This window comes from Hypomesus nipponensis, chromosome 23 (genome assembly GCF_054491055.1).
Source record: "Hypomesus nipponensis isolate SF chromosome 23, ASM5449105v1, whole genome shotgun sequence".
In the NCBI taxonomy this organism is placed as follows: Eukaryota; Metazoa; Chordata; class Actinopteri; order Osmeriformes; family Osmeridae; genus Hypomesus; species Hypomesus nipponensis.
In genome coordinates, this window is record NC_140383.1 from 19,158,787 (window position 1) to 19,387,500 (window position 228,714).

The following is a 228,714-nucleotide window of genomic DNA, read 5'->3' on the forward strand; positions in this document are numbered from 1 at the left end:
ATGGATAAAGGAAATGTTGTTGGGGCAGTGTTCCTAGACCTAAAAAAGGCCTTTGACACGGTTAACCACAGTACTCTAATGAACAAATTAAAACCGTTCAAAATGTCATCAGAAGCCCTGCAGTGGTTTACATCCTACCTGGAGGGGAGAGAGCAATGTGTCAGGGTCAATGGGGTCAGGTCCCATCTGCGTGCCAGTAGCATGGGAGTACTGCAAGGGTCTGTACTTGGTCCACTGTTGTTTTCTATGTATATCAATGACCTACCAAATTGCTGTCCGGGGTCCAACTGTCAAATGTATGCTGATGACACTGTTATCCATGTGTCCAGTAAAACACCCAGCTTAGCAGGTGAGCACCTGACACAAGCATTACTCAGCATCTCCAAATGGCTTGAGCTGTCTCAGTTGACCATTAATGTGAAGAAAACCGTCTCTATGTGCTTCTCCATCCGTAATAGACCTGTCACCAATGTTTTTGAGGTACAGATCAAAAATAAATAAATTGAATCAGTAAATGAAGTAAAATATCTGGGCATCATCCTGGATAAGAATTTAAAATTTATTACTCTACTAAACTAAATCTAAACTGTTTCCGTTTCATAAGAAGGGACTTGTCATGTCAAACGTCCAAATTATTTATGCACGCTATGATTTTTTCTCATTTGTCATACTGTATCACATCATGGTCACAAACTTCTTCTACCACATTAAAACCTATCTTTTCAATATACAAACAGACAATAAAAGTAATGGACCGGAAACCCATGAGATGGCATCACTGTGGCATTCTAAAAAAACACAACCTTCTCACCTTTGATAACTTTATTAATTTGAGTAATCTTAAATTGTTTTTCAAGTGTTTAAATAACCATGTGTCACCACTGTTGTCTGCATTGGCCATCAGACGTCAGAGCTCTCGTCGGGCAAATACACGAGCCTCCATCAATGGTGATGGTCTTGTTCCAATGCACAAGACATCTTTCGGTCAGTCTGTTTTCTCTGCAAAGGGTGCAAAACTGTGGAACCGCTTGCCCACTAGTCTAAAACTAGAGACTATTAGCAACACTTAACAGAACTTAAACAACGGCTCATATCAAATCAACAGTGATCACACAAATAATTTACAACTGGTTTATTGTTTGATCATGCTGCCTTGTTTTACTCTACGTAGCCTATATATATTTGACTCATTATATTGCTGCTCTGTACTCTTGTATTCTGCATTTTTACTTTTACAGTGAGTCCAATATGTATTTGATCCCTTGCTGATTTTGCCGGTTCGCCCACTAATAAAGACATGATCAGTCTATAAATTTATGATAATATGTATTCAAACATGGAGAGACAAAATATCAAAAAGAAATTCCAGAAAATAACTTTAAAGAATATATTTTAATTAATTTGTATATCATTGAGGGAAATAAGTATTTGATCCCTCTGGCCAAACACACTCAATACTTAGTGGCAAAGCCTTTGTTTGCAAGCACAGCAGTGAGACGTTTTTTGTAGTTAACCACAAGTTTAGCACACACACCAGGTGGAATTTTGGCCCACTCTTCTTTGCAGATCCTCTCTAAATCATGAAGGTTGGTGGGCTGTCGCCTGGCCACTCTGACCTTCAGCTCCCTCCATAGATTTTCGATCGGATTGAGGTCCGGTGACTGGCTGGGCCATTCCATGACCTTGATGTGATGTTTCTTGAGCCAATCCTTTGTTGCCTTTGCTGTGTGCTTCGGGTCATTATCATGTTGGAAGACCCAACCACGGCCAATTTTCAGCTTCCTGGCAGAGGGGAGGAGGTTGTCCTTCAGGATTGTACGGTACATGGCTCCATCCATCTTCCCAGTGATGCGGTGAAGTGGCCCTGTACCCTTGGCGGAGAAACACCCCCAAAACATTATGCTTCCACCTCCATGCTTGACGGTGGGCACAGTGTTCTTGGGGTCATAAGCAGCATTTTTTTTCCTCCACACATGACGGGTAGAATTGAGGCCAAAAAGCTCAATTTTGGTCTCGTCCGACCACATAACTTTCTCCCAATAACTTGGTTCATCTTTCAGGTGATCATTGGCGTACTTAAGGCGCGCGTCCACATGTGCCTTCTTGAGAAGGGGTACCTTTCGGGCACTGCGGGATGTTAACCCATTGCTGCGCAAAGTGTTGCCTATTGTTTCCTTGCAAACTGTGGTCCCAGCTGCCTTCAGGTCATTTGCCAACTCCTGCCGAGTGGTTGCAGGATGATTTTTGACCGTTCTCAGAATCATTGCTACCCCACGAGGTGGAATCTTCTTAGGAGCACCGGACCGAGGTCTGTTGATGATCATGTTATGCTTTTTAAATTTTCTTACAATTGCACCAATGGTTGTTACCTTCAAATCCAACACCTTGCTAATCTTTTTGTACCCCATTCCAGCTTTGTGGAGATCAACAATCCTGACTCTGAGGTCCTGAGACAGCTCTTTGGTCTTCCCCATGGTGAACAGTTTGGAATCTGTCTGATTGTCTGATTCTGTGAACAGGTGTTTTTCACACGAGTGATTAGTGAGAACAGGTGGCTTCAGTTCAGGTAACAAGTCGATTGGGAGTGTCTACCTGGTCTGTAAAAGCCAGAACTCCTAATGAATACTAAGGGATCAAATACTTATTTCCCTCAATGAAATACAAATCAATTAATATATATTCCTTAGGTTCATTTTCTGGATATTTTTTTTGATATTCTGTCTCTCCATGTTTGAATACATATTATCATAAATTTATAGACTGATCATGTCTTTATTAGTGGGCAAACCGGCAAAATCAGCAAGGGATCAAATACATATTGGACTCACTGTAATTATCAGTTTATCAGTATTTGATCTTGTTTCTGTTTTGTTTAGTTTATTTTGTTGTTTGTAAAAAGCCTCCTATGGACAGGTGTTGTAAACTAGCATTTATGCTAACACACTGTAAACAATGCATCTGGTTCGTCCAATGACATTGTCATGTCCATGTCCAAATAAAATCTACTATTACTAGATCCGTAAGTAATAGATACTTAGATAAGCATAATGTACTATTATTTATGCTCACCTGGACCTGGCCAAATGTCATCGTAATGCTCCGCTCCATGCTGGGGGTAGGTAGAAACTCATACTAATGACGTGTGGGACTGCTTACCAGAGAACGATGGGGAGCCCACTTCTATTTCACAGTTGTAGAGCCTACTTTTTGCTAGCTCTAAAATAAAAATAAAAGCACATCAAGCTACTTAGCTAGAGCTACATATAAGAACAATTTGCTCTTATATACAATTTGTATAAATATATATATTTTTTTATACAGGCCTACTTTGTTTTTTGCTATGCATGGCGGGGCCCCTCGGGCGTGGGGGCCCTCCCGCCTTGCGGGGGCTGCGGGGGCTTCCCAGCCGCCACTGCCTTAGTGGTCCCCTAATACTGTAGGTATCTGAAGTATATTTCCCGAAATTCAATCTTGGTGCATAGTTACAGCCACTACGAGCAGTCCCTCAATGAGCTTTCCTTAAAACGCGCTGTTTCTGTGTCTGTAGCTTTAAATGCTAATGAGGAGGAGAGGGGCGGCAACATGCGCTGATGTGTACAACGGATGTATCGTAATGGCTCGTAGCCCCCGTTGCTGTAAGATGCCTAGAATTTAGCCATTCTCATCTGATCACCCTGGTTTGCAGAGGTGCACACTCATAATAATTTTAATGAGGGGAAAGGCGGATATCGCGCATGCCATAACACCAACAGCAACGGTTATCCAAATAACAAAGAAGTGCACAATACTGGCGTTAGAGTTTGTATTCACACACACTTGATGCCATTTATCTTTACATTAGCAACAGTAAATCAGCTGTTAGCTGCAGAGCTAATGTTACAGCCACATTCTAAGGGTAGCAAGCCAGGTAACCATATACAGTAAAGCAACAAATTGATATAGCGTTAACTTACTTGTCCAAGGTTTGTAACTTGACCAAGGAGGTTTAGTAATGATCCAGAATTTAATTTCAGCAAGGCCAGCTTTGTGTTGGCTCAAGTTGAGGAAACAGTAGTGGCTGAAATGTTTGGCGCAGACATACAAAACTTTAGGAAGTTGTGTTGGCGCATTTCCAGCAAAAATAGCCTACAATTAAGATACTGGTTGTGCAGAGGCTCGGATGAAGGAACTAACATTTGGATTTGTGCTTGCATTTGTACATCCAAGCACTGAGCAACTGTTGTGCTTCGTTTGTTTGCTCGCCATGATGTCTCTGCAGGAAAAAACGATATTGCACTTGCCCTTGCACGGTGGTAGCTCAGTTTCACATGGGAGGGCCAGATGATCTGGGCGGGCAAAGCAGAGAGAGGGGAGGTAACCTTCCTCGTATCTATGTCACTCGGAGGAGATTTTCAAACAGAGCAATTGAGCCTTCATTTTGTCAAAGGCGGAGAAGAACACCCAGGGCTTTGTTTAGACCTATCGAAAATTCTAGCCACTGGGGGACCAAAGGCAGGCTAGGGGAACTCATATTAATGTTAAATAACCTCATAAAATGAAGTTTTCATGTCATGTCTCCTTTAAGACTGCAAGGTTCCCTTAACATTTCAAAAAATTAATGGTCAAATATTTACTATTGTGTTAACATTTTAAAAGCCTTAGAACACGTTCATATCAAAGACGAGTTTGTTCATAATCAGCTACATATATTAGCAGGTCGACTGACTGATTTCCTTCTCATACATTCCCGTAGCGCCACAGTGCATTTCCCTGTTGAAGCTCAGCTTCCATGGACTTCAATGGGGCAGCTTTGAACAGTTTTTTTCAGTGCTTCGAAACTACACAGTCATTGGATAAATGCTGCGATTATGTCCGGCCCTGGACGCTCAGCGTCTCTGGGGGGGAATGGAGGAGTGGTCTGGCCCTGAACGCTGGGCTTCCGTGTGATGATTGGAGGGTCTGTCGAAAGACTGCATCTCCTTTTGATTGACAGTGATTTTGTGCTATAAAAAGGCGAGCTCAGTCCCTTCGCGGATTTTGCAAGTGTAGTTGAAAGACAAACTGCTGCAACCTATTTCTTGGTATTTGTTTGGCGAAATTGCCAGCCAATTGTCATCATACATTTCATACAATTCTACACTACATTCCTTGTTTCAGTTTAACCAAATTCCCACATTTTCTCCTTCGAGTTTAATACTGTTTCGTTTGATTGTTCGTTCATTCATTCATACAGTAGGCTATGCTAATGCCGTAGGAGTGAACTAGCCAAATAAATTGAAACATTTTATGATGTAGGCTGAAAATTAGCTTCCCCTCTTTGAAAGACCAGCAGCCGCCACTGGGCTGACCCCACTCACTCAACTTCCGTCCACGACCCCCTTTGGCTTGCGGTGGCCCACCCCCTAGCTAATTTCCAGAAAACTTCAGTAATCCTGCATCTCCAGACCTTCACGGCTCCAATGTCCTAAATGTCCACATTTGAAACAAGCATTTCTGCTCATTATAGACTGCCCCATTTCTAGCCACTAGTGTTGGCCGAAGTTTGTGTCCTTTACTTTTCTGCACTCACTCTTCCACATACTTCTTGTCCTCTCGCCTACGTCCATTCTCTCATTTCCCGCATGTCTTTCCACAGCATCACAACACACTCAGCATGGGCTTAAAACAAATGTACCTCAGCACTGTTCCATGAAACACAAGCAATACTAGCCAAGTTCATAATTCCACTCTCCAATCCAAAGAAACTGTCTCGCAAAAGACGTTCCCAAGAGAGTCTGTCAGCAGACCCCTGAGTCGTAAAGGGAGGGCAGATATGACCATAACTAGGAAAGCCCTCATTATCTGCTGACCTACCTCTGTCTGTCTTGCCTGATTGCATCGAAACACGCGCCTGCGCACCCTACTGTGAAACCCCTTCCAGCCGTGCATGTATGCCAACAGCGGATCCATCTGAGGATAGGTCCTGGTACGGGTGTGAATACTTTGAGCGGACCAGCCAGAAAATGTTGGTCGTGGATGTATGGCAGGGTTCCCCAATTAGGTCCAAATTTGGTCAGGCATGCCAAGTAAAGGGCAAACATGTTTTTTGGGGGCGATAGATTTATGCGCTGATGTTACTTCTATTTTGATTGTATAATTATTAGTAGTGGTGTTGGGAGTCACACAAGAGAAAATGTTTCTCTTGAAACAAAATGATTCCAAAACCGACTATTTAATTATGAAATTTCCCTGGAGCATATTCTGTGCAAACAGTCAGCAAACAAGAAATCCAGCAAACACAACAGACAGCTGTACCATGTAGGTTCGGTCACAGGACGAGTCTAGAGATTTTCATTTGGGGTGGCAGAAGGAAGTTGTTGGGTGGCCTCCTGGAGGCGAATCAAACCCAGAGTAGGGGGGTACAGAACTCCCTACGGTAAATGATTAGGCTAGAATATTATAGTTGAAATTAAACAGTAACATTATTTATTGAAATGTTCTGTAATGTACAAATAATATTTTTCCATAGGAATATTGAGGTTCATGTTGTTTAATTTTAACTTGTTTAGCTACATGCTCTTATGGTTCTTCCCTTTGGGACTGTTTTTTCACAATGTATGCTTCATGTTTTGGATACCCGCAATGTTTGGGGCTATCTCGTTGTTATGATCAGTGACCTATGCACTTTTGTAAAGGTCTCTCTTGGAAGTCGCTTTGGATAAAAGCGTCTGCTAAATGCATAAAAAATAAATTTAAAAAAACTTGGGGTGGCAGAATTTTTCATTGGGGTGGCACCCCTTGCCACCCCTTAGATCCGCCACATAGTCTATTGCTATAGTGAAAATGCTTCAGTTTTCTTCAAATCGGTATGTAGACTGGAAATAGCAAAACTTGCTTCAACAGCTCAACAATTTTTTTTTTGTCTTGGTTTAAAACGTAGGCAGCCATGTCGATTGCACATTGTTTAACTCGGCAATCGGCGAATGGCTTCCTAGCTCTTGCAAGCTTCCAAGAAACGTGTAACGAGGCAGCTATTATTACGCTCTCTTGTGCCAATGTTGTTTTACACATAGTTAAAACCGAGTGCTTGTTTAATGTTAACATGCTTGCAATTTTTTGTTTGCGCTGGTCAGATTTTTCTTGGTAGTTTGCATTAAAACTGGCAGCATGAAGAAAGTTAAAGCTGTCAGCGTGGGACAGACATTTGTCTCTTGCGGGCCGGATCTGGCCCGCGGGCCGCTAATTGGGGTTGGCTGATGTAAGGGGTTAAATATTGGCCAAACAACCAAAACTGAACAGTGTATTAGCATGAACCAAATTATGTCAATACCAATGGAATTACAGTGATTTGACTGTATGGGTTAAATCAGCGCAAGAATGGTCAAAGTAAAGTTAAAATGAAATAAACATTTAATAACATTGCAAATGAATGACAAGGCAAACATGTTACAAGATGAAAGTTAAGGCCGAATCCTAATACTCCCCCTTACCCTTACCCCTTAGTTTTGTGCGTTCCTGTGAGAGCTAGTGGTGTCCCAATACTCTTTTTGAGCTAGGGGTAGGGCTAAGACTACACCCCTTAAAACCAAGTAAGATCCGGAGCTTACTTGAAACCTAGGGCTATGTGAATACTGCGCAAGCGGCAACAATGGAGGCCAGATCATCCAGAGAGTCCGATAAATGTAATATTTTCGGCTTAATTAATTGATAAAAAAATTAATACAGTCTTGTTTTGTGTTATACACAGTCCTGAACATATATATTTGCAACAATTTTTTTCAAAAAGTCGCTAGTTTGGTACGCTGATGTTACAGTGCTGAATTGCACAACAGTCCCGCAATTCTTTGACTAGCATGTCTACAGTTTTAAGTAAACTCCATTAGCAGCGAATTTCATTTAATATCAGTGCATAACACTACTTGCTTTGGAGATATCGATACGTGTTAGATGACGTACAAGTAACCAAGTGTCGTCCCATTTCTTAGGGATATGTAGCCCTTACCCCTCAGTTTTGAGGGCCAGGGGTAAACTAAGGGCTAGGGGTAAGGGGTAAGCGGGAGTATTGGGATTCGGCCTAACTCTGACCTACACTACCATGATCAGTAGCGGCTGGTGGGGGGTCGAGGGGGGGGGGGGCAAATAAACAGAAAGCAGCACTTGTTCAGCACAAACTGAACAAAACAACCACCACTACTTTATGTAAACAACTATGTATTTAAGAAGAGCAAGACAATACAATACAAAATTCAAGTTACAATCATAAGAAGATAATGACTATAATGTTTTTTTTTTTTACTATTTCCTATCTACTTGAACATACAGCCAGCCAACTCCGTTTCGCATAACAGGAACAGGTGAAGCCCCGATTGTAGCTTCGTCCTAGGTCACTAGCCTGCTGCTGGATTTGTAAATCGTGTTAGTCCTCGATCCTCAATCTTCTTTTTTTCTTCCAGTGAACGTCTTTTGAAAGTTTTTAGGGCTGTCAAGCGATTAAAATATTTAATTGTGATTAATTGCATTATTTCACATGATTAATCACAATTAATCGCAAACTATTTAAAGTGGAACTTAACTGCAATTAGACACAGTGATATTGTAATAGTATATACAGGGCTCTAGAGTGCGACCAAAATTTGAACGGGTGTGACTAAACATTTTCCTAGGTCGCACCAGTGCACCTAACAGCCGTTGCCTCTCCAGGAACTAAGCGTTTGTTTCTTCTTTGACAGAACTCACACTCATGGTTGGATCATATCGTGGTCTAAACTAATCAGAGACAGAGATAGGGCGGGTCTTTGCCTTTGATTGGCTGTGGTCCAAATATTCCTGTAGGCCAGGGGTGGGGAACCTTTTTTCTGCAAAGGGCCATTTGGATATTTATAAAATCATTCTGGGGCTGTACAGACTAACCCGTATCAGCTTAAAAATGTGCCTGCTATATTTGTTCAAACATTTAATTAACTCACCCCTAATGTGATGGCTGGAACTGCTTCTCTTTGTGAGGTTTGTGATGTTAAATGGCACGGATGCAGCCTGCTTTGACTGGGGGTGCAGTGAACATTTCTGGGGGGGTATCATTATTACGGAAAGGGATCGTATTATTTTTTATATTGCCACCATTTTTGAGACTGCTTATCAATCCGAGTGTTAATCAGGCGCGGAGCCAGACGTTGTAAACATTCGTGGCTTAGGTCAAACCAACAACGTATTCTGGGTTTGATTTGCTAAAAAGGAATTCCACACTTTATGCGAGCGCGCATAGCGAGCGAGCAAAAACATGTTTGGTACATTGGTACGCAACGCTGTGCGCCTCCACAGTCCTCTTACACGTATTAAAATAGTGCTGCTGCCAACGAATAATGTACCTAATAATATGGTTCCTGCAATGCCATGGCGGGCCGGACCTAATGATGTCCCCCGCGGACCAGACGTTCCCCACCCCTGCTGTAGGCCTACACTGCTCCGTGCTGAAATTACGACCTGAGCACCAGAGAATCAGTTATGGCAGACCTGAGCATTGTACGGCCCGCAGGCCACAACTGGCCCACAGGCTGTCACAATCCGGCCACGCGTGAGGTAAATCGAAAATTTAAAATTAATACATGTGTTGAGCGCAAGTAAATATGTAGTCCTGAAAGACTAGTGATCAGGCGATTTACATATGTGCGCTTGCGCAACCTCACCTACAGGAGAGTTAGCTGTTTGTTAGCCCCCTCGAAAATGAAAAACGAAAGGTTGATACAGAATGTAGAGTTTTTAACAAGACATGGACTTTTAAGTATCTGTTTACTGAGGTCAAAGTCAAAGCTGTGTTCTTAGTTGGCTAAGGTCACTGTGTTGAAGGATTATAATTTGAATCGGCACTAAGGGACTAAAGAAAGAAACTAACGCGGACATAATAAGAACTTGACTGATTCAGTCTGACCCTGTGTTGTTCTGTGCATCTGACAGTAAAGACTTGATCTGGAAAGTTTGGAGCGCCCTATAGACCAATTATTTGTTTGCGCGCACATCCCAAATGTTTACAATGTGGTTGCAGAACACTGGAAAAGGATAGCATTTTAAATGGCAAAAGGGCCACACGGATAATACAAATAGTTAGATTTAATAAGACCAACAAGGTCGAGGACGACAGCCTTTAAGAGAGAAAGCGATTACCCATTGATCTGTCCCATCAGAATTTTGATTTGGGTCACGAAAATCTTGAAATTTGAGTAAGAATGTCGCCCGGTACAGACCGCATAGTTGAGTGGCAACCATGTCTTCACGTCATGTCACAAAGTTCATAATTTTACAGTTTTATAGTCAATTCTACATCTAAAAAGTTGAGCAGGGCAGCTTTCAAGAGTTATGGGAATTCTGCTTTTAGCCAGCTGGTCCGATTATTTTTCTGATTTGATTAAACTGGCAATCTGAGTGAGACTGCGTCCCCGTTACACTGTTTTGACATTAGCCTCAGTCAGACTCGCTCACTGGCAGTGTGCACAATGTTGTATTTCACTCCATTCTACAGCAGAAACGTCTAATGTAGAGCCTGAAGATAGAAGGCTCGTATGAAGATAGCCAGCATCTCGGATTTCTTTAACCAAGCCTGTTTCATCCTGAGAAAGCAATCTCCGTTAGCCAGGCTAGTTTTGCCCGATCACTTTACCAGGCTTTTTAAGGGTATCGGGGTCAAGTGACTTTTGTGCATAGACAAATGAAACGTAAATGTATTTGTCCAAAAGCCAAGAGCCTCAAAAAGTTAATATCAAGCCCTGCAATCCAGTGGCCAGAGATATATGATAACCTGATCGACACTCCAAGTGTAATTGACCGGGGAGAAGTTTGTCTTTTGCAACCGACATGCGCAGTTAAGCCTGCTTGGCAGTTGTGTGACGAGTGATATTTGGTCTATACATAGCTGGTAAGTTACTAGTAGTGTTAAGGATTGTGTAGCTGGGCAGTGGAGAATAATACAAGGTTAAATGTTGGACCAGGTTACTTGTAGTTTATTGTAAGTGATGATGCAATCACAAGATACACAATGAAAACAACACACCAGGATGTTCGTAGTCTAATACAATGACTCAGATGATGCAACAGCAGTCTCACAGAATAGTCTCAGAATAGAACAAACGAAGGCCTTTGTTGAGAAAGTGGTCGTGACAGAGATCAGAGAGAGTTCTGCCCATACCAAGTTCTGTCTCCCTGTCCTCGGGAGACGGATCTTGTACCCCCCAGAGAGGTAGTGCCTTTGATGGGTGATTGATCAGAAGACCATAGGGCGGGGAGGTGATAGTCCAATTAAATGTCCAGGCTGTTGGGGTGGCACAAGGTCAGTCCAAGGGCAGTCCAAGGATCTGGTGATGTTCGGAGAGGGAGGGGGGCGAAGAAGACCCACAGGTCTATTCAGGGAGGGGGGGGGGAAGACAAGACCCACAAGTCTTGAGGAAATCCAAGGGAGGGGGGGGCTCCAGGGAAGGGAGTAGATCGCCCCAAGGTCCTGATGGCGTACAGGGAGATGGGAGCTGCGCCTCCAAGGAAAAGGGGGGGGGTCGTGTCTCCAGGAGAAGGGGTGAGGCAGACCAGGCCAGGGTCGATGATGTATGGGGAAAAAGTGGGGCAGGGTCTCCAAGGGAATGCAGGAGGGGCAGGGTTGATGATGTATGGGGAAAGGTGGGGCAGGGTCTCTAAGGGGAAGGGGGCCTCAGAACAGAATATATCTAAAGGTCGTCAGACCCACAGGTCTAAGCCGTCCTTAAACGAAGAAGAGTTACAGTCCCAGCATCACCTTATCTCCCAAGTTGACACTTTTACTCCCAATAGCTGAGAAGCCCTATTGTGCTCGCACCACTCGTACCAGTCTCTAAGCTCTCCTCGTGTCTGACCTTGGCATGTTTGCACACACCAAAGTTACATTGACGCACAAACTTTGCTGCACAGATCCGTTTCAGCCCGGCCTCACTTGCACAGAAGGTATCCTTTTGCATGATCTCATTAGTTCTTTGTTAATTCAATTGATTATAATTGGATACATGTTTTAGTATTAAGCATTACGTGACAAATGGGTATACATACATATACGAGGTAGTGATTGGTATAGCAGCATCGATTAGCAGTATGTTATCATTCCTTCACAGTAGCCCCTTCAAGTTGTGTGAAACATGCTCACTGGTTGAGTTGATAACTTGTTCGCTGCTAGGTTAAACAAACTACTGTGTAGAAAATGTTACGTAATGAAGCTAGCTTTGGCTACAATCAGATGTGAATTTAGGAGCTAGAGCTAGCTAGCGTATGTCAAAAAAGCCAGCGTGTGTATGTAACATTAGCGTATTTAACAGGTTTATAAATATAATCCACTTCTGTAAAGTGATCCTTTGCTGAGGTTTCCTTGCAAACTCCGAATCCGGGGGCAACTGGCGGTCTTTGGCGCTGTATAGCTACAAGCAATGTTCCCTCTAATTTTTTTCCACACAGAGCAAATTGAAATCTGGCTTTGCGCAAACCTCAGTACTATAAGCAAAGTTTGCAGAGAGCTTGCAAGAACGCTAGCTTCTTCGTAGCTAAATATATCAAAAAGCTTCACCAGCCTACCTGGACCATCGCTTGTGTCCGTTTGAACAATTTCATCAAGCCATTCGTGTTTAAATGTAAAATTGCCCCTTTTTTGGGGCCCCTGTAACAAGGGAGTAGGTTTGGTCTCAGCTTTGGTAGGGACACTTGTTTGTTCAGAATTTTTGTATTTTATACGTAGGGTAGGTAATTGGTTCATGTTTTATAGAGCTGTTCTAGGCTTAGCAGTTACATCATCTGTACTGGACTTCTGAGCAATTAAATCATATATGATGCATACATTTGGGCATCGCAATTTATAGCACCTTTTCACTATCTACAAGTATAAGTGTAAATGATAGCATTCATGGGTAACATTGTCTAAACATCCCTTATAAAACTGCAATTTAATGCAATACTTACCAAAATGGACAAATCAACTTCTCACCTTAACCCCTGATGCTGATTCATCACCAACTTGCTCTACATCTGTATCTTCAGGGTGTTGTTTTTCCTGCACAGTAATTCATCAATTTAATACAGACGCTAACCATGCTTAGTTGACTGCTGACATTGGTCGAGATTACAGGGATAGGCATATTACTATCCAAAGGGTCATATAGGCCTACTTATTACCATTTAATATCACTTGTGAGTTGCTAGCCTCCTGGCACTAGGCTAAACTAGTGTAATGCCCAGTACACCCAGGTTTCCCTCACTAAAGAGGCACTGAGAATTAATACAAAAATATAGCTTTTATTATAAGGCTCAGTAGTGGATCGGGTATATAACAGCGTTATAGCTTATAGACCTACGAAGAGAAGGCAAGAAAACCAAATTGGTCAGAGGAGGAAAATATTGTGCTTCTACAGGAATACAAAAAAGAAAGCGCACACTAAAATGTAAATTTAATCCACAAATAACTGCAAACAAAAAACAACATTTTTGGAAACGTACGATTGTATAACGAAATTGCATCGAAATAGCATAAAAAATAAACCTCAATAAGTTTGGTGAAGCGGTCAATTCAAGAAATAAAAAATATATACCAGAGTTAGCTATGATAACTTGACTGTTATGTCCAAATATGAGATAACCAATTTCAGGAGGGAGTCCAATAAAACGGGAGATATCAACATCACTTATAGCATAGGTCTTGTTGCTACTCAGTAGCCTAACGTTTTTAAAAAGTGAGCGCTAGTCTACAGTACTTCTTAGGTAGCTAACTAGATCAAAATGAGATCAACAGTTACACTGCATTTACCGGCGTGAGTCTATACTATATTTATATTATAGCTACTTTATTTACAGCAGTAGCCGACGCATAAATAGTAGCTATTCATGTTTAGACTGCAGCACAGTAGCTTAACAGAGTGCCATAGGTGTGGGATGGGTTTATTTATCTCCATAAACGCAGCCATGTTGTGGTAAAGAATAAGTCAGAGGTACCTTAAGTTTTCTTCCTTATACTTTGTTTGCTAAGGTCTTTCGTGCAACGCTCCTTAAGGGATACCTTGGGCCGGTTGCACAAAGCACCTTAAGTTAAGATTTTCCTTAAGGTCAGAGTTAGGTTTCCTTAAAATATAATCGGTTGCACAAAGCACCCTTAAGTATTTTCCTCAAGGTTTCCTTAAATGTTCCCTTAAGTATTTAAGGTTTTTTCCTTATCTTGGTATACTTAAAGTTTGTTAAAGCGTTGCATGAAAGACCTTAGCAAACAAAGTAAGGAAGAAAACTTAAGGTACCTCTGACTTATTCTTTACCGCAAAATGGCTGCGTTTAGGGAGATAAATTAACCCATCCCACACCTATGGCACTTTGTTTATCTACTGTGCTGCAGTCTACACATGAAGACTATTTATGCGTCGGCTACTGCTGTAAAAAAAAGTACCTATACTATATAAATAAGACTATATAATATAGCTTAGACTCACGCCGGTAAATGCAGTGTAACTGTTGATCTCATTTTGATCTAGTTACCTAAGAAGTAGCCTAGCTCTCACTTTTTAAAAACATTAGTGAGTAGCAACAAGACCTACGAGTAAAGTTGATATCACCAGTTTTATTGGACTCCCTCCTGAAATTGGTTCTCTTATTTGGACATAACAGTCAAGTTATCATAGCTAACTAGCATTAGTATATATTTTTTATTTATTGAATTGACTGCTTCCCCAAACTTCTTAAGTTTATCTTGATGCAATTTTGTCCTACATTCGTTGTGTATTGTTTGCAATTATTTGTGGATCAAATTTACGTTTTACTATGTGCTTTCTTTTTTGTATTCCTGTAGAAGCACAATATTTTCCCGTTCCCCTACTTGCCTTCCTTTTGTAGGTCTATAAGCTAGCTACTAGCTCTAGCGAGGAGAAGTTCTTCTAGCTACAAGGGTGATGCACTAGCAATACAACTAAACAATGCGGTCACCGTGGAAACGGTCAAATTTTACTGCTGTGAAATCACGTACAATGTAGTAAATCCCTTAACGTTTCACCTTAGCTAAGGAAACCATTTAAGGGATTCTGTGCAACCCCCTTAAGTAAATCCCTTAGCTAAGGAGAAATTTACCCTTAAGTGTCATACTTAAGGAAAATACTTCAGCTGTTTTGTGCAACCGGCCCCAGAACATTTTCACGACCATCACTGGATGGTTCCAGGACTGTGAAGTCCATGGCCACCACCTCAAAGGGTCTGGATGCCAGTAGACTTCCTAGCTCCGTCACCACCTTTGGCACTGGTGCCTTCGAAACAATGCACCTTCTGCACTGCTTGCAATAGGCCTCAATGTCTTGGTACATACCTGACGAGCTCTTATCAGCCTGAATGTCCTCTCAACCCCCTGGTGTCCGTGTTCCTCATGCATCGTTCGTAGGACCTCCCCTTGCAGACAGCATGGCAAGTCCACCTGCTTTATGGGACCCCGCCGAGCATTGTGGAACTGCCGAAATAAAACGCCACCTTCCTCCATAACCCTCTCCCATTGGCGCAACAGTTCCAGTGCTCGGCCATCTTCTCTGGCTCTCTCCCCAGGCCCCGGCTTCTGGCCCAGGGACCAGTACTTCAAGAAGGCCATAATAACAGGATCTGCTTGTTGCTTGGCTGACAGGACCTCATCGGAGTATACTGGAAAACTGGATGAAGAGCTCACTTCATTAACTGTAACAGAACAGCCCACCTCACCTGACGCTGACTGGGCCGCAGGGGTTTCATCTGCTACCTGCTCCGGTGAAGGTGCCAATATCCTTTCAGGGGCCCTGGCCTGTCTGGAGAGAGCGTCAGCATTCCCATTCTGCTTCCCTGGCCGGTACTGGATGTCAAAATCAAATCTGGCCAGGTCAGAGGCCCACCTCTGCTCAATGTCTCCCAGCTTTGCAGTCCGCAGATGGCTAAGAGGATTGTTATCTTTAAAGATGGTAAACTTCCGCCCCAACAAATACTCACAGAATTTAACTGTTACCGCCCATTTTAATGCCAGCAGTTCTAACTTCATTGCGCTGTAGTTTTCCATATTTCTCTCCGAAGATCGCAGACCTTGACTTGCATATGCAATTGGTCTTCTCCCCTTTTCCCCATCCTGCGACAAGACGGCTCCCAGGCCCTGATGGCTAGCGTCAACCTCCAATAAAACTCTTTTCGAAAAGTCTGCATATGCGAGCACAGGAGCTGAAATTAACTTCTGTTTCAACTGCTGGAATGCTAACTCGCACTGGGGACTCATAATTTCAAAAATTGCGACACACTCAACTTTGACCCCTGTCCCTTTGGAGAGGCAAGAGTGGACAAAACATGTAATGGACTAGCCAGTCGAGAGAAGTTCATTACAAAGCACCTATAACAGCCAGCAAATCCAAGGAACGACTTGAGCTCTGTGTAGTTTTGTGGATGTGGCCACTCTGCTACGGCCTTAATCTTTCCAGGGTTGGTCGTCACCCCGCCTTGAAAGATGACATGACCCAAGTAGTGCACTTCCCGCTGGAATAAGCTGCACTTGCTCCACTTCACCTTCAACCCGTGCTTTCTAAACCGGGCCAATACCACTTGTAGACGAGCTAGGTGTTGCTCAAAGCAGGGTGAGAAGATGACCACATCATCTAAATATAGCAAGAGGGACTGAAAATGCTGATCTCCTAAAATCCTTTCCATGAGCCTTTGAAATGTCCCAGGAGCATTACATAGACCAAATGGCATACAATTAAATTCATACAGGCCAAATGGAGTACAAAAAGCAGTCTTGTGTCGGTCCTTCTCTACCACTGCAACCTGATTGTATCCACTGGCCAGATCTAAAGTTGAGAACCACTTGGCTCCGTGCAAGGCATCCAGGGACTCCTCGATTCTTGGTAGGGGGTATGCATCCTTCCTGGTCTTCCAATTCAATGGTCGGCAATCCACACACATCCTTATGCTGCCATCTTTCTTCTTCACAATGAAAAGGGGTGAGGAATATGGGCTACTACTCTACCTTATCACTCCCGTCTCCAACAGCTGTTTAATGTGTTCCTTCACTTCCTCGTACTGACTAGGGGGTAATCTCCGATATCTCTGACGCACTGGTGTCTCATCTGTCACTGGAATCTCATGCTGTATGACTTCCGTACACCCCAAATCATCGTCACTAAACGCAAAGACATCTGCATACTCTGACAGTAAAGCCTTGACCTTCCCTACCTGCTGCTCCAACAGACCAGGACACATAAACTGCTACAGATTAGAGTTTTCTGCTCCCTGAATGCTTACTGAAGGCTCATCGAACCCGACTGAGACCTGCACTTCCTGTGGACCCACGTCTTGAAAATGTACTGTCCCTGCTCCTACCACAACTTCAGCTGTACAAATATGAGCTATGCGTGTGTGTGGCTGTAAACAGGTGTCCATAGTGTCAACATTTAGGACTGGAATCAGAATCTGACCCCCCTGCATCTTTACATATGCTGTGGAAACCATTAAGTCACCTGGTAGCACCCCTTCATCCAACTCTAATGCCTCAACCAAAACTGCCCACAAGCAGTGTTACATTGGGGCCCTGTGGCTGGTACTAAACACATACACCCTGCAGGTACCACAACATCAGACGGGGCCAATACTTTTGCGTACCCTTCTTTCAATTCTACAGGTTGTTTTGTTGCCCACAGCCCCGAATGACATGATAAAAAAAAAAAAAAAATGTTCTCTCTCCAGTTTAGTCCCCGGGTCAGAGGGGTCTTTAACCACCAGAATACCACATTGAGGGGGTGCTTTCCCCATGATCTCCACATTCAGTTGCATGTAACCCAAATAAGGCATGGACACACCATTAACAGCTTTAAGAGTAAGCCACCCACATTCCTTCAAAGCACCCTCCCCCTTACTTTCAAAGTGTTAAAAAAAAAAAAAAATGTGATCAAGGTGACAGTTGAACCCGTGTCAACTAGACATGGTACTTGCACCCCTCCCATACAGACCTGAATGACAGGAGTGGGCCCTATTAAACTGTTAACTGCCTCGTTAACAATATTCCTTGAACCGGATTAGGCCTTTGAAACGCCCCTGTACAAAACCTAGCAATATGGCCAACCTGCTGGCATCGAAAGCATATTGGTCTACCAGACGTATCATACCTGGGTTCTTGCCTGGGTCTGCGCTGACCTCTCTCTCCCTACATCTGCTCAAGCCTCTTGGTTAGGCTATCAAGCTTCTCTTCCTGTTTCCGCATAGCCTCCCTAAGCTCGCATAAGAGAGGATCTGGGTTAGGAACAACCTGGGCACTCTCTGCCACCACTGTGTTTGCTGCACATGTGTAGGCTGCTTTACCTCTAAAAACATCCTCCTCACTGAACAAAATGGCCTCCTGATGCAGGGCTAAAAACTTGATTGTAGGATCCTGTCTAATATTTTTTTTTTATTCTCTACGGAGAGCCGGGTCCCTAACACTTTCAGCAAATTGGCTCCCCACTGCTTGTTCCCCACAAAGTTCAATGCCATGATTACAACGGTTTATCAGTTCAGCTAATGACAACAAAGCATGGGAATATTCTCTCAAACTCTCCCCTTCTCTCTGCCTCCTGTCAAAAAAACGTTTCTGGGCCGGAGTTAAAGAGCAAGGGTGTTCGTATGCTTCCTTCAAAGTTTCTAAGAGCCTATCTGGGTCCTTCCTCACCTCTTCTGGACAGTGCTTTATTTCTTGCTGTGCTTCCCCGTCTAGATGATCATAAAGATAGGCTGCCTGTTCCCTAGGCTTATACAGGCAAAAGTTCACAGAATTCTGTACATCATCTACCCATTCATAATATGTCGTAGTACCCGCATGCCCAGAAAACCTATCACCCTTCTTGTCTTTGGGTATATACACAAGTTCAATGGTAGGGACCACTGTTGTAGAAACTGACGACCTAGCTGGATATTTGCGTTGTAATTGCGGAGACATTAGCGGTGGCGTCTGTATGGCCACATATAATTTGTATGCCAGGAAAGCCATCTGTGTCTTTTCAGACGCCAACCTTTCCTTTAAAACTTGCAAGTCCTTTTCCAGCTCCTGAACTGTCATGATGAGTGTGGAGGTCTACCACTTCCCCGCTGAGGTCTTCGGCCTATGTCACTGTTTCCTTTCCGTATTGCCCTAATCCCGATCCACTGTTTGACCCTACTCGCAGCGCCAAACTATAATGCCCAGTACACCCAGGTTTCCCTCACTAAAGAGGCACTGAGAATTAATACAAAAATATAGCTTTTATTATAAGGCTCAGTAGTGGATCGGGTATAACCGCTCAAGGAAACAGTGACATAGACCACATTTAGGAAACAAACAATATGAAATAAGACAGGGCAACAATACAGCACATATAGCAACCATACATAATTAAAATCATTATAGGCAAACACATACCCAAAACACAGAAAGCCGATGAGACAACACCATCAGCCTCCCAACACTCGCTGCAATCAGCCCCGGCTACAAACAAACCCTACGCACCAGTATACCACATTTACTTGTGAAATCTTGCATGCATTTGATGACCAACATACAACATTTTTAAGACACATTAAAGACTCAAACTTACATGACAAACAATACTGCCGGCGTGCACCTCAAGTATGGATGTAACCCTACAAGCTCACACCCAGTTATATTGGCACAAACCTTAGGTGTGGCCTTACCGTCACACCCTCTGGAGCCACACCCATATCACACTAGCACGGTCCCATTATGTGGGAAGGTTATCCTTCTGGCTTCAACAATACAAGCCGCTGCTATCACACTGGTCGAAAGATTGCAGACGCTAGGGATAGCGTTATATTTAATACAAGCAAAAGTTACATGCTCTACTACACTAACAACTTACAAAACGTGTTTCCATTGTAGAAAGGGTGTCGATGTAAGGCTAGCAGGTTTGCATTGTGTGTGTAGTTTTCCTACTAACTAACAACGACCTTCTTGATAGCTATTTACTCTCTGGGTGGTGAAAACACTTCTGATATCTCTCATCTTTAAAGCACACAAGGGTCAAAAATATCAATGCTGAGACCAAACGAAATTCTAATATGAGGCTTTATTATTTCCTGGCGTACAGCCAGCTCTCTTTCTGCAAGTCACGATTCACAAAGTGTTTCTGACTTCAGCCAATTAAATGACATCATCTTGTCTCAAAGGCTCGAGGGCGCATTGTTTAACTTGAAATGTACTTTTCACTTTTCTGTGTGACGAAGTAAAGATAATAACACGAATGAGTTTTGCAAATATATTGTGCAAAATATTTTTTTCGAAAATTAACAAAATATTTGTGGGAACTTTGGTCGTGACTAGTCCCTATGGACCCTATACAAACCTGCGCCCTTGGCCTGAAAAGGCAACGTTTCAGATTTTCGTTGCCAGTCAAAGCTTGAGCAGGGTCGTTGTTTTGTTAAAAGCTTGCGTGTAGTCAGAGTGACATTGAAATGTATGTAGTGGGCTTTGCCGCATTTCACCGATCAACTGAACATTTATTGATTTTATAAAGTAATTTTATAAAAAGTTATAGTTTTATAAAAAAAAATACTGATTTTATTTTGAGCGCGGTCTGAAAAAACTCGGGTGCTTCAACTGGTCTGCGCGGTCGCACAGGCGCACAACTTATGCTGGGGGACACACTACAGGATAATAATACCAGAGAATGTCTATAATACACTAAGGGCCGATTTCGCCCCTTCCGACAATCCTAGGTAACGTCCCGATTATCTTGATGGTTCTACAGATTATTTTATCAAATGTTCCCTTGGTGTGAGGTGTGTCAAGAGTGACAGAATCTGCTCGGAAGGACGTCAGAGGTGCCCCGATGGCGAATCCTAAATATTCAACATCAGAAATCCTTATGTGTGGGGGGAACCCCGAGGACAAATGCCGAGTTTATCACGTGATACGAAACAATATCCAATCAGAAAGCAAGCTAAGAGAAGACGGAAGCATAAAAAACAGAGTAACAGCGCAGCACAAATTGAAATGAGATTGATTTGTGGCAACAGCAAACCCTTTTCTTTTTTCCCGTGAATTTTCTGTGAAAATCATTCAAGACTATCATCGCAATTTCTTCCTGCATATCGTCCGCCATGCTTATTCTTAAGTCTTGAGAGATTTTGCGACATTTCTTGTGTTATGTTGGGGACACACTACAGGATAATCGGCCCGATTTCGCCCCTTCCGACAATCCTAGTGTAGCAGAAAGTCAACAGACAAAGCATGGTACCATCCACACCTTTCTCCTACCCCCGACAAGGAAAGGGTCTTTCCCCCTTTGTCCTTATCTCCCAGAGCAGGAGCCTCAAAGTCCTGACCCAGCATGGGGTCAGGAACAGAGACCACATTATCAGAACAAAGGGAATTACTTTGAGGAACTTTCTTGTGTGGATTTACAAACATTTTTAAAGGACTACATGGCTCATGGACACTAATTCAATGACAGTAGTCGATGTGTTATAATGTGTGTTTGTCTCATTTACCTAGAACGTTGTTTAATTGATGTTTGATTATAACTTCCCTACAGGTATAGTTAAATCAGTCAATCTTGGTATCAAAATAATTGTATCATACTAACAAAACCAGTTATGAAAGTTGTATTGTTATATTCTGAAGTTTAAGCATCCCATGGACATTTGAGATAACGGAACTCAAAACTAAAATACATTTCACACCTCTGGGCAGGTCCCAGGACAACGCCCAGGTGGAAGTAACTGACCAAGGAGAGAGGTCACTTTCACAGGGATGACTCCCTGTTCTTTGGGGTATTTAACCCCCAAACGTACAATCACCCCCGCTAGTCTATTTCCTCATAACCTGCACATTCACATTCACACGCGTTCTTCGCAGCCATTGTGTAGTGCGCTCTCATTAGAATTCAGGCGTACTGTACTGTTTTAGCCCAACTAACCCATAACTTACCTGGTATGTGTTCACTATCATTACATTCTCTTAAATAAATCATTGTGAATAATACTATATACTATAATACAAGTATTGCTAATCTTAACCGTGCAAACCACGCTACACTAGGTAACGTCCCGATTATCTTGATGGTTCTACAGATTATTTTATCAGATGTTCCCTTGGTGTGAGGTGTGTCAAGAGCAGTGTTGGGTAAGTTACTTCAAAAAAGTAATTTATTACGAATTACTAATTACTTCATCAATATTGTAGTTAAATTACTTTTGTAATTTCTCTGTCTGAAAAGTAATGTAATGCATTACTTCTTACAATCCCTAAAAGACTTGACTGGATAGACAACAGAAAGGAAAGTCTTTCAATAATTAAATACAAGTCAAACTTGGAACAGTTTTGCCTTTTAGCTTTTTAAAACATAGCCTACTAATACTTGTAATACTAGTAATACTAAAACTAGTAACACGTGTAACCTTCTTTCATTTTTAGTTACCAAACAATATGTGCATAACACAATGCATGACATCACAGGATTCTACAGTACGCAGCAGTAGCATCTCTTCCTGCAATCTAGTTTGCAATATTTTTTTTAAGCTCACCTTCAGGTACTTTCTGCACTGGCGATGTAAAATCAAGTTTTGCCTGCTTAACAGGTGTTGCTGAGGTGTTATCTGTCGATGCCAAAGTAAATTCCTAGTCTGTGCAAACTTTCATGATGAACATGGATCACTCAAAACTGTTCGTCGATGCTGCCTTGTGAGGTGCTTCAGTAGGTTACTTGTGCTAGCCGCAGCCGCATATCGTTTTTTCTCCCCAGGACATAGCTTGCACTTTACATTAATGTTCTTGTTAACCTGTGACAAAAAGGTAAAGTACTTGGAATATTTCATTTGGTGAAACTGTAGTCGAAAAAATAGTCTAAGTTTTTAACCGATATCAAAAACTAAAACAGCACGTAAACAGCAGCAAAGTTTGATGCAAAGTGTTTATTCGAATCTAACACAAAGGATTGATTCCAATTAACGCGAGTAGACCCCGGAGTCTGACTCAAACTTTTCTCCGGACATTTGCTTATATATTTTTCCTCCATTATTTTATGCTATTTTATCACTGGTACATTATATGTGGTCACAGATTCATGTATGCATTTTCACACTCGGTTGGTCCATTGTTACAGAATTTGCATAGCCTGGACTTTCCCTAACTTTCTCCCATCCAGTGCCCACGTGGGGCTTTGCAGCCCAGCTGCACGGTCATACAGAGTTTAAGGACATAAATCTGTCCACTGATGTCTGGCGCTTGTAGTTCTCAATATCTGGGCCTTGTAGTCTTTCATGGGAGAGGCCTACACACACATTTCTCTCTGTTGCTCTCAAACTCTATCTATCTGGTCTTCCACATTTGGCCTCTATGTCTTCTATGTTTTAGTGGTAATACTAATCAGTCAACAGCTTTGCATCTGGTTTTCAATAATATAGCATATAAAAGTAAAAAGGTGATTAAGAGGTTCATTTTCAATCTTATAATCTATAATCATTTCAACTTCATAATTACAGCAGTGTGATGTTTTTTTTCCGCTACAAAACAGCAAGAGGTACTTGCTGCAGGCGAGTCCGAAATCTTCCACTTCAAACAGCTAGAGCCCGCGCTTATGCAGCAAAAACTACTTGCGTCTCCCGTGTAACTGCACTACAGCTAACGATTTTAAAGAGGCAGCGTTCACTTTTACCCATTTAGATTTTAATTCAATATTGATTTATACAGAACTGTTTGACTAATTTACAGTATGTAACGCAAGTACATTACAAGTAACTGTAATTAAATTACCTAAAAATGAACTGTAATCCCTTACTTTACTTTTTCAGTGGATAAGTACTTTAATTACAGTAACGCGTTACACCCAACACTGGTCAAGAGTGACCGAATCTGCTCGGAAGGACGTTGGAGGCGCCCCGATCACGAATCCTAAATATTCAACATGTTGAATATTTGCGATCAGGAATCCTGATGTGTGGGGGGAACCCTGAGGACAAACGAGTTTATCACATATCCAATCAGAAAGCAAGCTGAGAGAAGACTGAAGCATAACAAACGGAGACACGGAGCAGCACAAAGTTAAATGGAATTGATTTGTGGCAACAGCAAACCCTTTTATTTTTTTCCGAGAATTATCTGTGAAAATCATTGCAAAGACTATCATCGCAATTTTTTCCAGCATATCATCCGCCATGCTTATTCTTAAATCTCAAGAGATTTTGCGAGATTTATTGTGTTACAGTCGGGACACTAGTTGGAAATCTGTTTGTGTGTGGTGTGCTGTCTTTGTCAAATCATGGCACACCACACACTGTAGGAGCAAAACGGCTAAACCTAGGATTTTTTGTCTTCATGTGTGTGGTCTCTCACAGTTTGAAGACCCTCTAAGATACGTTCAGTGTCCCCAGCATTAGAGGGAACACTGCTCTGGAGGATCCTACACTTTGAGGTTTGCGGGACTCCAGAGGCACCAGCAGCTTCAAATACCTGTTTGCTGCTTTGTAATGACATTTTAGCCGCTGCTCTCAATCCGATGAATTTGTCTAGCAGAAACCTTTAGGGGTGGGAGGATTGATCTAAAGTATCGATAGTATAAATACGTCGGAGAAATTATGTTTTATACTGAACAATACAGATGCTTAGCATTCTTTGTCAGCAGATAACAGATCCCCCCAAGTTAACCACTATGCTTTCTTATCACCCTGGGGGTAGGGTGAGCATTTGTTAGGACTAGAGGATGTTGGGGTTTTTTGGTTGTTTTAAGGAGATACTGTGTGACTAGAACTGTAGGTGGAGATGCCAGGTCTGGTGACCATTTGTTGACATCTATGTGAAGGAGCTTTTACGACCCCGTGACGTGTATGACTATGTTTAGCTTGTGTTCTGCTCCTCTCTCTTGCCAACCGTCTCTGGAGGAGGGGATCCCTCTCTGAAATGCTCCTCCCAAGGTTTCTTCCATTTTTTCTCCCGTTGGGAGTTTTTCTGGGAGTTTTTCCTTGTCTTCCTTGAGGGTTTAGGTTGGTTGAGGGGCAGTTCTATGGGCGTATGTGAAGCCTTCTGTGACATGCTTGTGTGTAAAAAGGGCTATACAAATACATTTGATTTGATTTGACCCCAGGACCGGAGATTCTGTTGTTGTGTTTCAATCAGGGTTGATGTCGTAAACACGCACGCACTCACACACGCGCACCAGGTCTCTGCAAGGAGCCTATGAAGAAGAGCAATGGAACATTTGCATGCCTTTGTCTTAACCAATGACTGTAAAGAGCGGTTCTGCTTAAATAGCTAGCTAGCGCGACATGCTAGCAGACAAACTTTGTATTGCGATCAGACCTGGTCTCCTTGCTGGCAAGCATTAAACTGTTGTACTTTCTTTGAATCCGACGACTCTGTACATTACTTGAGAAATTATCCTAACAAAATACCAACATTAGTATCAGTTTTGATCGATACTCGCGTGAAAAGATCGATACTTAAGTTTAAATTTCTCTTCTCTACATTCAGTTTTCTACACTATTTTTACCTTTACATCATAGTGATTTACATCACACTGATGGCTGCATAATGGCAGAGAGAAAGAGAAGCTCAGCTTCTCAACTAATTAAACTCATTAAAGCATTCAATGATCATGAAAATGCAAATCAGAAGAATCAGAAGTGTGTTTAATCGCCAAGTAAGTGTACACAAACAAGGAATTTACTTTGGTGGGCAGGTGGATACAATAAACATAAAGTGTTATAATAATTACGTAATCATTTTCCATTTTCATTCAAATTTGCATATTGATGATGCATTGACTTATGAGGTATTGTGAGGCATTGCTTTCCCCTACACAAAAGTAGATCAGCTGCTTTTCAAAGTAAAAAGTATCGGTATCAATATCGGCAATACTGGCCCTGTAATTACTTGGTATTGGATCAATACCAAATTTTGCAGTATCGACCACCTCTAGAAACCTTCCTTCTTATGCCTTTATCTGCACAAACCCATATGTGCTCTGAATCAGCCACAAATCTCTTCACAGTACGATGATCACGCTTAAGTTTTTGTGAAATATCTAATGTTTTCATACCTTGTCCAAGGCATTGCACTATTTGACACTTTTCAGCAGCAGAGAGATCCTTTTTCTTTCCCATATTGTTTGAAACCTGTGGTCTGCTTAATAATGTGACACTTTATTAAGTGTCACACTACATAAAATTATGACACTTAAATCCAATTTATATAATAATTTGGAACGCAGTGTATATATACAGTATAGAAAAACACTAACAACTCTTAAGGATGGCAATGAATGCCTACCGTCCTTAGTAGAAAGTAGTAGAAAAGAGAGTAGTAAACTATAATAGTAGAAAGAAGGGTAGTAAAAAGCAGTCTATGTAGGTAGGCCTAGACCAGTGGTTCTCAAACTTTTTACACCCCGTATCACAAAATATTTGCCTCTCCAAGTACCACCATTCTAATCGACGTTAAAATTAGGGATGCACCAAATGCAGGATTCAGTTTCGGCCGAATATTGGGCTTTTTGACTAGGTTCGGTTTCGGCCGAACCTTAAATTATTTTCCACCGAACCCGAACTCTACGCTTGCACGACGTGCGCTACGCTAGTCGACATAATGACGCCGTCGTTGATTATGGGAAGGTGTTTACATAGGTGGACCGTTCAATGCAGTAGGCTGAGAGAAAGTGAAAATGGAACTTGAGCAGAAAACGTGTTGTTTGGCAGTACTTTCAATTTGCAACACCGATTTGTCTCAACCCTAAACAATAGGCCTACGCAACATCTCCGCTGTTAAAACATTTGCGTATGAAACATCCGAAAGAAATTCAAGAAATAAAAGGCTAATATTTTGGTTATCGATTGGATCTTGAGATAGGGTAAACATAGGCATACGGTAATTGTCAAAATAGTTTTTCCCACTTGTCGTCCTGCAATAATGTTGCCTATTCTTTTTTTTTTTTACAGTAAAAAAAAAAATACACTTGTAAGGGGCACTTATTATAAGGTTAAGTAAAGTGCTGCCTTTCTAAGGAACTTTTCAAAAAGGAGAGAGAAGAATAAATATAAAATAGTTTACTCAGATTATATAGCCAGCATTTATTAAACATCAAATATCAAACAGTATGACCTTGTTTCTCTTAGTTTCAACCTTCGTTCACATAAGTTGAGAAAATAAAGAAAATACAATGACCTCAGAGCTCTGATGAAATAACCCCAAAATAATAAACCATGCATCTACCCGGGTAGTATGTTTTTGAGTGGTGAGATCTCGTTCTTATCTGTATGATGCAAAGAAGGAATGGTGAGTAGAAAACAGTCCGTGTTGCAGGCAAGATGACCGTGCACGCCTTCTGCTCTTCTGCTGCACGTGTCCAACGGCGAACTCGTCCAATGGAACCTTCCCTCAAATCATGCACCCCAAAAAAAACAACTTGCATAGCAGGGCAATATTCAATTACTTTCTCAATAACTTAACCAGATCTGAAAATATAACTCTTATTAAATCTTTGCATTCACTACATACATGCAACTCAAGCACTAGCATATCACGTAGTAACATAGCATGGAATGACTTCAAATAATTACACTCACGTTCAACTCCGATTGGTTTTTGTTTTAAACTTATGCAGTACACATATCATCAATACATTTTCACACAATGCATTAAATAACTGAATTAACAGCAGAATAGAAATATAGAGAACTTCACGTGCTTGACTCACTAAACACATCTATCATGCTATGTCTGCTAGTAACACAATGACGAAAATTTGTAAAACGCTCACCGGAGAAAAAGAATCGTAGAAGAAAGTAAACTCGTATTTTCGACCCGTTGTTCTGCTATTTCTTCCTTAGAAGTAGGTTTGGTGGGAAACCCCTTTTAACTAGCTCTTCAATGTTATCTTTAACTTAAAAATATCTTTAATATACCTCCAGCTCTATGGAACGCCGAGTTAGTCAAAATTAAATCAATAAATAAATAGATAAATACATACATAAATAAATATGGCTATGGAATAAATTCTGAAATTAAAAAAGATGGCAATAAATATATAAATATAGCATTATATAATTACATAGCTGAATCCATTTACTGACATTAATAAATAAATAAATTTATTTATTTCAAAATGACGTTTTTGTAAAGACAACATTTATTTATTTCATGGGACTTTTACATGCCACATTTATTTCCACATTTATTTCCACACTACATTTATTTCTGTGCTGTATTTATTTCAAATCTCACATGCAAACGAGAGGGACTTGGTTATCGTCAGACCAACGCAGCAGATAGCCATGCTACCTGTATGGGGGTGACAGTGGAATCGCACTGCCGAACGGCATGGCTTGTCAGGATATATTATTTTGGCACAGATAGTAGATTTTGTAGAGGTACTTGGGCGGATAAGTGCTCTACAGAACATAGATATTGAAGTCTTAAATAGTTACTAGAGACTTATCGAGCACTGTTCGTGTGCAAGATGTACAGGTAGTGGGGGATGATAAGTGCCAGGTAATGTTAGCTAACACAGCTAGCAACAAAGAAGACAATCACTGCCACCACCGCTACATCGCTCTGCTATTATGTGGATAACTAGGTCGATAAGGCACCTGATTATAACGATCTAGCCTCACCATTATGCCATGCATTACTATTTAGTGAGACGAGACCTGAAGTGAAGCCAGACCATTCCAGACATTACCCATACCTTTGGATTTACAGTAGGCTACTGCTTCAAATTGAAGTTAAGTTTCTTAACGCTTTGTTATTATTGGCAATTTAAAGTTGCAACTAACCAAGACGTGTCAAGACCAAGACCCATTCAACACGGTACACAATAACCAAACCCAGATATTATTAGGTACAGGTTTATGGAATTATTCAATATTAAATCAAACCACTACCACTGGACTCGTTTTAATGACCATTCAGTGACAAAACGGGTTTGGCTGTTCATATGTGCCAATACAGCACAACACTACTAGCTCTACAGTAGCTAGCTCTAGCTGAAATGGCCACACTGATGTCGTCCTTTTATTATTTTGTCAGCTAGCTAGCCGGATAGCCAGCCACTTGGCCTACAGTTGCCAACTTCGAGACCGGTGATAGCCAACATACCACTTAGGAAGACATAGTGTTGGCAGTGATTGTTAGCTTTGCAGACGAGTTCCACGTCACACGAGCGAAAGCCATGTTTATAAAGGTAACTTCAGCGCAACCTCATAGCTATCAAAGATCAAGTCCCCACCCGTAGGCTACTAAGTCGCCGCCATCACTCCCATACAAAGGCAGAGACGACACAGACATTATGGGCAAAGCTTGTCTACATTGTATGCTTTTCGGCAGTGCGATGCCACTGTCACCCCCATACAGGTAGCATAGCTATCTGCTGCGTTGGTCTGACGATAACCACGCCCCTCTCGTTTGCATGTGAGATGTGAAATAAATACAGCACTGAAATAAATGTGGAGTGGAAATAAATGTGGTGTTGAAAAAAATGTGGTGCGTAAAAGTCTCAAAAAATAAATAAATGTGGCATTAGGAAATAAAAGTCCCATGAATTAAATACATGTTGTCTTTACAAAAACGTCATTTTTAAATAAATAAATGTATTTATTTATTGATGTCGGTAAATGGATTCAGCTATATAATTATATAATGTTATATTTATATATTTATTACCATCTTTTTTTATTTCAGAGTTTATTTCATAGCCGTATTTATTTATGTATGTATTTATCTATTCATTTACCTATTTATTTATTGATTTAATTTTGACTAACTCGGCGTTCCATTATGGAGGACCAAACCTGCCATATTTACAAATGAATGAATGAATAAATAAATGTCCACATGCATTTAGACAGAAATAAACGAATATATATATTAATTAATGCACAATTGTCAATCAATAGTTACATATATTTTACATTTATGTATTTATTTATTTTGTATTCATTTATGTATTGATTTATTGATTGATTTATTTATTCATTCATTCATTTATATATTCATTTATTTATTCATTTATTTATTCATTCATTCATTGTTCCCAATATGATAATGAGAGGAGGCCAGTAGGCGTGGAAACTGATGTTCAGACATTGCAATCAATCCAGAGCCATAGATTCAATCTAGCTAACGCCTGGGACACACTGGCTGCAAAGCGCCCTGGAGCGCCACAATATACTACGAATGGCGCAATGCTGTTCACACTAGACGCGCATTTCTCCACGCCGGTCACCAAGCCTTTCACCTTCTCTGAGATTTTCTTTTCTACATGTAAAGCTGACATGTACATAAACATGGTATAGGCTACAGGCTATTTAGGCAACTTGTTGCTCCAACAATAACCGTCGCAACGGCATCCCATTCCCAATATAATGTGGCAACGTTTGGCTTTTGTTGCCGTAGTCTTTGTAAAATATGTGCTATGGGGCATACAACTCCATTTAGGACTAAGCTACTTTTCATCTTCGATGATTAACTTTGTGTCGTCAATCTTCACAAATTTCTCTTCTGCTTGATTGGGGGCTATATGCCAGATTGTCTATCTCGCTCTTACACACAGGACAATTATGTTGGTTTGACAATCAACAATCAGGATTTTTTATTTTAAAATGTTTACGTTTTTATCGGGGTAAACACATGGTTGGCCGGTCAGCGTAGTGAAGTTGGGTGAAGTGATAGCCCACAACTAACGTATTAAAATCTTTATAACATGTTTGTTTATCCAAATATCATATATGGTGAATTAAATCTTTGTTTTCAACAAGGTCGGCCAGCCTGTCCATGTAGGCTATGTTGTCCATGACAGCAAGGATGGATGTAAGGCTACATAATCGAATACAAAGCGTGGAAAATGATTAGCCAATGGTGTGTCAAATACCGCCTACCTATTTTGATTGACACATCTCATTAACATATTGAGAAGAAGAAATACAGGGATGAATGAATGAATGAATGAATAAATGAATGAATAAATGAATGAATAAATAAATGAATGAATACATGAATGAATAAATAAATGAATAGATAAATGAATACACAAATAAATACATAAATACATGTAAATTATAAGGTAATATTGATTGACAATTGTGCATTAATTAGTACATGTATTCATTTATTTATGTCTAAATGCATGGATGTGGACATTTATTTATTCATTCATTCATTTTTAAATATGGCAGGTTTGGTCCTCCATATTCCATACAGCTCACGTTCTGCTGTATAACGGTTTTCTTCTTTCTAAAATCAGTAGCAGTTTCCCTTCTTTACAGCACCACCACTGCTACTGCCACCTACTGGACAAATGTGGTGGGCAGAGAAATATAACTAAGTTAACTAACATAACTAGGCCATTTTCGAGTGGGCTAAACACTGCTGTGGACGTTGTTTACTTCATTAATGTGTTTACAGTGTTAATGGACTGAGGATGGGAGTAGGATTCGGTATCTATTCTGTAATATGTATTAATAACTCTTATTAATGGTATAACGAATGTCCACACTGAGCGTTATCTTAACGATGCTTTAGTCCACCCCCAGTTCATACAACAACCGCCAACGTCCCCAGTCACGTGATGACGTCTCAACATATTCTGCATGTGATCATTCCATGACATCTCCCTCTTTTAATTTGACATCCTGCTTCACATCCCAAATGACATATTCCATACATCTCCCCCTTTTAAAGCACTTGCTAATGTCTGTGATCTAATCTTGAAAACAATAGGCAAGGTAATTCTTGAAATGCAAAACAAAGGCAATTACGTCCTTGAGCCTCATCAAAACAACGTTTCCACTGTTCAGTTATCAAAAGGTCATCTCTGGTGCTTTGTATATTATAACCCGATTGCAGGCCCAATCAATTGAATACATTCAACACTGATATTAAATACATTGCTGGAACTCTTCTGTAACATTCTTAACAACCTGTTACAGGAGGAAAACACTTAATGTTGGTACTATAACACCCAATGCAATATCAGGCAACATGACATTGCTGGAACTCTGTTTCACAGTACATTCATTGCCAGAACTCTTTCCAGTGTCAAAGGACATCTATTACAAGTCCAGTCTCCGAACCGGACGGCTGACCCTGCCTGACCTGGTCTGTTTCAGGCCATCAGTGGTTGTGGTAATGCTTGTGTCGACTGCTGTAGGGCTCCCCTTTGGGCTCGCCAGGTCGCCAGATGACTGCTCTGGTGGGAGCACCAGTGTCTCTGATGCCAAGGTTTTCAAGTTGGGCACTGCCTGAAGGTGGCGACGGTTACAGCGGAGCGTGGCGACCTGCTCCGTCTCAACGAGGTAGGATCTGGGTGTGATGCTCTCACCTTTCACCACGGCTGGGGTGGCCCAGGACTTTTGGTTGTCTAGCCTGGTGAGGAAGTGGTCTCCCTGGCTGTAGTGGTGGAAGGCGCCTTGCTCCGTGACGCTGGTTGTAGTAGTGGGTCTGTTTCCTTTTCTCAGCCACGTCCTTGGCTGCAACCTCCCGCATGCTGGGCCACCTGGGTTGCAGGTTGCTCTCCAGTATCGGCAGAGTGGTCCGAATCTTGCGCCCCATCAACAGCTCTGCTGGACTGCTCTGCTCCTATATGGTTACTGTATGCACCTTCCTGCCAAAGCAAATTCCTTGTCTGTGCAAACTTTCATGGCGAATAAATCCCATTCTGATTCTGACTAACTCCAGTGCTGCTGCACGGTGTCGACTGGTAGCACATGAGTGCTAGGAGAGGGTCCTTTTGCTTAAGAATCCCTTTTGCTATGTGCACTGCTCTCTCAGCGTGCCCGTTGGGTGGTGTGGGCTAGATGTTACATGCGTGAAGTCGAGTTCACAGGCCAGTTTTTTTAACTCTTCACTGGAAAACTGTGGCCCATTGTCACTGACCACTTCGTCTGCTACTCCATAGTGGGCAAAAGTAGCTTTTAGCTTTGTGACCACTTGGGCAGTGGTGCTGATGGTCATATGAAGGATCTCGATGAATCGTGAATAGTAATCAGATCTGACTAAGTAATTCTGTTGGTTGTATTCACACAAATCCATGCCAATTTGTTTCCATGGTCTGTCAGGAAGCGGTGTGGACATCGATGGCTCGCTGGACTTAGCTCTTCTTTATTCTTGACATGCCTGGCAGGATAAGACTGTCTGTTTGATATGAGCTGATATACCCGGCCACCAGACAGCAGAGTTAGCTCTGTCGCGGCATTTAGTCAGTCCCTGATGGCCATTATGGATGCGCTCTAGAACCTCAGTTCTTAAATTCTCCGGGATCTCATTTATAAAGTTTGCGTATGCACAAAACAGGGCTGAAAATGTGCCTATGCCACTTTCCACGCAAAGGTTGTGATTTATAAAAAACTAACTTGACGGTAGAATGTGCGGTAATCCACGCAAACTCTGACCTTCCCGTAGGCTTACGCACATTTTGGAAACAGTTGTAATTGGCAATGCGGATTACCGTACTGTAGACTGCAGAAAGTAAATGCGGGAACAATTACTCGTAATATTTATATATTTTTTTCCTCACACACGTTTTTTTCACTACATGTCATCATTATCATGACAATTTAATCCAGCAGTATTATTTAAGCTTGTACTGAGTGATAATTGTTCCATAAATACCTTGTACAATCCAACAATTTTAAATCACAATATAGCTGCAAGCAGCAATGAGGTGGCCAAGCAGTCAAATGACTCGTAAAACACCAGGGGCCTCATGTATAAACATTGCGTACGCACAAAAAGCTTGCGTACGTTGGTTTTCACGCACACTTTGTGATGTATAAAGATTTACTTGACGTGAGAATGTGCGGGCCGTCACGGAAACTTTTGAGCAGACGTGAGAATGTGCGGACCGTCCGCAAAGTCTTGTCTGACTCTGTAACATGGCGAATTCTAACTGAAAAGTGCCCAAACTCACCAAACATTACAAAATAAAGTTTCCACTACTACGTTTCTGACGTTGACTATTAAAAAACATAAAAAAGTTTGATCATAAATGTGGATGATCACATCAAAATGCCAAAACCCCAAATGGGAAATGCTATATAACCTTCTGTTTAATCCGCCACCACTTAATAATTTCTGTTAAACTTGAGGCTGTCAAACAAATGACAAAATCACTCAGGAAATGCATGTTACGCTAACCCTATAGCTAACATAATGTTACGATGCGCCACCACTCGTTTCTTCATTTAAAATTTTATATCGGACCATTTTCTTAATTTCTGCCATGGTCCGGTTCTCTGAACCCACTGCATTGATGGCCATATAATAATATGATAATTGTATTTGTAATGCACTTTACATTTAATTAAATCTCAAAGTGCTACAGGTTAAAAACAAGAAAGGGCGCAAATAGTAACAGTTTTCCACTCCGTCGACTTTCTTTTGTCGCTAATACCTGATGACAGGCCGCCAAACAGGACACATTTTCTCGCCTCCACCTCTGTTGTCAGAACCTTGATCTCACAGTCACCGTATTTCTTCGAATAAACGCTGCGGCGTTTAACGTTCAGTTTTGATGCGGCGTTTCTTCGAGGGCGGCGTTTCTTTGAAGAAATTCGGTAATTCAGACAAAGAAATGACCTCAGGATCGCATTTATAGTCCATCTGCATATTCATTTATGGGAGGAGGCAAGGCGGGGTCAGTGGCTCGTTCACGTGCGGTCAATCTCACGTTGATTGTGATTTATAAAGGAAAGGTGCGCAGGATCTAGCGTACGACCGGTTTTATACATGTGAATATTTCTGTGCGTAGGTACTTTTCGAGTTTTGGCCTTATGCCATCTTCTGGTATGAAAGCTGCGCAATCCTTTATACATGTTCCCCACGTGAACGAGCCATTGACCCCGCCTTGCCTCCTCCCATAAATTAATATGCAAATGGACTATAAATGCGCTCCCGAGGTCATTTATTTATCTGAATTACCGTATTTTTTCGAATAAACGCCTTCCTCGAAGAAATGCAGGACCAAAAATGAATGTTTAACGCCACAGCGTTTATTCGAAGAAATACGGGGACTGTGAGATCGAGGTTCTGACAACAGAGGTGGAGGCGAGAAAATGTGTCCTGTTTGGCCGCCTGTCATCAGGTATTAGTGACAAAAGAAAGTCGGCAGAGTGGAAAACTGTCACTATTTGCGCCCTTACTTGTTTTTAACCTGCAGCACTTTGAGATTTAGCTAAATGTAAAGTGCATTACAAATAAAATTATTATTATTATAGGGCCATCATTTACCAGGGCCTCTATTTACCAGTCGATCTACGTTCCTACCCTCACCTATGGTCACAAACTATGGGTAGTGACCGAAAGAACGAGATCGCGAATACAAGCGGCCGAAATGAGCTTTCTCCGCAGGGTGTCCGGGCTCTCCCTTAGAGATAGGGTGAGAATCTCGGTCATCCTCCGCGTCGAGAGGAGCCAGCTGAAGTGGCTCGGGTATCTGATCAGTTCGTTTGACAGCCTCAAGTTTAACAGAAGTTATTAAGTGGTGGTGGTATAAACAGAAGGCTATATATCATTTCCCGTTTTGGGTTTGGCATTTTGATGTGATTATCCATATTAATGATCAAACTTTTAGTTTAATGTTTTTGAATAGTCAACGTCATAAACGTACTAGTGGAAACTTTATTTGTAATGTTTGGTGAGTCTCGGCATGTTACTGAGCCAAACAAGACTTTGCGTACGGTCCACACATTCTCACGTCTGCTCAAAAGTTTCCGTGAAGCCCCGCACATTCTCACGTCAAGTAAATCTTTATACATCACAAAGTGTGCGTGAAAACCAGCGTACGCAAGCTTTTTGTGCGTACGCAACGTTTATACATGAGGCCCCTGGTCTCACGGTCAATGCGTGAGGCTTGAGAACCGTGTTTTAGATGTGTTTTGAGAAGACTACAATAAAAAATATATATATATTAATGGTGGGCCGTTATCGGCGTTAACTTTCTGCGTTAACGTGAGACTTATTGGGCGATAAAAAAAATATCGCCGTTAATCTATTCTCAAAGTTAGGTTGGGAGCTGGGTCTATACTACGCAAGCTATGATGACTTTCACCTGGATATTTTAGCGCGGATGTATACCTAGCCAAATTGCACTGTAGGGGAAGACAACAAATCACCAAACCTTGTGTATGAAATGACCACATCAAACGGGACGTGCTAACATCGATACAGCTATGAAGCCGCCGGGTTTGCTTCAGGGAAAGTGTCTTTTTAAGAAGCTTCCCAATGGAAACCTCCACAAGACTAAGGTTGTGCGCACCTTGTGCGATGCAGAATTAGTTAACTGTAGGAGTTCTTTCAGTCTCAAATACCACCTAAACGCAAAGCATCCCCTAGCTAATGTGGAAGATGCCGGGCCAAGCACTGATGTAGCGCAGGGGAAGAGTCGTCGTCAAACTACTGTTTGAGTGCAACCGAGGCAAGCCTATCAGCCAAGCTAACTAATCTCCTCGCTCACCTGGCTTGAGAAACCCATTCTCAAAGACTTACTTTTAGTCATTAAGAGGAGACATAGGCCTATTTAAGGACACTACATTCAATGACAGAACCAGAAATACAGGTAGATTGCCAGAGCTAGATAGACAGATAGATACAAATATGAGATAGTAGGTGTACATAAGCACATAGCCTACATCTTTCTCTAGTTTTACCAGCCTTCAAATGTGGCCATCCCTTTCCCGGTTGCAAAAGCATGTTCCAAAACCTTACCCGCTAGCTTACATTGTCATCTAGTAATATATTCTTTTAGCATATACTTCTACTAAAACGGGATGAGGGGATGCGATCTCGCTACATTTGAGTGAGAGGCTGCGCTCTTACCACGAGGCCATACACAGTTGAGGAATATGCGTAATGTTACAAGAACCTTAAAAATAAATATCATAAACGTAAAGTAGCCTAGCAAAGACGTTACGTTGTTTATTATACAACAAGATATATGATAACATATTTTTGACACTTGCAAATCGAAACATTTGTCACATAACCTTAATTTATCAAGTTGTCAATGACGATTATGAGACTGACGTCTCGAGGACTTGACGTCACTTGAGTCCTTCCATCGCTCGATACAGTCGCCATACCATAAACTGACCAGCAGATGTCCCTATGGAGAAGATGTATCGAACGCTTCGAAAAAGCGATACTTTTTCGAGACAATTGTGTCAAATAGCTCGTTGCTTCGAAAAGCTTCGTTTCCCCCATAACTAATGTGTGCAACCATTTGTAAAATTGGCTACAGCAAGGCAGGTGAACTAGTTTATCAAGCCCTTTCCCCTTGTGCTCATTCAGCTCAGGTAAATCAGCGTTCGGCTAATGTTCCCTTTTGTGCCCGTGCCCTGTTTGCATCCGCGAGCACATTTCCAGGCAATTTTTCTTGACATAAGCAAATAAATGGGGTGCTAGTTTACCCATTTCGGATTGGCTTCAAATTTAGAAAAAATCATGAAAAATTATTCCAAGATAGTAGTATAAAAAGCTAGTAGTATGAGCAAGGTTCGAACATAAATTATTGGGGGAGATAAGGAATTGTTTCTCTTGTTGACTAGTTGTAACTGATTTAACTTCTTATACTTACTTTGAATTATATTATTGTTGCTTGCTTTCCCACAGGTACACTCTTGCACTTTTGAGGTTGATGTTGTTTAATTGTAACTTGTTTAACTACATGCTCCTGTGTTTCTTCCCATTGACACTTATTTGCTTTTCACAATGTATGCTTCATGTTTTGGCTACCCAATGTTTATGGAGCTATCTCGTTGTTCATGATCATTGACCTATGCATTTTGTAAAGCTCTCTCTTGGAAGTCGCTTTGGATAAAAGTGTCTGCTAAATGAATAAATGTAAATGTAACGCATGTGATCTCACTCCAAAGCTTTTGGTAAAACTTGAGGATCCTGTCTTAAATAATAAACTAATTTGGTGGCACATAACAGGTGTAGGAAAACCCGGAGGGCAGACACCAACACAAAAAAGAAAAACTGGTGATGAAACTAGGGCTGCAACTAAGGATTATTTTAACAATCAATTAATCTGTTGATTCTTTTTTTGATTAATCAATGAATAGGATATAAAAACAGAAAGGCATTGATTTCCAACCCTTTATGCCAAAAAACAAACTAAACGAACTGACAGTGCAAATTCACAGTACAAAAACCTTCAGAATGTGCACAAACAGGCACACAATTTTGAAAAAGTTATTAATATTAGCGTGGATTTAATGCTATTTTCAGAGATGAGCAATTTATTTGAGTTTTGTTTAGGGCTGCAACAATTAGCCGACGTTATCGACAACGTCGACAATAAAAAATTGATGACAAATATTTCTGTTGTCGACAAATCGTTTGATCCATAGGACCTATTTTAAGTGCCTGCCATAACGTGATTTGACCAGTGCTGCGCTGTAGCGCTAAACTAATGCAGCCCTCCCATATGCTATCCAATAGAAGAAAACAGCGGTAAACATTTAAGGGTGCAAACGGGCCTGAAAAAGTATTGTGTGGGGAAGTTTCACCAAAGATCCAACTAAAAATACTGTAATATGTAATGTGTGCAAGGCGGAACTTGTTTTCCATGGTCAACGTGCATGCATGAACATTTAAAACGAAAGCATCCCCGCACGTGAGGAGATGGAAACGGCAGGAGGTGAGTGTGCTCAAGCTGGAAGGCTTGTTAGCTACGCCAGTTGATAATAACAAATTACACAGTATTTCACGGATACTAACACCGTAGCAACATGTCCACAGACAGCAGTTAGACAGTTCAGTGTATACGACCATTGTAATGAGACAAACAAAAAGCCAGTCCAGAAATTACACTGATACTCACTGTTTTTCATTGAACAGAACCCTGTTGTCTTACAAGAGATATGTTTACATTCCTCCTTTTTTTGTCTGTAATACAACTGACTTATTTTTGTTTATTTATCTTTTATATACTTTAAAGCAACATGATTGAAACAATGCTTAGAGAGCATTTTAGATTTAGGTTGGACACAATTGGACAAAAAGAGATGTGATAGCCTGTTCAGTTGGTTCAAAGTGCAATACAAATATTTTTTTTCAAAAGCTGAAGTGATTTCTTGGTTTTATTTATTAGTTAGAATAAGTATAACTCAATATTTTAACAAATTGCAAAAGCTGAATAATCGTTCAAAGCATTCTGATTAATCAATGAAAAAATTGATGATTAGTCAAACAATCGATCTAATAATCGTTAGATTAGTCGATTATCAAAATAATAGTTTGTAGCAGCCCTAGTTTTGTTTAAAACTTTATTGAAAATTGAAAGGTTGTGGAAGTAGGCCAGACTTTATTAGAATATTCTGGTGTATAATTTTCAGATTTTTTGACACAATTTAGAAAAAAGTTACAATTTGCAAGGATTAATCCATTTTCAAAGATTAGTGATTTTCTATAATTTTATTTGAAACTTCATTGAAATCGTAAAGGCTGTGGAAGTATACCAGACATTGTTAAGATACTCTGGTGTCTGTTTGAGGTTTAATATTAATACAAATATTATAAAAGTCTACATTTTTCAAAATGGTATGGGTAGTTTTCACCATAGTAACATATAGGCTTATTTAACTTAGCTTGCTTTGACGAGCTAGAACAAAGACGGAGTCAGATATTTAAGTTTACAGTTTCTTTAATCCGACACAAAGTTAAGCAGTCACATTAAAAACATGAAGCAAAAAGAACAACATATATTTGGTGAGTCCGAGTCGTATGTGGAAGGTATGTTCCATCTAGAATAGGCCTATATTTCTAGTACTGTACAGTACTAATAGCATTGATTTTCGTGAAGTTCACATGATGTATCTTGTGTCAGCTTCTTGATCGGATTTGTACCCCATTCTGCCAGTTTTCTAACTCCATTGCAATGCCTTAGCTTACACGCTCGCGACTGGTTGTCGCAAAGTATGATGTGTACAGCTCGTTGCAAGCGGGTCTGAGTCTCGGAGCAAGGAACAAGGCGATCTACTGTAAGCCGCAAAGGCTGTGGCTTATGTGTTTTGGATTCCCGCAAAGACTGCAGGATTTCTATTTTGTTGTTACATAAAATTACATTTTAATACTTTAATCCCTTGTATTATTGTTTTTATTGATTTTATGTAAAGCACCTTGAGCTGCAATTCTTGTATGAAATGTGTTATATAAATAAAGTTTTATTATTATGACTTTTCTGCGCAAGACCGGAGGAGCCGGACACGCATTTCGCGCTCTCGCTTGCCTCACTGCACCACTGAGCACTTTCCATAGAAATTAATGGGGAAGCCATCTTTAAAGAGCAGGCTCGCTGCGTCTATTGTATACAAGTCTATGGTCTGGGTTCACGTCGTCAGCTATCCCATACTGGCTTGCGGGGCCTGTCATGACATCCATTGAATATGAAAGGGGCAGCAAAAATTGTAGAGTGTAAACAAATTTACACTCTATTTGCTGTCAGTGGATCACCACACTCAGCAATGGAGCCATGAATCTGGCAGGTCTACAATATTGCAAACCAAAGGAAAAATGTGTCCTTATCATAGAATTTAGCAAACAAGCAAACTAGATTATTCATCTTAATTACTTTGGGCTACAGAAGTTTGTGAGAGGCTGTAGAACACCGGATGCATTTATCCATATTAGTGCAGGACAGAGCAGTTCATTGGACAATCCTGGAAAGCAGCTAAAATGATGTACATTAGTAGTTCTCTGCAGCATGCTAGTGTACTCCTAACATCGGTGGCCAAACTTTGTGAAAGCAATGCACTTCTTAAATGTAAACATTGAAACTTCATTTGGTTACACATTTAAAATCTCTAGTCTAAATCTGGCATTTCAGTTGTGAGACAATGAACTACATAACAAAAGAAAGATTTAAACAAAAAGTATGTTCTTTATTGGACAACACATTTCACATGTTCGGGTCCCAGGGATGATATTGGTAAGGATGAAGCAGCAAATAATTACTTGATCCTTTCTCTTTATTTCTCCTCATGATATAAACTCAGTTCTGGTTCTAGAAAAAGTCCCAGCGAGAACGCTGACATTATAAAATCATACTTTTCAACTCTTCACTTATTCGATGATGATAGAAAATGTCCCTCCTCACATCTTCATTAGGTTCAACTAAATTACCTATCATCTTTTAGAAAAATACTGCTTGAAGGGATTTCATTTTACACATATGGCATTGAAATCTTCATTAATTTCATAAGTTCAATGTGTGACGCATCTTTAGATGAATGTATTAGATAAAATGAAGTGGTCCCTTATTTTAAAGGATTTTATCCCTCTTTTCAAAATATGGCATCTTGTTCTTGTGGCATCTTGTTCTTGTTTCCATTTCATCAAATCAACTGCCTCACAATCTTCTCACACATTTCCAGAACAGTCACTGAAGCTTAACTACATATGGAAATGCACAATAGAACAAGGGCCATATTCACAAAACATCTTAAGTCTAAAAGTAGCTCGTAACTTGCTGATTTAGGAGAAACTCTTAAAAATGATGGGCGTGTCAGTCCTAATTTTAGGAATCCAATTTTTTTATAGTTCATATTTGTGAAATAGTATTTTGTTTTAGCGCTAAAACCAGCTCCTAAATCTGTGAAAAGTTAGGGGTCGTCAAGAGGACTCCGAAGTCACTGAAACCAAATCACAAACAACCCGAAAAAATTGATTGCTGACAAATACACCTGGGAACGTAAACATTTAAGAAACATTTCATTATAATGAGCTTTTGAAAAGGTATCGTCGGGTAATATGAATGTAATAGAGTTATCAGGGATGCAGTCATTTATAAAAACAACCAAGTAACACCAGAGATCAAGGTTGACAACTCTACGCTACTTGACCACAGGGAAAATCCAGCTATGCAGCGCAGATGAACTAGGTATGTTATCTCAGTCTTCCGTCAGTAGAACACATAACATTGCATCAAACAATATGCGCTCTGGAGACCTCATATCGACAATTCATTCGGTGGTCTTTATGCATATTTGCTATTTCTTTACGAGATTTAAGTAACTGACAATTAGCTAAACATATACTAATTAGTGACACAACCTACAATTGAACATCTATTAGAAAATTGAAACATTTTTATTTTTTAAACTTTATGCAAATTGCAACATATAACCTTGTTCTACAATATGTCTATAATGAAATCATTGACAGCGATCCGTCCCCCATTAGCCAAACACTGTGGGCATAGTTAGTTAGCTTGTTGACATCATCCTTAGCAACAATGTCAACCCGCCCTTTGTCTTAGCTTAAAGGTCCCATGACATGCTGCTTTTATATAGCCCTTAGTGGTCTAATACTGTATCGTAAGTCTCTTTGCCGAAATTCAGCCGTGGTGCATAATTACAGCCACTACGAGTAGTCCCACAATGAGCTTTCCTCAGGACGTGCCGTTTCTGTGTCTGTAGCTTTAAATGCTAACGAGGAGCCCTGTTGCTGTAAGATGCTTCGAATTTACCCATTCTCATCTGATCACCCTGGTTTGCAGAGGTGCACACTCAGTCATTTCAATGAGGGGAAAGGCGGATATTGCGCGCCATAACACCAACAGCAGAACGGTTATCCAAATAACAAAGAAGTGTACAAAACTCGCGTTACAGCGTTTGTATTCACACACATACTTGATGCTCTCTACCTTTACATTAGCAACAGTAACTGAGCTGTTAGCTACAGCCACATTCTAAGGGTAGCAAGCTAGGTAACCATATACAGTAAAGCAACATACAAAACTTTGTGAAGTTGTGTCGGCGCATTTCCAGAGAAAATAAAAGGCTCGGATGAAGGAACTGTAAAAATACTTTTGTTTTAATTTGTACATCAAAACACTGAGCAACTGTTATGCTTCGTTAGTTTGCAAGCCATGATGTCTAAGAAAAACCAATATGGCACTCGCACGGTCGTAGCTCAGTTTCTTAAGGGCGGGCCAGGTTCTCTGGGCGGGCAAAGCAGAGAAAGGGGAGGTAACCCTCAATGTGACGTCCCAATAGGGGGATTTTCAAAACCAAGCTTTTAAGCTCTCATTTTCTCAAAGGTGGAGAAGAATATCCAGGGTTTGGTTTACACCTATCAACATTTCTAGCCACTGGGAGACCAAAGGCAGGCTAGGGGAACTCGTATTAATGTTAAATAACCTTCTAAAGTGAAGTTTTCATGTCATGGGACCTTTAAGATTTCTCTGTATTCCTTAGTAAAAGTAGGTCTCAGCAGCTTAGTGAATATGTTTTAGGAAGAAACTCTTTGCTAAGAACTTTTACTGCTGTTTAGGAAAACTCTTAGTGGTAAGATAAGATGTTTTGTGAATAAGAGCACACGTCTGGACAAGTTTTATACTCAACATTCAGTGTGTTATACAACACTATACTTGGGCACTTTCATTATTTCGTGACCAAAACAAATCAATCGAGATCACCCTCGATTTTATTCGACAAGACTTTATTATACTCCTTTCACACCAAAAAACAGTCAGTTATCAGTATAGTCCCATTCAAGTTATTCAGATCAGTGGCTGAATCCAGTTATACTGTCAAATTTAGCAGGTTGTATGACAGGATAAAGCAGCCACCCATATATACATGGGGGCCAGGGAAGGCCAGAACACACCAACCAAAAACAGTGTCTGACCTGCTGACCACAAGAGGGTCCGACCCAGTTGGCCATTATTGTATTTGAATTAGAGCCACCAGACTCCCTTTCCAGATGTATGGATGTAGAATTGGTTAGTGTGTTGCCAGGAACACCCTCTGGACCCACCACACTGATTAGGTGGGATGGCATCAACAAGGGCCAAAAAGACATGCATTATAAATTGAACGTTTATACTTGGATTTGGACACAATACTATATCTACAGAAGTTATGAATGCTATTACATAAGGAGATAAGTCATAGCTGATCCCTTGTAAAAGTGTGTTTGGCACAATGAAGCCAAAGGATCCAACCATAGGAGCTAAGGTGATCCAAACACCACAAGATTAGAAGTTATTGTTCCTGTGAAGTTACAATCATAGATTGCAACAACGACACTACACTGAAGAAATCTTAACTTCCACTCTCTCATTGTGTCATTATTTAAATTTTCTGTTGTAAAATGATTCTCATGTCGATTTCATATCAAACTGTTTCATATCCATTCCATGATGTTGACAGATGGGATCATATCGTTTTACTTAAATGGGCCTATCAAAACACGGTCTCGCTGAAAAACATTGTTTATTTTTCTTTAGCAGTGTGTGCGCACGCCACTGCCGCCGTAGTTGACCCATCCTTTTCAAAGCTGAGCAATAAAAAAGTTATTAAATTTCAACAGGTTTTTTGTTGCTTGATTAACTTTTTATGTAGATCTCTGAACTGTCAGTCTTGATGAGTCTTTTCTTGAACAACTTTGCATTCATACTGAGAAAAAATAAGCCAAGATAGGAATACATGTCAAATGTACTACAGTGAAAAATCCTTGTTTTGTAAATTCATATTCAAAGATACACATTTTATAAAACTTTACACTTTCACAATTTTGCTGAGTTACAGAATATATTGTTGATCTCAAGTTAAGAAAGTCTAGTGACAATCTGGATGCAAACTGTGTTTCTTACCATGGCTAGCTGTCTTCCTATGTTTCCCATGGTTATCACACCAGCAAAGAAGATGCAGGGTAACCAGGAGCGAATGTATAGGAAGTCTGGAGATGTATACCTGATATAAAAGAAGAGGTATGTTAGCATAGCAACAAGCATTCGCGTTCTCAACTAAATGTTTTCTCATTGAATGCAACAATTCAACTTGGGAGACTGGAAGGAGGCTGTGTTGTCTTCCCTCTAAATGTTTTCTTATAATAATTCAGAATACACAATGAATAACACTTTTCTGAAAGAGGTTGGTCAATGTTTTTGAACCTAGAGCTTGTCCTACCGAACAAATAATAAATGGTTTTCCATTCCATAAATACATATCACATGTAACTTGGTAAGTCAGAAAGGTAGACTTAGAATAGTATTCACAGCATGGATAGCACATTAGACTTTATTAGATTGTGTTGAGACTTCTGTAGTTATTTTCATAGTGTGGTAATGACTATGAATTGAATATATACATGCACCCTGTCCATTGTGTACCATAACAATTTTGGCCTTCTTCCTCAGAATAGAACAAGCCCCAACCTGAAACCTCACTCAAGTATACCACATCATAACACATGTTGCCCCATTTGGTTTCAGATTAAATGTTTCTTAACCCTACTTGTACATCGGTTTGTGGAGAAAGTGTAAATGTCCAGGATTTTATAATTGAGGATGCCTAGATTTTGAAGTTACAATGTTGTATGTTATGCATCATATCTGCACCACTAAGGCACATATGTTGGTTGATTTAACAAAAGTTTGGAATTATTTTAATTTCACCAGGAAATGTATGTGTGTGTGTATTGGCAGTGTGATATGTGCAATGTAAAACAAATAAAAATAAAAACTTTTGTGTGTACTTACTGAAACACTCCATTATGGACTAGGAGTTGAGTGGCCAGGGTGGCCAGCAGGGCAATGCCCACACCAAGGCCAAAACCACTGCGTGAGCGGTCAAAGGTCCACCACAGGCCAACTGAAAGGGCGGCCAGGGTCAAGGACAGCTGCACATTGTTAGCAAAGTCAACTTTCTGAGGGAGGTGGTTAAGGTTCTTACATCATAACTACTTAAAAAAAACAAAAAACAACCATTGAAAAACTGTTAGGACTGAACTTATAGTTCTTGATTATCTTCGTCTATATGCACTTGAGATGAAGCATCCTTCAAATGTTAATTTTATTCCATAGTAATCTACAAAGGCTGCATCACAACTTGGTTACACAAATTTACAAACAGGACAATGTGGGATATAGCTTATGATTGCTACTTAGAGTCTGCACATGATGTTGGTCTCCAGTAATGTTTACATTATATTTTCCACAGCTAATAGTGGTCACATTTTCATGTAAAATAAAATAACATGATTGATGCCAAAACTGTTTGCAAATGCTATGATGAATTACAAGATTGTTTTCGTACAAAGACTTTAAAAGTTTGGCCAAAACTGGCAATGATTGTATACTATAACGATGTTAATTGTCAAAGCCACGGGTGATTTTAATGTTCTGTTGACTTAGAAAGATACAGCACTGGCGTGGTTGATACCCACAAACACAGCTACGCAACGCATCACACTCGACCATTCACGCTTGAATTTGTGAGGCTCTCCCAGACGACTGTCGATGCAAGGATACAGCAGACCAATCATGGCTGATAGAAAAGAAAAAAAAAAGAGAAACAAATTGAGTAGGCAGCAAATAAATCAAGCAACCATATTCATTGCTGCAACATCATACGAGTATTGTTCAGAGACTGCAGCAAGGCTGTGTCCAACTATTTTGTATCCTATATAGTTTTAAAATATAGCTGCAAACAGCAATGGGGGGGCCAAGCAAATCAGACAACCCACAGAAAAGTTTGTTGTCAATTCAGCAAAGATTTTCTGAGAAACGACCCAACATCCTATTTGGCGGCTTTGCTGCCGATTTAGATTTATTGATCTGAGGAATCTTTGCTTTTATCATAAATTCAAAATGGCGGGCGCATCAATTTGGCTGGTGTCGTAAATTAACATGTGTGGAATTTCCCATGATATTACCAGACAAAGGAATCACTTAAAGCAGAGGTCTTCAACCCTGGTCCTCAGGGACCCCCTGTCCTGCACGTTTTAGATGTTTCCCTGCTCCAACACACCTGATTCAAATGAATGGTCGTTAACAGGCTTCTGCCTAAGTAGATAACGACCCATTCATTTGAATCAGGTGTGTTGGAGCAGGGAAACATCTAAAACGTGCAGGACTGCGGCCTTCGAGGACCAGGATTCGACACCCCTGCCATAGTGTGTTGAACTTGTGTTGATCCAGGGAATCAATACCTCATCTTTGAAAATCAGGCATAAGGTTTCTAAAGGGAGACCCTCCAGGAATATGCGATATTGCGATCGCACCAATTCACACGAATTCAACGATTCCCCGCGAATTTAGCGCAACGTTGCAATTTTAACCAATCACCGCAATGTTCCCGCAATTTTGACCAGTCATCGTCGTCTCCCACAACTCTCTCCAGTAGGGTTAAATCCAGTGTTGCACCTGAACACGTTCATTGAACGAAAGTTCATGAAATCGTTCAGAATTTTAGTGAACGTGAACTGAACGTACTGTATTACTGCCTGATGAACGATACTGTGAACGCGTTCATTCTGGTGTCTGTGAAATCTTTCACTCTTTTTAATTTTGTTCAATAAGGTGCCAGATTTCTAGAGACTTCCAGCCGAAAAACACAGTTAACAGTCCTGTATCCAGGGTTGCCCAACCAGTCAATCACTGCGTGTGCTTTATTCTACTGTCTATGCCTGGCAAGCGTGAGAGCGCCGAAGTTGCGTATAGGCGGAGAGCGGTATTGCAGACAGATAAGATTTCAATCTTTTTTTGTTAAAAAAGGGAGATTCCTCTCTTCAATGCGAATGTAAATCCTTGTTGGATAAGGATAAAGAATTGGATATGATGAAAATTGGCATGTTGGTAAGGTTATTTAGGGGATCATTTCTCAATGGTTTTATTAGGGTGACCAGATTTGAGTTTGTGAAAAAGAGGACACTGTCGCGTCGAAGTGTGTGTGTGTGTGTGTGTGTGGGGGGGGGTCGTGCGTGTATTGCATGCCACACTATCTGATTAAAATGACAGTTCTCTCTACAGTCAGTGCTCGCGCAATAAGGTGGAAAGTAAGGGAGATACCCTTTCCAAAACTTGTAAGGGCGTAATAGTTTGTGAAAGACCCAGAGAAACACTAATATCCAACGAGGCAAATCCCGGACAATTTTGGAATCCCTGCTGGAAGCATTTTTTAGGTCTCGAACAGAGGACATGTCCGGGTAAAAGAGGACGTCTGGTCACCCGTTTTATTCTTTAATGAATGTTTTTTAATTACCTAATTTTCAACCAATAACTCAATTTAAATTACAAACAGGTAAATTCACAACTTTTTATCGCAACTTTCACTTGCTCCCGCAATTTCATTGCAACAAACACCTAAAAAACACCGCAACCTTTTGGAAAAACTTGCGCGAGATCAGGAATTTTTGCCCTCAACTATCATAAAAAGGCCCGCGAAATCCTGGGGGGGAATGAAAATGTTACGTGTAAACAAACTTTCAACTTTGACCAATTGGTGGTGATAGAAACTTGGTGAAATTGATGAGGAGACTGTCCTTAATGTGTGCCAAATTTCACAACTTCCCATATGGCTCTAGGGGCAGCCATAGACTTCAAAGGGAGAACAAGATGCGTAATACAGTGTTGCCTTCAGGATTTTTGTAGCAGTGGGGGCAGGTCTGTCCAAAAAACATGCCCCCCAGACCCGCCACCAAATGCTTTACATATGAAACATAATAATGTATGAAAACTAACAATGCACCTTAAATACAAACGTGAGCAAGGGCATTCAGCAATCACTCGAATCAACAGCCACGTGGAATTTAGCTAGCAGAATACAAACAACAAAAATCACCAGTTAACTTAATTTTCAAAACTTAAATGAACTGACAACATAAGTTAAACGACTTGCAGTTCTCAAGGAGGCACACACGCGATCTCAGCTGGCTAGTTATACTCCAGACACCGGCAGTTCTCTCCCTTTTCTGCCAAGTGGCGCGCGTGCCCGCTTGCGGTGTGAAGCCCGTGTCCATGCTATTCTCTGACATGCACTCAATCACTGCTGATAGACGGCCTTTTGTACAGCCCTATTTCTGATACCATGGCGGCAGAAATGTGGCAGCCGCCACGGCAAAATCAACATGGAGGAAACACTGGTAATAATAAAAAATTATTGGTTTGAAGCAAGTGTACTCAAGCGACAAGTGGAAATTATGAAGTCCTGAAGGAATACAACAGCATTCTCTGCGGTATGTGCCTTGGGTTATAGTGCTTTGCTTCGTGGTCCACCTGGGACTTACATGACCTTTACACTGACATGCAGTTAATAACAATTATAAATTTAATTTGGTATGTCCTTTCTTAGTGCTGTTGTTTGATGAAGATAAATACTGACTTAAAACCAAATAAGAGTATATTTAAGAGTATTTCCATTGTGCAACTGAGTACTTTGTAAAGGTAGTCTAATATTATAACACTGTAGCTTGTGCATAACTTGCATCAAGCTGTGTATATTGTCTTTACATGAGTTACCTGAGGCTGTTCCACAGCAGGGTGGCACCCACCAGGCAGAGGAAAAAATACTACTGATGACATCTGGGGGGAAGAGAGTGACGTTCCTCTGGATCTGCAGCAGGTTGAGCACCAGGGCCAAGAACACCCCAACGGAGAACAGCATGGCCCCACGTATCACCAGGTTGGTGGTTCTGTTGGTGATTACACCAATATACGGTCCTCGAGAAGGTAACTGCTGTGAATCACTGGCCATTGCTGTCAACTATGGCTGCCAGCGCCAGGGCATCCGTAGCTGTCAGAAGACAAAGCAACTCTATCCTCCTGTGATCTCACTGCCCAAGCTCCTTAGCTCTGGTGATCTCTCATACATCCCAAGTAACCTGCTAAAAAAAAATACAACTTGTTGTGATTGTGCAGTTGAGTTTACAGACCCAAAAAGGATAGTTAATACATTTGAGTATACAAAAAAATGTACTTTTGGGCAGCTAAATACAGGTGCAGTTTACAAGTGAGGGCAGGAATACAAATGATTACTGATCACCCATACAGAACTACTTTAACATGGCAGGCACACATACCAATCAGTTAACTTGAGAAGTAGCAAGTTATCTACAGGTTAGGGATCTAAAACTGTTTCAAATAACAGGTTTGAATCAGATAGGATAGGGAAAAAAGTTGCAATTTAACTAGCTAATCTAAAAGTATGTTGGCCTAAATTACTATGTGCTACTAATGTAGCTAGTTATTTCTCTAGTGTGTTGTTAATGTGTCTAATATGGAAGATGGTTTCCTCTATGGTACTTAATATAGGCAGCACATGCTAGTTAAGAAGAAAAGATAGATAATCCCTGATATAGGAAATAAATCCCTGATATAGCAAATAAACCTAGTCTAATTGAAACAGATACTACAGCGCAGGTAGATAGCATACACCATCTGTACCACGTTAGCAATTCCACAGTGGATTGCAAACAGATGGGTTGCTTTTAAATGGCAGTGTCCACAAAGGTAGACTACGCAATGTCACGAAGCTGTTTATAATATCAACAGGTACAACAAGCACTACTTTATCAATCTACATATATTATCCATAGGAAGCTAGCTGGTGCCAGTTTTGTATGATGAACCTGAAACAAAACGTTGATTACAGTAGGCCCTACTAACTATGGTTAGCTCTAGGTCTCAACTTCCTTTCTAGTATGAGCCAGCTAACAAGCCTTTTCGCCCATGAATCATACTTCCTTTCATTTGGACTCGACCTGGAATATTTTATTAAATTTAAGTCAATGACATGAAAAAAATTACAACAAATTAGACTTGCTAGCACTACCCCTTATCATTCAACGTAATCTTAAACTAGTTATAGTCTAGCTAGCTCTACAATACTGGTAGCCTACTTTTGTGCATGTTTGCAGTTTTCATTTTTGTACATTTAGCTCTAAGTCTTAATGTTTTCCTTATTTTAGTTACAATATGTGTGAACGATTGCATTGAAATGTTCTCTCTAGCCTACCTTTTATCCGGTATCGTACTCAGAATTGGCAACACAGTTTCAACAGAGAACTGCCACTCTCGAGAAACTTCCGGGTTCTGAACTGGTTGCAGTTCCACCTAAGTTCCATATGAGGGCGCTAACGGTCAAGTGCAGAATGAAGAGGTCTATGGAGCTACCCCTCAAAATCCACTTTTCTCAGGATAACATTTTTTGTCTACTAATTTGAATTCTAAATTCGAAAGGGGAGGCAAAAAAATACACACCACTGGATGTTTGATTTTGTTAAAGTCGCCTTTCTGTTCTAAAAAGCCTTTGAAAATGTCATTAGGGCTAGCCTACTGCTTGACAAGGTCCCCCCAAGCCCCCACCCCTCGCCTTGAAGCAACGGCCCCGGTGGACGTAGGTGGTATTGCATTTACGGTTAGGTTCCCGTGTCTTCCGGTCGTTTTTATTCTATTAACTCCAGTCAACATTTACAAAACTATCTCCCCCAATAATTTTTGTTCGATTCTCGAACCTGGCTCATACTACTAGCTTTTTCATAGAATAATTTTTCCTGATTTTTGCTAAGATTGAAACCAATCCGAAATGGGTAAACTAGTACCCCATTTATTTGCCTACATCAATAAAAGTTGCCTGCAAATGTGCTCGCGGATACTAACAGGGCACGAGCACAAAAGTTCACATTGGCCGATAGCCGATTTACATTGAGCTGAATGACCCATAGACTTATATTGAATGAGCAAGGGGAGAAATGGCTTGAGTTGCCTGCCTTGTTGTAGCAAGTTTAGCAAATGGTTGTCACACATACATGAAATGTTGTTAATATAGTTTATTCCCGTTATTTTAAAACAGATTTGATATTTCTTAAATACGTTCATGACATTATGGCAGATATGTAAGGGATAATGCCCGACGAGGTGTCCAATATCATCTGATCGTGATAACGGACGATGCGGACGCGTGAACCGTCCGACGCTTCCGCGGAGTCCGTTATCAGATGATATTGGACACCTCGAAGGGCATTATCCCGCTTGTACCATGGTCACTTGCCAACGATTTTTTTTTACAAACATTAATTTATGTTTTAAGGCGTTTTGCAATAGAAATCTAACGTTTTTCAACGTTAGCCAACTTTGATATTTATAGTCCGCTCAGCTCATAGAACCAACACAGGCTTTCCTTTGGCTGAGTTATTAGCCCAAAAGCTAACGTTATGCTAGCTAGATTTAAAGGCAATAACATTGTGTACGGTTGACAAACAGTAAAAATAATTTTACAGTATGTTTGACAATAAGATTTGCTAGCTAACCAGCCACGTCACTGTCCCAAAATCAATATCAAGATTTTCACGAACAATATCGGCCATATACTAGTACTAGGCCTACTAGGGCCGCAGCATGTGGAGCGAGTTGAATAGCAAATGGCTGTGAGATGGTCGCATCAAAGTTTTTTCATTTTGTCCAAACAGTGATTATAATTTGTCAGTATGTTTAACAACAAGACTAGCCAGCTATCGAGCCACGTCATTGTCCCCAAATAAAAGATTTTTAAGAAGAAAATAATCGGCCATGTGTACAGTAGAGTTGCTGCTACTGTCGTGTTGGCCGCAGACCAACTGAAGTAGATTGACTAGCGAGGTGAATAGCGAATGGGATGTGAGATGAGCGGTTACGTGACACTGACACACTACATTCAGAAAATAAAATTTTTTCAAATAGGTTCAAATAAATATTGAAGACACTCATTGTTGTAAATACAAGTTAGCTTGTTAAAGTCTTTCAAAATTGTAAATGGAGGCTTTGACTCCGTCACTGTTGTTATGGTTACTTATTTCAGATACTTTGTACAGGCTCCTGTGTAGCCAGCGGAATAATTTAGAACGGTGAAAAGACAGTTTTTCTGCAATGACGCAGTAGGTGTCCGTTATCACCCTATAATGTACACCCCTGCAGCCAATCAGAATCGAGTATTCACCCAGACCATGGTATAAATTATGTTAATCGCGAGCATATTGTTGACATGTTATCTGCAGCAAAGACGAAGATTCGTACTTTAACTGTTAACCACAATAGGAAATTATATATATTTAAATAATATTGGTCTTGCCTTCAGAAGCTTTTGTTAAACACACCCATTATTCTTTTTTTGATCGTGTCATCAAGCCTGCTTCTGTGGGACAATGAAGGTCCTCAGTGATGTTTCACCCCCACTTACATCTGATGGAAACGTCTTGCAGCCTATATGGTTCTGTGAATAAGTCCCTTTCAAAGGCAAATGTTCAATACAGTATATTTTAGACACAGTTCTCAAGCTTTTATTTATTACATTATTACCAAGTCTTGTTAGATCACATTATATCCATTAATAGGCGTTTGGTTTTGTAGGATGAACATATAAAACACTGGCCATATTTCTACACTGATGATAAATTGAAGGCAGTGTGAATTTCGTGGCATTTCGTTTGAATATAAAGTTGACAGTAAGCTATGGTAAGTTTATTATGGAAGATTTCGATTACCAAAATAACTAAGCTTTCTTTGCCTGGCGAGAACAACGACGGAGCTGTTCATGTCAACAGTTTATTTCATCCGATACAATGCGTTGGAAATCATACTCATATCACGAAGAAAAAAAGCAACATATGTGATGAGTTCCATCTAGAATAGCCCTATATTTAGCCCTATAGCCTATTTCTAAAAAACAAGTGGAAGGAATACTATACAGTGACAGAATACATTTCCGTTAAGTTTGCATCATGTCTCTGATTCTTATTGGACTTTCTGCCCATAGATTCTGCCACTGCAATGCCTTAGCTCACACGCACGTAACCATATAAATCTTATTATTATTATTTTTTTTGCAAACATAAATCATTACACAAGGTACAGATACAGTACGTGAGTAAACATAAATGCATTAACAAACCAAAAAAACATAATATACAAACAATAAAACATTTCACCAATGCTAACTTCTCTCAGGTCAAGTTTCAAATCCGACAAGTGTTTGTGTAGATGTAGGGCATTTGAAGATTTAAGAAACTCAAGCGAATCTAAATAAAGTGACACCTCATTTAAGAATCTTCTAAACATGGGAGGGCTTTCAACCATTTACATTTGTGCATGAAATATTTGGCCAGTATTATCAAATTATTAAATATAAATTCACAATTTTTGTCATCCATTATAAACCCAAATCTGACATAACTGTAAGTTAGTGGTGGCATAATTAAATTATCTAATATCCAATTTTGAAAATCCTTCCAGAATAAGGCAGATCTATTACAGGAAAAGAACAAATGTTCAGTAGTTTCTATCTCTATCTTGCAGAAATTACATTCATTTGAGCCTACCTTAAATCTAAGGTGTAGAAATTCATTAGAGCGATAAATGTCATTGATTATCTTAAAGTGTACTTCCTTTGTGTCTTAGGGGATATAGGGAAAAGTAGATATTTACTCCTGATTCTTTTCTTCTCACTGCTAGTGTAATCTTTTAACATATATCTTCTTTTTAAGGCTGAGGGAAAACATTCTACAGTAAGACAGGATCTTATGAATTGGTTGTTGCATTTCCTGTCCATAAAAGAACACCCCTCAATTTTCAGTGAGTTTAATCTAGGTACTAGCTCTGAATATGTTAAGGACCCCCTGATAATACAAATAAGAGCTGGTGGAATTGCCTTAATCACTGTATAATATTCCCTATCAGTACACAGTACATTATATTTAAGTTTAAACTCATTATAATCCAACATGTTACCACAAGCATCCATAAGATGTTGAACAGACCATATCCCTTGTTCCTTCCATTCTTTGAAATAAAATGATTTATTTTTAATTAGTACACACCTGTTATTGCAAATTGGTGTGTTATGAGGAGAGAAGTTATGCTTGTAGATTAGTTTCCAATAACGGAGGACTTGTTGGTGAAAATCTGACAACTTGACTGGCAGTTTAAGTATATCAAAGTCACATTTGAGCAAAAATTCTATACCTCCGAAATCCATAAAGATTTTTGAAGGTAGGTTGAACCAGACACTCTCATATTGATTTACAAAGCTCTGTAACCATTTCAATTTTAATGTGCCATTCATTGGGTCAAAGTCAATGACATTCAGTCCCCCTTCCTCCACCGATTTAATAATATAATTCTTTCTAATGTAATGATGTTAATTCTTCCAAATAAAATCTAAAATAATTTGGTTAATTGTTTTGATCATTCTATCAGGGACAGCCAAAGAGTACGCTGGATAAATGAGTCTCGAAAGGCCTTCCATCTTAGATAATAGTATCCTACCAATGGCCGTCTTTATCAGCTTTGTGAGTAACCACTGTTCCAGGGCTCCTATTAAAACAAATCGCAACTCCAGCAGATTTATTTGTACCATGGCTGAACAAAATCTTGTCCCCCCACTTACTTGACCAGAATGTGGCGTCAGAGGCGCCTGAGTGAGTTTCTTGTAGGAAAGTAAACTTTGTTCTCTGTCCTTTGCAAAACAAAAAAATAGCTTTTCACTTTATGTTGTCCTTTAGACCCCTTGTATTCAACGAGATGAGAGATAAGTTGGTTTTCAAAAAAGACATTTGCTGATTGAACGAGCAGCAATACAAATAATAATAATTAAAAAAAAAACACAAGTAAACGGAAAAGATTAACCAAGAAACTTGCTTTCTTCGAGTGTAAGAACGATTAGGGTTTTCCCTCTTTAAATGTCAACCCCCTTTATAAATGTTTAACTTCCATCAAGTCTCGTTCCAAATGTTAAACTCACACATAGATGCGTTTACCGTTGATGAATCCAAACGGCCCGCGGAAATATGCTTTCTCTCCGATCTTCTTTGCCTGGCTAATGCGTGGCCACAAGGCTTCTCTGGACAATCTGTCCTCCCTTGTCAGATCCTCAACGAATTTGATGCCAGCCTCTTTACATACCGTTGAATCCTTCGTCAGCTTCCAAAAACCATCTCTGTGTCGTTGTCTTGTAAACTGTACAATAATGTAGCGTGTCTTGTTGGCAAGCTTCTGACCCACACGGTGAACTGTGTCAACGATATCATCCATTTGAAGCGCCCAGTGAGGCGCGATCTTCCCAAGCAACTGGATAACGTCTCCTCGGGTATCTTCATTCATTTTTTCCATCATGCCCTTGATTCTCAAATTCCATCTTCGTTTATATATCTCTTATTCTTGCGCCTTTTCTTTAAATTCAACATTTTCTGATGTCAAACATTCTATTTCTTTCTCCATCTTTGAGATTTTCTGCTTACATTGGTTGATTTCAGCTGCATTGAATTCTAATGCTTTAGCTAGGCTAGCAGTTAGCGTGCAATTTTGCTTCAGTTGCATGCTGAGATCCTCCAGTTTTTTTCTTGAGTGTCGAATCTAGCAGCCAATGTGTTTATTGCTGTAAGTATAGCAGAATTTGTTACCTCATCTTGATTTGGTTTGATTACCTTCCGAGTATGTGCCCCTTTTGATGGAGTTTATAGCATAAAGCCACACGTGTCTTCTCAACTTCGCTTATCTCCATGGGTATCAACAGAGCCTGTTTAAGGAGTATGGAGGACCAAACCTGCCATATTTAAAAATGAATGAATGAATAAATAAATGTCCACATCCATGCATTTAGACATAAATAAATGAATACATGTACTAATTAATGCACAATTGTTAATCAATATTACCTTATAATTTACATGTATTTATGTATTTATTTGTGTATTCATTTATTTATTCATTCATGTATTAATTCATTTATTAATTCATGTGTTCATTCATTTATTCATTCATTTATTCATTCATTCATTCATTCCTGTATTTCTTCTTCTCAATATGTTAATGAGATGTGTCAATCAAAATAGGTAGGCGGTATTTGACACACCATTGGCTAATCTTTTTCCACACTTTGTATTCGATTATGTAGCCTTACATCCATCCTTGCTGTCATGGACAACATAGCCTACATGGACAGGCTGGCCGACCTTGTTTAAAACAAAGATTTAATTCACCATATATGATATTTGGATAAACAAACATGTTATAAAGATTTTACTACGTTAGTTGTGGGCTATCACTTAGCACCCAACTTCACTACGCTGACCATCCAACCATGTGTTTACCCCGATAAAAACGTAAACATTTTAAAATAAAAAATCCTGATTGTTGATTGTCAAACCAACATATTTGTCCTGTGTGTAAGAGCGAGATAGACAATCTGGCATATAGCTCCCAATCAAGCAGAAGAGAAATTTGTGAAGATTGACGACACAAAGTTAATCATCGAAGATGAAAAGTAGCTTAGTCCTAAATGGAGTTGTATGCCCCATAGCACATATTTTACAAAGACTACGGCAACAAAAGCCAAACGTTGCCACGTTATGTTGGGAATGGGATGCCGTTGCGACGGTTATTGTTGGAGCAACAAGTTGCCTAAATAGCCTGTAGCCTATGCCATGTTTATGTACATGTCAGCTTTACATGTAGAAAAGAAAATCTCAGAGAAGGTGAAAGGCTTGGTGACCGGCGTGGAGAAATGCGCGTCTAGTGTGAACAGCATCACGCCATTCGTAGTATATTGTGGCGCTCCAGGGCGCTTCGCCTGTGTCCCAGGCGTTAGCTAGATTGAATCTATGGCTCTGGATTGATTGCAATGTCTGAACAACAGTTTCCACGCCTACTGGCCTCCTCTCATTATCATATTGGGAACAATGAATGAATAAATAAATGAATAAATAAATGAATGAATAAATCAATCAATAAATCAATACATAAATGAATACAAAATAAATAAATACATAAATGTAAAATATCTGTAACTATTGATTGACAATTGTGCATTAATTAATATTAGTGCTGTCAGTTTAACGCGTTATTAACGGCGTTAACGCAAACCCAAATTAACGGCGTCAATTATTTTATCGCGCGATTAACGCTCTTTTTGGCCTAGCAAACTTTGTAGTTTTTTTCACATGCTGTTGCAACAACTACCGACGTTAGAAAAACTACAACACCACACCGGATCTAGTTAGACCGGAAACAAAACAACAGGCACGCCAAACACTCGTTTGGCTTGCGAGCTGGCTAAAGAGTAGTAGCAGAGCCCGTTTACGGATATTAGACATTCTCTGGTAGTAGGCTATCGTTACGTTTTGAGTGGATGACGAGCGCGAGATGCCGAAATGGATGCCAATAAGATTCTGAATGGAAAGTTTGCTTTTAGAAAGTTGCCAAATGGTTCTATTGACAAGACCAGTGATCTGTGTGTTTTGTCGTTGTAAACTGAGCTATCATCGCAGCACGTCCAGTCTGAAATACCACTTGATGGCCAAGCACACAGCTGATGCGAATTCTCTGCCCCCTCGTCAAAGCCAGGCGATTGCAATGTTGTTTTCAATAAAAAAAATATTTGCACAAAGCAATCCGAACCACTTTTCTATGTTGATAAGAGCATTACAATTTGAAAAAAGATTGGGACAAAAAGAAATCAGGGACATTTAGAATAGATAAAAATGTGCGATTAATTGTGATTAATCGCAAGTTAACTATGACATTAATGCGATTAATCGCGATTAAATATTTTAATCGTTTGACAGCACAAATTAATATATATATATATTCGTTTATATCTGTCTAAATGCATGGATGTGGACATTTATTTATTCATTCATTCATTTGTAAATATGGCAGGTTTGGTCCTCCATAAAGGAGAGCCTTGCCACTCCCTATTAAACCCCATTGTACCAAATTTGGCTGCAGTTCCACCAGAGTTCCACTGGGGGTGATCGCGAGCGAGTGCATGTTGAATGGGAGTCTATGGAGCTAAACGGCTAAATTTGTCTCTTTCGCCTGATTGTCGTTGAAAAATCTCCGATTTGATTGTAGTTTGTGCATGTTCAACATGGGTTATAGGTCGAAAATTGAATGAACGAGAACTTATGTCCTTTTGATTTCTTACATGGTAAGTCGTTGTTGCCCATAACACGCTAGCATTCTGCTACTGAATGCTGATTGGTTAGTAAAGGACTGATACGACCAGAGCTCCCGCTTGATGGCATCCGAAGCGGAATCAGAATGTCGGAGCATTAGCAACATTAGCAACAACATTAGCAAGCCAAAACTATTTCAAACATGTGTATTGACAGGGAGAGCCTAACCTGTCAGCTGTGTTGTCGATGCCCTGAGAGAAAAAAGTAAGTGACCAGAGCTTGCCGTCAAGCAGTAGCTCTGGTCGTACGATGTGTATGACGTCAATGACATTTTCAAAAGCTTTTTAGAACAGAAAAGCGACTTTAAAAAAATCTAAAACCCTGCAGTGTGTATTTTTTTGGCTTCCCCTTTCGAATTCAGAATTCAAATTACTGGACAAAAAATTATATCCTGAGAAAAGTGGATTTTGTGGGGTACCACTCCATAGACCTCCATTCATTCTGCACTCGCTTGTTAGCGCCCTCACATGGAATTTCAACCAGTTCAGAACCCAGAAGTTTCCCGAGAGTGGCAGTTCTCTCTATATTAGACATTCTCTGGTATCAGTATCCATCAAGTCCACCTTAGCATAGCCATGATCGACTGATGCTGGCTGACAACTACTTTCTTTAATCTCAGAATGAGACATTATACCTTTTTTTTCCTGCTGGAAAATTGACCTTTATTCAAATCAAAAACTTCCGTGGGGTTATTTCAAGTATATATTTTACTTTGAGGGACTTTAGACAAGAGCACTTTACCAATACGACCGCTCAGTGCGCCATCTTCTCTAATCTCCCGTAACCATATAAATCTATGCTCGCGACTGGTTGTCGCAAAGTATGACGTGTACAGCTAGTTGCAAGCGTGCACGAGGTCTCGGAGCTAGGGAAAAAAAGAGCCACTGTTTGAAGCTAGACCGGAAGACACGGAAGTGGAAAGATGGCCGCGTCCAGTCTCGCGCTCTCGCTTGCCTCACTGTGCCACTGAGCACTTTTCATAGAAATGAATGGGGACGCCATCTTGGAAGACAAAAGTAGCTTACTCTTGTTATATTAGGTGCGTTGGACTTCATGCAGTGCCGGTGTCGCCTGCAGCCACCTGCAGCCCGGCTGACTTGAAGCAGCCAATGGCATTCTCAGCTTCAAGGCAGCCGACTGCAGTCAACTGTCGGCGCCGCCGGCGCTGCATGAAGTCGAACGTACCTATTAACTCAATGGCTTGACAGCAAGCTCTGCTTACTTCCACTTTTCTCTCGAGGCATTGGCAACACAGCTGACAGGTTAGGCGCTCCCTTATGGTGTGAAATTTGTGCCAGGAGAGAGAGCTCTGTAAAAACGATTTGTAACTTGCGAAAAAGATTTGTGTCTCTGTAGAAAATGATTCGTGTACTTGCAAAAAAAAGTTTTGTGCCTCCGTAGAAGAAGGCAAGATTTGTGTACTTGCAAAAAAGATTTGTAACTTGCAAAAAAGATTTGTGTACTTGTAAAAAAAGTTTTGAGTCTCCATAGAAGAAAAAGATTTGTGCACTTGTAAAAAAAGGTTTTGTGTCTCCGTAGAAGAAAAAGATTTGTGTACTTGTAAAAAAAGTTTGGTGTCTCCGTAGAAGAAGGCGGGAACACTGCTCCCAAACCATCTAAGCCCATCAAATATAGCCATTTCTGTGTCTAGTATCATTGGACATTTTCGTCTGTCTATCACACATGACCTAGGTCGTAGTAAGTTTAATAGTTTTTAATGTAAATATGTATAAGGATATTTAATTAGACAACCAGTCATTAAACCTACCATTAGTTGGACAATGTGCAGGTAAATGGCAGGTTATTACCAGTGTAACAGTTATCTGGGTTCAGGTTAAATTCCACTAAATTGGCAGAACGGAGACACAAAACTTTTTTTTACAAGTACACAAATCTTTTTCTTCTACGGAGACACAAAACATTATTTGACAGGTATACAAATATTTTTCTTCTATGGAGACAACTTTTTTTAACAAGTACACAAATCTTTTTTGCAAGTTACAAATCGTTTTTACAGAGCTCGCTCTCCTGGCTCTAAATTCGCGCCATACTCCCTGTCAATACACACGCTAGAAAGAGTTTTAGCTTGCTAATGTTGTTGTTAATGTGGCTAATGCCCAGACATTCTGGTTCTGCTTCGGATGCCATCAAGCGGGATCTCTGGTCGTAGGCAGTCCTTCGCTAACCAATCAGCATTTGTTAGCAGAATGCTAGCATGTTATGGGAAACAACGACTTACCCTGTAATAAATCGAAAGGACATAAGTACTTCATTCAACTTTTGACCTCTGATCCATGTTGAACATGCAAAAACTAAAACTCAGAGATTTCTCAACGACAATCAGGCGAAAGAGACAACTTTAGCCGTTTAGCTCCATAGACTCCCATTCATTTTGCACTCGAACGCAATTACTCCCAGTGGAACTGTGGTGAAACTGCAAAAAAAATTGTTTATATAGATTTTCTGCGATTTACGGTTTTATCCAAAAGCTTAAGGGGTGATTGACTGGGTTTTTGAGGTATTTCACACTGTTCCTTAGAGTATCAGAATAGGCATGGGCGGCGCTAGCAGGTGCTTCAGCACCCCCAAGAAAGACCAAAGCACCCCCATAGCACCCCCAAAATTATTGTTCATCTATTAATAGTATTCAGGCCTGGAGTGGCCATCGGGAAAATCGGGAGAATTCACGGTGGGCCGCTCTGCCCGCTCATGAATTGGTCCAGCAGATCGCCTGCTTTCTTTATTTTTTTCACACACCGAATAAAACGATATGTGTTAAGTTACTGTGTGACTGCTAAGTAAGCTAATAGGCTACACTAGGTTTTAATCTAAATAAACGCATGATCAGACCGTGGATTAAAAAGTGCCGTTTTCAGTTGTCGCGCATGCTCTCTTTCTAAAACAAAAGTGCGTACCAAGTTTATTGCCATGGAGACAACCCTAAACAATCATGTATTGTTGTAGAGTAAGCAAGATTAAGTTGATGCAAAAATAATAAAATGGATGGGGAAAAGATGCCAGGAGGAACTGAAAAAGCCAGGTAAAAAAAGAAAAATCTGTCACTTCATAAATCTAGGTTCCTGTTAAGGGTGGGAAAAATATGTTTTCTCAAAAGCCCTGAATCTTTCAGGTACAAATTTGGGTTGTCATTTCCGGAAAATATTACAAAATGAGTCCAACAAAATGTTTATATTAGCCTACAGAAAGCTCAAAAAACTATTTTGCACAGAAATTAATGCAAAAAATTGCACTCGCGGGCTGTGCGTGCTCGCATTCATGTGAAGTTCAGAATTCAAGTCGCATCAAAATCTTGACTAGGTTCTAGGTTCGGGTTAAGCCCCGATTGTTCAACTTATGGCTCGGCCCCTGGTGGGGGATGGGCTGGCTTTGGCCATTACACTGCCAAGCTGAAAATGGGTCCCACTCTGGCCCAGATAGTATTGTAATAAACCTTGCCTCCGCTCTGGAGTGTAGAAAGTCAATGCAGGCTAGTGAGAGTACACCGCTGGACATAGGAGAGGGAACACTCAAGTTACAAACATGTTACTTTATTTAAATTTATAAGATAGAGCATTGAGCCAGGCGCACAGATCTTCCGACATTAGTTAGTGCCCCTGCACATAGAAACCCCCCACTGGGCCAACCAAGGTGTCTGTCACTTGGACAGCCCCTTTAATTTAAACACCCCCACGGGGCACGGCACACGTGTCTCACACTACACACCCACGCTCAAATCCCCTTAGGGCAGAGCAAGCAACGGCAACACGGTGCTATCACACCCACACTCTACCGCAACGTCACGCGTGTCTCGGGACCGCTGGTGGGGTCTCTACTGTACGGGAGCGCAGTTGCCTCCCGCGGTACACTAGCTCGCCGCCCTATGGCTTTAAAGTCGCAACCTTCCTAAAACTAATCTTAAGCAGTTACATATAACACGAACCAGGGATACAGTTTAAAAGCACTATACTCAACTCTCCGGGGGTTCGAGACCCTCCCCTGGGGTCTGCGCTTTGTGAGGCCGCTCCTAAGAGAGCAGGAGAACCTCCTCCGCAGGCTGGGAGCGGACAAAGGTACGCCTATAGCCCCGCTCTCTAGGTCACCCTAACCCGCCTGGAACCTTGCACTGTCCCCCTCGCTGTCTTCACGCCGGCAGCCCTAAATGGTCTACGAATGTCGCCACCCCTCGATTGCGTACAGTGTCTGTCGATTCGCGATGTCCACCACAATGGCTCCCAGACCAACAACAACCCTACCAATCATCTCCCTTTTATATACACCTCTCGACCCTCCCTTCAACAGGTGCAGCCACTTGCCTAATTGTCAGCGCACCGCTTGACCGCTCCCCTAACTACCCCATCATTCACTACAGCAGGGTCTAATCAATTAGAAACTCAAAAGGTCCACTCACGAAATTTCCATTCAGTGAGGGGGCCGGAACGGACCATGGTTTATTTTTGTGGCCCTTACCTCTCCCATTGACTCCCATTCAAAATGTACTTGTGTTTAGGCACAGTGCCTGTGCCCCTGGGCATCTTTCTCCCATTGACCAGAGTTCTGGGGGTAATTTTGTTCAGTGTCTATTTGTGACGTTTCACGTTAGCTCTACCACTTTTGACAAGGGCAACCGTCTCATTGCAGATTAAACACATCGGTTTTGTGCTCCCCACCGGCAACACAAATGCGTTCTTGTCAGTCCATTCTTCTGAAATTTGCGATTTTTTTGAATCAACTTTTCGCTGGGGTTTGTCACGCCATTATTTTTGCTAAGGAAAAACAGGTGGGCTAGCTACCGTTAGCAAATCGATTAGCCTGCGTTGTTGCGAATGACACACACAACCTGCGTGACCCTCAGAGGTTAAGGCCAACGTTGAGTGAGTGAGTTGTCATGGTGATTGCTATTACAGCTCCTGATTGGATCTTTGGATTGGACACAAAAAAAGGAACCACATATAGTAGGAAAACCATAGACATAATAAATAGCGTAAAGGCTATAAAAATGTTCTGGTTAAAATGGAAACGTTCCGTCAAAATGAATTAATTCCATTGGCTAATAATATATCGGCTAAAGGTCCGGGTCTGGATAGGGAGCCGCCTGGGTCCGGACTAGGACCGCGGTCCGCCATTTAGTGACTCCTGCACTACAGTATATAATATATAGAATTGCGCAGCCCCTCCTGTCAATGATCTAGCACCCCCCTTAGCACCTGCCTGATACATTAGCATTCTGAATAACTGTTATCATACTACAGCTTGCGGTTGTGATGAACATAAGGTCGGAACAGCACCTCTTTTCACCAACAGCTTAATAGCAAATCCTGCTTTACATTGTCCCAGTTTTTTTAAACTGTCCTCGTGAAATGGTTCGAGCAAATGTGTAATTGAGGGTTAAACTGCACAGGAATCTTCTCAAAGACAAACATCACTGCCCATCGAGTGTTTGGTTCATTTGGAAGACTGAAAAGTGTCAGAATGTCCAGCCCTGTGCAGCCTGGAACACTGCATTTACCACTGTAGGTCATTTTCAATATGCTAAAAAAAAAAATGGAGCTAGAAAGCTGACAAAAGTATCTGAATTTGAATGTGAAAGATCTGAAATATTTGTTTGTTGAATTTCATAAAACTGAAAATGTTAACTGTTGAATATATAATATCTGAATTATTTGTATGCCAAATTTAACAAAACTGAATTATTTTGATCCAGAAATACCAATTTCAAAAATTCAGATTGTGTGAATTCAGATTCTTGAAATTCAGATAGCTGATATTCAGATTGTGGAAATTCAGATATTGTCTGAACTAGGCCAAAGGTGAAACTGTCACGGTTTGTGGAGGGGTAGGACCCAAATACAGGTGAGGACGCAGCCATGTCGAAAACAGAGGTTTTAATAGCAAACGGGAAACAAGTAGGGTACCACGCAGACAGTTAGCAGTAGCAATAATAATGACAAGACAAAGACTGGTCACAAAACAGAAACCTAAATAGACAGAACCAAACGACACACAGGTGAAGACAATGACACTAATGAGAACCAGACACAGGTCAAGACAATGACAGGGAAACACTAGGACAGGGCAAAACCCAAAACAGGGGGGCACGGCTGTGGCCGTGACAGAAACAGCTTGCTTTCACAAGGAAAAGTTGACGATTTCAGAACAACCACATTTTACCTCAGAACAGAATCTAAGAGTTGCTCGTTGGAGGAAGAATATATAGAGCAAGTGCTTATGAAACTTGTAAAAACTTGTGTCTTCTCCTTTGCCAAAATGGGCAGTTACTGTAACCAAGTGAGTACCCAAGTGAGTTGAGACAGAGTCGAAACAGACAGACAAACTGGCAAAACAGAGTCGAGACAGAGTCAAAGGCGGTGAAGACCGATGGAAGACGCGGAACAACTGGCAAAGCTGTAACCTATCTATTTAGGTTCCGTTGTTCTCTTCTCTGTGTTGGAGTTCTTTTAAGAGCTTGATGGCATCAACATCCAGCTTGATCTAAAATCATGAACTGTGTCTCTTCATTGTAATTCCCACAGGAAAATCCAGGTTGAATCAAGTCACGCTAGCTAGCTACTGTATTGCTAATACCAATAGCCAATTTTATTTTTCATTGACTTTGATAGGAATATAAGGAGACAATGTTCAGCCTATATATAGGCTATGTTCATTTGCTAAGTGACATTTCAGATCGGTTATGGATAGTGAAATATTTGCTGTCTGAGAGATCGGACATAGTAGTAACAGCATAGATATAAAGGAGTTATATATCTATGGTTAACAGGATATATCTGTAGTGCGGCCAGGTGTGATTTTATTCATTGTCCACACATCGTCTGGAAGTCAGTTTCGATCAAATACCAACAATCCCCATACTACATCTTGCCGACGTATCTTCTACACATTGGGCCGACGTCGGCAAGACGTATGTGTGCTATCTGGGTCTTCTCTTCCTCCAATTAGCAACTCTTAGTTTGTTCTGAGGTAAAGTTCGGTCGTTCTGAAATTGTCTACTTTTCCTTGTGAAAGCAAGCTGTTTCACCTTTGGCCTAGTTCAGACAAAATCTGAATTTCCGCAATCTGAATTTCAGCAATCTGAATTTGAGAAATTTGCATTTTTGGATCACAATAATTCTGTTTTATTAAATTTGGCATACAAATAATTCAGATATTTTATATTCAACAGCAAAATATTTCAGTTTTATGAAATTCGACACACAAATACTTCAGAACTTTCATATTCAAATTCAGATACTTTTGTCAGCTTTCTAGCTCCATAGAAAAACGTTTTTCTTTGTAATTCTGTGGAAGTACACAGAGAATTTTTGGGTGACAAAGGTACAGACCAGAGCCAAAAAAGGTGGATTTTTCTAAACCGACTGTTTTACTGCTACATTTTTTAATTGTGAGATTTGCAAAGGAAAGAGGTGTCATTTTACCCACTGAACTGTCGTTATTCAACTGTGACAAGGAGGTAAATTCAGTTCTGCAATCAATGACCCCTTTAAAGATTGTTCACAGCCCACAAATGTTGTCCAATCTTCCCCAAAATATGCACACATGATCTTCAGACCAAGCCTCACAAAAGTTATCAAAATAATTTGTCAGTTACTGTACAATGATATGATGTGAAGCCGGGGCGGTTTTGGCTAATTGGAGGCCCTGGGCAAAGAACAATTTTGATGCCCCCCATTAGTCGCACCCCCCCCCCCCCCCCCCAGAATGAGCATTTTGTGTTTGTAAATTGGAGTATAAGCCGCACGTTTAAGCAAACAACTATGGAAGGCCAACTATGGAACACCGACTTTGCATGCAAAGTATGTCAAACATCTGTGTCAACCATGTTTGCATAAAAAAAAGTTTCAAAGTTTCAGTTACATTGTTTAATCTTAATGGTGTTGAGTGTTGGATTTTAAAAGGTCAGCAGTGTTGGGGGTAACGCGTTACAAAGTACCTCTGACAGGGGAGAGAAAGAATCTAGACTTTTAGTTGGGTCAGTCAAAGAGGGTGAGTGGGTAGGAAAGTTGGGTTCAGGGAACCCACTGCTAATGTCAGCAACCTTTTTCTCAAAGAAGGAGGAGAAGTCGTCTGCTGAAAGGGTGGGGGGGGGGGGTGGGAGACAGGGGGTGGGAGACGGGGGGTTAAGAAAGGTGGAGAAAAGTTTGGGTTTGAGGCAGTTAATTTTGTTCAGAAAGTAGTGGGTTTTAGCATTAGTTATGTGGTCAGAGATGGATTTGAAGAGGGAGTGATACTTATCAAGGTCCAGACAGTTTTTGGACTTGCGCTGCCCGAAGGATGGACCGTTCTTCACAAATAACATCCGTGAGCCACGGGCAGGAAGGAGAAGATCACGCAGGCCTGGTTGATGGGACAGAGAGTGTCGAGTGATGCAGTTAATGTGGATAACAGGGTGTTAGTGGCAGTGTCGGTGGGGTGAGACATGAACTTGGATGTTACAAGAGAGGAGAAATGGGAGGGGGATAGGAGGCGTAGGTTGCGGCAGAAAGTTACGAGGGGAGGGGAGGTAGTAGGGGTTTGAGGGAGAGATACAGAGAATTGGATGAAGGAGTGATCAGAAATGTATAGTCAAATTACAGAGGTTAAGTCAGTGATACAGTTACGTGTCAGGATGAGATTGAGCTGCTTTCCTGCCTTGTGGGTCGTCGGTGTGTTCAGCAGCTTCAGGTCGAAGGAAGTCAGAAGAGACTTAAAGTCGACGGGCTGTGTTCCTTCGAGGTGGATGTTGAAGTCCCCACGGAGTATCAGCGTCAGCATCATCCGGGAGGACGCTGAGGAGCATGTCCAGCTCCTCCACAAAGTCAGCTAGCGGCCCTGGTGGGCGATAGAGGACAACTAAAACTTAGGGCTGTCAAAGTTAACGCGTAAATAACACGTTAATAACGCGTTAACACAATCTAACATGACACTTTGTCTCACTCGACAAAAAAAAATTGGTGCCGTTAACGCAGGTTTCTTTTTGACCCTGGGAATCGCCTGTCGTCACATGACTTTGACTGCCGACGGTAGCTGAATGATGGAGAGAGGGCTAGATGGGAAGTTCCATTTCAAGAAGCTGCGAGGCGGCTCTGTTGACAAAACTAAGGCTGTGTGTACCGATTGTCAGGCTGAGTTTAGTTATCACCAGAGTACTTCCAGCCTAAACTTTCGCATGCAAGCAAAGCACACAGCTAGCAGCAGCAGTGTTAGCACTGTAGCAGTAGCAGCTTTCGCTCCTGTAACAAATGGCAGACAACACTCGCAAAAGAAGCGAGCAGTTGACTGAGTTCAACAAAATATAAACTGTTCAATATTAATTGTATTAATATTAATGTTAAGGTCAACCTGTGGTTGCTTAAGTATCTGAAGTTTGTTTGAGTGAGATTTGAATATTATGGAGCAGGATATCGTAGTAGGCTATGAGACAACATGTCTTAAATGTATTATATTTTCCAGAAGTCAAATTTTGTAGATGTTTATTATAGCTACAGCAATATAGTTTGTGAGTGAATAAAACTCCCTCACAATTTAAGTTGTGTTCCATCTGAACATATTATGTGGACATGATCATCCAGTTAGGTCTATTTGAAGTTTTTAAGTACACCATTTACATTTTTTGTTTTTTAAATCATTTATTGGGGTAACATTTTAAAAGATTAAATAGTTTGCGATTAATTGTGATTAATCGCGATTAAACATGTGAAATAATGTGATTAATCGCGATTAAATATTTTAATCGCTTGACAGCCCTACTACATTTATGCTACTAAAAAGGCTTGGATTAGTTAGCATCACATAATGGTGTTCAAATGATTTGGCAGTAACAGAGAGTGGGGTGGATGTGTATTTAATATGTGGGGAAAGAAGCAAACCTGTCCCACCACCAGTTGAGCGAGGTGAATGAGAGAACGAGTGGTTGACGGAGAGAGCAGCTGGAGTTGCAGTGTTCTCTGGGCGGATCCATGTCTCTGTCAGCGCAAGGGAGTGCAGAGAAGCTTGGGATGCAAATGCAGGGATAAAGTCTGCTTTGTTCACAGCAGACTGGCAGTTCCAGAGCCCTATAGAAAGAGAGAGGGCAGATGGAGAAGATCTGGATAGGTAGCTATGATTAGAAGTGGAACGTATATACTTTGTGACATATCTACATCTATGTCTCCAAGTGGTGTAATTAGCGGGAATGCTGAAGAAACACATGATAGCTATGAATGTTCTAGGTGGATTAGAATACAAATTGAGGTTGATACTTATCAGAAGAGGTGATCCGGCCTCGTCGGCCATCCTCGGTGGACTCCCGCAGGTAGACTCCGTGTCTTTGTGCATCGAGGCTGCCAGACAAGGGTATGGTGGCCCACGGGTGCACACCACAGCAACATTAGCGAAGCAAACAAAAGTTGAAAACACAACAATCTACAACTTACAACACAACAGCATTGGTTCACACCACCAACATCAGCCGAGAACACCGCAGCATTAGCCGAGAACACAACAGCATTAGCCGAGAACACCGCAGCATTAGCCGAGAACACCACAGCATTAGCCGAGAACACCGCAGCATTAGCACAAAACACAACGACATTTGCAGAAAACACGACATTTGCAGAAACGCTGCATTTCAAATTCACACCAAATCTTTCTCCAGACCACTAGGGGCAGTGCATGCAAAGTGTTTTTTTGTTGTTGATGTTTTACGTGTTGTTGTAAAATCAAGTGAAGTAGCGTTAAAGTCCATATGGCAGGTTAACCACCACTGTTGATTAATGGGTACATAAAGCACTCAAGATATGTATATTATTCAATAAATCTCAAAATGGTGTCTCAAAATGGTGTTTAAGACCAATTTTTGACGTTTTTTGTGTTAGCATTAGCATATTAGCGCAATTCGGCGATGACGTCACGTTGGGGAGTCGTGGAGGAGAGTAGCCTCAGTCTAGTACTAGAACTATGGCGATCTACTGGGATGAAGAAGAGGTGGCAAGAACGACTAATGTATATGATGGCCCGCAGCCGTATAATTTTGAACCCGGTCGACCTTATGGCCGTCAAAGCCAATTAAATGGATTGTTCATTGTACCGAGGAGAATGAGTGGAGAGTTGATAAAGTGTCCTGGTGAGTTGCTATCATTTAGCAACGCAGCAACGACACCTGGAGCTCGTCTATGATGAACAGCAGTGCACATATACTATTTATTTTGACTGTCAGTGAATAGCACCGAGTGGAAGTCAATGTTTTCTTTATATCTAGTGATCATTCAGTATTTTTCAGATGGAATCGCGTAGTGTACCAACTACTAACTGAAAATATGCCCGCAAACACGTAAATAAGCTGGACATTTATTTAGGGGGAAATGGCAAATTCAAAAGAAGTTTGCTGGAAGCGATCATTATCAGTAAATAAGCCAAAAGTGACCATTTCTGTCGGTGTCAGTCGAGCAAGCTAGCCTAGCTGCTGTTGCTAGCCAAACTTCACTGAATGTGCTGGAAATGAAAACGTTTCTTTTGACAGAAAAACTTGTGGCATTGAACAGTGACACACCACACTAGCTTGAGTTTAAATACATTATTTAATGTGACATTACTTACTGTACATGCAAGTCTTGAATTTCTTAAATGTATTATGCTGCCACTAAGGCAAGATACGATACTACCATTGTAGAACTACTTACTGTGCAACAGTCTATCCAGCCTAGCACATCCAAGAAAGTCGTATCTACTACGTTGTCTCAGTTACACTATCAGGGCTTGTAAACACTGTGACTTGCTAAACAAACAGCTGCAAGAACCAGTAAAATGTTATATACTGCCACTGCTAGCAAACTAACGTTAGCTAGCATCGCTAACAAGTTGGCTAACTCAACTTCGGTAGGCTGTCCTCAGTCTTTGCAAGTTGGCCAGTGCTAGTAACACAGCTTTTTTATTTTAGTTTTTAGTTTTAACTTTTCCAGTGGGGCAAGTACATTTCTCTTCCACTTGCCCTACAAAAAAATCCACTTAGTTACCTCTAGTAGTACTAGTAGTACAGCAGAAGACATCATGCTAGCTATGGGCTAGCTATTTTTTTAACTTGCCAGTCCCACCTGTAAAATCCCCCCAAGATCATCGCTAATTCAATATTTTCCCCGACGTTGTTAAACACATTTCCGAGATGTCCCAAGTTTTGATGGCAGAGCCCATATTAGACATTCTCTGGTACTAACCTAGTAGTGTTTATTTCCAATGGATTTCAATGGTCTTAAAGCAGACATTTGTCTGTTGTCTCCCCAACGTGACGTCATGCAAAGCATTGTGGGGGAAAGAATAATGATTGCAAAAAGTTGCAACTTTTTTGTATTATATTAAATTTTATGACACCCAACAACATGAAATACAATGGATAACAGTTTAAATGTTTATTACCAACAACCAAATAGCGCAAATTCGTTGGAAAAATCAACCTGCCATATGGCCTTTAAATCAACTATAGGACCACGCTTATGAGTTACATTATGAGATGAAGAGTCGTTAAGGTAAGTCGATTGGCCTAACCTTATTTGGATTTGCAGTTTTTTTTTGTTAAGTGTTGTACTCGATTAATAAAGTGATGCTCGATTGTTCCCTTCAGAAAACCTGTGCAAATAAGTTGGCTTAACTTATTTAACACTTAAGCTAACATGAACAGGTTAAAACCATTCGCCAACAATCTGGTTAAAGCTAGCTAGTTTAATTGGCACCTTAAAAATAGTTGATTGTATTTCTTTACACTTTATTGTGCACCAACTGTAAGTTACTTATCTTCTAGATTTTCTGCTAGGCCTACTGTAATGATTGTGCAACGTCATCATACGTTTTCTTATCACAGTAAGACTAATATCTGATTAATTGAACACATCGTAAAATACCTATTTAGATTTGAAAAGCAGAATGTCTTTCCAATATCCCATCTAAAATGAACTTCCAAAGCATTACTGGGCTCTAGTTATACAATAACTTGTTAGCTAAGTACATTGCATTTGTTGTATGACAGGCCAAGAAGTATTGTACATTATGTGGGTCTACCTTGGAGAAATGCCCTGCCTTTTGCAGTTCATGTGGCAGGAACATTAACTTCCTCAAAGACGCTGCAAAGTCCCAGATGAAAATCAGCCTAGCACCAGTGCATGTAAATAGAGGTTGTAATAAATGTGTATTTACTCATACATAGTGACTATTAGTCGGTCTATAGTAAAAGTAATTGTAATATATCCGTAATATTTGGTTTGCCTCTGTTTGAAGCAGGAAGTTCAGGGAAAAATACTTTGGACTCCTTCATGAAGTTCAGGGCTTTAAAAGAGAGGGAGAGGAAAACATTTTTTACAAAGAAGCGTCAGGAATCTAAAAAATATCAAAAAAGCACTGTGAAGGTATCTTCTTGAAGCATTGTTTCTCACATGAGCTGGTTGTCAGTAGTTTCAGATGGAATCGCGTAGTGTACCAACTACTAACTGAAAATATGCCCGCAAACACGTAAATAAGCTGGACATTTATTTAGGGGGAAATGGCAAATTCAAAAGAAGTTTGCTGGAAGCGATCATTATCAGTAAATAAGCCAAAAGTGACCATTTCTGTCGGTGTCAGTCGAGCAAGCTAGCCTAGCTGCTGTTGCTAGCCAAACTTCACTGAATGTGCTGGAAATGAAAACGTTTCTTTTGACAGAAAAACTTGTGGCATTGAACAGTGACACACCACACTAGCTTGAGTTTAAATACATTATTTAATGTGACATTACTTACTGTACATGCAAGTCTTGAATTTCTTAAATGTATTATGCTGCCACTAAGGCAAGATACGATACTACCATTGTAGAACTACTTACTGTGCAACAGTCTATCCAGCCTAGCACATCCAAGAAAGTCGTATCTACTACGTTGTCTCAGTTACACTATCAGGGCTTGTAAACACTGTGACTTGCTAAACAAACAGCTGCAAGAACCAGTAAAATGTTATATACTGCCACTGCTAGCAAACTAACGTTAGCTAGCATCGCTAACAAGTTGGCTAACTCAACTTCGGTAGGCTGTCCTCAGTCTTTGCAAGTTGGCCAGTGCTAGTAACACAGCTTTTTTATTTTAGTTTTTAGTTTTAACTTTTCCAGTGGGGCAAGTACATTTCTCTTCCACTTGCCCTACAAAAAAATCCACTTAGTTACCTCTAGTAGTACTAGTAGTACAGCAGAAGACATCATGCTAGCTATGGGCTAGCTATTTTTTTAACTTGCCAGTCCCACCTGTAAAATCCCCCCAAGATCATCGCTAATTCAATATTTTCCCCGACGTTGTTAAACACATTTCCGAGATGTCCCAAGTTTTGATGGCAGAGCCCATATTAGACATTCTCTGGTACTAACCTAGTAGTGTTTATTTCCAATGGATTTCAATGGTCTTAAAGCAGACATTTGTCTGTTGTCTCCCCAACGTGACGTCATGCAAAGCATTGTGGGGGAAAGAATAATGATTGCAAAAAGTTGCAACTTTTTTGTATTATATTAAATTTTATGACACCCAACAACATGAAATACAATGGATAACAGTTTAAATGTTTATTACCAACAACCAAATAGCGCAAATTCGTTGGAAAAATCAACCTGCCATATGGCCTTTAAATCAACTATAGGACCACGCTTATGAGTTACATTATGAGATGAAGAGTCGTTAAGGTAAGTCGATTGGCCTAACCTTATTTGGATTTGCAGTTTTTTTTTGTTAAGTGTTGTACTCGATTAATAAAGTAAGGAGGCAGTTGGAAAGCCTTACCAACGGATAACACTATACATTTGCACACTGGAAGCCTTCTCAAACTGATATTTAAACTCATACCTATCATTGTTTTCAAAGGTTATAGTGGAAATTGTTCAAGCTCAGATGACAGTGAGGTCCATGTAAATTTGAACCCTGGAAGTGCACTTTCTGACACCTTGGTTAGTGCACCTTACGGACTACCTTTTATTGCTCGTCTCTTAAAGTGTAATATCATTTATTTGAAAGAATTGGTCATTTGTGTATTGTATACAGGTGTGAGACAGTCCGAATGAAGCAAGCACTCCAATCACGCTCAACACTTTAAACAAGTAGAATATACGGTTATATTGTCAACATAACATGTTTTATTGCACAAGCAACACAACACACTCTTTTTACAATAATTTGGTTTCTTATATACTAGTGTAATAATTGGACTAATACACTGTTCCTATTGGTCCAGAGACGTTCTCAAAAGTCAATAAATCTGTTTATTGACTTTTGAGAACGTATCTGGACCAATAGGAACAGTGTATTAGTTTATTGACCTTCCAAATGTTCGCAGAGGTAAATAAACGTTTTTAACCAACCAGAGAGTTGTTCGCAGAGGTCAATAAAAGTTTTTGCGGACGTCGCAACAAGCGGTTGCCTTGGAGATGTAGCAATTGACCTTAACAACATGGCATCTGCTCGGCAAAAAAGTAGCCTAAATTGCCTTAAAAAACCCTAAAACAACCAAATATGGTTTTTGCACAGGTTCGCAAACGCCCCGCAATCGCTTCCCGTATTAAAGAAGTATCCGAAGCAGACAGAAAACGAATTCTGGTTGAAAGAAATAGCTCAAATACATTTCAAATGTGTTTTTCATTTTCATTTTTAATTAAGTGAAAGAATGAGCAGTCTTAAAGGAGAAAATTAAAATGCAAATAGAATGATTGATTACTCATTTTATTTATGAGTCAAATAATGCAGCCACATTCTTAAAATGAAAAAGCATTTCTGGAAATGCATTTTCATTTGAATTTTGGTCACGATTTGCTTCCATAGTTAGCTAGCTTGTAGCCGTGGAGTGCATTTCATTAACACAGTGAATGAACTAGTTAGTACTGTTTAACCAACACGGTTGAATATAGTAGATTTAGTTTGATTTGTTGCCAACGAAGTACAACTGCACAAGACTTCTCAGACATCACTCATGGTTCCCAACAGTTGGTGTGTAGCAGAGAGGATAGAGAGACTAACTTGTAACCTTACGCTCCTGAGTTCAAATCCCCATTGAGCCTAATGTTGTTGGCCACACATGAAATCGTTTTGCTTCTACATTGTACATTTTTATAATATTTTGCCATTTTGCGGAGGAACCCGCATCGCTGCTTGCAGCTATATTTAGGGGCCAAGCAGCGAAGCTGCGAGGCACCTATTGTTATTGTTAGTATTATTATTATTATTATTAGGGGCCAAGCAGCGAAGCTGCTAGGCACCTATTGTTAGTTTTATTATTATTAGGGGCCAAGCAGCAAAGCTGCGAAGCACCTATTGTTATTAGGGGCCAAGCAGCGAAGCTGCGAGGCACCTATTGTTATTGTTAGTTTTATTATTATTATTAGGGGCCAAGCAGGTGTCTGATGGCTTCACAAAGGTGTCTGATGGATTTTCCATTTTCGAAACCGTTTGTTCGGTAGAGCCGATCAAAGGCGGCGGCGAAGCCACAAAAGACACGTTAGAGCGTAACTCAGCAACCATTTTAGCGATTGTCACCGAACTTGGGTTCCATCGTTCCCAAGAGGAGCAGAGGAGGCCTGTGGTGTTATACCAGAAAAAAACACTTTAAACACTCAGTACTTTGGAACGCAAACAGATATTTCAACCAAACTTGGTGTGTTGCATGAGTGCAACAGGTTGTTGTGACTTAATTGTTGCGCAAGTGCTATGGAGGCCATGTCCTGCTCTGAACTGCTTGGCCCCTCCATTGCTGCTTGCAGCTATATTTAGGATTCCTCCGTAAGGAGGAAACCTATTGTTATTGGTGGTTTTATTATTTGTAATTCTTGTACCATGGGAGTCAATGGCAGCCCCTAGACCCCATCGACAACTTTTGGTGAAATTTGGCACACTCATTAAGGACAGTTTCTTCTATACCTACACCAAGTTTCATGTCTCCCATTAGACCACTCTAGCGCCACCAATGGGTCAAAGTTGGACTTGTGTTTACACACGCAACTTTTGAACCGTATGACTCATTTTCAAAAATGAGGTACCATTGGATTCCCTGGATCAAGCCGAGTTCAACGCACACCATGGCGTTAATTTCCGGTTATATAGATTTCCCGCCATTTCCGGTTTTATCAAAAACCTTTGAAAGCCTACTCCTCCTACAATTTTTGTCATATCTTCTTCAAAATCACCAGAGATGATCTTCAGACCAAGCCTCACAAAAGTTATCGAAGGAATTTTGATCCTCATAACCGTCTGTCCGGTACAGCCAATCAAATTCATCAGAAAAGCCGCCAAACAGGATGTGAAGTCATGTCAAAGCAAATCTTTGAGATATCAACACTAAACTTGGTAGATCGGAGGAAGACACTACAACATGTTACCATGTGCAAAAGCAAATTCATATCTCAAAAAATGATTGATATAAAGCAAATTGAACTTATCGCTAACGCTAAAATAATGCTTTACACATCAGCCAGTCAAAAACTGATACTCTGATTCAATCACAAGTTCATATGAAGACTCTTGAGAATGTTCATAACACAAATCTGTGAAAAAGTTGATTGTAAGATGAAAGGTCGATTTTTGGTGAATATTTGAAACATGCTTGCTTGGCTAATTTCTAGGCAAATTTCCAATGAATGTCTCCCCTGCTCCTCCCCGCGCGTGCTCCAAAATCTCACACACACTCAGCCTTCCCTTGACACACGCGCGGCCAAGACGCACACGCAACATTTCAGGAGAGTGTGGGCTGACCAAGCCCCCACTCATTCCTTGGTCTTTAGCAAAGGCCCATGTGGCTCTTGATGGTATTGCATTTCCGATTTTGTATGCGATGGTAAAAAGGTCTCAAATCCTGAAACATTGATAGTGTAGGCCGAGAAACACTTTAACAAAAGCCCATGTGGATCTTGTTGGTATTGCATTTCCGATTTTGTATGCAATGGTAAAAAGTTATAAAAATCCTGAAACATTGATAGTATAGACCAAGAGTAACTACCACACCACAAATGGCCCACCATTACCCATAGGTGGCGCTACAGGCCACGCCCAAAAGCACAAAGATACAAGGCTTTCTGGAATGGATAGGCTCACCAAGCCCCCTCCCTTCACTTATTGGCTTGAAAAAAAGGCCCATGTGGATCTTGATGGTATTGCATTTCCGATTTTGTATGCAATGGTAAAAAGGTCTCAAAATCCTGAAACATAGATAGTATAGGCAAATAAAAACTTTAACAAAAAGCCCATGTGGATCTTGTTGGTATTGCTTTTCCGATTTTGTATACAATGGTAAAAAGTTATAAAAATCCTGAAACATTGATAGTATATACCAAGAGTAACTACCACACCACAAATGGCCCACTATTACCCATAGGTCTTCCCTTGACACGCGCGAACATTCTCAAGAGTCTTCATATGAACTTGTGATTGAATCAGAGTGTGCTTGGCAAGACGCACACGCAACATTTCAGGAGAGTGTGGGCTTACCAAGCCCCCACTCATTCCTTGGTCTTTTGCAAAGGCCTTGTGGATCTTGATGGTATTGCATTTCAGATTTTGTTTGCCATGGTAAAAAGTTCTCCAAATCCTGAAACATTGATAGTAAAGGCCAACAGTAACAACACTTTAACAAAAGCCCATGTGGATCTTGTTGGTATTGCATTTCCGATTTTGTATGCAATGGTAAAAAGTTAAAAACATCCTGAAACATTGATAGTATAGGCCAAGAGTAACTACCACACCACAAATGGCCCACCATTACCAATAGGTGTCGCTACAGGCCACGCCCTAAAGCACAAAGCACTTCACTTCTTGTGAAGATTAAAGCACTTCACTTCTTGGCTTGAAATAAAGGCCCTTGTGGATCTTGATGTTATTGCATTTCAGATTTGGTATCCCATTAGAAATTCTGCAGCATTGATTTTTCTATACAGTTACAATTTGTCAAGAATATACATTTTTCAATGGTTCGCAATGCTTTACACGTAAGCCAGTCAAACAAGTTCATATGAAGACTCTTGAGAATGTTTAGTACACAAATCTGAGAAAAAGTTGACTCTAAGATGAAAGGTCGATTTTTGGTGAATCTTTGAAACATGCATGCTTGGCTAATTTCTAGGGAAATTTACAATGAAATGTGTCCCCCGCTCCTCCCCGCGCATGCTCCAAATTCTCACACACTCACTCTTCCCTTGACACGCGCGGGCTTGGCAAGACACACACGCAATATATCAGGACTGTGTGGGCTGACCAAGCCCCCACTCATTCCTTGAATATCAGCATAGGCCCTTGAGGACCTTGGTGTCATTGCATTTCCTACTTTGTATGCAATAGTAAAAAGGTCTCCAAATCCTGACACATTGACAGTACAGGCCAAGAGTAACTACCACACTTTACCCAAAGCCCATGTGGATCCTGTTGGTATTGCATTTTCGATTTTATATGCAGTGGTAAAAAGTTTTTAAAATCCTGAAACATTAATAGTATAGGCCAAGAGTAACTACCACACCACAAATGGCCCACCATTACCCATAGGTGGCGCTACAGGCCACGCCTTAATGCATAAAGATACAAGGCTTTCTGGAATGGATAAGCTCACCAAGCCCCCTTCCTTCACTTACTGGCTTGAAATAAAGGCCCTTGTGGATCTTGATGGTATTGCATTTCAGATTTGGTATGCCATTGGTAATTCTGCAGCATACATTCTTCTATACAGTTACAATTTGTCAAGAATAAACATTGTTCAATGGTTTGCAGTGTTTGGAGGAATCCGCCATTACTGCTTGCAGTTATATTTAGGATTCCTCCGTAAGGAGGAAACCTATTGTTATTGGTGGTTTTATTATTTGTAATTCTTGTACCATGGGAGTCAATGGCAGCCCCTAGACCCCATCGACAACTTTTTGTGAAATTTGGCACACTCATTAAGGACAGTTTCTTCTATACCTACACCAAGTTTCATGTCTCCCATTAGACCACTCTAGCGCCACCAATGGGTCAAAGTTGGACTTGTGTTTACACACGCAACTTTTGAACCGTATGACTAATTTTCAAAAATGAGGTACCATTGGATTCCCTGGATCAAGCCGAGTTCAACGCACACCATGGCGTTAATTTCCGGTTATATAGATTTCCCGCCATTTCCGGTTTTATCAAAAACCTTTGAAAGCCTACTCCTCCTACAATTTTTGTCATATATTCTTCAAAATCACCAGAGATGATCTTCAAACCAAGCCTCACAAAAGTTATCAAAGGAATTTTGATCCTCATAACCGTCTGTCCGGTACAGCCAATCAAATTCATCAGAAAAGCCGCCAAACAGGATGTGAAGTCATGTCTCAGCAAATCTTTGAGATATCAACACTAAACTTGGTAGATCGGAGGAAGACACTAGAACATATTACCATGTGCAAAGGCAAATTCATATCTCTAAAAATGATTGATATAAATCAAATTGAACTTATCGCTAACGCTAAAATAATGCTTTGCACATCAGCCAGTCAAAAACTGATACTCTGATTCAATCACAAGTTCATATGAAGACTCTTGAGAATGTTCATAACACAAATCTGTGAAAAAGTTGACTGTAAGATGAAAGGTCGATTTTTGGTGAATATTTGAAACATGCTTGCTTGGCTAATTTCTAGGCAAATTTCCAATGAATGTCTCCCCTGCTCCTCCCCGCGCGTGCTCCAAAATCTCACACACACTCAGCCTTCCCCTGACACACGCGCGGCCAAGACGCACACGCAACATTTCAGGAGAGTGTGGGCTGACCAAGCCCCCACTCATTCCTTGGTCTTTAGCAAAGGCCCATGTGGCTCTTGATGGTATTGCATTTCCGATTTTGTATGCAATGGTAAAAAGGTCTCAAATCCTGAAACATTGATAGTATAGACCAAGAGTAAATACCACACCTCAAATGGCCCACCATTACCCATAGGTGGCGCTATAGGCCACGCCCAAAAGCACAAAGATACAAGGCTTTCTGGAATGGATAGGTTCACCAAGCCCCCTCCCTTCACGTATTGGCTTGAAAAAAGGCCCATGTGGATCTTGATGGTATTGCATTTCCGATTTTGTATGCAATGGTAAAAAGGTCTCAAAATCCTGAAACATAGATAGTATAGGCAAAGAAACAGTTTAACAAAAAGCCCATGTGGATCTTGTTGGTATTGCTTTTCCGATTTTGTATACAATGGTAAAAAGTTATAAAAATCCTGAAACATTGATAGTATAGACCAAGAGTAACTACCACACCACAAATGGCCCACTATTACCCATAGGTCTTCCCTTGACACACGCGCGGGCTTGGCAAGACGCACACGCAACATTTCAGGAGAGTGTGGGCTTACCAAGCCCCCACTCATTCCTTGGTCTTTTGCAAAGGCCTTGTGGATCTTGATGGTATTGCATTTCAGATTTTGTTTGCCATGGTAAAAAGTTCTCCAAATCCTGAAACATTGATAGTAAAGGCCAACAGTAACAACAACACTTTAACAAAAGCCCATGTGGATATTGTTGGTATATTTTTCCGATTTTGTATGCAATGGTAAAAAGTTAAAAACATCCTGAAACATTGATAGTATAGGCCAAGAGTAACTACCACACCACAAATGGCCCACCATTACCAATAGGTGTCGCTACAGGCCACGCCTTAAAGCACAAAGCACTTCACTTCTTGTGAAGATTAAAGCACTTCACTTCTTGGCTTGAAATAAAGGCCCTTGTGGATCTTGATGTTATTGCATTTCAGATTTGGTATCCCATTGGAAATTCTGCAGCATTGATTTTTCTATACAGTTACAATTTGTCAAGAATATACATTTTTCAATGGTTCGCAATGCTTTACATGTAAGCCAGTCAAACAAGTTCATATGAAGACTCTTGAGAATGTTTAGTACACAAATCTGAGAAAAAGTTGACTCTAAGATGAAAGGTCGATTTTTGGTGAATCTTTGAAACATGCATGCTTGGCTAATTTCTAGGGAAATTTACAATGAAATGTGTCCCCTGCTCCTCCCCGCGCATGCTCCAAATTCTCACACACTCATTCTTCCCTTGACACGCGCGGCAAGACATACACGCAACATATCAGGACTGTGTGGGCTGACCAAGCCCCAACTCATTCCTTGAATATCAGCATAGGCCCTTGAGGACCTTGGTGTCATTGCATTTCCTACTTTGTATGCAATAGTAAAAAGGTCTCCAAATCCTGACACATTGACAGTACAGGCCAAGAGTAACTACCACACTTTACCCAAAGCCCATGTGGATCCTGTTGGTATTGCATTTCCGATTTTATATGCAATGGTAAAAAGTTTTTAAAATCCTGAAACATTAATAGTATAGGCCAAGAGTAACTACCACACCACAAATGGCCCACCATTACCCATAGGTGGCGCTACAGGCCACGCCTTAATGCATAAAGATACAAGGCTTTCTGGAATGGATAAGCTCACCAAGCCCCCTTCCTTCACTTACTGGCTTGAAATAAAGGCCCTTGTGGATCTTGATGGTATTGCATTTCAGATTTGGTGTGCCATTGGTAATTCTGCAGCATACATTTTTCTATACAGTTACAATTTGTCAAAAATAAACATTTTTCAATGGTTCGCAGTGTTTGGAGGAATCCGCCATTACTGCTTGCAGTTATATTTATTATTATTATTCTTCCGCCATGGGTGTCTATGGCAGCCCCCATAAGAGCTTGGTCGAAAGTTTTGAAATTTGGCACACTCATTGGGGACAGTCCCCTGGTCCAATTCACAAAGTTTCATGTCCCATGCTTTGGCACTCTAGCGCCACCAACGGGTCAAAGTTTGAGTTGTGTTTACACACGCAACTCTTGAACCGTATAACCCATTTTCAAAAATGAGGTACCACTGGATTCCCTGGATCACGCCGAGTTCAATGCACACCATGGCGTCAATTTCCGGTATACAGATTTTCCGCTATTTCCGGTTTTATCAAAAACCTTTGAAAGCCTACTTCTCCTACAATTCTTGTCGAATCTTCTTCAAAATTGCCACAGATGATCTTCAGGCCAAGCCTCACAAAATTTATCGAAGGATATTTGATTTACCAAACCGTTTGTCCAGTACAGCCAATCAAATTCTGCAGAAAAGCCGCCAAACAGGAAGTGAAGCCATATCTCAGCAGTTCTTTGAAGCAGTGACACCAAAGTTGTTAGGCCTACTCAGAACTTTATTCTAAGGATGTCCTCCAAAAATGGTGTCATGTGACTAAAAGGGGGCGTGGCCGGAAGCATAAACGTGTTTTGGCTAATAACTATGGAAGTGTTTACCTTAATAAAGTAATTTCTTTGTCTCTTGATGTCTTGTGAGATATCAAGCCTGGCCATTGATAATATTTCATAATAACCGAATTGACGCGGCCGCCATTTTGGATTTCATGGAAAAGTGTAAAAACCTTTTGCACGCCCCAAATTTTGTCCAATGTTTACAAAATTTGGCAAGATGATCTTCAGACCAAGCTTCACAAAGTTGTCTGATGGATTTTCCATTTTCAAAACCGTTTGTTCGGTAGAGCCAATCAAAGGCGGCGGCGAAGCCGCAAAAGACACGTGAGAGCGTAACTCAGCAACCATTTGTGCGATTGTCACCAACCTTGGGTTCCATCGTTCCCACGAGGGGCAGAGGAGGCCTGTGGTGTTATACCAGAAAAAAATAAAAATGTGAACACTCAGTACTCTTGAACGCAAACAGATATTTCAACCAAACTTGGTGTGTTGCATGAGTGCAACAGGTTGCTGTGACTTCATTGTTGCGCATGTGCTATGGAGGCCTTGTCCTGCTCTGGACTGCTTAGCCCCTCCATTGCTGCTTGCAGCTATATTTATTAGGATTCCTCCGTAAGGAGGAAACCTATTGTTATTGGTGGTTTTATTATTTGTAATTCTTGTACCATGGGAGTCAATGGCAGCCCCTAGACCCCATCGACAACTTTTTGTGAAATTTGGCACACTCATTAAGGACAGTTTCTTCTATACCTACACCAAGTTTCATGTCTCCCATTAGACCACTCTAGCGCCACCAATGGGTCAAAGTTGGACTTGTGTTTACACACGCAACTTTTGAACCGTATGACTCATTTTCAAAAATGAGGTACCATTGGATTCCCTGGATCAAGCCGAGTTCAACGCACACCATGGCGTTAATTTCCGGTTATATAGATTTCCCGCCATTTCCGGTTTTATCAAAAACCTTTGAAAGCCTACTCCTCCTACAATTTTTGTCATATCTTCTTCAAAATCACCAGAGATGATCTTCAGACCAAGCCTCACAAAATTTATCAAAGGAATTTTGATCCTCATAACCGTCTGTCCGGTACAGCCAATCAAATTCATCAGAAAAGCCGCAAAACAGGATGTGAAGTCATGTCTCAGCAAATCTTTGAGATATCAACACTAAACTTGGTAGATCGGAGGAAGACACTACAACATGTTACCATGTGCAAAGGCAAATTCATATCTCAAAAAATGATTGATATAAAGCAAATTGAACTTATCGCTAACGCTAAAATTATGCTTTACACATCAGCCATTCAAAAACTGATACTCTGATTCAATCACAAGTTCATATGAAAACTCTTGAGAATGTTCATAACACAAATCTGTGAAAAAGTTGACTGTAAGATGAAAGGTCGATTTTTGGTGAATATTTGAAACATGCTTGCTTGGCTAATTTCTAGGCAAATTTCCAATGAATGTCTCCCTTGCTCCTCCCCGCGCGTGCTCCAAAATCTCACACACACTCAGCCTTCCCTTGACACACGCGCGGCCAAGACGCACACGCAACATTTCAGGAGAGTGTGGGCTGACCAAGCCCCCACTCATTCCTTGGTCTTTAGCAAAGGCCCATGTGGCTCTTGATGGTATTGCATTTCCGATTTTGTATGCAATGGTAAAAAGGTCTCAAATCCTGAAACATTGATAGTGTAGGCCGAGAAACACTTTAACAAAAGCCCATGTGGATCTTGTTGGTATTGCATTTCCGATTTTGTATGCAATGGTAAAAAGTTATAAAAATCCTGAAACATTGATAGTATAGACCAAGAGTAACTACCACACCACAAATGGCCCACCATTACCCATAGGTGGCGCTACAGGCCACGCCAAAAAGCACAAATATACAAGGCTTTCTGGAATGGATAGGCTCACCAAGCCCCCTCCCTTCACTTATTGGCTTGAAAAAAAGGCCCATGTGGCTCTTGATGGTATTGCATTTCCGATTTTGTATGCAATGGTAAAAAGGTCTCAAAATCCTGAAACATAGATAGTATAGGCAAAGAAACACTTTAACAAAAAGCCCATGTGGATCTTGTTGGTATTGCTTTTCCGATTTTGTATACAATGGTAAAAAGTTATAAAAATCCTGAAACATTGATAGTATAGACCAAGAGTAACTACCACACCACAAATGGCCCACTATTACCCATAGGTCTTCCCTTGACACACGCGCGGGCTTGGCAAGACGCACACGCAACATTTCAGGAGAGTGTTCCTTGGTCTTTTGCAAAGGCCATGTGGATCTTGATGGTATTGCATTTCAGATTTTGTTTGCCATGGTAAAAAGTTATCCAAATCCTGAAACATTGATAGTAAAGGCCAAGAGTAACAACAACACTTTAACAAAAGCCCATGTGGATCTTGTTGGTATTGCATTTCCGATTTTGTATGCAATGGTAAAAAGTTAAAAACATCCTGAAACATTGATAGTATAGGCCAAGAGTAACTACCACACCACAAATGGCCCACCATTACCAATAGGTGTCGCTACAGGCCACGCCCTAAAGCACAAAGCACTTCACTTCTTGTGAAGATTAAAGCGCTTCACTTCTTGGCTTGAAATAAAGGCCCTTGTGGATGTTGATGTTATTGCATTTCAGATTTGGTATCCCATTGGAAATTCTGCAGCATTGATTTTTCTATACAGTTACAATTTGTCAAGAATATACATTTTTCAATGGTTCGCAATGCTTTACACGTAAGCCAGTCAAACAAGTTCATATGAAGACTCTTGAGAATGTTTAGTACACAAATCTGAGAAAAAGTTGACTCTAAGATGAAAGGTCGATTTTTGGTGAATCTTTGAAACATGCATGCTTGGCTAATTTCTAGGGAAATTTACAATGAAATGTGTCCCCTGCTCCTCCCCGCGCATGCTCCAAATTCTCAGACACTCATTCTTCCCTTGACACGCGCGGGCTTGGCAAGACACACACGCAACATATCAGGACTGTGTGGGCTGACCAAGCCCCCACTCATTCCTTGAATATCAGCATAGGCCCTTGAGGACCTTGGTGTCATTGCATTTCCTACTTTGTATGCAATAGTAAAAAGGTCTCCAAATCCTGACACATTGACAGTACAGGCCAAGAGTAACTACCACACTTTACCCAAAGCCCATGTGGATCCTGTTGGTATTGCATTTCCGATTTTATATGCAATGGTAAAAAGTTTTTAAAATCCTGAAACATTAATAGTATAGGCCAAGAGTAACTACCACACCACAAATGGTCCACCATTACCCATAGGTGGCGCTACAGGCCACGCCTTAATGCATAAAGATACAAGGCTTTCTGGAATGGATAAGCTCACCAAGCCCCCTTCCTTCACTTACTGGCTTGAAATAAAGGCCCTTGTGGATCTTGATGGTATTGCATTTCAGATTTGGTATGCCATTGGTAATTCTGCAGCATACATTTTTCTATACAGTTACAATTTGTCAAAAATAAACATTTTTCAATGGTTCGCAGTGTTTGGAGGAATCCGCCATTACTGCTTGCAGTTATATTTATTATTCTTATTCTTAGGACTGGGTGTCTATGGCAGCCCCCATAAGCGCATGGTCGAAAGTTTTGAAATTTGGCACACTCATTGGGGACAGTCCCCTGGTCCAATTCACAAAGTTTCATGTCCCATACTCTGGCACTCTAGCGCCACCAACGGGTCAAAGTTGGACTTATGTTTATACACGCAACTTTTGAACCGTATGACCCATTTTCAAAAATGAGATACCGTTGGATTCCGTGGATCAAGCCGAGTTCAATGCACACCATGGCGTCAATTTCCGGTTATAAAGAGTGTCCGCTATTTCCGGTTTTATCAAAAACCTTTGAAAGCCTACTCCTCCTACAATTTTTGTCAAATCTTCTTAAAAATTACCAGAGATGATCTTCAGACTAAGCCGCACAAAAGTTATGGTAGAGCATTTTGATCCCCACAACCGTTTGTCCGTGACAGCCATCAAAGTCATCAGGAAAGCCACCGAACAGGAAATGATATATACCTTAATAAAGTTATTTCTTTGTCTGTTGATGTCTTGTGAGTTATCAAGCTTGACCATCGATAATATTTCATAACAACCGAATTGACGCGTCCGCCATTTTGGATTTAATGGAAAAGTGTAAAAACCTTTTACACGCCCCAAATTTTGTCCAATGTTTACAAAATTTGGCACAGATGATCTTCAGACCAAGCCTCAAAAAGGTGTCAGATGGATTTTCCATTTTCAAAACCGTTTGTTCGGTAGAGCCAATCAAAGGCGGCAGCGAAGCCGCAAAAGACACGTGAGAGCGTAACTCAGCAACCATTTGTGCGATTGTCACCAAACTTGGGTTCCATTGTTCCCACGAGGGGCAGGGGAGGCCTGTGGTGTTATACCAGAAAAAAACAGTTTTTCACACTCAGTACTTTGGAACGCAAACAGATATTTCAACCAAACTTGGTGTGTTGCAATGAGTGCAACAGGTTATTGTGACTTAATTGTTGCGCAAGTGCTATGGAGGCCATGTCCTGCTCTGGACTGCTTGGCCCCTCCATTGCTGCTTGCAGCTATATTTATTATTATATTTCTCCGCTAAATGGACCAATAGCTCAAAAGTCCTGGACCCGATTTTTTCCAATTTGGCCCAATGATACAACAGGTCACTCATTACTCCCAGACAGCTAGTGGCCCATGTGCGCCCATAGGTGGCGCTATAAAACACGCCCAAAGTCTATGTGATTTCCCCAGCGTCCCATTACTCCAAAATGCCTAAAAAATTTGTATACATGCCTTATTTGCCATGGGAAACAAAAAAAGCCTCATGGACCCATATTGTCAGACTTATGAATTTTCTTGTACTGTCCAAATTTGGTACAACCTTCAAAGCCCTTCTACTCATAAACCAGAGACCCAATCGACTTGAAATTAGTTACAGATGTGTAGAATACATGTCTTTACATAGGGTGATATGTAATAAGAAATGCAATACAAAATGGCTGAAAAAAGTGTATTTATGTAAATATCCAAATTGCCTCAATACTTTTTTTGTTAATAACTCAAATATAATTTTGACTTATTGTTTTTCAAACCTAATAGGGTTCAAGACGACATCAATCTCTAGTACCATAAATAATTTCACCTTGGTATGTCAATATATGATTGAATTCAATTGAATTGCTCCACAGTGCGCGCGCTCCAAATTCTCACAGACTCATCCTGCCCCTTGACACTAGGGTGACCACCTGTCCCGCTTTGCGTTGTGTCGGACAGCATTTTCACCCCTTGTTCCGCACGTCACATATTGAAAATGCTGTGCTATCCACCTTATTCCTAGCTCCCATGATCCATTTCCTGAATTATGGGCGCGACTTCCGGAGCAGGCGATTGTCATGGTAACGCTCATAGCCGTAAGCTAATTCTGATGCGAAACAAAACATGTGGGAACACAGCCTGTTACACCAGAATCGGGACAGTTTGATCATACCTCTGCCATTTACTATCGAGGGATGGGAGGCCGACCTGAAAAAGTGGCCTCAAATAACGTACAATAGCATATTTAGCTACTTTATTAACTTTGTTGCTACGGATGGTGAAGCGATAACTAACCTGAAAAGCTCTGAGTCTTATCAGTAGCTAGGTACCTCCACAGCAATAAAGTTGGTCGCGTTTTAATAAAGGAGGTGGGACACAACCTTATCTACCTTAAAGCAGACATAGAGCCTAGTCAGAGCCTCAAAAATCACCGGTCCTGGGTTTTAATTTCATCGTCAGGTGAAATAGAAACGGCTGGGTGCTCATGTGTAGCTGGACCAGCACACTACTAACCCACTAAAATGTATATATGAATAATTGCATCCCACCTTTACTGACAGTACTGCAACTAAATCTGTTGAGGTCTTTCGTAGCCTAAACACAAAGTAGGATGCGGATTTCCTTCGTCGGATTTTTATCCACAGCTGTGTTCAGCAGTTTATTGGTTAGCAAGCTAAACTAGCAACATTCGGTTAATTTTTGAGCAATAATATTGCACTGTCCCGTGCTATCAATGCTAACTAGCTGGTCTAGTTAGCTAGCTAGTTACGAGTTCACATCTGCTAGCCATTAGCTGCTGACTAGATATCCACTTATTTAAAATCAAATCAACTAGTGTTGCCCTCAAATTATTGCAAAGAAAATGTGCTCGCTTGCATTATCTATTGTTGTCCCTGCCAAAGCTGATATCAACCTAAGGTCCCTGAACTGGACGAGTGGGTTAAGCAAGGTAAGTTTGTGTAGTGCATTGTGTTGCACACTTCTCATGGCTCTAGAGTGCGACCAATGTGGTCGCATATGCGAACAAAATTTGAACGGGTGCGACTAAACATTTTCCTAGGTAGCACCGGTGTGTAACCACTGTGGTAAAGACAGCCTCAATTAGCCCACCAGAACTTTGGCACGCGGACACGTCACTAGTGACAACTGTTTCATCAGCCGTTTATTTCAGACTCATGAACGTGCATTTAATACACAGATAACATAATAATGAACAGTGACATTTAAACAATAAAGTACCTGTGGTAAAGACAGCATCAATTAGCCCACCAGAACTTCGGCACGCGGACACACTGGTGACAACTGGTAGGCACAGAATTGCAATCTTAACCACAGTACTACAGGCTAATCATCAAAGCTAAGCTAATGGCAGCATGTAGCTAGCTACATGCTACGAACGATACACTAAACAAGATAATACAATTGGATCACGCAGTTTGCATCAAGCAAAACGGAGGCATGTTTACATTACATTAATTACATTACACTTGCTTATTTTTTAACATACATATATGTATTTCACAACTCAGAACCAAAATTATACGGACTCAACTTTAACCGACCTGTTTCATCAGCCGTTTATTTCAGACTGATGAACATCCGTGCTTGGAGACACATGGGGGAGGGTCTTAGCCTCAAATGTTACATAAAATAAATGTAATTTCAATTGTACATTAATAAACTTTTCATGAATCAATCAATGCTAAATATTAAAATAATGTTGTACCAAATGCTCCGACTCGACTACCCACGTGGGCTGATGGAATTTCATACACTTGACACCGTCACAGGTGCACCTAACCTCCCATCCGCTGCCTGTCCAGGAACGAAGTGTTTGTTTCTTCTTTGACCCCGTTACGGGGTTGGTTGTCAATGCCAATGTGATTTGCAACAAGAAATTGTTTTTTCTTAACTTAGATACCAAACATTAAAAAATGTTCTTAAAACAAGACGTAATGTGCCAATACAGTTTCTGCTATGTGTTTAAATCCCCTTGTCTTTACTCGGATGTTTATTTATCCACAGAAAAAGGCAGGCATATACATATTAAGGCTTTTAATAAAGCAAAACATAAAAACCATTATCTCAGTACAAAAAAATGAATGGGAACAATACAATGTAAAAAAACAAATGTTACAAATATTGTTATATATTTAAACTGTGACAACCAACCCCATCTGAACTCTTGAACTAAATGTTTAGTGAAGGACTCAAAATCTTTGCGTCTAATCCAATATGTAATGATGGTATTCAATGACACAAGTCTGTGTTCTAGAAAGAGGTCTGGAGTCGCAGAGGTCCGATAATATCAGCTTTAATGCAGCAGTTGGAAATCAACAAGTACAGAGCATTGGGGCTGTCTACGTTTCCCTACCCGCAACAGAGTTTTGGGTTGGTTCATGAAGTCCAACTGGCTATCTGTCCCTGCCCCAGCATATATTATACAGTACAGAAATATCAAAAAAGGGTTGAGCTTGTTCTCTCGTGTATCAGGGAGTTTGTTCTTCCCCACGCATCCCACCTGCTCGGGTGCTGTCTGTCTGCTTCTGAAATGAAGAGACAACAACACAAAATACAGCCTGTTTCCCACACCCTGTATGGGACACAATGTTTTAAGCCTGAGCACAGTTCTAAGTTCATAAGACATACATTTAATAAGCACAATACATAACTTTAATACATGCATCCTTTATAAAGTCTTACGAGCATTGTTCCCGTTGCTATATAGTGCACAGTGCCCGTGATGCATTTGGTGATTAAGTTGCCACAAATATTAATAACTGGAATTATAGAAAGTGCCATGCTCGTGATACAACTAATGATTATAGTTCTAGAATTGTACTGTAATGTATTATAAATTTTTTATTAGCTAGCAACCACATGGCTTGACCTTGCATCTAATAAATGTACTGAAATTTTAGATATTCCCTTCTACTCTTAAACACAGTTTAGGGGAGTCAGGTGGCTGAGCGGTTAGGGAATTGGGCAATCAGAAGGTAGCTGGTTCGATTCCCGGCCGTGTCAAATGACGCTGTGTCCTTGGGCATGGCACTTCACCCTACTTGCCTCGGGGGGAATGTCCCTGTACTTTATGTAAGTCGCTCTGGATAAGAGCGTCTGCTAAATGACTAAATGTAAACAAAAGTTACAAAATTGAGAAGTTAAACGTACAAAGTTACAGAAGAAATGTTATGCTATAGTAAATAGTTACTATTACCCATTGAAATGTGAATTTATTATCTTGTGCCAGGAATGCTAGCTCTATTTCCATACTGACAACATGAATGAGCTCAGACAAAGCGGGCACACATTTGATGAGAACCATTTTACACAGCGCCCCCTAGTGTGGCTGTAATGAGCTCTGTGACAACCAACCCGTGTGACAACCAGCCCCGGTCTCCCTTACATGTGTTGAGCGCTAGTAAATATGTAGTCCTGAAATACTAGTGATCAGGCGATTTACATATGTGCGCTTGCGCAACCTCACCTTCAGGAAAGTTAGCTGTTTGTTAACCCCTCGAAAATGAAAAACGAAAGGTTGATACAGAATGTAGAGTTTTTAACAAGACATGGACTTCTAAGTACTGTTTATTGAGGTCAAAGTCAAAGCTGTGTTCTTAGTTCGCTAAGGTCGCTGTGTTGAAGGATTATAATTTGAATCGGCACTAAGGGACTAAAGAAAAAAACTAACGCGGACATAATAGGAACATGACTGATTCAGTGGGCACAGGCTGATGGTTTGCTAGTTACATTGCAGACCCGGATCATCACCTGTCAGCTGTCCTTCGCATATCCACCTCAAACATTCATCCAGATTTCGATGCACTTCTTCAAGCCCACTGGATTCCTCTCACAGAACAAAATGAACTGGAAAAAAAGTATTGCTTTTTGTATAAAGTTGATCAATTGCATATCTTTAACATACTGCAAAACAACTTTTCAGTGTTTGTAAAGATGAACTATTTACAAATAAAATAAAACACTGATGTAATGATTATTTACGTTTTTACTGTTACTTTGATAGTCTTTTCCTAGTTGACAAACATTTAAAATATTTATATAACTATTTACAGAATATCCTTATTCTTCTGATAACCAGTAGCAGCTAATCAAAATATATACTTTACTGCTTTTTACAATGGGGTAAAATGAATAGTTAGCAGAATTAAGTTCAAGTTATTGTTGATGCGGCCCTCCAACACATTTCAAGTTTCTCATGTGGCACCTTGTCAAAACTAATTGTCCACCCCTGAGTTATGGAGCTGGGCCATGGAGCTAGGATTTTGATGCTAGGGAGAGTGTGGCAAGCTGGTTTAGCCAAGGCCAAAGGGCAAGAAAGCCAAATTACAGGGGTTGGGCATCTGAAGGGCATTTGACAGCAAGGGGGGACCCGCTATAAGACTTTGAGCCATGAAATGTTAGGTCAGTAGCACTTTCCATTTTGAATTTTTTATTTTGCTTGCAATGTTTTCGTTTGGCAGCTCAGTGAAGCACCTAAAATATTTTTATTTTTATACACAGTTGAATTGTGCTTCAAATAAAACCAATAATTACCTAAACCTTATTATTGTTTAAGATCATTTACATAATATATATGAATGTATATGGAGCGTGATAAAAAAGTGACCTTGAAATTGTTGCGACGCAAGGAAAAATTTGGGTGAGTTAGTCTGGAGCCCTGACTTCTTGTGTGCAACACAAGCTTGGAAGGAATACAAAAGTGATGAGTAATGAGGGGCTGTAGAGTTTTATGTCTAGCAATGCCCATGGGGTAAACAGATACAGATAATGGCATCTCTGCACACCCCTAGCCTTAACATTGAAAGTCATTAATATCCTGTACACTGAATATTCTTATGTACTGCACATACAATAATTGTTTTAATATTTTTTTATTTTATTACTTTTATCACTTGTTTTTTGTAGTGTCATTATTATTATTATGACGAACAACCTCTTGATGTGAAAACTGATACACCCAAAGCGACTATTAATTGGTGTATCAAGCGTTTAATGGAAATATTGGGGAAAGAAATGGCCTGAATAATTCATACACTTAGAATCAAATTGGCTAGTGGTTAGGGAGTCAGGCTTTGAATCAGAAGGTTGTTGGTTTGATTCCCGGCCGTGCAAAATTACGTTGTGTCCGTGGGCAAGGCACTTCACCCTACTTGTAAATCGCTCTGGATAAGAGCATCTGCTAAATGACTAAATGTACTGCATGAGGGAGGGCCAAGCCACCTCACACACACACACACACACACACAGTCAGAAGAGTAGTCGAACTTGGAGGAGAGCCATAACATTTCAATGCATTTTTAAAGACATTGTGGTTAAGGTAGAGTATGATTTTATCTAATTATTTAATCAGAATTGTTTTCACACCTATCATAGTCAAAGTCATAGTTAAACCATTAATTTAAGGGCCATTTGGGAGCCAAGAGAACCGTCTCTTTTGAGTGAGCTGAGTCAAACAGGCCGGGTCATGAAAAAGAGCTGGAATGCCCATCACTAGTGTCAATGCCACACAGAGGAGTTTGAGTGTTTCAGTAGTGCAGGGATATAGTGAATCTACACAGCATTGGAACACCCCAGATAGTGATATAAAGATCTTGTTGCTGGAGATCACAAAAGCTGCTCATGTGGCTTTGCGAGGCAGGAAATGTGTGCAGGGCTGGTTTCGGCTCACACTGTTGCCCCTCTTGGTCAGTCCCTTGTGAGACAAGGCCAGGTAGATGCCTGGATAAGACTGTGAAGAGTAAGTTGTGTAATGGTTCTCCTCCAGGGTCTCTTTGAACAGACAATCAGAGGAGAACTGTTTCTGAAAAAGATAAAGTCACAATAGAACATTTATTTGATTTACAATTACTTGATTCTTCAATCTAAACAACAACAATATGTAATATCACCTTCTAACAGAGTGGGAGTAGGAAGAAAAAATATATAATGAAACGAAAATATTATTATAGAATGGCCACAAGCTGTAGTAGACAGTTCTGCTTACCGTGCCATGTGTGATTCCCTCTTGGGTCATGCAGAGATAAAAGCCACTTTTGACACCCCAGATCCCCACCACACCATGCTTCATGGCGAACACTTTTAGCAAACCTGCAGATCATATAATGATGGTGAGATTGAAAGCGGCACAGTTGTAAATGGACTGCATTACACTTTACATATTTGCCTCATTCACCCATTCACACACACACCAACAGCTGCAGTACACACCACAATGTGCACCCCTGTTCATCAAGCTAATTGGGTGTGCTTGCCTTAGTGTTGGTCCCGATTGCATTGCTTGTATCCACGCAAACTTTCCGTTTGATGGTTTAGGCATGATACGTTTTTTGGGAGAAAAGTGAAGCTAACGGTGGCTAACTAGCTAGCCACAATCACAAACGTCACAAACCCACACCTATAGTAGAACATTATTAGCTTGTTAACTTGTGGGAGACAGTTAGGTACCAAGCCCCCGCCCCTCACTCCTCGGCTCGGGATCCCGGTGGATTTTGGTGATATTTACGATTTGGTACCCAGCTCGTCCGGTCGATTTTATTCTATTAACTCAAGTCAACATATGCAAAACTTTTTCACGAACCTGGCTCACACCACTAGCTTTTTCATAGTATTTTTGGAGATTCTTTGCTAAGTTTGAAAGAAATCTGAAATGGGTTAACTAGTACCCCATTTGCTTACGTTGCCTGGAACTGTGCTAGCGGGAACATTAGCCGATCGACAATTTACCTGGAGATAGACGATGATTGATACTACATACATTTTTATTGTGATCCTTGTTGTCCTCATAACATTCTTTAACATTCCATATTAACAACATCCGAAAGATCAGGAGATACCTGTCTGAGCACTCCACCCAGCTGCTAGTCCAAGCACTGGTCCTCTCCAAGTTGGACTACTGCAACTCGCTGCTCGCTGGTCTCCCAGCATGTGCAACCCGCCCTCTTCAGAGGATTCAGAATGCAGCGGCCCGCCTGGTCTACAATCTACCCAGACGCTCCCATGTTACCCCGCTCCTCATCTCCCTCCACTGGCTACCCATCAACGCCCGTATCAGATTCAAGACCCTGGTACTGACCTTCCGAGCAGTGAACGGGACTGCACCCATCTACATCAAGTCTCTCCTGCAACCTTACACCCCCACCCGTCACCTACGGTCTTCTTCAGACAACCGCCTGGTGGTCCCACCGCTCAAGACTGCCCGGTCCCAACACAAGCTCTTCTCCTGCCTGGCGCCCCAATGGTGGAACCAGCTCCCCCACCTCCATCAGGGACACTGACTGTCTCCCCACCTTCAAGAAAAGGCTCAAGACGCACTTGTTCCGGGAGTACAACGGCACTTAAGAATGCTTGGCTGGATTTGTTAGTTTCCTCCAGGATCACTACGACTCTTATTGAGTGACTTGTTGCTATTGTAGGTTAGATATAACGAAGTTAAGTCTTGTACTTGCTGTGTAATATTTTACTGTTGATTGTTCTTTTACAGGTACAGTCCTGCACTTTTGTGGTTCATGTTGTTTTATTTGTAACTTGTATAACTACATGCTCTTATGGGTCTTCCCTTTTAGCACTTGTTTAGCTTTTTCACAATGTATGCTTCATGTTTTGGCTGCTTGCAATGTTTGGGACTATCTCGTTGTTATGTTCAGTGACCTATGCTCTTTTGTAAAGCTCTCTCTTGGAAGTCGCTTTGGATAAAAGCGTCTGCTAAATGAATAAATGTAAATGTAAATGTATTAATGCGCATCGAATATTTCAAATGAAAAAAGACGGCAAAGGTGTCCATCTGGCTGTTGCGTGGCAACGATTTATGTAGGAACTATACTTTGTAGTGGCGAAAGAATGGCGGTTTATTATTAAACCATTTTGTTTGTAATTGTTTTTATTTATGAAACCATATCAAATATTTGTAGTAACAGTTTTAGAAAAGCAATAAGCCCCGCGAGTAAGGGAGTTTTCTAACAACTCCACTTACCTGTTCTATAATCAGCGCAAAACACGGCCTATTGGGGCTTATTGCTTAATAACCACCATATTTTTATGGTTATGCAACATTATTAACACCCCAACAATGGCATACAATAACAATTTTGAAGGTTTAACATTGAAAACACAGTATGCCACATTTCTATACTGATGTTAAATTGAAGGCAGTATCAAGACATTTTCTTTGAATAGAAACTTGACAGTAGGCAACAGTGTCTGCATTATGGAAGATTTTGGTTAGCAAAATAACTATTTCGCTTTCTTTGCCGAGTGAGAACTACAACGGAGCCAGGTATTCAAGTTTCAGGCAATCATGGTCAAAACTCGAAAAAATAAAAAAAACCTATTGAAAGGAATACTATAGTGATAGCATTTTCGTAATTTTGCATCATGTATCTGCTTCTTGATCTGACTTGTAGGCTACCCAATTTTGCCAGTTTTCTGACTCTATGGCGATGCTGTTTCATTCGAAACTTCACTCTTAGTATTTTTGAAGTGTAAATGAGGAGCAACAAATGTATGCTTATTTTAAATATACAGACATTTCTGTTATAAAATGTTACGCCTTCGTCGAGCACAACCATGGTTCTCTCACATATATATTATTATATATGTGGAAATGGTTATATATATATTATTTTCCCACCCCTAAGGATCCCTCAATATTTGGACTACATACACAACGTCAGTGTCAAAATGTTCATCTTGGTCCCAATTGCGTTGCTTCTATTGGGATTTACATTCCGTTGCACGATCTAAGAGATTTCAATGTTTTTGTGGCAAAAAGTTCCTTGTGTCTATTGACAACTCTTTCCTATGCAAATCTCACAAATAAAAAATGTAGCTGTAAAACGGTAGGTTTTGAAAAAGCCTCCACCTTTTTGGGCTCTGGTCTGTACCTTTGTCATGCCCCAAAATTTGCTGCGTGCTGCTCTGTGTATTTCCATGGAATTACAAAAAAGAACAATTTTCACGGATATTGAAAATGGACTACAGTCGTAAATGCAGTGTTCCAGGCTGTACAGGGAATGCTGATACTTTTCAGAGTCTTCCCAAGGAACCAAACACTTGGCGGGCTGTGATGTTTGTCTATGAGAAGATCCCTGTGCAGTTTGACCCTCAATTACACATTTGCTCTAACCATTTAACTGAGGACAGTTTTGAAAACCTGGGACAATGTCAAGCAGGATTTGCTATATAGCTGTTGCTGAAATGAGGTGCTGTTCCGACCTTATGTTCATCACAACTGCAAGTTGTATTATGATTTTTCAGTTATTAGCAATGCTAACGTATGCTGTATCTATCAGTAGAATGTGTGATGATTTAGTTTATTGGCAATGGGGCTAATGTTATTTCATGTTTCTGACTGTGTTTCATTTGAATAAATAACCTGTGTTGTCATGTAAATCTACAATTCAAGATGCATGTTTCTCCAGATCTTTGTCAGGTTATTTTTTATGAGTTAGAGCTAGCAAGATAGCTAACTGAAGCTGCGTTGAATCACGATAGTTTGGTTGTGTCGTAGATAATTTCTAGTATCTACATTGAAGACACTGAGTCATGGCCAGGGTCAAACGTAATACGCTGATTTTTTTCACATTTTCTGCAGTTATTCAGACTGAAAATCTGCGGAATTCCGCTAGCCTTCCTGTTCTTATGTCGGAGCGACCGAAGATGTTGCACAACAGTTTGACGTCAAATATGGCAAAAATTTTGTGATCCATCCTCATAAAGATCGACTGAAAACTCCCTGGCCCTGTCTCTTGCTTTAATTTGGGTCGATAAATGTTTCCTTTTCAATTCTTAGCATTTTTGGCTAACGTTTTAATAATAGAGACGTAATATGAGTTGAAAAGTGTATTTACATTTTGCCTCACACCAATGCGTTCTACTTAAAAATCTGTGGGTTTTCGTCAGAATTCCACGCCCGCGTATTCCGTTTGGGCCTGGTCATAATACAAGCAGTTTTATTTGTCTCATAGGTTATACACACAGTCACTGGACATTCTCGCGCTGAGAAGCACAAAGCATGTCTCAAACCCAGCTGACTTTATACTCATTAAAAGTCCGCCCCTTTTTCTAAACTTAAATGTGTTGCAAGATCAACGAGTGTCACCTGTCAGATTTCCTCTCTGGCTTCTGTCAATATTTAATGCCAAGTGGGCCTAGGTGACATTTAATAAGTGGGCTGTGTCTTCTAATGTCCTAATTTGCTACCATGCTAGAGCCTATGGTGTCTGATTTCTTTCCTATCAAGTTATACCAGCTCTTGGCCCGGCACAAACAATATAGTGAGAGCATGTTTCTCCTAACTGATTAAATATAGGTGTGTGCTTCTGCTCTAACTTCTCTCAAGGATCACGTTCAGATCAGCCTAATTCACATTCAGGACAATCATTATACATTTACCAGAATATGAATACAATGGGGGCCCTTTTCCAGTTTTCCCGCTTCCACAGTTGCTAAGCTGTAACGGTACCCACCTAAGTCGATCCCGTTTGCTTCGACAACAGAAGTAGAAAAAACTCAAATAATATCAAGTCAATCTGTTGAAAACAGTGTTGTGTGACACACTAGATTTATTTGTACGTTTTTAAGTCTCCACCTTCGATGTTTCAGTGAGTGCTGTTGGCCGTGTTGTGTCTTTTCTCCGCAGCTGCACTCGTAAACAAACCAATCAGTGTGAAGCTCATCTATATATTGATGAGCATACCATAAAAGGACATAAAAAGACATGGAGGACCACAGTGAATACGACAAACAAAATCCAGTCATTCATCAATACCTGTCTGCGACGAATCCTCCAGATCAACTGGCCTAACACCATCAGTAACAAAGAACTGTGGGAACGTACCAGCCAAAAGCCAGCGGACAAAGACATCCTCCAATGATGTTGTTCTCCTCCTTCTTTGAGAAAAAAGTCGCCAACATTAGCAGTCGGTTGTTCCCTTAACCCACCTTTCCTACCCTCTCACCCTCCATGACTGACCCAACTAAATGTCGAAACTCTTTCTCTCCCCTGTCCGAGGCAGAGATCTCTGACCTCATTCTCTCTCACCGCCCCACCTCCTGTCCCCTTGATCCTATCCCCTCCCCTCTCTGTCAAACCATCTCCCCCTCCATTATAACTTTTCTTCTCCATGTCCTAAACTCCTCTCTTACCTCTGGCACCTTTCCCTATGCCTTCAAACAGGCGAGAGTTACCGCTCTACTCAAAAAACCCTCCCTTAACCCTGCCGTCCTCCAGAACTACAGACCGGTATCATTGTTACCCTTCTTTAAAAAAACAATTGAACGTGCTGTATCTAACCAACTGTCAAACTTTCTCTCTCAGAACAACCTGCTTGACCCCAACCAATCGGGCTTCAAGACTGGCCACTCCACAGACACTGCCCTCCTTTCTGTCACCACTGCCCTCCAGTCTGCCAGAGCGGCTTCCAGGTCATCAGTAGGGCTGTCACGATAACTACTTTTTCTTGTGCGATATATTGCACCAAAATTAATTGCGATATACGATATTATTGCACACACGTCAATTGAAATTTTCAGTCCATTTTATGCCACTGATTAAATAATGACCGCCCCCCCCCCCCAAGGCGAGTTTTCATGGCTGTTCGCACGTCTATGTTGCTTCACTCCATCATCCCTTACTGTTTACAACGTAAACAGGGCTACTTGGTTGGTGTCGACTTTTTCTGCTTGAGATATACAAGGTGTGGTGTGAGAGCGTGTGAAATGGTTGAAATGCGTGTGTCTCACGGCCAATGGGTGAGAGTTGGCAGCCCTGTGTTTGTCAAAAGTTTGCAGCATATTTGTAAATGCTGGTCTTTTGACCGTGTTTAATGGCTGCATCTATTTGGCTATATACCGAGTTACGCTATCTGTGAGTGTGCACCATTTCACGCTGTCACGTTTACATTTGCACTGTCGGGAAAAGGCATCTGTAACAGAATTGTATGGAAGACCACTTTCCAGCTCCAGCTGCAGTTGTTGTTTACAGGTTGAAAAACTGGGTGGGATAGACAGTTATGTATTGCTAGGTGAGATGTTAGGTTAGTTGCCTCTTTTTATTTCCACTTGTTTTAAACAAAGTTGAAATACCGGCTCGTTGACGTTAATTGGCTCTCATCTCATTCGTCTTAAAGACAAAATGTTCCCTCACTGGAGCGGAAGATTGCCTTCTCTTCACCTGTCAGTGTCCACTCTGTGTGTGGAGACGCTAGTCCCGCCTACGCTTTCGACACAGAAAGCAGAGAAAATGACTGAGGCAGCAGGATCGAGTAAAATGTTGGTGACATTCGTTCTTATGTAAAAATTAATGTAATCATTATTTGTAATAAAAATTATCAGTTGCAATATATCGCAGCACCAAAAATTATTGCGCTAATTTCCATATACCGTGCGATAAGTCAATATATTGACTATCGCGACAGGCCTAGTCATCAGTCATCATTCTGCTGGACCTTTCTGCAGCGTTTGATACAGTTAACCACCAGATCCTGCTCTCCAGACTTTCTGAGATGGGCATCACTGGCACTGCACTCCAGTGGATCTCATCCTACCTGTCGGGAAGATCCTACCAGGTCTCCTGGGGAGGCAAACTGACAGGCCCTCGCCAGCTCTACACTGGCGTCCCACAGGGCTCCGTTCTTGGACCCCTCCTCTTCTCTCTGTACACCACCTCACTTCGACCAATCATCACCTCCCATGGCTTCTCCTACCACTGCTATGCTGACGACACGCAGCTGTACCTGTCATTCCCCCCGACTGATCCGGGGATCTCAGCTAGGATTGAGGCCTGCCTCACAGACATCTCCGCCTGGATGACCAAGCACCACCTCTAGCTGAACCTCGCCAAAACAGAACTTCTTATCATCCCGGCTAAACCCTCCATCTCCCACGATCTGTCAATCACCATGGGATCTGCGACGGTGACCCCTTCATCCTCTGCCAGGAACCTTGGGGTTACCATGGATGACGAGCTTTCCCTCACGGCCCACATTGCTGCAGTCTCCCGATCGTGTAGATTCACTCTCTACAACATCCGGAAGATCAGGAGATACCTTTCTGAGCATTCCACCCAGCTGCTAGTCCAAGCACTTGTCCTTTCAAAGTTGGACTCCTGCAACTCCCTGCTCGCCGGTCTCCCAGCATGCGCAACCCGTCCTCTCCAGAGGATTCAGAACGCGGCAGCCCGCCTAGTCTTCAATCTACCCAGACGCTCCCATGTTACCCCGCTCTTTATCTCCCTCCACTGGCTTCCCATCACGGCCCATATCAGATTCAAGACCCTGGAACTGACCTTCCGAGCGGTAAACGGGACTTCACCCAACTACATCAAGTCTATGCTCCAGCCTTACACCCCCACCCGCCACCTACGGTCTTCTTCTGACAACCGTCTGGTGGTCCCACCGCTCAAGAGCGCCCGGTCCCAACACAAACTCTTCTCCTGTCTGGCCCCCCAATGGTGGAATCAACTACCCACCTCCATCAGAGACAATGAGGGCCTCATTTACTAAAAGGATTGCGCCCATTTTAGGCATAAAATAGCGGGTAAAGCCGTATTTACAAATGTAGCGCACTTGAATAAAAACGCAGTATTTCTTCCTTGTAACATGTTAATGTTAGCTGTAACTTTGTGAACCAATATTTCTATCTCCTGTTCGCTGAACCTTCTTTTTCTTTTCCTCAAATCACCCATGGTGGCATTAACATGCGGGCGATTTCTCCTGTCTTTTAACGGTGTGATAATTAACAATAAAAGGCGGAGTAAGGCGCCGATTACGCAACGAGGATCTGGTTTGATAAATACCATGCAAAATGCGGAAATACACCATGCGCCATTTGCTGTTGGGCAAAGGCGCAGATTAAGCTGCGGTCGCAATGTTAGTAAATAAGGCCCTGACTGTCTCCCCACTTTCAAGAAAAGGCTAAAGAAGCACTTGTTCCGGGAGTACAATGGCACTTAGGAATGTTTGTCTGGAGCTGATGTTTCCTCCAGGCTCACAATGACTCTTATTGAGAGACTTCTTGCACTTATTGGTTAGTTGTAACTGACTTTGTACTTGTATTGTACTTATTGTACTTGCTGTGTTATATATTTTTGTTGCTTGCTTTTTTCCGCAGGTACACCCTTGCACTTTTTTGAGGTTCATGTAGTTTTATTGTATCTTGTTTAACTACATGCTGTTATGGTTCTTCCCTTTGGGACTTATTTAGTTTTCACAATGTATGCTTCATGTTTTGGTTACCCGCAATGTTTGGAGCTATCTCGTTATGATCAGTGACCTATGCACTTTTATAAAGCTCTCTTTTGGAAGTCGCTTTGGATAAAAGTGTCTGCTAAATGCAATATTTGACTAATTGTTAACTGATACGTTTACTATCTGTTAAGATAATGTGCTTCTCTTTTTGATTATAAACAAACTATTATTAGGCATTCTTCACTAAATATTTGTAGACATGTTTTAGGACCATCAAATTAAAGTGAAAAAACATTGGGTGTAGTAGAATGCCTATAAACTATCAACAGAACACATTAACCATTTGTACATAAAGAGGAAAGTTTAGCAAAATTGATCACCAACATTGGTTGACTAAAGTCAATACCAGGTTATAAAGTACAGTAAAACTAAAATGATAGGCAGCAAATGAAAGAAAAATAGCTCTTATTTTAACAACTTTTGGTCAGGTGGTCAATACCTGACCAAAAATAAAACAAATAGCATCAATACACTGGCAACGTTTTTTTTTACAGTAACAATTTACTTAATTTAGAAGTCTTCCGAGTACACCATGTTTGTATTTTTTGCTAACCAGTAGGTCCACTCTAGTTAAAGTCTTTTATTTCTCAGGTACACAGAACAACACAAGGTCAGACTGGGCACTGAAATTCTTAAGACAAGACAACGCAAGCACCTGGCATTACATAACATAAGTACACTAGCCTGACGTTGTCATACTCATAATTCTAGTCAGAATATGAGTCTGAGAACTCTCCGTTGGGCTTTGACTACGGGGCGTGTTTCAAACGAGCCTGGAAAACAAATGCCTCTTTGCTCAATTGGATAGACCTACAACCAATCAGAGCAACGTAATATGTTGTTTGTTCAAAACAAATTCAATTTAAGCGCTCTTTTGTGACGTGGGTGATTACATTACTGTTGATCATCTGTCCATCATCGTATAAAGCCCGCCCTGGCAATTTCATTGGTACGCCCAGATTCTGGTTTTCTGTAGTTGTTCCCCAATACGAGACCCTCCAGACCCAACTTCCTGACCACATTTTTTTGTGGGCGGGGAGAAGTTGGGCTGGCAGCCAGGCTATAAGTACACAGAACATAATTTACATCTATGCTGAGCTTAAATAAGTGAAACTTCCTAAATATACAGATAGTAATAAATAATCGACTATACTAACCCTAATACTAAAACTTCCTAAATTACAGAACAATAAATAATACATTATACTAACACTAAATGCACATAAAACCTATTTCAACCATATAACCTATTCTAACCTAAGTGGAGTACAGTACAATAGTGCAACATTGCAGATCAGTGACCATGTCAATGACCATACAGGAGCCTGGTGGCAAGGTACAGTGAGGTACAGTAGTGCAATGTTACTGATGGTGCAACCAGTAGCTGAAAGTGACAGTGTATAAGTGACTAGTGTGCAGTAAATCAATGTCCATATCAGTGTCCATTCAGAAGCCTGATGGCCCTTGGGTAGAAAAACTGTTGTCCAGTCTCCGTGTGCGCAACCGGATGCTGTGGTAAAGCCTGCCAGAAGGCAACGGGGTAATGAAGCAGAGTCTGCTCTATGAAGCAGAGTTGTTTTTTTAAGGCGTTCTGTGGTCATATGCATAGATACTACCAGTGACAACGTGGTTAGTATCAGCTTGTTTCAAAGGTGGTTCTTTATTAATGAATGAATACCAAAAGATGGGAAAAACTAAAGAGGAAGTTTAGGTTACATTTTTACACATTGCCCAATGTCTTCGTTTTGATGCAAATTTTCCAACTATGTGAGGCTGCCACATAGCCTATCACCATTTCCTTTAGCACTAAGGGAAATGAGGAAAACCCTGTTTCATTCTACACTTCACCTAGTATTTTGAAGTGTAAATGAGCAGCAACAAATGTATGTTTTTGAATCTATGCAATCTTAATAAATAATAGCTATGCATACTTATTTATACAGAAATATGAGTTGTAAAATGTAAGTATCACAGATGCCAGTTGGCCAGCCTATGTTGTCTGTTATTTTAGTTTGGTTTTGACTATCGTTTGCTGTGGTGTTTTCATATTGGTTGCTGTGGTATTTTCATATTGTTTGCTGTGATTGTGTGCATGGTATTGTGTGTGGTATTGTGTGTGCTGTTTGACATCAAGGACGGGGGGAGGGAACTCCCCAGCTGACAGGGACGCAGCCCATCACTGTTGAATTATTCTCAAATGATGGTTGGCCAATGAAAGGAACTCCTTCAAAAAGGAGTGGGGACTGAACAGAAGGTGATTCTACGGGGACACATGCAAGAGCACAGAGAGAAGCGACGACCGGTATTCCGCTACTCCCATTCAGACTTTGGAGGCACAACCACGGCTCGACTACTGAGCGTAAAGGGGATTATTATTATCGTCCAGGAAGGCTTGCTCTACGTACTCCAAGCGGTGGTCCAAGGGAAGGAAGGAGCGGTGGTCCTAGACCGGATTGGACATATGCCAAAGCAGCCGTAGGTTACGAGACATTTCCTGGTTTTAAAGGACAGAGATATTTTGTTTTGTTTTTATTTTATCCTTTATTATATTAATAAAAACCATTTTCTGCATCTGTCTCTCGGCTTTGTGACTGTGGCCCAAGGATAACACCTGCTTTTAACCGTGTAACTAGTGTGACATAAGCACATGAACATGAAGGTTTGGATGTTTGATATTAGTTTACACAATAGGGTTGGAGGTGATAGTGAAAAAAAAACCTGACCCAGCTGCATCCGACGCAAGCACACCTCACAATTTCCCTGGAAATTGTCCTCACTCTAGTTTATACATGCACTCTAGCAAATCAAACACTAAATTGAGTAGTCAATGTGGTATTGACCGGGCTGTATTTGATTCTTTTAACAGTCAACTTACTGTGTCCATTGGGCTCATGTGCTCCTCCTACAGTGCCATTGGGTAGAATCTGAAGATGGTATCCAATTCCAACACGACAATACAGCAGCTGTTGTGTGACAGCCCCTCGGATCGGATGAGGCAGAAGTGCACCTGCAGTGGAGAGAAGGAATGATTTGACGATTGAATAAGCTGAATTAAGTCAGCAGTAATTGCTTTTGCTGCTTTAGTTAGGCCTACTATTAATATTGTTTGAAAGAGAAACGTGAACAGCAGGGTACAAGATGCCTATGAATTATTTGTTTTATTAGCTGTTATATAATAAACATTTATCTAAAACAACACAGTGATGAAACAAAAGTTCTGTACGTCTTCAGTCACTTCTCAAAATTTAAAAACAGCACTGGAACTCAGCAGGGTTGATGCTAAGTGTTTTATTGGTTCTCAGGTAACAAAGATTGCCAATAGAACGTGAGCGTGATCAGACTGAAGTTTTCTCCGGACAATTTAACTTATATAGTCTTTTCCCCATTGTATGTTAATATGGTACGATATTTTGTTGGTTTCATAGACATTAGGTAATCTTACAAAGCAGATCCCTTGTCTCAGGGGATTTAAAACAGGTACTTTCCTACATAGACACTTCTTCCAATTAGGCTCTTTCTGACCTTGAACAGCCAGCTGCATTCGGCTTCTGGGCGTAAGGCCACAAATATGTCTCATAAGTTACAGCTATGCGTCCTGGTCCTTTATGAAAGCATACACATGCTCCTCTCCCCCACTCATCCTTTAATTATTCAAACCTTATATTTTGGGCTCTAAGCCTCCTACCATTGTTTAGGAATAACAATAATCAGTCAACAGCTTTGCATCTGGTTTCCAATAATATAGCATGTACTACAAAGGTGATTACAAGTTTCATTGAATCCATAATCATTAACCATATTCATAATTACAACAGTATAGTGTTTTTTTCCCACAACAATAGGCAAACCACAAAAGGTATTTCCTCAACCTTTGCCAAAAGTGGCATGACACACATCAGGTCAGTTTCCTCTGAACTACAAGATTGGAAAGTTTCATTGTGGCAGTTCAGCTTTATGGATGTTGTGTATTTCACCAAAAATCAACTGTTTAAGAAAGAGTAGACAATCTTACAATCACAATATCCTATTTGCTCTTACCTTCCCCTTTTAGCTTGGAATCCGTCGAAGATGACATCCATTGACCTCGCAGCCAACTGCTATGGTCCTCAGGCAAGCCTGTTACGTCTGCATTTGTTAGGTGGTGACACAAGCCTACAGCCAGCAGTAGCTTCAGGTGGGGGAGTGGTAGATAAGCAGGCATTGTGGTGGTCACCAAATACAAACTTCCAGACTGCACCAGAACCCATTGGCAGCCATGTCCTTAACTAAAGCCCCACACTGTCTGGTGTTGGGCCTAATTTCTTCACTGGGGTCCCAGCAATCCACCAATTGTGCAGTAAAGATGGGTCCCTCCGTTTTTACTTATGTTCAACCCTTCCTCCAATCAACGTTAAGTTACTGAACACAATGTCCTCTGTTCAGAGTAAACACACTTGTTCCACAGGGTCAGTCTCTCGTTTTATCTAAATGCACTGGGATAGATGCACTGACAGATGGACACACACACTTACACTTTCACCTAACATGCACAAGCACAAACACAATATCCTTCATAACATATGTGCCCCACTTTCAATCAAAATTGTATTTATAAAAATGTGAGGTACTTTCTTTGTATCATGAACCTATTCTGTCAGCTTATTGTTATTTTGAAAATGATTTATCAAAATGTGCAGGGATAAGTATGTACAGATTGACTTCATGACGTTATTGTTTGGGTGTACTCAGAATAGTCTGTTAGCGTCTGTTTGCCACTACTATTTAAGTTCAAGTTAGGCAAGTTTAAATGTACAACACCTTTGTTCTCAATGGCATTACAAAGTGCTAGGCACATAAAAACGTTTTAAATAGATAAATTGGGAGACTATAATAGGAGTCATAAAAAAGTGTTGAGGCTGTATTAAAGACTACAGTCAACATCATTAACTACAATGTTTGAATGTCTCTGCCAAACAGTGCTTCGCCTTTCGATGACCAGTGTCTGTGCAGTGCCACAATCATTAAGCTCACACAGCACGCAAAACCCCTAACATAATCAAGACAACCATCATATACAGTGTCTGTTTATGAGAGGAAGCGATAAAGGGTTGTGTGAATCTAGTTTGTGTGTCTCTGTTTACATCTCAGGAATCCTGAGTTCTGTTGGTGATATAGAATGTTTTTCTCATTGACCGCCTTTCCAGTATGACAAACCTAAAACCAACAGCTATGAGCCACACAGCACAAGAATGTCTGATACATCATCCTGACTTGGTGTACCACATCAAACAGAGCCTCTTGTTTATACAATGAAGGCTGAATAAGCTTTCTTTATAGAGGTAGCCTGTATATCATTTCAAGTGTATAAGAATAATGTCAAAGTTCTAAAATTAAGTACTGTGTTTAATGAATAGCGAAAGTTACCGATAATACAATAACTTTATAATTATTTAATACATTCTGGTAAAGATTATTTCTGTGCAATAAAGCATGCCATAATTACAGTAGACAAATAAAAAGAAATTCACAAAGAGGTGAGTTCATCGCTATATTGGAATATTAATCTTAATTAATCTTATAAACTTGACATTGCTCATCTTAACAAGTACATTTGACATTTTGTAACACAAACCAATTCTTTCATTGCACAAAAGATGTCTGATGCGATACTTACATTAAATGATAATATGGTTAATTCACATCCTAACAGGACAGAGCCTTCCACAAGGTCAACTGATGGAGTAGTGTTAGGTGCTACATCAATGGTTCAAGCCACAAGGGCTGTGCACAAGTGAATGCAGTAGGCAATAGAATATTCCAGATGTCAGTAGGACCAGAGTCCTTATACAGTACATTGTGACCTCTCTTGCCCTGCCACAAGTAAAATCAGACACAACAAAAGGCTCGAGACAATAATCAGAACAAGGCAATGAAAACAGTCTCCAATGTCTACAGACAATTAATGGCCGTTATAAATAGATGAACACAGTTTACCATATTTCTGTCCGTATACACAAGGCAGTGTTTAGGACAGTCTGGGCTATGAGGCACCCTTGCCTCTAAGCTTGGACAGCAGCATCTCATTCTTACGACACTCCTGTAGACAAAAAAATATAGAAAACGTGACTATTACTATTAATCAAACATTTTCTTAAATTCATGACAATTGCTTAATGAATAAAAAACAGCTTATAGTCAAATTCAATCAATACAGGTCATTGACAATAACATTTTAAGAAACAGTGTTGTTTTACCATGTAATAAAAAATACAATGTGTGTGCACTCTAAAACTATTGTCGGTCACTTTTCTTAAATGACTATTTCCATCCATGTTGTCAATGCAATTGTCCTAATCAGTAGATCCTTAAAACCGTTGTGCTGTCTTTGGGTCATTGTGACCCACCGTCTGGGTGCAAAAGGTGGGTCACAACAACCCGAAGGCAGCTAATAGGGGTGTGATGATGCACTCGACGATATTTAACAACATTGATGATGTTTTTATGTCATTTTTATTGAAATACATTTTCTTAATCTTACGGAAAATGTTTTTCTGCATGATGCACACGCCCCGAGTACTTGTTTTTTGAGACCTATCCATGATCGAAATAAGAACGTGACAAAAATGCCCATCCCATTATTGTTATGTAGCAAATGATTTACAATTAACCAGTGATCAATTCTAGATTTCAATTTGTGGTTTGAGATTAACCAGGAGTATTTAAATATTCCTTAATTTAAGTGTCTCCAAGCATCAACCAGGTTGTGCTCATTGCAAAAGTTAGTGAACGTGGTGTTTGGATGACCAACAGAGTATCTGCAGGAATGGATGCATATTCAGTTGAGTGTGTTTAATTGAGATTGTCTAAATGCAAGCCAATCTGTTCCAATAGATTTTGTTTTTCTTAGCCAATGTTATATCCATACATCAAGATGAATTTTAATACATCAATGTTTAGGATAAGAATCAGCCAGCGACCAAATTCTTCTGCCATATATAATCTGAACTCAGTTATTTAGGATCTGATCTTGAAGTACCATGGCCATAGTAAGATTAATCTCCCTATTGTTTAGACCAAAATATAACATCCTCAACCTTAGAATGTGTTTCTTGTACAAAAGATGTATCGTATTAAAACATAATGTATTTTCTTGCATTAACAGCAATGAAAGAGATATTGCTCTTTAAACTGAACATACAGCAAAACACATTTAAAAGAGAAATTCCAAAACAATAAATTACCTGAACTGTTTATATATATCCTAACTGAACAGTAGAAGTTTTTCCTTCTTTCCTTTTTTAAGTAGCAAAACCTTAAGCCTAATTTTGTATTCAAAACTCACTTGGGATTCAAGGACCCTGGTTAATTGTGTCTATGGTGTGACTCTTTGTCCATAAATGAAGGCCTGGGGGCCCCGGAACACAGTCTTCAGAGACCTGCCTTCCTTGCTTGCTCAACTTTCAGCCATACAGCCCTCCATGCCTTCCTGTCCTCTTGGGGAAGTCTTCTGCATCTGCGTTGAGATCCTTGTAGACAGGGTTAAGTTTCGTGGTCCACCAAGTTAATTCCTGAAGTGCTGTCTGGTGAACTGTATGATGATCTGACGAGGGCGGCTGGTGTTGCTCGGCCCCAACCGGTGTACCGAGCCCAGGATGAAATCTAGTAGCGGACTGGCCATCGGGAGCACCGGGAGAATTCCTGATGGGCCAAAGCACTTCTGGGCCGGAGGGCAACTTGCCTTATAATTTTTTTTACTACTAATAAAAATGTTGGCAGAAGATTGAGCGACACGGTTGGCCAGTTACACGGTTGGCCGGCCCCACTTTCCCCCAGGACGGTTGGTCTATTCCAAATAAACGTCTATGGAGCCCTTAGTGCCGCTTATATCACAACAGTGACACTGACAGATCGAAAGCTAGCTAGTAGAGACAATATAAATATGGAAAACCAGGCTAAGAACCGTAAACCTAATTACCTTCACGAGACAACGTTTTACATGAAGCTCCCAACACGATTTTCTGCTCAAATCAGCCAAAAGAATTTCCTTGCACGCTACGCTAATTAGCATCACATCAGGCACAGAATTTGCATGCATTAGCAGGGCGCTCGCTGTGATGGCGTATACGGGACCGGTTCTAGTGGGCCGGTCTGGATCAAACTCTAGGGCCTATTTTTACTCCCAATCCGTCCCTGATGAAATCCATCGTCTCCCTCCAGTGTGGAACAATTTTCAGATGATGTCAGAGATTAACTGTTGTGTGTTTTGCTTTTCTTTTTTTTAAGCCAGTAAACACACAAAGCAAAATTGTTGCTGTAAGATGCCTCGAATTTAGCCATTCTCATCTGATCACCCTGGTTTGCAGGTGCACACTCAGTCATTTCAATGAGGAGAAAGGCGGATATCGCGCGCGCCAAAACACCAACAGCAGAATGGTTATCCATATAACAAAGAAGTGTACAACACTCGCATTAAAGCATGTGTATTCACACTTCATACTTGATGCTATCTGCCTTTACATTAGCGACAGTAACTCAGCTGGCTCGTAGACCCGTTGCAGTAAAATGCCTTGAATTTGCCCATTCTCATCTGATCATCCTGGTTTGCAGAGGTGAACAATCATAATACTTTCAATGAGGGGAAAGGTGGATATCACGCGCGTCATAACACCAACAGAATAACGGTTAACCAAATAACAAATACGTTTACAACACTCGCGTTACAGAATGTGTATTTACACACGTACCTGATGCTATCTACCTTTACATTAACAACAATAACGAGATCAGCTGTTAGCTGCAGAGCTAATGTTACAGCCACATTCTAAGGGTAGCAAAATCAAAGACGCACACTAATGACAAAAATTCGGAAAACCGGTAATATGTGATTAATCATGATTAATCCACAGAAACCTGTGATTAAAATGTTTAATCATTTCACAGCCCTAAAAAAAACACTATTGCACTCGCCCTTGTACGGTCGCAGCTCAGTTTCTCATGGGCGGGCCAGATTATCTGGGCGGGCAAAGCAGAGAGAGGGGAGGTAACCTTCCTCCTTGTGACGTCACAAGGAGGAGATTTTCATGTTCAAATGTTTGCTCCCAGAACAATAAATTGGACTGTGGCTTGTGTGTTTTTATCAACAAGACTGGTGCAAAAACTGTATGCTAGTTTTAAATAAGGCTACTGTTCATCACTGGTGGAGTTTATGACTGTCGTGTTCACACTCCGGTTCGGTTTTCTTGGATCTCTTGGTCCGGACCAAAAAATTAAAATACAGCCTATACTCCTGGTTTGCTAACAGAGCAATCGCATCAAAGTTTGTTTTCATCAACTAAACTTAAGGCCGAAATATGCTTCTGCGTCTCTGTTTACAGATGGGCGGGCGCACGGACACGCACGGATAGGGACGGATAGACTGCGTTTATAGTTCTCTGTAGGCGCTGAAAACAATTCACCGCCAGAAGAGTAGATGGCGCAACGTTTTTTTGTTCAGACGTCGTTGAGTGTTTATTTCCCTAGGTTACCGAGAAGTCGGAGCAAATTTACAAATGAGCCATTTCATCAATAAAATATGCAAATTTTCAGCAACTACACTGCCCCATTCTCGTCACATTTTAATTCAGATGCTGACTTGTACTGTTTAGCTGAAGTTAGCTGGTTAGTTTTGACTTGAGTCAATCGAATAAAATAACTGGAACAAGCCGTGTACCTAATCAGAAATGCAATACCACCAAGATCCATTGGGGCCTTTGCCTCAAGCCGAGGAGCGAGGGGTGGGAGCTTGGATACTACTATGCATCCACGATACAGCTTTCCACTCAATGACAAACTTCGTCATCTTATAATACCGCATCCCCTAGTAAAAAGGTATTTAACCCTGTCCTCAGGGACCCCCTGTCCTGCACGTTTTAGATGTTTCCCTGCTCCAACACACCTGATTCAAATGAATGGTCGTTAACAGGCGTCTGCCTAACAAGATAATGACCCATTCATTTAAATCAGGTATGTTGGAGCAGGGAAACATCTAAAACGTGCAGGACAGGGGGTCCCTGAGGACCAGGGTTGACGACCTCTGCCCTAGTATCTAAAGTGCAGACACAACCATAGTCACAATAAAACACTACTGTATGAACCTCTTTGAAGTCCTTCACAGTTTTGAAGTAGAGCCTCTGTTTGTCGAGCAGCTCTAGGTATTCATCATTCAGCTGGTCTCTCCTCATCTTGTTCTCCTGTTTCTTCTTTTCCATCTAGGTACAGCAACACAAATACAATAACCAGATCTAACATTATTACTGCGTGCATGTAAATGTATAATTAATGAGCATTTCCTAACATGTATTTTTCCCATTCTGGATAAGTATTCATATATATTACCCATTCTGGTTAAGCTCAGAAGTATGTGTTAATTTCTAACTATAATAAGTAGGGTTGTAACAATACACTCAGCTCATGATACAATATGCATCATGATACTGGGTGTACGATACAATACGCATCACAATATTTTGAACAAAATTTTAAAATGAAACTGAAATTCAATTAAAAGATTTATTTCCAAAACATTAAACATTTTCAAAAATTCTTTGTTGTACATACAATTTAGTTAACTCAGTTCAAGCGATTTCTGTGAATGCAATGAATGCACGCATGATGCAGGTGCAGAGTAGGTCGCGTGCTGGTAGCTCAACCAATAGGATCAAACGGACGTCATATTGTAAAAATATTGCCGTAACTCTACGAAAAATATTGTAACATTTTTGTATTGCGATATATTGTTCCTAAAGGCCGTAATCATAATATATATGGGGGGGGGACACATCCCCCAATATTCAAATATGGTCAAAATGTCCCCTCCAATATATTGATATAAAAATATAAATGTGCTACGCTACGACAGGCAACCACGCACGCTGTCTGAAATTATCATAAAAAATGTAATTCGTCCCCCGCAATGTTGACTCCATGGCTACAGCCTTGTTGTTACATGTATGTCTAATTTAGCACAACTTCTCAGTTGGCTACATACTGTATGTGCTGAATGATTTAACAAAGTTGTAGGCTGTAGCATGAATAAGTCTGACATATGTTAAACCCACTTCAGAAATATTAGGTATAAAAGGTTCTGAAGACAATGTTAAATCATCATTGGAATTCACCAACATAGATCAAAGCTTTATTTATTTAAGTATTGACAAGAGCATTAATGGTTCCATACCTTAATGCGGTTTTGTTTGATTCCATCGACTATCTGTTCCATCTGTCTAAGGAACTGCTCTTTAGCCCCCGAAGATGCCATAGCCCTAAGCAAGACAGCAGACCACAGATCATACAGGAAATATACTGACTTGGCAACACCTCCTATAATCTCATTTAAGAATCTGAATGAAGATCTGGTTAATACTCACTGTTGAAAGTTGTCATAGATGGAGTTCAGCAAATTCACCTATGGGAAAAAAAGATAGTAAAGTCACAAAACCTTTTTCTCAAGCCTAAACCTAAAAAGATAGATATTGTCTCCTCCCCTCTCTTACCTCCTTCTCTAGGTAAACCTTCTTATCATCCAGAGTGTTGTACAGGGTGAAGAACTGCTTGGTCTCTTTGTGTGTGGCTGAAACTGCAAAGGGGAAAACAATATTACCAGAAATATAACCTGGCTGAGTCTTATTTGGGAGAACAGAACAAAGTTCACATAATTTGTAACATGTTATTGAACATTGATCAAATGTTTGATAAAGTTTGATAAAACCCACCTTGACCATACAGCTCAATGAATCTTTTCTGATACTGAGTCAGCTCTGCCCGGCAAGGCACCTCATCTATCTTCCTCTGCAGGATGGCTATCTCGCGGTTCTTTCGTGCCTATGGTAGACGAGCACATCCAGTATTTAGCTATTGCCTACTTTGTATGTACAAATTAATATATCATAACTGCCATCAACAGCCTTTACCATCAGTAAACGAATCTTCTGTAGCTTTTCTCTGTCTATACTGTGCTGCTTGTCAAACAGCAAACTCCTCTCCTTAGAGAGGGAGAGAGAGAACATGACAGAAGTGAGAGCTAGAGAGAGTGACATAACATATTGGCACACGTGTGTAAACTGGACATGCGAGGACAAGTTTATGTAAGCTACCTTCTCCTCCTCTGTGTTGTCTCCAGACTCTATCTTCAGGTTTTCTATGTTCTGCTGCAGACGAACCATCTCTTCCTAGACAAACAAGAGTAAAGCTTACAGTAGTTTTAAATGTGAAGATTAAATGACCTTGTAGCTATTTTATAAGGAAAAGGGTTGAATCACTGTGCACTAAGCATGGGCCGGTATCAGATTTTGACAGTATGATAACACGGTTTCACAGTATTGCAATTACAAATCTAAAATATTTTTGTTGAACACAATATATGTTATGCCATTTCGCAGAAATGTAGTAGCAGAGCTCTCAAGTTGTATCAAAAGCTTGGCGTGAGATTACCATACCGTGTTTCATATTGTCTGGTTTTTAACTCTGTATAACTCGAGACAACTATCTACTCTGCAGAAATCTGCGCTTCTCAGCGTGAGAAATGGTTATGTGCGAGTTTGAGAGACCTGTAGTAGGCAAATCTGCTCTTCCCCAGAAAAATCTGATCTCGCCGACATGTGATCACGTGGTTCAAGTAGCTCACTGTAGTACCAAAAAAACCACTGCTGTCAACGTGTTTGAATGGTTTTCCCGGGACAGACAGCAGCACCATCTCGATTTACTGACATTTTCGGTATATTAACACATAATATCAATTGGTTACTGGTGTGTTGTATCATGTATATGTCTGATACTTTATTAACATTTATGTATTACATTAACTTATAGAGGGTTTTCACTGCGCGTCATCAGACCGGAAGTCGCCATATTGGAGGCACTCCGCATCACAAAAGCACAGGCACTGAAGTATATACCGAGCGTCGTCAAGGAAAATAGTTAATTATTGCCGTGTTTCAAGTTGTACCAATAGGACAGATCGAGAAAAACATTTGCAATATTATCGACTTCCAAAAGTTATTAAAAACCAGGGAGAGGAATGTCAGAGATTATCAAAGAAAAGGAGGCGCTTGTGGTTGGCAATGCTCAACCAAGATCTACCAGAGAAAAAACACGATTGAGTCACTTGGCGACACCTTGAGTATCGCAATGATATCATACAGTTAAGGTTAGGTTGGTTAAAGACGTTATTGCATTACTTACTTCAGCCTTGACAACACAACGGTCGTTGATAACTTGGTACTGGGTCTCCCACACCCATCCACACACTATCTGGTTATAGGCCTCCAAACCTTTGTAGGATTTAAGGTCTTCCGCTGTGTATGGGCGCGGTGAGAAAACCAGGTATAGTTGACTATATTGGGATATGCAACTGAAGGAAGAATCACCGGGTCGTCACGGATCCAAGAGGGAGCTAACGCTAACTCGTAGGGATCTGCACCGCCAAAAAATCATAATTTCTCAAAATATTGCGCATTTTCTTATGGTCCTTCCCTATATGCCTTTGCATCTTGGACGCATTGATGAGCTTTTTGGTTGTTTGGGCATGGCTACATTCACTTAAAGTATCCAAAGTAGGGCTGCAACAACAAATCGATTAAATCGATTAAAATCGATAATTAAAAGCGTTGGCAACGAATTTCGTTATCGATTCGTTGTGTCGCGCGATTATTACACCACTCAATAAGTCGCAGAGATGTTTGAGTATAAAAAAAAATGTTTAGTTGAGCGCGGAGCAAAGCGGAGGTAGAGGAAAGACCATCGGAGAGACGTTGTTGAGTAACGTTGTTCTGAAACACATGGCGGAGAAATCAGTACGACCCAAGTCATCCAAGGTGTAGGAGCATTTCACACTAAATACGTCGAAAAGGTGTGTTAATTGACCAGGGTGAAGTTAGTTTCATATTCGACATTCATCTCACATTCGGAAGACGTTACTTTGCAGCGTCGCGCTAGGGGCCGGGTGAAAACTACCCATACCATTTTGAAAAATGTAGACTTTAATATTTTTATGAATATAAAACCTCAGACAGACACCAGAGTATCTTAACAATGTCTGGTATACTTCCACAGCCTTTACTTTTTCAATTAAGTTTCAAATAAAATGATAGAAAATCACTGATCTTTGAAAATAGCTTAATCCTCACAAATCTTAAAAGTCACATGACATAAACTTCAATTTAGGAGATGAGTTTCCCTAGGCTGCCTTTGGTCCCCCAGTGGCTACAATTTTTGATAGGTGTAAACTAAGCCCAGGGTGTTCTTCTCCGCCTTGGATAAAATGAAGGCTCAAACGCTCCTTTTGACGTCACAAGGAGCCTCTGCACATATTTTCGCTGGAAATGCGCCGACACAACCTCTCAAAGTTTTGCATGTCTGCGCCAAACATTTCAGCCACCACTGTTTCCTTAACTTGAGCCAATACAAAGTTAGCCTTGCTGACCATCTGAAATTAAATTCTGGATCAGTAGCCTACTCCTTGGTCCAGCTTCAAACCTCGGACGAGTAAGTCAACTAATGCTATATACATTTGTTGCTTGTGATATGGTTACCTAGCTTGCTACCCTTAGAATCTGGCTGTAACATTAGCTCTGCAGCCATCAGCTGAGGTACTGTCGCTAATGTAAAGGTAGATAGCTTCAAGTATGTGTGTGAATACACATTCTGTAACGTAGTGTTGTATGCTTCGTTGTTATGTGGATAATGTTCTGCTGTTGGTGTTATGGCGCGTGCAATATCCGCCTTTCCACAAATTGAAATGACTTGAGTGTGCAGCTCTGCAAACCCGGGTTATCAGATGAGAATGGGCAAATTCGAGGAATCTTACACCAACGGGTCTACGAGCCATTGCGATACATCCACTGTACACATTAGAGCATTATGCCACCTCTCCTCCTCATTTAGCATTTAAAGCTACAGACACAGAAACAGCTCGTTCTGAGGAAAGCTCATTGTGGGACTACTCGTGGTGGCTATAATTCTGCACCAAGGCTGAATTTCGGGAGAGAGACTTCAGATACAGTATTAGGGAACCACTAATTCCTATATGAAAGCATCCAAAAACAGCATGTCATGTGACCTTTAACTTTTTTCAAAATTGTGTCAAAAAATCATACATATACACCAGATTATTTTAATAAAGTCTGGCCTACTTTCACAACCTTTCCATTTTCAAAAATGTTTTAAACAAAACTCAAATAAATTGCTCATCTCTGAAAATAGCTTTAAATCCACACTAATATTAATAACTTCTTCAAAATTGTGTGCCTGTTTGTGCACATTCTGAAGATGTTTTGCACTGTGAATTTGCACTGTCAGTTCAGTTTTTGAATAAAGGGTTAGAAATTAATGCTTTTTAGTTTGTTTTTTTATCCGATTCCTCGATTAATCGAAAAAAGAATCGACAGATTAATTGATTACTAAAATAATCGTTAGTTGCAGCCCTAATCCATAGCGCATAATACTCCACTGTACTCCGTTCAGTTTTTTTTTTAGAAATGGCTATGCTAGCTACCATACTGTGGCCTAATGAGGACTATTGTTATACTAAATGAATCAAAAGGCAAAAGACTACTTCTCGACAGCGGTCAGTAATACATAGCAACGATCAACGTTGGGAAGCCCCATTCAAGTGAATGGGGCATTCTACAGCATTAAGAACAGCTGTGTAAAAAATGTATTTACCCGCCATGGTGGCCGGTAGGTGAAGCGAGTTTACCCGCCACAACACAAAATCACCCGCATTTGTCTGGTGCTAATTTCCATCCCATCCTAAATACGTTTCAAAACACATCAACATTGCGTACCTTACTTAGCAAATGACTCTAGCTAGACTAGCTGTAGTCGGCATTAGAAGGGAAGATTCCAAAAATATAGCCAGAAAACAAATAGCAGTCTAGCATATTGCTAACGCCTGTCTAGATTATCTATTTGAAAGAACTGGAAAAAGGCAGGTGCAAGATACAGGGTACGTTAGCATTGCTAACAACTGTTGCGGTTGTGATGAACATAAGGTCAGAACGCACCTCTTTTCAGCAACAGCTTCATAGCAAATCCTGCTTTACATTGTCCGAGGTTTTCAAAACTGTCCTTGGTGAAATGGTTCGAGCAAATGTGTAATTGAGGGTCGAACTGCACAGGGATCTTCTACGCTAGAGCTACGGTATACATCAGCCATGCCCGTCGAGTTTGCAAGGAATGCAAGAACAGCTAGATAGCGAAAACACCTAGACTGTAGACATTCTGGTTCTGCTTCGGATGCCATCAAGCGGGATCTCTGGTCGTAGTCAGTCCTTCACTAACCAATCAGCATTCGTTAGCAAAATGCTAGCGTGTTATGGGCAACAACGACTTACACTGTAAGAAATCGAAAGGACATAAGTACTCGTTAATTCAACTTTTGACCTGTAATCCATGTTGAATATGCAAAAACTACTATCAAATCTGAGATTTCTCAACGACAATCAGGCAAAAGAGACAAATGTAGCCGTTTAGCTCCATAGACTCCCATTCATTTTGCACTCTACCGCGATCACTCCCAGTGGAACTCTGGTGGAACTGCAACAAAATTCGGTACAATGGGGCTTAATAGGGAGTGGCAAGGCTCTCCTTAAACAGGCTCTGCGTTCAGCTGCATTTCCTTTCCCTGCTCTCCCTCCACCTCTCTGTCAATCACGCGTCTCTCACGTACACACAGTCACAACATCAGCACACATAGTTAGCAACGACGCTATGCGATATCAGCGTGCCTTCAGCATTAATGCCGTAGCTAAGTCTAGGAAAGTTTAGGTTACTTTTCGCTAGGTACCTACGAACATGTCTTAATCTGCTAGACAAGTGGGCACCCCATCGTTCTTTTGGAGCAGTCTCACAAGCCCTACTTACCAGTCGTCATGGAGCCGACTACCTAAATAGTTATTTAGCACTAGCATTGCTACCTGCATATATGCAGAAATTGTTTAAATATTTTCAGGCTTCAACAAGTGCTGCTCAAGCATAAAAACAGGGTCAGGGAAAGAGTCGTTAGGCATTGAAGAATGAGTAGGAGAGGACAGCATCCAACATAGCTGTAATAGAATTTTAAAAAGTTCTGTGTAACGAATGAACCCCCCCACACACAAATTGCTTTCTAATCTGTGGAAAACACTGAGTTGAGCTAGCGAGCGGACCTGAAATTCCTGACGAGCGTTGAGAGTTGATTGGGGACCCCTTCATCTGAAATTCATTGTTGCTAGCTCTAATCGGATGTACTAGGCTAATAAGAGAAGACTAACTTTGTATGCCAATGAACACCAATAACTAGAACTAATTTGACAGACTATAAACCAACTGACTTCTGGTTATGATACACATGCTCTCGAGCTAGCTACAGTTAAAGTGTTGCTTACGTTAGATACTATATCTACAGTCCAACTCTAACTGCATTTAGAATCTAACAAGCTATTATCTTACAATAAACTTTAACTAAAGTTGGCTATATAAAATACTACTGGGATCTGCGATGCTGACCCATTCATCCTCTGCCAGGAACCTCAGGGTTACCTTGGATGACAATCTCACCCTCACAGCCCACTATGCTGCAGTCTCCCGGTTGTTTAGATTCACCCTCTACAACATCCGGAAGATCAGGAGATACCTGTCTGAGCTTTCCACCCAGCTGCTAGTCCAAGCACTTGTCCTCTCAAAGTTGGACTACTGCAACTTGCTTCTTGCTGGTCTCCCAGCATGCGCAAACCACCCTCTCCAGAGGATTCAGAACACAGCAGCCTGCCTGATATTCAACCTATCCAGACGCTCCAATGTTAGCCCGCTCTTCATCTCCCATCACGGCCCGCATCAGATTCAAGAACTTGGTACTGACCTTCCGAGCAGTTAACAGGACTGCACCTGACTACATCCAGTCTCTCGTCCAGCCTTACACCCCGACCCGCCACCTACAGTCTTCTTCCGACAACCGTCTGGTGGTCCCACCTCTCAAGAGCGCCCGCTCACAACCCAAGCTCTTCTCCTGTCTGGCCCCCCCAATGGTGGAATCATCTCCCCACCTCTATCAGAGATACTGTCTCTCCACCTTCAAGAAAAGGCTAAAGACGCACTTGTTCCGGAAGTACAACGGTACTTAAAAGATTTTTTGGTCCAGATGTTAGTTTATCTCTTCTGGGAACACTGACACTTATTGAGGGACTCGCTGCACTTGTTGGTTAGTTGTAACTGATTTAACTGCTTGTACTTGCTGTGAATTATAATATTGTTACTTGATTCCTCCAGGTACACCCGAGCACTTTCATGTTGTTTAACTACATGCTCATCTGGTTCCACCCATTGGCATTTATTTGCTTTTTCACAATGTATGCTTCATGTTTTGGCTACCTGCAATGATTTTATGATCATTGACCTATGCACTCTTGTAAGTCGCTTTGGATAAAAGCGTCTGCTAAATGACTGAATGTAAATGTACTAATAACAACTAATAAGAGGTGCACTAATGTGTTGAAATAAAATAAAAAATAATGTGTTGAAATATCAATTTAACAGCTAACTTGCTTCTGAAACACTGAAAATTAATAGGGTTGAAAGTTGGAAATATAAACGTTTGGAACTATAGGTCGGGGTGGGATTGTTTCATGTCAGACCGGGGGGGTATACATACATATATATGCATATATATACACATATACACACACACTTTATTAGGTTTTTAAGTAGATATATCTAGATTTGTTTGAGGTTTTGAAATAAAAGCAAGATGGAAAACCAAATGTTAAAACTTCCTTCTATCCACATGCACGCATGCACGAACACACAGGCACGCAGACACACACACGTAGGCAGTGGCCGCGGATTACTTTTTAGTAAGAATGGTGGTCCCTGGGACAAAAACAGTTTAAAACCCGAGCACAGTTCAGGGACGCAAGTTTGATATCAGCTTTGAGAGGGACATCATTGGTTAATGCAAGCGCGCACATACTTTTCACATTCATTTGAGCACAAATACAGTTTTTTTGAGCTTCATGTAATATGTTTTTTGTTTTAGTCAAAATAAGATGATCGGTAGGCCTATCATTTACAAACTTTCTTCAGTTTTGCCTTTTCTTAACCTACCTCAATTTTGACTTGTGTGCCGAGTCCGACACCTGGACATCTGTGTGCGTACTGCAGTGGCTATTTGGCAAGCTCAGAAGAGCGCGCTGACATGGAATTCTGCATGCATCGGTTTGTGTTTTAGGTAAATTGCTTTGATTTTACAAGCGTTGATTGGGATACTGCGTTCATTTTTTTCTGGGATTACCAATCTAAATTCATGCACTGACTAAGAAAAGAAACTGTTAAAACTCAAACTTTAGATTTTACTGTGGCACAGCAGATTTATACTTGGGCATGTGCCCCAGTAAAAAGGGTCTAACGACGCCCCTGGTTTCAGGAGTGCACCTCCTTTGGCTCTTCTATACACCTGGTGGTGACTGACTGCTTGCTCGCACAAACCGGAGGGATACATTCTTCGCTGCGTAAAACCTGAAGGATTCCTGCACTTTCCATTTTTGACGAGACAAAAAACAGCTCATACCGCAGCAACGGTATAACGGAAAATTAGAAAGGTATTAAAACCTATTAAAAACTTTTGCAAACCGTGATATACCTTGAAACCGGTAACCGGTCCATGCCTCCTGTGTACTAAGTGAAACGTGTATTGTTGGATAAGTACAGACAAATACTCACTCTACAGTGTGTGCGGAACTCCTGCTCTTGGTGTTTCAGATTTTCATTCATGGCAACCAAAGCTTTCAGTTTATCCAATAACCTGGGCCAGAACAAACACAAAAAAACAAAACATGCTACTGTCACACATTCAACTTTAACAGATGTGAGTATATGATGTTTTAAGACTTACATTAGCAAACACAATATGAAAGGACGCAATACTCACCCTGTGTCAGCCTGAGCCTCCATCTCCTCCAGAGCACTCAGTTCTTTCTCCAGTCTTTCTGAATGCTCTGTAGCCTATGAACACGAGGTAAAATATGGAAAGTTCAATCATTTGACTACAACTTATATTAAGTCAGTTACAGGGTGGTAGGGAAGGTAGTTCTCCTTGAACATGCTGTTGAAACACCTCACCTCCATTAGCTTGCTCTTGGCCTCTTCACATCCGGTTTTCACCTCTAAATGCTTGGCCTGCAACTAAAAACCAGACCGCACACAAAGGAAATTCTGACAAAGAAGTACAATGTACAATTATATCTCAAAAAGCGTAATTAAGGGGGCGTTAAGGGTAACTGTATACCAATACTGTGAGTTCTTACTTCTTCCAGTTGTTTGGTCTTCTGCATGATCTGTTTGTTCAAAGAGGCCACCATGCGGCGGTGTTGTTGCAGAGGTCCAAACCACTCTGAATGGTCCTCTGCTGATAGCTCAGATTGCTAGGAACAGGTGAAAACAGTTAGATTACAATAACTACACCTTATCAAAATACATACCCTTTCAACCTAGATCCTATATTCATTATGTCCAAAACGTACACGTTGTTAACACCAAGTCATACTTCAAAGTAACAACATTGCAGAGACATTCACTGCGTTTACATGAATTCGAATTATTGGCTTATTTGGACTGGAATTATCCGATTCTTGTAAACACCTTTGTTCGAATAATTGCGGTCCGACTACGGGCTACTGGCCAGTGATTCGGTTTATTCACTGCCATGTATATTCGGATAATAGCAGTTGCCCCAAACATTTGCATTATCCAAATAAAGCTAGATTCAAATTGATACCATCATGTAAACGCAGTGAGTGATAGCTTTAGATGCTCACCCTTTCAGCATACTCCAATGCTATCTGCTTTATCTCCTCAGACTGCAGACCCACTATCTGGCCCACTGCACTAGCTGTTAGCCTCCCCTGTGGAAAATCAGATTAACAACCATCTCAAATAACCTAATATATTGGTAAAACAAAAATAATGTACAAAAACTATACTGTATTTTTACCTCTTCAGCTGCCATGGCAGCCATGCTGGTCATCAGGTTTTTGATGCACAGCTATGAAGGAGGAGGAAGACAGTCAGTTAAATCATGACTAATGTTCCAACAATTTATGGTAGAATTGCAGATTCTGCAATTAAGTATTAATAACAGTTATATTTTAGATTGAACTAGGGATGGGAATAATTAATCGACGATCGAACATCAATCATTAGGAATTTCGTCGATGACATTATTTGTTAATAGATAAAATTAATGCGTGTTCCGTTGCGTAGTGCGAGTCTCGAAGGAATGCAATGGATTTCGCTATGTGGCAGGATTTAAACATTTTACCACACAAAGACAATGTTAGGGAAAAAAAACCCACCACAAGCCTACTCAGTTACCGGCGAGTTTCCATGTAGGCTATTTCAAAAGTAAACATGAAGAGGTCACGGCGAGGTGTAGCGTGAGACCATTTTGACTTAAAAATTACTTTGTTCACTGCCCACACTGCAAAGCTGAGTATAAATACAACTCCTCCACGACTCAAATGATGTACCACTTGAAGAACGTACATTCGACCCTGGTTAGTGGCGGTGCATCCTGCTCTCGGTGTTAGCACGGAGGAAATTACCCAACGGATCTGCAAGTCCATCGAGATGGATATGCTACCCTTAAGTATTATTGAGGGCGAAGGTTTTTATGAAGCTTTGTTAATTAGCCGGAAAAAAAACGAGGGTCAGTTGTGTTTGAGCACCGGCTTCTAGCTGTCGGCTCCGCTTCTAGGAGTTACAGAAATAGTTGTTCTTCTTGTAATACTGATCTCAATGCGGAAACACGTTGTGTTTTTTCTATTTTCACTGCATTTTGATGTAGCCTATAAATAGTGAATATTGATATAAAAATGTTAATGATTAATCGAAAATCGATCGTTAATTCCCCCGACGATCGATTAAGAAATGCCCATCGAATGCCCATCCCTAGATTTAACTGTTGTGCAGACAAAACATGAATAATCTCCAACAGCAAAAGGGTTAGGGCTGCACGATTAAGGCCAAAATGATAAATCACGATTATTTTGATCAATATTGAGATCACGATTAATTGTTGATTAGAACCTAATCAAATTGTATTGTCACAATACATTGTACTTGCATAATGTATGTGTATAAAATTCATAATATATAATCAATAAAAAACAAATACGGCAGGGCTCAGCATTAAGGCTTGTCCGCTTGTCCGGGACAAGTGGATTTTTTTGTAGGGCAAGTGGAAGAGAATTGTAGCTACTTGCCCCACTGGACAAGTTAAAACTCACACAAAATAAAATGCCACCTTACTTCATGTTTTGTTCCACTCATTACGCTTATTTTACCGATTTTATTTAACCGAATTCTGCATGAGCAAAACACAGATCTGTGTTCGCTCGAGTGGCATAGTCCCAAGATCTCTACAGACCTTGCAGCTAATTTAATGCTCAACAATTGAACGGGGGCTTATTACTTGAAAGAGGATTTATTTACTGTGTCGTCTCAGTTACACTAGGGCTTTGGAAAACTTAATAACTGTTAATAATTTCAGTAAGTCAAGCAGCGCTGCAAGACCCAGTTAAAAGTTATGCAGCTAGCAAACGTTACCTAGCATTGCTAACGACATTTGCTAACTCAACTTCGGTAGGCTATCCTCTGTATTTGCAAGCTATCTAAACTGATACTGTATCTAAAATAAGGCTTTAGGGATTAGCGAAGGCAGGTCACAGGTAGTTTTTTTTAGTTTTCTTTGTTAAGAAGATAGCAGCCTTATGACCGACTTCTATCTGTTGCGGAATTTTCCTCACGTTACTCTGTCTGTAACCGTCTACATCTAGAAATTGAGCTGTATGGTGCAGGGAACAACTCTGACTGGCTAATGCAGGCACGTTAACAGACATTAGGTGTATTCGACTCCACGCAGCGCCGCAGCCTGCAGATTGGAGAAAGAGTTTACCATAGCCCAATACATAAAATGACACATTTTCCGACTTAAGGAGCCGTTTATAACTCCTCCCCGACAGCAAGCGGCAACTCTCGCTGGTCGTTACATGCAGCCACAGCCGATGTCGAACGCACCTATTGGTTTACGGAGCGCTAGATTGGCTTTGCAAAAAAAAACTTTGATACGGAGCGTTCTATGAACGGAATGACGCATTTTAAATATCGCTCGATCACGCGAATTTGATCGTGGGAAGCCGAAATCGTGATCATGATTAAAATTAGATTAATCGTGCAGCCCTAAAAAGGGTTATGACAATATTTATACAGGTGTCTTGAGAACTCACCTCCTCTGCCGCCTGCAGATCCTCATCCTCCGACACCTCCATCATTCCTGGCGGCAAGGCCTGAGAGCCCTGAACCAATAAAGCCTTCTGCTCATTTGCCTGGAAAATAGAAGGCTCATTAACACCTTGTCTCCCAGTTCAATCCTGTTATCTAGTCTTTTTTAGAGAATATTCCACAGATTGGAGCTTGGGATATAAATTCACTCCTAAAACAATGAATTCAAAAACAATTCCTTTATCCATCAGTACAATAGTATAATAGCGTAACAACACAGAGAGTGCTCTTTGAAAAATTGGTTACCAAGGTAAATTTGAACAAAAAGGCTGTGAAATCATTAACAGCTTCCAGCAGCAGTAAGCAATACAACAGTTAGGCAAGCATACTAGACAGTGTTTGTATCATTTTTTACTGTATTCAGCAAGAGGGAGAAAGATTTATCATTTTTAATTCATTTCCATAATATGAGACGCAACACAAATAATAATAATAATTCGTTTTTTATAGCTCTTTTCTAATACTCAAAGTCGCTTTACATGTATGAGTACAAACAAAACAAGACAACAATAAAATATAAAGACAAAGGATTGAACAAAACAGACAAATGTTATAAAGAAAACTAACATACAAGTCTAGCAGTGGAGGGAGCAGGGGATGTTCAGGTGAAGGCGAGGTTGAAAAGGTGAGTTTTGAGGGATTGTTTAAATAGTGCTATATTGGGAGCCAGACGGATAGGGAGAGGGAGGTCATTCCAGAGGGAGGGTGCAGCAACAGAGAAGGCCCTGTCACCCCAGGTCCGATGCTTAGTCCTGATGGTTTTTAGGGTGTTTGCGCCGGCGGACCTGAGGCAACGGGTAGGGGCATGAAGGGGGAGGAGGACAGAAAGGTAGGAAGGGGCCAGGTTATTTATGGCTTTGTAGGTGGCGAGTAGTATTTTGAAGTTGATCCCGTGTTTGACCGGGAGCCAGTGGAGGTTTTGGAGGACCGGGGTGATGTGTTCGTAGCGGCGGGTGGCGGTGAGCAGACGAGCGGCAGAGTTCTGGACATATTGGAGTTTGTTGAGGACAGTGTTTGGAGAACCATATAAGATGCTGTTGCAGTAGTCCAGTCTGGAGGTTATGAGTGCGTGAATTAGAGTTTGGGTGGTGGTAAAGGACAAAGGGTCGGAGGCGTGCAATGTTCTTGAGGTGGAAGAAGGCAGTTTTGGTGATGTGATTGGCGAGGGGGAAGAAAGAGAGGCTGGGATTTAAAATGATACCAAGGTTACGGACCTGGAGTGGAGGGGGTGATGGTGGAGCCGTCAATGTTGAGGGAGAAAGTCTGGGCTGAACGGGTGAGGTGTTTAGGACCGATAATGAGTATTTCAGATTTAATGCATTTTAGTTTGAGAAAATGTTGTTGCATCTATGATTTTATATCAGCAAGGCAGATGGTGAGAGTGGAGTGGGTGACTGAGGTGACGGTCTTGGAAGAGAGGTAGAGTTGGGTGTCGTCAGCTTAGCTGTGAATGTCGAGGCTGTGGCGACGGATGATTTGTCCAAGGGGAAGGATGTAAATGATGAAGAGGAGGGGACCAAGCACGGAACCTTGGGGAACACCGTGGGTGACTGGAGAGGTGGAGGATTTACAGTTGTTTATGGAAATGAATTGATGTCGGTCTAAGAGATAGGAGGTGAACCAGGAGAGGACAGTGCCAGTTATGCCAAGGGAGTGTTGTAGACGCGAGAGGAGGATGGAGTGGTGAGGGATGGTGAGGGATGGTGAGGGGATGGTGAGGAAGCCAGAGTCAGCAGATAGGAGTATGTTGTTTGTGACTTTCAGTAGGGCAGTCTCCGTACTGTGTTTGGAACAGAAGCCAGACTGGAAGGGTTCATAGAGGTTATGAAGGTTGAGGTAGGACTTGAGTTGTAAGCCAACAGCTCTCTCAAGGACTTTGGACAGGTAGGGGAGGCTGGAGATGGGCCGGTAGTTGTTGGGGATGTCGGGGTCAAGTGCGGGGGTGACAGTGGCGAGCTTGAGTGGGGGTGTACAAGACCAGAGGACAGTGAGGAGTTGACGATGTTGACGATGAGAGGTGAGAGTGAGGGGAGGAAGGCCTTGACTAAGGAAGAGGGGAGGGGGTCAAGGGCACAGGTGGAGGTCTTCATGCTGGATACTGTTGAGGAGAGGTCCATTTCAGTGATTAAACTGAAGGATGAGAGTGTATGGCTTGGGAGTAGGGGAGGGTCATGTTGAGGGCTTGGGAGGGAGAGGTAGTGTGGAGGGAGGAGGCAGCCAGCTGGTTGTGAATTTCAGTGATTTTGTCATTGAAGAAGGATATAAATTAGTTGCATTTGCTGGTGGTGAAGGAGGTTGAGATGGTGTCTAATAATAAAAATAAACTAAATCATAAACGAAATACGATATACCTCAGATCAAACAGATTGGACTTTATTTTAATTAACTACAGACTCTAGTGAAACCTAGCCTGACGTTGTCAAACTCATAATTCTAGTCAGAATATGAGTCTGATGCCGCTCTGTTGGGCTGTGAGTATGGAACGTGTTTCAACCGAACCCCGAAGAAAATGCTTCTTCACTCAATTCGATAGACCTACAACCAATCAGAGCAACGAGGTATGTTGTTTGTTGAAAACAAATTCAACCCAAGCGCTATTTGGTGACGTGGTTGATTACGTTACTGTTGATCATCTGTCCATCATCGTATAAAGCCCGCCCTGACAATTTGATTGGTACGAACAGCTCTTGTTCGGGTATAGTTTTTCCCTAACCGAGCAACTCCAGACCGTACTTCCCGACCAAATGTTTTTGTGGGCGGGGCTAGGTTCGGCTGGCACCCAAGCTAAGTGAAACCCCCCAAATAATTAAAAGTCTTAAGTGATCAACTTTCTACCCCAGTAATTAACTGTCAGAGTCTGTAGTTATTGACACTAGTAATTAACACAACCAAGCATAATGACAAAACATCTATTTAACCTGACGCTACTTATGTGGCATTCACCTTGTCTTGTTTTGACTGCTTGCTGAATCCATAGCGTCTGAAAAAAATAAGGATTTGTCAAATTAAATATTTTGTAATGTTGAACAGTGATAGCATTTTTTTTTTCTTCCTTGTATGAATGTCAATATAATTGTACAATTGAAAACGACACCCAAATTCTATATCTGAACATAGGCAAGGATACTTTTTAAATAAACACAGATCAGCAAAACAGCAGGAAATTTGCCATGCATTTTACAAAATCATATCCAACCTTGCTTACACATTCATTTGAATACCACTTCTTGCAGAAAACTACACAACACACACACACACACCGTCCTTACAGGAGTAAACCTGACAATCTAACACAGGGATGGAATTTATGGAAAGATATGAAGTAGCAATATTAAGGTGATTATGTTGAATTAGCTGAGGAAAACAGACAGAGGGTAACTAATTGAACTCTCCAATGCAAAATAGGAACCTAGAGAATCTATGCAAAATATAAACAGATAATGCAAATTGTCGAGACGTGGAGGACAGAAAAAGTGTGCATACCTCCCATACTCCAACAGAGTGGAGTGAACTTTGGACTGCTCCTCCAACAATTCTCCTGCCTCCGCTTGTCTCTTGTACTTCCTCTGGGGCTTGTACACTTCCTGGAAATCCCAGAAGAAAATTACGTTTCTGAGTTTCTCAACAACAACACAAATCAGAATCTAAAATAAGATGAAGGTTAGTTCCACAACCAGTAGCTAGAGCCATTTCAAAAACATACATCTTATATTTAATGGAGTTACTTACAGTGACATCCAGTACTGCCTTGACAGCCTTGTTTTTCCTATGCCGGAAGTCTTCATCCTACAAAAAGGGGAGAAGACTTCATTAGATGTTATAAAGCAGTGTTTCCCAAACTTTTTTCAGTCATGGCACCCTTACAAAAGTTTCAAAATGTAGTGTGCCCCCCCCCTCCCCCCCCAAATGAAAAGGACTTCACTCTGCATATCCGGAATTCTCCTGATTGAGGAACGTTTTTAACTCTTCCCTCAGTTCGTAGAGTTGTGCCAAAACCTTGCCGCGTGATAGCCATCGATGCCAGCTCTGATGTTCCTCTCCCATTTCCTCGCATAAAATCGAAAATAGACGGCTCTTAAGTGGGCGTGCCTTGATGAAGTTAACTATATCTACTGCTCTGTCTAGTACATCAGAGTTCCTTCGGGAGCGTCTTTGCTACCAGTGCCTCCCTATGTAAAAAGCAGTGAGTGGCTTTCACATGTGGGTTTTGCGCTCCAACTCTACTAATGAAGCCCTTTGTACTCCCCGTCATGGCAATGGCCCCATCGATACATAAACTGTGACAGTCCTTCCAATTCAACCCCCCCTGTTCAAGATACTCTGCTGTCACACAATATATTTATTCTCTCGTTGTTTTGTCAGCAGGGGCGGCGCCAGATAATTTTTTATGCAGGTGCTAAGGGGGTGCTAGATCATTGACAGGGGGAGCTGCACAATTCAATATATTATATAAATACTATCAGGGCCGCCTGGGCCGGAGTGGGACCCATTTTCAGCCTGGCAGTGTAATGGCCAAAGCCAGCCCATCCCCCACCAGGGGCCGAGCCATACGTTGAACAATCGGGGCTTAACCCGAACCAAGAACCTAGTCAAGGTTTTGATGTGAGGTGAAAACGGAACTTCACATGAATGCAAGCACGCCTAGCGCGCGAGCTCAATTTTTTGCATACATTTCTGTGCTAAATAGTTTTTTGAGCTTTCTGTAGGCTAATATAAACATTTCATTGCACTCATATTGTAATATTTCCGGAAATTACAACCCAAATTTGTACCTGAAAGATTCAGGGCTTTTGAAAAAAAAAAATTATCCCACCCTTGCAGGAACCTAGATTTACAAAGTGATAGATCTCTATTTTTTTACCTGGCTTTTTCAGTTCCTTCCTTGCATCTTTTCCCCATCCATTTTATTATTTTTGCATCAGCTTAATCTTGCTAACTTCACAACAATAAATCATTGTTTAGGGTTGTCTCCGTGGCAACAAACTTGGTACACGAACTTGTGTTATTTAGATTAAAACCTAGTGTAGCCTATTAGCTTACTTATCAGTCACACAGTAACTTAAAACATATCGTTTTATTCGGTGTGTGAAAAAAAGCAGGCGATCTGCTGGACCAATTTATGAGCGGGCAGAGCGGCCCACCGTAAATTCTCCTGATGGCCACTCCGGTCCTGAATACTATTAATGAATGAGCAATATTTCTGGGGGTGCTATCGGGGTGCTTTGGTCTTTCTTGGGGGTGCTGAAGCACCTGCTAGCCCCTCCCTAGCGCCGCTCATGTTTATCAGGCATTGATTTACAGAATAAAACAATTTCTCTAATGCTGTCACCATCTACGGATCGAACATTTGCCAGGAGCTGAGCGTGCGTGCCCACTAATGTCAGTCGACTCATCCAGCTACAAGGAAAATGTGTTGAAGGCAGGGACGGACTGGGAGTAACGCCACCTAGTGATGGTCCACTCTGTACCATGGTGTCGATACTGTCTCGACACATTCAACACTCACTGCATCGGGTCAACGTTTCAAGACAGGTTTTATAAACACTTCCGGTCATGTGTCAAAGTGTTTCCAAACGTTTTGTGACGTGATCTTGAACGAAACCTGTCTCGTACTTGCCAAAAGACTGACGTGTTGGGGTATAAAATGAGGCGGCAAAGCCAAAGGTTTTGAATGCATGAGACCTTGGCTGAGAGACTTGTGAGAGTTTAAGAACATTAGAGACAGTTAGAGAATAGGGTTGGTAATGAATAATCGATGATCGCTTGTGATTAAGAATTCATTAGAATAAAAATCCAAGCCTAATGAATAATCGTTATCGTATTGCCGTCCATTATGAAAACAACATCTGCCAGTATTTTGCGCGAGCGCGACTTTCTACAGCAGACAAGCAAAGATGAAGCGGGCTAGGAGAAGTGCAGTGTGGGACCATTTCTTTACTTACCATAGTTCAACGTCTCCGCTAATATATAATTTAACAAATATGAATTCCAGCGGAGGTCCACAGCAGCAAACCATTCAGGCTACACTAGCTAGGAGGACGTGTGATGACAAGCGAGCTAACGAAAGTAGGCTAGCCTGTAAGGTAGCTATAGCCTACATCTTGCTAATAAGTTGCCACGACTGTCAGTTTAAAACAATGATTTAATATGGCATTAAGACATGTTTTGTTATTATTCTTGTGTATTTGTGTCCATCCTGATGACCAGTCAACTACGCTCATAGTTTTACATTAAGAAGCGTAGTTAAAGGTTACAACTAAATTGTCAAATAATTAGGCTTCCGCCAGGGTCGAGAAGCCTGACATTTAAAAGGATGGATTTAACCGTGTATATTTCTTTTGAAATTATTTTCCAAAGTCTATGCAGTAGCCAGGCAGTGATGCCTTGCAATCGCTATCTGTTAAATCCATTTGATGGCATAATGTGCTGTGAGGGGGGGGGGGGTTACGTCATGCCTTAGCAAATAATCAATTAATTGTTCAATAACGTAATTAATAATCGAACATGAAAACTCCTGTTAAGTCCCATCCCTATTAGAGAACGTTACAGAAATTTAGTTACTTGTGTGCCATTAGCAAAATCCTGTTTGTTCATTCGTCTGTTTGTGTGCTGTGTGTATAATGTGTTGGAGCAGGGAAACATCTAAAACATGCAGGACAGGGGGTCCCTGAGGACAGGGTTGAGAACCACTGCAAGTTAGGGAGTTTGACAGTTCATGCGATGACATTTTTTGGCCTATATTTGAGCGCAAAATAGTTTTTTGAGCTATATGTAAAATAAACCTAGCCGTTTTTCAAGTGGTAAAACGTTGTTTAGTGAAGATTATTTGAATTATCCCGGTGCTCCTGATGGCCAGTCCGCTACTGGTTGAAGGACTTTTACGCGGCACCCCTGTTCTCGCACCCCGTCTGATGGTGGGAACCACTGTTCTAAAGCTAAAAAACTTTTGATGAAGTTTTGTCAGAAAAATACAAATTAAAAAACTCTACCTCAGGAAACTTGTGGGTCTTCTGAAACTGACAGATGGAGTAGGCTCGCACATAGTCACCCATTTCCTCTCTGGTCTCTATAGCCATCTTCACAAGCCACTGACAAAAACAAGACAATGGATCACAAATCTGCTACATATACATAACTTTTCACTGCGGTGTGTGTGTGAGGAGCATGTAAAATAACTGCTGCCTACTCTTGGCAATACACACCTGGATTACTGGAAATATGTGGATGAAATCCAGTCCTTGAATCTGGTGGGGCTCAAGACGATGGGGGCATTTCATTTTGGGCAGAACAGACACTATTTTTTCTGTGAGTGCTCTGTAGAAACATAAACACCATTTTGGGAGATATAAGAATACAATTATGATGTTCAAGTGGTTGTGCATATTAATTTCCCATACATACAGTTAGTTATAATAAATATAAATATAATATACCACAGAAATGGTAACCCAGCTAACCCTGAATTGCATGGAATGCTCAACCAACAAGGAGCACATTCAATTTGGGGATATTCTGTCATGAGGGCTTGCTACATTTTGGAGAAATTAGATATCACAGATAATTGTACAGTAGTCTGCTTCAACTTACATTTTCTGGCCAATGGTTGAATTCTCTTGGAACAGCAGGTCCACATCAATGTCGAAATTACATGTTGTAATACACCAGGTCATCCCCCCAACCACCTAAAGACAAATATTGATTTTGCCCTTTGAAATTCTCCAGTTTCTAGCGTGAGGCAAAAGTTGTGAATTTTAAGGCAAGATCCCTCAAAGTACCTTATCGAAAGGGGACAATCCTTTGATTCGGGCTCGAAAGTATCCAGCAGCCAGCAGAAGCTCCAGGATTTCTGTAAGCTTCAAAATCTGTTCCTCGTCCTCCCTTGTCTCAACCTACAAGCAACCGTTGTGTTAAGGTTACAGTTAGCTAACTATTTAATAGCCGGACCCAGGCAAAATTTGAGGCAAAATCACCCTTTGGCTTTGCAACTTTAGCTAACAACGCTAGCCAGCTACTCGTACTACTCGTACCTGTTTACTAGTTAACCGGCCAATAAGGCTGCTTCCTGTTGCTAACTAGCTAGCTACCAGCACATTTAGACGCCCAGTCAGTTTACCTCGGAAATACTGTGTTATTACCATAGCAGAAACAGCAAGAAACGACATTTGTCAACAATCTTACCGGAATAAGGTGGCCTTCTTGGTCATATTGAGCTCCTATTTTGGAACCTGTTCTTACTCTTTGGAAAACCGATGTAGCCGCCATAACTGCATGTCATGTGATTGGAAGCATATGGCAGTGATGTCAGACTAAAGCAGGGTTTTAGGCTATTGCATGTTATGTTTTTTTTAGGATCCTATACATATTTTGAAAGACTGACAACGTGTAAAAAGCAAAATACATGTTTATACAACCGATTAAATTCGCTATAAGTAACATCTGGAATTCAATACATTGTAATGTCACTTTTGTCCATTAGAAGGTGCCTAAACGCCCGTTTAAATCAAGGCCTATGGAAGTTTATTTTACTCTTTATTCAAACTAGTGCAGTGCACAGTGTCCACAATAAAATTGGTGGCATACACACAGCCAAGGAGCTCTCCACCTTTATTACTCATTTAAAAACTATTTGATCAATCGAATATAAAAGCATCATAGAATGTACAGTAAAGTAACATCTAGCTGGCGTCAGTTATTTCAAATGCGAAAAATAACGTCAGCTAGTTCGAGGTGTATGCATAGGCTAACTATAATTAAGCAGCACATTTCCTGTATTTAACAATAATTAAACATGGACTTACCTGAAAGTGAGGCACACGGGCATCATCCAGCAGTTTCTTTTTTTTTCTGCCCCTGACTCCTGTTGTCTTTTTGAGGCCATTTTCGAAAAGTTTACCTAGCCTACTGTCAAAGTTCATCAGGCCACTGAGATATGAAAGGGCACCCACTGCGAGCTTGGAAAGTTGAGTGTTTTTAGTGGGGTGGGGGGGAATGGGAGGGGGGGGGGGGGGCACAATCTTTTTTCATTCACAATCATTTTTTGCGCAATTAAATATATCTCTTGTTTTGCCTGTTTTGTGATATACATGCCTAAAAGGTGCATAATATTTATATAGGCCTACTGAAATAATATCGGCATTATAATTATAATAACTATGTTGATTTTTCAGTTGGCAATGTTTTGGTGCCCCCTCAGGAGTTGGTGCCCTACGCACAGCGCGTTATGGGAGCGGCAGCACTGAATAAAGTACATAAAATTAAAGGCACAAAATAGGTGCGTTCGACTTCATGCGGCGCCGGTGTCGCCTGCAGCCGCCTGCAGCCCGGCTGACTTGAAGCAGCCAATGGCATTCTCAGCTTCAAGGCAGCCGACTGCAGCCGACTGTCGGCGCCGCCGGCGCTGCATGAAGTCGAACGCCCCTACTGCTTTCGAAGATATAATCCAAACAGTGACGTCATACCAAATGCCGGATGGAGGTTCAGGACCGCAAGAATGAAAAAATAAAATAAAAAAAGGACCGCAAGAATGGAACACCATAGGCGTGTCGCGGGCGACTCGTTTCTCTTCTACACTGAAAAGGAAAGTAATTCTATAATCTATACCCCATTTGAAAGGATTTATGTTTTTCTTTGCCGTTCCAGTTTTGTGCTTAATGGTTTTAGCATAATTTTCCTCTTGGACTTCTTGAATGCACCCCAAACGTGAACGCGTTGATCAAAAATAAATGTAATTGGATGATGTGAGAGAAGCCATTCGTTCACCAAGCAGGTGTGATTCATATTATTCGACTAGTTTAAAAAAAATAGTTAATATTTTGGCATTGCCTATATAACATAATCGTATTCGGTTTGTGAAGGAAATCACATGGAATGTAACACATGGCAGCAGTTACCGTCTCCAAGCCGCTCTGTCATCCGTGCGCTTACGATGAGAAATTCAAAGGTAAACTCATCCTTACTTGATGGTCGTACATTCCAGTCATGCAAACGATGACAATTAAATATGGACAGTTGGTTGTATTTAAGTTACTTTGTAAATGCGATATAATGTAATTTTGACATTGTGCCTGAGACTCTGGGGGAGGATCCACCGGTTTCATTCTAACCCAATCTTTTGCTTCCTCATCACCTGGCTGAATTAGAGTAATTACGAGAAGTAAACAATGGGGTCTGTAGGTCCAGGTGGATGCCATGGGATTTGTTGTGGAGGGGAGATGGCGGGCAAAGAATGTTTTATCTGTGGCTTGAGGTGTGGTTCTCTTATTCTGTTCAGTTGAGCTGCACGTGAAGAGGCCTTTGGTGCCGGTCCAGCTCAGCCCGCAGCAGGTGGGTCTTGAGATGCTGTGTCTCTGTGGACAGCTGGACCTGCTCATCAGAGCACAGGTACACCAGGTAAGGTTGACTTATGCTGGGTACACACAAAAATATTTGTTAAATCTTTTAAGATTTAAAAAATGTGAGAGACCACAAACATGAGGACAAAAAAATCTTAGATTGAACCGTTTTGCTCCTATAGTGTGTGGTGTTTGTCCTCGTGGTTCCCCCCACATCAAGATTTCTGATCATAATTATTCAATATTTAAGTTTTGTGATCGGGGCGGCTCCGACGTTCTTCCGAGCAAGTTTCGGTCACTCTTAACACACTTCACACCTAGGGAAAATCTGATCAAATAATCTGTAGATAATCGGGACAATACCTAGGCTTGTCGGGACATTACCTAGGATTGTCGGAAGGGGGAAATCAACCCAAAATCAGCCTGATTATCTTATGGCGTGTACCCAGCATTACAGCAGGGTTCTCCAATCATGGTCCTCGAGGGCCACTGTCCTGCATGTTTTAGACGTTTCCCTGCTCCAGCACACCTGTTTCAAATGAATGGGTTGTTATCAAACTCTGTGGACCATTCATTTGAATCAGGTATGCTGGAGCAGGGTAACATCTAAAACATGCAGGACAGCGGCCCTCGAGGACCAGGATTGGAGAACCCTGACTTACAGTAACAACTCGCTTTGCGCACCTGGCTGCATCATAATAATAATAATAACCTTTATTTAACCAGGAGAGACCCATTGAGATTAAGAGTCTCTTTTTCAAGGGAGACCTGGCCAAGACAGGCAGTAGCATACATACAAACATAGTTACAGACAGAAACACAAAAGGAGACAACATTTAGGAGTTATTGTCATAGCCAGATACATTAAAAACACATTAAAAACATTTACATCTTAAGGAATCTGTCTCTAGTTCTTTCATTTAATTTAAAAACATTTAGCGAGATTAAATCCTTTAGTTTCAAGACATTTTGTAACATAGTCCATGCCGAGGGTGCAGAGTACACAAAAGCCCTCTTTCCTATTTCCGTACGGGCATAAGGGACAGATAGCATGACGCAGTCCTGGGAACGCAAAGAGTATTTCCCTGCACTTTTCTGGACACAAAGGTTGTATGGGAGCAGACCAAGAATGGCCTTATTTATAAAGGCGTACCAATGACAGAGCCTTCGGTTGGTCAGAGCAGGCCATCCTACCCGAGAGTATAACTCACAGAGTCAGAGCTTTACAGTTTATGATGAACCACAAGGAAGCATGGTATGCTGTGTCAACCTTATGAAGACACTGAGCAACGGTGTGCATATACAATAGATCACCATAGTCCAGTACAGATAAAAAAGTGGCATTGCTTTTTTACATTAAAAGAAAAACACAACTTATTTAGAAAATAAACCAGTAAAAAAAAAAAAAAAAGTTTTAGCCTCAGCTTTTTCACCAGGTACAGAACATGTGGCTTAAAAGTGAGGGAGTCATCAATCAAAATACCCAGGTATTTATAAGAGTTAACAAACTCTTTCACTTCCATCAAGAGTGACTACCGAAGCGATATTTAGTGGCCTGTTCCTATAGTTGGTAAACAACATACATTTAGTCTTATCTGCATTTAGAACGAGTTTCAGCTGAAGTAGGGTATTTAGGAAAATTATAAAAGCATTTTGCAAGTTTTCAGTGGCCTTTACAAGACGCACAGCAGTATATAACAGTGTCATCAGCATAAAAATGAAGATTAGCATCTGACACATTTTGACTAGATAGATTATTAATATAAATAGTGAATAAAAGTGGACCTAATACAGAACCCTGTAGAACACCCTTGTAGATGGATGCAATATCAGAACATAGACCATCATATTTAATGCACTGAGACCTATTACTAAGGTAGTTTGAGAACCAAGCTACTGCTTGCTCCGAGAGTCCTAAGTTTTAAAATATCATGATCAACTGTGTCGAACGCTTTAGACATATCAATAAAGAGTGATGCACAATGTTGCCTCTTGTCCAGTGCAACAGAAATGTCATTTACCACCTTCAGTGCAGCTGTGATGGTACTGTTTTTTTTCTAAAACCCAATTGATATGTTGACAAAATGGCATTTGTGTATAGAAACTCCTTTAATTGATCATTCAATAATTTTTGCAAGTACAAATAAATTAGATATTGGCCTATAGTTGTTTGAAATAGCTGAGTCACCCCCTTTTAATAAAGGAAGAACAAAAGCAGATTTCCATATCCTAGGAATCGCCTTATTCTGTACTGTAAGGTTAAAAAGATATGCAAGAGGCCCTGCTACAAAATCAGCTGCAATTTCAAAAAGTAAGGATCAATAAAATCAGGTCCTGAGGGTTTTTCTAGGATCTAAGGTTTTTAGGGCTTTATGAACTTATGAATAGAGAATGATACGAAATTAAAACACTGACCAGTATATACTAGAATGTGGTAGAACCTGTTGTCCTTGCCTTAGCCCAAGCCAATTTACGCTCATGAATAGTATCTGCTTGCTCATAGGAAAACCAAGGGTTATCACGCCATTTTACTCTGTATCTCCTGAAAAGTGCATGTGTATTTACAATTTGCATAAAACCATCATTAAAGAAGGTCCACGCTGCCTCCACATCGGGGATTAGCTTTATTTTACTCCAATTGAATTGAAACAAATCATGATAAAAACCCATTCATGTATCCTGCACAGTCGGAACGTGTTTTACTGTCTTTGTAGTTCCAGGAGCAGCTCAGGCAAGACTTCAGCCCAGAGGAGTCAGACACATTCCAGAGTCAGGGTGAGTGTCTTCATCCCTCTTATCATTTGTCCATCTTCTCTTTCCTCAACTCGTCTTCCTCAATCTGCAGTAATGTTTCTGGAACTGACAGCTGGGGGATGTCTTGTCAGAAGTCTCATGTTTCTTGTCCAGCTGACAGTGTGATGCTGTTTGCTCTGACCACACAGGAAGTGACATAATTGACCTGATGGTCCATTTCCTTGAACATCTGCCTAAGCCTCTACCTCAGCTGGAGGTATCTGTTTTACCTTGAATACAATTTACTGTGTTGACATACTGATAAGGAATATTATATATTATGATTTGGGTGAATGTGGATTTTTTTCCAGGACTACCTGGACATAGTAGGGCTGTCTGCCATATTTCCAAGAGTGGAAGTGTTCCTCCTCCAGGGTAGCCCCGTGGACATGCTTGAGAAGCCCTTAATGGATGGTGAGCTACCCCCACCCATCCTAACCCTACCTATCAGGAGGCCTGACATGCTGTTCGGAGTCTGAGACTCCCTATTAATGAGCATGCGGGACAGTTAGGTTCCAACTAGTTGTAGACTGAGTAATCGCAGGTAAAATAAACTACTGGTGTAAACCCTGACCCTGGGGAATGTTTTTTTGGCTTGATGGGGTTTGAACTAAAATGGTGCTTGTGTTGCAGAGTACTACTGTCACATCTCCAGGCTGAACCAGCTCCTTGTGCTTAGCCAGCAACTGCAGGAGGACATCAAGCACCTAGGGAGCCACAAATACATCACTCACCAACTTTCAGTTATCTATGTACCTAAAATATCTTCTATTCTCATGTCCTCTCTTTTCTGATAGCAATGTAATCTGTGTCCTAGCCATCTATATGTTTCTGTTTTGTAGCAGGTCATTAGTTCTTTCAAAGGCATCCAGCCCTTGTGGGTACTTAAGAAAGACATTGAGAGGAACTTCAAACACCTGAAGTTGTCCTTGGTGACAGAGGAAGGTTCAAGACAAGAGCCCCAGCTGTCTGCACACTACATCAGCTGGTGAGATCATTGATGTCAAGATTTTTGTTCACTTTTAAAATGTGTTTATTGATTGAAGTCAGATTTGAAATGCTTGTACCAATCGTGGTTCCCAGCCTGAGTAATGTCAGACCCCGTCTTGTCCTTTACTTCCTGATAGGATACTGGAGGTAATGGAGACAATAACGTCCACTGTGTCCTCTCTACCTGAGGAGCTGATGGAAGACCTGAATCCAGCCTTGACCTTCATCTCCCAGCTTTCCTCCTAGTCATCTCGCCAACCCTTTTTTTCCCTCTCTTCCTACATATCCTATAGCCTACATATCCTTTTATCTCCCCTCCACCCAGCCCTCCATAGGCTGCTCTTGTTTTCTGTTGGAACAAACAATAAGAACGCTTTTTGTTAGGCACAGGCACCAAATTACCCCTTTCTGATTAGCTGCTGTTAGTGCTCAATAACGTGACAGAATCAAAGTTTGAATGTAACATTTCTAATCATTGCATTTGTTTAACACTAATATAAATTATAGTCACATGGCTTGGGAAACTGATGATAATGATATTCCAACTGTCCAGTAAAATCTGATATTTGGCATTCAATTAAATGCTTTTTCAAATTAATTATATACATTCATCCTACCGCTGCTCCTCTGCGTCGAGAGGAGCCAGCTGAGGTGGCTCGGGCATCTGAACAGGATGCCTCCTGGACGCCTCCCTGGTGAGGTGTTCTGGGCACGTCCCACTGGGAAGAGGCCCCGGGGAAGACCCAGGACACGCTGGAGGGACTATGTCTCTCGGCTGGCCTGGGAACGCCTCGAGGTCCCCCAGGAAGAGCTGGTGGAAGTGGCCGGGGAGAGGGAAGTCTGGGCCTCCTTGCTTAGGTTGCTGCCCCCGCAACCCGACCCCCGGACAAGCGGGAGATGACGAGACGAGAGAAATTCATCCTAAATTTCAATTGATGGGTGGCAGTAAGCAGGGGGTGCAAACTCGTCACCTTTTGGCGAAATTTGTCGTTTTTGATCCAAAATAGGTCATTTGTGTGATTTGTGTAGATCTGCAATAAAAATAGAGGTGGGGGGGGATCCTTCAAGTAATCTGCAAACGCAAGCTGTCATTAATGTTTTTTTCAAGCATGTTCGTTTGGCCAACCAATGTCAGCACGACACACACACTTTTTATTTCAAGTCTTCGGGTCTGTAACTGCCTCGATGCCGTAATAGACAGGTGTGACGTTAGAACGCTGCAAAAACGGCTATCTAACGTAGGATAATGTGCTAATGTCAGACCACATCAACAAATCACATCATCCATTTTTGCTGGTTTCAATAACGGTGTTATCGGATAGTACAGTGTCTATTTCTCTGTAACTTTTGAAAAATCTAAGCGAGAAAACAACGAAAAATGTACTTTACATGAAAGCCAGAAAACAGAACTTTAGCTACAATTTAAGTTTAATTTCTCAAAATCAGCTTACCAATAAAAAGCAGTCTTGGGTCCAAAGTGATCACAACCACTTGTGTGATGTTAAATTGCTTCACATAAAAAAATCCTAAAATAAATCATGGGAAATCAACGGAGCAAGGGTTTACTCTGATATCAATGTAATGTTAGCGATAGATGGGTGAGAAGCCCCCCCCTGCTAATATTTTGTCTCTTCTGTTTGTCCAAAGCCAAATCTATTCTTGGGGTTCCAACATTTTCAAAGCAATTTGGCTTTGAATGTGAGTAGTTGATCGAGTTATCTTATGTTACGTCGTTTGAAGCAAACATTTTAGCTCTGGCATTGGTCTCCCATTATTTATTTATGACTTCACTTTGGAATGGAAGTCAATTTTCCAGGTTCTCACCCCTTCATTGAGGCAGAGGTTAGGTTTGCCTCCCATATGTGCTTTTTCACTGCGGTTTTATGTCAGATCAGCAATAGCTTGTACACATACGCGAAATACATGACCAAATATTTGGTTGTGTGTCTGCCAAGGGGATGCTGGGTTGGGGTGGGGGGAGGCCACATGGGAAGGGAGTTATGTAGGAAGTATTTCAAATGTTGATTCTGTGAGTTATGCATGTAAAATTCTAATAAACAGAAGTAAAAAAAAAGAACTGGCTTAATTTCTCCTTTCCCTTTTCCTTGTTCAGAAAAGGATCAAAGACAAGTTAAAGGGGTTGTGAATGTTGAAAACACCCAAACTGAATAGCCACAGCTTATTTGTGTTTTACTGGAATAACATTGAAGCATATAAGAATATATATATAGATATATTTAAATATTTAAATTATATATATTTAAATATTTAAATTATATATATTTAAATATTTAAATTATATATATATTTAAATACAAATATGCCCAGAGGAGCATGCCGAACCCCCCGAGGGGGTCCTTGTCACCTTTTTCATCCCTGATGAGTTTGCACCCCTGAGTAAGGGACCTAGATAATGGAGTAGGGGGCGCTGGCCTGGGTTTGACAGATGGTATATTTATGTTTTAGAGAAGTAAATAATAGACGCTTGTTCGTTGCTAGCTAGCATTGATACACAGGTGGGGTGAATAGCAACTGGTCTCTGCCATTATCAACACACTATGAACCACCAACTGTGTGCATGTGAGATGGTGACACAGAAAAATGAGATGTGTTTGGTTACTCTATGCTGAATGGTTTCTAGGCCTATGGTTTAAAATCATTCCTGCTATGGCACTTTTTGGAAATTTTCGAATTTATAACAATAAATAACATGCTTGCCCACCAGTTTAGCATCAACTCAAATGTATTCAAAGAAGACATGATGATGACAGACTGATGAGATTGATGTGTACTTATTTTAACAGAATTACTGTTTTAAAGTCTACCCTCCTAAAAGTTGAGATTTCAGAGCACAAATGAGTTTTAAACTAATTGTAAGCAATGTCTTTGATATTTATTGCCCAGTTTAGTTTTAAATACAGGGACAGGGATTGATCAGATATGTCTGATGTAGGCCTTCATGTCAGGGTAATATTACTAGAGTTCTACCACGCCTCATAACAAATGTTTATAATACACCCATCACACAACATTTGTCTAATAATGCCAGGAATCTATGTGTGTGCTGTCTGTCTCTGCAGTTTTATAATTAGAGTTTATGGCAATGCGTTTCCCATGATTTATCTCGAGGACCAGGCACTGCGCAACTAATTTTCAGAACCCAAGTACGTGCAGTGCTGCATTTCAAATTGTTTGGATAAGCGCTTCCACATAACTAAAATGATTTGCCGCCAGTTTTGCAATGAACTCTTTCAGCCATGTTGAGCTGGCACTATACATAGTGTTGAGCTGCACTATAGGCTACACGGCATTTACCTGAACTCCACTAAACATTTGAACAACTGATCTCACAGCAGGGTTTTCTTTATGGATGAAATGCATGCTAGCAAATAGAAAGACACAGTGCCGCCACTCCCATAACGCGCACTACGCGATGTGCGTATGTCACCAAGTCACTGTGTCCAATCCCGACCGCTGTTAACTACTATTGTCCAAACCCGAATGGGGTTTTGACACCCAGTTTCCGGTCTTTTTCCCACCATTTTCTTTTGCAATCGCTATCAAAGTGTAAGTAATATTATTTTAGGCATACCAAACAATCTACGTGTCAAATTTCATAAACATATATGGACGTTTACATATCTAAATAATTTAGGAAAGTTACATTGATGAGAGAAAGCCGAAAGACCACTTGGGCGACGCTCGGGCGACGCTTTTTACTATGACATGAGAAGAGTTCAACAAAACATCCAGCAGGTGGTGGTAAACAGTCAAATTTAGATTTTATCGCATAGTTTGGAGATGTTGAAGCGTGATATCTTATTGTCCCCGTAGAAACCCTCTAGGTGGCTTTGCCGCTTCGCGGCTTGGCCACCAATTTCTAGGCTATAGGCTACTTGATGTTACATGTTGATGTTCAGCCTATTCAATTTCACAACTTCAGAAGGACAAGACAAGCAGTACACTGTTATCCTTATTTATATGGCTTGTCACTGCCTGAAGTGCCTACTCATACTAAGAACGTCGCTGCTAATCCAGACAATACGATCATAATACGCGTAACACAACATGGAAACATTCGTTTCCTATGCGATTTGTGTAGCCTATGGCTGAGTGTTTCTTCGCTATATCTTTTGAAATCAATTCATTTCATAATTGTATATTCTGAAAAATGTAGTGAGCACTACATTACAGCCATTCACACCATAATAAATGGAAGCTAAGAAAATAAAAGATTAGAGTGGGATTCGATCCCTCAAGCAAAAACTGATGCATTGCTGTAAAGCCGTTGGATGAATTAAAATGTGACAAGAAATGGGCAGTGTAGTTGCTAAGAATGTGCTTATTTTATTGATGAAACGGTTAATTTGTAAATTTGCTCCGACTTTTCGATTACCTAGCTAGCATTGCAGTGCAGCGCCATCTACTGTTCTGGCAGTGAATTGCCGTCAGTTTTATAAATTCAACCAATCCGTCCGACTCCGTGCGTGCATCTGTCCGTAACGGAGTCGGAGAAGTATAATGGCCGATTTATACTTCTCCGACTAAGTTTTTTTTACTTTTGAACATGCGCCGCCGTGACGTCGCCGCCGGTAGTCGTTCCGTACATGGCGTCGCCGTCAAGTTGCTCGTTTGCAGGCCCATTAAGGCCGTTATATGCTACTCCGTACTATACGATTACGGACACATGGGAAGGGCCTACGCATAGTTGGAACGCCCTGAAACGCCCTCTCCGTCGTCTGCGGGGCCGACGGAGACGTTTCCCGTGCACCGTTTAAATTCCTGTCGATCCGTCGTGCCGTGCTGTACGCGACGGATACCCCTTGGCCGTGATTGGTCCGCTACAACATCATTTCCAAACGACATCATTTCCGACTTCGACAGAAAGGCATTTTCTCTAAGGTCGTCTTTTTGAAAGACGTCTGTGATGAGAACTTCTTGGAGAGAAATGTTATTGTGAGCTAGTTTATGCTCTACTCTAGCGAATTCAGAAACGTGAGTTTGTTGTCTGTGCACTGACTGCCACAGTTTAGTGACCTATAGCACATTGTAGTTTTGACTGTAGCCTACATACAGTTTGTATGGATCTTTTTGTTCCAATTATATCAGTCTTTTTGTTTATCATTTTTCACATTGGATTATACACTTGGTGGAGAAATGAATTCACAAAACCAGAGCCTTGTCTATATCGCAGGGGTGTCAAACTCATTTTCACCGAGGGCCACATCAGCATGGTTGCCGTCAAAGGGCCAGTTGTAACTACGATGTAACGTCAGTAACGATGTAAAAACATGGTGTTTTTGTTGTAGCTTTTGTGAACATAGGGCATATTATGCTGCAATTTAAGTCCGCCTTTTAATTCTGGGACAATCTGCTGTTTTTCTTGGAGGATACATTTGCAAATTTTTCTCAGTGTTTGGTGACAAAATGCAAGCGCGCATAGCGCAAGAGCAAAACTTGTTTTGCCCTTCATCTGAACGCAGAATAGCTTTTTGAGCCTTATGTAAAATAAACATTGCCGTTTTCCAATAGCCTAGGTAAAACCTTGTCTAATGAAGGTGATGTCTTCATCATTGCTGGCTCCAAATTGTCGATAAGGGAGGCAGAAACATGCTAGCTTGGCTGAGTACTCTAACCAAGTTCGAGAGCGATACCAACTTGGGTTGAATGCCCGAGGACCTTGGCTGAAAATGCACATGGGGTACGTTCTCAGAACCGGCTGCATTGTGGTGCTGTCATTCGAACCATGCTCGCCTTCAACCAGTTAAACTTTGCGTTTAACACTGATGTGCATACACTGCTTTCTAGAGGCGGGATGTCGTCACTTTGCCGTAACACAATTGAAATGCATGGTGAGAGATGTCGTTTATGGTCAATGCACGCTGTAACAGTGCGTGTCCACTGCAGCGACGCGATGCGAGCGACAACATGTTTTCCATTCATTTTCTATGGAGCCAGGCGAATCGCTTGCGTGGTGCATTGTGGGTAGCGACGCGATTCAAGCGATTCGAATTGAGATTTTCTCAACTTTATGCTAATGAGGAGCGATTTTCGGTAGCGATGGCCAATCGGAGTGTTTTCTTGTTTCTCGTAACGTAGAAACCATGGTAAACATTTCTAGCTTTCTAGGTTTCAAGCTGGAGGAGAAACTAATCGTTTGTGTGGCTGCTTACCCAGTCCTGTACGATACATATCTGTATTCGTACAGAGATGTTAATACAAAAAAACGATGCATGGCGCAAGGTTTGCCGAAGTTGTGGGTGCTTGTACTTTCAAATTCAGTTTAGTCACATAACGTAACTTCGTTCTGTCCTAACTAGTTAGCTAGCCGGGCTGGAACTCCCTATCGTATCGGCAGATTAGCAGAGATTGAGGAATATAGTAAAACGTTTTTACACATGTCAACGTGTATGTCTACAGTACAGTATTAAACAGTTTTATATTTTGTAAACAAGTTGTATTTTGATCGATGTTGCAACTACGTAAACCCAAGTCTGCACACTTGGCCATGACAACTACAACAGTGACTTTAGAGAACTACATTCTACATTAATCTGTTTGAAACGCCCCCGAGCGTGGTGAACTGTGGGAAGGCAAGCGATGGCAAGCGATTCGCGTCGCTGCAGTGGACACGCACTGTAAAGCAGCATAGACTTAATTCAATAGCCCATTAATCTTCCGCGGGCCACATAAAATGACGCGGCGGGCCTTGAGTTTGTCTTTAATATAATATTATGTGACTGCACCTGCTGCACTCATCGTCTGACTAGTGACAGCTGGTAAGAATGTCACACGTGTGAGGAGAGGTGGGAGATAAACAACGACGATTTCTAACTTACAAAGACGCAACAAAGCAACGTGTTTTCGACAAAAAACCGCTTCTCCACCTACTGTTCTGGCGGTGAATTGTTTTCAGCACCCCCAGCCTTCGGAGAACCATAAAGGCAACAGAAATGCTAATTAATCCGTCCTATCCGGCGGCCCGCCCATCCGTAACGGAGTCGGAGTACCATACTGGCACCTTTAGTTCCATTCAAAAATCCACGCGGTCTGGCGGCGACGTATGGTTAGGCTGCTCCTTATCCTTCTCCTGGTAAGCCGAGGAATGTCCCTTTCCGCACCCCATACACAAGTCTCCCTAGGCAGGTTCTCCATGTCCCTTTCCGTACCCACATCCCTAGCTAGGACCTGCCGTTCATAGAAGTAATTATGTTTACTAGCCTACTACTACACCCCCCCAAAAAAAAGTTAGCAGGTGTATAAGATTACGCTACTGACAAAATTGACCTGTAAATAAATACTGTCACACAGGTAGTTGTTGCAGTTAATTGCCAAACACTTCGTTCTTTGAGTCCACTTGGACTTTGTTGTCATTTTGTTCCTGTGTAACTGTTATAACTGGCTAGTAGGCTATGTAACTTTGTTATTATTAGTCCGGGCAAAGTAGCGTTTTACAACAGACTAATTGTAAAATATTTTTTTTGCAGCTTAGATCATTTCTATGAGGTATCCAGAACAACATAGGCCTACTAAACGTCCTCAGAAATCCTACTTGAGGAAATATGGCTCAAGACACACTTGTTACGGGAGTACAACTGTACTTAGGAATGGTTTGCTGGACCCAATGCTAGTTTCCTCAAGGATCACAATGACGCTTGTTTATAGCCTCTTTGCTCTGTTGGTTAGTGGTAACTGATTTAAATGGTTGTACTCGCTGGGAAATGTTTTATTTTATTGTTACTTGCTTTTCCACAGGTAAACAGGGGAGTGGGCAGGCTCTCCTTATACAGGCTCTGGGTTTGCTGTGTCTACTGTATAGTCTATGCTGCAGACCTGGAGCACTGATATCATAGAAGATATTTCACGCTACTGCTTGTTAAACCCCTTGCCACGCGATGGCACTGTAACTTAAGCATCTGGACTAAACATGGACGGCTCTAGACTAGTCATATTCCTCTGGTAAGATCAAACTCTTTATAGTTATAACTGACATTGCACATCGCGAAATACATCACTTCTCTGAATGTAAGAATATGACCACATTCCACCCATTATGAGAGACTTAAACAGTTATTCCGACAGCTAGGTTTATCCGCTCTCCCCCACTACCGCAAACAAAGCGTGTCATTTTGTGTACATAATCTGTAGCTATATCCGTGAATACAAAATCATCATTTATGAGTGAAGGTGCGGTTCAGTCTGGCCGTGAGGGCTGTGTCGGAATGAGCACAGGCATGGGGGATGGGGACAAAGCTTTTGCTTTAGAGAGCAAAACGGGGGGAAATCTAGAGGAGGGACCGCACAGCCAGAGTGATACTCGGACTATCCAATCAGACTCTTGTTTATATTTACTGATGTAGAAGTAGCCAATGGTCGGTTTAAAAAGACATGCTTCCTCCATCGCGCATTAGCTGCCATGAGTGCAGAGACAGTGTTTTGAAAAATTAGGAACGTATGTATGTGGTATATAAATAGGTCTGACGAATTCAACGAAACATTTACAGAAAATATCTTCGTAAGAACAGCTAAATTCCCTAAATACATAAACGGTAAACTTATTGGGTGTGATTGCTTTGGCTAGGACCAACCTATTAGCCTATTCTCTCGCATAAAAAAACATTTATTGGGTGTGCTTACCTAACCTATATTCTGTCATGTTTATTCATATATTATTATTTATTTTGCCACCCCTGAAAACCTTTTTCACGACATAGCTTGTTCGTCTTGGTCCTATCCATGCGAACGTACTATTTGACGGTTTAGGCAGAATTTAAAGAAAGTAAATTCCATGTTTTACTTTTAAGTACATTATATGTGTGAAATGAGTTCCTGAAAGCATGTGCAAAGCGCTAAAACTTTTTCGCACTGAAATGTGGAGTTAAGGCCATATGGCACACTGAGTCCGAGGTATTCCAACACATTATTCTGTAGTGTGGTGAATCAGCATCTAAATTAAAATGTGACGAGAAATGGGAAGTGTAGTTGCTGAAAATGTGCTTATTTTATTGATGAAACGGCTCATTTGTAAAATTGCTCTGACTTTTCAATAACCTTGCTAGCATCGCAGTGCAGCGCTATATACCAATCCGTCTGACTCTGTCCGTAACGGAGTCGGAGAAGTATAAATCGGCCTTTAGGCAATTTTCCCTAGATAGCCAGTTACATCACACGACCCCTCAGGCCTTGTTCACACTTGACCTCTTTTTTTAGAAAGCGCCGGCGCTGCTTTCAGTGCGAGAATTATGTAACCTTAACAATGGGAATCATACATTCTAGCTATATATTATTATCCTTTATTTTCCGTGATATCTTGGTGGGTTTATATTAAGCACTCAGACGGTGGTTTATATAACTGAACACGTTTACTAGGACAGATAGAAATCACCAGCATACACACAAGTCTCCCGCTCCAGAACTAACTTCTTAGCTTACTCGTTACATTAAGTCAGGTGACTTCGAGAACCAATCACATAACAATCACATGATAACTCTTAACCTGAGAAACCCAGTCTATTACATTCCTCCCCTTTACATTTAAGAACCGTCTAAACTAACAATCGTTTACTTAACTACTAGGTCTTCTTGACACTAATGGTCACCTTAACATTATTATTGTTATTTTTTTTTTGAACACCACTCATTTTAATCCATTACAAATCCAGCCTTTTTGGAGCACTTCTGAGTCTCTCTGGATGTCTTCTGTGGGGCACCCCGGACGGAACAGTAGGTGGGCTGACACTGCTGGGCGAAGGAGGAATAGCATTTCCTGGCACTGCAGGGTTCAGACGAATGGCCTTATCTGAGGTGTCGGCATCAGGTGGTTTTTCTCCACTGGTTGAGGTGGATACAAGTGCTGGTGGAACAACTACTGTTAAATCCTGGTCCTCCTGTGTGTATGGCTCGAGTTTCTTGAGTTCTCCTCTCCTCCCTAGCATGTGATCAACATGGACGGAACGTTGCCTGTGTCCTTCCCAGACCAGGTACGTCACAGGACCCAAGCACTTTCTGACAGTAGCGGCAGTCCATTTCTCATCTCCCCTGAAATTTTTAACTCGGACTTGGTCATTCTCCTGAAATTCTCTCAATTTCAGTCTCTCTTTATCATGATACAGTTTCTGTTTTGCCTGCTTGTGCTCTACAGTGTGAGACAAGTCTGGTCTCAACAGACTGAAGCGTGTGCATATCTCTCTCTTTAAGAACAGCTCAGCTGGAGAGCGACCTGTGACTGTGTGAGGCGTAACCCTATACATGAGCAGAAAGTTTGACAGCCTGTGTTGCAGTGTGATGCTGGGCTGTCCACTTGCTTCTAGGACCTGCTTCACCAGAGCACGCTTCAGTATTTGGACAGACCTCTCTGCAGCTCCGTTTGAGGCTGGATGATACGGTGGGACCAGCGTTTGTTTTATTCCATTTTTGGCTAGAAACTGCTTGAACTCTGAGGAGGCGAACTGGGGTCCATTGTCCGACACAACCTCTTCCGGAAGACCATGTGCAGCAAAGAGGTTGCGCAACACCTCTATGGTTCGGCTTGATGTTGTGGAGGTCATGTGAAAAACCTCCAGCCATTTGGAATGGCTATCCACTACCACTAAGAAGGATTGTCTGTCTTTTTCCGCAAAGTCTAGATGAATCCTCTGCCAGATTCTGACAGGCCACCGCCAGGGATGGAGCGGTGCCACAGCAGGTACCTTCTGCACCGCTTGACACACTGCACAGTTCTGAACCATGTTCTCAATCTCACCGACCAAACCTGGCCACCATAAATAGCTGCGGGCTAAGGCCTTCATTTTGCAGATGCCTGGGTGTTCATGGTGCAGGTCTTTAAGAATCTGTTGTTGGTGCATTTGAGGAACAATGACTCTGAGACCCCACAAAACACACCCCTGGTCTGCTGACAGCTCATGTCTCCTGACAAAGTATGGTTTCAGGCTTTCATTGTTCATGTAATTAGGCCATCCATTCATTGTATTGCTCCAAACTTTACTCAGCAAAGGATCTCTGCTTGTGCCTACTTTGATGTCATGAGCTGATATTGGCAGATCTTCCACATGTGAAAAGTAGAAAATGTTGGATTCCTGTGCTGTCTTGTCGGACTCAGTCACAGGAAGTCTGGACATGGCATCAGCATTAAAGTGGTCTGCCGACTTCTTGTATTCTAGCTCATAACCGTAAGCCATCAGGATCAACGCCCAGCGCTGCATATGCAAGGCTGCCAACGTAGGCACTGCTGACTTTGGTCCCAGTATAGCCAGTAAGGGCTTGTGATCAGTGAAGAGAGTAAACTTGCGTCTGTATAGATACTTGTGAAATTTTCTCACTCCATAGATGATTGCTAGTGCCTCTTTCTCTATTTGAGCATAATTCTTTTCTGCATCAGTCAGAGTGCGCGAGGCGAACGCAATTGGTCTCTCTTCACCATTCTCCATCACATGCGAAATGACTGCACCCACCCCGTAGGGGGATGCGTCACATGCTAATCTCAACGGCTTCTCTGTGTCATAATGAACCAGGACCGTGCTGCTCAGTAACATCTCTTTTCCTTTCTTGAAAGCTTCCTCACATGCAGGTGTCCAGCTCCACTTTTCCTCCCTTTTTAGCAGAGCATGCAATGGCTGTAACACACTGGACAAGCTTTTCAGAAAACGGCCATAATAGTTCAACAGTCCCAAATACGACCGCAACTCAGAGACATTCGTGGGATTTGGGGCGTTCACAATTGCCTCCACTTTTTGCTGCGTGGGGTGCAGGCCTTCATGGTCTATCTGATGCCCCAAGTACTCTACACTAGTCTGCAAAAATCTGCATTTGGCCAACTTTGCTCTCAAGCCATAACGCGCCAGGCAGCCTAACACTGCTTCCAGTCTTTTCAAGTGCAGGGCTTTTGTGTTGGCGGTGATTAGAATGTCATCCAAACAACAAGTCACTCCTTCTTGTCCCTGTAGGATCTGATCCATTACTGATTGAAAAATTGATGGTGCGCTGGCCACCCCGTAGCTGAGGCGATGGTTGCGGTACAGTCCTCTGTGGGTATTAATGGTTAGATACTGCTCCGAGTCTTTGTCCAATCTCAATTGTTGGTAAGCATGAGAGAGATCTAACTTTGAAAGCCATTTTCCCCCCGCTAGAGTCGCAAATAAATCCTCAGTGTTGGGCAGGGGGTAAGTCTCTACTTCCAGTTGGCTATTTATTGGGACCTTGTAATCCCCACAGATGCGGATGGATTTATCAGCCTTTGGTTCCACCACGATCGGGGCCCCCCATTGACTTCGATCCACTTTGGAAACTATTCCCTCCTTTTCCATCCTATCCAGTTTTTTTTCCACAGCCTCTTTCAGTGAATATGGCACAGGGCGGGCTTTGCAAAAGACTGGCCGCGCCCCAGGTTGCATTCTTATGGTTGCTCTGAAATCCTCTATGGCACTGACCTCCTCAGAGAACACCTGTGAGTGGCGCTGAAGTACTGCTTGTAATTCTGGGTCGCCATGCTTGGTTTCTTTTCCTAGTGTGAAGATATTTTTCCAGTCCAGCTTCAGCTTCTCCAGCCAATTTCGGCCAAAGAGAGCAGGCCTATTGCCTTTCACTATGACGAGAGACATTGTTGCTTTCTGGCCACCATACTGAACTGGTGGCTGAACATAGCCAAGCAGGGGAATTGTTTCTCCCGAGTACGCTTTTAATCTGATATTGGACTTTTCAATGGGTAAATGTGGGAATTTCTTTTGGTGCAAAACTTCTGATGCGATGGACACTGCCGCACCTGTATCCAACTGCATGCTAATGTCCTCATCACCCACTTTCACATTAACTTTAATGCCTCCATCCCCACTGGATGCCATGTAGACTGTAATGACCCCGAATGGGTCATCTTCACCATCTACGCTCTGATCCTCAGTGTCCACATACTGGGCCCTGGCGGTCTGTCTTTTATTCCGACATACTCTGGAAATATGCCCCGTCTTGGAACAAGAATGACATTTCTCATTTTTGAATTGGCACTCCTGGGGTGAGTGTCTCCCTCCCTCACAACGGTAGCATCTCTGCTCACTGTCCTGTGTCTGTTCAAATTTCTGGTTTGTACCCTCATTTCCACTTCTAAACTGCCATTTTCCTTTGCTTCCAAACTTTGGTTTTAGAAACTTCATTAATAGCTGCATTCTGCGATTTTCCTAAGATTTCAAAGGAATTCTTGGATGCCATTTCCATTGCCAATGCTATCTCACATGTTCGTGCAAATGTTAGCCCTTCCTCTGCTAGTAATTTCTTTGAATTGACTCGGAGGCCAATCCACTCACAAGACGATCTCTTAAAGCTTCATCTAAGTGAGTTCCATACTCACAGTACTTCAACAAATTTCTTATTGCCACAAAGTAATCAGACACTTATTCTCCATCCTTTTGATCACGTTTTTGAAAACAATGACCAACGTTTTTGGCTGATAATGTGATTTCAATGCGTCAGTCAACACTCTATACGTCAATCCTGAGGGCTGGTTTGGCATTACCAAGTTATTCAGCAGTCCATAGGTTTCTGGCCCAATGCATGCTAAAAAGACACTGACCTTTTTTGTCATCCTTAATTTCGTTTGCCAGAAGCCAGATTTCAAATCTCTCCAGGTAGGATGCAAAGTCCTCCAGCGACTGCTTGTATTCATTCACTCGTCCGATTAGCGCCATCTCATCTGTCTTGCAGTTCAGGAAAAATCTGTGCTTTTTCTTCACAGTTTCTCGCGTCTAACCCTCTCACTGCAGACCGATCATCCTCGTCGCCAATGTGATATCTTGGTGGGTTTATATTAAGCACTCAGACGATGGTTTATATAACTGAACACGTTTACTAGGACAGATAGAAATCACTAGCATACACACAAGTCTCCCGCTCCAGAACTAACTTCTTAGCTTACTCGTTACATTAAGTCAGGTGACTTCGAGAACCAATCACATAACAATCACATGATAACTCTTAACCTGAGAAACCCAGTATATTACATTTTCCTTGTCCATCTTGGTCTATTTTGGGGGCACCGGTAACTAATGTATAAGGTTACTAGGGAAGGTACACGCACCTACTCTCCTCGTCCTGATTGGTCAGCTGTCAGAAAGGCGCTTGACGTCACCCAGCGCTTTTCTGAAAGGTTGAGAAAATTGAACTTAAAAAGGCGTCGGGCGCTGCGCTTTTTTAGAAGTTTTTAAAAGGCGGCCACTTTTTAACGCTCATACTGTTGTTGCCATATAATAATACCTACTTACTAACCGAGAGTGAGGTCATGCCGGGAAATGTCAAACTGAGGCTGGAACGATATGGCAAAGCCGGGTGGGTAGTCATGCCAGCCGTGTATTGCCCTCATCGCCAGTCTGATACGGATCCGTATTGCCCTCTGACGTCATCTTCAAAATGAGCGATATCGACGAGTCAGCTGCTGAGTTTTCCTTTCCAGATGATGCTGAAAAGATTTGTCATCGAAAGTGAGGATGAAGTCTAGACTCTTTGAATCACTTGTGTCGTTATTTTGTGTTGAAATTAAAGCCATTTTAGCAGCACCATGTTGTCCGCTTGTTGCCATACGTTCCAGCCTCAGTTTGACATTTCCCGGCATTACCTCACTCTCGGTTAGTAAGTAGTTATTATTGCCCTACTCTGACGTCATCTGCGGTCTGATACGGATACTATGAAGACTAGACTCTTTGAATCATTTGTCGTTATTTAGTGTTGGAATTAAATCCATTTTAGCAGAACCGTGTTGTCCGCTTTCTATCAAAAGTAATTGGTTGCCAGACAACCCTTACAAAAAAGAAGTATATTAAAGTATACTATAAGTATACTAAAATACGGATAGTACATTTTTTGTTCACTTTTGATATACTTTTAAGAAATATGCTTAGAAAATGGTGCACTTTTGATATTTCCTTTTAAGAAGTATACTTAGAAAATAGTGCACTTTTGACATACTTTTAAGTATGCTTTGAAAATAGTTCAGTTTGGTGCCCTACGCATAATTCCTTTATGATGCTGTTTCTAAGTATATCAAAAGTAAACTATTTTCATAGCATACTTAAAAGTACATCAATGCTTTGAAAATAGTTCACTTTTGATGTACTTTTAAGTATGCTATGAAAATAGTTTACTTTTGATATACTTAGAAACAGCATCATAAAGGAATTATGCGTAGGGCACCAAAATGGCTTGGCACTGATTTCACAATTCTAACCAACCTGGCATTGGATTTGTTAAATGCATTCTGGTAGATTGATTTTCGCGCACATGCATGGCTTTCAGATGGTGAAAGAGATTGCTAGTGTTTCCACCTTTGGCTAGCACAATTCGACAACATAACTTACAGAGTAGGCTACTGTTTGTTGGTCGATGTCGGATACCTTGAAACCAAATCATTTCCAAACAATAGAGGCTCAATTTTTTTTTACCATTCTTCTTTGTCCGGCAAATCAACCCCACTGGCGTTATTTTCAGACATCAACGCTTGCTTACACTTGCCAACAAAAGCAGTTTACTCATAAATGTTTGCTTCCTCTGGAGTTATTTCCCCCTCGCAGTAACCCCTTAACCAATGATATGTGCTTTGAGTTTAAGTTGTCATCAGTATCTGGCAGTTTTCAGAAATAAAATTGGTGATTGGATGGCAAAGATATTAAGGCAGGAACCATGGGAATTTTATTTCCCATATTTGAATGGTCCGGCTGGGGAAGACTCGATCCTGCTAGCCCCCATGAAATGTAGCATGAAATGTAGAATGAAATGTAGCATGAAATGTAGCATTGGGAAATGTACCATGAAATACTTAAACTGTGAAAAAATTATATATGTATTTTACATCAAATTAATTGGCATTTTAATTAATTCATGACACATTTAAGAACACTTATGTATTTAATTTCTATTTTAATTAATTAATTACACATTTAAGTAATTATTTAATGGTGTATTTATTTAATGGTGTATATTTAATTAATTGTGGCACTTTTAGTCCTCCATAGCAGTACTTAATTAATTGTGTTATCTGTCGAACTCACCCATCAAAGTTGGTAGGCGGATCGGTAGGAGAATGTCTAATCTAATATAATCCGTAAATAGGCTCTGGTCTAGCTAGTCTAGTTCACCTGGCACACGGTTGACATTCAACGTTGAAATGCTGGTTGGCAGTCACTCGCTAGCCATACAGTAAATTTGTAGTGGCCATAACCTTGCAAATGTTACTGGAAAAAAATGTGTGAAGTGCTGTACTATAGACCTATTTGACAAGATCATGCAACATCTAGTCAACCTCTCTGATTCCTTGCATCATGCCGTGTAAAAGCTGTATTTTGATCGAGACAGGAGCACCAATAGGCACTTCACCCTACTTACCTCGGGAATGTCCCTGTACTTACTATAAGTCGCTCTGGATAGGAGCGTCTGCTAAATGTACATGTAAATGATATTGTAAGTACATGAACCCAAGTCTGCACACTATACCATTTTACACAAACTACAACAGTGACCTTAGAGAACTACAACTCTTTATTGACTTTTCTAACACGCCCCCAAGCGTGGTGCACTGTGGGAAGGCCAGCGTTGCAGAGCGTTAAAAAACGCTGCAGTGTGAAAGCACCGTCACAATTTCCCCAGGTATTTTACCCTCTCTAGTTTGTCATATCAGGGCTTTCATGTCTCACGCATTCTCCGTGAGACAACACCTTGTATTTCTCAAGCTGAGAAGTAAGGGATAACTTGTCCCACTATATACAATTAATGGACGAGGCGCAAGCATATATAAGTTTTCTGCAGAGTTGAGCTGTCTACCAGCAGAAACACCAGTAGCAGTATGGTCACTACTGAAGTTTCCGGTCTGTTAGTATTGTCTCCTAAATTGTTTCTCTCCTTTTACTCAGGCAGAACGCATTAGATGTGAGCCACTCAAGGGGGCAGGGCCAGGGATGAGTACAGACAGAAGAGGATGGTGAGTTCTACCCACAAATTAATTTACATTCTAATCGCATGCTTTCAAGTGGCTTGGAGCTTCGGAGTCTGTGAAATACATGTGTAATGTGTATCATGTCTGTGCATAAGTGTGTGCGTCGCTGTTTCTGACAGAAGGGGAAGAAGAGGGCAAGAGAAGGCTCAGAGAATGCCAAGCGCAGGCACGTGAAGACCAGCTGTGCCAGTCTGGGCCGGCCAGGGAACAGGCATCTCAAACATGCAGACATTGAGGCTGTCACCCTCTTTGAGGTGGTCACCATGGGCAGGGGCGCCATGCAGGTAAGGACTCTGGTATCACTGATATAAAGGCAGACTCATTAGTATACATTAGATGCACGGGTTAACTGTCAGACTCATGGGTATAGAGACTGGTATATGGGCAAAGTCACTCCTGTACAGTCAGATTGACTGGTAAATACTAGGCGTGACTGATATAAAGCGACTTCTTTATTAGGGGAAAAAGGCAGTACTGTGATAGGCGAACGGAACACTACATTAGCACATTTTTATCAAATCCCTATAAGAAAGCAAGATACAAAATACGAAAACATAATGGTTAATTAAGCCCTTCATTAAGTCACTGATTCCTCCTATTGTCACTCTCTGGGTGTGTGTCACATGATCAGGCGGTTATTGATGATTGGATCGAGGCTTACTTGACAGACAGAGACTCCTCCCTTCTGGACCTCATTAGCTTTTTCATCCAGTGTTCTGGATGCAAAGGTAAAGATAAAGTCAAACACACACATGATCACACATACACACCGAAATGCCGCTTGACTTTTAATGCTTTCAGGTTGGGATGTCTAAGAACAGGTTAGACAGGAAACCAGAAGTACACTGTGTGTGTGTATTCCTGCTCAGGAGTGGTCACAGCTGAGATGTTCCATAGTAGACAGGACAGTCAAGTCATGCAGAAGATGGTGGAGGAGATGGATGAGGTGAGAATTGGGCCATCCGGGGACTTATTTCACACTTTCTGTCTCTTCTTCTCTTTCCCGTTTTTATTATTTCTCTCCCTCTCTTTCTTTCTCTCTGAGTGAAAATGTATATATGTGTTTATTTCAGGGCTCAGGGCTGCAGTATAAGAAGTTTTTGGCCTTTCCCTGGATTCTCACTATTACCTGGCCCATTGACACGGTCAGTCTCTGTTCCACTATCTGAAAATATGTCAATCTCTGTTCTAGACCGTCTATCATCTAGTATATTGGTATTTTAGCTCTATAGATCTGTCTGTTATCTGTCCTATTATACATGGCTTCAGTGTTTCTGAGTCAGATTTTGATCTATTGTCTTGCAAAGTCAGGGTTTAGCATCTGACTGACAGTCCGTCCTCTACCTCTAGGACAGTGGGGAGTATCCTCTGACCATGTCTGGTCCTTATTGGCGTCGCTTCCGCTCCGAGTTCTCTGAGTTTGTATCGGTGCTGGTGGGCCAGTGTCAGTACAGTGTCATCTTCGACAGCTACTTGATGGACACACTCATTTCCCTGCTCACCCAGCTCTCTGACTCTTACATACGGGCCTTTCGACACACCTGCACACTTGCAGGTAACTAACCCTAACACAACCTACCTCCAACACAACACACATTTACAGGTAACTCACACATGCTGATGAAAAACAGCCATCGTTTACAGAAACACATGCACCGCACTCCCACCTCTGCCCTTTGACATGTGTGTCCAGCGCTGAAGCTGCTGAGCTCGCTGGTGGGCGTGGCTTTGAGCTTGAGTGTGGGTGTGGAGAACAGCCAGAAGCTGTACGAGGTGGAGCAGACCAAGAGCTCATCACGTCGAGGCTCACCCAGACTAGAGAGGATACAAAGAAAGATAACTGAGGTACCCTCTGTGTGTATGTGTGTGTCTTACTGTGTGTCTTAGTCGTACTGTGTGTCTTACTGACTAATTATTATCCATCTGACTGACTTGTTAATCTTTTGTGATTATCACCATGTGACTGTATTTCTCTCTAGTTGCAAGACAAGAGGGTGGAGATAGAGAATATGATGGACAATATCTTCAAAGGAGTATTCCTGAAGCGATACCGGTAGAGATACCTTTCTTTACTGCTCATCACCTTTATGTGCAACAAGTCTCTGTTTATGTAGCTCTCGTTATGTGTGTGTGGGTTTGTTTGTCTGTTTGGTGTGTGTAGTGATGTGCTTCCAGAGATCCGCGCTATGTGTATGGAGGAGCTGGGAGTGTGGATGAGACTCTACAGTAGTGTGTTTTTGACTGACAGCTACCTCAAATACATGGGCTGGATGATGCATGACAAGGTAAACACCAGTAACAGTCAGTCAGACAGTCAATACAAATCTCCAGATGGTTTCAAGGGTTGAATTTGTTTGTAACAACTCTGTCCATGTTCACAAAAATGGACACGTGCTCACAGCAACTCTGTCCTTTCGTACATTTTTCTTGGTGGTCATGAGTAATTGTGTGTGTAGTTTGTTTCCTGTGTGTCACGCTCTATGTCCATATTATGGTTTGTTTTTGCTGTACAGCACTTTGGGTGATACTGGTTGTTCTAAATGTCCTACATAAATCAATATTATTGATTGATTGATTTCTGAACCTGTCTGAGCTGCACAGTGGAACAACTCTAGAGTCTCTCTTGGGTATGAATGTAGATCAGAGCACACCTATTCATTTTGTTCATTCATGTGACATGTGACATCAGTTTCCTGACGTGCGTCTGAAGTGTGTGCTGGGTCTCCAAGGCCTGTATGGAGACCTCCTACTGTTGCCCAGATTGGACCTGTTCACCAGCCGCTTCAAGGTAGCACTGACAAGGATTAATTCTTCTGTGGGCATTTGTGGGTTTGTGTCAGTGTTCATTTAGTCAACCAATTGCGTGACATATTAATCTTTCCCCCTTTTTTAAAAGAACAAGTGTGTATGTGTCTGTGATGACCATGCTGTGTGTGCTGCAGGACAGACTCATCTCCATGACCCTGGACAAGGACCCTGAAGTGGCAGTCCAGGCCATGAAACTCCTTATACTCATCTCCGAGTGAGTCTTTCCTCTCCTCTCATTTCCCCCAAGGTGTGACAAAGTACCTCTCATCCCCCATCTCTCTCCCAAGGTCCTGTGAGGATGTCCTGAGTCCTGAGGACTACAAACAGTTATTTCAGCTGGTCTACTCCTCACAGCGCCCCTTAGCAGTCACTGCTGGAGAACTGCTCCACTCACGGTCAGCAGAACCTACAGTGATAGGCATGCAAAGTTAGTAGATGGGAAGAAAGACTGAGGACTAAGAAAGATTTGTTTGGGCCCCTAGCCTCCTCAGCAGCAACCCCCTGACCCCTGACCTTCAGGACACAACCAACGAGACAGACTCAAACACTCTCCCCGCTGCAAGGCTGAGAGCTCTGCTCAGCTTCTACCATGAAAGTCAGGTGAGGCAGAACAGCATGTTTATTCTTTATAGTGCATGTCCACTACCTTGTGTGTGTATGAACCAAAGCGTGTGTGTGTGTGGGAGTCAGATGGCTGAGCGGATAGGGAATCGGGCTCGTAATTAGAAGGTCACTGGTTAGATTCCCAGCTGTGCCAAATGATGTTGTGTCCTTGGGCAAGGAATTTCACCCTACTTGCCTCGGGGGGAATGTCACTCCCTTACGTAAAGAAAATATATTTACCAATATATGATTTGAAATACATTTTAATATATTGTTAATATATTATTTTCCACTACATTGACCAATATATTATATATGGAAATACATGGGACAATATATTGATGATAAATATATTACTAATATATTATAAACTATAATATATATTCATGTAATATATTGCAATATATTGCAGAATACAACAATGATTGCCGTTTTCCATATATTGCAATATATGGAACATGAATATATATATAATATATGTGGTTATATATCCCAAAATATATGCAATTATGTTTTCATAAATAGCCACCATAATCTATGCCGCTTTATATGGGAAAATGTATGGGTCATTTTTGTAAAGATATACCCCCCTATTTTGACGATCTGAAACGCAAGTATCAAAACGCAAAGCGCAAGTAACTTTGTGGGCGTGACTTCAGGTTGTAAGCTTGGTTGTTATTTTGCCGGCGGGATAAATGACTTTGCGCCTGGCGCAAATCTAAAAAGGGTTGGTCTGAAGTAGCTACATTACTAATGGGTGTGGTTTGGGCGTAACGTGCAATAAACCAATCAGAGCATCATCTCACATTCCCTTTAAGAGCAGCGCTTGTTCCATAGCGAATTGCTATTATAACGGCGGATTTGCCAGGCGCACGCCAGCGGTTCACAGCCGAGGAGATTGACGTTGTCGTCAGGGCCGTAAAATATAGAGATGTGACATTGTATGAGAAAGGCAGAGCAGTTTTCTCATTGCACTAAATTGCCCACTCATGCTACTCATTCAAATTATTATTCTTATTTTTACATGTATATATATATATTTTAATTGTTATATTTTAAAATTGTTTAGTTCTTAGAATTAGTTTAAGTAATGTACTTAATTTATACCAGCATATGTTTATTGTTTGCACCTTCCTACCACAGCAAATCGCGTATTTGTGTAACATAAGCTTCATGGCGAATAAACTGAATTCTGATTCTGATGGACATGGGAGAAGAAACCTAACCAAATTAGCTTCGGTTAAACAGTCATGGGAGGAAATTGCCACCGTTGTTACAAATGAAGTTCACATACATAGAAATTTCTTATGAAAATCTTTTTATAATCATTGAAGAAATGTAACACGCCATAAATCAAAACAAAGTAACTTACCTTCGCAGAAAGAAGACCCTGGCCCCGCCAGCAGTGTGCACGGACCAAGCTTGCGCCCTTAAAATAGCATCTGAATATTACGCCATTGACTTTAAACCACGTTTTTCCTGGTCAGTGGCGGAATTGTTTTTCGGAAACTGCAAAATAGCACCAGGGAACGTTTGCGCCGGAACACGCCTCCTTTTCCGCTGAACCGCCCACGGGAGCGCAAAGTCATTTCGACGTGCGTCTGTGGAGGGAAAAGTCGGCTTTGCGTCGAGTGCAAACTAGGAATGACACTTGCGTCGTTGACTAAGTCAATTGCGCTGGGTGCAAGATAGGGCCCATAGTGTCACAAGTATGCACATGTATACCATATATGGTAGAATATATTTTAAATATATGTAAAATTATATGGAAAGATATATTGTACAATGTGTACATATATGAGAACATGCACATACAATGTACAGACATATATGGTGATTTTTACATTTAGTCATTTAGCAGACGATCTTATCCAGTGACTTACAGTAAGTTACAGTAAGTACAGGGACATACCCCGAGGCAAGTAGGGTGAATTGCCTTGCCCAAGGACACAGCTTCATTTTTGCGCTTCCGGGGATCGAACCGGCAAACTTCTGATTAATAGCCTGATCTTGGAATGGCTCAATTGGATGAGAGGTTGTGCTGGTAATTGAAGGGTTCCAGGTTCAACTCCAGATTTTGGCATTTTTTTTTTTTTTTTTTACAAAACAGTTTCTAGTTTTCTGGGTAATCCCGGTGTAACTATCTATTATGTCAATTTAAAAATATTTTGCCATTTTGAAGGAGGAATTTGCCATTGCTGCTTGCAGCTATATTTTTTACATATAATTCAAATATATTCTACCATATATTAAACATACATGTGACACTATATATTTACATATATTACAAATACATTTTCCCATATAAATCGGAATATATTATGGATTTATTTATAGATATAAAATTGCATATATTTTGGGATATATAAACACATATATTATATATTCATGTTGAATATGTTGCAATATATGGAAAACGGCAATCATTGCTGTATTCTGCAATATATTGCAATATATTACATGAATATATATTATAGTTTATAATGTATTAGTAATATATTTATCATCAATACATTATCCCATGTATTTCCGTACAATATAATTATTAAATCCCATATATGGACATATATTGCCTAATATATCACATCATATTTTCCAATATACTGCAATATATTTTCCTTTCGTAAGGGCTGTACTTACTGTAAGTCGCTCTGGATAAGAGCGTCTGCTAAAATGACTAAATGTAAATGTAACTAAATGTGTTTGTGTTTCCAGCTGCATCAGCATGTGGTTTACCTGGTGGACAGTCTGTGGGACTGTGCTGGTGCTCTACTGAAGAACTGGGCATTGTTCACCACTCTACTTCTGCAAGACCCTATTGCACAGGGGACAAGTCAGTGTGTGTGTGTGTGTGTGTGTGTGTGTGTGTGTGTGTGTGTGTGCAAAATGTCAGTCTGTAGAAATTGACATTATGTAAAATTAAATAAGAAAAATACCCAAGATCATGTAACAAAGTTCATTGTTCAAATAATTTGTCCACAGGGAAACGTCATTACACTTGGTTCTAGGAATAAGTATTAAAATGTGTACCTGCATTTGTTTGCGTTTGTGTGGGGTGTATTACTTCAGGTTTGTCCCTGGAGGAGCAGTCCGAGGTGGTGGAGGTAATGGTAGCATCAATGCGTCAAGCTGCAGAAGGAGCTGTGCTGCCTGGCAGGAATTCAGGGAAGAAGGTTCGTAAGATGGAGAGAATGAGAACATCCACCAGTCTGGAGGGTCTTTCACACTAGACTAGGGAGTCTACAGATGGATGTCCTCATAAATCCTATCCTTTTTACTTTGACACTGATCCAAGTATTTTTCGGCCACCGTGTCCACTACATTGTCCACCTGTGAGCACAGGTGGGGAATGATTTACAACATAAACCCCGCTTAACAGCCTGCTTTCTTTCATACTCAAGTTTGTGTGCTTTGTGTGACCCTCAGGAATGGCTAAACCAGGATGGTATATGAACACATGGATGCCACATCAAATAGCCATCAACATACAACCTTACCTAATCATAACACTCTCCGTGTCTTTGTCCTAGGTACTCAGTGCTAAAGAGAAGAGGACTCAGGTGGATGACTGTTGCAAATTAACAGAGTTCATCCTCCCAGTGCTTCCTCAACTGCTCTCCAAAGTTGGTCATTTTCTTTTCCAGACAAGCTAAACCTCACCGTTACAGTATTCTCCAGCCAGCAGACCAGCAAATTTTACTTAAGTAGCTCTGCAAAAACATTGTTTTGAGTTCCTTGAATCACATTTTAAGCTTTGCAATGAGGGAGGTATATTGTCCAGGATTATATATGTGTGACGGAATGTAAAGGACGTGGCCACGCTCCGTCACTACAAGGCGTCGTTTGCCACTTGCTGGGCTCGAACGCACAACCTCTGACTTGCCAAGCGCGACCACCTCCAGCTACGCCAAAGTAAAGCTAGCTATTTGTTGACGCGGATAGCCCATTACATACCTGAGGAGTGAGTTTCACAGGTTCACACCCGTTACATTCACCCCTCTGAAATTCACTCCAGCGGTTAGCTAGTGCTAACCTCCTGAATCCGGGTCACGGCACCAATGTGACGGTATATAACGGACGTGGCCACGCTCCGTCACTACAAGGCGTCGTTCGCCACTCGCTGGGCTCGAACGCACGACCTCTGACTTGCCAAGCGCGACCACCTCCAGCTACGCCAAAGAAAAGCTAGCTATTCGTTTACGCGGATAGCCCATTACATACCTAAGGAGTGAGTTTCACAGGTTCACACCCGTTACATATGCACAATGTAAAGAAACAACAGAGAAGATTATGATGATGATGGAGGTAGTTGTTATACCAACAATGGAGAGGCAGATGGCTCCAGTGACAAAGAGAATGTTAGTGATGTGGTTATATTTGTGAACTGGTTGTGTTGGTGATGAGGTAATGTTTTATCAACCTAGTTCTCTAAGAACCCTCAGACAGTGGCCAGTCTGATGAAGATTCCTCAGTACTTCCACCCTGACTCCCCTGGTGTTGAGAACACACAAGTAAGTCCTAAAATCCAACACAGGCACAGCACAGCCACATGTGCGTGCACACACACACACACACACTCACTCACTCACTCACTCACTCAATCACATACACACAACAAAAAGCTCAAGGCTTGTAAACAGGAAGGCACTTCCAAGTCGCTGCTGTTTTGTCTGATGGTGTCCTCCAGCTGTTGTCGTTGCTGCTGACTGAGATGCAGGCTGTGGTGGAACTCCACTCTCACCCTGAGTTGCTAGAGGAGGCTGCCCGCTCGTACTTCATCCTGTGTAGGGCAGAGACACCCTGGCACCCCATAGCTGGCCCTGATAGGGATGCGCTGGTACAGCGCTGGACCGACAAGCTGGCAGCACTGCTGGGGAAATCCCTGCAGGTGGGCATAGACAGCATGAGTACACACAGTGGCTGGTCAGCATTAGCAGAGGTGCAGGGGAACCGTGTCTTCTCTGTTCTTCCTTAGGATGATCTTCCCCGGGTTGAGGAAGAGCAGACAGAAGAGGTCCTGACCACGCTCAAGAAACTCACTGCTTTTCACAAGTGAGATGTTCAGTGAGACTTCACAAGTTGTGTATAGATGCAGGCCATAAATACTGTATATGTGATTCTGTCCATTTATTATGGGTGTGTCTCTGGTCTTGTCTCTGGTGTCAGTGGACAAGACCTGTCTGGTTGGGGTCTGTATGAACTGCTGTGTCCTCTCCTCTCTGTGGACATCAAACATGGAAGACTTCCTGACCAGGTAACACATGCACAAATGAACGCAGACACACACACCGACACACAGAGGGGTGTGCAGACACACACACACACAAACACACACACGCACACACAGTCTTCCTGTGTTCCTATTACACTTCAGGTGACAGTGAAGGTGCTTCAGTGTGTAAGCTATTCTGTTCTGTGGAACCTCAACACCAGTGGAGAGACTCTAACCTCCAGGGTGAGTCCAGCTCTGTTTAAAGAATGTAATATATAAGTTAACATAATCACCCTTCAGAAAGAGTGGGACAAAAACAGCCATCTTTTACTTTTTACATTTAAGTCAATGCACTCAAGCTCTGTGTTTCTAAGTTCTACATTTCCAGTAAAAGAGCCAAAGTCTCTGTGAGCGCTGGATAGGGTTAGGTAGGTTAAAATGTATTTGTATGTTTTCAGGAGAAGGCAGTAGCCCAAAGGAGACAGTTGAGTGTGTTCTGTGAGAAGTGTCTTGGCTGTCTCTCCCATGCAGAGCGTATGGTCAAGGAGCAGGTAGGCAAAGCTCAGGGGGTTGGTCTGAAACGGCAAAGTAGACTCCTGCCCCTCTAACATGCCCCCTCTGCCCACAGGCCTTCCTGTCTCTGTGCGACGTCCTGACAGCTCACAACTACCAGCTACAGATTTGGGACCCTGCCTCCTTCGGTCCGTTACTCTACACTCCTGACCCAAAGTTGCAGAGGGCACTGCTTCTCTTCATCCAGGAGATGGTCTTCACTGGTGCAGAACATGACAGCCACAGTAGGGGTGAGGCTAGATGTGGGACTGCGGACTCTGCTTTTGTTATTTCACTGTTGCAATCTCTTCCTCCTCTTATACTAAACAGTTTGATGCTCTTGATTTGAAAGTGTTGTGTATCATGGGTTAATTGTGGAGTTGTAAACTGCAGTTTTACCATTTAGTTGGTCTTTTAACAGTCATAGAGCAAACGCATTGTCCTGATGAACATGGCTGACAGGCTGACCATTTTTGTACAGTCCCCTTATTTCAGGGGCTCAAATGTAATTGTACAAATTAACAATCATAAATGTATATTTTTGTAACACCGTCAAGAATCCTTGAAGGCAATAACTGATTGAAGCCTGGAACCCATGGACATCAAATGCTGGGTTTCCTTCTTTGTGATGCTTTGCCAGGCCTTTACTGAAGCTGTTTGTTTGTGCATCTACCTGCCTTAAGTTTTGTCTTCAAGTGAAATGCATGCTCGATCGGGCTGAGAGGTGACTGACTGCCATTGCAGAATATTCCACTTCTTTGCCTAAACACCTGGGTTGCTTTCACAGTATGTTTTGGGTCATTGTCCATCTGAAAAGTGAAGCGCTGTCCATTTAACTTTGCTGAATTTGTTTGAATCTGTGCAGACAAATTATCCCTTCTACATCTTGGAATTAATCCGGCTGCTTCTGTCTAGTGTCCCAGTGCCATTGAACACCATGCATGCCAATGCCATCACACTGCCTTCGTGTTTTACAGATGATGTGGTATGCTTCGGATCATGAGCTGTTCCAAGCCTCCTCCATACTTCTTTATTCTCATCATTATAGTACAAGTTGATCTTAGTTTTATATGTCCAAAAAAAGCTGTTCCAGAACTGGGCTGGCTTTTTAAAATGTTTTTTTTTGGGGGGGGTCTAATCTGGCCTTTCTATTCTTGAGACTTATGAATGGTTTGGACCTTGTGGTGAACCCTCTGTATTTGCTCTTGTGAAGTCTTCTCTTTAAGGTAGACTTGAATAATAATATCCATACTTCCTGGAGAGTATTCTTCACTTGGCTAGAGATTGTGAAGGGGTTTTCTTCACAATGGAAAGGATCCTGTGATCATCCACCATTGTTGTCTTCCTTGGACATCCAGGCCGTTTTGTGTTGCCGAGCTCACCAGTGCATTCTTTTTTTACTCAGAATGTACTCAGAATTGATTTGGCCACTCCTAATGTTCCTGCTATTCCGTAGATTTACTGAATTATTTTGCAGCTTTATGATGGCCTGTTTAATTTGCATTGAGAGCTTCTTTGACCACATGTTGTCGATTCACAGCAACAGCTTCCAAATCTAAATGCTACACCTGAGGCCTGTTCCATAAAGCCAGTTTACCGAATAAGCCAGACTTGTGTCAGTTAGTCGGACACATTTCTTTTTCATTCGGTTCCATAAAGCTAGCTCAACGTAGTTCGAACTCGGTTACTATGGCAACTTAGGCTACGAAACTAGTCTGGTCAGGGTCAGACTAACTGTCAAGCTTAGCGTGACTTGGTGCTTAACCAGACGTCCCTGTAACACTGACCCAACGGGAAGACGATGATTTACCACCGTGTATATTCTCATTTTCTTATTCTCATCAGTTCAACATTGATAGAAAATCAACGTAAATAGCCTACATAGGCTACAACATTTAGCCTAATGCATTAAACAATGATGGACAATGCTTTGATAGGCTACGCACCATAGCCGTTAAATGTATGGATTTTAGTTTGTGATTTCAAATGTTTAGGCATCAGGCATAGGCCTACATCTCAATATAAATTATCCGAGTATAATTATCATAGCAATATAATTGTTAACAGTAGCCTACAATTGCAAAATTAACCTAAATCCGCCCCGAGGGTATTTTTTAATCAACGAAGGTCTACGTTCACGACGTCATTCATGGCATGTCATTTTACTTTGATTGAAGCGGTGGATGAGTCATTGTACACGATTTAAAGGGGGACGTTCTTTCTGGAAGAAGTAATGTGGCCGTGTGCATTGCTTTTGCTGTGGTGGATTGTATGATCCATGTTTTACCTCTCGGGCTGTTAAAAAAATAGGGTGCACGCGCAATTAGCTTGACTACGTAAATCTGACTTGAATTAGTAGGACTGCGTGAGCTTAAATTGGCCTTTATGGAACCGCTTAAGCCCCGCTTCACTAATTAAACTTATTCAAGTCTGGTTTAGGACTTTAAGTCTAGCTTTTTTGACCTTTATGGAATAGGCCCCTGGAATCAACTCCAGGCCCTTTACCTGCTTAATTGATGAAGAAATAATGAAGAATAGTCCACACCTGTCCACGAAACAGCTTTAGATTCAATTGTCCAATTACTTTTGATCCTTTGAAAAAAAGGGGGCTACATATTAATGAGCTGTAATTCCTAAACCCCACCTCCACTTTGGATGTGAAGATCCTCAAATTGAAGCGGAGAGACTGCACATATTGATTACGTAACAGTAACTTGAGTATGTTTCGGTAAACGGCCAAAATAACTAAACTAAACTTAACTCAGTGTCCAAATATATTTGGACTTAACTGTATATAAACAGGCACTGTCTGATGAACAGATGGGATGACACCTGTAATACACCTCAGAAAGGCAATCTCAATATCTGTTTTCACAATGACTGTAAATGTTTAATCTCTACTGACTACCATCTGTCCAGCTGGTGGCAGTGTTTGTCTGCCTGTTCTCTCCAGGAGTCACTCATGTTCCATGATCAAGGATACACAGTACATATTGAATGCTCAGCTTTAGTCAAACAGCTGAAGGTAGTTTGTTCTTCACAAACCACCTTCAGACTTGAAATTGGACCCACAAATGACACTTGCAAATACATAGAAAATTATATTATATTCACTTCCCAAAATGGCATGTGCTGCAAAACATTCAGGTTTTCTGTAAAATGTCTTAAGCCTATTGTGTGTTAGCCTATCCTTAAAAATTGACTAGAACTAAAATTACAGACAGGTCATGTAACTGAACAGTTGTGTTGTAATGGTAGGAGGATGAATGCATATTTGGGGAGGACATCTCCATCAGCAGCCTCTTAGAGAGACTACACATGATGGCTACATCAATAACTGGCCTAGAAGGAACCTGATGGTCTGACTAATGCAATATTGAACTATTGGTTTTGAACATGTAATAAAAAAATATAGTTTTATTAGACTTGCTTCATCACTGTTGCAGTGTGGGAGATCTGTATTTTGTTAGGTGGTGGAATTGAGATCACTCTCAGGTTGAAAGCATGAAGTTAAGTTATGAAATAAGGAAAATCTCTTTCTGTGAAAAATAGTGTTAACTCTGGTTCACCTTGCTGGCATTTTTATTAGCTTTGGGAAATATTGAAGCCACATGGTGTCATAACTCTCCACTCTTATGTTGTCTTTGATTTCCATCTGTTCAATCCATTGTCCAAGAAAATAACTAAACTATTCCCCTTGTATTCTCCTCTTGTTCTCTTTCTCTCTTTAATTCCCCCCACCCTTCCAGTCAGTGATGTGGGCAAGCTGGAGGACCTCCACAGGCGTAGGATACTTCTGGCAGCCTTCTGTAAGCTCATCATCCACGGGGTGTTGGAGATGAGCATGGCAGCAGAAATCTTGAAGTATTACATGAAGGTATTTTTGGAGGATCATAGGGTGATACCAGCTATATATGTTGCAGAGTTTACTAAAAAATACATACATGAGTATCAGTGTAACCTTCTGGATGGTAAAGGTCAATAGTATATTTTAAACTCAGTTGTGAGAAATATAGCTCATGGCTTTTGTATGAGTGTTTGTGTGTATGTAACCAATATTTGAGAGAAGACATGAGAATACAACCTCACTTCCAATAGACGTTAAATCGATTGAATAACAATTCAAGTACCCTTCTCAGAAATAGAACTCACAGTACTACTCTATTTCTTTTGTTCTTTTTACCTCTCTCTCAATATAGTATTTTAATGATTTTGGGGACATCCTAAAGGAGACTTTGAGCAGGACCCGGCAACAGGATAAGATAGAGAGTGCTCGCGTGCTGGTGCTATGTCTTCAGCAGGTACTGCCTGGCTGGCTCATCTTCTCCATTCTTCTTTCCTCTTTCTCATCCTCTCTGTCCCTCCCTCATTAACTTTTGGAAGTAGGTGTATTGTATTTAACTTTAGGAAGTAAATGTTTTGCCTCCTTCCTTTTTACTTGTCCAGTTGTTTCTGCGGCTAAAGCAAGAGCAAGATAGCGGGGGGAGCTGCAGTTCAGGAGTCCAGACCTTCAGTAGTATCAAGGAGCTAGCTAGACGCTTCTCTCTCACCTTTGGCTGGGAGCAGATCAAGTCCCGCCAGTCCCTTGCCATGATCCACAGGTATGGAGGTTAGGTTCCTGTTAGCCAACATCACCAGGGCAGAAGGCTAAGCTAACACATCAACCTCAAACCTCAAGCTGTATATTCACCAACAGAGGTTGTAAAAACGAATCAGTCCTTTGTTTACTCTATACCTACAGGGATGGTATAGAGTTTGCGTTTCAGGGGTTTGTCCAGAGCCCAGACAAGCATACACCTCCGTATCTCTCATACCTCACCATCCTCAGTGAGTTCTCTAGCAAGCTGCTTAAACCTGACAAGAGGACAGTGTAAGTGTTGTGTGTGTGTGTGCTACGTACTTAATATTCTGTATTATGTAAATGGTGTGTGGGTGTGTAAACATATGCTCTTCTATGCAGGTACTCCTACCTGCAGAGATGTGCAGGAGAACAAGCCACCAGTACCAGGGACGAGGGCTGGCAGCCGCTCATCTACTACCGAGCCTCCCTATTGGCCACTGGGGCTGAGGGGGAGGATGCTTTGTCGTTCGTCAGCTCTGATACACTGAAACAGACATCTCTGGCCAATCGCTCACGTTCGCCCTCCGTCAGACATTCCCCCATGGCAGATGCCCCTGCTGCCCCAAGCCCCACTGAGACAAAGGGGAGGAGAGCCCAGAGAGGAAACAGCACTGCATGGTAGGCAAGACTAAAGATTGACTAGATTGACAAACGAAGGACAGATTTGGGACTGAGCCAGATTACAGATAGACTTGAAATTGAAACAGATTAGAAACTCAGACAAGTAGTGCCAGACCAGGGAATATTGCCACCCATACATGACACACTTTTTGATCCTATTTAGAGACAAGAGGCAGACTATAAAGAGCAACACAAGATGAGTCCAGAGTAGAGACAGAATACAGAAGTAGTACACAGCAGTGTCCCTCTAGCAAATCAATTTCTGTGCCTCTGTCTTTTTCAGCCTTGAGGAGTTTAACGTAGAGGTGGCCCAATCTCTTGTCGTTTGGGACACCCTGTTGACTTCAGGGGGCCCCACCAACCAGGTGGTGGAAGAGGACATTGTGGACGTTGATCTGTGATCTTCAAGCACACATGGACTTTTGAAGAGTTGCAGTTAGCTAAGCAGCATACAGACGCACCACTTTTATTACAAGTGTGTTTATATGAACCAAATTAGTCAGTCTTTTTTTGACAAGCTGCTAGAACATTTCAGTTGCACATGTAATATTTTAGTGCTGTCTTGAAAGCGTCAAACAACTGATATGGACTGCTAGTTCTACAGTGTCTGAAGTCACCACACCTGGTAATATCCATCCCATCTGGATCAGGGGCGGACTGGCCATCGGGGATACAGGGGGAAATCCCCGAAGGGCTGACGGGGTTGGGATGGTCCAAAGTACCGTCCCGCTTGAATTGCCAACTGGCCCTCTCTCTGACATCTACTATTTTCCATATTACACAGCTTGAACACATAATTTGCTCTAACTTCAGTAGTAGGAGTTTTATACTCCTCCTTGCGATCTGTATTCACACTCATGGTGCCTATTTTTCGAAAATGTTCTGAAGTGTGTTCTTACAGACTTCGGAAGTTCAACTTAAGAAAAGATCTCCACCTTATTAATGAACGCCTGAAAATGGGTTCCAAAATCCAAAATTCAAAGATTGTGATTTATATTATATTGTCTCAAATTTGCTTTCGATTTGTCAGTGTCACTGTTGTGTGTAAGCGTCGCGCTCCCTTCTGACACGCGCACGTAATTAATTGCTTATTACCTGACATCTTTGAAAGGCAGCAATGATTAATGCATCCATGGCCAGGATATAATAATGAAATACGACATTATTTTTAAAGTCAGAGGAATCGGGGCTAGCCTCGTTCTGCCTTGGGTACGATCCTGCTATCCCTGACGTTCCAAGCGCCGCCACTACCAACTACGCCAACGAAAAGCTAGATATCTATTGATGCGGGTGGCTTCTTACTTACCTGAGGAGTGAGTTTCACCGATACACACTGGCTACATCTATGAACTACTTGTTTTGAGCAGGTATTGTCAGTGAAGGGTGTAAAACTGTTGGTTAAGAGACTCGTGAAAACTGATGCTAATTGTCTGGGAAACATTTTTTTAACAGCAGTCAAGCTGTCATAGTTTGTGTAAAACAAGTTGTGAATTTGTTGTAACATTAAAACAGGAGATCATGACTGTGCTCAAAGTGATGCTCGAGCTCCAGCGGTTTGCTTTGTAGGTGAACAAAACTTTTAGCCTGACGTTGTCCTACTCGTTACGTTGTCATAATTCTAGTCAGAACATGAGTCTGAAAACTCTCCGTTGGTCTTTGAGTACGGAGCGTGTTTCAACCGAACTCATTAAACAAATGCCTCTACGCTCCATTGGATAGACCTACAACCAATCAGAGCAACGTATTATGTTGTTTGTTGAAAACGAATTCAACCCAAGGGCTCTTTCGTGACGTTGTTGATTACGTTACTGTTGATCATCTGTCCATCATCGTATAAAGCCCGCCCTGGCAATTTCATTGGTCCGTCCCGATTCTGGGTTTTCTGTAGTTGTCCCCAATACAAGACCTTCCAGACCCAACTTCCCAAACAATTATTTTTGTGGGCGGGAGAAGCTGGCAGCCAGGCTACAAAACTTTTGGAAGACGTAGCAGAATCACAAAGAATTACAGGAAATGCTTTTTTTCCATTGGTTGTTGCATTAAATATTACCCAGATACAATGGTGCTTTTTTCCTTTCTTTTTTGAATTGGATGATAAGTGGCAGGCTAGACTCCAGGGGAGACGTGCTTGACTGCTGGTTCCATAGTGAGAGTGGGGCGGCCAGAGGAATTTTGGTTGAGTGTTGCGGCATATTAAATATTATATTTATTTATTTTTGCGTGAGAAATACAATGTGTGGCGGGAGGGCGTGACTAAAGACCGAAATGAGTGACTGTCACTCTCAATGCGTGACACTTGAGAGCCCTGTACGAACAGGTAATGCATATTTTGCTTATAGGCTACGCTTGTGATTGTAGCCTCGACGTCACCATGGTCTTAATCATATTCGACATGATACAAAGTTTAAATATCAATTGGTGCCTATTTCAACTTGTAGTAGCAGTTTCCCTCAACAGAATGCTTTTTATCAAAGGATGATGATGATGATGATTAAGATGACGAAGAGACATTAATGACTGCTGCCGCAGAAATGGATGCAGAGAATAATGTATGGTAGCTACTGGTAGTTCTCTCTCCATGTACTTTTATTTACAGGCTTTTTTTGTAATTGTCAGTTACACTGACATTATGAGAATAATGAATATATTAACGATTTGCACATTCTGAGAACAGGGCATGGTGTATACAGTGAGATGTTCATTTAATGGCAGGTGAATTTTGCATGTGGAACAGTGAAATGTAGCTAATGTCATCTCATGTAAACCCAGTTACAAGTAAATTAGTTGTACAAACTGCACCTTGTGAAAAAAGTGCCAAAAACTGACCAAGAGATGGTGTAGGCCTACTTAGGGTAGAAGAATAAAGGCTAATCTTGAAAAAGATTTACTGGAACATCAGTTACGAGAGGATGCATGGTCACAGGTGATGCAATTGTAGGAACAATAACCTATATGAATATTAATAGTTACATTTTCTGAATTTCTATTTTGACCAAGAGATGGTGTACTTAGGGCAGAAGAATAAAGGCTGATCTTGTAAGGCTATCAACCTGCCCCCACCTCTCATATGGTAAAATATGGAGTTACTGGATGGAGTCTCAACTTGTAGCTCTCACATCTCATTGTGTAACTTAGGCTATTGTAGCATTGCTAGTCATGTTGATAAGTAAGGGTCAAGATTCTGGTGTGATTGTAGTTGTTCTTAAGGAATTGTGAAGCATTGTTCTGTGGATTATTGATCTCCTGAGACGTTCTCCTCAGCTCTAGCTTGACCTACTCCTTCTTCCTCACTTCTTGCTTTCTATCTCTGGTTTACAATAATCATGGTAGAGTAGGCATAAGAGTTAACCTTCATTGATATCATTCATTTGTAATATGATCAAAATTATTTAACCTTAATTTGACTTAATTTTCTTGCTCTGATTTAACCCAAAAATCAAAATAGTCAAATTACTGTAATTCCATTGGAATTTGCATTATTTGGTTAATGTTAATACTCTGTTCAGTTTCCAATCTTCCTTCAAACCATAGGGGAATTGGTTTCGGTTGTTTGGCCAATATTGACCCCCTACAATGTTGAAATAGATTTGCTGAAACACCAGTTTCAGGATGGTACATCATGTAAATTGTAGGAATCATATGAATCATGTAAATTGTAGGAACAATAGCCGATAGAAATAGGCTAGGCTACTCATTGTGATTTCTATTTGTAGGCAATGAAGAAGACCAAATACAATTTCAATTATTTGTATTTATTTCAGTGCCCAAAAGCATTTGGTCAATTCTGAGTGCATGTCCACGGCATGTAACACTAGCGACGAAGGCCCAAGGGCTGAGAATGTTGCTAAAATAAACTACAGATTGTGACGGGAAACGGTAACGTTAACTTAGGTATTCATCAGGGAATTAAAGCACATCAAATCGCAATCTTAAAATCGTCTCCCAGCGTATAACTAAGCGAATTAAATTGTATTTGAGATTGCTCGGCTGAACCAGTAAATGATATGTCGTGTCTGCCAAAGCTAACGGGCTCATACCGAACTTAAAGAGGGAGGGGATTGGTAGAAACGCAGAGTTTGGCATGGAAAACCTACTAGCGAGCAGGTTAGTTTCACAGAGTAAGTTACCATGGAAACTTACCAAAAAGTTTCGTTACCTCTCTTTCTGGAACGTGGAACTCGGAGTTCCAGGGTTAAACAACTCAAAGTTTTCACTAAACCCGCTACCTGGAATACCCCCCTGTTCAATAACAAAACGTTATGTCATGCCCTAGCCTGGCTGCCAGCCCAATTTATCCCCGCCTACAAAAGAATTTGGTCGGGAAGTTGGGTCTGGGGGGGCTCGTTTTGGGAAAAACTATGTCCGAACAGGAACTGTTCGAACCAATGAAATTGTCAGGGCAGGCTTTATACGATGATGGACAGATGATCAACAGTAGCATAATCAACCACGTCACCAAAGAGCGCTTGGGTTGAATTTGTTTTCAACAACAACATATTATGTTGCTCTGATTGGTTGTAGGTCTATCCAATTGAGCAAAGAGGCATTTGTTTTATGAGTTCGGTTGAAACATGCCCCATAGTCACAGCCCAACGGAGAGTTGTCAGACTCATATTCTGACTAGAATTATGAGTATGACAACGTCAGGCTAGTCATGCCCCATGATTCACCGTGAAAAAAAATCACATGCCAGGGTCTTTAATAGCTTGTAGCTAAAAGTCAAAAGTTGAGGCTACTTTTAGCTAGGTACCTACGAAAACGTCTTAATCTGCTAGACAGGTGGGTTCCCCTTCGTTCTTTTGGTGCGCAGTCTCACAAGCCCAATTCACGAGCCCGGCGTCATGGAGCCGACCAGCTAAATAGTTATTTAACGCTTAAGACTTGCATGTACAGGCCTACGTAATGTCACATTAAATAATGTATTGAACTCAAGGTTGTGTGATGTGTTGCTGTATCGTTCAGTGGTTTAGGATTATATTACAGTAAGTAAAATAGTCTGGTTCAGTAGGCTACATAAGTGAAGACTGAACACCATTTGCTACCATATAGGCTACCTAGCTATAGCTTAGCTTTGTTTTTTGCTTCTAGATTCAAACCTTGCCCTTGTAGAGCTAGCTAACTACTAGACTTCTGCCTGGCATTTTACAACATTATTTATTGATTAAAGAGTTTCTTGATTCAAGAACTTCATGCAAATATTGCTTTTCATTATGGTGGATTATTACCTTGATCTTGCTGTATAATGAGGATTGATCATGTTATATGCGAGTGACACTGAATATTGAGTACAATATGTGCTATTGCTGGTCAACCCATTAAATGTGCCTTATGGGCATAAGAGTGACCAAGGTGAATTGTCTTAGACATAAAATACTTTTCTTAATGTAACGCAAAAGTAACTTAACGCCTTACTCTCTGAAGCATGTAACTAAGTAACGTAACTAGTTACTTTACATGGAATGTAACTAGTAACTGTAATTTGTTACTTTAAAAAGTAACATTACCCAACACTGTTCATGAGGTGCTTTGCCTTGACCATTTATGGTTAAAAAAGGGGCGTGTTTAGGGCGAGGTAAAATGCAGATTTACGTATGCACATTTGTGGGTAGTCTGTGATTTATAAAGGGAACATTGCTTACAGGTGTGCTTACGCACGGTTTTATAAATCATATTTTTTGGGCGTACGCCATTTTAGGCTTTTGGGAGTACGTACACTTTTAGTAAGAATCCTACGCACAGTTTTATAAATGAGATCCCGGATCTGGATTAATAACGCATCAAATGAAATAAAGCACTTGTTTGTTGTTTATTGTGACCGCTATTGTTCTGGAGTTGTGTGGGGATGTTAGGGTGGTGCCATTTCTGTAAATAATACCACACTTTTGAATCCTATCTTTGTGCTAGTGGATTTCTGTTCTGTCATCTGTTCTGGTTTTGTCAGTTTCATATGACTCCTGTTTTCTATTATAGAGTTAAGGTGCTAAGTTTGGCAAGCCCATGGCACACAGTTATATTTCCACTGTTTATATCAGTCATGCCTTTGGTTTTGTTTATCAAATCAAATCACATTGTGCCACTCAAATGACACAAGATGTGTTTTTCGGTGAATGCAAATCGTTTTTTTAAGTATAAACTTGCCTTTACGATGCTTTTGTGAAACGCAGCCCTGGTCAGGGTCAGATTAACTGTCGGGCTTAACGTGACTTGGTGCTTAACCAGTAGTTCCTGTAACACTGACCCAACGGGAAAATAATGTTTTACCACGTATATTCTCATTTTCTTATTCTCATCAGTTGATTTCTATCAATGTTCAACATTGATAGAAATCAACTAGCCTACAACATTTAGCCTAATGCATTAAACAATGATGAACAATGCTTTGGCTACACACCATAGCCGTTAATGTATGGATGTTAGTTTGTGATTTCAAATGTTTAGGCATCAGGCATAGGCCTATTTCTCAATCTAAATTATCCGAGTATAATCATCATAGCAATATAATTGTTAACAGTAGCCTACAATTGCAAAACTAACCTAAATCCGCCCTCCATTTCCCTGACACAAAAACTACTGGATGTATTGATTAATAGTAGGCTATTTATTTTAAACAATGTAGAAAAAAGCCAATTTAGATTAATTTAGAGGGTATTTTTTAATTAACGAAGTAAAGGTCTAATAACATCCTCGACCCAAGTAGCCTATCGTTCACAATGTCAATCATGGCTTGTCATTTTTCTTTGATTGAAGCGGTGGATGAGTCATTGTACACGATTTAAAGGGAACGTTCTTTCTGGAAGAAGTCACGAGGCCGTGTGCATTGCTTTTGCCGTGGTGGATTGTATGATCCATGTTTTACCTCTCGGGCTGCTTAAGAATAGGGTGCGCGCGCAATTAGCTTGACTACTTAAATCTGACTTGAATTAGTAGGACTGCGTGAGCTGAAATAGGCCTTTATGGAACCGCTTAAGCCCCGCTTGACTAATGAAACTTATTCAAGCCTGGTTTCGGACTTACAGTCTATCTTTTTTGAGCAGCCTTTATGGAACAGGCTCCCGAGGCAAAGCGAGTTTACCGAATAAGCCAGACTTATGTCAGTTAGTTGGATTCATTTCTAGTTCATTCAGTTCCATAAAGCTAGCTCAACGTAGTTCGAACTCAGTTACTATGGCAACTTTGGCTGCGAAACTTGTCTGGTCCGGGGGAAGCTAACTGTCAGGCTTAGTGTGACTTGGTGCTTAACTAGAACTTCTCGTAACACTGACCCAACAGTAAAACGATGATTTACCATGGATATTCTCATTTTCTTAATCTCATCAGTTCAATATGTTCAACATTGATAGAAAATCAACTTAAATAGCCTACATAGGCTACAACATTTACTAGCCTAATGCATTAAACGATGATGAACAATGATTTGATACACGCCACGTTAAACGTAGCCTATGGCTAGCCTAGTTTGTGATTTCAAATGTTTAGGCATCAGGCATAGGCCTATCTCAATCTAAATTATCCGAGTATCAGGGGTCAGTAATAAAGGGAGAACTGCCACTCTCTGGAAACTTCCGGGTTCTGAACTGGTTGCAGTTCCACTGTAGTTACATATGAGGGCGCTAACGGTCGAGTGCAGAATGAATGGAGGTCCACGGAGCTATACACGAATCGGGACTGTTCTCGGGACTATGGAACGCAGAGTTAGTAAAAAAAAAAAAAAAAAGGTAAATGAATAGATAAATACATACATAAATAAATATGGCTATGAAATAAACTCTGAAATAAAAAAAGATGGTAATAAATATAACATCATATAATTATATAGCTGAATCCATTTACCGACATCAATAAATAAATAGATTGATTTATTTTCAAATGAAATTTTGGTAAAGACAAAATTTATTTATTTAATGGGACTTTTATTTCCTAATGCCACATTTATTAATTTTGAGACTTTTACGCACCACATTTATTTCCACATGTATTTCCACACCACATTTATTTCAGTGCTGTATTTATTTCACATCTCACATGCAAACGAGAGGGGCGTGGTTATCGTCAGACCAAGGCAGCTGCACACAAGATCGAAGGCAGATAGGGACACCTAGATTCAATGATGGAAGACATTAGTCGTGTCAGAGATGGAATGCTGGCATTAGTAGATAGTATTGATCAACATGGCTTGTCAGGGCATATAATCTTGGCACACGTTGAAGATTTTGTAAAGGAACTTGGGCGAATAAGCTCTCGACATAACATAGACATCGACCACGAAGTCTTAAATATTTTAAGACTGATCGAGCACCGTGTTCGTGTGCAAAATGTACAATATGCACCATTATGGGGGGCCCCCATAGCACAGGTGCTGGACAACAGGGGCCTCATGTATAAACGTTGCGTACGCACAAAAAGCTTGCGTACGCTGGTTTTCACGCACACTTTGTGATGTATTAAGATTTACTTGACGTGAGAATGTGCGGGCCGTCACGGAAACCTTTGAGCAGACTTGAGAATGTGCGGACCGTCCGTAAAGTCTTGTCTGGCTCTGTTACGTGGCAAATTCGAACTGAAAAGTGCTGAAACTCACCAAATATTACAGAATAAACTTTCCACTACTACGTTTATGACGTTGACTATTCATAAAACATAAAAATAAAAGATTGATAATTAATGTAGATGATCACATCAAAATGCCAAAACCCAAAACTATAAATACTATAGGGGCCTATAGCCTTCTGTTTAATCCACCACCACTTAATAACTTCTGTTAAACTTGAAGGTGTCAAACAAACGACAAAGTCACTCAGGAAATGCATGTCACGCTAACCCTATAGCTGCCATGCTGTTACGATGCGTTGCACCACTCGTTTCTTCATTTAAAGTTTTACATCAGACCATTTCTTCTTAATTTCTGCCATGGTCCGGTTCACTGAACCCACAGCATTTATGGCCCTATAATAATAATAATGATTTTATTTGTAATGCACTTTACATTTAGCTAAATCTCAAAGTGATACAGGTTAAAAACAAGAAAGGGTGCATATAGTGACAGTCTGCCACTCCGCCGACTTTCTTTTGTCGCTAATACCTGATGACAGGCCGCCAAACAGGACACATTTTCTCGCCTCCACACTCGGTTGTCAGAACCTCGATCTCACAGTCACCGTATTTCTTTGAATAAACGCAGCGGAGTTTAACGTTCATTTTTGGTGAGGCGGTTCTTCGAGGGCGGCGTTTATTCGAGGAAATATGGTAATTCAGACAAAGAAATGACCTCAGGAGTGCATTTACAGACAATTTGCATATTCATTTATGGGAGGAGGCAAGGCGGGGTCAGTGGCTCGTTCACGTGCGGTCAATCTCACGTTGATTGTGATTTATAAAGGAAAGGTGCGCCAAGACCTGGCGTACGACCGGTTTTATTTATGTGAATATTTCTGTGCGTAGGTACTTTTCGAGTTTTGGCCGTACGCCATCTTCTGGTATGAAAGCTGCGCAATCCTTTATACATGAGGCAACAGGTGTTGGACCGAATTCTCACTCCCCGCAGAATCCCACTCCCCTACGCGTCAACGCGCACTGCCTTAGCGTATTGCTTGTTGTAGTTTGACGAACCGAGGCGATTTTTACAAGCCTAAATTCCCTCGTCTTAGACTTTGAGGAAACTGTCAGTAAGATATTTAATTCATGTTTCATCAAAATATACGTTTTTGTTGTGCTGCACTTGAGAGCGTATACGATTTGTATGTCCTTCTACTCGTAAAATCCGAATGATTCACTCACGAAAATAGATTTGAAACTGCACTTGAAAACCATGTTGATGTCGATGTTGTGCGATACTGTCCTATAATCGGAATGAGGGTAATATGTGAATTGTGTGCGACTGCTGTTATGTCACTGTCTGGTTAAAGCGAGCATTCTTCTTTGTATTCATTTGTACAAATCACTTTTAGTAGAACTATTCACTTCTGATTCTTGATTACTTTGTACTTGCTGTTATAGGCTACTTACTAAATGCACTATATGCCAATTGTAATATAATCGTCTGTTACATGAGTATAGCGACATTATTTTACAAATGTATATAAGGCCTTAAGGCAAGGCTCCAGACTAACTTTTTTTACTAGGAGCACAGTAGCCCCTGACTGAAAATTTTAGGAGCGCAAGCAAAACATTTAGGGGCACACCTGATATTGACCTGCAATGCATTAATTAATGTAACGAGAGAGGGTACAGAGAGTGCTCAAGCACCCCTAAATTTAATCTCTAAAAATTATATATTTTTTATATTGTTTATTATAAATTGATGCTGGTAGTTCATGAAGAATGGGACATCCTTAGTTTTTTAATACATTCAATATTTTGCATAATAATACGTAAATGTATTAATTGTTATCCAGTGAAATTAGGGATTTATATTAGCAAGGGGGTTTACGTTTAGTCTGATCCTAGAACGCCCCTGGTACCATTTCTGGGGAAATTGTGGGGTGTGCCTGCGTCGGTTGCAGATGGATCCGTCATTTTTACAACTGATCTACAGCGACGCACCATAAGCTTGAGTTTAATACATTATTTAATGTGACATTACGTACTGTACATGCAAGTCTTGGCTAAATGACTTAAATGTATGATGCACTTTTCGATCAGTCCTCCGACACCACAACCCGATACTTCCTGAGTATAACAGCGCAACAGCTCAAACACAGCCAGGGATACAGTAGCAACGCTAGTGCTAAATAAGTATTTAGCTGCTAGGCTCCATGACGCCGGGTAAGAAGGGCTAGTGAAACTGCTCACCAAAATAACGAAGGGGAACCCACTTGTCTGGCAGATTAAGACATGTTCGTAGGAACCTAGCGAAAAATGGCCAAATTTTCCAAGACTTTTAGCTCGGATTATAGATACCTAGGTAATTTAATTGGTCCGTCCCGATCCTGGTTTTATGTAGTTGTTCCCAATATGAGACGCTCCAGACCCAACTTCCCGACCAAATTTTTTTGTGGGCGGGAGAAGTTGGGCTGGCAGCCAGGCTAAATTCGGTACAACACCTGTTGTCCAGCACCTGTGCTACGGGGAGCTACCTGTACATTTTGCACACAAGCACGGTGCTCGATCAGTCTTAAAATATTGATGTCTATGTTTTGTAGAGCGCTTATTCGCCCAAGTTCCTCTACAAAATCTTCAACGTGTGCCAAGATTATATGCCCTGACAAGCCATGCTGATCAATACTATCCACTAATGCCAGCATTCCATCTCTGACACGACTAATGTCTTCCATCATTGAATCTAGGTGTCCCTATCTGCCTTCGATCTTGTGTGCAGCTGCCTTGGTCTGATGATAACCACGCCCCTCTCGTTTGCATGTGAGATGTGAAATAAATACAGCACTGAAATAAATGTGGTGTTGAAATAAATGTGGTGTGGAAATACATGTGGAAATAAATGTGGTGCGTAAAAGTCTCAAAAAATTAATAAATGTGGCATTAGGAAATAAAAGTCCCATTAAATAAATAAATGTTGTCTTTACAAAAACGTCATTTTGAAATAAATAAATGTATTTATTTATTGATGTTGGTAAATGGATTCAGCTATATAATTATATAATGTTATATTTATATATTTATTACCATCTTTTTTTTATTTGAGTTTATTTCCTAGCCATATTTATTTATGTATGTATTTATCTATTCATTTACCTATTTATTTATTTAATTTTGACTAACTGCGTTCCATACGGGACGACCACAATTTACAAGGGGGAATTGTAACGGGGGCAAATGTCCACCATGAAAATGTGTTTGGGGGTGGGGCAGTCTGTCTGTTTGTGCTATTGTGTGTGTGTGCTTGTGACATCCCTCTACAGGTGTCCCTAATTTGCTGGCTAATTGGGAACCCACGGAATTGGTCATGTACTCACTGACACTGGAGATTTAGTTGGCTGTGCTCAGGATAGCCAAAAAAACACAAAGAAATATGAGAACATTATTGAGATGTTTTTATTCAACGAATACCATAATATGTAGCATGTTGAAAGTGCTTATGTAGTCTTGGCTATTCCTCTTGTTGTGTTAAGTGGAGACTTAAAGGTCACATGAAATGCTGTTTTTGGATGCTTTTATATAGGCCTTAGTGGTCCCCTAATACTGTATCTGAAGTCTCTTTCAGCCTTGGTGCAAAACTATAGCCACTATGAGTAGTCCCACAATGAGCTTTCCTCAGAAGGCACTGTTTCTGTGTCTGTAGCTTTAAATGCTAATGAGGAGGAGAGAGGCGGCACCATGCACTAATGTTTACAGTGGATGTATCGCAATGGCTCGTAGACCCGTTGCTATAAGATGCCTCAAATTTGCCCATTCTCATCTGATGACCCTGGTTTGAAGAGCTGCACACTCAAGTCATTTTAATGTGGGGAAAGGCGGATATCGCGCGCGCCGTAACGCCAACAGCAGAACGGTTATCCACTTAACAACGAAATGTACAACACTGCGTTACAGAATGTGTATTCACACACATACTTGATGCTATCTACCTTTACATTAGCGACAGTACCTCAGCTGTTAGCTGGAGAGCTAATGTTACAGCCAAATTCTAAGGATAGCAAGGTAACCATTTAGTAAGCAAGGTTTGTAGCTGGACCAAGGATAGTTTGTACTGATCCAGAATTTAATTTCAGACGGTCAGCAAGGCCAACATTGTATTGGCTCAAGTTAAGGAAACAGTAGTGGCTGAAATGTTTGGCAGACAGGCAAAACTTTGGGAAGTTGTGTTGGCGCATTTCCAGCGAAAATTAAATTAAGATAGGCCTACTGGTTGTGCAGAGGCTCGGATGAAGGAACTAAAAAAATAATTTTGTTTTCATTTGTACATCCAAGCACTGAGCAACTGTTATGCTTCGTTCATTTGCTCGCCATGATATCTCTCCATGAAAAAACGATATTGCACTCGCCCTCGCACGCTCAGTTTCTCATGGGCGGGCCAGATTATCTGGGCGGGCAAAGCAGAGAGAGGGGAGGTAACCTTCCTCCTTGTGACGTCACAAGCAGGAGAGTTTTAAACTGAGCAATTGAGCCTTCATTTTCTCAAAAGCGGAGAAGAACACCCAGGGCTTGGTTTACACCTAACGAAAATTCTAGCCACTGGGGGACCAAAGGCAGGCTAGGGGAACTCATATTAATGTTAAATAACCTCCTAAAGTGAAGTTTTCATGTCATGTGACCTTTAAAATCGACACTGGCTGACCCTGAATGGGGTAGCCCTTGCAAGTGATCCCCAAAAACCCTGTAAAAAGTAACACACAACATCCGAGTTGGACTGTGTTTTTAAACATGCTATAATGTGTTCCAGATGCTATTATGTGTTCCAGGTAGAGGGTGTAAGCTGTCTTGTGTCTACCTCTTGTTGAGTGTACTGCAGACTGAGCTGGCTGGTGAAGGGACCCTTAGCTGACTGGAGATAGTAGACAGAGCTGGCTGGTGAAGGGACCCTGAGCTGGCTGAAGATGGGAGACTGAGCTGTGTCAACATAATCAAACGAGCAATCGGACTTGGTCTGCTAAAAGTTATTTCCCGACCTTTAACCTTTGTCATTGTCTTTCTTGTTCTGTCCTTAAACATCTAAAGATCATGTTTTTTAATCTCTTCACTCTATAGCCTTTATTGTACAAACTTTACAAAGGCATTGTCTCCTCTCTCTTCAGCCTCAAAAAGGTCACTGACAACAGCGTCTGAAGCTAATTTTCATGATGTTATGTGACTTTCTCCCTCCAATGTCTGGTCAAATGGTTGATTGTTGACATGATGTTTTGAATATCCTTTTTATCTTTTCAGGATTCATGCAGTTCACTGTGTTGGAGTGATGTGGTGCATCTATGCACTGCATCTATGCACTGCATCTTTGTTTAGGGAGAATCCACTCAGTCCAAGTTTAGTTTTGGAGTCTCTGTTGGCTGTTTGCTCTATGACTTGATCACAGGCAGTGTTTGCAAAACCATACTCCTGTTGTCTCTGAGCAACAACATTCCCTGATTGTACCTGTAGTAGGTATATGCAAAATGTGTGTCCTAGACTGTTCATCTCCAGTCAGTAAGAAGAAAGGCATCTTGCATAGTTTACCTTATTGTATGAGAAAAAAAACATGTGAGCAGACATTCGGGCAACAAGAGGGGCATGGTATTCCACATCAGATTATAGGTCTTCTTTGTCCTGCCCGTCCTCTCCTCTGCCCGTAATGTCTGTGCTTTTAATAAGAGGCAATGTATGTCAACTAATTTTCAATAAAATGTGGTGCACTTAGATTGTAACAGCAAAATTGATTTTGCAGTAGGTTATTTGTATACACTGTACATCTTGCCATACAAAATACAGAATTTCATACACATCCTACTGTTTGGAAAACCTTCTCCAGAGCTGTATTTCCACTCCTCTTACGTGCTTTAGCTATATTTGTTGTGTTGGTGAAGGAACTGTAGCACCCTTGTTGTGGCGACTGCCTCATTGATCCTCAGTCGCCATTCCGGGAAGGGTTGTGACTCGTATGGTGAATAAGCACTCGCGGAGATCCAGATGTTTCGTTCAATGGTTGCAGTATTTATTACGTCCAAAAGACAAATGAAAATTCACCGTGGTTGATTTTCTACTTCAAATAAACTTAAACTTCTAACAAGAAATGATAACACTATGGAAACGCTACTGTCACTTAACTGTTTCATCCAACTCTCTTGCTGCTCCCAACAAAAGGCGGACCTAAGGTGACCTAATTGGGAAGAGGAGCTTCAAAGTCTAATCTAACAAAGTTTAATCTAACATTCAGAAAGAAATAGAATAAAACTAAGTTAATACAAATCATCTTGTAAATAAATAAATGATACCAAGACTGGTTATGGCTGCAACAACCCTTGTAAAATCCAACATTACCTAGCAAATGGTTCTGAGGTGTTGAATTTAAATTGAATATTTACACTGCTTTTTCTGCAACAATGCTTTCTTTGCTGTTAAGAATTTGCAATTGCAAATGGACTCTGAACCAACTTGGACCAACTTGCTTCAGTAAATGGGTAGATTCAATCTTTTGGTTTACTACTTACATGCATACAGCATGATTGCAACTACTTGTGGCCTTGAATACACTGCTAGCAACACAATTAATTGTGCACATGCGTATATTATAATGAGGTTCGTTTTCTAACTTGCCCAGTATGCAGATGTCTTTATGTATTGAAAAGCTATCTACTCTTGGCTAATTATAATTACGTATGTCATTGATTCATGTCATTATTATATGTTTAGGCGACACACACTTAAACAATACTGTACATGTATTTGAACAATGTTCTGCACATTTCATTATCACTAAACTGCTAACTTGCTCTGATGACTAATAGCAGCGCAATAATATGAGACAATTATGCAGCATTCCACTAAATGCCATTTAGTGGAATGCTGCAATGTTTCTTTAAGAATACCTGAATTACCCATTTGTTTTACTTTTTTACATTCATTTGAAGCCCAGTCATCCATAGCAGTCACCCACTGACAAAATACCGGCTCACCAAAATGCACGTGAATGTTTACTTCATGCTTTAGTCGCCTTGAATATCGGGGTCTACAATTGGTGGATTTTATGAAGGTGTTTTGTATATGAGCTCTTATTGGATGCGGACCATAGTTGTCCGGAAAACATGCCTGTGTCGATAAAGAAACAAAATGTTTGTTGCTTGAAAAATGTGCAAGAACTGGACATGCCAACACATTTTTTAAGGGTTGTAGAAAACCCAGCACCTCCATCGCCAGGGATCGTTCAAATGCACGATTTTGAGCTTCGGCCCACCACGTCCTAGACCCTTCTCAGGACATTCACGGTTAGGTGGGGAGGTGGGAAAGAGCTTAGATGTATCAGAGCCGTTATATTAACTCTATGATCAGAGCCTGTTTAAGATATTCTCTGGATATATATACGGGAAAGAGACTCTCGCGTTAGTAACGCTTCCTGGTTACTAAGGGAACGAGATTTGGTGCTTGACTTGAAGCGGGTTAACCGGTGATTTCAATACAAAACCAATGTCAACTTCGATAGCACAAACTTTCAGGTGATGTATTGTAAGCTATCAGCAATTTTGTATAACTTTAATAATATGCATTTTGAACTTCCTGCCCAAAGAACGTACTCGCTGTTGCCAATGAGTTGAACAACTAGCTGGTTTGTTAGCAGTTCGAGCTAGGTAGCACTACAGTAAGTTAGTGCTACCTAGGCTAGCTCACTAACGCTAGCTAGACGTGCAACAGTACTATAGTACTGTACAGTAGGCTACAGTACTACTAATGCTAGTTAGCTAAGAAAACTGTCGCTAGCTGTAGCTGTAGGTACAGTAATTTGTTAGTTAGGTTAGGTTGCTATGGATACATTTATGCAAAACTATTCGTATGTAGGCAGCGTATGGGGACGTTAGTATTAGGTGTATTCGACTTCATACAGTGCCGGCGGCGCCGAGAGCCGGCGCTGCATGAAGTCGAACGCACCTATTATTACTATTGTGCTACATACGAGTCGCGAAATGTGACTAGGTACTGAAAGCACTGAGTCAAACTATATCCTTCAGCGTTATATAGCAGCATTGGCCTTTAAAATTGAGATATATTTGTAATTTACGTCCTATTTGAATTTTCACTGACATTAGATTTTTTTGAGCGCGCGCTGCAATTACTTGCAAGTGATAGAACTCAGTTCCTCAGCGCCACATGTGGATCATTGTCTGACTCTTTATTTCCCTCGTTACACCACAGTCTCTTCTCCATCCCCAGTGCAGATGGGTAGGCCTATCCAAACAACTGAGGAGCAAAAAGAGATTGAGAGCTAATTTATTGTGCCAATCGATACCACCACATTACTTCACATGTAATGCTGCAGTGACTTAAAGGTCACAGTACATGTAAACTTCACTTTAGGGGGTTATTCAACATTAATATGAGTTCCCCTAGCCTGCCTTTGGTCCCCCAGTGGCTAGAATTTTCAATAGGTGTAAACCAAGCCCTGGGTGTTCTTCTCCGCCTTTGAGAAAATGAAGGCTCAATTGCTTGAAAATCTCCTCCTTGTGACGTTACAAGGACCCAGGCTACCGCGCTTATCTCTGCTTTGCCCGCCCAGATAATCTGGCCTGCCCATGAAAAACTGAGCAACGATCGTGCCAAGGCAAGTGCTATATCGGTTTTTCCTGGAGAGACATCATGGCTAGCAAACGAACGAAGCAAAACAGTTGCTCAGTGTTTGGATGTACAAAACAAAATTATTTTTTTAGTACCTTTATCCAAGCCTCTACACAACCAGTATCTTAACTTTATTTTAGCTGGAAATGTCAACACAACTTCCCAAAGTTTTGCATGTCTGCGCCAAACATTTCAGCCACCACTGTTTCCTCAACTTGAGCCAATACAAAGCTGGCCTTGCTGAAATTAAATTCTGGATCAGTACTAACTCTCCTTGGTCAAGCTACAAACCATGGACAAGTAAGCTAACTAATGCTACATCATTTTGTTGCTTTACTGTATATGGTTACCTAGCTTGCTACCCTTAGAATGTGGCTGTAACATTAGCTCTGCAGCTAACAGCTGAGTTACTATTGCTAATGTAAAGGTAGATAGCATCAAGTATGTGTGTGAATACAAACGCTGTAATGCCAGTGTTGTACACTTCTTTGTTAACCGTTATTCTGTTGGAGTTATGGCGCGCGCGATATCCCCCTTTCCCCTCGTTGAAATTATTATGAGTGTGCAAATCAGGGTGATCAGATGAGAATGACTAAATTTGAGGTATCTTACAGCAACGGGGGCTACGAGCCATTGCGATGCATCCGTTGTAAACATTCGCGCATGTGCCATCTGCGTGGTGACCTACTCACAGCTCAATGCGGATCCGTAATGCCCTCCGCCGAAAATTTCAAAATGAGCGAAAGCGATCAGTCTGAGTTTTACTATCCATATAACTTGGGTTTTGGTGTATTAACCTCGTTAAAGCTCGGTCGATACGTTAAAGCCTCAGTTTGATATTTCCCGGCATGACCTCACTCTCAGTTAGTAAGTAGTTAACCGTCACTATTCATCCTAGATCAAGAATGCTAGCAATGCCACCAGTGTAATTTTACAACAAAAATTTTACAGCAGGAGACAACTTGAACAACAAATCGAATTGGTTACCTGCAGAATGGGTCCTCAAATATATAATTAATTAGCATCAGTATGAATGTGGTCCGCATAGACAAAATACACTCAAAAATCGAAAATTCCGTCAGACCAACGCAAATGTGTTTCAAGGTCAAACGAAAATAGCAAATCAAATAAAAGTTCAACTACAATTCTAATTATCGCGATTTATATGATGGCTTATATACAATACAACAAACATACATTTAATTGACACGTGTAATACAAAAATATAGTACAAGAGTATACCGCGGTTGAAACGGTATAGCCAAATCTCTCCCGGTAGACACATTTCTACCGTCGCACGGTATATACCGTCATACCGCCCAGCCCTCGTGTACCGAGTATAGAACTATCTGGTAATTGCCACTGTCATTGCATAACATTTTCTTTGACAAATTTTCAATTTAACAAACAGTAAAACAAGTGCAAATTTGCAATAGCAGCAACTGTCTAAACACACTTGCAGTTTTTGTGGGTGAAATGACTGACAGCGAGCTTTAAAGCAGCTAGTTGTAGCTGTCCCAATGCTGAATTTGGGGTATTTAAATGATCAATATGGAAGTCCCATTCATTAACTGTCTGTTACTCTACTACTATTGTGGTGCACTGTTTTTCATTACTTATTTGGCAGTTATTCCATCTGTCTGTTAATTGTCCTTATTTTTTTCTTCATTTCTCACTGCAGGTGGAGTTGTTAGCGGATGAAGTGAGTCATCATGCCGTCACATCAGGTGCTCGAGCCTGTCTTGGAGATGAAGGTGGACCAGCTGTTCCTCACCTGGCTGAGTGAACCGGTCACCCTTGGTGTGCTGAAAGACTATTTGAGCCTCATCAAGAGTGGACAAAGCATTGACCTAGGATTGGGGGATGCAAGGGAAAAGCGGTCACTGTCCTTCAATGAGAACAACAACCGGGTGTCCAGGAGGAGCCTGGTAGAGAGGGGGTCTGCCCCCCTCAACACCCCCTCAAACCCCCCTTCCTCACACACGCTGCCCTCGGGGAGTGGTAGCAGTGGCAGGGTGGGGGGGGCCAACGGCAGGGCCCTGCGCAGGTCTCTCAGCACCAAGAAGGTAATGCCTGGGCGTTTTTGTGACTTACGATCTGTCCACACTGGCCTTGTTCACAGCAGGCTGTTTGTCAGCACTATAGAGAGAGAGAGAGAGAGAGAGAGAGAGAGAGAGAGAGAGAGAGAGAGAGAGAGAGAGAGAGAGAGAGAGAGAGAGAGAGAGAGAGAGAGAGAGAGAGAGAGAGAGAGAGAGAGAGAGAGAGAGAGAGAGAGAGAGAGAGAGAGAGAGAGAGAGAGAGAGAGAGAGAGAGAGAGAGAGAGAGAGAGAGAGAGAGAGAGAGAGAGAGAGAGAGAGAGAGAGAGAGAGAGAGAGAGAGAGAGAGAGAGAGAGAGAGAGAGAGAGAGAGAGAGAGAGAGAGAGAGAGAGAGAGAGAGAGAGAGAGAGAGAGAGAGAGAGAGATGCTAACTCATGTTCAAACTACAATAGTATTATCCTACAAATTATGCCTCTTTGAATATTGGTAGCAGCTAATTTGTATCCATAATTTCCCAAGTTTCCACTTTGTTTAGAAACTAGTAAATGCTGATAAGTAGCTCTTAATCAACAAGCAATGAGAGAGGGCCTCTCTTCCCATACTAGATGAAATCCACTACCACACTAGGGATCTAGGGGAAGGGGGAAACATTCCTGGAAGGGTAGTGAAAGGCAGAGCAGGAGGAAAATATTCCTGGATGCGCAGTGTGGGGCTGTGGAGGGGAAGACATTCCTGAATGCGCAGTGTAGTGGAGGGTGTGATGTGTTGACAGTGAGAGGTTCAGACAGCTGAGGTCAGCTGTGTGTCCCAGGACTCCCTGCCTCACATATGTTGTTAGCATGTTACAGAGGTGAGAGTTGGCTCTCCTAGGGTCACGGACATGGTTTTGTTGTAATATCCATCCTTTTCAGGGTTTCCCGCAGAAAATGTTAGTTAAGGTGGTAAGGTTTGCCGTCAGACTTGGGGGGGCTAGTTTGTGTGATAGACTAATGCATTAGACTAATGCGTTCTGCAGAGAAGGGAGACCGGCATTGGTTACGGTTTGGAATGAAAGGGCGACGACGTTGTTACGGCGGCAGGCGTGTGTTGCATAGGTGGTTGCCTTAGCTGCAAAGTGCTGCGGGAAACCCTGCCTTTGATTCAGAAATGCTTGGTTTTCATACAACCACAATGAGATCAGACTTACTTTCCTAACATTCAAGTCTGTACACTATTTTACAAATTGTACATTTGTGTCACTCCTGTATAGGGCTGCAACTAACGATTTTTTAAATAATCGATTAATCTGTCGATTCTTTATTCGATTAATTGATGAATCGGATACAAAAACAAAAAAGCATTCATTTCCTACCCTTTATTCAAAAACAGAACTGAGAAACAGTGCAAAAATCTTCAGAATGTGCACAAACAGGCACACCATTTTGAAAAAGTTATTAATATAAGCATGGATTTAATGATATTTTCCAAGATGAGCAATTTATTTGAGTTTTGTTTAAAACTTTATTTAAAGTTGAAAGGCTGTGGAAGTAGGCCATACTTTATTAGAATAATCTGGTGTATATGTAAGATTTTTTTGACACAATTTTAAAAAACGTTAAGATTTGAGGGGATTAAGCTATTTTCAAAGATTAGTGATTTTTAGGGCTGCAACAAACGATTATTTTGATAATCGACTAATCTAACGATTATTAGATCGATTAGTCGACTAATCATCTATTTTTTTATTGATTAATCAGAATGCTTTGAACGATTATTCTGCTTTTGCAATTTGTTAAAGCATTGAGGTATACTTATTCTAACTAATAAATAAAACCAAGAAATCACTTAAGCTTTTGAAAAAAATATTTGTATTGCACTTTGAGCCAACTGAACCAGCTATTACATCTCTTTTTGTCCAATTGTGTCCAACCAAAATAAAAAATGCTCTCTAAGCATTGTTTCAATCATGTTGCTTTAAAGTATTTAAAAGATAAATAAACAATAAGTCAGTTGTATTACAGACAAAAAAAAGGAGGAATGTAAACATATCTCTTGTAAGACAACAGTGTTCTGTTCAATGAAAAACAGTGAATAACAGTATAATTTCTGGACTGGCTTCTTGTTTGTCTCATTACAATGGTCGTATACTTGAACTGTATAACTGCTGTCTGTGGACATATTGCTACGGTGTTAGTATCCGTGAAATACTGCGTAATTTGTTATTATCAACTGGTGTAGCTAACTAGCCACCCAGCTTGAGCACACTCACCTCTTGCCGTTTCCATCTCCTCTCGTGCAGGGATGCTTTAGTTTTAAATGTTCATGCATGCATGTTGTGCTACCATGGAAAACAAGTTCCGCCTTGCACACAATACATATTACAGTATTTTTAGTTGGATCTTTAGTGAAACTTTACCACACAATACTTAATCAAGGCCGTTTGCACCCTAAAATCAGAGCCTGTTTAAGGAGAGCCTTGCCACTCCCCATTGTACCGAATTTGGCTGCAGTTCCACCAAAGTTCCACTGGGGGTGATTGCGAGCGAGTGCATGTTGAATGGGAGTCTATGGAGCTAAACGGCTAAATTTGTCTCTTTCGCCTGATTGTCGTTGAGAAATCTCAGATTTGATTGTAGTTTTTGCATGTTCAACATGGATTATAGGTCGAAAGTTGAATGAACGAGTACTTATGTCATTTTGATTTCTTACAGGGTGAGTCGTTGTTGCCCATAACACGCTAGCATTCTGCTAATTAATGCTGATTGGTTAGTGAAGGACTGATATGACCAGAGCTCCCGCTTGATGGCATCCGAAGCGGAATCAGAATGTCAGAGCAATAGCAACATTAGCAACAACATTAGCAAGCCAAAACTCTTTCTACCATGTGTATTGACAGGGAGAGCCTAACCTGTCAGCTGTGTTGTCAATGCCCTGAGAGAAAAAAGTAAGTGACCAGAGCTTGCCGTAAAGCAGTAGCTCTGGTCGTACGATGTGTATGACGTCAATTACATTTTCAAAAGCTTTTTAGAACAGAAAGGCGACTTTAAAACAATCTAACAGCCAGCAGTGTGTATTATTTTTGCCTCCCCTTTCGAATTCAGAATTCAAATTACTAGACAAAAAATTATATCCTGAGAAAAGTGGATTTTGAGGGGTACCGCTCCATAGACCTCCATTCATTCTGCACTCGCTTGTTAGCGCCCTCACATGGAACTTCAACCAGTTCAGAACCCGGAAGTTTCCCAAGAGTGGCAGTTCTCTATATATATATATATAGACATTCTCTGCTAAAATGTTTACCGCAGTTTTCTTCTATTGGATAGCATACGGGCTGCATTAGTCTAGCGCTACAGCGCCGCACTGGTCAAATCACATTATTGCAGGCACTTAAAATAGGTCCTATGAGATCAAACGGTTTGTCAACAACAGAAATATTTGACGACAATTTTTTATTGTCGACGTTGGTGATAACGTCGACTAATCGTTGCAGCCCTAGTGATTTTTCTACCATTTTATTTGAAACTTCATTGAAAAAGTAAAGGCTGTGGAAGTATACCAGACATTGTTTAGATACTCTTTTTCAAAATGGTATGGGTTGTTTTCACCCGGTCCCTAACGCGATGCTGCAAAGTAGCGTCTTCCGAATGTGAGACGAATGTCGAGTATGAAACTAACTTCACCTCGGTCAATTAACACACTGTTTCGATGTATTTAGTGTGAAATGCTTCCACATCTTGGATAACTTGGGTTGTACTGATTTCTCTGCTTCCGCCATGTGTTTCAGAACATTACTCAACAACGTCTCTCCGATGGCCTTTCCTGTACCTCCGCTCAGCACTCAAATAAACAAACAAAAAAAATATATACTCGAACATCTCCGCGACATATTGAGTGGCGTAATAATCGCGCACACAACAAATCGATAATGAAATTCGTTGCCAATGCTTTTAATAATCGATTCTAATCGATTTAATCGATTCGATGTTGCAGCCCTACTCTTGAACCATTAGTATTACATTAATTAGAGGGTGTGCATTAATTTGGTTTTGTGTATATATATATATATATATATATATATATATATATATATATATATATATATATATATATATATATATATATATATATATATATATATATATATATATATATATGTGTGTGTGTGTGTGTGTGTGTGTGTGTGTGTGTGTGTGTGTGTGTGTGTATATATATGTATATGTATATGTATATATATATATATATATATATATATATATATATATATATATATATATGTGTATGTATATATGTATATATATATATGTGTATGTATATATGTATATATATATATGTGTATGTGTATATATATAGCTTCTGATGTGACATGAGGCATTATCAACAGGCCTGTGGTCAGCACTAGAGTAATGATCTATTTAAAGACAGACAGAGGAATTCCAGAATACAAATCCTTAAGAAATTAAATTATAGTCAGTCATGGGGGTGCTACAGCTGGTCCAAGTCTCTGATACTGGACACTGATATACATAGCCTTTGTTCCCCTATGCCTGCGTTGTTTACCCAGAACTGGGTCAGTGTACAGAGGAGAAGGACAGATAGTGGTTGATCAGCCCATAAACCAGGGGTAGACGGTACACTGAAGTCACGGTTTGGTTCATACTGCGGTTCAGACATCACGGTTCGGTACGAGTTTGGTACAACGGAGGAAAAGGCACATGGAAGATAACATGTAAATTCCGATGGCGTCAGTGATTTTTTGGGCTCTATTTGTATGTGTATCTAATGGCTGGTGAAGCACTGTAGGGAGGAGAAGTTGGACATTTTTTTTTGTCTCGTTCCAGTTATTGGCACACATGGGTGATGTGGCATCGTGGTGGTGCGTTGGCACGTTAGATGTGTTTCCACTCACATACCCAACAACCAGTTATGTGCGGTTATGTCAGTAAGAGGCTAGGCACTGAGTTATGTAAGCCAGATTACCTAATTAGGCTAATATGTCAAAACAGTAAACGCAGTAAACGGTACAAGTGTAACGGGTGTGAACCTGTGAAACTCTCTCCTCAGGTATGTAATGGGCTACCAGAGTGAACGAATAGCTAGCTTTTCTTTGGCGCAGCTGGTAGTGGTCGCGCTTGGCAAGTCAGAGGTCGTGCGTTCGAGCCCAGCGAGTGGCGAACGACACCTTGTAGTGACCGGGCGTGGCCACGTCCGTTACATATCGTCACACAAGCAGTAGCTTTCAGTCGCTGAGCCACATATCTTTTCTTCATACTAGTCTGTTTGAAACGATCGAAAACATGTTGTCCCTTTTGCTGCAGTAGTCCATCTAGGTCTGGCGTAGACCTTCCTCTTGCTATTAACTAATTTTTGAATAATGTCGAGCTTGGAGAAATTCCTCAACTCCGTGATATCGGCAGACACCGCTGCTGTCATTTTGACCTGAATTTAGCTGGGATTATGCTTACAATAGCTGGTGTAATGAGTTGTGCTTTTCAACATACATGTTGAAGAATACAGGATCGAAGTGCGAAAGTGAGTTTTTCGCTTGTCGTCCGCAGTGAATTGACAGTAAAAGCACTGCTTATAAAAAATTTAAAACATTCTACATTTGTCATTGTAACGTCTAAACAATTAGAATAACACACATATTGCATATATAAATCACAAGAATAAACAGAAAAATACAAGTTTATTAAATACAATTATTTAATAAACATTTTTACGTTTGAATTTGGCAGGGAAGGCAGTGCCTACCTTGCCTACCCAGACTACACGTCTCTGCCCACAACTGCTGAACAACGCCGACACACAGTGCTTGTCTCATCCACCACTCTCTCGCCTGTATTACTGTACCTGAATGGGAAACCAAAGTTTTCCCAAACTTGCAATCATACTCGTCCTTAGTGCTGCTAGCTATCTCTGACTCAAGGTGGCACCAATCAGAGCTTTAGAGCTACATATTAGATGTCCCTAAAGAACAGGAGTATGTAACAGTAGTTCGCATTACATTAATAAATTTGAACGCAAATTGTATTTATTTTTATATCATGTATTCTCTGTGCAATTTCATGCACCGAACCGTGACGCCCATACTGTATGGTTTGGTACGAATACATGTACCGTTCCACCCCTAACATACACCGATCAGCCATAAAATTATGAACACCTGCCTAATATTGTGCAGATCCCCCTTTTGCTGCCAAAACAGCCCTGAACTGTCAAAGCATGGGCTCCACATGTCCTCTGAAGGTGTGCAAGACGTTAGCAGCAGATCCTTTAAGTCTTGTAAGTTATGAGGTGGGGCCTCCATGGATCGGACTTGTTTGTCCAGCACATCTCACAGATGCTCAATTGGATTAAGATCTGGGGAATTTGGAGGCAAAGTCAACACCTTGAACTTGTGTTCCTCAAACCATTCCTGTACCATTTTAGCTCTGTCGCAGCGCGCATTATCCTGCTGAAAGATGCTACTGCCATCAGGGAATACAATTTCCATGAAAGGGTGTACATGGTCTGCAACAATGCTAAAAAATAAATAAACACAGATGGTGACAGTCAGGCAGTAATGGTGTTACAACAGTCACAGAAAAAGAGATTCACAGCTCCCAGTCCGTGACCATTCTTAGGGCAGATAGAGATCATAGGTGGAGCTCTCCCTGTAATCATCACAGAGGACGTTTACCAAGTACTTTCTTCCGACCCCGGACACATGAGAACATTCTAACTAGTATCCAAGGCCTAGTTCTATTGATTAATGAATAACATAAGCTATTCATTAATTGCAACAAACTGCGATGCACTGTGTACTGACACCTTTCTGTCTGAACCGGCATTAACTCTTTCAGCAATTTGAGCTACATCAGCTCATCCGGAAGGGACCACACGGGGCAGCCCATCTGCATCTATGAACCTCGGCCACCCATGACCCTGTTGCCGGTTCACCGCTTTTCCTTCCTTGAACCACTTTCGATAGACTGACCACTGCAGACACAGGAAACTCCCCACAAGAGCTGCAGTTTTGGAGATGCTCTGACCCAGTCATCTAATCATCACAATTAGAGCCTTGTCAATGTTGCTCAAATTCTTACGCTTGCCCATTTTTTTCTGCTTCTAACAGATCAACTATGAGGACAAAAATGTTCACTTTTCATGCCTAATATATACCACCCAACTGACAGGTGCCGTGATAACGAGATAATCAGCGATATTCACTTAGCCTGTCAGTGGTCATAATGTTATGGCTGATTGGTAAATGTTTTAGTGGAATGTTCGAGAAGATTCAGTCTGGATATCATGGTGTCCCCTGTAGTCCCACTTCCCTCACAGCAGCCCATCACTACTACTGTGCTTGTAATCAAGCTGTTTGTTTTGAATGTACTGTTGGAAACTGGAGGTCTGCATGGCCTCAGAAAGACTAGATTAAACAAGGGTCAGGGGTGTTACGTCTGGACCAGCGACTCCACGTCTACGCTCAGATTCACCGGAGTACTAGTGGCGGCGCTGTCCAGTGCTGATTACGTGCTATTGCGCACACTTGTGTTTTTTGTTCACCTGCATCTGATCTTTGTTACAGAGTATCTAACCTGGGTTTTTCTGTGACTTGGTTGTCGGTTATTATGCGTTACACTTTACTGACTTCTCATGTCCGATGTATTTTTGTTTATTCTGAGTTATGTGCCTCCGTTATCGTAATTCCCTTGAGGGTCATTAAAAGAACCATCAAAACTGCATTTGCCTCCTCATTTCCTACGAATACCATAACATGTTAGTGGCAGTCTGATTTATCCGACTTGGTGCTAAACAGGCCTCTTCGCTCCCTGACCCTGCTGACAACACTCAAGATTTGAGTGATGAAAGTATAGTCTTTATTATCATATACTGTATTATGTACTGTATCAGTAAAATATTATGGTGAAATATATTGAAATCTCTGTGTAGCTCTTTAGTAGGTAGCAACAGTGATCCTATAATCTATTGATGTGGGTTTTGCCAGCTCTTGTTCCTTTGCTCCAGTTCTGTTTGTCACATTGGCCTTATGGATTGAAGTGAATCCCTCCATGAAGACTACGTCCTGGTGTTATCTCTCTTATGTAAGCCTGCTCATGTGATCACATCATGTTCTGTTAAGTGGCGGTCTCTAAGCCCACCAGGCAGCCGGTAGCCAGAGCCATATTTTTGGCCTTGGTTCACATGTATCTCAAATCCTGGTCTCAAACATTGAGATTGGAGAGGATTGGGCTGTGGCTCTCTGGATTTGTGTTCAAACCACCTCTGTGCCCATGTTGCTTGTAGATGTTTGGCCTCCAACCACCTCTTCCCATAGTCTTGCTCAGTTTTATAACCATGTCTGAGTGCCGGAGGGCCCTATATATTCTGCGATGCCGAATATGTGGATAGAATCACAAGATCCAGACTTTAAAATGGATATAGGGATAGGGGTTGGGGGAAAAATTGATTCACATATGAATTGTGATTCAGTCTTCAAGCGATTTCACATATTTCAAAAAGGTTTTTGAATTCTTTATTGATGGATAAAAAATCGTGAGGTAGCAAAAGATTCCCATCTCTAATATCTGATATGTAAATAGGGAAAATAACTGAATTTAGTTGTTATTTACTGGAAATGTCAGTGCTCCAAATGTATTTGATATTTTTCAATCTAAAGGATTCAACTCAGTAGGTGATGTCTTAACCCATCTATTGTTCCTGTCTTGGCAATCAAATCAAAATTGTGAGCATATGATTCACAATATAGGCCTACACTTGTTTGTTTTAAGAAGCAGGACAAACATGTTGAAATAACTCATTCTAAAGTTTTGTAACAATTTGAATCAATACGTTTTTTGGGTTAACATGTGGGGGGAAAAACATTCACAGTTTGGGAAAAACTGTGAATGTTCCAAACCATTCCAAACATTCCAAACCAAACTGTCTGAAAAGCCATGTGGTTCCCAATCAGGTCTGTACCATAGGGTAGATCCACTTCTATCATGCTACAGTCAGGAGGACTCCACTATTCTGGGTCACTCTATGTAGGTTTGTATTGATGATTGCTGGAAACCCCTGAGGTGTGTGTGTGTGTGAGGGTGAAGATAAAGGTTTCGGGCCTGGTGCTTGTAGTCTGACACTGACAACAATTTTAATCTGTCTTTTCAGGTTGTTGAACTAAGTTATTTCAATCCAAAAATACTCTGTTATGATTCAAATTTTGTTTAAAATGGTTTTCCCCACATAAAAAGTCTATAAAAACTCAGAAATATGGGTAAAAGCACGTCTACTCTTTGTTCCTCATTGAACAATTCTGGATTCTATGAATATAATCTATAATCTATGAATATAAATATAATCTTTACAAGTATGTCAATACTTACCAAGGCAAACCAGTCGGCTAACTGTATGTAAACAGTGTGAATTATGTGCGAGTTCGCAGCTATCACAAACATTTCCTAAAAATTCCACTCTTGCTCTGCGCTGGAGCTTCTGGGATGGTTTGCATCATTTGCATATTACTAGACGATTGGCTAGCGATATGACTAGCGATTGGCTCAAATATGTGATGACACAAATCTCATTAGCATAGGACCGTTTCACTCAGATTTTTCAGAAGTGCACAGTAGACTTCAAACTTCATTAGAGGATTGTGAAAAAACCTCTAATGACAGACATTGCACAGATACCATTCAATTTGTCAGGGTCAGACATTTTAGGGCACATACAAAAAACAAATAATTCAGAGCAGGGGGTCTTTAAATAACTTTTACTGTAAATGGACGAGTGTAGGGGAACAACATAAAGACATTGCATAAACTGCCATCACACAAATGGCTTATCGAAGGACTGCAGCATCCTGCGAAAGGGAGACAACAGGAAGTGGGTTTGATCTGAAACTAGTGGAAGAATGTGGACTCTGTGATCCTGTAATCTAAAAATACTTACATTAAAGCCTGCTTGTGTTTTGTTTTTTCCACACCCGCCATGTTTACACACCACAGAGCTACACTTCCAACCTCTTGGGTGTATTAAATTGTGTGTGTTCTAGCTGCACTCAGCCCTGCTGGTCCCTCTCCTGCTCACTGTTGTGGGCAGACAGCCTGCTGCTGCTGTTGGATCACCTTGTTTATGTGGAATTGATATAATTGCTGTCAGTCCAGGACAGAAGAGGATGTTTGTGTGAGGGACTAAAGATACACACTTGTTTCTCCAGATCTGGTTTCTTGGTTCCTCCCAAACCGAGGCTGGCACTTTTAATAGGCCAGTAGACTGGTTTGGCTATCTTTCTTTGAATGTGACACTTCCCCATGTGTCCGACACGAGCAGTCAGCTAGAATGAGAGTAGGAATGGCTGGCAGCCCAAGCTTGCCACAGGAAGAACAACACAGGCAGAGCTGAAAGGGCTGGGAGAACACGGCTGTCTTTATGCTTTTCCTCTTAATCAGTTGTCTTAAGAATGCCGTTCTTCTCTTCTTTACTGTACAGCTTTAAGTGATAGAGAAGCAGGCCAGCATGTCTTGGGTTCATCTCACTCAGTAGACCTGGTATGTCAGATGAATTCAGTCCCCTGAAAAGTGGTTCAATTACTTATTCAGGTGGATGGTCTGCCAGTCAGTCCTGGATTCCTCAGCTTTGTATTAGCCTTGACTAGTTAGCTGGTGAGTGGTGTGGAGATGTCCACCCAGCATCTCGGAAGCATCTTTCTCTGACTCATAAAATGGGAAGGCATCGGTGTTGACCAACATCTTATCTTTTCATTCAGCTGCATCCCCAAATTTGTGGCATCTGCTGTAGCTACAAGTCTTTCTCTTTACCCAACCTTCTCTGAGAGTTGAGTAATGCTAACTGAAAAGGCCAAAAAGGCATGGAGACACACTCCCTTATCTCTCCAGTGAGGCTAGGGCTCCCTGACCCCGGAGGGTGTGGGGGTGTGTGTGTGTGTGTGTGCGTACTCTGGGACCGGACAGTCTGTAGGCAGAGTGTGGTTAGAGCTGAGCTCAGAGTCTCTGCAGCAGCTGCTCTTCGGCATTAAGAGGCTTCCAGTCTGAGAGAGAACCAGCACTGACACATACATACTCTCTCATACACACAGAGGAATTGTGCCTATTGCTGCAACTGGATCGGTACATAGGAGTGTACTTTTGCGTGTTTAAGCAGTCCCATCCTATCTGACGCAAGGATGAGGATGAAGGAGCTGAACTTGCGTCAGGACCCTGACCTGAGGAAGGAGCTGGCTCTGCTGGCGCGCGGCTGTGACTTTGTCCTGCCTTCGCGTTTCAAGAAGAGGCTCCGAGCCTTCCAGCAAGGACAGGCAGGTGCTCCCCATTAAATCTGTCTTTGTCTCTCCCTCTGTCTTGTCAGTTAGCATCTTTGTCTAATTTTGCAAATTCAGCATGTTTGCCAATGGTTTTATTAGTCGGCATGTTTGTGTGCCAGTCTGGTACAATACTTTCTGGTTGTGAGCCTGTGGTCTTGGAGCACTGGGCATTGTTGTCGGAGGGGTCAGGGAATGTGCTGGCTACAGGCTACTGATGGACTGGGCTTTTTAATAGTTGAAACGGTCTGCTCTACTCATGTCCCAAAACCAACATGGCACTATGAATACGGTAGTTTTCAGACTGGTAGTTTTTAACTAAGTAGGACTAGGCCAAATTAGACCACTACATTATCAGACATTCCCACTGTGGCTTATTGCACCTTCCTTCTATAGTAAATTCCTTGTTTGTGCAAACTTACTTGGCGAATAAATGTGATTCTGATTGCATGTCCCCTTAGCTGAAAGCACATCTGTAGCATTGGCTACAGCAACCTTAGCCCCAGTCTCACTGTGGTAGGTCTGTGGGTATTGTAGGAGTAAATAGGCAATGTTTTGAGTTCAGGCGTGGTCTGGTGGAAGTGCCCTTCATCCTGGGTATGAGCATCCTTACAGGAATGCTGTCCTCCTAGTAAATGTGTGGAATAGCACAGGGATTAGAAGCTCTGCTAGCGGTTAGCATGAAAAGAGAGGGATGATGACGAGAGGGGAAAAGGGGAGGGGGACAGGGGCTGAAAGAGGGACTGAAAAAAAGAGAAAAGTGGAGAGCATGCGGTTCAGCAAGCCAACAGGAGATGTGTGTGTCCTTTTATAGCCATAACTGACACCCGCGCAGAGACAAAAAAGAGAGAGGGGACAGAGAGAATCACAGATGGATCACAGTGTTTAACACTGAACAGAATCCCACTGAATAAAGGCCTTAACATTTACAACCACTCAACGCAAACGTGCGTGCACCAGCCATAAAAAGGTATTTCAATCTGAGTAAGATGTACCCCTTATATGGCTATGTAGGATTTAATTCCGTGTGGCCATAGTAGGATCTTTTACAAAAGTTTGTATTCATGGAACATGAAGTTTGCCCAGACATGTGGGATGATGAGAGAAGCAGCTAACCATGTATCTGGTAATGGGCACAATAACACATGCCATTTTTATCTCTAAGTGTAGAGTCCTTCGTGTGTGTGTGTGTGTGTGTGTGTGTGTGTGGAGGGGGGGGGTCAAGTCACATGGTACACCCAACATATTAAAGACTGATCCAGTTGATACATTCTTGAGCTGTGTAAGTAGTGTGTGGGAATCAGACTTTGATTTAGAGCTTTTCTCTGCTGGCCAGACTGTGTTTAGCTCCCAGTAAGTGCGAAAGAGAGATGTGAGTAGTACAACAACACAGATCAGACAGTTTCTGTTAAAAAAAAAATGTTTCTTTTACTACACTTAACTAAGGGGCTGGGCAAGCACAACCCTGGGCTGACTGCTGGTGGGCGTAGGTGGAACATGATATTCTAGCAGCACGTTTGTCATGAATGTTATGCCTATGTAAATCATACGGCTACATTTGGAATCAAATTGATCGTGACAGCTTGGCCAGATACAATGATGTTGCGTGATGTCATCTTTGTAAAGTGATACGTTAAAGGAGAAAGATTTGTTTCCATAGACATGATTATAGTTTACGCATACACACACACACACACACACACACATTGCGGTGCCTAGTGAAGGCTTGGCCTCAGCAGACAAAGCTGTTATTCTGTGTCCTGATTGGACACACACACACATTCACAGCTGTGCTTATGCCCTGGCATACTAGGAGTTTTAAGTTACTGTGGGCTGCTGTACTTTGGAATGACATTGACAGTCTGAGTTAGTGAGGATTAGGAACGCTAGACTCAGAGGGCAAAGACAAGGGTGTTGTCGAACACAAACTAGCCCGGGCTCTTTACCTGGTCCTGCCAATGAGAGAAACATTGTCTATAGACAGGCACTACATTCCTGCCTGGTCTAGATCTCTCCAGCTGTCATTAGCAACTGCTGTCAGTCCCCAATTTAACATGGTATTTAGGACTAGCCAAGATCTTCTACCCCCTCCCCTCTGTGTTGGTCAAATGGCCATGGACACAGCAACAATGGTTATCTGGTCACTTGTTATCTGTCACTTTTGTAAGCCGTGCAGGTCGTTCAACTGCTTTAACTCTGTGAACCTTTGGGCCTTATTACAACCTTAGAATTATTAAAATAGATGTTCTCCTAGTCTGGATTTTGAATTGACTGAGACAATCAGCAAGATGGAAAATGACTGTCTTTGCAACCTAAACAGCCTTCTAAAAGGCCTGTGGGAACGAGGGTTAGGTGTTAAGATGAGTCTTAGTAGCTAGTGTTAGTAAATGCTCTAGTTTTAAATTGAAAGTAAATGTATTACTCATGAGGGTTTGCGTTTTTAGCAAAAGTCATTGACACCGTCATGGGACTCCCATATCGCTAGTCGCATTACGGTTGATGTAGAAATATGGTCATACTACAGTGTATCATTTCACTGTATCAAAGACATTTCTGTAAAAGAAATGTGTCATAACTGGGTGTTAAGGTTGGTTTGTTTTATCAAGACAATTAAACAATTAAGCTAACCGTTGCTGCTAGCTATAAGTAATTAGTTCTATGCTTTCTCTGACGTTTACCTTTGGTCCCATGAAACCTGTGCAGTGTGATGATGCTGGTGTCTCAACTATGACATATTAAACCTATGAAGGGCCTGGGAAGTGTGTATGCTGGCTTCTGGACCTAACCATGTTTATTTCTGTCCTGTCCCTTCAGGTCCAGGTGAAGCCCGAGGAGCCTGTCGCCACACCGCTGAGTGAAAGCATTCCAAAGTTTTACTTCCCGCGGGGGAGGCCCAAAGCCAACCTTAACATCGACAGCCTCATTTCCAAAATTGAAAAAACATTTTCCCAATTCCCCAATGAAAGGGCCACCATTGAGGACATGGGGCAGGTTGCCAAGGTGAGAGTGATGCTCCACTGCCTCCCAGCTAATGGTTTTCATTAGCACCATTAGGCCCCCTGACTGAACCAATGTTAGCTGAACAAACTGTCCTTACCCATAAAGTAATATTATGACTGGCCCCCTGAGGTTCATAAGCCATGACCTGATGGTACCTGAGAGACGCCAGATAGATTTCCTAAAGGTAGTGAATGTCGGCATGAGCTGTGCTATTGATGAACTTCGTCAACTGACCAGACTAGTTCTCCCCGCTGTGGTTTGTGTGTTAGCAGCTTGTGTCCACACTAGCAGCTTGATACATGTGAAGCACACCTTTCTACTTGCGATGTTGACAGCTCCTAGTGTCTTGTGCAACATTTATATACTACCCATGTACCCTTGGGTATGCAGAGCCCTGGTTGGGAAACACTACTCTTTAAAGTACTTTTTAGATAACTGTCTGCTAAGCAGTCTGCTTATTCCTGTTTGCCTGAAGCTGTTTCCTTTTAGCTGTTGTGAATGCTCAGAAATTATGCAGCTTATTTCTTATGGTGATGTCATCACTTTTAAAGCCTTTCGTTTGACCTGCCCTGGTGTGTTTTCTTTGTAAAAAAGAATCTAAACCACTTGTCTAAAACTGGTTCTCCCACTGTTTCTCTCTCCCTCTCTCCCCCCCCCCCCCTCCCCTCCATCCAGGCGTGTGAGTGTCCTCTCTACTGGAAAGCTCCATTGTTCTACTCTGCAGGAGGCGACAGGACAGGCTTTGTGTCCGTTCACAAGTTTATAGCGATGTGGAGAAAGTAAGACAATGTGTGCACAGACACAGACTCCCATAGGGGTCCTCACTGCCTCTACAGGACACAGTGCAGTCCTTAGACCCACATCAGAGATGAACAGCAATACTCAGAGGCCTGGTTATTTCTCCAGTGGTCTGTCTCCAGGGATAAAGACTTGGAAAGGACTGAATGTAAAGGCCCCGTCACACCATGACGTTCTGGTCAACGTTCTCTGAACGTTCTAATCGTTCAATTTCGAGCGTTCTAAGGCGAGTGACTAACGTGTTACTAACGCATGACTAGCGTGGGACTGACGCATGACCAGCGTGGAACTGACACATGAGAAGCGTGTAACAGCGACCAAGTAAGACACCCCTGAAAACTATTAGCACTTTTGTGCATGTTCCAAACTTTTTTGGGGACCAGCATTTTCCGCCGATCACCGACAAATAAAGACGATAGCATCACACAACGCTCTTTTGTTTCTTCTAACCTCATACAACGTTGACCAGAATGTTAAGGTGTGACTGGACCTTGACACTGGAGTGCCCAGGCTCTGTGTGTGTGACTGGGGCTTAGTGAAGCAGTGCAGGCCTGTGTTTTGAGCTGTTATATTTGCCCTATCAAATGTAATTGCAATTTTTGTTACAAGCTTACTTATGCTTAACACTTGCATTAAGTACATTTGGCTACCAGTGCAGTAAGAAAGTATCACTTTATAAAATTGTGTGATGTGAACTTAAAATAAGTCACTAGATAAACCAATTTATCCTAGAAACAGGTCCAACTAGATATACAATCTAAAAGCAAAAATATCACACACTTGCAGTAGGACTATTGTCAGTATCCATATAACTGGTTGTGACCCCTGACCTTACTCCCTGACTTGGAAGGGTTGTGGGATGGCAAGGTTCAAGATGACGTGAACTCGGACCAAGCACCTCGGCCCACAGAATCCTGCTCAATACATGAATACACTTAGATTATTCCCAGTACTGCTCTCCTACTGAGAGAAAGGCTGACGCCATCTGTTCTGTATTCCATTTCCAGAACGCTGCAGACTTGTCACGACGAGGTGTCTAAGTTTGTGCAACTCTTGGCCAAACCTGGCTGTAACTATCTGGAACAAGAAGACTTTATTCCATTCCTGCAGGTGTGTATGTGTGTGGGGTGGCACAGCTCTCTGACCTTCGGTGGAGGGGAGAGTGCTGGATGTAGTTGGTGTGGGGAACTATTGGTGGGGATTATGCTTGAGTTTTATTTTGGATCATTAAGGTGAATTCAATTGAATTGCTGGGGGTACTGCAGACTGTCTTCCACACGACAGTACCTGAAAATGGATTTCACAGTGTTAACTAATGTTTTGACTGTTGTTAATGCTGGGATGGATATGTCCTGTGTGTTGCAAATGCGAACATAGTCAGACAGATATAGTTCTGCCTGTGTATTTCAGGATGTGGTAAACTCTCATGCTGGATTGGCCTTTCTGAAGGAAGCCTCCGACTTTCACTCACGCTACATTACCACAGTAAGTTGTACCACATACACACACTCACTCACTCACACACACTGAGCTTAATTAGTTAAACTCACTCCTCAGTGTTTAACACCATTCCCCTCCACCAGTTGGCTAAAGCATAGTTTGTTGGGAGTTCACTTGTGTTTTGTCAGAAGTACTTTCCTTGCTGGAACCTAGTGTTGGTGTGCTTGTGCGAGTACAGGTGGTCCAGAGGATATTCTACAATGTGAATCGATCCTGGAGTGGCAGGATCACCTGTTCAGAACTTAGGAGAAGCAGCTTTCTGCAGGTAGGACACACTTCTGGTGACAACTCAAATGCTGCCAGACAGGATTGGCGGGTTAATTTGTTGTGTTGACTGACTGGTTGAGTGGCTAGTTAATTGACTTATTAATGTCCGGGAATCGGGTCGCGGGGGCAGCAACCTAAGCAGGGAGGCACAGACTTCCCTCTCCTCGTCCACTTACACCAGCTCTTCCTGGGGGACCCCGAGGCGTTCCCAGGCCAGCCGAGAGACATAGTCCCTCCAGCGTGTCCTGGGTCTTCCCCGGGGCCTCTTTCCAGTGGGACGTGCCCAGAACACCTCACCAGGGAGGCGTCCAGGAGGTATCCTGATCAGATGCCCGAGCCACCTCAGCTGGCTCCTCTCGACGCGGATGAGCAGCGGTTCTACTCTGAGCCCCTCCCGGACAGGGTGTCCGGGGTCTCTCAGGGAGAAAGCTCATTTCGACCGCTTGTATTCGCGTTCGGTCACTACCCATAGTTCGTGACCATAGGTGAGGGGAGGAACGTAGATCGACTGGTAAATAGAGAGCTTCGCCTTTCGACTCAGCTCCTTCACCACAACGGAACGATGCAGAGCCCGCATCACTGCGGACGCCGCACCGATCCACCTGTCGATCTCGCGCTCCATTCTTCCCTCACTTGTGAACAAGACCCCGAGATACTTGAACTCCTCTGCTTGGGTCAAGATCTCCTCCCCGACCCGAGAATTGCACTCCACCCTTTTCTGGTCGATAACCATGGCCTCAGACTTGGAGGTGCTGATTCGCATCCCAGCCGCTTCGCATTTGGTTGCGAACCGCTCCAGTGAGAGCTGAAGGTCGCGGCCCGATGAAGCCAACAGGACCACATCATCTGCAAAAAGCAGCAACCCGATCCTGAGGTCACCAAACCGGACCCCCTCAACGCCCTGGCTGCACCTAGAAATCCTGTCCATATAAGTAATAATCAGAATCGAAGACAAAGGGCAGCCCTGGCGGAGTCCAACCCTCACCGGGAACAAGTTTAACTTACTACCGGCAATGCAGACAAAACTCTGGCACCGTTCATACAGGGAAGGACACGGTGGAAGGCCTTTTCCAAATCCACAAAACTAACTTCTGTGACTGATTTATTAACTGGTTTGTTAATTGATTAACTTAGTTAAATGAACTATGCCCATTGACCTTCTAGAATGTGGCTCTACTGGAGCAGGAGGAGGATGTGAACCAGCTGACAGAATTCTTCTCCTACGAACACTTCTATGTCATCTACTGCAAATTCTGGGAGCTGGACACAGACCACGACCTATACATCCACCAGAAAGACCTTGTACGACACAATGACCAAGGTACACACACACACAAACACACACACACACACACACACTAAGGTTTTCCCTTGTTCCCTTTCGCACACTCCACCACAATCTTTTGTAATTTTTGGTCTTTGAGTTAAGAATGAATCTCGCTCTATTTGGAACAGAAACAGTGTTACATTGCTACATTAGCCCTTACTGAAGCGTTGCTTGGATCTCCACACATCTTCTCTGCTCTGTGTGTTCCAGCCATCTCCCACAGGATGGTCCAGAGGATCTTCTCAGGATGCGTCTCCAGGCTAGTCATCCAGCCGTCAATGTCCATAAACCTGGACGCACAGACTCAGCTCCTGTCGTTCAACAGCTTAGTGTTGTGGTGTTCCAGTGTTAGAGCTTGGCGATGCTGACATAAGGATTGTTGTTGGTGTTTTCAGGGACAGACGAGTGCACAAGGAGAGCAGAATCAGCTACGCTGACTTTGTGTGGTTCCTCATCTCAGAAGAGGACAAGAAGACCAACACCAGGTACACACACACACACACACATACACTTGGTGGTCCTGATACATCTCTGTGAATGTACTTGTGCAGTGCTGAATAATCATCCCCTCTTGCAGTATAGAGTACTGGTTCCGCTGTATGGATCTTGATGGAGACGGGATTTTGAGCATGTATGAGTTGGAGTATTTCTATGAGGAGCAGTGTCAGAAGCTGGAGACCATGGCTATAGAGCCCCTGCCCTTTGAAGACTGCCTCTGCCAGATGCTAGACCTGGTTAAGCCTGAGGTGGAAGGTCCGTCATAACACACACACACACAGTTAATCCGTCTTTGCACTGTAGCTTGTCTCTTGTGTATCTGAGGGCACCCGTCTGTGTCTCTGCAGGTAAAATCACCTTGAAAGACCTCAAAAGGTGCAAGATGACTCACATCTTCTTCGACACCTTCTTTAACATTGTGAAATACCTGGACCATGAGCAGAAGGACCCCTTCTCAGTTGTAAGGGGAATAGGGGCATGTGACGGAATGTTGACATCCCTGCACCTGAATATGATCCCGAGGCAGCTACAGATACGGGTGTTGACTGTTTCTCTGGTGTTTCTGCAAGGAGGTGGAGTCTGATGTCCAGGACATGTCTGATTGGGAGAAGTATGCAGCAGAGGAATACGACATCCTGGTGGCAGAGGAGACTGCTAACGACCAGTATGATGGGTAAGCCTGACCCTCTGGCAGCATGGGCTGGTTCTCTGACACTCGTACCATAGGATATCACTACCAAGGTCTCCAAGTGCTGGTTGAAGGATACAGCTTATTGGTGTGTTGTGTGGCGCTTTTAGGAACACCACAGACTTATAAAGACAAGCTGGCTAGGGAAGGCTGCTTACTTGGGCAGGTAAGACACACAAAGTATCAGCAGGATCCAGATTATATTCTTCTATTCTCCATCTCTCCATGCGTGCCCAGTTCTAAGACCCCGAACTCCAGCCACATGGCTTCTGCAATGGTAGTGAAAGTTCCTGATAATCTTGACAGTCATAGAAGTGTAGAGGACTATCACATTTACTTGCACACTCACTCACTCACTCTCCCTTGAACAGACCTACAGCTTTGAAGGGTGTCACGTGATGATGTTTTTCCCTTTTTTTTTTCCTGACTACCTCAGTAACATGAAGTCACTGATGTTTGAAATTCTAACAAGTCTTTTATAATCTTTCCTGTCTCTCACCCCCAAGGTATGACCCTCCTCTGAGCCCTATGCAACAGCAGCATCTTTCCAGTGATCTGGGTCTGAGGATGGACAAGAGATGCTTCTTTGGGATCCCCAACCCTCACTGTGACCTGGACCAGTACAAATATCAGGATGACTTTGAGTGATCATTTCCTCTCGCTACTTCCCTCTGTTCTAGGGCAGAGAAACTCGTTTTTAGTAGGTTGTCAGTCCAACTGAAAGATCTCACTGAGACAGCAGCACAACATGCCTTCCCCTGCACACAGGACAGGAAACACTGACACCAACACAGCCAAACACATTAACACAGGAAACTTCCAACGGTGGACAGGAAGTGACTCCTCGATCTTTATTGTGGGGTCAGACCACGAGTTGTGTGTGCCCCTCCGCCTCTGATGGAAGTCAACACTGACGTCCCACCCTCACACACATTCACCACGCTTCTCCTGTTTCCTTACCTCAACCAACTTCACCTCTATAGATGTGGTGACTGGGAGCAGCGTGAGGCCAGGTTGTTGTCACCAGGACTGCTTCCCTGCACGGTCACTCACACTAGCCACAGAAGTGCTACACATTGACTTATATGCTGCCATACACACATTTTAACCACAGTTACTAAACCCCTACTAACTCAGGTGTATTGGGAGTGAGACATGAAGTTTACTCTAAATACCAGATCCAACACTTCCTTTGAAGTATCCCTCAAATCCCCCAAATGAAGAGTAATAATTTTGCCTTTCTCCTCCTGTATCAAAGAAGTTCATGTGTGAGGGTTGCATACCTTTTATTTGCATATTTATAAACAGCTGTAAATATTTATTGTGTGCTTGCTGTGTTGCAAATTAGTTGGTCAACGGTGTTAGATATATCATGTTCACGTTTTTCTTTCTGAAAAAATACTTAACAATGTACTTTCATACAGTCAAGAAGGAACCAGTTTTTAATTATATGTTTTTTTGTCCAAATAAAGAATCCAAATTATTAATTTATTAGTGTATGTTTTTATTTAAGAAATGAAATGACAATGGCCGGGTTTCCCAGATTCGTTAAGAAGCTCTTAACGCTAAGAGCTTTTTAGGAGCGTTTTAAGAACTCTCTAGAACGCTCTTAGAACGCTCCTAAGAAGCTCTTAGCGTTAAGAGCTTCTTAACGAATCTGGGAAACCCGGCCAATGTGAGTGAATGCGTTCGTAGCCACCAGAGGGCAGCAACTGTTTTCTACCAGCTGCTCTCCACTCAACTGGAAATGTATTTGTGTCGATTTATTTTGCAAACAGACAGGTAAACCACCTTAATTCCATCAAGTAAGGGAATGGTTTTGGTTATGAGTGCATCAGACTGCCCAGTGAAGTTATTGTGTGCGAAAAATAAATTATTGTAATGATAAACAGTATAGTTACAATTTATCTTGAGGGGTTTTGGTACACACTTCACTGATGGACCCATTTAAAGTGAACAGAAAGGAAGATAAGACAGAATGGGTAAATCAAATGAAGGAAGAAGAGGTAATGGATCCTATTGGATACCCCTGACCATAGGTTGTGCTGTTAGCATGGCTACAGCAGGCCCCATGTTGACTGGTTAGATACTCCACTGACAATGTGAAGTCATGTATAAACCTAATTTTTGTGTTTGCTGATGTCATCCACATGCCTCTGGTCTTGTAATGCTTTGGTCTGTGTTTGCCATAATCCAGATTTATGTTATACCCTAATTGCTCCACACTTATCTATTAAATCCATTCAAGGATCTTCAGTTTATTCCTTATAAATCTGATCCTGCTTCATTGAATGAATAACAATGTATCATATGTGTCTGATCCCTTCTTCCACTTCTCTTTCCATGTCTTACTCTCTTTTCTCTCACTCTATTCACCCTTCTCTTTGTTCTTCTAATTCTTCTTACAAATAGAATTTGGCTCAGCAAGCTTGGGAGCTGCTAGACTCTTACAGGCTCCTATTGATTACTGGAGAGATGAGTGGGTCCAGTCCATTAACATAGAAGCCCCTTGGTCCAGACATCCTGGCTCCCCTGCCCTCCAGCCCTTCCAGTGCAGAAGCTTGGGACTGTGGAACAGGGCAACGCACACAAAGGTTCCATCCTATATCGCTTGGACAACTACTCGAGGTCAAGGAAGACTATATTTTTCACTAAACACAGGCTTTGACATTGTGTATCTTACTAATTAACAATAATCCCCAAAGTTATACAGTATATATATATATATATATATATATATATATATATATATATATATATATATATATATATATATGGCAATGATTTTTGTGACATTAAACAAATGTTTTACTATTAAGTTTCTCTGGGCAAGTCAGTAGATCATAGTCTTAATGTATCAACATATTAGTTACAATCTGAGTGACTAATGACATTCTTTTTAATGCTGCAAAGGGAATGTATAAATCCAATATAAATCCTTATCAATACTAATCAGTGCTGTTTCCAAAAGCGTATTTACATACCAAGATTAATGTTCTATCAATATTAGTTAGATGTCATGTGACGTAGAATTCTGATCCTAAATAAATCCCCCCTCACACACCCTTACAAGACTGCTTTACTGGACTGTGCAAGAATAATATAATAAGTTAGCATTTCTTTACATAATTTTACTATGGCTATAATATATGTAAATACATTTGTAGACATAGTGTGTGACATAATGTGGGAACATGGTTCAGCAGATCACACAGGTTGTAGAAGACTTAGCCTCTGTTATCTTATAAATATCTCAATGGAGCAAAAGGAGGCCTATACTCTATCCCTTAACACAGACACACACACACACACACACATCCACAGTGCCTGTAGCTTGTTTATCAAAAGCAATAGAATGTTGTCTCGCTGTTGTGAAAATTATTGACAGAATTCCTCTGATTGCTTCCCTTGATAACAGCAGTCTGTAAAATCTGAAACATTCCAAGTTTTACTGAGGCGAGGAACGTAATCAGACGCTCTTTGTTCTGTGCTACACAGCACCTCATTTAGACCCTAATCAATATCAGATACCCGAGAAGAGAAAGTAAAGGTTTTGAAACCCTAAACTTTGTAACTTCTCAAAGTCTAATTACAGTGTACAAATAGGATTTTACCCAATGCTGTGCGTGTGTTGTGTTTTTTCAGGCCTTGAAGGACATTTCAAAGCTCTGGCCTGGGCAGAATCCACGGGGGACATCTGGTTACCGTAGGAACGTGTTAGCGCGGGCCTCGTGCATACAGCTCCCTCCTCCTCGGTTAAACCATGGACTCTCTGAAGTAGGCTGAGGCTATCTGCTCTAATAAGGCATATGTGGTCAGCTGAAACATCTGTCTTGTTGTTTCATATAGAAATCCTGTTGAGCGGGTTATGTTGGTCAGCTTCACACACAGGCTGGTGCATAGGACAAGCACCATGGTTATGTGTATGTATATACTGGTTGCAAAAAAGACTGTGAACACTGAATTTTTTAACCCTTTTGAGGAATCCAAGATAAATTTTCTTTAAAGTTGTGTACACAATGTTTAGTTTTTTTTTGCAGCAGATTAGTGTTGTATTCAACAAGATGTATGCAAAACTAGCTTGGAATAAATGTTCTTGATTTAGTACATTTAATGTCAGAAAATCATAAAGAAGTTAATGTAAAGAGTTAGCATTAACATGAAGAAATGAGCCTCCATGGAATGGGATGAACATTAGTATAATGTGCCAGTACACTCGTGTTGCATCCAGTGAGAAATATCAGCCAGGATTATTATTGAACATGCCTCCAAAATCCTAAAGGACAATCAGTTAAGAATTTATTACTGATGAGCAACCAAGGTATTTAAGACTTCTCTCTTGAATCACACCCTCACACACACACAAACTATCACACACCCTCTCTTATACATACCATCACATACCCTTACACCCTCACAAATACACACCAGCTTACACACCCCACATAACACGACACAATGGACATTCCCCAGTACTGTTCCATTGGGAATGGCTTTTGGTTTTGGCATCGCTCTTGGTGGAATCTCGAGTCCTCATTTCCACAGAAGATGGTGGCAAGGCACCTGTCTGATGTACAGTATGTAGCTGTGTTGAGCTCTCAAATCATGTTTCTCCTGATTGTGTCAGTCATTCACATTTATATTTACATTGCATTTCATCATTTAGGGGACACTTTTATCCAAAGCTTACTCGTTGCTGGTGTTTCCTTTTTTTTTTGTTGACTTTGGTTGCTTAGAAATGTATGTATTTGACTGTATTATCTGTATTTCATAGGATATCTTCTGACAAGAGACTTGTGCATCTAAATTATGGCAAAATAAAGAATAAAAATCAGACACCATCACATACACCAGCTCTAGCGGATCGTATTGAGAACAATTTTCCATATTTACGATCTATGTTTGGTTAGCACTGTTTTTACTGTAAATGCTTTGATCTTCCCTCCAGGATGTTCTGCTGTGTTTCCTTTCTGAGAAGTGGTGAGACACTTAGACCCTCCCACATTTCTGTGTGATGGCGGCCTCCTCCTACAGTTTAAACACACTAGACTTCTCTTATTCCTTTGGAGAATCACAGAGCTCAAATCAAACCCTCTTCGGTCGACATTTAGATTCCTAATCCTTCGTGTGAGATAGAGGCGCAGAGGAGGGACTCGTATCATTAGACACTTCAGTGGAGCTCGGTGGCTCATTGAAGTTCCTCCTTCCATCTAACATGACTTTAAACAGAGAAACAATATCTGTGCATGTAGAGGCCTGCTGAGACGTTGTCTCTCATCATATATTAATGGTGGAGGTACCACTGTAGTCTTGCAGCTGGTACTCTCCTCTGCTCCTGGAGAACCTGGCTGAAAATCTATTAAGTTGAACCTCTCAAGTTTCTTGGCTGTGTTGTCTCAGATCTATATGTCTAATATACAATATAAAATTGTGACTTGAAGACTTCATATTTTGCCAAAGGTTACCCTCAAAGGCCATGTTGCAAGGCCACCTGCAACACACAAATAACCTCTAGCAAGCCCAAATGATTGGTTTGGTTCAGTCCGTTTTTGTGAATATTTTTTTTCATACTGTGTATACAGACATATACTGTATGTGCTGGCATCTCTTCAGAAAAGCTCAGAAAATAGGAGTTGTTTATTGTTTTGTAATGTTTCTATTAATTGCAGTCTAATCACATTTGGAGGTAAATCCCCTCTCTTCATCAACCATTGGTGGAATGAGATGTTGCTTTGAAGCCCTAATGGCTGGATGTCTCACACCAGATGCTGCTCTTACTTTCAAGATAAGAAGAAATGGGCATTACATCACTTTCCAAATTTCTTGAATTAGGGCAATTGCACTTAAATTGGTGCCCTTACAAAAATCAAGAAACCCGTTGAGAAAAACGTGTTTCATCTGTTATTTTGTCTGGAGATTATAATCTGGGCCTTAACGACTCAAACATGGGAGTCAGTGTTTGATTTGGGTTTAATGTTGAGAGGTTTGCTAACGTCTGGTCAGACAAAGGCCTCTGTTCCCCAACACTTCATAGATGGAACACTGGCTTAAAAGCAGCACTTATGGAAATGAGCCTCCTTCATTATACCAAGGTCATCACAGCTATTTTCTTTCCCTCCTCTGCTCTTGAGGGATAAAATAACCTATACAATATCAGTCAAGGCCTCTTCTTTGAACACAGACACACACACATGCAAACACACATTAATTCACCCACATAGGATAACACAGCCACACATATTACTGTAACATTACAGGTTGTAAATGAATAGACATGGTAAAACAAACGTGGATACTCATGAATGATTCCACACACAAACACACATATACACTCAAGCTTGTCTTTCATTTGGGCTCCTTGAATTTCATCAGTCATTTTACATCTCATTAAATGCAACCTGTTCATTGTCGCTTTCTGGGTGTGAGGGAGAGGAAGTAGAATGAGGAAGACAAGAAAGGAAGAATAGGAGAAGACTGATTTGATACTCTCCCAAACTAGACCACATATTAAGTCTGATTTATGGAGTGTATACAGTGTATATATGCATGTGAATGTGTGCCAGACTGCAGGCAGATGGCTCCAGTGTAGTAAGGTTGAGGGGTAGGCCACAGTGAAAGCCTCTGAGTACATGTCTTTCTGTAGGTATTTGCTCAGCAGTTCTACTCAAACACGCCAGTGGATCCTTCAACCTCCTCCAGCTCCTTGTAGCACTGGAGCGGCTGCCAAAACACATGCGCCTCACTTCATTGAGGCGCTCAGCTTCTGGTCCTAACAGGACCTGCCTCACTGGCTGTCCTCCGATTACACAGCTGGTACTGCCTCTAGGAGTGTGTGAGAGTCTCCGGTGATGCCCCATGCTCTGTCTGTAGTCCTCTGAAAAGACACCACGGATCTCACACAGACACTGATCTGGAGAGGAACCAAAATTATCAGACTGCATCACTAAAAAACAGTTACAGGGCCAGGGAGGGGGTAGTCTGCCTACCTACCTACCTGCCCTGACCTGCCTTTCTGCCTGCTTGTCTGTCTTTCATTTTTGGTGGTTTTAATTTGTGTATTATACGGAAGAAAAAAAAAGAAGCTGTTGTGTTTACTTGAACTTGATAGGCTGGGGGCAAATGTAACATTCCATACTGACTTAAATAAATACTGTGAAGGATGTTCTAACAAAAATGTACCGTAACATGCGGTAAGAAAAGATACTGTATGTGTGCTGCATGAATGTGTGTGTGTATGTGTGAGGAAAAGTTAATAGTACTAGTAATATTAATAATAATAGTACTGCTTGGTGTGTGTGTGTTTTCAATTCATTGTCATAATCATGGTTTATTATTAAAACAGCTGGGTTTTCACAGCAGGGGAAAAGGGGTTGAGCGACCAACAGGTTGGGCCTCCCTCTGAGTCTCTGTTTGAAGGCAGATGCATATTCATGTTTGCTGTATGCACACATTTGTTTACTGTTGTTGTTTATTTGGGTTGTATATTTTAACTGCAGCACAATTTCAAATGATTGTACAGTAAATGGGAGAGAACAAAAGACCAATATGAAAGTGCAGTCAGACAGTGTGGATGGTTACCAGATAAATTAACTCTACCAGCTGATGCCTTGTCATACAGACCTCTCACAGAGATAGGTCAAGCTGTCTCTAAAGGCTTGTTGGAACTGCAGGCTTTCAACAATGGTCTACAATTTACCCAGTTATTACTGGTTATCTTGACATTATTATTTTATCAACATACTGTTGTATCTATCATCCAGCCATAATCTATTAACTGAATATTCTCTATTACCCAAGTTGTATTTTGTTACCCAGTCCTTATCTATCTATTATGCATTTTCCATCTATAACTTCATAATTTCCATTACCCAGACATTATTTATGACCTATTCCCATATTACAATTATTTTCCTAGTCATTATTTGTAACTATGCTACCTGTAACCTAGATAACCTGTAACCTAATCAATCTCCCCTAGATGTTGACAGAGGCGGCTCTGGGAGAAGGGGGCAGGAGGCACGAGGCAGGGGGCAGGGGTGACCAGTGCCCCCTGTGACAACAACCTTGGCCCCCCTTGTGGGTCCCCTAAATGTAGAGTCTGAAATAATTAAATTTTTTATTTTTGCCACAAAAAACGTAGTACGGAGTACAGTTGATGTAACATACCTTTTTTACATTTGCATTACATAATCAGTAAGGAAAATGCAAATAAATAGTGGAATAATTATAAACATGATCTTTAATGTCTGTTTGTTAATGCCTATTAATGTTTGCAAAGCAGTGAAGAAAAGACTTCACCGCAGTTGAAATGATTAGGACTTCCGCTGGATGTTACCCTCTCACTGATCTGCTCAGTTAATGTTTCGGAAAGGTATGGTGTGTGCTGGCAAACCCTGTCGGGTGCCAACCAACCGCAAAAACCAACCATCAACACCTTCAGTTTCACATTTGTTGAATAAATATGTTTCAGAAGCCCTAGTAAACGGCATCTCTCTCCAGGACATTAAGTGACAGCATGCAGTATTAGGTACAAAGCCAGAACTTGAGAACTTGTATTGGCATCATTCCACCACTAGATGGTGGTATATCCTCTGTGGACAGTGCTGTCATCCAGCTCTGACACGGTGAGACACAGCAGAAGTCTTCAGTTATTAATGCTTCCAGACATTGGGGTTACCACCACAACAAGGAAACAAAGAAATAACAGCTGACAAAATCGTTTGATGTTTGAATAATCAATTAATCTCTTTATAAGGCTTTGGACCATGAATAAAATACATATTGTCAAAGTACCAGACACACTCACAAGTGAAAGTTGACCAAAAACAGGCTTCATAATTAAATTGACTGATGTGAAAGTGATCAGCGATCGTGCTGGATAAAAACGTCTGACAGGACATCTGATAAAATGTCCTAAACATCTATCTGAGGCTGTAGCAGGACCTCAGTGTCTATTATTGTAGCCCCACCCCCCCACACACTCAAACAAAATTGCACACTCTTTGCACATTTCTATTCTAAAGTCAGTGCAAGTGGAATCTAGCTAATGGGAAGAGAAGAGAGAAGAGGAACTCCAACTCTCGACCTGCAGTCCTAAGGCTCACGGCAAGGACTTAGAGATTCATGTTGTTTAATTGCAACTTGCTTAACTACATGCCCTTATGGTTTCTTCCCTTTAGCACTTATTTTTTAGTTGTTCACAATGTGTACTTCTTGTTTTGGCTACCCGCAATGCTTTGGGGCTATCTTGTTGTTATTATCAGTGACCTATGCACTTTGTAAAGCTCTCTCTTGGAAGTCGCTTTGGATAAAAGCGTCTGCTAAATGAATAAATGTAAATGTTAATGTAAGGAATGGAGAGAAAGAAAGAAAACACAGATGCATAGAAGGAGAGAGGGATGGAGGACGAGAGAAATGAGAGGGGGAAAGGGAAATCTGAGACACAAACTGAGGGGAGTGAGGGCTATTAGTCCAGGTCTGGTTAACAAGGCCATTAAAATGTGTGTGATTACCTTTAAAGTTGGTGTTATAGGGTGCTAACTCTGCAGAGTTCCTTATCTAACCTTATTAACACGCCTAATAGCCAGTGACAGGCTGTAACTAAAAAGTATTTTAAAATATAGTTACAAACAGAGCTATCCTAAAATGTTTTCTTTCTCCGTAATCAAAATCTAAGAAAGAAGAATTTGTTACTGTACCACTACAGCATGTGTTTCATGCACTGTGTACCTGTACAGTATGTGTGGTTTGCATGTTTGAGCGCACACACACACACACACACATGCACACACACACACACACACACACATACACCACCCTTAAGCCTCCACTTGCATTCTAATTCATGCAAAATGAAATCGAAACCTTCTTAGCAATATGCAGATTCCTTTATGCAAAGCAGCGTTACCTATGGTGCGCTAGCCTGCATCTGCTTTGATCTGGCTTTCTGACATCCTGTAACTACAGAGAAGAAAAGAACTTAAAAATTGTAAAGGCTCTTAATTGAAGTTAACATAAAAGGAGATCCATGGTGTTAATTGGGATATGCTGAGAATATTCCAGACCTCGGAGACCAGTGTCCCTCCCCAGCCCCCCCAGCCCCTCGACCCCCCCTGGCTGCCACAGTGTCAGCAACCCCTCCTCTAATCCAACATTTCCCAGGATTAATTACCTCACAGCAGAATGCACCACACTTCATTTTAAAGTCTAATAAACACCCAAATAGTCTTTCTCTTTTCCCTGTCCATGAATATAATTCAGCTGTGTGTGCAGCAGACTTCACTTTCAGGTAAGACTGGAGCTCGGGACCTGGGTCACAGCGAGCCTGGACATGGTTGGAGAAAGATGCCACAATTATGTTTATGGCCCATATGTTTTTAAAGGGGTATGTTAAACATAACATATGTTGGATTTAAATGTTTCAAATATTTGTCTGAAACTTGATATATTTCATCATGACGCCTGGTATAATGTCTGAATGACAATACTCTGAATAACAGTTGACAGTTAATAAAAAGCACTGTAAAAATTGTTTCCAGAGTCATCAAACTACAAGTAAATATCCAGGTGAGATCCTTGCCTCATCATGTTTTTTGTTTCCCTTTTTCCTTTCTCCTTTTCTACATCCAAGTATATGTGTGTGTGTGTGTGTGTGTTGCTCTGTGAAGTAAAGCAATTTCAACATCCAGCCCTGTGTGTGACCTGTGCTTATGAGAGCGGGATGCAGCAGGGCAAGTACAGCATGATGAATGGGACAGAGAACTGCTGCTGGACAAAACTAGCATTTAAGGAGGCCTGCCAACACACACACACACACAAACACACACACACACACACACAAACACACAGACACCCGCACACACTCATGCAGACACACACGTACAGAGACACAAACAAACGAGCACTGATACACACATGAACACAATTATTTGCAAACACACACGCCCCAGTACTCGGCTCCATGTGTCTCTGCCTGTTTAAGGAACATTTAACAGCACTCTGCCCTGAACATCAGCTGCATGGATGGATTTATCAATGGAAATAGAAACAAGTATTAAAACGCCTCACCCCATCAGCATCTTAAGCATCCCGATGTGTGGGTAATATTATGCAGGTTATTAGACAACAATAAGCAGTTTATGTAAACACAGTTCAAATAAGCTCTGCTCCTGTACACCTAAAAATTCTCTCCTTTTTTGAAGTATTTTTTATTTTTGAGTGTTGTTGTAATTTATTGGCTCAAAGTGCACGATCCAGTGTTAAAACTGATTTGCTATGGAAACCTGTGGGGACATATTAATTAAAATAGCAATCTAATTAGCATTCCACTGTGACTTAAAAGTTGAATATTATTAGAGCAGTGAGCGTCGGCTGTGATGAAAAGAGTGTACATGACAGAGTGGGGGATAATGTACACACAGATCAAAAGAACAAACAGCAGGGAGAAAATAACATAGCAAGAAGTTTTACATTTCCTCACAAGAGGAGTATGAATACAAGCTCACAAACGGGTACACACACACACACACACACACACACACACACACTCACACAAATTGGCTGGGCTGTATGAATGGATGGGCTGTGCTGGACTGGAAGAGAAGCTGGTTTGCGCTGGGCTGAACTGGGCTTGGCTGGTATGGGTCAGGCTAGGTTGGGTTGGGTTGAGTCGAGATGGGATTCTCTTTTCTCTTTATTTTATTGTGCAGATTCTCTTATACATTATAGTATTTCCATGGAAAATAGTATGAAATTCAGTGGCTAAACAGTTTAACAGTTTTACACAAGGACTCAAATTACTCTACCACGAATGCAAATGCAAGAATTGTATTGACAAGTGGATGACAGGAACATCTTCTGGAAGGAGTGTTCAGCATTCAGCTTTTTCTGTGAACCGCAAATACTAACCATTCCTCCATGTAGTGGAAAGCATTTTACCAAGCCACTTTAGGAGGAAGAAGACACTATCTCCGAGATTAAAGAGAGCCAAAGAGACAAGGGGTACCCAACCTTACCCTCTGTGGCAACCGTGACCCTAACTTTGACCCATAGTGATGCTGATTTGCCCAAACCGATGGAGCAGCCAGGATGCTAACCTATGTTACCAGGTTTGATGACCAGTCAGGGCTGTGTCTACTAGCCTGCTCTCACCTCTTTTCAGCTGAGGATCCCTTTGGATCAACCTTCCTCAATGCCCGTACACTCTGACAGGGAAAATCCAGTTTGATACCCTATTGTAGATCAGTCAATGTCCCTACTCTGAGTACAATTACTGCAATTGACAACATGTTGTAATTATTGTGTAACTGTTACTATGACACAATGGTCCTCTATCAGGTGTGCCAGGTCATGACTGGAAAATCTTTGTGTCTTGGTTTGCGATGACACTGTGCCTCCCTCCTCCCTGTGGGGTATTGTGAGGGCTGCTACATCTATTGCCTCACATGGGATGGAGGTTCCACAGTACAAATACAACTCCTTTACAGTAATGGCAGAGAAATGTCTATGGAGGAGATATTGCAAAACACACCCGCACACACACACATACACACCGGGAGTGCCTCGCATAGCCTCCCAGTATCCTGACATGATGCTGGATTACAAAATGTTCCCAAACTACAAGAGTATGTCATGACATTCCTCCCTCCCTCCCTTGGTCGCGGGCGTACATGGTCTACCTCAGATTTATGACAGGGGCGTGTAGGTGCACTTGACAGCTCTCAGATTGGGGCTGTAGAAGAGAGAGCTGCTTAAGTGAGACAGGTTAGCTGGGTAAATCTATCAGGGGTCCGTCAGGGGGGAGGGGGGGGGGGCTTCCCAGGGAGAGGAAAGGAGCAGAGGTAGGGAGGGAGAGAGAAAGAGAGGCTTGGAGGGGCCCTGCTGAGCACACAAGCTACCATGCTGAGCACATCCGTGGCTGGCTGACAGTTGTGCTCAGCCTTCACTGTAATAATGCATAAAAGGAAACTCCCTGCAGATTACACATCTTCCATGTTTTGACATTGACCTTAATACATAATTTAACCACCGAGCCTGGAGAGTGTGTAACCAGAGAGGAGAGGAGAGTAGAGTAGAGGAGAAGATAAAAGAAGAGAAGAGAGGAGAATAGAAGAGAGGAGAGAAGAGAAGGAAAGAAGAGAGGGGGGAGGAGCGAGGAGCAACGGACCCAAGTGAGGAACACCTGCTTCCAACTGATTTACCACTAGAGACACTGCTCACTGTTGTGTCTCCTAACATCAAATCATATTTAATCGACATGCTATACATCTTGTCACTTTGAGAATATGTGGCAACAAACTTGCTGTTTATAAATGTAAGTAAGCTGGCATCCTCGGATTCTTGCCAAAATGTATCAAATAAAATCAAACTTGTGGGTGCCCTGGTGGCTCACTGTTTAAGTGCATGAATCGTGTAGGCTAAGCCCTCACCGCAGACACGGCCCAGGTTTGAATCCAGCAAAGGCTAATTCGTATATCTAATCACAAATGGAATCACTGAAGACTACCCCAAAAATATATAGGATATGTTTGTGTATTTCACAGACACTGTCCCCCAATTGACTGACAAACATGTTGACAATCTTGGTAAACTGTAGAATATTTATAGCTGGATAGCACATGGGGCAGAGCAGTTGACAGCTAACTAGCTGGGTCAGCTTAATCAGACTGGTTGGGTAGAAAAAACTTAAAATGAGCCTTATGTTTGTGTGTGTGCAAGAGGTGTGCATGTCTAACTGTAGCATGTAAATGTGCAGAGCAGGTATACTGTAGTGTGAGTGTTGAAGACGTCTCTTCTTCTACCGCATTACTGTGAAAGTAACAAGTCAATAAAGTCAGTTCCCAAATACAAGTTCAAGACAAAATCTAAGTATTTATTACAGATCTGTAAGGTGCAGGTGTCTGATACACTCAAGCTGAGCATCTCAGAATACTGGACAAAGAATACAGGAATGGGCAAAAAACAAAACAATGGCTGTAAAATAGTATCACAATATGGGAGAGGGGTGACAGTCAACATAGCTTCGCAAGCACAGAAAGAAGATGCTGCATTCATGGTGCTAGATAGCTTTTGTTCAGTCTTTAAATAAGGCTCCTAGAAATGACATTGATGTTCCTCCTATATTCCTTGTTCAAATTTGCAGGCATAATAACGCATTATACACTTTGGTGACTGTGACTTCTACCCTTTAATCTAGTGTCACGACATTTCCTTGTTGCATCTTACAAATAACTAACTTATGGCTATGCAGGCATAAGCAAGCTTTAGCAAACAGCATAATGACAGTTTATCAATGCTACAAGCAACATCATTCATAGATTGTCCATGGACATGAACAAGGGTCATGTTCTCATGAGAAAATATATCAGGGTATATATCAAATGTTGTTTATTGTATTCAAAACATTCAAGACAGTATAAAAGTAATAATTATCATAATTTTTGTCATCTTTATTATTGTTAATTAATCAGTGGTTGATGACGGACCTCTTCAGTGTGAATAGATGTGTGTTAAGCTATGAAGTGTGTGTGTTTGTGTGTGTGTGCATACAGGAGTTCTGTATTAAAGGCTCAAATCTGCTCTGTGTGCTAACAATAATAAGACTTTCAACAAAATACAAGCCACAGTCTTTGCGGGAATCCAATACACATAAGCTGCAGTCTTTGCGGTATCTCGAGCCTCAGTCTTTGTGGTTTACCAAAACAAGCCGCAGTCTTTGGGATAACTCGAGCCACAGTCTTTGATATCTCAAGCCACAGTCTTTGTGGTTTCCCAATATAAATACAAATATAACTAGACAAATATAAAAAATACAAGCCGCTGTCTTTGCAGGAATCCAAAACACATAACCCACAGCCTTTGCGGTATATCGAGACACAGTCTTTGCAGTATCTTGAGCCACTTTGTGGTTTGCCAATATAAATAAAAATCTAAATCACAAAAAAACAAGCCAAAGTCTTTGCGGGAATCCAAAACACACAAACCGCAGTCTTTGCGGTATCTTGAGCCACAGTCTTTGTGGTTTCCCCAATATAAATAAAATGTAACAACAAAATAAATAAAATGTAACACAATCAATTTAAGCAAAAGTGCAAGTCAAAACACAAGCCGCAATCTTTGCGGGAATCCAAAAAATCTATAAAAACAATAATATAACTAATAAAAGTAGTAAAACCTTCTGAGATAAAATTAGTTAAATGCTTTGGTAAAAAGATTTTAAGCTGTCTTTTGAAAATGTGTAGCGTGTTTGCTTCCCTAATATTAATGGGTAATTTGTTTCATAGTTTTGGGGCGTAATTGACAAAGGCCACATCACCAATCTTCTTATGACTGCTTCTGGTGACCTGTAATAGGCCTGCATTTGATGATCGCAGTGTTCTAGCTGGTGTGTAGTTAGAGAGTTAGCAATGTAGCTAGGTCCTTGTCTGTTTAGAGCTGTGTATGTGAGGAAAAGGACCTTAAAGTCAATTCTGAAGGTAACAGGGAGCCAGGGAGCTTTTAGTTTTGGCTAATAATCTAGCTGCAGAATTTTAAATGAGCTGTAGTCTTTCAGTGGTTTTCTTGGGAAGACCAGCAAAAAGTGCGTTACAGTAGTCCAGAAGGCTGGATTTAAAAGCATGAATTAACTTCTCAGCATCATTTTGGTCCAAGATTACACAGAGACTTGTCACCGGGGGGTTAAACCTCCTAGATTCTTATTTAGCATCTCTTTTTTTGGATTTGGGGCCACAAACAAGCTACATGGAAGATGAACTAAGTGGAAAGCAACCAAACATGTAGGATAGGATGATGTAGGATGCTCTGGTCTGGCATGGTGAACATACATTCCCTTTTTGTCTGTCTCACTCACATACTGGTAACAACCAATAGATTCTAAATTCTACAGTAGCTCTAATACTGTAGTAGCTGTAACAATGCCTTTGTAGTCTCACATAGCTTCTGTAGGGCCATGATGCTCTGGTACTCTGCCATCAGGCTCTCATCCAATTGCTGTGTCAAGATGGAGAAGGCCTTGGCCGGGTGGTTCGTGTGCATGTTTGTTTGTGTGTGTGTGTGTGTGTGTGTGTGGGGGGGGGGGTGCTCCATCACTGCAGCAGTAATCTAATGAGCCTGTAAACACACTCATTTGACATCATTAATTGGAGGGAGATCAGAGGACCTCTCGGAGATGAGTGTGTGTGTGTGTGTGTGTGAGTGTGTGTGTGTTGGTGGTTGGGGGGTTATCCCATCAGAAAGTGTTCATCCAGATCAAAGATTTCTGGTGCAAAATCCTTAATTATGAGACATAAGAGGCCCTCTGGTGCCAGAGACAGCAGAGCTGGCTGGTCAGTGACAGCACTGTGCCAATACCATGCCAACTATGCCAACACATCAGAAACAGGCTTGCGCTGTTGCACTGGGAAATTATTTACTCCACAGACTGGCCAAAACAAATTAATTTAAGTGGACAATTTCAACTCTAAACACTATTGATTCTCCTGTCTCGAACAATGGTGACTGAAGACCAATAAAAACATTACAGTTCCGGTTGCTATTGAGAAAAGAACAGTTGGATTAGACTGTCTCCCTCGGAATGTTCCTGAGGTCTGAAGCTGTGTGTGTTAGGTCTGTCAGCCACTTATCAGGAGAAGAGACAGTAGTTAGTCAGGTAGCTGCAGTTTTCTAATGATCTGTCTCTTCTACAATGGCCCACACCACCACTCTCAATCTTTCATTTACCCTTTCTCCCTCTCTTCACTTCCTTCATCAAGCCTTTGTTCCTCAACGTTTCATGTCATTCCAGATTTGAATAGTAGAGTTGTGTATGTGAAACTTTGGCCCTTGAGTGTGTGTGTGTGCAGTAGAGTCAGAGACAGCGACATTGAGAACATACGAGCAGCTCCTGTTCTGGAGTGCTACATTATGAAGATTTTACTTTCACCCTTTGATTCCTGTCTGACAGTCATCCTTCAGCCCGCCTTTAAAGTCCCACGTCTCCCTAATGGCTGTCATGTCGCACTGTGCTCCGGACTCTGACTCAAAGTGTCATTGGCATAATGGTCGGCAGCCGTTGGCCTCTTTTGATCATCCATGCCGTGTGGGAGAGGGATAACCGGAGCGGAGACAGCAAGGTGTGTGACTGATTGTGTGTGTGTGTATGTGAGTTTGTGTGTATGTCAGTGCATGTGTATGTGAAGTTTATGAAAGTGTGTGTGTGTGTGTGTGTGCAGACTGCGCACCTCTTGGCCCCTCCTGACGAGAGGCAAAGCGACACGACCGGAAATTTAAAATTCACTTTTAAATAGTTTTCGTTCCTTTTTTGGCACCTAATAGCCGTGCAGCGGAAAGCATGTGTGTCTGTATATGTGTGAGTGTGTGTGTATATACACTCATTAAAGCCACAAGAGCTGTTTCTCCTATATCAGCATCCCAGGCCCTGCCCCTCACAAGAAAGAGATAGAGGGAGAGGCCTTGAACCAAGCGTGGATGTGTTGGAATTCAAACACCCGCACTGTGTTCAAACACAGAAAATCAGGCCAAGATACGTTCAATCACACCAGGCTATAGAAGACCCATCCAATCATCCCAAGCCAGGCCAAAATGCTGCCAGAGAGCTGAAACAGGCCCATGTTAAAAGCTGGACTTTGTGTTGAGTGTCTGAGACTGTGTTCAAACGTGGTGGGCCACAGTGCTCTCAGTGTCCAGGTATGGTCTTCCAGCTCTGCTTTTCTTTCATGTTTTGCCTGACTCACCTGCCTGCCTGCTCTCTGAGGGCCATCCAGGCCCTGGTCTGGCTCCAGATCCTAGGCCTAACCTAGGCTCCAGACCATACACCCAGCTCCCAAGTCTGCCTAGCTTTAGACCAAAAGTCCAGACCTAGCTGTGGCTCCAGCTTCTTGGTCCGACCCTCTCCAAAATCAATAGCAATGACACACAAAGCAATTTTCCTCCTTTTCCTCCTTTCCTGTACCACACCTATACTCTAAATTTTCCAGTCAAATAAATAATTTGTCTGCCCAAGTAATACTACAGTTCTTCGACCCTTCAAAGGGAGTGCAAATAACATTCTTGCCTGTACCTTGTTCCGGCCCATAGCACATACGTCCAGCTCTAGCCCATAGCCCCAACCCATGGGTCAAACTCCATACTATCCCTGACGTGTCTGAAGCATCCTCATTTGTTTCCTGTTGAAATGCTGTGGAAACTTCCGATTTGTATCTTTGCATCCATTGAAATCTTCTGCACACAGCTCCAATCGTTGATTTGTCAACCACACAAAATAAACTAAACAGAACACAAAAACAAACAAAACAAAACAACCATGTTCCTTTTAAGTTGTATGCTACGTGGCTAACATCACACATACTGTTAAGTATGTGCAGTATACAGTTTGGCGCCCTAGGCAAGATTTATCACCAGCACGCACCCCCCAACCACAACACGGACATGCTCTCTGCTTTTAGTGCAGGAGGGTTAATTAATGTAATTAATAGATGCAGTTCGGAAAATGCCCCCCCCCCCCTCTGCCTATGTCGCCTATAGGAAGGACCGGCCCTGATACAAGTCGCTTGCTTTAACGCACCTGACAAATGCATGTCTCCTGAGTGTGATCGTCACAATCCCCAGTGACTGAACCCAAACGCAGACCTGGACAGGTAGGTGGTGAAAAAGGCAATGTTTATTGGTGATACAAAAATGACTGAAGGGGTATTGCCAGACGTGAAGACAGGTGATAACAGGTGATGGGAGGCAGATGGTGGTGCCGAACGTGCAGGTCGGTGGTTACTGGTGGCCAGGCGGGAGTGACGGGAATTCCAGGGTGAAGAGACTGAAAAAGACAGGAACAGGGATCCGATCAGAAAAACAAGCAAAAGTTTAGAAAGGCAATCTGACTGACACTAGCACAACGTACGAGTACGTCTAACGATCTGGCAGGGACTGGATGTCAGGCCACAGCTTAAGTTGTGTAGTGATGACGATCAGGAACAGGTGTGTTTATTGCTGAAGAGGAACAGGTGAGAGCAGGTTTGTTGCCCGGCAACCGGAACGGGGTACGTTGAGGAACGTAACACAAAACACAGAACAAACCAAACAGACAGGGAAAACAAGCTCAAGGGGACGGGGTCGTGACGGTGATATCTATTTTTTTGTAGCACTCAATAACACAGAAACAAAATGAACTGGTGACTCACTCTACACTGGTATAAATGGGCTGCTGATGTCAAAAATATTCTAATGTCGTCTGTCAGTATTGCTGATACGTCTTAACTGGGGGACCCATACATTCGACACACACACGTGAGTCTGGTTGTGTGCTGAGCTTTTAATGGTGCAAGAGAGGATGGTTGAAGTGGGGTATCTGGTGGATGTTTGAGCGTGGTACCTGTAGTGTAGGAACGGAGGATAGGGAGCGGCAATCTGCCGGCAGTCAGGGATAAGCGTACACAATTCAGGAGACTAGGAATCAATATCAGAAAGCCAAGAATACAAACGTGATGTCAGTGATTCAACAAACTGGCCAGTAGTGGATGACAATCTGGGGTTCAAAAGCTGTGGCGTTGATGAGGGAATGAGCCACAGGTGAGTTAAGTTAACGGGAGGGAGTGAAGAAACAGGAAGCATAACCAGGGCCTGGAATAAACAGACAGAACAGACAGGCTCCGGTCTGGCCTAGGCCGTGGACATGACAATTGCTTCATCACACACAGGTTCAATCTTGGTCCCTGTGACTCTCACTCATCAGACCAGCTCATAAACATTGCTTTGACTGGAAATGCAAGCATTTCCATGGCTTTATAGTTATTACTTTGATAAATATGTGTTAACATATCTGTGAGACACACATAACACAGTACTTCTATA

General features: G+C 41.4%; 6 protein-coding genes and 1 long non-coding RNA gene across 21 annotated transcripts; 3 read left to right on the forward strand and 4 right to left on the reverse strand.

The window, feature by feature from the left end:
* Window positions 1-43,354: 43,354 nt before the first annotated feature.
* insig2 (insulin induced gene 2) lies at window positions 43,355-66,730 on the reverse strand. 3 transcript variants are annotated; one of them, XM_084688688.1, is made up of 6 exons: window positions 66,591-66,730; window positions 49,179-49,543; window positions 46,082-46,206; window positions 45,420-45,586; window positions 44,532-44,631; window positions 43,355-44,334 (listed from the first exon to the last, which is right to left on the reverse strand). In XM_084688688.1, exons 2-6 carry the CDS (start codon window positions 49,411-49,413, stop codon window positions 44,293-44,295), a joined length of 669 nt encoding a protein of 222 aa, XP_084544814.1. In that variant the 5' UTR covers window positions 49,414-49,543; window positions 66,591-66,730; the 3' UTR covers window positions 43,355-44,292. The 3 variants fall into 3 exon arrangements, with proteins under 3 accessions (XP_084544814.1, XP_084544813.1, XP_084544812.1); XM_084688687.1 differs by lacking the exon at window positions 66,591-66,730 and adding an exon at window positions 50,674-51,005 and having other exon boundaries at window positions 49,179-49,540; XM_084688686.1 differs by lacking the exon at window positions 66,591-66,730 and adding an exon at window positions 50,674-51,005.
* A 66-nt stretch (window positions 66,731-66,796) lies between these two features.
* LOC146234490 (uncharacterized) lies at window positions 66,797-89,125 on the reverse strand. Of its 2 annotated transcripts, none has more exons than XR_014741576.1 (3): window positions 88,440-89,125; window positions 68,506-68,958; window positions 66,797-67,468 (listed from the first exon to the last, which is right to left on the reverse strand). It is a non-coding gene; the product is annotated as an uncharacterized LOC146234490 (long non-coding RNA). The 2 variants fall into 2 exon arrangements; XR_014741575.1 differs by lacking the exon at window positions 88,440-89,125 and adding an exon at window positions 70,828-70,892.
* Window positions 89,126-89,498: 373 nt separating this feature from the next.
* LOC146234491 (fibroblast growth factor 4A-like) lies at window positions 89,499-106,689 on the reverse strand. Its single transcript, XM_084688288.1, has 5 exons — window positions 105,503-106,689; window positions 104,340-104,471; window positions 93,205-93,308; window positions 90,972-93,021; window positions 89,499-89,746 (listed from the first exon to the last, which is right to left on the reverse strand). Exons 1-4 carry the CDS (start codon window positions 105,663-105,665, stop codon window positions 92,839-92,841), a joined length of 582 nt encoding a protein of 193 aa, XP_084544414.1. The 5' UTR covers window positions 105,666-106,689; the 3' UTR covers window positions 89,499-89,746; window positions 90,972-92,838.
* Window positions 106,690-106,825: 136 nt separating this feature from the next.
* ccdc93 (CCC complex scaffolding subunit CCDC93) lies at window positions 106,826-133,655 on the reverse strand. 3 transcript variants are annotated; one of them, XM_084688283.1, is made up of 24 exons: window positions 133,591-133,655; window positions 132,971-133,056; window positions 132,568-132,681; window positions 132,380-132,474; window positions 131,995-132,106; window positions 131,782-131,880; window positions 128,522-128,578; window positions 128,276-128,376; window positions 127,736-127,772; window positions 124,738-124,836; window positions 122,445-122,495; window positions 122,269-122,355; window positions 121,759-121,875; window positions 121,574-121,636; window positions 121,383-121,456; window positions 121,175-121,256; window positions 113,575-113,649; window positions 113,392-113,463; window positions 113,194-113,302; window positions 112,975-113,057; window positions 112,849-112,886; window positions 112,659-112,743; window positions 111,577-111,690; window positions 106,826-107,540 (listed from the first exon to the last, which is right to left on the reverse strand). In XM_084688283.1, the coding sequence occupies exons 2-24, from the start codon at window positions 133,052-133,054 to the stop codon at window positions 107,484-107,486; spliced, it is 1,905 nt and encodes a 634-aa protein (XP_084544409.1). In that variant the 5' UTR covers window positions 133,055-133,056; window positions 133,591-133,655; the 3' UTR covers window positions 106,826-107,483. The 3 variants fall into 3 exon arrangements, with proteins under 3 accessions (XP_084544409.1, XP_084544410.1, XP_084544408.1); XM_084688284.1 differs by lacking the exon at window positions 133,591-133,655 and having other exon boundaries at window positions 106,826-107,314; window positions 107,438-107,540; window positions 132,971-133,082; XM_084688282.1 differs by lacking the exon at window positions 133,591-133,655 and having other exon boundaries at window positions 132,971-133,082.
* A 558-nt stretch (window positions 133,656-134,213) lies between these two features.
* LOC146234493 (uncharacterized) lies at window positions 134,214-139,557 on the forward strand. Of its 3 annotated transcripts, none has more exons than XM_084688285.1 (9): window positions 134,214-134,558; window positions 134,647-134,732; window positions 135,063-135,181; window positions 137,838-137,898; window positions 138,066-138,133; window positions 138,228-138,330; window positions 138,550-138,668; window positions 138,759-138,904; window positions 139,044-139,557. In XM_084688285.1, the coding sequence occupies exons 2-9, from the start codon at window positions 134,669-134,671 to the stop codon at window positions 139,150-139,152; spliced, it is 789 nt and encodes a 262-aa protein (XP_084544411.1). In that variant the 5' UTR covers window positions 134,214-134,558; window positions 134,647-134,668; the 3' UTR covers window positions 139,153-139,557. The 3 variants fall into 3 exon arrangements, with proteins under 3 accessions (XP_084544411.1, XP_084544412.1, XP_084544413.1); XM_084688286.1 differs by having other exon boundaries at window positions 135,063-135,172; XM_084688287.1 differs by having other exon boundaries at window positions 134,216-134,558; window positions 135,063-135,115.
* Window positions 139,558-145,689: 6,132 nt separating this feature from the next.
* LOC146234494 (cohesin subunit SA-2) lies at window positions 145,690-176,181 on the forward strand. Of its 3 annotated transcripts, XM_084688536.1 has the most exons (31): window positions 145,690-145,999; window positions 146,394-146,865; window positions 155,790-155,857; window positions 155,992-156,156; window positions 156,504-156,600; window positions 156,742-156,818; window positions 156,946-157,017; window positions 157,223-157,427; window positions 157,566-157,717; window positions 157,852-157,925; window positions 158,034-158,157; window positions 158,562-158,660; window positions 158,815-158,894; window positions 158,968-159,075; window positions 159,163-159,280; window positions 161,999-162,116; window positions 162,353-162,456; window positions 162,814-162,906; window positions 163,708-163,794; window positions 163,971-164,171; window positions 164,259-164,335; window positions 164,450-164,537; window positions 164,658-164,738; window positions 164,954-165,046; window positions 165,124-165,298; window positions 168,797-168,924; window positions 169,247-169,348; window positions 169,494-169,648; window positions 169,789-169,917; window positions 170,008-170,286; window positions 170,573-176,181. In XM_084688536.1, the coding sequence occupies exons 3-31, from the start codon at window positions 155,855-155,857 to the stop codon at window positions 170,688-170,690; spliced, it is 3,402 nt and encodes a 1,133-aa protein (XP_084544662.1). In that variant the 5' UTR covers window positions 145,690-145,999; window positions 146,394-146,865; window positions 155,790-155,854; the 3' UTR covers window positions 170,691-176,181. The 3 variants fall into 3 exon arrangements, with proteins under 3 accessions (XP_084544662.1, XP_084544664.1, XP_084544663.1); XM_084688538.1 differs by lacking the exon at window positions 146,394-146,865; XM_084688537.1 differs by lacking the exons at window positions 145,690-145,999; window positions 146,394-146,865 and adding an exon at window positions 147,440-147,455.
* Window positions 176,182-186,125: 9,944 nt separating this feature from the next.
* On the forward strand, window positions 186,126-210,358 carry ppp2r3b (protein phosphatase 2, regulatory subunit B'', beta). 6 transcript variants are annotated; one of them, XM_084689360.1, is made up of 15 exons: window positions 186,126-186,365; window positions 189,161-189,545; window positions 203,612-203,797; window positions 204,473-204,576; window positions 205,603-205,705; window positions 206,006-206,080; window positions 206,274-206,360; window positions 207,527-207,683; window positions 207,900-207,948; window positions 208,085-208,174; window positions 208,267-208,442; window positions 208,535-208,647; window positions 208,757-208,860; window positions 208,986-209,041; window positions 209,382-209,521. In XM_084689360.1, the coding sequence occupies exons 2-14, from the start codon at window positions 189,192-189,194 to the stop codon at window positions 209,002-209,004; spliced, it is 1,617 nt and encodes a 538-aa protein (XP_084545486.1). In that variant the 5' UTR covers window positions 186,126-186,365; window positions 189,161-189,191; the 3' UTR covers window positions 209,005-209,041; window positions 209,382-209,521. The 6 variants fall into 6 exon arrangements, with proteins under 6 accessions (XP_084545486.1, XP_084545483.1, XP_084545482.1 ...); XM_084689357.1 differs by lacking the exon at window positions 208,986-209,041 and having other exon boundaries at window positions 186,126-186,375; window positions 209,382-210,358; XM_084689356.1 differs by lacking the exon at window positions 208,986-209,041 and having other exon boundaries at window positions 186,128-186,365; window positions 209,382-210,358.
* Window positions 210,359-228,714: the final 18,356 nt, after the last annotated feature.

Bases quoted from the DNA above. Each gene is read 5' to 3' on its own strand.
- ccdc93 (XM_084688283.1), bottom strand. From the start codon at position 133,054: ATGGCGGCTACATCGGTTTTCCAAAGAGTAAGAACAGGTTCCAAAATA. The intron at 128,377-128,521 runs GTAAGTAACTCC...TGGGATTTCCAG, and splicing joins AGGCAGTACTGGATGTCACT to GAAGTGTACAAGCCCCAGAG. The intron at 124,837-127,735 runs GTGAATGCCACA...TCTATTTTCCAG, and splicing joins AGCAGTCAAAACAAGACAAG to GCAAATGAGCAGAAGGCTTT.
- LOC146234494 (XM_084688536.1), top strand. The intron at 158,158-158,561 runs GTAAACACCAGT...ATGTGACATCAG, and splicing joins GCTGGATGATGCATGACAAG to TTTCCTGACGTGCGTCTGAA. The intron at 159,076-159,162 runs GTCAGCAGAACC...TTGGGCCCCTAG, and splicing joins GGAGAACTGCTCCACTCACG to CCTCCTCAGCAGCAACCCCC.
- LOC146234491 (XM_084688288.1), bottom strand. From the start codon at position 105,665: ATGCCTGCTTATCTACCACTCCCCCACCTGAAGCTACTGCTGGCTGTA. The intron at 93,309-104,339 runs GTAAGTTGACTG...TATGATCTGCAG, and splicing joins ACATGAGCCCAATGGACACA to GTTTGCTAAAAGTGTTCGCC. The intron at 93,022-93,204 runs GTAAGCAGAACT...TATCTTTTTCAG, and splicing joins AGGGAATCACACATGGCACG to AAACAGTTCTCCTCTGATTG.
- insig2 (XM_084688688.1), bottom strand. From the start codon at position 49,413: ATGGCCAGTGATTCACAGCAGTTACCTTCTCGAGGACCGTATATTGGT. The intron at 45,587-46,081 runs GTATCTTTCTAA...CACCTCCCTCAG, and splicing joins GTATCAACCACGCCAGTGCT to AAAGTTGACTTTGCTAACAA. The intron at 44,335-44,531 runs GTAAGAAACACA...ATTTTTTCTCAG, and splicing joins TAGGAAGACAGCTAGCCATG to TATGAATGCAAAGTTGTTCA.
- ppp2r3b (XM_084689357.1), top strand. From the start codon at position 189,192: ATGCCGTCACATCAGGTGCTCGAGCCTGTCTTGGAGATGAAGGTGGAC. The intron at 206,361-207,526 runs GTAGGACACACT...TTGACCTTCTAG, and splicing joins GGAGAAGCAGCTTTCTGCAG to AATGTGGCTCTACTGGAGCA. The intron at 208,861-209,381 runs GTAAGCCTGACC...CTCACCCCCAAG, and splicing joins GCTAACGACCAGTATGATGG to GTATGACCCTCCTCTGAGCC.
- LOC146234493 (XM_084688285.1), top strand. From the start codon at position 134,669: ATGGCAGCAGTTACCGTCTCCAAGCCGCTCTGTCATCCGTGCGCTTAC. The intron at 134,733-135,062 runs GTAAACTCATCC...TATTCTGTTCAG, and splicing joins TTACGATGAGAAATTCAAAG to TTGAGCTGCACGTGAAGAGG. The intron at 138,905-139,043 runs GTGAGATCATTG...ACTTCCTGATAG, and splicing joins TCTGCACACTACATCAGCTG to GATACTGGAGGTAATGGAGA.